This window comes from Aquarana catesbeiana, linkage group LG04 (genome assembly GCF_042186555.1).
Source record: "Aquarana catesbeiana isolate 2022-GZ linkage group LG04, ASM4218655v1, whole genome shotgun sequence".
Taxonomy (NCBI): Eukaryota; Metazoa; Chordata; class Amphibia; order Anura; family Ranidae; genus Aquarana; species Aquarana catesbeiana.
Window position 1 is genome coordinate 247,046,548 of NC_133327.1, and position 288,358 is coordinate 247,334,905.

The window sequence follows — 288,358 nt, forward strand, 5'->3', positions numbered from 1 at the left end:
CTAGCCTCAAACATATCATTGCAACTGTACTGTGCATATCCAGATAATGTATACCTTTATTTAGAATAAACTGGGCTTTCATGTGGTGGCAAATGTTATTGGATGTCTAGTTTTTTTTTCTATCAAAAGAAAACTGGCCCAAAATAGTTAAAACAAATTATTTTTTTAAACTTTAGTTGTATATTTCTTGCCATACAATGACCTAACACCAAAAACCTCCCAAAATGCATTCTCCTACTTCCATTGGCCAATCAGATTGCATAGTACATGACTATCTTAAGTGCCAAATTTGTAATGTAGATGTGCCATGACCCACTTGTATATTTCTTGGGCATTATACAAGGTACATGACAAACCACCTTTTTTCAAGACATGCTAGAGTGATCAGGAATCTTCAAACTACGGCTCTCCAGCTGTTGCAGAATTACACATCCCATGAGGCATTGTAAAACTCTGACATTCACAGACATGACTAGGCATGATGGGAATTGTAGTTCCTGAACAACTGGAGGGTCGTAGTTTGAAGACCCCTGTGCTAGACCATTATTATGCCTCCAGAATTAGGAGTGTGGCATCTACCCAACTTCTCTCTGTTGGTGGACACAAGAACCTACATCTATAGATATATATTTGGGCAGCACAGTGGTGTAGTGGTTAGCCCTTTCACCTAGCAGCAAAAAGGGTCGCTGGTTTGAATCCCACCCGTGACACCATCGGCCTGGAGTTTGCATGTTCTCCCTGTGCCTGCGTGGGTTTCCTCCAGGTACTCTGGTTTCCTCCCACACTATAAAAACATGCTGGCAGGTAAATCAGATCCTGTCTAAATTGGCCCTAATATGTATGAATGTGTGTTAGGGACCCACGCAAACATCACCCCATGTAAAAAAGAAATATATATATATATATTTTTTTAAATTTGCAAATAAGGATCATCTCTTCCTCAGAGAACAGTGAACGGGGCATGGTGGTGGGAAGAAATTAGCAGCAGTACAAGCAACTTCCTGGAGGGGCATGATGTCATCCCTGTGTGCTGGCCACCGCTTCCAGGAACTAGATATGCGCCACGGGTACATACCTCTGTTGAGCATCTCACATGCACAGCGGTCGCGCATGTAGCTGCTGGAAGCCAATTTTTAGGGAAATTAATAGTAAAGCAGATGCAGATTTCCAGGACTGAAGTAACAAATGTTTATAGTGAAAGGCAACTGGAGTTTTCTGTTAAACAAGGTCTAAATGGACCTTTGACATGCATCACAGCTGAACGTAGGAATGTGTCTTTGCAAAGTTAAGCTAAATGAAATCCTTTCTTATTTTTGCTTGGGGATAGAGTGCAGAGGGATTAGAAGTCTTGCCTCATAGGATGAAGACACCTCCCAAATTTTGCCACGTTTTCCTTCAAATGTATTCACTTCCTGTCACATAGCCAAACAGGAAGTGAGGGTAAAACCCTACCTTTGTCTTTCCTTGGGGACACACAGGTCAATCTAACTAGTGTCCCCATTAGGTAAATTGCACTCTAGCATTTTGCTGTGTACACCCCAAATTTTTAGGTAAACTTTGGGGTTTATTTCCTATAGGGCAAATCCGCTTTGCACTACAAGTGCAGTTGCTGGAGATCCGAGGGGGACATGCAAGGGAAGAAAACAAAAAACGCATCTTTGCTTCTAGATGATTGGATGATAAAATCACCAGTGCTTTCCCTCAGATTTACAGCGAGTACACTTGTATTGCAGAATGGATTTGCCTACGCTAAACCCCAAAATAACTAATAACGTGAGGTTACACAACTAATAGAGTTTAATTCGCCTAATGGGGACACTAGTTAGATTGACCTGTGTGTCCCCAAGGAAAGACTTTGGTAGGGTTTACCCTCACTTCCTGTTTGGCTGGATGTGACAGGAAGTGAAGCCAATTTTAAGAAAAAGGACACAAAGCCCAACCCAAAAAAGACATGCAGGGGTTCTAACGCTCGCTTGCTTTCCCTCAAATGCCCACAATTAGAATAGGTTTGTCTGGAGCTCACTTTTAGCTCAGTACTCTAAATCAGTGGTTCTCAACCCTGTCCTCAAGTACCCCCAACAGGCCATGATTACAGGTTTTCCATCATCTTGCTCAGGTGCTTGAAATCACAGGCAATGGATTTGTATTTTGGACAGCTATTTTAGCTAAGATAAATTCCCAAAACATGTCCTTTCGGGGGTACTTGAGGAATGAGGCTGAGAACCACTGTGCTAAAATGGAAAATTGAATACCTACCACTCTGTAATTTTCCTTTCCTGATGACTATCCATGGGAGCATATGCACAATCCATGCATATGCTACCATGAAGGCACCAGGAAAGTAGCTGGTAGACAAAGCACACCTTTTTTTATTTTGCCATGCCAATCAGCCTAGTTAAGCCGTAGCTGGGAAATCTGTTGCATGAAAATTAACAAAACACATAAAACATAAGAATTGGCTATAAATGTTATTTATTCAGCAAAACAGGGCTTGTAAAAGAGCAAGGAAAGCAAAAAACACATGTATCTTAATGTGAGACTAACAGAATATGGTTTTGAGGTCTGACCATTTTGCAGAGGAAATTAACAGGAGTGCGCCCTCAAACGGACATCTATTAAGGATTTAAACATTAGTCACATCTTGAGGAATATATTTTTCAAAATAATGCAGCACAGATAAATCAAAAGTAAAACAACCTACAAACGACACACATTGAGAACATAAAAAATATTTCAGTGTAAAACACCCCCCCTCAAAAAAAAATACAATAAACCAAAGTAGAAAAAAATTGCTCTAAAACACATCTGTTTTGCAAAGACATAAGAAACAAAATGCAGAGAGGAAATACATGTGTTCCAAACTCTATAAGGACACCCAAATGTACTCTCTTGCTGGCCACACACACAATCTCGCCTTGTTGCTGGGCAAAGTAAAGAATGCTATCTGCAAGCTTTATATAACATAGGTTTGCTTGCTAATGAGGCAATTGAAAACACATGCACAGTCCATGAAACACACAAAATGCAATTTCACCCAGTGTAGAGACAGAACTTCAAAGTGGGTACACCTGTTAAGGATTTTCTTGAATTACTAACCCAAAAAACACACTCTCTGAGCATGCCCAGAAACATCCAAGTGCTGTTCACACACAAAAAGAATTTTAAAAAAGCAAAGTCCCCAAGCATGCCCAGACCAACCCAAATGCAGCTAGCACAAAATAAGCCACCCTAGAGTTGCCGCCTCATCCCTTTAACCACTTGCCGACCGCCTAACGTAGATATACGTCGGCAGAATGGCACGGGCAGGCAGAATCACGTATATATACGTGATCTGCCTCCCGCGGGCGGGGGGTCCGATCGGACCCCCCCCCGGTGCCAGCGGCGGTCGGCATCTGACTGGGAGCGTCGGGAGGCGAGGGGGAGACCATCCGATCGTGGCCCCCCCCTCGCGATCGCTCCCAGCCAATGGGAATCCTCCTCTGCCTGTGTGTAGTTTCACACAGGCAGAGGATGTGATGTCATCTCTCCTCGGTCTGGCAGTTTCCGTCCAGCGCCGAGGAGAGAAGACATGTAAGTGCACACAACACAAACACACACAGTAGAACATGCCAGGCATACCTTACACCCCCGATCCCCCCCCAATCACCCCCCCCCCCCTGTCACAAACTGACATTAGCAGTATTTTTTTATTTTTTTTTCTGATTACTGCATAGTGTCAGTTTGTGACAGTTACAGTGTTAGGGCAGTGAGTATTACCCCCCTTTAGGTCTAGGATACCCCCCTAACCCCCCCTAATAAAGTTTTAACCCCTTGATCACCCCCTGTCACCAGTGTCACTAAGCGATCATTTTTCTGATCGCTGTATTAGTGTCGCTGGTGATGCTAGTTAGTGAGGTAAATATTTAGGTTCGCCGTCAGCGTTTTATAGCGACAGGGACCCCCATATACTACCTAATAAATGTTTTAACCCCTTGATTGCCCCTAGTTAACCCTTTCACCACTGATCACCGTATAACTGTTACGGGTGACGCTGGTTAGTTCGTTTATTTTTTATAGTGTCAGGGCACCCGCCGTTTATTACCGAATAAAAGTTTAGCCCCCTGATCGCCCGGCGGTGATATGCGTCGCCCCAGGCAGCGTCAGATTAGCGCCAGTACCGCTAACACCCACGCACGCAGCATACGCCTCCCTTAGTGGTATAGTATCTGTACGGATCAATATCTGATCCGATCAGATCTATACTAGCGTCCCCAGCAGTTTAGGGTTCCCACAAATGCAGTGTTAGCGGGATCAGCCCAGATACCTGCTAGCACCTGCGTTTTGCCCCTCCGCCCGGCCCAGCCCAGCCAAGTGCAGTATCGATCGATCACTGACACTTACAAAACACTAAACGCATAACTGCAGCGTTCGCAGAGTCAGGCCTGATCCTTGCGATCGCTAACAGTTTTTTTGGTAGCGTTTTGGTGAACTGGCAAGCGCCAGCGGCCTAGTACACCCCGGTCGTAGTCAAACCAGCACTGCAGTAACACTTGGTGACGTGGCGAGTCCCATAAGTGCAGTTCAAGCTGGTGAGGTGGCAAGCACAAGTAGTGTCCCGCTGCCACCAAGAAGACAAACACAGGCCCGTCGTGCCCATAGTGCCCTTCCTGCTGCATTCGCCAATCCTAATTGGGAACCCACCGCTTCTGCAGCGCCCGTACTTCCCCCATTCACGTCCCCAACCAAATGCAGTCGGCTGCATGAGAGGCATTTTCTTTATGTCCTCCCGAGTACCCCTACCCAACGAACCCCCCCAAAAAAGATGTTGTGTCTGCAGCAAGCGCGGATATAGGCGTGACACCCGCTATTATTGTCCCTCCTGTCCTGACAATCCTGGTCTTTGCATTGGTGAATGTTTTGAACGCTACCATTCACTAGCTGAGTATTAGCGTAGGGTACAGCATTGCACAGACTAGGACACACTTTCACAGGGTCTCCCAAGATGCCATCGCATTTTAAGAGACCCGAACCTGGAACCGGTTACCGTTATAAAAGTTAGTTACAAAAAAAAGTGTAAAAAAAAAAAAAAAAAAAAAAACACATACAAAAATATAAAATAAAAAAAATAGTTGTCGTTTTATTGTTCTCTCTCTCTCTATTCTCTCTCTATTGTTCTGCTCTTTTTTACTGTATTCTATTCTGCAATGTTTTATTGTTATTATGTTTTATCATGTTTGCTTTTCAGGTATGCAATTTTTATACTTTACCGTTTACTGTGCTTTATTGTTAACCATTTTTTTGTCTTCAGGTACGCCATTCACGACTTTGAGTGGTTATACCAGAATGATGCCTGCAGGTTTAGGTATCATCTTGGTATCATTCTTTTCAGCCAGCGGTCGGCTTTCATGTAAAAGCAATCCTAGCGGCTAATTAGCCTCTAGACTGCTTTTACAAGCAGTGGGAGGGAATGCCCCTCCCCCCCCAACGTCTTCCGTGTTTTTCTCTGGCTCTCCTGTCTCAACAGGGAACCTGAAAATGCAGCCGGTGATTCAGCCAGCTGACCATAGAGCTGATCAGAGACCAGAGTGGCTCCAAACATCTCTATGGCCTAAGAAACCGGAAGCTACGAGCATTTTATGACTTAGATTTCGCCGGATGTAAACAGCGCCATTGGGAAATTGGGAAAGCATTTTATCACACCGATCTTGGTGTGGTCAGATGCTTTGAGGGCAGAGGAGAAATCTAGGGTCTAATAGACCCCAATTTTTGCAAAAAAGAGTACCTGTCATTACCTATTGCTATGATAGGGGATATTTACATTCCCTGAGATAACAATAAAAATGATTAAAAAAAAAAAAAATGAAAGGAACAGTTTAAAAATAAGATAAAAAAATAATAATAATAAAGAAAAAAAAAAAAAAAAAAAGCACCCCTGTCCCCCCTGGTCTCGCGCTAAGGCGAATGCAAGCGTCGGTCTGGCGTCAAATGTAAACAGCAATTGCACCATGCATGTGAGGTATCGCCGCGAAGGTCAGATCGAGGGCAGTAAGTTTAGCAGTAGACCTCCTCTGTAAATCTAAAGTGGTAACCTGTAAAGGCTTTTAAAGGCTTTTAAAAATGTATTTAGTTTGTCGCCACTGCACGTTTGTGCGCAATTTTAAAGCATGTCATGTTTGGTATCCATGTACTCGGCCTAAGATCATCTTTTTTATTTCATCAAACATTTGGGCAATATAGTGTGTTTTAGTGCATTAAAATGTAAAAAAGTGTGTTTTTTCCCCAAAAAATGCGTTTGAAAAATCGCTGCGCAAATACTGTGTGAAAAAAAAAAATGAAACACCCACCATTTTAATCTGTAGGGCATTTGCTTTAAAAAAAATATATAATGTTTGGGGGTTCAAAGTAATTTTCTTGCAAAAAAAAATTATTTTTTTATGTAAACAATAAGTGTCAGAAAGGGCTTTGTCTTTAAGTGGTTAGAAGTGTGGGTGATGTGTGACATAAGCTTCTAGATGTTGTGCATAAAATGCCAGGACAGTTCAAAACCCCCCCAAATGACCCCATTTTGGAAAGTAGACACCCCAAGCTATTTGCTGAGAGTCATGTTGAGTCCATGGAATAATTTATATTGTGACACAAGTTGCGGGAAAGAGACAATTTTTTATTTTTTTTATTTTTTTTGCGCAAAGTTGTCACTAAATGATATATTGCTCAAACATGCCATGGGAATATGTGAAATTACACCCCAAAATACATTCTGCTGCTTCTCCTGAGTATGGGGATACCACATGTGTGAGACTTTTTGGGAGCCTAGCCGCGTACGGGACCCCGAAAACCAAGCACCGCCTTCAGGCTTTCTAAGGCCGTAAATTTTTGATTTCACTCTTCACTGCCTATCACAGTTTCGGAGGCCATAGAATGCCCAGGTGGCAAAAAACCCCCCCAAATGACCCCATTTTGGAAAGTAGACACCCCAAGCTATTTGATGAGAGGTATAGTGAGTATTTTGCAGACCTCACTTTTTGTCACAAAGTTTTGAAAATTGAAAAAAGAAAAAAAAAAAATTTTTTTTCTCGTCTTTCTTTATTTTCAAAAACAAATGAGAGCTGCAAAATACTCACCATGCCTCTCAGCAAATAGCTTGGGGTGTCTACTTTCCAAAATGGGGTCATTTGGGGGGGGTTTGTGCCACCTGGGCATTCCATGGCCTCCGAAACTGTGATAGGCAGTGAGGAGTAAAATCAAAAATGTACGCCCTTAGAAATCCTGAAGGCAGTGATTGGTTTTCGGGGTCCCGTACGCGGCTAGGCTCCCAAAAAGTCCCACACATGTGGTATCCCCATACTCAGGAGAAGCAGCTAAATGTATTTTGGGGTGCAATTCCACATATGCCCATGGCCTGTGTGAGCAATATATCATTTAGTGACAACTTTGTGCAAAAAAAAAAAAAAAAAATTTGTCACTTTCCCGCAACTTGTGTCAAAATATAAAACATTCCATGGACTCAACATGCCTCAAAGCAAATAGCTTGGGGTGTCTACTTTCCAAAATGGGGTCATTTGGGGGGGTTTTATGTCATCTGGGCATTTTATGGCCTTCAAAACTGTGATAGGTAGTGAGGAGTAAAATCAAAAATGTACGCCCTTAGAAATCCTGAAGGCAGTGATTGGTTTTCGGGGCCCCGTACGCGGCTAGGCTCCCAAAAAGTCCCACACATGTGGTATCCCCATACTCAGGAGAAGCAGCTAAATGTATTTTGGGGTGCAATTCCACATATGCCCATGGCCTGTGTGAGCAATATATCATTTAGTGACAACTTTTTGTAATTTTTTTTTTTTTTTTTGTCATTGTTCAATCACTTGGGACAAAAAAAATGAATATTCAATGGGCTCAACATGCCTCTCAGCAAATTCCTTGGGGTGTCTACTTTCCAAAATGGGGTCATTTGTGGGGGTTTTGTACTGCCCTGCCATTTTAGCACCTCAAGAAACGACATAGGCAGTCATAAATTAAAGGCTGTGTAAATTCCAGAAAATGTACCCTAGTTTGTAGACGCTATAACTTTTGCGCAAACCAATAAATATACACTTATTGACATTTTTTTTACCAAAGACATGTGGCCGAATACATTTTGGCCTAAATGTATGACTAAAATTGAGTTTATTGGATTTTTTTTAGAACAAAAAGTAGAAAATATCATTTTTTTTCAAAATTTTCGGTCTTTTTCCGTGTATAGCGCAAAAAATAAAAACGGCAGAGGTGATCAAATACTATCAAAAGAAAGCTCTATTTGTGGGAAGAAAAGGACACAAATTTCGTTTGGGTACAGCATTGCATGACCGCGCAATTAGCAGTTAAAGCGACGCAGTGCCGAATTGTAAAAAGTGCTCTGGTCAGGAAGGGGGTAAAACCTTCCGGGGCTGAAGTGGTTAAACCCAAACACATATGAATTACACAGGTTCTGAAGCTAATTTAATACAGATAAGGCACCAAGTGCGTTCAATTACCACCTTAATCAGCCTCAGAACCTGTGTAATTAATATATGTTTGGGTTTAAAGGGATGAGGTGGCAACCCTAAGCCACCCCCTGTCCAAAATTAGGCACATTATCCAGCATGCTACAAAATTACAGATGGGACAAACACCCCCCGGTCCAGGGGGGAAAACAAAGAGCCTAACATGGATAAAAGTTATACAACAAATACCATTGCAGTCTATGGGAACTGACTTGTTAATTTTGCTAGCCCCCACTTGGCTGGCTTATATTCTAGTTATTGGCCTTAAAATGGGTATGGGGGCCCAGGGCCCACCCTAAGGGACATATATCAATGTCACCGATTTGGATGACCCCAAAAACAAAAAAAAGGAGAAGTGCCTTTAAAAATGCAAAATTGCTGAAAAGCTAGTAACTCGGGGGGGCGACGACTTACTCTGCCTGTAAAGTGGTGCATCTGTAGCATGTATCCAAAATGCTGCTTAAAAGATGTACGGCTTTAGAGAAAAGTTACAAATCTACATTGCAGCTGCAAGATTTTACAACCAAAAAGAACCGCCATGTGGAAAATAGCACCCCAAATGAAAAAAATATTGTGCCCCTCCCACACAATAAGAAAACCCCTAGCCAAACACACAGCAAGCCAGCCCATGAAAGGGGGGTGGATGCTTGGGGGCAGGAGGGGCTCGGGCACCCCAAAAGTCAACCACCTTGTTCCCATATTCAGGGGGACAAGGGCCTCTTCCAGACAAACCTATGCTGGGGTTGTGGGCAGCTGCAGACTGGGGGCTTAACAGAATGTGGAAAGCCCCTTTAAACTAATGGGTACAAGGTGCTTTGTGGTTGGTATTGTGCTGAGCCCAACATGCCGCAAAGGCAGTCACCTATGTTGAGTGCATGTGGCCTTGTATGGTTCAGGAGGGGGTTGGATGATCGCTCTTATCGCCCCTTCCCTAGCTGGCCCTGTTGTATGCTCTGAAAAAGGATGTGGTTTGGATTGGTGAAGGCAGCTCCCAGCCTTTGGAGAATGGAGTGGAGTGTGGCGTTCCCCTTTAAAAGCAAAAGCTAGCCCATGAAAATCCAAGGGGTTAGAGGAGGAGAGAGAAAAGCATTGGAGAATGGAGTGTGGAGTTCCCCTTTAAAAGCAAAAGTTAGCCCATGGAAATCCAAGGGGTTAGAGGGGGGAGACAAGAGCATTGGAGAATGGAGTGTGGAGTTCCCCTTTAAAAGCAAAAGCTAGCCCAAGAAAATCATATGCATTAGAGGGTTAAATGCCCTTTTAGGAGGAGCTAGAGGAGCTAGTCTTTTTACATAATCTCAACAAGGTGCATGTCACATGTTGGCAACGTGACATGCTAACATGACCTATGTGCAAATATCCTTAAAAAAATACATAAAGGTGAACCAGCGTAAAAATTAAAATGTCAAGTTTAGAGGTGCGCCCGTTCAACCCACGCAATTGCATTTATGTTGCTTGACATTTACTAAGATTTTGGCCGCGCAGTGAATAAACGCATTTGAACAAGCAAATTGTGCCAAATAATATCCAAATTGTTTCCATGCTTTAACTGAATTCCTCTTTTATGACTATCTACATGGCAAACAATCCAGCAGTTTATCGATTACCTGGCATTAATCCCAGTAATTACTCTAAGAGCTTCAGTAGTCCTGAGTTAAGTTGAAGGTATACCAAATTGTAAATAAAAATAATAAAACTTTACAAGCTTGTTCACTTTGAGAATTTTTTGTACAGCAATTGGTTCACTATATTTCATTATTTTTTTTATTTTTTAAGTTTATTTATTTGTTTATTAATATTTTATTGTTTACAGTTAAGATGTGTAACTGTAATTATAGTAACTGTTTTAAAACATGTAAACTTGGATTGGGATTTACTAGTATAGTAGGGATACTAGGATTTATACAGAATTATACAGATTTATACAGAAATGTGAATTAAAAAGAAGAATTGGTTCCAAACTTGCTTAATGTTCTCGAAAAATAAGGTGCAATTTTTCTAATATTATTTAGCATGGTTCAAAAATGTTATTGGTTGTTTTCTCTTATTGTTACATCTTATTTGACACCATATATATTTATTTATTAACTTTTAAATAGTGCTGTGCTGTCCCTAACCACCAACCACATAATAAACTAAAATTAGTAAACACCTCCCAGACCTTCCAACCCATTAAAACTATACAGTAATGCAAATAAATACATGTTCATAAATAATGGTAAATTCATAGACTTGAATGAAAATGTGCACTAATAAACACCCTCCTGACCGCCAGACACAAATTTATCAAGATAAAAGTGAAATCACACAATTAGATACGTAATCTAGTATACTACACACACGCTCTATTGGAGTGAACATGTGCTAATCCATCTATAGGCGATAGTGTTATAAATTATGATTTGAAAGTGACACAAATAGTAACACACAATAATGTCCGTCTTGAAAAATGAATGAAAATTCCACAATAGGTGAGAATTTAATAGGTCCCCTTGAATCAGATAATCAACCTTCGTATCCACACACCTCAAAAAAAAAAAAAAAAAAGTGTTGATGGTTTGCTTTAAAAGATAAAGAATTTGGGTAGTTTTAGAAATCGGTACGGTCATTTTCTAAATGAATAGGTCAGGGATTGTCAAACAAATGGCATGGAGGGCTGGGCATGATCCTGGCAAACAAATATGTACCAAAGGAAAAAATGTTTAAAAATTCAGTTTGGCGGGAAGAAGTGATTTACAAAATGCTTAAACGTATCTATGCTAAAAATCTTAAGTACTATTTTCATTTCTACATTGTATTTCAATTATTTCTTGCCTTGCCTATTAATCTGCACATTCAGTAAACGTACTTTGTGAAGATCCATTCCTTACACATACGCTTATGTGACTCATATGTTCTGTGTGTAATCACAACTGTGTGACAGAATTCTCAGATCCTACCTTCTGAACTATGAACTACAGAGGTTCTGAGAGGGGGAGTTTCAGGAGGCGGAGTCAGTAAAGGAATCACAGCTTGCAGGCAGCAAGGTACCATGTCACATATAGTTCTTAGAAATTGAAAATGAACAGCAGAGAAGGCAATGCAAAGAATGCACGGAATCCAGGAAGGTATTGATAGAGATAGCCAGTAGACGAGCATTTTCAAGTGAGCTTTTATTGGATTGTCAAGAATGTGTTTTTTTGTTGCTTCTACAAAGCTGATGCTATAAAATGAAAGCATATGCTGTGACTATAGAGCTCCTTTTAAAGTGAAACATAAAGTGGTTCTAAAGCCTTAAGATTTTTCACCTTAATACATTATTTGCATTAGGGTGAAAAAACCTTCTCTGCTGCAGGATTCCCCCCAGCCACCCCTTTTTTTTTACCCGAGCCCGATCTAAACCAGCGACTCTCGCTGATATATCCCTCCTCCCTGGGCAGATCGATAGCAGTGGGAGCCATTGGCTCCACTGCTGGCAATCAAATACTGTGGCGAGGGAGTGGGGGGTGAGAATGAGTTGCCCGGTCTGTGTCGATAGACGCAGACAGGGCGGCTTGGGAGCCAGCCTGTACGGGTGCCCCCATTGCACAGATAAGTATACCATGTTTGTTATTTTAGTATATCTCCCCAATTCACTCTGACACTGCCAGCTAAGCAGCTGAAGGAGAGGAGAAGCAGTGGGAAGAGGTGCAGAGCCCCCCTGGATCTGACATCGTTCTATCACAAGGAGTGGTAGCTGGAGAAACCTGTGGGGTCTGTGTTTGGCGATCAGAGGGTATCCCACCCCCCACCCCCCTGGTCTCCTTGTTTCTACCCTAGAACTCGCTTAAAGGCGCTGAAAAATCATATCCCCTGAAGAGCACCCAGGTGGTAAGTACATAGAAAAACTTTTTTCTGGATACATTATACTGTGAATTGGACTGTGAAATTAAACCATAAACTGTATGAAATCACACCAACACCAACAATAATAATTATACAGTATTGAGTATAATACTGTGGCGAGGGAGTGGGGGGTGAGAATGAGTTGCCCGGTCTGTGTCGATAGACGCAGACAGGGCGGCTTGGGAGCCAGCCTGTACGGGTGCCCCCATTGCACAGATAAGTATACCATGTTTGTTATTTTATTTACGAAAAAAATGAAGGAGTAAATATTACTTTAAAAATGAATAATTCCAGGGCGATTGCAGAGGGAGGAGTCTGGTAATGGCGCGAGCCTTCGGCGAGTGCTAGCAGGAGTGAGCCGGGTTTCGCTGCGTGTGCTGTGCTACTTAGACAAGCATGTTTGTTTGACACGAAACAGCTCCCCCCCCGCTGAATCTGCAGACACTGTTAGAATACGCTCGTCAGGCTGATCATTGAGCCTGTTAACTTCAGATCTGGATCGGGACAGACCTGAACCACGATCCGGCCAGCAGTTACTATCAAGCGGACGTGACAGAACGCCGCCTTCCACCCCTAGAAGTCCCTTGTGCTCCCAAGGCAATCCGCAATCGCCATCTGACGGACGGGATCTCACAGGGAGATATCTCCCCCATTCACTCTGACACTGCCAGCTAAGCAGCTGAAGGAGAGGAGAAGCAGTGGGAAGAGGTGCAGACCCCCCCTGGATCTGACATCGTTCTATCACAAGGAGTGGTAGCTGGAGAAACCTGTGGGGTCTGTGTTTGGCGATCAGAGGGTCTCCCACCCCCCACCCCCCTGGTCTCCTTGTTTCTACCCTAGAACTCGCTTAAAGGCGCAGGGCGCTGAAAAATCATATCCCCTGAAGAGCACCCAGGTGGTAAGTACATAGAAAAACTTTTTTCCGGATACATTATACTGTGAATTGGACTGTGAAATTAAACCATAAACTGTATGAAATCACACCAACACCAACAATAATAATTATACAGTATTGAGTAACGTAAGAGGGAGATATGATGTACAACAGTGGATAAAATTGCAATCTTGCACATAAACATAGATAGAGACCGGAAATAATGGAAATAAATGGATAAAAGCTTATGCGATAATAGCATTAAGAAAACAAATGTATATCTAACTTATAGAAGAAATAAAGTTCTCTATCAGCACATGTATGGGCCCTAGACTGTAACTGATAAGTATAGGAGTGAAGGACCCTTGGGGTCGGAAAGGCACATGTATGTAACAAGACTTTGTATCTCATATATAAAAGGGAAAATCATTAGATAAACAAGGCGAGAAGGAGGAGAGGTGGATTTGAGATATGGAGGGGGTGGTCCAAAAGAAGGGATGAAGATGTAAAGGGATAGCTATCATCCCTCCAGTGTGTATGCTGGACAAAACAGTTGAACCATTACATCTTGTAATTTAAGGTTGCAAGAGACAGACTTTCAATAAAAGCAAGGGAGACGGTGAAGAATAATAAGCTCTTGGAACCAATGAGGGGCAAGGCAGCAAGAGGAGGAGCCACACCAAAATCACCCCGCTTAAGCTTAACCACCAGCCCAGGCCCTATGATCAAATACGTGACACAAGCAGGAAACGCAGATAAGCCCTTGGTGGATAAACACCAACCAGCCAAATGCAGTCAGATAGAAAATAAGGAGAAGGAAAAGAAAAATTCACAAAATAAAGTCGCACAAAATAAAGTGCAGTGGAACCAAGAGACGAACAACCACAGCAAGATAATCTTTCCTTACCGACTAAAAATGAAATTAAATCTATGTTTGCTGCCTTGGAAAAATCGCTGAAAAATGAGATGGAAAGATTACATAGAAATCTGGGCCATGTCCTTGAAAGAGTGGAAGAAGTGGAAAAAATATCCGAAAGTAATAGTACTGGTGTGAAGAAACTAGAAGCAGAAATTAGATCTTTGAAAACGGTACAGCAAGAACAAGCGTACAAATTAGAGGATCAAGAAAATAGAGATAGAAGAAAGAACATCAGGATACGTGGAGTACCTGAGATCCCTCACCAAGAAGATTTAACAGAAATTATAAAAAAGATCTGCAATCCTCTGATTAATAAAGAAATAACATACTCATTAAAGATTGAGCGAGCTCACAGATTAAGAAGGCCCAGAGAACTACCACAGGAGAGTCCCAGAGACATTGTCGTGCGATTTACAAACTGGGAAGACAAAAATCAAATATGGCGTAACCTGAAAGGGAAACGGCCTATTGAATCACAAGAAACCTTAAGGAGGAGGAGAGTCTTAAAACCTTTGCTGGTGATTTTATGTGAGCATCAGGTGCAATACAACTGGGGCTTTCCTGATGGGCAGAAAAAATGGACGCACAGTTAGACTGAGATTTATAGAAGAGATTGCTGATTTCTGCAGAAAATTGGATATTCCTATTCCGAAAAACTGTACAGAAAATAGGCCAGAATAAAGACTGCAATAATATATTGCGATTTCAAAAGGACCCTTTTTTTTTTCTTTTTCCCTTCTTCTTTTGGTTGTGGCTTCCCGGGGGTAATGGGGGGAGGGCAGGGTCTGATGGGGGGGGAAATGAAAAGTGATTGGAACCGGAGAAGAGACTCGGTTCCCTGGCATGCTCTGGCACAATCTCACTGGTAGTAGGTGAGATGAGTATGGGCGAAGCCATACAGAATTCCGCCTTGGGTCAAAGGGAGCAAGGGGACGAGGTCAAGATATCATCAATTAAGGGGGGTGGGGGGTTGCGGGACTGGGAGGGGGAGGTTTGGAAGGGGAGGAGGAAGGTAACGGAGGGGGGAGAAGATCTGTTTGTCCTCAACTACCCGTGAAAGTTAGAATCTTGAATAAGTTCAACAATGATAGATGTTAAGCTTATTATTATATGAATAATAATAATAATGTTAAGCTTATAACTTACAATGTCAGAGGGCTGAATTCCCCAGGAAAGAGGCATATTATATTCAAAGATTTGGAGTGGTATTTCTCAGATATAGTCTTCTTACAGGAGACTCATTTATCACTTGTTTCAAACATTAAAATACACTCACGTGCGATCCCAATTTGGTATTATGCAGATTCCCCAAACAAGAGGGCAAAGATAGTGGCCATTGGGATAGGAAAAAATATTAGCTTCACCCTGGAGGACAGGAAGGTCGACCCTGAAGGTCGTTATTTGTTCCTTAAGGGGACTCTCTTAGGAATAAGATACACATTAGCAAATGTATATTGTCCCAATAACCGCCTAAAAAAATATTTAAACTGGGTTTTAAATGCTTTAACAGACTTTAAAAAAGGACATTTGATACTAGCAGGAGACTTTAACTTTTCAATGGACCATGACCTAGATACTAGGTCCCGTGCACCATGTCGAGAAAATAAACAATGAAGATGGATAAAAAAAAATGCAGGGTCAACAACTATCAGATGTATGGAGAATAATACATCTACACAAAAAGGATTATACATACCACTCCGCGGTGCATGATACATACGCGAGACTAGATCATATCTTAGTGGATCATGAATTGCTGGAGCATGTTACAGAGGCAGCGATTGAAGTTATCTCTGTCTCTGATCATGCCCCGGCAACAATAAATATAAGATTTAGAGAAGTGATCCAGATTAAAGGGTATTGGAGACTGAATGAAGATGAGGAAGTAGAAAGAATAATAAAAACTGAGATAGAACAATTCTTCAATATAAATAATGCATCAGAAGTGTCAAAGGCAACAATTTGGGAGGCTCACAAGGCCTACATCAGAGGGCTGCAAAAAAAAAAGAAAGAGAAATAAAAATGAAAAATACAATAAGGGAGTTATATGATCTTGAGAAAAAACATAAAATACAAATAGACACAGATACACAACGGAAGATCGTAATAAAGAGGGTCCAGTGAAGGGATTTGATGGAGCAGGAAGCTAGAAAGACATTCAAAAATGTTGCGAAAGAAAGGTACATGTGGGGGAACAAGCCCGGGAAACATCTAGCAAAAATATCAAAGGGGAAAAAATCATCAAACTATATAGAAAAGATAAAAAATGAGAAAGGAGATATGATGCATAAAACAACAGAAATAGCTGATGCTTTTAAAACATATTACAGTGCCTTATATGCAATCAGAAATAAAGAGACATGCAGAGAGGTGGAGGCTAGAAAAATCAAAATACAGAAATACCTAAAAGAAGTTAATCTGCCAAAAATAACAGCGGAATGCGCAGGCCTACTAGAAGAACCCATCACTCAAGAGGAAATTCATGCCGCCTTAAAGGAAACGGGGAAAAAGCACAGGCACAGATGGGTTTTCAATTAAATATTATAAAAAAATTTAAAGAACAACTAGTTCCAGAACTTTGTGATTATTTAAATAAAATTGAGGGGGATGAGGAAATAAGGAAAGAATCCCTCCAGGCAAATATTTCTGTTATACCAAAAGTAAGGAAAGATGGTACGTTGTGCTCCAATTACCACTCCGCTCCATAGCACTATTAGCACTATTAGGTGCTGAAAGCAGTACAATTATTTTGCATGGAAATTTGGCGTTTTATATTGTAGGCCTGTAATTCTTAGGAATAATTCACTTAAATCTGTTCAAACCAGAGCCTAGTAGACATCCCGGGTATGATAAAGTTTGAAAAACGAAATCATAAATTATAATATAATAAATAACTATAAATAATTATACCAAATAATAATATAATAATAATAAAAATTATTCAATAATATAATCAAATCAAAAACACTGTAATTTGCTCAGTTGCAGAATTGTCACTGTCATTACTTTTCAGTGTTTGATGACGGATCTCCCCACAAATCACTATCGCTCAATTCTGCAAGTGATTCTAATTTATTATCGCTGTTTTCTAGCTGGTCTAAAACCACTTTTGATGTAAAGGGACAGTTTTGGTTGGTATGGAAAATCTCCAGTTTCCAGGCAGAAAGAACAGTTTTTATAATATAAAACTGCATGCAGGACACTGGGCAGACCACTAGGGACAAAGGGGATGTGTAATTATTTGATACAGTACTATAATCTGTAAGATTACAATATACTGTATCTATACTGTATGTTTTGCTTTTTGAATTTGGCGCCGAACTCCGTCCCCGTGCGTCGCAACGCTCGCAGGAAACGGAGCTCGACACTGTGAATCGAGTGAGACACGGCGGCTCGCAGATCACAGTGGGGAGACATCGCAGGATCCAGGGGACAAGGTAAGTAAACTCTACAAGGATCCTGTGATGCGATCCTGAGTCTGGCTCAGGGTTACCGCTTTTGGTATTGAAAATCCACCCAGAACCAGACTCGGGAATACCGCTAGGGGGGTTAAACGCCGACACAAAGCTATATGCCAAAGTCCTGGCATCAAGAATAAAAAATCTATTGCCAGAACTTATAAATGATGACCAAGTGGGTTTTTGTCCCAGGAAGGGAGGGTAGAGATAACAACATTAGAACCCTATTGCTAATGAATAATGAAAAGGAATATGGCCCTCCAATGATGTTGATATCGATTGATGCCGAGAAGGCATTCAATCGACTTGATTGGGAATTTATGATGGAATCCCTTAGGAGTATAGGGTTGGGCCCAAGATTCATGAGGTGGATTAGTAATTTATATAAACACTCTACAGCCAAGGTAGCGGTCAGTGGGAGTATGTCGTCTGCTTTTGAGATGTTCAATGGGACCAGGCAAGGATGCCCACTCTCGCCGCTCCTATATATAATTGCCTTAGAACCATTATTAACAAAAATACGAAATAATATAGATATAGGAGGTGTAAAAGTTGTAGAGGAAGAACACAAAGTGGCAGCATACGCAGACGACATGCTCCTATATATGACTAAACCAAGGCTGTCTTTGCCCAACCTAATAAAAGAGTTAAAAGAATATGGTACACTTTCGAACTTCAAGATAAACCCAATAAAAACTGTAATATTGAATCTAGGAATAAGTAAGAATGAGGAAAGATTATTAAAGCAAGAATTCCCCTTCTCATGGGAAAAAGAAGCAATAACATACCTAGGAATTAAAATAACATCTAAGACGGATAAGTTATATCAAGCTAATTTTATTCCTTTACTTAACGAGCTTAAAACTGAGTTAAAAAATATGGCAAGAAAATCAATCTCATGGATAGGAAGAATAAACATGTTAAAAATTATGATCTTACCAAAAATAACTTATAAAATGCAGATGCTCCCGATAGGAATATCGTCAGGATTTTTTAAAGTGATAAAACCAATACTCTCTAAATATATATGGCAAAATAAAAAGCCTAGGATAAATAATAATCTGTTAACTAGGAAAAAAAAGGGGGGGATGTCACTCCCTGATGTGAGTAGGTACTATAAGGCAATTATTCTAGCTAGATTGGTGGAATGGGCGAATATAAACACTAAAAAGAGATGGGTGAAAATGGAAGATACACTGTTGGGAACACAACTTAAAAAAATGATTTGGATTCCACCGAAATATAGAGCACTCAATAAAAATACACATGAGATAACTAAATTAGTATTTAAATTCTGTGATACACTTTATGGTAAGGAAAAATGAAAGTATAATTCACCATTAATTCCACTAACGGGCACTAATTTTTTCATACCAGGAAATGGGACACGGATGGGAAAACAAATGGGCAAGGCACAGTTAAAGGATATTATATTTCACGGGAAAATAAAGTAAAAACAGGACATAACTTCGACACATGGGTGGTCTTATTTAAATGATTGGGAGTATTTTCAATTAAAACACTTTATAAGCACTATTCCCCAACCAATCAGAGAGGAGAATGAGTTGACACCAATAGAGAAGCTTTGTAATATGAAAAAACCTTTAAGACACAGGATATCTCAAATGATATACTATCTGAATTAGATGTGCAGGGGCCCCTACCCTTCATAGGAAAATGGGAGCAGGATATGGGCATAAAAATAGATGAAAACAAAATGATCATCACAGTATTTAACTATGCTTCAGACATAATATCGATAGAGGCTAATTATAAATGCATGGTACACTGGCACTTAACACCAGATAGAATTAATAAAATTCAGCCAGCTAGGTCTCCACTTTGCTTTGCTTATTCCTAAAAATTGGCTGTGCGCTAAGACGCCGAGTATTAAAGAGTGGCTACTGAGAGTGGACCACATTGGCCATATGGAGTACCTGAGCAGCGCTGAGCAGGGGCGGAGCGATACTTAAAGAGTAACCTGGGCAAGATGGAACATATTTAAAACATCTGGAAAATTCGCACACGGAATGTCTGAATTAGACAAAGGGAAGTAGATCATGAGGATAACAGATCAAGACTGGGGGGAGGGAGGGTGGGTTTGTTTAAAACAATGTATGATGGTCAGTAATATTTGATGATGTGCTTTTTGTATATTTTAAAAAAGCTTACAATAAAAGATTAAATCATAAAAAAAAAATAGGGCATGAAAGTTGAAATGTAAGCTGGACATACCCATGAAGTGCAGGTATTGGAACATGAGGAGGCCAAGGTGTGTATGCAGCATTTGCATGGCAGGTGTGTCAGTTGGGGCAGGGCCCTAGCGCGTTTCGACCCGATTTGTTGGGGTCTTCTTTGGGGGATGGTTTTGCTGTGGGGAGGGCCATCGCGTTGAGTGTGTCAAGTGGAAGGGGGCCATGGATGATCACGGGAATGCAAGAGGTTGTTGCATGTCCTTTTGCCTGTGTGTATGTGCTGGAGGGATTTCCCAGCCAGGGTTTCCTGGGGCTGGGACCACCGGGGTCCGCCACGCGGGGGGCCAGCACCTGCGGCGGAGTTCCGGAGCATCAATGCAGGCGGTGTATGTGGAGCCAAATGTACTTTGTTATAATTGTTGGAGGTGGTTGGGTGTATTATTGCCAATTAGTATTTGTATATTAATTGTGTTTCTTTGTGTGGCTTGGTCGGACAAGTGTGCCAGAGAGAAATTAGTGGTGTGAATGGATGGGTGAGTTTGGTGGGAGGGAGGAGGGTGAAGTGGGGAGAAGGTGTGAACTTGTTGAACATGTTGCCCAGGGGTGGGCTGGGTGGGGGGGTAGGAAAGGGAGAGGGAAAGGGAAGAAAAAAAATGAATAATTCCTTTAAATAGCATACCTGGAGGGTTCCCTTAATCCTCCTGCAAAGGGGCACATCTGTACAATGTATACTACCTACTACAGTAAAACTAACATTTACAAATTAAAAATTACATTTAAAATGTTGGTAATTTACAGGTTCTGGGTGATATATTCTGTTCATAAATAAAGTGGCCATGGATTTCCTTGAGCCATACCAGATCCTAGATGTTAAAACACACACACACACATGCACACAAAAAGTGTGGGGTTCTCCCTAGAAATAGGGGATGGGGAGGTTCCATGCGAAAAAAAAAAATTGAGACTGGTATGCATTTTTGGGGGCAACCCCATGCAACATAAGAAAACTATGAGTGTGCCTCCCCCAAAATCCATAATCAGTCCATTATCCAAGTATGCAGCCTGGCTGACCAGGAGAAGGGAGGAAAGGGTGTGCTCCATCCCTAAATCATGCCAGGCCACATTCCTTCAACATGTCCTAGAAATGCACTGTGTCCCCATATTGATGAAGACAGGGGACTCTTCCCACAACCTTGGCCTGGTGGTTGTGGAGTGTGACAGATCCAACAGGGACAGGGGCTTTTGGAGGGAAGTAGGGGCTAGGCTTCTACCCACTGATTATGGCCCATAGAGGAGACTGGGGATATTGTCTGCTTCTCCCGGTCAGAGCATGGAAATAATCTCAGTTCAGCCTATGATCCCATGGAGAGAGCAGATCATTCTCTAATGATGGACAACGTCATGATGAATGCTGAGAGCGAGGCTTGGATTTGGTGAGCGAGGCTTGGAGTGAGGATAGTGAAGCTTCCCTTCTGGAGTGGATGGAAAGGTATAATGTTAATCTTGTACAGGTTAATAGTCAGAGGGACTATGGTGGCCCTCCTGCAGACTGGGTTGGAGAGGCTCCACCAAAAATATTTATCAACAATCTCCCTCAAGAAATCTATGGTAATAGATTAATTCTATTTTTTAAGACAGCTGGAACATTGTATGGGTTTTGTCCTATAATAATAGTAGACAAATTACACAAGTGAAAACTGGTTAATGAGATTTGGACAGATCTGGGACTTCTTTCTGGGGAACTTGTGCTGAACTGTCTGGGTGGGCACTGAGATGAGCCACCTAGGCTTGACTAGGTGACTAATTGTTAGTTAGCTTACTGTGAAATCAGATTACTGTTTGTTTATGTTGGCTGTTCATTAGATATACTGTTAGATGTACTGGTGAGATTACTGTTTACAGTTTGCATTATTTAGGGTAATGTGATCAAGCTCTTACCTGATTTTGTGTGGTATATATTCTGTGTGAATTTACAATAAAGTCAGTTTCAGTACCTAAGCTATTGTTGTCTAGCTCTAGGTGCAATTCTCAGCTATAGTTCCTGGTTCCAGAGTGGAGGAAGCTGTATCTTGGCAGGGGGAACCCAAACAAGGTGCCAGGTGGTCTGTCACATGGAGGACTTATCAGAATCTGGACTCCTCCTCTAAAAAAAAAAAAAAAAAAAAGAGAAGTCTGAGCCCAAATCCAAATAGCTTACACATACTGTATATGTAACCCATCAGGTGCTAAAGGGTTGTGACCATGTGTTAACACTGAAAATTTTGAATGAACCCACTGCACACTGCTATCCACCCTTTCTAGCACTTTGCATAAAACAGGTATTTTTGGTTCACATTGGCTCACAGATTGCAATACATGTTCAATCTGACCAACTGTGTTAAGGTAATTTGAACATGTAGGGTTCCCTAGATACCACTTCCCCTACATGAATGAGTAAAGAGTAGATAGAACCCCTACTCTACAAGGAAAGAGTACCCCCCAGGAACATGGGAGTTTTAAGGCAACTTGATAAAGAGATCAAAATATTTGTAGAAAAATTAACACAATTTATTGAGGTAATATTAAAAACTACTAGGTGCATACATCACCAATTAGGACATAAAATAGAAAAAGAAATCAATACAGTTAATATGGTTGAGAACTGTTGGTCTCCTTTGTAATTCGACCGACGCGTTTCAGGATTTCAGTATTGATCCCTTCATCAGGGACATTTATGTCAGGAGAAATTACACAAATGACAATCCATAATAAAACATAACAAAGGTCTGGGTATATAAAACCATAGGACAGAGAATGAGCATCGTTGGAGACGGAAAAGGGGAAAAGACACTCACAATCAACGGGATACTGCACTTTTGCACTGCCAATATTTTTTAGTGTAGGTGTATATATGGATGAATGTACACCAGTGTGTAAGACTTGTACAGATGGATCGGTCCTGAAAGGACCCCCGCTTTGATAGTTCAAACAACCAGATCAAAGAACTTTATGGGTATGGTGTTTGGCTCTAAGAATCCCGAAGGAGTACGTCAAAGCTAGAGTAAGTAAAAAGTGTCAATCAGCTTATTGATGGCTTAATGTCGCTGGATTTAAGCCCGACACGATGTGTAGAAAAGCCCGAAAGTTCTGAAATGATACAGCACACATGTACATAAATCAAAACATTTTTGTTTGGCACATATATTATATTAATTTATGTTAAGAGGAATTATTTAAATATGTGCTTAACATTAAGGGCAATCCAAATTTGTTTGTACTATTTATATGTGTGCTATGTCAGCACATGAATACACGTGTATATATGCACATTTGCAAACCATGCCTCCATACGAGATCTAAAAATCTGTATAGGAATAGCCATATATATGAATATATGAATCCTGTGAGAGGAAGAACGTTTTTATACTTGCTTGTTATTATCATATCAGAAAAATATATATTTAAATGTAATGCTCTGGTTTTACTATATAGAATATATTGAGAGATTAGATAAACTATTAGATGTCTAATATAGTTATATATCATGATTATAATAATAATAGAGTCAGATCAGAGCAGTATAATCAAAGAATTGAATTAATATGGCTAGTGACAAAGTTAGTAATGCCCATATGTTGTGTATTAGTAAGCGGCTGAGTGCTATTACAGATATATCCCAAAATTACTAACAATATCAATCGCCCAATTTCAATTACATGTGTTAAATCTATATCTACCTGTTGTTAGGATCCGGTCTGTATCAAAGGGTCCTTGCTGGCAGTGGCAAGGGATCAATCCTCTAATCCTGAAACGCGTTGGGAGAACTACAAAGGAGACAAACAGTTCTCAACCATATTAACTGTATTGTTTTCTTTTTCTGTTTTATGTCCTAATTAGTGATGTATGCACCTAGTAGTTTTTAATATTACCTCAACAAATTTTGTTAATTTTTCTACATATATTTTGATCTCTTTATCAAGTTGCCTTAAAAGTCCCATGTTCCTGGGGGGTACTCTTTCCTTGTAGAATCCTCTTTTGGGGATGTTGGCAACAATTCAGTCTTTTTAGCTGAAACCCCCTTTACAATTAGAACCCATACTCATTCCCCCCCCCCAAAAAAACAAAAAGAGTAAATACTGTAAAGGCACACACTTTTTGACAAGTCCTTTATTAAAAAACAAAAACAAAAACTTCCTTGTTGTAGATGCACCATCAATCATATTGTCCAACAATGTAGTTCTACGTCAATCACAATGAACATTGCCCACCGACCCAACCAACTACTGCAGGCTATTGAAAAAGTGTGAATGTGTGGAAGTATAAACCACCACCAAACCTGAGTAAATGGCAAAAAACAAAAAGTATAGTGGAAAATTAATAATAATAGGAGTAGCTCATTGTAAGTATATAAGTGAAAAAGGAAGAATTAATTAAAAGTTAACTAAATTAAAAATAAATAAATAAAAAAAAAAATTAAAAATTAAAGTTATTAGAACTGCGCTTTCTTGAAAAATACTTAAAGTACAAGTGCTCAAAGTACATAGACCAGTGTCAGCCAACACAATATACAGTGGGGACAGAAAGTATTCAGACCCCCTTAAATTTTTCACTCTTTGTTATATTACAGCCATTTGCTAAAACTATTTAAGTTCTTTTTTTTCCTCATTAATGTACAAACAGCACCCCATATTGACAAAAAAACACAGAATTGTTGACATTTTTGCAGATTTATTAAAAAAGAAAAACTGAAATATCACATGGTCCTAAGCATTCAGACCCTTTGCTCAGTATTTACTAGAAGCACCCTTTTGATCTAATACAGCCATGAGTCTTTTTGGGAAAGGTGCAACAAGTTTTTCACACCTGGATTTGGGGATCCTCTGCCATTCCTCCTTGCAGATCCTCTCCAGTTCTGTCAGGTTGGATGGTAAACGTTGGTGGACAGCCATTTTTAGGTCTCTCCAGAGATGCTCAATTGGGTTTAAGTCAGAGCTCTGGCTGGGCCATTCAAGAACAGTCACGGAGTTGTTGTGAAGCCACTCCTACGTTATTTTAGCTGTGTGCTTAGGGTCATTGTCTTGTTGAAAGGTAAACCTTCGGTCCAGTCTGAGGTCCTGAGCACTCTGGTGAAGGTTTTCGTCCAGGAACGTCCCTGTACTTGGCCGCATTCATCTTTCTTGAATGCAACCAGTCGTCCTGTCCCTGCAGCTGAAAAACACCCCCACAGCATGATGCTGCCACCACCATGCTTCACTGTTGGGACTGTATTGAACAGGTGACGAGCAGTGCCTGGTTTTCTCCACACATACCGCTTAGAATTAAGGCCAAAAGGTTCTATCTTGGTCTCATCAGACCAAAGAATCTTATTTCTCACCATCTTGGAGTCCTTCAGGTGTTTTTGAGCAAACTCCATGCAGGCTTTCATGTGTCTTGCACTGAGGAGAGGCTTCCGTCGGGCCACTCTGCCATAAAGCCCCGACTGGTGGAGGGCTGCAGTGATGATCGACTTTCTACAACTTTCTCCCATCTCCTGACTGCATCTCTGGAGCTCAGCCACAGTGATCTTTGGGTTCTTCTTTACCTCTCTCACCAAGGCTCTTCTCTCCCGATAGCTCAGTTTGGCCGGAAGGCCAGCTCTAGGAAGGGTTCTGGTCGTCCCGAACGTCTTCCATTTAAAGATTATGGAGGCCACTGTGCTCTTAGGAACCTTAAGTGCAGCAGAAATTTTTTTGTAACCTTGGCCAGATCTGTGCCTTGCCACAATTCTGTCTCTGAGCTCTTTAGGCAGTTCCTTTGACCTCATGATTCTCATTTGCTCTGACATGCACTGTGAGCTGTAAGGTCTTATATAGACAGGTGTGTGGCTTTCCTAATCAAGTCCAAACAGTATAATAAAACACAGCTGGACTCAAATGAAGGTGTGGAACCATCTCAAGGATGATCAGAAGAAATGGACAGCACCTGAGTTAAATATATGAGTGTCACAGCAAAGGGTCTGAATACTTAGGACCATGTGATATTTCAGTTTTTCTTTTTTAATACATTTGCAGAAATGTCAACAATTCTGTCTTTTTCTGTCAATCTGGGGTGCTGTGTATACATTAATGAGGAAAAAAATGAACTAAAATGATTTTAGCAAATGGCTGCAATATAACAAAGAATGAAAAATTTAAGGGGGTCTGAATACTTTCTGTCCCCACTGTATGTGTAAAAATTAATGTGTAACGTCCACAAAGTTATCTAGTTTGGTGTCCAACTCAAAATAATTTAAAAATCAAAAATAAAAAATGTGCATGTGGATCTTTGAATTCTTGGCGGACAGCAAAGGAGTATATCTTCCACCACCATCACCAGCCACACATCCTACTCACCAGAATCCAATGACACCCAAGCTTGAACGTGATACATCACTTCCGTGGTTTGTAATGCAGCGTGTCTCCAACACATGGTTTTGTAAAGCTGTTATGGAGATTTTATCTGTTTTTACCTCTATTTTAGATTAAATTTCGACATACATCACCATGGAAGCCCTTTTCTTCTTTTAAATCCTTGGTAACCACTCAGATCGAAGCTGTGGTTATGATTATTTTCACATTGGGATTTCCTACAAGCTTTTATGAGTCAAACAAGTATTAGGCGCAAGAGCTAAAAGCTATAATCCAATGTAATAAAAACAGCAATGCTTAAAAAGTATGAACATACAAGGACAAGTCTGTTATGTATGACCATGGAAAGTGGATTTAATGAAGTCCATGATAGTGGCAATTATGGATGCAATCTGCCAGTGGCAATGGAGATGAACTGGATGAGGGAGAAAAAATGGGGGAAGAGTGTAGAGATGGTAAGAGAAATCCACACTCACGGCAGCCATCCAGTGGGAGCAGAACCCATATTCCCAAGACACTAAAAAAACAAGAAGACGGAGGTGCCTCTGGGTGCAGACTGTATGACAGCTTTAATAGTTAAAAACAGCAAAGATGTAAACTCACATTTAGGCACAGCAAATAGGGCATGGAAAGTCCCAAAGGCAACCGGGGTGATCAGTGAGGTCAGTCTCTCATGGCCATGGATGCATATCCTCTGTAGTTGTCTCTGGTACGCTGGGTGTAATCTGGTCAACAGCGATGAATGGACATCAGAGTAAGGCTAGGAAAGCAAGCTGTGATCCAGGCGAGGGATAGTGACGTCACAGAATGTGCGATGCGTTTCTCGAGCCGGCTGGCCTGTGAATGGCGTGACGGCTGCCCTCCTTTGTCAAGCTGGTTGGAAGGGATCAGTTGTGAGATTCATATAGGAGGGGATGGGGGGAGTGACCGAAACGAGGTAAAAAATAAGCACCGGTGCACCAGTTGCGGTGCAAAAGCACACAGAAAATGTGACACATAAAAGACACTCGTTGAGAAACATCATCATTGAAAAAAACATCATTAAAATTCCATTAAAAACAATGCAATCAACAATTTAAAATAAAGATTAAATTTAAAGTTAAGATGTATAAAAACCAAATATATATAGAGCACAGAACGCTAAACAGCATGACTGCAGGAAGCCTATCTAATGAGAAGCTATGTGGAAGGAATAGGACACAGCTGTGGGAAGCTGTAGTAACTGTAACATACATTTGGAAGAAATGTGTGATGGGGAAATATGAAATATGCTAGATTATCATGTGGTTGCTATAACACAGGGAGAGGCAAAAGGGAGAACTGAAACTAAAAATATGTCATGAAAAAGATACTGGATGATATGGATATTGAATGGGGTAGGGGAAGGGGGGGCAAGGGGGGGCAAAGGGAGGAAAGGGGGGAAAAAGGGGGGGAAGGGGAGAGAGAGGAAGGAGGGGAGGTGAAGGGGATGGGGGGAGGAGTGAAGGGAGGGACAGACAGAAGGATGGGCACAAGGTGGCCAACCGCTGAAAAGGGGCTAGTGACCCTGGGAAGGGGGGAGGGTTAAGGGGGGAAAGGGGGGAGTGGAAAGGGGGGAGGGAAAAGGGGGGGAATGGACTGATGTATATAGGATGGAAATAGTGTATCGAAGCGAAGGGAAGGGATAGTCGGGCAAAGTAAAAGAAGAAGATGGGTTTCACAGAATGGCAGATGTTTCGATACACTCATTGATGCCTCCAGGCGAGAGGACATCAATAAGGTAAATCCAGTAGGTCTCTCTCGCACATAATCTTTTATACTGTTCGGCTGCTGGGAGAGATCTAGGGATCTATTCTATGACCCAAACTTTTAGCCCAGAGGTGGAGCCTTTGTGGACCATGGCAAAGTGTCTCAGTACACTATGTGGGTCTGTTCCACCCTCTGTGTACCTCCTGTGTTCCCCAAAACGCTGTCTGAGGGGCCGAATGGTGGGACCAACGTATATAAGGCCACAAGGGCAGGTGAGGCCATATACCACGTGATCGGACGAGCAATTGTAAAGGTGTTTTCTTTAGTGGAGAAGGATTTTTGGCTATGTTGTACAAAGTGGCACAGTTTACAAAGTTTTTTATGGCATTGGTACATCCCTACCAAGGGAATGAGAGGGGTGATCGATGGAGAGACAGGGGTGGTTTTCAATTTGCTAGGAGCGATCCTACTTTTAAGGTTCAGGGCTCTGTGATAAGTGACATGCGGATGTGTGGGAAGAGTGGATTTGAGGTGAGGGTCTTGTAGGAGGATGTCCCAATGCTTGGACAGGATCCTTTCCATCTTTTTATGCTTGGAATGGAAGGTGGTAATGAATCGGATAGGACAATCTTTAGAAGGTGGGTTATTATGTGTCGGTTTTCCATGAAGATATAGTTCATAGGCTTCTTCCACTAGACTCTCTGGATATTCTTTCTCTGAGAATTTGTTTTTGAGATGAACACTTGATTTGATGTAATCGGCATCCTTTGTGCAATTTTGTCTGAGTTGACAAAATTGGCCTTTGGGGATATTTTTTATCCATGGTGGGTAGTGACAGTTTTTATAATGCAGATGAGTTGCCACCTGTGGGCTTAGTGTAGTTCTTAGCGTATATTTCATGGCCATCATGGCGAAGTTCCAAGTCTAAGAAAGCTAGGGAGGTCTTTCATGTGTGAAAGATAGTCCATAGATGTTATCATTACAATGTGCAATGAATGAATTTATGAGATCTGAAGAGCCATCCCAGATGATAATGATATCATTGATGTATCTTCCGAAAAATATAATGTTGACAGAAAAAGGATTATTACGATGGATATATTGATTTTCCCAGAACCCCATGGCCAAATTTGCGTACGAGGGGGCAAAATTGGCCCCCATCGCTGTTCCTTGTAGCTGTAGATAGAAGTCTCTATTGAATGTAAAGTAATTATGCGTTAAGCAAAATTTTTATGAGTACCTGGAATAGGTTTCTTGGGATCCTGTGAGGTTTTCCATTGGCATTATTCACAAGCGTATATGGCTACCTGTAATGGCTGTCATTGGATTCTGGTGAGTAGGATGTGTGGCTGGTGATGGTGGTGGAAGGTCTTCTCCTTTGCTGTCCGCCAAGAATTGGAAGATCCACATGCACATTTTTGATTTTTTGATTATTTTGATTTGGACACAAAACTAGATAACTTTGTGGACGTTACACATTAATTTTTACACATATATTGTGTTTGCTGACATTGGTCTATGTACTTTGAGCACTTGCACTTTAATTACTGCAGGTTATTGACAGCTCTCTAAGCTGGTATCTGGAATGTAAACAATGCAATGGAGATAGTGGCTGCCATCATTGACTAAAAATGGTCATATCTGGTAATTGCCATTGCCCAAAAATGACCATATGTGCCATATTTGGGCAATAATGGCAGCTACTATCCCTAACTCTTTGTTTACCTGGCCTGGGATTCCTGACTGGCAAATTAACGGGTCTGGGTAATGCCATTGGTTGTTAAAGTGGTTGTAAAGGCAGAAGTTTTTTTTTTTATCTTACCACATTGTATGCATTAAGATAAAAAGCCTTCTGTGTGCAGCAGCCCCCTCAGCCCCCCTAATACTTACCTGAGCCCATCTTGATCCAGCGATGTTGCAGGACTTTCTAGGCTGAACAGGACTCGCCTCCTTATTGGCTGAGACAGCAGCGCTGTGCCATTGGCTCCTGCTGCTGTTAATCAAACTCAGTCAGCCAATGAGGAGAGAAAGGGGGTGGGCCAGGCCACGGCTTCATGTCTGAATGGACACAGGGAGCTGTGGCACGGCTCAGGTGCCCCCATAGCAAGCTGCTTGCTGTGGGGGCACTCAACAGGAGGGAGTGGCCAGAAGCACTGAATAGGGACCCGAGAAGAGGAGGATCTGGGCTGCTCTCTGCAAAACCATTAGACAAATCAAGTATAACTTGTTTGTTTAACTAAAAAAACTGAGACTTTAGTATCACTTTAAGTACATGGCCAATGCTGCCTTCTGAACAACCACTGACAGGGGAAGAAGTAACAGTAAAAAAACGACTACTATATATGATATTTGGCTCCCACCGAACAGGCTAAAAGTTCATCATTGGGATGAATGCCTAAACAAGCAGTGTTTGGACCCAACCTGGAGCTCATCCCTAGTGCCTATGTGCTTAGGTTGTGATCTCAAAGTCTAAAGGCCCGTACACACGATACGAAAATCGAGTGGAAAAAATTTGTAAGACGAGCTGTCTGACAATTTTCGGATTGTTAGTACATTGTTTTCGACAGCTGATTTCGCGTTTTCGTCAGACAAAAACTGGATGTGCAAACTATAAAATTTTTGTCGGATGTGAACTCAACATCCGATTTTCGTTTCATTAGTACGGTTTTCGTACGAAAAAAAATTGTAAGAGCAAGGCTACGCATGCTCAGAAACAAAAGAATACATACAAAACTATTCAACACATTACTTCACTTCTGACGTTGTATTCTGTCGTACAAAATTGTTCGTATTGTGAGTAAACCCTTCACTTTCGACATGAGGCTAGCATGCCACAAAAAACAGACGTTCGGTGGTCCGAAAATCTAAGCGTGTGTACGAGGCTTTAGGCTGCATTCACACTTTAGCGTTTTGAATCACGGGCAGATTTGCCGCAAATCTGCCCATGATTTGAAAGTGCTGATGTGTGAATGACAAATCGTGGGACTCGCAATCACGGTAACATGCATCACAGGAAGCATGTTGCCCAAAAAAAGTTCAGGAGCTACTTTTGGCTGACATGCTTCCCGCGATGCATGTTGCCGGGATTGCAGTGCGATTTGAGGTGTCATTCAAATGAATGCCATCGCGAGTTCCGCGATTTGCCATTCACACATAAGTGCTTTCAAATCGTGGGCAGATTCCCAGCAAATCTGCCCGCGATTCAACTCATAATACCCTTTTAATTATGTGTACATTGCAAAATTCAATAGCAATAAATAAATACCAATAAATAAATAAAAATTGATTTAACCTTAAATCAAATCAAATACAACTTTGTAAATTAGTTTTAAACCATAAAAGTGTCTCTAAATTGTGCCAGAGATTAATATAAGATGCCCAGAAAACTGTCACTGTGCGAGTGCAGAAGCCTATTCTCTGCCAACATGCTGTAAAAAACACCCTTGCTGGGTGTGTCAAAGCACTGTTGTTTCTCCAGAGGTCCAACGCATCCCCTGATGTGTTACAGCTAGAGCTCTACAATTAGCAATAAACATGAATTTGTATTCTTGTAATGCCGAATCTCTCCAAATAGCAAAACTCAGCCCTATTGCTGATTGTAGAGCTCTAGCTTCCAGCACAAACATATAGTACCCATGACGTCATGTAGTACCCATGATGAAAGATTGCTTTGACACAGAATGCTGACAGGGGAAAAAACTTCTCAACCCAGGCTGCACTGCTTAAAGTAATACTAAAGGTTGTGTTTTATTTCTTTTTAAATAACAAGCATGTTATACTTGCTTGTTATTTAACCAGTTACCAGTTATTTATACCAGTTCTGACAAACAGATTTTTTATTATTTCTCGTGATCTCCTGAATAATCTTTGTTTTTGTTGTTTTTTTTTTCTCAAGATCTCCAGAACATAATTTTTTTTTATATCCTTTTTTTTTTCACAAGATCTCCAATATATATATATATATATATATATATATATATATATATATATATATATATATATATATATATTTTTATATAGTGATCTCCCTAATATGTTTTGTGGTTTTGTGTGTCAAGTTACCACAACACTATTATTATCTTGTATTTTTTAACCTCAAAGAGATACAACTATGTTGGTGACCCTTGTTAATTTGACATTGTATTTATTAAATGTACCTGCCTACTCACAAATAAACTGTCCTTTTTGAAGTAAAACACATAGCCAAGTATTTGTCAAAACAAAAATTAGAAATTTAATAGTGGCCTTAACAAAATAAAGAGGAAGGCAATGCTGGAGTTGGAATTGGTGAAGCCTTTGTACCCCAGGGCAGACATAAATTATTTGACAGGCAAAATTGGTAACCTGAGAAGTCCATTTAATAGGGAGCACAATCCAGTCCAGGACTCCAAGAGATCGGGAGCAGCAGCAGATGACATATATGACCCGAGGCTGTGGTCTTACAACAGCCTGCGTCTTTTGCCAGGCCACACCAAATCCAGGCCATCACTCTCATCCCTTCCTTCCACGCTTCCTTCCAGGCTGCTGTAGTGGGTTGGGTGGCTGTGGTGGTGTTGATGGAGATGGTGGAGGAGTATGGTCCAACTCACACACATGGCTTTTAGTTGTGAGTTGGCCCCCCATCCCCTTGTTTAGGGCCTGAATAATTATCTCCTCACAGATGAGGTGTTGGCCCTCCTCCATTCATTCCAGTTTACTAGCTGTCAGACAGCCATATGACTCTGGGCCACCAGGGGTCATTGTTAGTACCGCAGTAGCCTGGCCAATTAAAGCAGTCGCTGACTCCTCCAGGTTCCTCGCCTTCCTGGTCCTTTTGATTGGAAGGCAGAGGGGAGGAACCTGGGATTCAGTCTGGCTGGTTTCCATGGCCTCCTCCTGGCTGAGACTTTCCTGTGTATGAAAATGGTACATAGTTTTAGTTTTTTGGTCATCAATCACCACAATTTTGAGCTTATGACTGTTGCAAATTTAATGTTAACAAATAGAAAAGACTATCATTCTGACCCCAGCATTTTTCATTCTTGTCCCAATCATTTTTGGCTACTGTTGTTTAATGATATGTAAACCACTTTGTTAAATCAGAAATTAGTGATCAATAATAGCATCTAGGTAACATCATTAACTTTTTGTTCAAAAATATGTTGAACAATGCTATACCTGGCTCAAGCTGGGCTCTTCCACATCTTCCTGGGTGGAAGGCCCAGGTTGGACATCCAAAGCCTCATCTGATGTTGAAGGAAGTGTGGAAGGAAGTGTGGAAGGAAGGGTTGAGAGCGATGGCCTGGATTCACTCTGGTCTGACAAGAAACACAGTCTGTCCTAGTAAAACAGCCTGAGGACATAAATGTCATCTGCTGCTGCTCCCGATCTCATGGAATCCTGGACCTTCTTGTACTACCTAATATATGGGCTCCTCAGGCTACCAATTTTGGCCTTCAAATAGGTGATGTCTGCCGCGGGAGTCACCGGCTTCACCAATTTCAACAGTTACTCCAGCGCTGCCTTCCTCTTTAGCTTGTTGGAGTAGTCTCTGCAAGACACAACACAAGACAAACCCTAATGTCAGGCTAAACTACTAATCTTGTCTAACTCTCCTAATCTAGTACCACAGCCTGGGGACAAAAACATCATCTGCTGCTGCTCCCGATCTCATGGAATCCTGGACCTTCTTGCGCTACCTAATATATGTGCTCCTCAGGCTACCAATTTTGGCCTTCAAATAGGTGATGTCTGCTGCGGGAGTCAACGGCTTCACCAATTCCAACAGTTGCTCCAGCGCTGCCTTCCTCTTTAGCTTGTTGGAGTAGTCCCTGTTTTTGACTTGCCAGAGACATGGCAGCTCCCTGTACCTATCTATGAAGTTTGGCAAGAAGTCTGGGTCTGTAAATTTATCCATTTTCTCTGCAAGACACAACACAAGACAAACCCTAATGTCAGGCTAAACTCTCCTAATCTTGTCCCAATATAGGCCTCAATCTATAAGCAGTATAGGCCACTAACCACTGATGCCCCAAGTTAAAATTGTACTTTCATTTTCACGATCGGCGCTTACGCTACTCCGTCCTCCACTCACAGATTGTACATACAACGCATGCGTGTTATGCTTCGTTTACAGTGCGCATGCGTGAAACTCCACCCCTGTCCTTGTTTCTAGTGTATTCCCCGCCTCTTCTTTTTCGGCGCAGTGGGAGAGCGCATGGTGGAGACACAGCAGGTGTATGCAGAGAGCAGCAACTACAAAAGCCCAGAGCAAGGCAGTTCCAGATCCAGGACGAGATATAAGGCCTCAAATATGTCCTTTGTAGAGATGGTGGAGATGGTGGACATCTTGAAGAGGGCAGACTATGATGGGAAGTATGGACCTTACCCAAACCCAAATGTGAGAAAGGCCAAGATCATGATTAAAGTTGTGAGAAGACTGCACAGGAATTTTGGGGTACAACAATCCAAGGAGCAATTGAGGAAATGCTGGTCAAACCTGAAACTGAGAGAGCACGATCAGTATAGAAGTATCAGGAAAGTGCTTCCAAAAAGTAAGTATTTGTCCTGGGTTACTATTATTATTATTACTTTAGTGCTGCTCCATGTGCTTTTCTTTACTGTTGTACAGTTTAAAATGGCAAGTTTGAGGTTCGTGGGCACAGTAATCGTTCATAGTAAACATCGTTCGTTCGACCACTAATACGACATTGTTGGCAGATGCAGGTTAACTACATTTGTTCATGCCTATTTGTAGGAAAAGAAGTTTAGTACATTGTTTTCTAGATGTGTTTGTAACTATAATGAAATGCAAATTTGATTCAGTGTAAGGAGAGGATACTCAGCAGCTGTTTACACATCTGGACGCAGGAGCACTAGTGTGGGACACCAGAACAACCTTTTTATGGTGTCCTACGCAGGTGCTCCAGTGGATACTAAAGGTCTCTCCATGTGTGAAACTTTAACAAAACAGGTAAGTATTCCAGCTTTTGAAAGGGAAAAAATCATGTCTTCAGCTTGGAACTCGGCCAAAACGGACAATTTGACGACACTTCAAAGCAATGTTTCATATTCCTATTTCTTGCCTCAAATATCTGTGTTCTAAATATACCTTTTTTGTATTCACATAGGGGAGAAAAGAATCGGGACATATGAGGACACCAGGAACCCCACACCTCCTGAAGAAGGGGAACTCCCCACACACCATGAAGATGTGCATTCCAAGGTTCAGGAAGTGGGCAAAATGGTGACCACAACAGGTCAGTGTCTGAGACCACAGCTTCAGGTAATAGATGTATGCCTGCATATTTATAATACATGGTGTGTATTTTTTTTTAGGTGATGTGGTTGTTGTGGAAGAAGAAACTCACTTCAACAGTGCAAGTGCACAAATCCTGATCGGCGAAATAATGGTGTGCAATCGTGAATTAGAGAAGGTCAAGGAAAACATCAATGATGTTAAAATAAGACTCACCAACAGCATTGATGTTTTAGCCAAAATCTGACAAAAAAAAACATTTCAATGTTGTCGTTGACACACACAGTGTATCAACATGTGCTATCAGCCATCATGGGATATCAATGTATGCGTTTTGTGGGTGCAACCCCTTCCTCGCAACTAAAGTAAGTGAGAGAAAAGGGTTGAACCCCCGAAACATGTCCATTGATCCCCATGATGGGATCTAGCACATGTTGACACACTGTGTGTTTTGTGGCTTTAGAAAAATAGATGTAGGGAAAAGACACACATTTTAGGCATGGGATCATGATGGAAATCCACATTTTTGAGTCCCAATTTGTGTGCATTTTCAAAATTTGGCTTTTACAGGGGTGACATCACCTCCTCTGATGAGTTGTGGATGTTTATGTTATGGTTTGAAACATGCCTGTTTAGCCACAAAAAATGCTATATACTGTCACACATACATGTTATACACCAAAGCTGTTGGTTTTTTAAAAAACCCTTTTATAATGCACATGTGAATGTGCTTGGAGTAAAATGTTTTATACTCAACAATGTGTGGCTTCTTCTTTCAGTGCTCAATACCAGTTTTTGGAGTAAGTTGGTGTAGTTACAGTGACAATGGGGGGTTATTTACTAAAGGCAAATCCACTTTGCACTACAAGTGCAGTTTCAGTGCACTTTCAAGTGCACTTGTATTGCACTTATAGTGCAAAGTGGATTTGCCTTTAGCAAATAACCCCCACAGTGCTCTAAAATTTGCCCCAATAAGGCCATTTTAGGGACTCCAAGCAATTAATTCATGGATTTTAAAAGGATGATTATTTTTATCATTAATGCACAACATACATTAATAACAAAAACATTGTGTGTGTGTAGCAGACCCATACCACAACATAATAGTTAGCTGAAGAAGAGATTGTCATCTCATGTATCAAATAAGTTACATTTGCAGAAAATGCCCAAAAAAAAGCCATTGGAGAACCTAGGAGACAGATAAAAGAAACACAAGCAGTAAATCAAATGAAATATGAGTTCAGTTTTTAACAACAAATTTATTTTCCATAGGTTTTAAACAATATCTGGCATATCAATTGCCCCCCTATCCGCGAAGTACTCCAGATAGCTTTGTCGTACTTCGCGGGCGCTTTGGGGGGGTAAGCCAGGATGGCCAGGTTCAAGTTTTGTCATGTTTTGGTCCAGTGAGCTGGCCTCAGTCGCAACTGAAGCCCGATAGTTGGCTGTATTTTTTCTTAAAAAATTGTGCAAAATGCAACAGCAAAGAATAATGTGGTTTAGTTTCATATTCCGCCATATTTATTGCAGTAAGGAATAGGTGGAACCGGCTGGCCATTATGCCAAAGGCATTCTCAACCACTCTTCTGGCTCTGGCCAGCCGGTAATTAAAAACGCTCTGGTCCAGGGTGAGGGTCCTCATAGGGAATTGCCGCATAAGATGGTCCCCCAGCGCAAATGCTTCATCGGCTACAAACATGAATGGGAGGCCCGCCACGTTGTCTTCTGGCGGTGGCAAGCCCAAGCTGCCATTCTGGAGCCGTCTCTGGAACTCCATCTGGGTGAGGACTCCACCATCCGACATCTGGCCATTCTTCCCCACGTCCACATAGAGGAATTCATAATTTGCCGACACCACCGCCAACAACACGATACTACTATACCCCTTATAGTTAAAATGGTATGACACCGAGTTGGGGGTGGGACGATGTGGACTTGTTTCCCATCTATTGCTCCACTGCAGTTGGGAAAGTCCCACTGCTGGGCAAATTGGGAGGCCACAGTCTGCCATTCCTGTGGGTTTGAAGGAAACTGTGGAGTCAAACAAGAAAAAAAAATAGTACTTTTGCACATAACATTGCAAGCAGATTAGACACAAACATTCTTGGCCAACATAAGTATAACATTTATTGAAATTAGTATTTATAGACAAAAGTATAAGGTACACTTATCAGATTCCTCACCCCCTCTGATTGCCCATTGTAAAAATGTTATGGTGGGGGGGGGAGATGTTTTGGACAGGTAACCCTCTCCACTTCATTGAGAGCTGAATGCATAAGTAATGTGTATTACTTTGGCCAGCCCCTCCTTATTTACACTATTGGCAGCCCACTGGACAGGTAAGAAGTTTCATAATCCAAAAATATGAATACACACTGTCCAAATTGAAGCACATTTTTACATTCTGCAATTACCTATCAAGATAATAGGAGAACAAAACTTGAAACAGTACCATTTGAAAGTATTCAGGCAGGCCCTTGCACTACATGCTTTGGTGAATTCATCCAAAAATATGACCACAAAAGCGGTAGGTATAGTGTGTATGGGTTTGGCAAAGCCAGCAGATAGAGTATTGTTATCGGTTGACTTAGCGGTTTGGGGGGGGGGGGGGAGGGTTAAAAATGAGTTTTGGCCCCCCAAAAAAGCCTCTTGCCATCTGCCTGAAATTAAGGACAAAAATAACATTTGGACACATTTTAGGGGGTGTTTAGGGTAAGCACTACAATGGAGCAAACAAAATACATTTTTAAGTGACTAGGCTAGGTGTGTATGGGCCCAGGATAGCATGGGGAGGTTTGTGAAGGCAAATATGCATGAAGGACAAAAAAGGAGCATTAAAAGCTTACAGCATGCATGAGGACAAAGAGGACATTCACAGCGTATTACAATCGTGGATTATTATGGAATGATGAAATAAATACAATACATTAGCAAACATTAAATACATGGAATGTGATGTTAAAGGATAAAACTTACCTTAATATAGTCCTTCTGCAGGACCTGAATTATGGCAGAACAGGTCTCTGGAATAATGATTCCCAGAGCCTGGGGGGAGATCCCAGTCATGAACTTAATATGCTGGAGACTTCTCCTCATCGCCAAATACTGCAAGGTGGCAACGAGCCTCTGCTCGGGAGTGATGTCTTGCCACATGCAGGTGTCCTGCTTCGTAATATAAGGGGTAAGCAAAGCCAACACGGTGAAAAACAGGGTCCGTCATCCAGAGATAATTCCTAAAATCGTCAGGAGTATTCTTCTGGATCTCCCGCAGCAAAGGCATGTGAGAGAATTGGTCACGCTGGAGCAACCAATTCTTGGTCCATGAACTCCTCCTCGCCCTGTTCATGGACTGGACTTGGGTCAAAGCAAGAACTCCAACACCAAGCCCAACAATGGCACAAGCTCTCCGATGAGAATGTAACCGCAACATGGCTAGAAAACGGTTGGCTGGTCAGAACGAACTAACAGAACGCACTGAAAATCAGAAAGGACCAGAGAAGAACAAGCTGAAAATCAGAAACGAGTGGACAAGAAGGCACTGAAAAACAGAAGCAAACTATAAATAGAACGCACTGAAAGACAGGAACGAACTGACGACATGCACTGAAGAACAGATACGAACCCACAAGCACAAACTGAAAAGCAGAAACAAAATGAAAAGCATGAGGCTGAAAAGTACAAATCGTCTCTCACCATACTTCTATTAACAGGAGATAAACATGAGATTAGCAGTCCAAACGGTGGCGCACTGGCTATTGAACTTCCTTTTTATAGTCCAGCTGTACGTGTTTTTGTGTGACCGTGTGTATGCAAGACCAGTTTGAGCCAACATCCTTTGGACAAAAATCCACGGTTTTGTTGTCGGCAAATCCGATCGTGTGTACGCGGCATTAGTTTCTCTCAAATACAAAAGGGACAGATTTTTTTTTTTAGTTGGCATAAAGTAGATGTTTTGGGCTATATATGTTTACATCTAACAATTGGTAAGCTGCTATATATATATTACATTTTTTGGGGTTTGGCTTTAATACCGCTTTAACTCTTATTTGCTGTAATGTTTGTTATCAAGACAGTTAACCTTCCTAGCGGAGACACAGGGCTCATTTCACTAAAGAATATCCCATGAGATAATTGAATTATGTGACACATTTTTTCCAAATAACTCATGAGATGCTGAAAATGTCAATTCACTATCACCTCATGAGTAATTTACCTCACAAACTCAAAACATGAGGTAAATAACTCATAAAACAGCATTAAAGTCAATTCACTAAAATAAAAAAATTCACTGAAATAAATAAATAAATGCATTAATAGTGGTCCAGGCATAAGGTATTTAACCACTTTCCCACTGGGAACTTAACCACTTAAGGACCGAGCCTCTTTTTGAGATGTGTTGTTTACAAGTTAAAAACATTTTTTTTGCTAGAAAATTACTTAGAACCCCCAAACATTATACATTTTTTTTCTAACACCCTAGAGAATAAAATGGCAGTCATTGCAATACTTTCTGTCACACTGTATTTGCGCAGCGGTCTTACAAGCGCACTTTTTTTGGAAAAAATACACTTTTTAGAATTAAAAAATAAGACAACAGTAAAGTTAGCCCAATTTTTTTATATTATGAAAGATAATGTTATGCCGAGTAAATTGATACCCAACATGTCACGCTTCAAAATTGCGCCCGCTTGTGGAATGGTGACAAACTTGCATGTTTTGAGTTACAGAGGAGGTCCAGTGCTAAAATGATTGGTCTTACTCTACCGATTGCGGCGATACCTCAACATGTGTGGTTTGAACACCATTTTCATATGCGGGCGCTGCTTCTGCGCGCGAGCTCGGACAGGACAGGGCGCATTTTTTTTCTTACTTATTTTACCTTTTATTTTTTATTTTTACACTGTTTAAAAAAAAAAGTGTCACTTTTATTCCAATTACAAGGAATGTAAACATCCCTTGTAATAGAAAAAAAGCATGACAGGACCTCTTAAATACGAGATCTGGGGTCAAAAAGACCTCAGGAGGGAGATGGGCGGAGCCTAGCGGAGCAGACATGCATTGTTAGAGCTCCGCACCGCTGAGGAGAGAAGAGAAGGACAAAGCGGAGCCTGCAGGCTCAAAAGGTATCCATTTGAACCTTTTTGCCCCAGGGAACAAACTGTGAAAGTTTGGGCAGGAAATATGGTACTGGGAGGAAACCGTGGCAGAAATAAAAATCACCTCACAAAGAGCTCACAGGCACTCACTGCAACTAAAGCAGCTCCAGTCACCTCACAAGATACAGCATCAGGGCGCTCTCACAGACAGAAAATGTCACAGCAAGACTCTCCATTTGAGTCAGATACAGAACAAATCCTCTCACAAACTTCTCCACAAGCCTCCTCAGCATCCCCAGTAATATTATTACAATTTGAAAAGATGCTTCATAAGGCTTTAAAACAGACCTCAGACCAAATAACAAAAAGCCTAACCAAAGAAATAAGAGAGCTGGGAAACCGCACCGCAGCCCTAGAAATAAAAATGGATGAAATTGAAATTACAAACCAAGTAAATATAACAGAATTGGAACAATTAAAAGAAGAGAATTTAATACTTCAAACTAAGCTCGAAGATTACGAAAATAGAGCCAGACGTTCAAACTTGCGCATAAGGGGAATACCTGAAACTGTGACAGACCTGCAATCTACTATTACTGCTCTATTACAAGAACTAAAGCCAGATATCCCTATTGAACGTTTAGAACTGGACAGAGTACACAGAGCCCTCACAGCCAAAAAGAAAGATGGACCCCCACGTGATATAATCACAAAATATCATTATTACAGAACGAAAGAACAAATACTAATTGCTGCAAGAGAAAAAAAGGAACTTAATTTTCAAGGACACAATTATCAAATTTTTGCTGACCTATCCCAACTTACTATTACTAAAAGACGATCCATGAAACCCCAACTAATGGAACTGCAACGCCACAACATTATGTATCAATGAGGCTTCCCCTTTTCAGTCAGATTTAACTACCAAGGTACAATTTACAGAAGCAGATCAGCAGATGAACTACAACAAACCCTTTTAAAATTAAATCTGACAGAACCCACAAGCAGCAACTCTCCCACATGCAGAAGAATGGCATCATCTTCACCTTCAGGCAGCACTCAGAAAATTTCAGAACAAAATGGGAATCATCATTCTCACAAAAGAGGCCGTTATGCCACATCATCCATGGACCAAGAAGATTCAATGGACTGACATCCTAATTCCTGATATCTCTTCATTTATTGTACTAAGAGATGGTTCTCTATAAAAAAACCTGTATTTATAACTGAATGTAACTGCATTCTGATAGTCACACACTGTGTGGGATCATGTTACATTCCAGTTATATTTCTTATTACGTCTGATTCATATAGCCTTAGAATATATAAGTGAAATAAGGAAATTCTTGTTCAGTTATATATTATCAGGTAATAACAATAGATTTATTACTTTTTAGGACAAATATGTTCAATAATCCAGAAGTAATGGAAGCTTTTTCTTTCTTTTCTTAAAACAAATATATTATTACCTAACTAGTTCCTAGAATTATGTTTTTGTTTATTCTAATCTGAAGCAATACAACCTCAATTTTATGAGTTAACATATCTAAACAGTTACATATGAATAAAATATGTAATTGTTTACTCTAAAAGGGTTAAAATCCCAAAATAATTCAAACTATCTTCATCAATACCAAAGTTATTAACAGTACCTTTCTAACTGAATTATTTAGCCTAGGGCAAGACTAACCATATACAACCACCCTGGAATAAATAATTTCAACAAAAACTATATTCTGCACTCCAATTAATGAAACATCATTTTGATGTCTTTTGACATAGCACTTCTCTCCTGTAAGCGGAAGATCCGTGTACCCCCCTTAGCCCTCCTCATTCTCCCAACCATATTATGTGGGAGTGTGACGAAGGCACTTATTCCCCTGAGAGAGATATTTATTCTCTTTCACGGATAAATTGTGATTACTTGCAAAAAATAATTTATACAATGTATCATCTAATCTCATATGTTTTTTGTTTACTCTTTACTCCAGAATTCACTGGTTTCTTTTCTATCTATTCATCTCTTCAGTCCACACAGGTTGATCTGCGCAGTCAGCTCTGCATAACAAAAAGTAAGTCAAAACTATTTGATCTGTTGCCATGGCACCACTGAATATACTTTCCCTGAATGTTCAGGGAATAAATGTCCCTCAAAAAAGGACCAAAGCCTTCCGTACTTTCCATAACAAGAAGGCTCACATAGTATGCCTCCAAGAAACACACTTCACCAAAGATTCTACTCCAAAATATATTTCTCCTTTTTATCAACAAATTTACACGGCTTCTGCCTGTACCAAGCAAAGGGGAACTCTAATTGCATTTCACCGATCCACACCATTCACCTTATCATCAGAAATTAAAGACCCAGAAGGTAGATACCTGATACTCATGGGTTATATAATGGATACAGCAATCACGGTGATTTCCTACTACGCTCCTAACAAACAACCTACACCATTCCTCTCACATATATTACAAGTGATTAATACACACAAAATAGGAACAGTGATAATGTGTGGGGATTCGAACCAGGTCCTCCTCCCATTTCTAGATAAATCACCTTTTACACCATCCAAAATAACCTCTAGATTACCTTTTTCTCAACTTCTTTCCAAATACAATCTGGTAGATTCGTGGAGAGAAAGTAACCCAATGAAAAAGAAATTCACTTATTTCTCGCACCCTCATCAAACCTTCACCAGAATAGATCATATTTTTCTAACAATAGGAATGATACCAGAAATTATTGCATCAGATATAATTCCGATTCCGTGGTCTGACCATAATGCAGTATACACTACTATAGCCTCAGCCATACCAAAAGCGCATGACCCAACGTGGTACTTACCGGACATAATGCTCAAACACCCACTACATCAGATGGCCATTGAACAAGCTTTAAAGGAATACATATCAATTAATAATACAACAGACATCTCCCCAATAACACTGTGGGAAGCTCATAAGCCTGTCTTGCGTGGTACAATACAAAGACAAATGGCACTATTTAAACGGGAACGCAAAAATCTAGCAAAAAAACTAGAACTCAATTTTAATGCAGCCTACATATCATTTCAAGATAATCCATCTCAGAGTACAAAAGTCAGTTGATAAATCCCTCAAACGCTCCAAACACAATTTCTACATGAATACAAACAAACCAGGTACATATTTGGCTCGGGCATTAAATTCAACTAACAAATCTTTCAAACCAATACGTTTGAAATTATCAAAAAATGTTTACACTTGTAATCCAGTTAAAATAGTCCATAAATTTCACTCACATCTCGCAACTTTATACAAGACAAACAATGAATTTAATTCTACAGAGGCTGAATCCTTCTTCTCAAAAATAACCTTACCTGAGTTATCTCAGAATCAAAAAAGCAGTTTGGATGAGCCTATAACTATAGATGAAGTTGCTAACGCCATAAAAGACCTAAAACTTAACAAAAGACCAGGCCCAGACGGTTACTCGGCTTTATACTATAAAACATTCTCAGAAATACTCTCTCCCATTCTCACTGAAACTTTTAACAAACTTCTAGATGGACATTCTTTTCGGCAAGAAACACTAATGGCAATTGTTTGTATGATCCCAAAACCCCTTTCTGATGATACTTCCTGTGTGAATTATCGGCCTATCTCTCTGTTAAACCTCGATATTAAATTATTAGCAAAAATAATAGCAAAACGCCTCAATAGCATTATAGGAAAATTAATACATAGAGATCAAGTAGGCTTCATGCCAAATAGACAGGCAGGCGATAATATACGCAGGGCAGTGTTATTGGCACATATTGCTAAAAAACGGAAAATCCCTTTATGTTTTCTATCTCTCGATATTAAGAGGGCATTTGACACAGTATCCTGGCAATATATGCAATATTCATTACAAAAATGGGGTTTTGGACCCCACTTTTTAACATGGATCAAAGCATTATATAATAAACCCAAAGCCTATATAAAATATGCTGGATACAAATCTGAAGCCTTTAATATCGAAAGAGGTACCCGACAGGGTTGCCCATTATCTCCCTTATTATTTGCCCTTATACTCGAACCCATGGCCCAATACATCAGAACAAACCAAACTATAACTGGCATTGAAGTAGGAGGTATTACACACAAAATATGTATATTTGCAGACGATATATTACTTTTTCTATCATCACCACAGGTCTCTGGTCCTAACTTAATACCAGCTCTTGATGGATTTGCAGTCCTATCCGGCCTTATGATTAATCCTAAGAAATGCCTAGTGCTTAATATTTCACTCACAAACAAGGAATTGATCCCGGCTAGGGCTGCACTCCCATTCACATGGGCAGAAAAATCAATCCCATATCTTGGAATTCATTTAACAGCATCTCATTCTGACTTATTCTCAATCAATTATCCTCCTGTATTAAAACAGATCACAAATCTAATAAAACAATGGTCGCAACTTCCTTTATCCTGGATAGGGAAGATTAATGCAATCAAAATGACTATTCTACCCAAATTGCTTTATCTATTCAGAGTCCTCCCTATTCCAATTCCTTCCTATTTTTTGAGAATAGTACAAAAAAGAGCAACTTCGTTTATATGGGGCTCTTCTAAACCACGTATACCTATACACACACTACATCTTCCCAAAAATAAAGGAGGCCTGGGATACCCTAATTTTACTAACTACTACAGAGCAGCACATTTGGCCAGTCTGTCCAAATACCATGCAAAACAGGAAATCCCATTATGGGTATTTATAGAGGCTTCAGAAAATGACCCTCTATTAATATCAAATTTATTATGGCTTGATCCTAAAGACCGCTTTAAAATTCATAATCCCATAACTAAACACTTCTTATCTCTCTGGGATAAACTAAAAACCAAATATCAGTTACAATCTCCACACAATCCTCTCCTTTCTTTTATCAGAAATCCGGCCTTTTATCCGGCATGGATCTACCCAAATTCTTTTAAAGCTTGGACAACATCAGGCATTCAGACACTAAATGACCTCATAGCATCTAAATCATTCCTTTCATTCCCATCGCTTAGAGAAAAATATGATCTACCAAACTCTGAGATATTTAGATATCTCCAAATCAAAAATTTCTATACACCATTCCTAAAGGGGGATACACCATTATCCCAATTATCCATTTTTGAATCAATCTGTACAAAAGATCCATTTGCTAAAGGTACAATTTCATCACTTTATAATCAATTATATGGAGTAGCAAATCTTAATAGACCCTCTTACGTTCAGAGGTGGGAGGAGGACCTGGGACGAACTTTAGAAGACACGGACTGGTCTAACATATGGCTCACATCTAAGTCATCTTCACCCAACATCTTAGCACTGGAGACAAATTATAAAGTCCTAACTCGCTGGTACCTTGTACCCGCTAGAGTGGCAAAATATTCACCTAATACCTCAGCTCTTTGTTTTCGAGGATGCCCAGAAATAGGCACATATTTACACATATGGTGGACGTGCCCAGTAATCCAAACCTTCTGGAAGGAAGTCTTCGTGATTGCATCTAAAATATTTAGAAAAATAATACAACCAGATCCATATTTAACTTTACTTAATCTAAAACCGGAATGGTTAACACTCTCTCAATTCAAACTTATGATCCAACTAATAACAGCTGCAAAACAAACAGTGGCCAAGGCATGGAAATCTCCTACATTGGTACTAGCAGAAACAATTCACAGAATGAATAATACAATGTCCCATGCTAAGATGGTAGCCATCGATCAAAATCAAATTCCAAAATTTTAAAAACTTTGGCATCCTTGGATAAAACAACAGTTCCTATCAAACTTCAATGACTCTGTCCTGTTGCCATGGTAACAGATTAAATGACTTACAGAGACACCCATTCTAAGGCTTCAAAGAGAACTAAAAAGAATAATAAACTGACGAGCGGGACAACCTTGTGGACCATACCTCTACCTTTCAACCCTTTTTCTTCTTTCTCTTTCCTTTTCTCCACCTTACGATTAAAGCTCATTATCAGAATTTATTTGACCTATATACACTCTACTTGTAAACAATATGTATAGTAGGTATAAATCATTTAAATACCTACAAAAGTAACTAAGGAAATGATATATATCTTTAATTTAGGTTTACGTGAACCCAATGTTTAATATTTGAAATTTCATGATATTTACCTATATAAACCCTACTGTAAAACAATGAGCTTACTTTATAGATCCTTGTAAACTTACTTTATGTATCTTTATAACATTGTATACTCAATAAACTTCTTTTGACAAGGAAAAAAGACCTCAGATCTCATATTTACATTAAAATGCAATTTAAAAAAAAAAAAATAATTGTCATTTAAAAATTAAAAAAAAAAAAAAGGCCCTTTAACCACTTCAGCCCCGGAAGGATTTACCCCCTTCCTGACCAGAGCACTTTTTACTATTTGGCACTGCATCACTTTAACTGCTAATTGCGCGGTCATGCAATGCTGTACCCAAACGAAATTGGCATCCTTTTCTTCCCGCAAATAGAGCTTTCTTTTGATGGTATTTGATCACCTCTGCGGTTTTTATTTTTTGCGCTATAAACGGAAAAAAACCAAAAATTTTGAAAAAAAATGATATTTTCTACTTTTTGTTATAAAAAAAAAATCCAATAAACTCAATTTTAGTCATTTAGGCCACAATGTATTCGGCCACATGTCTTTGGTAAAAAAATGTCAATAAGCGTATATTTATTGGTTTGCGCAAAAGTTATAGCGTCTACAAACTAGGGTACATTTTCTGGAATTTACACAGCTTTTAGTTTATGACTGCCTATGTCATTTCTTGAGGTGCTAAAATGGCAGGGCAGTACAAAACCCCCCCAAATGACCCCATTTTGGAAAGCAGGCACCCCAAGGAAATTGCTGAGAGGCATGTTGAGCCCATTGAATATTTATTTTTTTGTCCCAAGTTGAATAATTGAATAATGACAAAAAAAAAAAAATACAAAAAGTTGTCACTAAAGGATATATTGCTCACACAGGCCATGGGCATATGTGGAATTGCACCCCAAAATACATTCAGCTGCTTCTCCTGAGTACGGGGATACCACATGTGTGGGACTTTTTGGGAGCCTAGCTGCGTACGGGGCCCCGAAAACCAATCACTGCCTTCAGGATTTGTAAGGGTGTAAATTTTTGATTTCACTCCTCACTACCTATCACAGTTTTGAAGGCCATAAAATGCCCAGATGGCACAAACCCCCCCAAATGACCCCATTTTGGAAAGTAGACACCCCAAGCTATTTGCTTTGAGGCATGTTGAGTCCATGGAATATTTTATATTTTGACACAAGTTGCGGGAAAGTGACACATTTTTTTTTTTGTACAAAGTTGTCACTAAATGATATATTGCTCAAACATGCCATGGGCATATGTGGAATTACACCCCAAAATACATTCTGCTGCTTCTCCTGAGTACGGGGATACCACATGTTTAGGACTTTTTGGGAGCCTAGCTGTGTACGGGGCCCCGAAACCAAGCATCGCCTTCAGGATTTCTAAGGGCGTAAATTTTGGATTTCACTCCTCACTACCTATCACAGTTTTGAAGGAGATAAAATGCCAAGATGGCACAAAACCCCCCCAAATGACTCCATTTTGGAAAGTAGACACACCAAGCTATTTGCTGAGAGGCATGTTGAGTCCATGGAATATTTTATATTTTGCCACAAGTTGCAGGAAAATTACAAACTTTTTTTTTTTTTTGCACAAAGTTATTATTTTTATTATTATTATTCAGGATTTATATAGCGCCAACAGTTTACGCAGCGCTTTACAATATAAAGGGAGACAATACAGTTATAATACAATACAATACAATACAATAGGATTAAGAGGGCCCTGCTCAGAAGAGCTTACAATCTAATAGGGTGGGGCAGGTGGTACAAAAGGTTGTAACTGTGGGGAATGAGCTGGTGGAAGTGGTAGGAGATTAGTTGGAGACGTGATAGGCTTTCCTGAAGAGATGAGTTTTCAGGGATTGCCTGAAGGTAGCAAGAGTAGGGGATAGCCGGATAGATGGAGGTAGTGAGTTCCAGAGGATGGAAGAGGCTCTGGAGAAATCCTGGAGACGAGCATGGGAGGAGGAGATGAGAGAGCTTGAAAGCAGGAGGTCTTGAGAAGAGCGGAGAGGTCTTTTGGGTGATATTTGGAGACAAGATTAGTGATGTAGCTTGGGGCAGAGTTGTGAATGGCTTTGTATGTTGTGGTTAGAATTTTGAATTTAATTCGCTGGGTGATTGGGAGCCAGTATAGGGATTGAAGTAGAGGGTTGGCAGACACTGAGCGGTTGGTAAGGTGGATAAGTCTGGCAGCAGCATTCATGATAGACTGAAGAGGCTATAGCCTATGGAGCGGTAGGCCAATGAGAAGGGAGTTGCAATAGTCAAGGCGAGAGATAACAAGGGAGTGAATGAGGAGCTTGGTGGTTTCATTTGTTAAAAAAGGGCGAATTTTAGAGATGTTACGGAGGTGAATTCTACAAACTTTTGACAGCGATTGGATTTGAGGCTGAAATGACAAGTCAGAGTCTAGGATTACACCTAGTACCCTGGCGTGAGGGGAGGGACTGATGGTTGCATTGTTGATTTTGATGGTAAAGTCATGGAGGGGGGCACGGGCGGGGGGGAATATTAATAGCTCAGTTTTAGAGAGATTTAGTTTAAGGAAGTGGTGCGACATCCATGCTGATATGTCAGTTAGTAAGTTAGTAATGCGAGAGGAGACTGAAGGAGTGAGGTGAGGAGTAGACAGATAGATTTGGGTGTCATCAGCGTATAAGTGGTATTGGAAGCCGTGGGCAGTTATTAAGTGACCAAGGGAGGAGGTGTAGATAGAGAAGAGAAGGGGTCCAAGAACCGAGCCTTGGGGGACCCCCACAGAAAGGGGCAATGGAGAGGAGGAGACAGAGTTGTAGGTGACACTGAAGGAGCGCTGTGATAAACAGCCAGAGAACCAGGATAGAGCAGAATCTCGGAGGCCAAGGGAATGTAGTTTATTGAGAAGGAGCTGGTGGTCAACAGTATCAAAGGCCGCAGAGAGGTCAAGTAGTAGGAGTATGGAGTACTGGCTGTTGGTTTTAGCAGTTAGTAAATCGTTAGTGAGTTTTAGTAAGGTAGTTTCCGTGGAGTGCTGCGAGCGAAAGCCAGACTGTAAGGGGTCAAGAAGGTTATTTTCATTGAGGTAGGAGCTAAGACGGTTGTAGACTAAGCGTTCTAGAAGTTTAGAGGTGAATGGGAGTAATGAGATGGGTCTTAAGTTGTTCAGGTTGGTAGGGTCCAGTGAGGGCTTTTTAAGAATGGGAGTGATCTGCGCATGTTTTAGAGGGGAGGGGAAAATGCCACTAGAAAGGGAGAGATTGAAGATGTGGGTGAGGGAGCATAGGATAGAAGAAGAAGAAGAGGGTGACCGTAGTAGTTTTGAGGGAACAGGATCCAAGGGACAATTGGTTAGGTGGGCATCCGAGAAAATTTTTGTGACCTCTTCCGTAGTAGCCAATTCAAAAGAGGAGAGTGTTGAATGTGCTGCTGGGCAAGGTATGATGGGCGGGGAAGACGTACGCACAGTGGAGATATCCTCACAAATTGCATCGATCTTGTCTTTGAAGTGATTGGCAATCTCTTGGGCAGTGAGTGAGTTAGTGGGTAGAGGGGGTGGTGGACGAAGCAGAGAGTTAAAGGTTGAGAAGAGCCGACGGGGACTGGATGACAAGGAATTAATAAGAGAGACAAAGTAGGCTTGTTTGGCAGCATGGAGGCATGAATTGTATTTTAGAAGGGCAGATTTATATAGGGTGAAGTCTTGCAGGCATTTGGTTTTACGCCACAGTCGTTCAAGAGCACGGCAATGTCTCTTGAGATTTCTAGTGTTGTCAGTTTGCCAGGGTTGTAACGGTCGGGGCCTAATTCTGCGTGTGGTTAGAGGAGCAAGTGCCTCTAGTGATGATGAGAGTGAACTGTTGTAGACAGAAGTGGCCAGGTCAGGACAGGACAGGGGAGAGATTATGTCGTATAGGTGGTCAGTAGCAGAATAGAGAAGAGAAGGGTTAAAGTGGCGAAGGTTTCTACAAGTAATTGCTTGCTGCTTGGAGGGATGGGTGGTTGGAGGCAAGGATACAGTGAAAGTAATGAGGTTGTGATCAGATAGAGGAAAGGGGGTGTTGGTGAGGTTGCCAGGGTTGCAGAGATGGGAGAATACAAGGTCAAGGGTATTATCATTGGAGTGAGTGGAAGTATGTGTCCATTGGTTGTCACTAAATGATATATTGCTCACACAGGCCATGGGCATATGTGGAATTGCACCCCAAAATACATTCTACTGATTCTCCTGAGTACGGGGATACCACATGTGTGGGACTTTTTGGGAGCCTAGCCGCGTACGGGGCCCCGAAAACCAGGCACCGCCTTCATGATTTCTAAGGGCGTAAAGTTTTGATTTCACTCCTCACTACCTATCACAGTTTTGAAAGCCATAAAATGCCCAGATGGCACAAACCCCCCCTCCAAATGACCCCATTTTGGAAAGTAGACACCCCAAGCTATTTGCTGAGAGGCATGTTGAGTCCATGGAATATTTTATATTTTGACACAAGTTGCGGGAAAGTGACATTTTTTTTTTTTTTTTGCACAAAGTTGTCACTAAATGATATATTGCTAAAACATGCCATGGGCATATGTGGAATTACACCCCAAAATACATTCTGCTGCTTCTCCTGAGTACGGGGATACCACATGTGTGGGACTTTTTGGGAGCCTAATCGCGTACGGGACCCCGAAAACCAAGCACCGCCTTTAGGATTTCTAAGGGCGTAAATTTTTGATTTCACTCCTCACCACCTATCACAGTTTTGAAGGCCATAAAATGCCAAGATAGCACAAACCCCCCCAAATGACCCCATTTTGGAAAGTAGAGACCCCAAGCTATTTGCTGAGAGGCATGGTGAGTATTTTGCAGCTCTCGTTTGTTTTTGAAAATGAAGAAATTTTCAAAACTTTGTGACAAAAAGTGAGGTCTGCAAAATACTCAATATACCTCTCAGCAAATAGCTTGGGGTGTCTACTTTCCAAAATAGGGTCATTTGGGGGGGTTTTGTGCCACCTGAGCATTCCATGGCCTCCAAAACTGTGATAGGCAGTGAAGAGTGAAATCAAACATTTACGCCCTTAGAAAACCTGAAGGCGGTGCTTGGTTTTCGGGGTCCCGTACGTGGCTAGGCTCCCAAAAAGGCTCACACATGTGGTATCCCCGTACTCAGGAGAAGCAACAGAATGTATTTTGGGGTGTAATTTCACATATTCCCATGGCATGTTTGAGCAATATATCATTTAGTGACAACTTTGTTCAAAAAAAAAAAATTGTCTTTTTCTCGTAACTTGTGTCACAATATAAAATATTCCATGGACTCGACATGCCTCTCAGCAAATAGCTTGGGGTGTCTACTTTCCAAAATGGGGTCATTTGGGGGATTTGAACTGTCCTGGCATTTTATGCACAACATTTAGAAGCTTATGTCACACATCACCCACTCTTCTAACCACTTGAAGACAAAGCCCTTTCTGACACTTTTTGTTTACATGAAAAAATAATTTTTTTTTGCAAGAAAATTACTTTGAACCCCCAAACATTATATATTTTTTAAAGCAAATGCCCTACAGATTAAAATGGTGGGTGTTTCATTTTTTTTTTCACACAGTATTTGCGCAGCGATTTTTCAAACGCATTTTTTTTGGAAAAAACACATAAAACTACATGTATAGCCTGTGGCCATGTCACAGAGCTTATAGATCTTGACCCCGTATCTGGCACGCTTGCTGGGAAGGTACTGTTTGAATGACAAGCGGCCAGAAAATTTAATCAGGGACTCATCAATGCAGACAACTTGATGGGGAGTAAACAAGTCTGCAAAACATTGGTTGAAGTGGTTTACGAGGGGCCGAATTTTGTAGAGCCGATCATATTCAGGGTCTCCATGAGGACGACAGAGTTCATTGTCATTGAAGTGCATGAACCGCAAAATCTGCTCGTATCGTGCCTTGGTCATGGAGGCAGAGAACACGGGCATATGGTAAATTGGGTCAGTGGACCAATATGACCGCAACTCAGTCTTTTTATTTATGCCCATGTTGAGGGAAAGGCCCAGAAAGATTTTAAATTCAGAGACCGTAATTGGTCTCCAATCTCTGGCAAGGGAGGACTGGGGAATAGTGGCGATGTGTTGACCAGCGTATAAATTGCTTTGGTCCACAATAGATCTATAGAGATCTTCGGTGAAAAACAGCGAATAAAAATCCAGTGGCGTAAAATCAACTGTTTCCACCTGAATTCCGGGTTGGCCAGTGAATGGGGGAAGTACGGGTGCTGCAGAAGTGGTGGGTGCCCAATTCGGATTGGCGAATGCAGCAGGAAGGGCACTATGGGCACGACGGGCCTGTGTTCGTCTTCTTGGTGGCAGCGGGACACTATTTGTGCTTGCCACCTCGCCAGCTTGAACTGCACTTATGGGACTTGCCACGTCACCAAGTGTTACTGCAGTGCTGGATGTACGACCAGGGTGTACTAGGCCGCTCGTGCTTGCCAGTTCACCAGAAGGAATAGCGACACTAGTACTTCTCTGGTCCATACGAGAGCCCTGCAGTTCTTGCACTTCAAGGACAGAAGAAGAAGATTGGGGTCTGGTACGCCTGACCTTAGCAGGGACCACAACTCCGTCGTCAGAGCTATCTGTCATGGAGCCGCTGTCGTCTACAGGATCGTATTCTGAGCCTGAATCTGACAGATGAGTGACTTCCTCTTCACTATCTGTCATGTTCAGAAACGTGTAGGCCTCTTCACTAGTGTACCTTCGATTTGCCATTTTGGGCTCTAAATTTAGGGGTACACTAGTGAGACTCACAGGCAAAAAAGCTCCTGACTGTTAGCGACTGATTCAAAATGCTACCAAAAAACTGTTAGCGATCGCAGGGATCAGGTCTGACTCTGCGAACGCTGCAGTTATGTGTGCTTAGTGTTTTGTAAGTGTCAGTGATCGATCGATACTGCACTTGGGTGGGATGGGCTGGGCTGGGCCGAGGGGCAAAACGCAGGTGCTAGCAGGTATCTGGGCTGATCCCGCTAACACTGCATTTTTGGGAACCCTAAACTGCTGGGGACGCTAGTATAGATCTGATCGGATCAGATATCGATCCGTTCAGATACTATAGCACTAAGGGAGGTGTATGCTGCGTGCGTGGGTGTTAGCGGTCCTGGTGCTAACCTGACGCTGCCTGGGGCGACGCAGACCTTATCTGACCCTAAAAACGTAACTTATATCACCGCCGGGCAATTAGGGGGTTAAACCGTTATAAGGTAATAAACGGCGGGTGCCCTAAAACTATAGTAAACTATAAAAAACAAACTAACTAACCAGCGTCACCCTTAACACTTATACGGTGATTGCTGGTGAAAGGGTTAACTAGGGGGCAATCAGGGGGTTAAAACCTTTAGTAGGTAGTATATGGGGGTCCCTGTCGCTATAAAACACTGACGGCGAACCTATATACTTACCTCCCTAACTAGCGTCACCTGTGTCACTAATACAGCGATCAGAAAAACGATCGCTTAGCGACACTGGCAACGGGGGGTGATCAAGGGGTTAACCTTTATTAGGGGGGGTTAGGGGGGTACCCTAGACCTAAAGGGGGGTACCCCAGACCTAAAGGGGGCTAACCCTAACTGCCCTAACACTTATAACTGTCACAAACTGACACCAATGCAAAAAAAAACTGCTATTGGTGTCACTGTGACAGGGGGTACAGGGGGGTGATCGGGGGGTGATCGGGGGGTGATCGGGGAGTGACTGGGGGGTGAAAAGTGTGCCTAGTGTGTTCTACTGAAAGTGTAGTGTTGGTGCACTTACTTGATGTCTTCTCTCCTTGGCGCCGGAACGAAAAGACCAGCTCGAGGAGGGATGACATCACTTCCTCTCCCTCTGTTTACATTACAGAGGCAGAGGAAGGATTTTCATTCACCAGGAGCGATCGTGAGGGGGTGGCTACGAATGGATGGCCTCCCCCTCACCTCTCATCGCCCGCGAACAAATGCCGGCTGCCTCTGGCACCGGGGGGGTCCGAAGGCAATCACGTATCAGGTATGTGATTTTGCCTGCCCGTGCCATTCTGCCGCAGTATATCTGCGTGAGGCGGTCGTCAAGTGGTTAAGAGCTATGGGCGGAAGTAACGTTTTGACGTGGCTTGCACCCTGCATTGTTATGGAGACGGGTGGGGGCCATCTTCCTCTCACTCGTCTCCATGCCCAGCAAGGGTGAAAATCCGATTGCCTCCGCTGCTGCGGACGGCTCCGGTAAGCGGCAGAGGGCCCCCGGAGCGTGGCGGGAGGGGGGCCCCTCTCTCGCCGACGATAAAAATTATCTCGCAGTGAATCCGCTGCAGAGACCACTCTTATTGGAAACAGGACCGCTGGCTGAAGAAGAGGATACTGGGTTTATAGCAGCTAGCTAGTGGTTAAACCCCCTTCCTAACCAGACCAATTTTCAGCTTTCGGTGCTCTCACATTTTGAATGACAATTACTCAGTCATGCAACACTGTACCCATATGAAATATTTTGTCCTTTTTTTCACACAAATAGAGCTTTCTTTTGGTGGTATTTAACCACCGCTGGGTTTTTAATTTTTTGCGCTTTAAAAGCAAAAAGACAGAAAATTCTGTAAAAAAATGCATTTTTCTTCGTTTCTGTTATAAAATTTTTCAAATTGGTAAAATTTGGCCAAAATTTATACTGCTACATATCTTAGATAAAAAAAACCCAAATGGGTGTATATTATTTGGTCTGTATGAGTTATAGAGTCCACAAGCTATGGTGCCAATCTCTGAAAATTGATCACACCTGATGTACTCATTTCTTGAGACCCTAACAAGCCAGGAAAGTACAAATACCCCCCAAATTACCACTTTTTGAAAAGTAGAGTTCCAAGGTATTTAGTAAGCGGCATGGTGAGTTTTTTGAAGTTGTAATTTCACAAAATTGTCATATTAGCAAGTTATTTCTCACACACAGCATATGCATACCATAAATTACACCCCAAAACACATTCTACTACTCCTCCTGAGTATGGCGATACCACATGTGTGAGACTTTTACACAGCCTGGCGTTCCAGGAGCATAAATTACACATTGAATTTCTTGACTACCTCTTGCACTTTTGAAGGCCGTGGAGTACCAGGACAATGGAAATGCCCCAAAAATTACCCAATTTTGGAAAGAAACACCCCAATGTATAATCTATGAGGCATAATGAGTCTTTTGAACATGTCATTTTTTCCTACAAGTTTTTGGAAAATGTGGAAAGAAAATGAAAATGCATTTTTTTACACAAAGTTGTCCATTTATACAATATTTCTAACACATAGCATGTACATACCAAAAATTACACCCTAAAATGGATTCTCCTACTCCTCCTGAGTATGGCGATACCACATGTGGAGATTTTTCCACAGCCTGGCCACATACAGAGGCCCAACATGCAGGGAGCACCATCAGGTGTTCTAGGGGCATAAATGTCCAATCTAATTTGACTACCTATTACACTTTTGTGAGACACTGATGGGCACTGTAGTGGCACTGATGGGCACTGCAGTGGCATGGATATAGCATGGATGAGCATGAATAGGGATGGCTGAATAGGCTGGGTATGGCTGGGTATGGTTGAGTATGGCTGAGTATGACTGGGTATGGCTGGGTATGGCTGAGTATTGCTGGGTATGGCTGAGCATGGCTGGGTGATGCTGGGTATGGCTGAGTATTGCTGGGTATTGCTGAGTATTGCTGGGTATGGCTGGGTATGGCTGAGTATGGCTGGGTATGGCTGAGTTTGGCTGGGTATTGCTGGGTATGGCTGGGTATGGCTAAGTATGGGTGGGTATGGCTGGGTATGGCTGAGTATGGCTGGATATGGCTGAGTATTGCTGGGCATGGCTGGGTATTGCTGAGTATGGCTGGGTATGGCTGAGTATAGCTGGGTATTTCTAGGTATGGCTGAGTATGGCTGGGTATTGCTGAGTATGGCTGGGTATTGCTGAGTATGGCTGAGTATTGCTGGGTATGGCTGAGTATTGCTGGGTATGGCTGAGTATAGCTAGGTATGGCTGGGTATTGCTGAGTATGGCTGAGTATTGCTGGGTATGGCTGGGTATTGCTGGATATAGCCGAGTATTGCTGGGTATGGCTGGGTATTGCTGAGTATGGCTGGGTATGGCTGAGTATAGCTGGGTATTTCTAGGTATGGCTGAGTATGGCTGAATATTGCTGGGTATGGCTGAGTATGGCTGAGTATTGCTGGGTATTGCTGAGTATGGCTGGGTATTGCTGGGTGTGGCTGAGTATGGCTGGGTATGGCTGAGTATGGCTGAGTATGGATAGGGGTGGATGGGATGGCTGAGATGGATGGATGGATGGCTGAGTATGGATGGCATTGCTGAGCATTGATGGATGGCAAGGATGGATGGATGAGTATAGATGGCATGGCTGAGTATGGATGGCTGTGAGTATGGATGGGGCTGAGCATAGATGGATGGATGAGGCTGCAATGAGCACAGAGCAGCGCTGTGGGCACTACAGCTCCTGGTCTCTCCCCGCTCCGCTCACACTGTACCGATCGGTACAGAGAGGAGAGAAAGGAACCGGACATGACGCCGGTTTGTTTACAAGTGATAGCTCCGTCATGTCAGCTGCCATTTATCGTTATCCGTGATGCGTGTGGGAACGCGATACTGGGAGGATGTCATAGTACGCCCTCCCAGAGTTATGGAGCCACGCTGTAGCCGTCATTTGGCTATAGCATGGTTGTTAAGTGGGTAAGGAATGTAAAAATATAATGGCCTATTGGAAGTAGTCTCTACCTTTTTTGGATCAGTTTCTCAACAGTAATGCATAGAAAAACATGGAAAAACACAGAATCATTGGGCCTGATTTACTTAAAGTATAACTAAACAGGCGGGGTGTGGTGACAGGCGGGTGTGGTTGACCACGGAGGAGGGAGTGTGCTAGACGTGCTCCGTGCTTAAGCTGAGACCCGGTTTTTCTAATCTCACTGCTCCGAAGTCCTCACCTGAAAATCGGGCAACAGATGATCCACAGATGATCTATGCTCTCTTGCAGTCTTTTGCAAACCCCTGCCTGCAATCTTCTGGCTTTTTCCGGGTTCTATAGGATGGAGGAGGAGGTGGAGTGCATCTAATATACAAAGCCACCCGTTTACAACAGCAGCTACCTCTGTGTTTGTGCTTAATCAGCAAGGCATACTTGAGTTTTTTCCTGACGGTGGTCGGACTCATTCCCACACATCAAAGACAGTGACAGTGACAGTAAGCAGTGAAGGAGCTGCCTGTGTTCATCTACATTCCCCACCTATTGCTATGAGTGCTATGAGCACTCTGCTCTCATCTATGGATCCCCCTGACTCCCCAGAGCTGCCGCATTCAACTGGGTACATGCAGGAGGTATAGCTAATGTGTTGGAGGTTCCGTATCCTTCTCCCCCTCTCTCCTCAAGTGGAGTCAAATCCGGGATTGAATCTGATGGAAATGTGGCTGGGGGTTTTAGAAGCAAGGGCTGTTCCGGGCTCAGAGGAATGTGATTTGAGGGAATACCTCCGTGCACTGCCTACCCGTAGCGACATGGAGGCTTTTGTGCAGCGTTTGGATCAGGGATATCATAAGGAGCTTGAATCTATTAGAATAGAAGTGCAGGCAACAGGGGCAAAGACAGTGGAGCTGAAGCGCTCCATAGATGTCCTGACGGACTCTGTACATTCTCAGGATCAACGTATAGATACCCATGAGTCTCATATACATACACTGTTTCAACTATTGGAAGATCAGGATAATCGCAATAGAAGAAACAAAATTCGGATTAGGGGGTTGCCGGAGGTAACAGGTACAGGCACAGAGGACCTTAAATTAATAGTAAAAAAAAATCTTCACTTCCCTGTTGGAAAAACCTGAGGCATCAAAATTGGAGCTTGACAGAGTCCATCAGACTCTGGGACGTCGGAATACAGATCCAACCAAGCCATGAGACATTATTTGTTGTGTGCATTTCTATAGAGAGAAGGAGGAGATTATGAGGAAGGCAAGAGTAAAAGGTCAAATTAATATCAATGGGACATTTTTTCATTTATTACATGATTTGTGCCAGCTTACACTGGAAAAAAGAAAAGCCCTAAGGCCATTGCTTATAATGTTACATAATCTTCCATATCACTGGAACTTTCCATTTCAACACCAAATTAAAAAAGATGGCAGGTGGTTTAATATACATGATCCATCTGATATTCCTGCTATACAAGATGCTTTAGGTTTGCCAAATCTTCCAATTAAAATATGGCCCCAGACCTATACACCATTTATGAGAGTGGAACTTTGGGGGAATGATTTAATGATTTTACCTGAAAGCTCTGAGAACCGTCCCCCAGCTGCAACAGCAATGGGCTGGGAGGAGAGAGGGAAGAAAGAAAGTGAAATAAGAAAGAATATCCCCCCTTTCCTTTTTTTTTTTTACCAATGACATTTTCTTTTTCTTTCCTCCCCCATTTTTGGGGTATGGGGAAGACGACACCAGCCCTCAAAAATTCCACTTGCCTGCTCGCATTTTGCAAGTGGATATAAAGGTAGGGTAGTGGAGCAGCAGAAGCACCCAGGATCCTGCCGAGGGAGGAGAAGAGGCGCCCGGTGGATGCTGAGGTGATAAACCCCAACTGTCCCGGCTTGCTGGCAATCTCTGCTCTCCCCCATCCTCAATGCAGACACCGATCGCACAATTTTCAGGCCAGCTCCACCCTCCGCTCCTGCTTTCTGCCTCTCAGTGGCTCCCCTGGTAAGGACTCCTGCAGCCCCTGTATGTTTTCGTTTGGAGAGACCACTTTGTTGTGCGAGCACCAGGCATCCAGGGCATATGCCCCAAATTTGCTGGTGGGTGTCCCAGCGCCGCAACCGTTTTGTTCCAGTCCGAGGCATCTTCTTTCTCTGACTGTCAGGACTGTAGCATAGAGCCAAGTGAAGTGCTGATAAACGCCTCCTCGGCTCTGTGATACAGTCCCCGACAGTCGGAGCTGTCAGCGGCACTGTGTTGAAGGAAAAAAAAAGTATAGAAATACCAAACAGCACGGTGCCGGCTGCATTCTTTATTTGCAAGAGGTGACCGAGTTGCTTGGGGGGTATTAGTGAGAGATCTGGGGTTATTAGTGAGAGAGCTGGGGGGGCATAAGTGAGAGAGCTGGGGGGAGTTAGTGAGAGAGCTGGGGGGTAGCATTGGTGAGAGAGCTGGGAGGGCATTAGTGAGAGAGCTGGGGGCAGCATTGGTGAGAGCTGGGGGGTATTAGTGAGAGAGCTGGGGGGACATTAGTGAGAAAGCTGGGGTTGCATTAGTGAGAGAGCTGGGGGGATTAGTGAGAGAGCTGGGGGGCGCATTAGTGAGAGAGCTGGGGGGGCATTACTTAGAAAGCTGGGGGGGATTAGCGAGAGAGCTGGGGGTAGCATTGGTGAGAGAGCTGGGGGGTAGCATTGGTGAGAGAGCCGGGGGGTAGCATTGGTGAGAGAGCTGGGGGGCATTAGTGAGAGAGCTGGGGGGTAGCATTGGTGAGAGCTGGGGGGTATTAGTGAGAGAGCTGGGGGTAGCATTAGTTAGAGAGCTGGGGGGCATTAGTGAGAGAGCTGGGGGGGGAAATTACTGAGAGAGCAGGGGGGCATTACTGAGAGAGCAGGGGGGATTAGTGAGTGAGCTGGGGGGCATTAGTGAGAGAGCTGGGGGTAGCATTGATGAGAGAGCTGGGGGGTATTAGTGAGAGCTGGGGGGCATTCGTTAATTAGTGAGAGAGCTGAAGGGTTATTAGTAAGAGAGCTGGGGGGGCATTCATTCGTTAGTGAGAGAGCTGGGGGGGACATTAGTTTAAGAGCTGGGGGGATTAGTTTATTAGTGAGGGAGCTGGGGGCACATTAGTGAGGGAGCTGGGGGTGCATTAGTGAGAGAGCTGGGGGGATAGCATTGTGGGTAGCATTGGTGAGAGTGCTGGGGGGCATTATTGACAGAGTTGGGAGGGTGGCATTGGTGAAAGAACTGGGGGGGCATTGGTGAGAGCTGAGGGGCATTGGTGAGAGAGCTGGGGGGCATTTGTGAGAGGTGAGAGAACTGGGGGACATTTGCAATCATGACATACCCATATATGATCTGGATAAAATATGATAATTTACGAGGGCGTTTAGGGGTGGGATTAGGGGCGACTGGTGGCGAGTAACTCTTAAGGCCTGGCTAGGAGCTCAGGACTTGAAATTTTGAGCCATGGAGACACAATATATATTTTATAATAGACGGTGGTCGGGGTTTTGTGTGGGGTCCCCCCCCCCCCCTTTTTTTTTTAAGGGATTTTTATTTTTGTGTGGTTTTTGTAGTGCAATACCCTTTGTAGCATGTTGTGAGTTTGAATAGTAATGAATAGTAATTAACTAAATACCTACTAAATGTTTACTCTTTTAATGCTAGACGATGTTCTAACATAGTGTGTTATGGGTATGCATTATAGTGATATAGAGATGGATAGATATAGATGTATGGTTTATCTCATTCTGTGATTTACAATGTGCAGAATGCAGACATGTGCTATTTGCAGGGTGTAAAAATGCAGACGTGCTATTTACAGTGTGCAGAATGCAGACATATGCTGTTTGCAGTGCACAGAATGCAGACGTGTGTGGTTTGCGGTGTGAATAATGCAGACATGTGCGATATATAGGGTGCAGAATGCAGACATGTGCTATTTGCAATATGCATAATGCAGACATGTGCGATTTACAATGTGCAGAATGCAGACAGGTGCGATTTATAGTGTGCAGAATGCAGACATGTGATTTACAGGGTGCAGAATGCAGACATGTGTGATTTGCAGTGTGCAGAATGTAGACATATGCTATTTGCAGTGTGCAGAATGTGGACATGTGCGATTTGCAGGGTGCGGAGTGCAGATATATGCTATTTGTGGTGTGCAGAGTGCAGACATGTGAGATTTGCAGAGGCAGACATGTCCTGTTTACGGGGTGCAGAATGCAGATATGTGCTGTTAGCAGGGTGCAGAATACAGACATATGCTGTTTGTGCAGAATGCAGACATGTGCGATTTACAGGGTGCAGAATGCCGACATATGCTATTTACAGTGTGCAGATTGCAGACGTGTGCGATTTGCAGGGCGCAGAATGCAGACATGTGCAATTTATTTAAGATGGGATTAAAACTAAGGCCTGTCAATTACCTATTTATATAACCTTGGTGAACCTTGGTGAATATCATGATGAGTATTTGATGAGTACTTAGTGAGTACTTGATAATCACTACAATCTGTATGATAAAGCTGGTTGTAAAAATATTATATTTATTTATCATTTATATCATCTATATCTATCCTTAAATCTATAATCATGTGTTATACATTATATATAAAAGATGGGTATATATGCTTATTCGATTGTATTTGCTCATACTTGCGTATCCCTATTTGTCATTAAGATTGTGGACCGTTTCGTGTTGTCGCAATGTTGGACATCGCATTTTGTCACATGTGGTTGGTACTGATCGCACTGGTTGCATGTATTTGAATCATGTTGTTGTGCTGGACACAGGTGATGACAGTGCGTCAAGAGGTGGACCGCATAGTTTGTGGGGCATGGCTTACACCACATTTGGATCAAGGTCATGGAATTATCCATGACCTTACAGGAACCAGTTATATGGGTGTTTTCACCTATTTTATTGGATTCCTGATAGAGACGATGGTCCGCTTTGCGATATGTGAACTGGTCAGTTGGTGTTATGAATCTCAATGGTCCCCTCAAAAGTCCAGGAGGCACAGAGAGGGCTGCTGATGAGTTGTGTGGGGGATATCTTGTTGGACTATATAGGTTTATGCAACATAATAATGAGACCAGGGCTCCCAATGAGAAATGTGGGCTATGTGTGTGTGATTACTGATGGTTCATCCATATGACCCACATCCTGGACCACCTTGGTGAAATTCTGGGCTCCAGTGTAGATAGCAATAATTTATGCAGAGAATAGGGAATACAGTATATACTATGTTTGTCTCGGGGCTCTGTTGTGAGACATCCTCTGTGTTTACCCACTTTACCCCCCAGTAGGTATACTAGCCCTCTGGTAGGGGTTGGTGAAAAAAAAAAAAAATTTAAGATGGCAACAAGTTCCACTCGGCATCTTCATTGAAACTTTGTCCTTATAATGTCAAAGGCTTTAATAATGAGTCAAAAAGAGGTCAGATCTTATATAGTTTGCCAAAAGCTAGGGACAACATTATACTCCTTCAGGAGACCAATTTTTGTACTGATGGCATTCCTGTATGTTTTAGCAAACACTGTTCCCAGTGGTTTCACAGCACTATGCCTAATTCAAAGGCAAGAGGGGTCTCCATCGCTTTTCATAAAAATTTACCGGTTCAGCAGTTGGAAAATATAGCTGATCTTAATGGTAGATATGTTTTACTTAAATTTCGGTTGTGGGATAAACTTTTCACAATTGCTATATTCCGAATCATGACCAGACCACGACAATTTCTCGTTATCTTCGTCTCTTAGCGGATTTTGCAGAAGGTGTCATTCTTGTAGGAGGAGATCTCAATTTAGCCTTAGAGCCTCAGTTGGACACCTCTGCTCAGCGTTCCAGTATTCCTCACTCTCGATTGAGAGCAGTGTTAATTTTAGTCTTAGGACTAAAATGGCATTTTAGTTTTAGTCCCATTTTAGTCTTCTGCAATTGTTTTAGTTTTAGTCGTATTTAGTCGACTAAATCTCCAGTACATTTAATCGACTAAAATGTTTTAGTCGACTAAATTAACACTGGTTGGGAGCTCTTAAAGAACAATTGCTTGATCATAGGTTACTTGATCTATGGTGGATCTTATATACTAAAGATCGTAATTATACATATTTTTCATCAGCCCATAAATCTTATACTAGACTAGATTATTTTTTATGGGGCCCAAAGGTTTTGGAGTAGAACCCTTCTTTGGAAATAGGATCGTTTATTTGGCCTGATCATTCATCTGTATTTTTAACAATATATCCCCTTCAGACTCGGGGCACAAATTGGTCCTGGCGTTTCAATGATACGCTTATGTCAGACCCACTTTGTCATAAAGCAATTGTGGAGGCAATTGGCAACTTTGTCACTGATCATGAACAGAATGAAACAGCTTTACCACTAAAATGGGAAGCTCTTAAAGCGGTATTATGAGGGTTGTTTATTCAACATGGTTCTCGTCTCAAAAAAGAAAGATCCGTGGCTATTGAAAATATCTTGTTAAAGCTTCTTTCCCTAGAAACTCTACATAAAGCCTCACAGTCTACAGAAATACTAGCTAAAATATCATCTACTAGGGCATCATTATTAGAGCTTTTGGAAGCATCTCATAGTTCATATCAACATAGATGTGCCTTAAGTAGTTACAAATATGGGAATAAATGTGGGAGACGGCTAGCACATACATTACATCCCCGTCCTCCCCAGACTTTTATTGCTAGTATGTTGTCGGGGGAAACTACCTCAGATTCACAATGTCTTCAACAAACATTCAGGGAATATTTTTCAGCTCTTTATAATCTGGTTCAACCATCGTTTTTGGAAGAAATGGAATCTTATCATCGTTGCATTGAAGACTATGTACAGGAAACTGCTATTCCAACATTAGACACCGACTATAGGAAATGATTGGATTATGCTTTCTCAAGTGAGGAATTATTGGAAATAATTTCAGATATTCCATCAGGTAAGAGCCCTGGCCCAGATGGATTTACTCCAAAATTCTATAAATCATATAAAGAATATTTGTCCCCATTTATGCTCCAGGTATTCAATTCCATCTAACCTATTTCCGACTCAAACACTGGGAGCCCACACTACTTTGATTCCTAAACCTGATAAGGATCTGACATTATGCTCCAGCTATCGTCCAATATCTTTAATTGGAGTAGATATAAAAATTTACACCAAATTGATTGCATCACATCTTCAATCTCTTATTCCGAGCCTGATACATAAAGACCAGGCCGGATTTGTTCAAGGAAGAGAAACACGTGATAATATGATAAAAACATTTTTACTTATGGGCTATGCCCAAACAGCTAATATACTAGCATGCCTTCTCTCGGTTGAAGGCTTTTGATCGGGTTGGGTGGCCTTTCTTTGAGCACTCCCTGAGGCAAATAAGGATGGGCCTAAATTTGCTTAAGATTAAGATTTTAGCGCTATATTCTAAACCCAAGGCTAGAATAAGGATCAATGGATCATTGACTACAAGTTTCCCTATACAAATTGGTACTCGCCAGGGATGCCCTCTGTCTCCTTTGCTTTATGTTCTAGTAATGGACCACTTAGCAATAGCAATTAGACAGAATCCCTCTATCACTGGCATAAAGATAGATCAACAGGAAATAAAACTTGCTCTGTTTGCTGATGATCTGTTACTCTATGTTACCAATCCACATATCTCTATGCCTTCTATTCTATCCAAATTCCAATGTTGTGGAGTTTTCAGTAATTTCAAGGTAAATGTATCAAAATCAGAAATACCTAATGTGTCACTTTCAGCACACTAAGTGATAACGCTGAAGAATCATTTTTCGTTTAGATTCTGCTCCTCTGCACTAAAATATTTAGGAATTAATATTCCTTCAGATCCGACCCATCTATATTCGACAAATGATATCCCTCTTATGCAGCATACTATCCAAGATCTTAAAAAATATGATTCTAATCAATATTAGTAGTTCGGGAGGATTAACATACTGAAAATGGACATAATACCCAGCTTTTTGTACCTATTTCAAACTATCCCTGTTCCTATTCCTAGATCTTTTTTCTCTATTCTACAATCAGCTTTTACAAAGTTTGTATGGGGGCATAAGAGATCTAGATTAAATAGGAAAACATTAACATTACCTAAAGTGAAAGGAGGAGCGGATGTACCGGATCTATATTATGACTATGTTGCGGCAGTTCTGACTAGATTAGTGAACTGGTTTCACCATTTGGATACCAAACAATGGGTATCATTAGAACAGGGGTTTAATCAGTTTGATCTTCAGGCACTTCCTTGGTTAAACGCATCTTTCCGTGGTACTCATCCAGACAAGTTTCCTTCTTTACCTTTTCTTACGTCTCATTTATTGAGCACCTGGTATAAAATGAAAACCCCTATTTGGCAATCCTCAATTTCCACCTGCAGTAGATTGGTTACATTTTTTTATGTGGAACAAGGAGTCTCACCAAAGAGTGAGCCAGATTCTTTTTCAGGGAAAACTTCCATTCATATTGAATTTAATTCCTACACAACAGCCCTCACTTATGCAATGGTTGGAATATCAGCAAGTATTGTCATTCCTGTCCTCTATTCCCTTAAACCATTTTTTTAATAGAGATCTAAATTTGTTTGAGTCCATTTTGTTACAAAAGTACTAAACCAAAACATGTCCTATCAGCAATATATAAGATTCTTATTGCAAAAAAACACCCTAAGCCTCCAGAATTTACAAATAAATGGGCATACGATCTTAATGCTCAAGTTGGAGCAGAAGAGTGGGAGAAGTCATGTATCCTCACACATTGCTTGTCACTGACAACTAAAGCCCAAGAAACAAGCTATAAGCTTGTTTCTCCTTGGTACCAATGTCAAGCATCCCTGCAGCGTATACACCCAGATGCATCTGATATATGTTGGCGGTGTCATTCTGCCAAGGGTTCGCTGATACACATTTGGTGGGAATGCCCCCAAATTCAAAATTTTTGGGACAGGATCATGCAATTGCACACTACAGTTACAGGAGAGCTAGTCCCCAATAAACCACAAATTACCCTGCTATCCATTCTTCCAGGCTCCTATAAAAATATTAAAAAGGGTCTGCTCAGACACTGGTTATCGGCGGTAAGATTGGTTATCCCGCGACATTGTCGATCAATACAATCCCCATCAGTGAAGGAATGGATAAGGGAAATGGATTATATTGAGAGGATGGAGAAAAATGCCATCAGGTATGGGCCCCCCTGGAGGACTTTTAGGGAATCAACAGGAAATTAGAATGACCTATAGGAACTTGAGAAGTATCTAAATAGGACATAATCTTTCAAAACATGATGTCTATGTGTTGCCATCATTTTCCCTCTGTCTGTTTTTTTTTTCTTTTCCTTTTTAATTTTGGTTGTTTTTGTTATGTTAGTTTGTATAATGTATTTGTAAGTTGTTTGATGGTTTGACTATGCCATTAATGTATGTATATTTGTCTATTTGTATAATCATTTGCTGCTTCAATTATTTTTATTACATTTTTATACATATAAAAACATTCTATTTAAATTCAATCCCCTATAAATATATACAAGCGTATACAAAACAATCATAATAAAAACAAAACATAAAACACAATCAACATAACCATGGACCCATCTCATAATGTTCTCCGTCATATCAGAGGTAATCCATCATGTTAAAGGTATTCCATCATCCCACGCCACCCAGCCCCCCCCCCCACACACACACACACACACACACCGGGACAGAACCAAAAAAAAACAAACAAAAAAAAACAAAAAACCCTCACCTATTTCCTATAGTGATCTCTTACAAAAAAGAAAAAAGTGATTTTCCCAAACCCTATTGATTTATAAATTATTAAAGAGGAGAAATTCTCGATTTTTACTTCCATCGAGAACTACTCCAATAAAAGTGCCTAGTTACTATATAGCGACAGTGCCTTACTCTAATCCCCTAATTGTAACATGAAATTCTCTTAGTGACATTCCTTCTTATCTGAATAAAACATAACTTAACCCATCCCTATAACGGCAAATACTTTTTTTTTTCGTTTTGGATAAAGTGGAGATGGATTAACACCCTCTGTCAGTTTTTTTTTTTACTGTCTGTGCCCCCATTAAGGAGATTCACCTTCTCTATTTGTCCTATTTACCATTATCATTGAAAGTGACAGAAAATCCCAAATTTTGGGTTGTCCCCAGAAAATTAATAGAGGGGAAATCTTCCAATGGGTAAACTAGATTTGGAGACTTGGGTCCCCAATGGATTTGTTTAATTTGCAGGTATTTGCCTCTCACTTCCTGTTTGGCTATGGGACAGAAGGCAAATCTCCACAATGACAAAGCTGTCTTTTTAATGGTGGAAAAACTGTATTTATATATTTTTGTGATTTTTAAAACTATTTTCATTCAATATTTGACATTTATAAAGATATTTTATATTTACTTAATTTAACTTGTTTTTTTTTTATACATCACGTGTGTCCTGTGAAAGCTTCCCTTTGACTGGTATTCTAGTCACCTTTTTTCTTTTTTATTAATACATACTGTATGCTGCAGGGACTGCGCTGACTTGAGTTGGCATATTTCCACAGTTGAACCACTTTCCACCTGCTGTATTGTAAAATGGCAGCTGCAACCGGGACCAGTCATCCTGACTGGGCATCATATGACGTCCAGCAGAATTAGCCACTAGTGCTCACCCACAAGGGCACGTAGAGCTGCGATTGGTAGTGCGGTGTGTCACTGTGACACACTGCATCTCCGATCCTGGCGAAGAGCCTTTGACGTAGGCTCTTTGATATATGATCAGCTGTGTCCAATTACAGCTGATCACATGGTAACCAGGAAGTGCCATTTATCGGCTTTTCCCCTATTTGCGCTGACAAGGCGCGAGTAGAGGAGAGCCAATCAGCGGCTCTCCTGACAGGTTGGTCTGCGCTGATAATCAGCGCATTGATTATCAGTGCAGTCCCTTCAGGGATGCCCACAAGTGCCAACCTGTGCCCACCAGGGATGCCAACCTGTGCCCACCAGGGATGGCAAACAGTGCCAATTTTAGGGATGGCAATCAGTGCCCACCAGGGATGACATTCAGCGCCCATCATTAATGCCTGTCAGTGTCTCCTCATCAGTGCTGCCTATCAGTGCCCATCATTGCCCATCAGTGCTGCCTATCAGTGCCCATCATTGCTACCTATCAATGCCCAGTGTCGCCTATCAGCGCCCATCAGTGCCACCTATCAGTGCCACCAGTGCTGCCTATCAGTGCTGCATATTAGTGCCTCATCATCTGCGCCACTTCATCAGTGCCACCTCATCAGTGCCCATCAGTGCAGCCTTATCAGTGCCCATCAGTGAAGAAGAAAAATTACTTATTTACAACATTTTATAAGGGAAACAAATAAAAACTTTTTTTTTTTTTTTAAATGTTCAGTCTTTTTTTATTTGTTTAGCAAAAAAACAAAAACCCAATGGTGATTAAATACCACCATAATAAAGGTCTAGTTGTGGAAAAAGATGATAAAAATGTCATTTGGGTACAACATTGTATGACCGCGCAATTGTCATTCAAAGTTTGAGAGCGCTAAAAAGCTGAAAATTGGCCTGGGCAGGAAGGGGGTGAAAGTGTCCAGTATTGAAATGGTTAATCTATTTGACCTCTTTATTAGTAAATGACAGGGGTTCTAATCCTTCTCAACTGTATCTATTCCATTATGTCATGAGATAAAATACCACATAGTTTCATGAGTAAAATACCTCACATTTTGATGAAACAACTCATGCTTTATTTTAGTAGTATTTTTTATGAATTGCAAAAAAATGTGTAAAAAAAATCTATGCGTTATTTTATCTCAGATTTTAAGAGTAAAATAACTCTTTGTGAATTGAGCCCACAGACCACAATGCTTCTGTCACCTCACCACTCTATCAAAATCCTAAAACAAAGGGTTGCCTTTGTTTGCAGCCTCTAGCAGGTGCCTCTATTGGTGTTTTCTGATTGGGATAGTGAGAGATTATTGGAACATGGAGTCATTCAGAATATTGGAACAAGGAGCCAAATTGTTAGCAAATAACTGATTGAAATCATTATAGTGCTTCTCCATACTGCTCAGTCACATGGTGAGTGGAGAGACAATACCTTTACTTGTTAAGCAATTAACTGAAGCTGCAAAAAATGTTGGATCCTACCCTGAAAAGCAGGGCCTTGTGGTGCTGCCAAGCTGAATATCATATAATTGCATTGTAGAATATACAACTATAGTCAGGTGAAATGGAAAGTACACCACATGGAAATTGTTCCATTTCTAACTGTAGCGCCTCCCTGGGTCTTCTAAAGGCTATGTGTCACCTCCAGAGACAGTGAGCTAGCATTTACCCCAGGGCTGAGTCCATGGCTATAAGGGGAGTTTTGAACAGAAATTGGGCACCAGTCACTTTTGATCCCTTTAAAGCTTTAATGTAGAACTTGGAAAAAGGTGGTAGGAGAGAGGGTTAGGGGTCTCAGATACTAGCAGCAGATCCCTTACAGACTCCTTCGATCCAAAAAAATAACATCTTCACAGTACCAGACCCTTTATGCCGACCTGGCGACACTGCAAACATGTTTCAGATTGTAGAGCAAGATCCAGCTTCACAGTGTCAGAAACTTTAAGCCGACCAGGCAAAACACTTTAAGCACATTTTAGATGTAAGTGCGTCCTCCAAACGAATCACCAGGCCCTACTGAGAGGCCAGTCTTCATCCTGGCTCTCTCCAGCAAGGGTCCCCCCTGGGTCATCTCAATTTTACTTGACTTCTTCCACGCTGGGCAAGACAACCTAAGGACCACTGCAGAATTAGTAGGCTCCAGACAGGCTTCTGGGCCTAAATGCAGAGCTCACTTCAGCAGCACCTCCGCAGGCCAGAGGGGCCTGAGACAAGATCCCGAGCACATAGCCCAGCCCAAATATACAATGCTGTGAAAAAGTATTTGCGCCCTTTCTGATTTTTTTTTTTTTCCATATTTGTCACACTTAAATGACTCAGATCATCAAACAAATGTTATTATTACACAAAGATAACCTGAGTAAATAAAAAATGCAGTTTTTAAATGATGGTTTAATTTATTAAGGCAAAAAAGCTGTCCAAATCTGCCTGGCTTTATGTGAAAAAGTAATTGCCCCCTAAACCTATTAACTGGTTGTGCCACCCTTGGCAGCAACAACTGCAATCAAGTGTTTGGCAATGGGTCTTTCATATTGCTGTGGAGCAATTTTGGCCCACTCTTCTTTGCAGAATTGTTTTAATTTAGCCACATTGATGGGTTTTCCAGCATGATCGGCCTGTGTAATATCATGATACAGCATCTCAATTAGATTTAAGTCCGGGCTTTGACTAGGCCACTCCAAAACTTAAATTTTTCTTTGTTTGAACCATTTGGACTTGCTCTTGTGTTTTGGATCATTGTCCCACTGCATAACCCAAGTGCACTTGAGCATGAGGTCACAAACTGATGGCCGGACATTCTCCTTTGGGATTTTCTGGCAGAGCTCAGAATTCATGGTTCCATCAATTATGGTAAGTCGTCCAGGTCCTGAAGCTGCAAAGCAGCCCCAGACCATCATGCTACCACCACCATGTCTGACTATTGGTATGATGTTCTTGTTATGAAATGCTGTATTAGTTTTATGCCAGATGTAACAGGACACACACCTTCCAAAAAGTTAAATTTTTGTCTCATCAGTCCACAGAATATTTGCCTAAAAGTCTTGGGGATAATCAAGATGTTTTTTGGTAAATGTAAGATGAGCCTTTGTGTTCTTTTTGGTCAGCAGTGGCTTTGGCATTGGAACTCTCCCATGAGGCAAGTGGTCTTACCTGAGGCAAGTGAGGCCTGCAGTTCTTTAGATGTAGTTCTGGGTTCTTTTATGATCTCCTGGATGAGTCATCGTAATGCTCTTGGAGTAATTTTTGTAGGCAGGCCACTCCTGGGAAGGTTCACTACTGTTCAAATTTATCTCCATTTGTTGATAATGGCTCTCGCTGTGGTTCACTGGAGTTCCAAAGCCCTAGAAATGGCTTTGAAACCCTTCCTAGACTGATACATGTTTGTTTCTAATTTGTTCTTGATTTTTTTTAGATTGTGGCATGATGTGTGGCTTTTTGTAATCTGTTAGCGTGCTTCACTTTATCAGACAGCTTCTATTTATGTGATTTCTTGATTCAACAGGTCTGGCAGTAATCAGGCCTGGGTGTGGTAAGTGAAATTTAACTCAGCTTTCCAAAAAATTGTGGTTAATCACAGTTCATTCATGATTCAGCATGGGAGGGGGCAATTATGTTTTCACATAGGGCCAGGCAGATTTGAACAGATTTTTTCCCTTAATAAATGAAATAATAGTTTAAAAACTGCATCTTGGATTTACTCTGGTTATCTTTGTATATTATTAAAATCTGTTTGATAATCTGAATCGTTTAAGTGTGAGAAATATGCAAAAAAAAAAAGTCAGGAAGGGGGCAAATATTTTTTTACAGCACTGTATATCCTCTCCCAGAATGCGCCATTGGCCAAGAACATCCTACTAAGCTGGCTGGAAAAAAAAATATTCATAACTCAACTTAGTTGTACTACATCCTACTGGCCTGTGGTACCAGCGACAGCTACTGGCAACAACGAGAAATGCACAACCTAACTGAGATTAGAGAAAAGGCCAGAAATAACTGTAGAATCAGTCTGAGCTGTCTACAGGTCAGACGAAAACAAAATTTGCATTATAGCCCCAGTTTAGGACCAGGGGGCTACATAAACAAATGATAACAGGCAAACATATCTTTATTTTTGAAAAATGGTTATCACTATGATAAATATCACACATTTTTCACTTTTCAAGGACGTATGAACCTGAATGCATCTGCCTACGTCCAGGCTTAGAAATCCATTCCTAACTGCAGGTAATTACTGGTTATGCTTATACCTCTGCAGCTTATTCCATTCACCGTTAATCCCACTCTCAAGAATCTGCTACTTCTTGCCACAGGAATTAGGTCTATGCATGTAAATGCCTTATCTGAAGGAGGCCTTAAAGCAGTACAACACTATAGAGTAGGGTTGCCACCTTTTCTTTGAGTCAAACCTGAACATTTTGCCAGCGCACGGCAGTTTTTCTTTAGAATACATTATGGTATTGTAAAAGACCTTGGACACCTTTGGGTGCCCCAAGTCCAATAGTAATGTGGCGCGTGTAGCGGCGAACATTGAGTGTGGCCAAATTGACAGTAGGAGGCTTAACGGGACATGGTTAAGCAAAACAAACGCATTCTTTTAACCATAAAATATGCTTTGATTGCTGTGCCCCAAGTAAGAGTCTTACAGACAATTATTTTTGCATTTCTTCATGCACAAAAGCTAGTCATCCTGGCACATCCAATCAGACCGGCTGCTGTAAGCTGAGCTGTGCATGCGCAACTCAGCTTACATTCCATGGATTGCTGTGAGCAAGCAGGTAGGTGTACTTTATTGTAGAAGAGAAATTGCATGGCTCTTCTGCAATAAAAAAAGCCCGCCTGCTCGCAGCATGTAATGACAGAACTTTTGTTCCACTTTAAGACACACAAACTATGGGGCAAACTATCATTTAAAAACCACAATGCAACATATACTTTTCTGCACCCCAAAAGCTAATTTGCATTTGTAAGAGAAGGGGGAAGAGGCAGCAGAACATGACATTTAAGCTGAAAATCTTCTTTAATATTCAACAAGCTTTATTGCAAGTAGTGCAAACTCACAAAGCCAGAATGTAGGAACAGACCCTCTCCTACTCCTTCAATGTGCTTCTCCCCGACAGTGGCTTAAGCTGGCCATACACTACACAATCTCATTGTACAATCTTTAAATAAAATATGCAGGCCCTTACACTATATAATTCTTGGCAGATCAAAAGCTGATTGTACAAGAAGATTGTGTAGTTTATGGTCACCTTAAGTCCTGACATGTGAGCTTGAAACACTTGCATTACAGTTTGTTGGCCATTGCAGTCAGTTTGCACCTACAGTAAGCCCAGTGGTTGTTAGAGTCAGAGTAAAATATGTCCTACCTTTGCCATCAGTAATTAAACAATTTACTTTTACTTTTTTTAAAATTACTAAAGTAAATCCCATTGTTGGAGTCAGATCATCCTCTCCCTGCAGTCTTCCATTCGAAGCTGACCACATTGATGCGGGCGAAGAGGCTGTAGCACTATGGAGTCTGTATACATGAGGGGGGTGTGTATCACTGCAATAATGCCACAAAGTTCTACACCTGTGCAGACACCATAGCACTACAGATCCCCAGCCATTTCCATGCACCCCCCCCCCTTCATATTAGGTATTTGCATAACAACACATTGAAACAGACCTGCTGAACTTCCATGCAGATTCTGGTCATTCTCTGCTACACATGGGGAGTGCCTGAGCCGAGGCTGAGGGGGCGGTGTCTGTCTTTCTTCAGTAAGTACAGACACCAGACACAAGGGGGGTGTTCAGGGGACCTCTAGCGGCAGTGAGTGGAAATACAGAGCAGCTCCACAGACTCCAGCAATCACTTGCTATTTACGGGCTGCCGATGGGACCAGAGGGAGGAAGCACGTCCCTGACGCTGCCCCTGGTCTATGTAGAATAATGTGTCCGGGTTTCTGATAGGTTGAAATCCGGACAGATGATTGAGAACCGGACTGTCTGGGGGAAAACCAGACAGGTCGCAACCCTACTATAGAGTCACAAGAAGAACTAAAGATAATTAATGAGCTTATTGTTAGTGACTAAGGCAGTAATGAAAAAAAAAAAAAAAAATTTCTCCATATTTATTTATTTCTAATGCCTCGTACACACGATTGGATTTTCCGACAACAAATGTTGGATGTGAGCTTGTTGGCTGAAAGTCCTACCGTGTGTATGCTCCATCGAACATTTGTTGTCGGACTTTCTGCCAACAAATGTTGGCTAGCAGGTTCTCAAATTTTCCACCAACAAAACTTTGTTGTCGGAATTTCCGATTGTGTGTACACAAGTCCGACGCATAAAAGTTCACGCATGCTCGGAATCAAGCAGAAGGAGCCGCACTGGCTTTTGAACTTCCTTTTTCTCGGCTCGTCGTACGTCCTGTACGTCACCACATTCCCACGTTCCTAATTAAAAGGAGAGAACTGGGGAATTGGCGATGCCCTATTTACAGTAGGTGTTAATTGAAGGTAAAAAAAATAAAAAGTAAATAAATATAGAAAGGAAAGAACTAAATGTGTGTCCCTTAGGTGAATGTATCCCTACACATGTGCCAAAAATAAATGAATAAAATTAGTGAAAATTGTTTTATATAGTGTATGATCCTTTAAAGTGAACGTGCAATTCCTCTGTAATGTGTAAGTGAATACTACAATATATGGGTTTGGTTTAAATTAACCCCACCTCCATTATAAAACTTCACATTTCCAACATATCAAATCATACCAAACAAACCAACTCTTTCGAAAATTATTAGGTAGCCTCCTTTTAAAATTATTGGGGTCCGTGACAAAACACACTGTTTGGGGGCTATCAGTATCCGTATGAGGTTACCATATATCCCCAATATATATGGTGACTAAAGTGCACTGTGCATAAAGTGGAACCAAAGTGCATTAAACCTCTATAATACAGTAGATTAGACTTCCTCAAAATTCATATATAATAAATTCACATATAAAAAATATATATAAAAATAGGAATCCAGACCATTGACACTCAAATAAAAAGTAGCGAATATGAATACACATCTGTGAAAAAGTCCCTGTGATGGACCCAGGCAGAGTTAGAATGTCTTATTTTTATAGACAGGAATATTAAGAACGTCAGGATCGGTTGACATGCATTTAAAAATGCCCAAGGGGTGATAAAAGGTGACTTCCGTGCTTGTAGAAGCTGGTGACTCCAAGTGCTCCCCCCCCGTGATCCCCCACTCACCAGAATCCGTCACCCCCTAGGGGGTATTGGGCAGAGGAGTGGGTGTCTCTGGATGACTGCCTGTGATGGATGTCCCTCTTAGGCTTCACTGCTCCGTAAGTTCCTTCGGGTACACCGGTGATGAGGGTCCCCTTCTACTGATCCAAGACCGGGTACCTCCACTAATATCCACCTCCGTACTGCTAGATCCTCCTCTGTCAAGCGTCTGTGGTAGTGAGCCCTTGTAGATCGCCAACCCAGGGTCCTCCAGGCTGCGGAGTCTAGGCCCCAGCCTGCTTCTTCACCAGGGCCCCTGATGGTAGGGATGGACGTGGAGCAAGCTGTTGCTCAGGCCTGAGCAACATCACAGCTCTTTGAGCTTCTGTTTGCTACTTGTGTATTCTGTGCCTAACTACCCGTATACCAATCCTGATCACTGTCTGTGCTTGTTTGCTACCCAGCCTAACCTCAGCTTATCTCCTGGATTTCCTATTGTCTCCTGCTGTTTGTACTCTGCACACACGTGTGGTCTCTGTATTCTCAGCTGGGTGTTCCTGGGGTCCACAACCTGGTTTCAGCTTGCTCCACGTCCATCCCTACCATCAGGGGCCCTGGTGAAGAAGCAGGCTGGGGCCTAGACACCGCAGCCTGGAGAACCCTGGGTTGGCGATCTACAAGGGCTCACTACCACAGACGCTTGACAGAGGAGGATCTAGCAGTACGGAGGTGGATATTAGTGGAGGTACCCGGTCTTGGATCAGTAGAAGGGGACCCTCATCACCGGTGTACCCGAAGGAACTTACGGAGCAGCGAAGCCTAAGAGGGACATCCATCACAGGCAGTCATCCAGAGACACCCACTCCTCTGCCCAATACCCCCTAGGGGGTGACGGATTCTGGTGAGTGGGGGAGCACGGGGGGGGGAGCACTTGGAGTCACCAGCTTCTACAAGCACGGAAGTCACCTTTTTTCACCCCTTGGGCATTTTTAAATGCATGGCAACCGATCCTGACGTTCTTAATATTCCTGTCTATAAAAATAAGACATTCTAACTCTGCCTGGGTCCATCACAGGGACTTTTTCACAGATGTGTATTCATATTCGCTACTTTTTATTTGAGTGTCAATGGTCTGGATTCCTATTTTTATATATATTTTTTATATGTGAATTTATTATATATGAATTTTGAGGAAGTCTAATCTACTGTATTATAGAGGTTTAATGCACTTTGGTTCCACTTTATGCACAGTGCACTTTAGTCACCAAATATATTGGGGATATATGGTAACCTAATACGGATACTGATAGCCCCCAAACAGTGTGTTTTGTCACGGACCCCAATAATTTTAAAAGGAGGCTACTTAATAATTTTCGAAAGAGTTGGTTTGTTTGGTATGATTTGATATGTTGGAAATGTGAAGTTTTACAATGGAGGTGGGGTTAATTTAAACCAAACCCATATATTGTAGTATTCACTTACACATTACAGAGGAATTGCACGTTCACTTTAAAGGATCATACACTATATAAAACAATTTTCACAAATTTTATTCATTTATTTTTGGCACATGTGTAGGGATACATTCACCTAAGGGACACACATTTAGTTCTTTCCTTTCTATATTTATTTACTTTTTTTTTTTTTTGACCTTCAATTAACACCTACTGTAAACAGGGCAGCGCCAATTCCCCAGTTCTCTCCTTTAAATATAGAGAGAGAGGGGGGGGGGGGGGGTGCTGCGCTAACCAGAGGGGTCTCGGCTTATATGGATAGGTAATATTTCCTAGTAGCCATAGATCACGAGGTTTTAAATAGTGAAAAACGTCAGAGAATCGCATAAATTGGAATAGCGAGTATGCATAGATGTAGTGACTCAAAATTAATTACATATGTAGATCCAATCGGTGATATAAATATAAGAATAAACACTGGTGCATATATTGATTAAAAAAGTAATATATAAAAACCAATTTTGCATATGTTAAAAATGTTTAGAAATTCAATATAGCCAAAGTGCTCGTGCTCTTGTGCCTTAAATCTAAAGATCAAACTCATACATATGCTAAAGTGCAAAAATGAAGCAATAAAATATAAACGAACAAGTCACATATATCAAGTGAAAACAAACAGAAAACAAGTGAAGCAAACAAGAAAAAAGAGAAATGGTCGCCTGATCCTTATGTTGCGACCCATGCGACAGTGCCAGTATAATGTGAATGATCACGTGAGTGAATACACCCACTCTGATAATTAGTGTCCAGAGTAAATTAATAATACAAGTGTCCAAAGAAATAAATAGTGTTCAAAAGCCAGTGCTTAAACGCAATACTCCAATGACAGTGGGGTGTTACTATGCAGATCAGACACTCTATGTCTTCTTCATGCAGCATGCACTAGTGTAGGTAATGGCCCCTTACCTAGCGGTGCTAGGTCAACCGCATATAAGTTGTTAACTCTCGAGGTCCTGGGTCTCTCCTGTGTCTCTGTGTCCAGACTTGCTGACTCTACAGGATCCTATTGGGGGCTGGGATATGTCTAGTTGTGGTCCTAACTGGGGTCCTGGGACAGTGCGGCTCCTAGCTCCTCCTCCACATCATGTCTCCATTGTATGTAAGATATAGGATAAAGTACCCAGATAGTGAAGAATGTTTTTATAGGTCACTTTATTCACATAAACCATATACAGAGTACTCACATTAGCAGTTGTTCTCATAAAGCATGGTATCCTATGAGCAGCGAGCTCGCAATGCATTCAGCAAGGAAGGTAAAACGAAACAAGCCTATTCCGTCCCTACGCGTGACGTCACTTGATCACGTGACTTCTTCAGTAGAAGTCACGTGATCAAGTGACGTCACGCGTAGGGACGGAATAGGCTTGTTTCGTTTTACCTTCCTTGCTGAATGCATTGCGAGCTCGCTGCTCGTAGGATACCATGCTTTATGAGAACAACTGCTAATGTGAGTACTCTGTATATGGTTTATGTGAATAAAGTGACCTATAAAAACATTCTTCACTATCTGGGTACTTTATCCTATATCTTACATACAATGGAGACATGATGTGGAGGAGGAGCTAGGAGCCGCACTGTCCCAGGACCCCAGTTAGGACCACAACTAGACATATCCCAGCCCCCAATAGGATCCTGTAGAGTCAGCAAGTCTGGACACAGAGACACAGGAGAGACCCAGGACCTCGAGAGTTAACAACTTATATGCGGTTGACCTAGCACCGCTAGGTAAGGGGCCATTACCTACACTAGTGCATGCTGCATGAAGAAGACATAGAGTGTCTGATCTGCATAGTAACACCCCACTGTCATTGGAGTATTGCGTTTAAGCACTGGCTTTTGAACACTATTTATTTCTTTGGACACTTGTATTATTAATTTACTCTGGACACTAATTATCAGAGTGGGTGTATTCACTCACGTGATCATTCACATTATACTGGCACTGTCGCACGGGTCGCAACATAAGGATCAGGCGACCATTTCTCTTTTTTCTTGTTTGCTTCACTTGTTTTCTGTTTGTTTTCACTTGATATATGTGACTTGTTCGTTTATATTTTATTGCTTCATTTTTGCACTTTAGCATATGTATGAGTTTGATCTTTAGATTTAAGGCACAAGAGCACGAGCACTTTGGCTATATTGAATTTCTAAACATTTTTAACATATGCAAAATTGGTTTTTATATATTACTTTTTTAATCAATATATGCACCAGTGTTTATTCTTATATTTATATCACCGATTGGATCTACATATGTAATTAATTTTGAGTCACTACATCTATGCATACTCGCTATTCCAATTTATGCGATTCTCTGACGTTTTTCACTATTTAAAACCTCGTGATCTATGGCTACTAGGAAATATTACCTATCCATATAAGCCGAGACCCCTCTGGTTAGCGCAGCACCCCCCCCCCCCCCCCTCTCTCTCTATACTATTTGATTTGGGCTGGTGTTTGAGCCCTTGTTTTCGGTGCATGCAGCTGTCCAGTAAGAGAAGTTGCATATAGGTTCAAAAATCGATTACTAGACCTATTTTCCTAACTGGTAGCGCAGGAATAACCCCCGTTTTTACTTATTCTCTCCTTTAAATACTTTTAATTAACTCCTATTAGGAATTAATTAAGGGGAGGCTGCAGCCCTTCTAAAATATTTTCCTAAGCGCGGACTTCTAATCTATTACCACGTTCCTAATTGTTGGCCAACATTTGTGTAACCGTGTGTATGCAAGACAAATTGGAGCCAACAAGCGTCAAACAAAATTCCACAGTTTTATGTCGGAAAGTCCGATCGTGTATACGGGACATATTAGAGGATGCTGGATTCTGAGTAGCCAATTTAGGTAGAGATACACTGTGGCAAGATAAAGTAATGAAAGAAAATAAATATGGAGAAATAGCTTTTATTACAGATTATAATGTACAGTACAGAACTGAGAATTGTGTAGAGTGTAAAAGAATTAATAATAAACATTGGCCCATTCTACTAAGAGATATTACTTTACGACAATTACTACCAGAAAAACGTAGATTGATATATAAAAGAGCTCCTAAAGTATGCTCCAAATTAGTTCCTAACATCCCAGATCCTCTCAAAAAGAAGGTCACATTTTTGGACAGTAAAGGTTTTTAGTGTGCAGGACTGTGAATGATAGGGAACATGTAAAAACTTGTTTTTGTTCTAGGATCACAGAGGAGATAAATGGTATTAAAAAATCTCCTTGAGCTTGATGGATCCAGAGAAGTGGAGGAATTCAATTGATGTGATTAAGCGCTTTATATCTATGCTCTGGTGAGTTTAAAGTGGTTGTGGAGGTTTAAGGTTTTTTTACCCTAATGCATTCTCTGCATTAAGGTAAAAACCTTCTGCTAGCAGCACCCCCCACAGCCCCCCTAAATACTTACTGGAGCCTCATCTTGATCCAGCAATGTACACAAGAGCAGAGGCTCTCCCGGGTCTCCCTCTACTAATTGGCTGAGACACAACAGCGGGAGCCATTGGCTCCCGCTGCTGTCAATCACAGTCAGTGAGAAGGGAGCAGGGGGCGGGGCCAAGCCGTGCCCTGTGTGTCTTATAGACACTCACAGCTGGTTCGGGAACGAGCACACACGAGTGCCCCCACAGCAAGTGGCTTTGCAAGGAGGAGGGGCCAGAAGCTTAGAATGCTTAGGATCTCTTTTACCTTTCTTTCTTGAGCACTTTATATTAGGAGTTGAGTACTGTGTGGATTTATTTTTTGAAGCACATTAATAGGACTCTTTATTAATTTATATTTGCCTGCATGGTGGTATGAACACTATATTGATTTGTTTATATTTTTAAATATTTTTTTAACAAAATTTGATCGTTTGATTTTATTTTTTTGTGTCACTTAGTTCACATAATTTTACTCATATTGTCACTTCTATAATTAGTATTTGTAGCACTGCCTTGTTAAAAAATATATATTTTGGTGTTTTACATATTTATGTGTTAAGAGTAGCTGCTGAAAATGTATCACTGATTATTGCTATATGATTTCTGGGTGTTAGTGCTGCCTGTTCTTTAGTTATTTAGTAATGAAAATCACACAACTTTATATATCCAGTTCTCATCATTCTGCATTTATTAGACACCCTACAAGATCCTACAATCCTCACAATCAAGATCTTCCAACAGCCAACACCTTATTAAGGCCTGTGCTAACACAGAAGCTGCTAAAATTCAGGAGCCTTTGCCCATAAAAACCAGAGATGGAAGTTGAAGCTACATCACACAACCAAGGTATGTACATTGCACCTACCACCTGTCAAAACAATTTACCTATATACTTCCTAGTACACCAGACTTCAGCACCTCAGCAAGCTGTGGACACTGGTATGCAGATAACAGACAATCTGTCTCACTATGGGACCAGTCAGTTGCCTCCTGTCAATCACATCGCTCCACAGCTGCAATACAACAGGCTTATAAACCAGTTTCAGGGTTTAATGACTTTTTGCCACAATATCTTTCAAAGTTGTACAAGTTCAGGTCACCAGCCACCATAACTAACTTTGTTCCACCTGCACCTATACATCCAAAGTCTGTGAAGAAAACATGCCACGGTTTGCTAAATATATGGCTTGAACAGTGTTCAGTAAGACAGGCCTCAATAAGTTTGATGACAAATCTGAAAATGACAGAGTCTGTAAATTCTTCCTCAAAACCACAATCACTAAACTAGACATTACATCTAGCACCATCCTAGTTAGACTGCTAGGTTAAATTTAGTTTTTGGATTCTCCTGTAGCAAAGGGAGGAGTGATTGTTAAGCTGGTCTGTTCAGGGTTTCACAGGCACAGGGTTTGATTGATTCCCCCTGCCCTCAGAAAAAATTTCTAGAGCTTAGGAGGGACAATTCAAATAACCAACCTGAATATTGATCAGGGCCAAGCCAATCCCTGAGGAAGTGTGCTCAGATGGTTGCTGGGGAAGCTAATACATAGACTCAAGTAGGGATGGGCCGAACACCCCCCCGGTTTGGTTCGCACCAGAACATACCGAACAGGCAAAAAATTTGGCAGAACACACGAACACCGTTAAAGTCTATGGGACACGAACATAAATAATCAAAAGTGCTCATTTTAAAGGCTTATATGCAAGTTATTGTCATAAAAAGTGTTTGGGGACCCGGGTCCTGCCCCAGGGGACATGTATTAATGCAAAAAAAGTTTTAAAAACTAATGTAGCTACTGTAGAGTATTGAAGAAAAATTACATTAAAGTACAAGTGTAATCAGGTGCTGGGCTACAGTAATATGGAGAAGGAAACCTTGTCTTCTTCTCACCCTCCACTGAAATACTGTTATGCTGCACCATTTTCCTCTGGCCAGCAGGGGGAGAACTAAAGCCAATCAAGCCTGTATACTTTAATGAAGAGCACTGAGAATCTTAGCAGTTGTAGTTTGAGATGGCAAACATATAATGGGATGAATAGACTCCTTACACTACAGATCCCAATAGGCATTGTGCAGTAGGAGGAGTAAAGAGGTGTCTCCCAGCAGCCAGCAGTCTCCACCTGTTGCTGGTTGCTGGGAGGGCCCAGCCAGACTTTGCTAGTTCTCTGGCCGTTACCCAGCTGGACTTTGCTGGTTCCCTGGCCAATTGCCCAGCCAAACTTTGCTGGTTCCGTGACTGTTGCCCAGATGGACTTTGCTGGTTCCTTGGCTGTTGCCCAGATGTAATTTTCTGGTTCCCTGGCCATTGCCCAGATGGACTTTTCTGGTTCAATGGCTGTTGCCCAGATGGACTATGCTGGCTCCCGTGCCGCTGCACAGCTGGAATATTGCTGATTTCCAGGCTGCTGCCTAGCTAGACTCTGTTGGTGAGATAGCCAGTCAGCTTCCAGACCCTGGAGGCTGCTCTTTGGGGGTGCTGTCAGGACCTGAATCAAAAACTAGGGGGACTGTGCTTCCCAGAGCAGGAGGTTGCAGTTTCAGTGTCCACCAGCAAGAGTCTCCCAGCAATCTCCAGTAATCAGTCTCTACCTGTTGCTGGTTGCTGGGAGGATAGTTAGGTCTTTCCCTACTAGTGCCTCACACTTCAGTGTTTTGCTGCTACCAGAGCCTGTTGACATTGATCCTGTTCTTACCCTGTTCGCTGTACCCTGTATCCTGCTGCCCTGTACCTGGCCCATATCATAGCACCTGTACTTCTGCCGCAGGGAGACTGGAGGTTATATTCACCCTTTGCTTTCCACCATTGATCACTGAAGACTTTCAGGGAGAGATCGAGGGCCCCCCTTCTACAGTGTAAAGTCACTGCAGCATCCAGGGGACTGGTGAGAGGGCTATTCTCTCATTGCTGTTACTGCTAGCAGGGACTTAGACACTGAGAGCAGAACACTAAGTGTACCCAATCCATACCGCACCTATACTGCACTCTATACCACAATTTTTCCAAACCTAGACTGCACTTATTCCAACTCTATGCTACTGAACCTTTACCCCATCTGAACCACATCTATCTTGCACCTGTGCCGAGACTATACCATACCTTTACTGTATCTATACTGCATGTAGGTTAACTGGGACTGTTGTTAAATGCACCGATGCTCTTGAGGGGCCCCAACAATAGCCAGCAGAAGAACATCACAAAGGACTGCCCCTCCTGTAATAAATATTCTGCAAGCCCCCCTTGTTCCCCCATTTTTTTTAGACAGTGCATACCCAGTTGGTCAAGGATTAGCATTGCTGCTATAAATGCAGTTTGGTGTAATTTGGTAGATTAAACTTTACTACTGCTCACTGCAGCACTTGGCCTTGCTACTGTTTATGCTGATCCGGATGCCAAATGTCATATTATGCCTAGTCCCTACTGTAAATCACTTTGTATGCTAAATTGTGTTTTTACCATTGTTAATTCATTTTATGCTTGCCTAGTTTATCAACCATATTAAGTGACAATATATTAAGTTTGCCTTTACTACCTGGTTTTCTTTAATATAGCAATACTATTGGGTACTAAGTATTACTTTCAGTGAATTCCTGTGATATTGTATGTTTGTACACTCAACCTGGTGTGTCAGAGGGGCTGAGGTTCTTAAGAAGGTCAAGGCAAAGAACAGAGGACTCATCCTATACAGCGGCTCCTAGAAGGGTAGTGCTACATAAGGAAGAACATCAAGTTTCCTTGTTTCCCCTTTTCCTACTTTTGTGAGTTCCTTGTCATTCTCACAAACAAAGTTCTAATGTGTTCGCTCCCAGACAGCAATACTCAATATATGTTTTTTATCTTTTCTTTGCGCTATCCAAAGCTAGAAAAAAAAGCTGTTGACCTTTCCCCATTTTAAATGCTTATAATTTACAAAGGACTGTTAGGGACTACTGCCAAGTTACAGGAGACTGCTAGAGACTACAGCTGTGCTTTAAAAACCTAATGACACAGATGTCACATTTTAGCTTCAAGGAGAAGTGTTCGAATGTAAAAAAAAAACCAAACAAAAATACTGGCCTCTCCTGCAGCTCTAAGCCAGAGAACTGAGTGATTACATGACCACTGATTGCTCAGTTCTTGGCGTCCTTGTAGCTGAAAGAGGTGGCTGTCAGTCACTGCCCTTTGCTCTGCAAATCCAGCACTCTCAGGAGAGCCAGGCTAAGGGGGTGGGAGTGGCTGGCTCAGTCTCTCAGTGGAATGCTTAGAGGCTGGGCTAGCTGCTAACCAGACATCTGGGTTGAATTATGACAATATTCTAGAGTCTGTTTTTGTTATGTTTTGTTATGTCAAACAGCGAGTTTTTAGCCTGCTGTTGACTGATTCTGGGTCACTAGAGAGCACAGGTAAGTGCATTCCTGTGACCCAAAAGAAAAGTATAGCCAAAAAAAAGCTTTGCTTATACATTGCTTTTAATAAAAGAACAAACATGCATAATAAATATGAACTGTTTAAACATAAAATTGACTGTTGGATGGCTAACATCAGTAAAGTACCAGAGCTATATTTCTATATATAATGCTTTACAGATTGCTTAAAAAAAACTGACCTATTTGTGACAATGAATAAAAGCCACACATTTACAGTATTTTATTTTCTCTGTGCAATCATCCTTTGCAAGACACGGCAGCAGCTTTAATAGAATCTCAATGCCAGTAAATTTCTTCATAACAAAATACACCCCTACATACAAAATATGAAACCCACAATTAGATGTTCACTGGCTGCATTACCTCTCTGGCATATTATTGCACTGCAGTTTACTGGGTCATTTGCACAATTATTTTGGAGTGCAAACATAAACATACATATGCAGGTTATTGTACTTATGCTTTGTACGTATCTAGAATGTGTGATACAATAGCTGGCATTAACTGCAAGATAAACACCTAGGTGACGAAAGTCAACTTTTCAATCCACCCAGATAGATCTCTAGTGAGTCATTCCTTATAATTAATTAAATAGGTGTGCACAATGCATAAAAAAATGGAGAAAAATAGAGGCACTGGATGAGGTTATAAATTTGGATCTAAATCCCTGTCACTGTCTAGAGTTTCATAATTTAAGGTAACATCTACCCATAAAGATGAGGTCAAAATTACCCAAAGATCACCGTGCAATTATTAATGAAGGAGAAGAAAACGAGATGGTGAGTTTATTTCCCACTTTGTTTATATTTTGACGCAAGTTAATTAGTTATTATTTATTAATATTTGAAAGGGAACTAGCACTATTAATTTTTAAATGAAACAATAAATAAAAAATGGTGGTGAATTAAAAAAAAGCTACATAGTGAATATAGGATTTTAAATATTTAAAGATGATTACAAATATGATTGGATATTAAAATATTACCTTTTATTACTCTTAAAAATGCACTAAAATATATGCTTGTTAAAATATATTAATGCCTTTCCCCTGGCAATTGTACATTAGCAGGTAATGTACACACTGAATATCTTAGACTGACTAAACTGAAAGACTGAAAGTGAAGATGTAGAAGTTGTCATTTAATTAAATAAACCATAATAGCATATTACATGCTCGGTTTGAATGTTTAACTGTCTGTAAATTCTGACCAGTCTATTTCTCTGTAATCTAATAATAGGCTACCTAGTACAATTCCAAGTGTTGCAAAGTTGATTGCAGAAAAAAAAATGCAAATTGAGAATTGGAAGTAAAGTAGGACTAGAGAAAAAGCTGCTTCTGCCTATCAAGAAATTATTTAGTGCATGCAAATTCACATCTACTCACTTCTTCCACTTGGTGAGGATGGCAATCCTCTTGGCCTCACTGTGTCCATTAATGAAAAAATTAAAAGTGGTTATGTATTGACTGCTGTCAAATAGGGCACCAAACAAATGATTACTGAATATTTATTTCTTCTTACTATTATTTAAGGTATTTATATAGCGCCATCAATTTACACAACGCTTTACATATGCATTGTACATTTACATTGGTCCCTCAAGGAGCTTACAATCTAAGGTCCCTAACATTCATATGCTAGGGCCAATTTAGACAGAAGTCAATTAACCTACCAGCATGTCTTTGGAGTGTGGGAGGAAACCGGAGTAAACCCACACAGGCACAGGGAGAACATGCAAACTCCAGGCAGGTAGTGTTATGGTTGGGATTTGAACCAGTGACCCTTTTTACTGCTAGGTGAGGGTGCTACCCACTACACCACTATGCCACCCAACTTATTTTTCTGCCTTTTCTGGCCTGTAGACACGTGCTACTGCACACAACAGCAGGACTGAAAGCAAATGAGAGGACTACTGAAAGTCATTAAAATGTGAAGCATGCAGTTATTTTTTTCTCTCTACAAAAACTTCTGTACAACAGATCTGGTCAAATGAAAGCTCTGTGTATCACCCATCAGGCATGAAATATTATGGCAAAAAATCTAAGAATCCAACTATATGAAGCATTGAATGCTGATTACATTCATAAATACAAATCATTTGTTAATTAACTTTTTATAATAATCTGTACTTCATATTATCAGAATGCTAAATAGTTTTATCTCTGTCAATATAAAAATTAGCATACTGCAAATAACAATATTTCCTATATAAATGACAAAGGTAACTAAAGACACATTTATAAAATATATAAATATGTATTTCTCTTGCATTGTGGGTGCACATATCCATAATGATGATATTTACATAATAAAGACTACACTACTGTTATAAAAAAAAAGTTTATTCCATGTTACAGAAACCATATAATGGTGGGATGGGGTACATGTAATGCAGAGGAGATCGGCAAGTTTGAGATGGGGTATTTAGCTTTTAGGAGGCAATGTAGCTTTTTCCTATGCAGAAGTGAGTAGAAAATACAGACAATTCTTTGACCAGTTTACCAGCTAGGGCTAGGCAATTTAAATAATCTTTTATATGGATTTAGGAAATTTAACAGATATTTTCTGCATTCTTTTGTTAATGCAGGTTAAGAGTAACATTAAAGGCTCAATTTTTTCTTTTTAAATAATAAACATGTTATACTTACCTGTTATACTTACCTGCTCTGTGCAATGGTTTTGCACAGAGCAGCTCTGATCCTCCTCTTCTCAGGTCCCCCTCCAGCGCTCCTGGCTTCTTCCCCATGCTGAGTGCCCCCATAACAAGCCGTTTGTTATGGGGGTACTCATGCAAGCTTACTGTCTATGAAACACATAGAGCATGGCTCAGCCTTACCCCCGCTCCCTCTTCACTTCCTGTGATTGACAGCAGCAGCAACCAATGCTGTGTCTCAGCCAATGAGGAAAGAGAGACCTAGGAGAGCTGCTGCTCCCATGCACATTTGGCACCTTTTGTGGGAGAGCAGGTATCTGGTTTTGACAGGTACCTGCTCCCAATTCCGGCTCAGTTCACAGTGGTGAAGTGAGCTAGAAGTTCAGCCCCCCCTCTCCTTCCCCCTGGCAGCTGGCCCATTGACAAAGTGCAGAGCGATTCATGATTCGCAGTAGGAAACCAGCTGTGAAACCAAAGGCTTCACTGCCAGTTTCCCTTAGCCAAGATGGTGGCGCCAGCACCCGAGAGCCAATACCAGAATCGGCTCGGGCGAGGACACGGACACCACTGGATGCCTGGACAGATAAGTGCCCTGATAGTAAAAGTCAGCAGCTACAGTATTTGTAGCAGCTAACTTAATTTTTTTTTTTTCTGGGGGGGCGGAACTCCCCAGAAGATCTGGCTGCTCAATGACCAGGCCATTTTTTGCGATACGGCACTGCGCTGCTTTAACTGACAATTACGTGGCCGTGCGACGTTGTACCCAAACAAAATTGATGTCCTTTTTTTCCCACAAATAGAGCTTTCTTTTGGTAGTATTGGTTCAACTCTGCTTTTTGTTTTTTGCGCTATAAACAAAAGAAGAGCGACAATTTTGAAAAAAACACAATCGGGGGTTATTTACTAAAGGCAAATCCACTTTGCACTACAAGTGCACTGCAAGTGCACTTGAAAGTGCACTTGGAAGTAAAGTCGCTGTAGATCTGAGGGGGACATGCAAGGAGAATAAAAAACAGCATTTTAGCTTGCACATGATTGGATGATAAAATCAGCAGAGCTTCCACTCATTTCAGATATACCCCTTAGATTTAGAGCGACTGCACTTGCAGTGCACTTGTAGTGCAAAGTGGATTTGCCTTTCGTAAATAACCCCCAATATCTTTTACTTTTTACTATAATAAATATCCCACATTTAAAAATTAAAACTATTTTTTTCCTCAGTTTAAGCCGATATGTATTCTTCTACACATTTTTGGTAAAAAAAAAATCGCAATAAGCGTATTTTGATTGGTTTGGGCAAAAGTTATAGCGTCTACAAAATATGAGATAGATTTATGACATTATTATAAATTTTTTTATAAAAAAATTATTATTTTTTATTATTATTATTTTTTTTACTAGTAATGGCGGCGATCTGCGATTTTTATTGGGACTGCGATATTGCGGCGGACAAATTGGACACTTTTGACACATTTTTGGGACCATTGACAATTATACAGCCATCAGTGCTATAAAAATGCACTGATTACTGTATGTCACTGGCAGAGAAGGGGTTAACACTAGGGGCGATCAAGGAGTTAACTGTGTTCCCTTACTGTGTTCTAACTGTAGGGGGGATGGGACTGTCTAGGAGGAGAGAGAGATCGGTGTTCATACTTAGTATGAACACACAATCTCTCTTCACTCCCTTGAAAGAACCGAAATTTGTGTGTTTACACACACAGATCCCGGTTCTCACTCTGTCATAAGTGATCGCGGGTGTTCGACGGTCATCGCGTCCACTGGGCACTCGCATCAGCTCCAGGCACATGCTGCTAGTGTGTGTGCCCCTAGTGGCCAAAAGGAAAACATAGATTTGCCCATCCGAGCCAACCTGCCGCAGTAAAACTGCGGCGGCTGGTCTGGAAGTGGTTAAGTATAACCCTTTTTTTTAAAAGATATGAATTGAAAATATTTAGAAAAGACAAAATGTCTAAATGTTATAGTTTCTGAGTAGTATAAACCTAATACATTGTTATTTAAAGTGTGCATTATTATCCAAACAGTATCAATGAATTTTAAATCATCCTTTCTTTAACAATTTTAATATTTGCTTCTACATGTAGCGCTACCCCCGCAGAAGCCGTTTAAAGGGGTTGTAAACCCTCATGGTTTTTCACCTTAATGCATAAAAACCTTCTGTGGTGCTGCAGGCCCTCCGAGCCCCCGTTTTACTTACCTGACCCCGATCTTTCTCCGGCTGGGAACAAGCACACCAGCTCTACCTGGTGTTTCGTGTCCTGATTGATAGTAGCGCAGCCATTGGCTCCCGCTGCTGTCAATCAAATTCAATGACGCAAGAACTGGGGGCGGGGCCGAGTCCTGCATTCTGTGTGAATGAACACAGATGCGGGACTCGAGAGCGCGCCCGCATGGGTGTCCACCAAGGAGAGCACTTCTCCAATGTGCACACCCGATGTAGGGAGGAGCACCGCTGAGGGACCCCAGAAGAGGAGGACCAGGACATTCAGCAGTGTTCAGTCACTATTGCCATGTTGACTTGTAACTTAAACAGCCACGTTCTTTCTTCCGCTTGTTTTATGCCAACTGTTTTTTACTATTTGTCTAAATAAATTACATATGTATTTTCCTACATATTTTTTGTACTTTTTGGTGTTGTTTTGCAACCACCAGGGCCCTTAAAGTCCCGCAAGGGGGAACCTTGCTATTTTCATCTACTATTGGGATGTTGGCCCACCCCTAGTTCAACCCATCTCAACTATTTGTTGTCCTATATTCAAGTAATCAACTGGAGAGCAATATCGGAGATTTAGAGCAATGTAGCTCACTACTATATTCAGGCTGCTTTCAGTGAATTACAAATATGAGAATGTCCCCAAGAGCAGAGGCACACTTAAATGGCAAAAAAATCACAATATGACACTCTATATTAGATTGGTTACCTCTACTCAAATGTGGCTCAATGAGTCCAGGTAGAAGGAGAGCAGAAGACTGACCCTCTTTATGTCAGACCTCTCTCTTCTTTCCCCTGACACCACAGGCCCAACTACCAACACTGTACTCAGTTCAATATTCAGTGGCTTAACTTGCCAGATAAACTATCCCGCACACCCACTACATATACAGAGCCCTGAACATGTGTGTGTGTACCCGCATGGCACCAGTAACTTTAGTTGTCAGTGCACTTAAACTCCTGAATAGCAGGGCCAAACAACACAACTGGCCTGGATTATCAAGTAAAGAATGCAAGATCTTCCTCAGCAGGGTGAAAGGACAATGGTGTCTGTATACAGTGTCTCTGTATCTAAATGGCCCTATGTCCTGTAACACTACAGGTGTCAGCAAGGTGACTAAGAGCACTGATGTCTGTATACAGTGTCCATACAACATACAAATATGTGTGCAGTGTCCTTGTTTCCTGTAAATGGGCAAATGCCCCCACACCCAATCCTACGATCAAGGCCCAAATGAACGTCTGGGAAAAGGCAGGCTCTTCTAGTGACCCAACTGGTCACCTCACACCTGAACGCTTTACACCGTCATTGCAGGTGCATCTGGATAAGCACCTGGGATCCCCCCTCTTTCAGGCCAGATATCCCCAACCAGCTGTGGATACCTGGATCAATGCAGTGGATGGACCTGGGAATCAGCACCTCTCCGCTAAGTCCACTTTGTTCTCCTGCCTCGAGTTAACTCTTCTTGTGCAGGCCGCAACTCAGCCTCCGCACTCTCCAACACAGAGCCCCTGCTTGCAGATCCAGGCCGGTGTCCCCAAGATAGAGATTTAGGCCTAGACAAGCCTTTTTATTTCCTCTCCCAGCAGCCGTTCTTTACTCTCAGCGGGCTGGTAGTTGTAGTTCCCCAGCAATTCAAACGAATGTGCCACTTGAGCCCTGGGACTACAATTCCCTGTATGCTTTGCTCCCTGGTGGTAAAAACTTTGCTGGCAGGATGTGATGACACAGAATCTTAGCTGGCACTAGAGGGAAACAGTCCCACTGCAACAATGTTGCAGAGTGTCTTCTACTGCAGGTAAGATAACTAGCTCCCTGCTACATACATTTTAGATGGGCTATAGAATGAGGTGGAATTCTTTGTTCTATTCATGTATATAATAGTAAAAGCCCACATTTAGTGTCATATTTGCTGCCACTGGAGGATTCTTGCATGCAGCATGTAAAACTACACTGTGTTGCCACAATGCCACATTTCAGTAATCTAAAAATATAAAATTACACACTCCTCAGAAACACATTGTCCCTATCACTGTTGTCTCCCACCATTTCATATACATTGGCACCATCAGCAGCTATGCAGCTGTGTCCTTGTCATTGCTTTAAAAACACTGGGGGGAGATTCACTAAAAACTGGTGCACATAGAATCTGGTGCAGCTGTGCATAGGAGCTAATCAGCTTTCAGGTTTTAAGCCCAGGTTCACAATACGGGCAGGTTTGAAATCATGCAAGTTCAGCTGAATCCGCACATTTGCATAGAGTTTCAAAATGTAATATTCCACACATAATGGAAGGGGTAATGCACAAAAGCTTGTTCTGGGCCTTACACAGTGTACAACCTGTTCTCAAGATTGCTATTTTGGTAGTCTAGACATCCTGCCTATGATGTACAAGCGTATGACTTGGTATGTGTTGCACTTAAAAACATTTTCAGGGTAATTTTTAGATACATTTAATGCCACTGAATCAGGTTTTTGCAGCATTGCAACCCAAGAATCTCTTGTGACCTGAGGAAGGAGGCTGCGCCACCGAAATGTGTAATCATGCAACTGAGTGACGTCCACTCCCCTCTCCTTTCTCCCGTTCATGTGGGTCAGTGTATTTTTTGGAGCGCAGCACCGACTGGACTGATGGTCGCCAGCAGCCTTGGATGCACTGCCTGAGCTTGGGCAGCTTGCACATCAGCTTGATACAAATAAAACAGTCATAAAATAATATATACATTATTTTATTATCTTTCAACCAGAAAACTTTGCCAAACCATTCCTGGTACGTACACCTACAGAAGTCACTGATTACCTATACAAGTATAATGAATTGCATACACAGAAAGTGAGGTTAAGTAATCAATTTCCAACACACAGAATACAAAGTGAAGAAGAGAGCACACACGCAAGACATAAAATGATGTCACTTTCTACTAAAATGAAAATATATTACTATCAAGACATAAGAAAATTGCTTGAAAGAAAAGATCACGTAAAGTGTGTTATATTAAGAAGTGGCACACGCATTGCAATCTGATTATACAATGTCCATGCAATCTCCTTTGCATTTAATACCTATGTGGCATGAGGGCCTGTCTAAACAATCAATGCAATTTATACCATGTGAGGCAGACTGTTACACTACATAGTTGTAGGTAACACTAATGGAGTTTGCAAAGCTCCCAACTGTCCCTGATTTCGAGGGTCTGTCCCCCATTCGGTAAAAAAAAAATCCTCTGTTCCCCTTTCCTCCTCATTTATCCCTTATTTTGGTCTGATCTATATAGTCGTATGTAAGATGCACTAATTAACTATCAAAAAGTTAGTTAATTGCTAAATCTTTCATCCAATTTATAATTACGGCATTTGTAAATCCCAAAAGCCAATGTAAAGGAATAGTAGTGGGAAAAAAGCACTCTTTTTTTTGTACAATTCTCCTTGTGGCAGGGGGTGTGTCCTATGCCTACATACTTTTGCTAATAGGTGTCCCTCATTCACATTTCAGAATTTCGGGAGGTATGAGTTTGTACAATCTGATTGAACCATGTTTTGCTAGCTTTGAAATTTGGCTAGGTTTAGCAAACAAATCAACATTCCATAAACCTTGTTTACATTTTAGGATTGAGTTGAATCTTATGTTATCCCACATACTTTCAGAATTCTATAGATAACCTACTTAACTCAATATATTGTTTTAAATAGTAACATTTATGGCCAATTCCTTTTGGACTTCTTCACAACTGCTGAGGTAAGATATGAGAAATATAAATCCAAAAACATTTATTGACCCAGTTCATGGCATCTACTAGGATCACCTCCTATACACAGATTATTTTGTTATTGTACAGATCCGACTCTGCCCTATTCTAAAAATATGTATATAAGCATACGTGAAATGATTGTATGCCTGCTGATGATGAGAGAAAAATAGGGCATATAGGGAAAAGTCACCTTTTAGTTTGTGCTGTCTGCAGGCACAGGCTTACTGTGCCTAATGGATCATTTAAGCAGTAGTAATCCCAAAACCAAAAATGAAAATGAATGCGGCCATCACATCTAAAAATTTGTAAGCTGCAATATAATAAATGTCTGCTTTTGGGTTTTATACCGCTTTCAGCCCTGGGTGTGTGTATTTACTTTTCTGACAATTGTCAGGCCAAACTGTGTTTGCCAGCAGGAGACACAGTAGGTGTTATTTAGGTATAGGTGGTAATTAATTTAGAATAAAGGCAATTTAATTATACCCTCCACACTGCAAAAGCATCATGCCAATAATATGAACTGTATGTATAAATCAGTGATATGCACTGTGAGCTTTTGGCACGGCTTCTACCTATGATCTTTTTAAACTTTTAACAAATGAAGTCCTGCCCAGCCCCACAAGATGGCTTAGGACTTGTGTAGATGGACAAATACAGCATACATTAAAGTGGAACCAAATACTCATATCCTTTATAGCCAAGGAAGCTGCCATATCAGCCAAGGCATGCCGTGACTGTCACTGTTTTGGCAAACAGTTACATTGGTAGGTTTAGTACCACTAAACATACTGTACATTCAGTTTGCATTTCAGATGCTTCTGGGTTCCACCTGAGTTCATTAGCAGGTGCATTAAAGGGGAATTACACCTAAAAAATAAAAAAAAATGCTGACTGGTAGGGTTTTTATGACAGACGAGAACCTATTGCTGGGAAACTTGCTAGGTAAGTCTGAAATAATGTGCTAATATGTGGCGCTTGCTAAAAGCCCCTGGAGCTAAATTTGTATTTTTTTTGCAGTGGTTTCATTCCATTTGAATCTACAGTTGATTTGCAGTTGGCCTTCTTCTGACCTGCAGCAGCCTGCTGCAAGTTGCTTTTGCATTGTCAATGACTTGTATGGAGGGAGGCTTTTTACAGGAAAGCCTCTTCTGTTCCCATTTCAATTTTTCTTTCACTGTCCGTGAAACCTGCCTTTCCCTGACCACCACTAAGCCCTGCCAACCGTCATTCTACTCCTCTCTGGAACTGCCTCAATGGCCAGTAAAGGCAGATACATTAGACAGGGTAATGGCAGTTGAGTAGACTTAGTTATGAAGTAAGGGAAAGTCAGGTGACAACGTGAAACCAAGGACTTGCCTTGCATTTGAGATCTTGAGAAGTTTCTGAGTTCCATCTGATAGCTTCTAAACCTGAGACAGCTTCAACAAACTAGAGAAATGTTACCACAGAAAACACAGTTGTTATTATTTAAAATTGTCAGAACAATTAGCAGCTAGCTGATTTTTATTCACGTTTGTATAAAATGTATATAGATACTGATTGACACAATTACATTTGTTTTGTTTTGTTATTTCTGATTTAATTATTTTTATGAATAAAATCTTTCTGTGTTCTGTGTTTTGACAATAGGAAATTTTTGGCTATAAAGTGAGCATCCTTTGGATTATCCTGTGTGTGATTGGTTACTGCGTGTCAGGAGGGATTCTTCTCTTGCTCTTTTATTGGAAGCCAGAGTGGAGCGTATGGGCAAACTGTGTTCCATCTACTTTGGAGAAAGCCAATGTGGTTTTACTTAGAACAACTGTAAGTAACTTTTTTTATTGCAGTGTCCAGTTATATAGAACTGCAATCGATTATGAGCTTTTAACTGCAAATGTTGTTTATATACACCAACTAGATATAATCTCACTGCTTTCTATTGTTGGGAGCAGTATTACCAGACATTTCCCCCCACCTGAATATCCGCCATTTTATCTAGGATGAAAGGAAGAAATACACTAGGAAGAAAGTACGCTGGATCATGTTAGATGAATTTAAAGACTGGCTGAGTGGGTCGCCATGTTCTGTCATGTCTGATGAAAACTCCACAGTAAATAGAGCTATAAGAAGACCAGATCTTAAAGTAAGTTATAGTACAATCTTTCAATAGCATGCTTACATTAGTGGATTTAGTACAACTGGACACAGCAGCACTAATGATTTTTCAGTATATCTCAACTAGTAATATAAACAGAACAAAGATATCAATTCACTTGCAGCAATGTCCATAATATTCTCTAAAATTGTAAACCCATAGAGAATAAATGGACAAAACACAGACCAGTAAAGTGCAGTACAAGGTCCAGTCAAATAGATGGCAGTCTTTGGCTTTCGCATGAAATGGACTTGGTTCAAAACAATGCTAAAAGGTCCTGCAGCTTGCCAGGAGAAGATCCGGGAAGATCCGAGGAGCTCAAAGTCATTAGAATAAAGCAGTAATTTATTTCTTGTTCAAAAGTTTTATTAAGCATATTTCAATATTGCATTGCATACAATGCAATACATCAGGAACATATTGAGAACATGTTATCTGAACAGCATAACAGCATAACATAACTTAGTTAAAGACCGAAAGGCAGTAACTAGTTCCGGTCAGGTAGTGCTATGTAACACATTTGGTAAAGAGAGTAAACCCCTCATAATTGAATGAAAACTAGGCTGTAGAGGTAGTCTTAAGAAGTGAGGTGGGGTAAGGAAGGGGAAAGGAGAGAAGGGGAAGGTCAAAAGGAATAAGGGTTCCTAGAGAGGACCAGGATCTGTATGTCCCATGTAACCTGAAGTTCATGGCAATAGAAGTGAGTCATCAAAGTCAGGGGGCAGGAAGTGAGTAATTCACGGTCTCCATAGTTTTTCATAGGCAGAAACTTTGTCCAGGAGGACTGCCTCAATCTTGGCATGGACCATTGCTTGAATGATTCTGTTCTTCATTGCTAAGATGCATAGAAATGGAGGTTTCCAGGCTTTAGCAATGGTCTGCTTGGCTGCAGTGGTAATGAATAGGAGGAGTTTGAATTGACGGTAGGTTACAGTCAAGGGTTTGTTGTTCAGGAGAGCTATTGTGGGGTCAAGTGGTATTGGTGTCTCCAATAGGGTAGAAAGTATTTAGAATACTTCGGTCCAGAATGCTTGCACCATGGGGCATTTTTCCCACCAAATGTGTACATGTGTGCCAGGTGTGGTGCAGCCTTGAAAGCAATGTGGGGAGTATTAGGGGGAGAATTTGGCAATCCTGGCGGGGAGCAGATACCATCTGGTGAGCACTTTGTAGTTGGTCTCCAAAGCTACAATATTGGGTGAGGCCAATATAGTCACCTGAAATATATGTGCCCAATCAGCTGGATCAAGAATTAGGTTGAGGTCACTTTCCCACTAGCTTGTGTATTCCAGTGGGGAGGAGGTTGAGTGTGTTAGGAGAAGGGCATAGAGGTCCGAGATGAGACCACATCCTTCATGCAAGCCTGCTCGAAAGTGGTGAAGTGGGGGGCAGAAGAATAAGGTGGTGCGTAGGAGAAGAATTGCTTGAATTGTAAGTACCTGATAATTTCTGACGAAGGAAGGTTATGAAGTTCACGTAATACTGGAAAAGGTGTGACTGTACTATTTGTAAAAAAATGGTGAGCCCGCAGTAGGCCTGCCTGGGACCAGACCGAGAAAGAGGGTGGGGAGGAACAAGCTGGATAGAAGGAGGGTTTGCGGATAAAGGATAGGAGGGGGTTGTGTAGAGATTGTAGACTAAAGCGGCGTTTGAGTCTGTCCCATATGGATAGGCTGTGTTTGGTAATAGGGTTGATGATGGTGCATCGTTGCAAGGGTGTTAACCAAAGAAAGTTAGCTGTAGAGAGGAGGTCACAATCTACAGATTTGAGGGCTGCCCATAGAGGAGTTTCCTTAGTTGCATGGTATTTAGGAAGCTGTGCCAGCTGCACTGCATAATAATATTTTGAGGAGTTAGGTACACTAAGAGCTCCTCTTATACGAGGAGAGTAAAGAATTGGTTTAGGTAGGCGAGGTTTGATCTTCCCCCATATGAAGTGCAAGATTTTTCACTGTAGAATACGCAGGAAGTAGGGACTCGTATTGGTAGTACTCGAAAGAGGTGGAGGATCTTGGGGAGAATGGACATCCTTAGCACAGTTATGCCCTGTACACACGGTCGGACATTGATCGGACATTCCGACAACAAAATCCTAGGATTTTTTCCGACGGATGTTGGCTCAAACTTGCCTTGCATACACACGGTCAAACAAAGTTGTCGGAAAATCCGATCATTCTGAACGCGGTGACGTAAAACACGTACGCCGGGACTATAAATGGCCAGTAGCCAATAGCTTTCATCTCTTTATTTATTCTAAGCATGCGTGGCACTTTGTGCGTCGGATTTGTGTACACACGATCGGAAATTCCGACAACGGATTTTGTTGTCTGAAAATTTTATAGCCAGCTCTCAAAATTTGTGTGTCGGAAAATCCGATGGAAAATGTGTGATGGAGCCCACACACGGTCGGAATTTCCCACAACAAGGTCCTATCACACATTTTCCGCCGGAAAATCCGACTGTGTGTACGGGGCATTATTCTGCCCAACCATGCTAAGGGTAGGGGTGACCATTTGGACATAAAAGAGTAGAGGTGCAACACCATGGGTTGGTAGTTGGCTGAAAATAGATCGGAGGGGTTAGCCATAAATTTGACACCTAAATATGTGATATGTGAGGTGGCCCAAGGGAATGGGAGAATTGCGCTAAGGTGGGACTGTAGGGCTGGAGGGAGAGAAATGTTTAGGGCTGTATATTTTTGTGGGTTGACGTGGAGACCAGATAATTGTCCAAAGCGAGATTTTGGAAGGAAATTAAGGCAGAGGTAAGGAAGATAGGGACGTCATCAGCGAATAAGCATAGTTTATGCTAATGTCCTCCTAGTTCCAGGCCTTGGATATTTGGGTTGGAGAGGATTAGAAGGGCAAGAGGTTCAATCGCTAGGGCAAAAAGCAGTGGGGAAAGAGGACAACCTTGGCGAGTGCCACGCTCAATGGAGAAAGGGTCTGAGCGAATAGGATACATATGCTTTGGGGTTTTGGTATAGGGTCAAGAACCATTAAAAAAAGTGTGAGCCAAACCCCCAGCGCTGTAGGATGGAATGGAGGTATGGCCAAGACGCTTTGCATATATCTAGAGAAATTAAGCATGAGAGGATGTGGCACGTGCGGGCGGTATAGGCTAGAAGCGTAGCTGATCTGATATTGTCTCCTACTTGGCGGGAGGGGAGGAATCCTATTTGGTCTTTGTGAATAAGAGTGCCAATGAAGTTAAGTCAAGATGCAAACACTTTAGCCAGGAGCTTGATGTCTAGGTTGAGTATGGATATCAGCCTGTAGTTGGACCAAGTTGTGTCATCAGTGTTGGGTTTAGGGATCATGGAGAAGGCATGGCCCAAGAGAAGTAAGTTGTATGCCTCTAATAAATGAGTGGTAAGGAAGGCAGCAAATTTCTTGTAGTAAGTTGCTGAGAATCCATCTGGGCTGGTCGTTTGCATGATTTTTATAGCTAATATAATTTCTTCTGTCGTGATTGGTTTTTCTAAGGTTTCTCGGTGGGCTGAGGAGAGTGGTGGAAGTCGGATAGAGGAGAGGAGGTCGTCCAGTTGGGGTTGGTTAAGTGCGGTGGAATCTTTATATAATGTTGAAAGATGTCTACGGAATTCTCCTAGAAGTTTAATGGGATTATTGGAGTAGGAGTCCTTAGTCAGCTTTAGACAAGTAGGCTTAGGGGTATAGTCAGCTTTGCGGAGTGCTAGGGCGTAGGAATGTGTCTGGATTGTTTGCTTAAATGTAAAGAGTGTGTTGCGATCTGCGGAGGTGTTTTTCTGCCGACTCTGTCAGGAAGAGATCGAGTTCTAGGCGCAATTTTTCATAAGAGCTTTTATTCGATTGAGTGGGTGAGGTTTGGAACTCCGTGGAGGCTTTGTAAAAGGCTTCTTCTATTCGTTTATGTTGGAGACGTTTCTGCTTACAGATATGTAATGCTCTGCTGATACTTGCCCCTCTAATCACAGGTTTATGGGCCTCCCACAAAGTTAAAAGGGAAACATCTGGTGTGTTGTTATGTTAGCCAGGTAGACTTCAATGGCGCTTTCAGTGTCTTGGTGGTAGGTTGGATTGGCTAACAGGCTGTCATTGATAGTCCAGGTTCAGTAGTTAGGTCTAGGGACTAACGAGGAAAAAGAGGTGATGACCGCATTATGGTCAGACCAAGAACGAGGTGCAATGGTCGAGGTCAGGACAAGCTGGGAGGTGCTAACATTAATGAGAATATGATCTATACGGGAGAAGAGTTTGTGGGGAGTGGGAGTAGTGTGTGTGTTGGCATCTGGCCGGGTTCTGCTCCCTCCAAGAACCCAATAAAAAGTTTTAGTTCAATAGTTGTTGAAAGGAAAGGCGTATCTCTTTGTTGCATAGAGAATAAATAGAAAACCTCCATAAACAGTACCAACAGTTAATCTAGAGAAAGACTGAGAAACCCTTATAAAGCATGATCCAATTTGCTCCAACAGGGGAAAAGAAACTTCTTTCTGATTCTCTAAGGCAATTGAATATTGCCTGGATCAACAATCTCTGCAAGGCTGTATCCTGGCCTAGGCCGACAAGGCTCAGGCCTAGAGCAGCACTTTGCAGGGGGGGGGGAGCGCAGCACGGAAAGATTCCCCGCCGGCTTGCGCTACACTGTTAGTGTAGCGCCAGTCTTATGGGGTGGACTGGGCTGAGAGACAAATTAGTCCAGCGCCCCCATAAAGCGGCCGCACTGCTTCCGGTATGCAGGCAGCCAGCATTCCGCAACTGTGTGTGTGGGGGGAGGGGGCGCCGCTTATAATTTTGACTGTTCTATCATCTTGGAACACAAACCTTACTCACTGTGCTATATGTTTTCTGCTGCACCATTGGCATGGTTATATATTCTTAGTCCTCTCCATAAAATTATCTGAAATTTGTGCGTAAAGTAGAACTATAGGCAACACTTTTTTTTTTCATTTTGGATAGAATAAGAGAGGGTTATAGCCCCTGTCAGTTTATTTTTTACCAACCCTGTCCCATTGCAGAGATTTCCCTTCACTTCCTGCCCCATAGCCAAACAGGAAGTGAGAGGAAATCTATGCAAATTAAGGGAATCCATTGCCCTCCACTCGAAAATTTCAGGGCAGGTCTTAAACAGCAAGGGGTGTGCCCTTGACAGGAAGGGGTGGGTCATATTTAAATTAGGGGGTGCACGAGTTTAGTCAGGCCTAGGGCAGCACAAAACCTAAATACACTACTGAATCTCTGGTGTTATTATCATGAATTCTAATATCCAGTTATATTGTAAGCATTTAGGTATGCATCCAGCTTTTTTAAACAAGTTACTAAGCTGCCTTTAAATCATTTCTAAGGAAGCCTATTCCACATTTTCACAGCACTTACTGTAAAGTGGCATTTCTGTTTATGCAGATTAAACATATTTTCTTCCAGATACAATGAGTGCCCCCTTCTCCTTTGCAATGAAGTTAAAGTCAATAACTTTCCTTCAATTTCACTGTATATAACAATTTGTGTATTTATACATGGTGATCGTATCCCCCCTAATCATATCTTCTCAAGGCAAAATAAAGTTAGTTCAGCTACACTTTCCTCCATGCTTCTTAGTTTAGTTGCTGCATTTCTTACTCCTGTCCCCTACACACTGCAAGTTACTTACCCTTGAACACTGTACATTACAAACTGCCGTCCCCTGAACTCTGTGGGTTACCTACTCCTGATCTCTGCACTATGTGTGTTGCTTACTCCGGACCGGACCTCCGCATTATGTGTGTTACATACTCCTGACTCATGTACTCTGTGTATTACTTATCCTTGGCCCCTGCACTCTTTGCGATATGCACTCCTGTCCACTACAATCTGTACATTACTTACTCCTAACCCAGAGCAGAGTAGGCTTAGATTTTTTTTTTTTATCCATATCGCTTTTAAGCTGGTACACACAGCCAGAATGTTGGGAGACTTTTGCGGATACAAAAAATACCGACCGACATCCTGCCCGTGTGTATGTGGGAATGTATTCTGGAAAACCAGCCGCAGACTCCTGACTCCTGATCAGCGCTCCCAGCCAATGGCAGAGAGTGCTAATCGGAGTGTTCTGGTGGGGGGGGCCATTCCCCTGTCAGAACACAACAACTTAACGGGGGCGATTGCTGAACTAACCTCACATGGTTGGTACAGCGTCTCCTGAGCGGAGCCACTGTAGTGTGTAACAGGCTTAAGTCCCCCCATTGTTAAAACAATCATGCCCACCATTTGCACCATTGCTCTCCTCAGGGTGCCCTAGGTCTTTCAAAAGCCTAGAAACACCCTTGCACAGAAGACAGTTGTGCAGTGTAGTGTAGCGACTACCAATCTGAGGTGTTTTATGAACTTGTTTGTTCAAGAAATCTGTGTAGATAAGGGCCAAAAAGCATTTGTTACTATTTCGTATCAAGTGTATGCAACATAAGGACATGCCAGAAAACTTTTTTCTCAATACCAAGGTAAAGATCATGATTGTTTTTCTAAGATAGGAGTTCAACAAAAGCTTTTATGACAATCTCAAACATTCTGATAAGTATAATTGTGTCAAGTGGATGGATATTGGGCTGTAACCTGGCTTAACCTAATGGGAAATCTTGGCATGGTATGAACAGGTACTAAGAAGTTCTTTGTTTGCCAGCAAGACAAACTAGATTGACTTGGCAGAGGAATGCAACACTGTAGAAGGATGACTGCCCAGATTGTTCCCATATTAGCCAGGTACTCTTTATTACAATATACAATAAAATCAGTGTGAGAATTATTAACTAGAATATTCAGCTGGGGTATCTAGCAAGATAAAATATTATTCTTTGCTTATCAAGTGCCAACATATTATGTGGTGCTGGTAGATAACAACCATAGTTTTTATGTGTTTCTGTATGCCAATTTATATGCTTTTGCATGTACTGACACAAGCTTACATCACTTTAGTTTCTATTTATCTATCTCAGCAACAAATGCAGTACTTTGTAAAGAAAGATTCCAAAGCTGCTATAGAGTTCTCCCCATGTGCTTCCCCCATTCTTCATTGTTATTAGGATACAATTAAAAAACGATTACAGTATAGAATACCATTATTTGATGGTTACTTAACATTGTCAAATAACTGATATAAAGAATAATCTAAAGCTTCCTAGCCATTTTCAACTGTTTCTTACTATCGTGGACAAAAATGAATATTTAGTATCATAACACTCTGCTTAACCATGACCTCATATATTGGTCTTATTTCTAGCAGGAACTCTTGTTGTAACAATAAAACAAGCAAAATGAATCAGAAAAGTGTGGTCAGCCACAACACAATGTACAGTATATTCCTAGTTTTATTTGTCAATTTGTTGTGAAAATAAGCAGTGCTGAAAATATGGGATAGCAGGCAGCAGGAATTTAGATAAACAATAAACACAATCATGCTTCTTTTGGATAAAATTATGGAAGCAGCCTTTATTATTATTGGCTTTAATAAATAAAATAGACTTTTATTTCCATTTAAAAACACGTAAACAGCTCAGCCACTACAACTCATCAAAAGAAGAGGGGAATCAACCCATAACTCAAACACACCCTTCAAATAACACCAACACTTTTATTAATAAATAAATTTGATTGTTTAAAATATGTAAACTGTCCCCCTTAAATAAGGTGACACTGCCACATAATAAAATAGTCGTGACTGAAGGGAGGGAGGAAGGGAACAGCATAGCTTGATGCTACTGAGGCGACTGAAAATATGGGGCTCGGAACCCCCCTTTTTATTTGAAATTTTCCTCACAGGTACCCCTAAACTGCCCAGATACAGTGGTCAGCTGACCTCTGCAGCAATCAGGGGGTCAATCGGAAACCCTCCCGCATTTTTCAAACCCGAGGGGATACTAGAAACCCCGCTGCCGCAAACCCATGATGAAAGAGGGGCTTAAAACTGTTTTCCCTCCTTTTCCTTTCATTCTAGCTGCTCAAATTGCAGAACCAGCCAAAACATTAAATCCAATACAGTATATAGTTATGAAGCCTTGTCTCAGGTGTAACGAGATATTGGAAACATTGTAGAAAAACAAACTGCACACAGTTATGCACAAGAAAAGACACAAATACAATGTAAACCATCCCTCCTTCATTTTCAAGTTCCTGATCTTTTTCCTCCCATGTTCCTTTATGTCAGGATACAAGTACAAATAAAAGAAGGTATTTTTTCAGTTATCAGGATACTGACACTGGGCACTATGACTATTGGGACAGATAAAATGCAGGAGAACTACACTGTTTATGCAGCTAAATGCCTTCTCACACAAGTTGGTGTACATAGCATTGATGACTAATAACTGAATGTAATTATAAGTATTGCACAGACAGGTTTAGAATGCAAGCTTGTTAAACAAGATGAAAAGACCCTACCTGCGGTTACTGAAAAAAAAATTAAGGCCAGATATAGTGTTTATAACCCTTATTTCTTATGAAAATAAACAATTGCCCATTTGTCCAATTAACATTTTTCTCATTACAGTTTGCATTGGCCTTTTGAATAGAATTATCATAGGAAGAGTCTGCCAATTCTATCATTCTTGATGACTTCCCTTTTAATGTGTATGTGTACTTGCATGAACATCCAGTAACGTATATATCTACCATATAGCTTTTATGACTTTCCTAATAGGAAGGAAACCTATGAATGCAGATCCATTTAAGATAGGCTCAATAGATATGAAAGGTGAGCATAATAAGGGAGTGTAGAGATGATTGATAGTAAATATTAGAGGGGTTCAAGACACTGGTAATCCCCACTAAAAACACCATGAGTTTACATGTGTTTACATCAATTGACATACATTTCTTACCAAGCAGTCAGATTTACACACTTATTTCCTTATTACACTTACACCTTATACTTACTACACACATATTTCCATGTACGATGCAAAGAGAAGCATAAAGTTGCTCTCCATGTGAGTTGCACCAGCTCTTCCATTTGGCTGATCTTAGAACAATGCACAATAATGCTGGTATGCACTGCTTGAGTTAATAAAGGCCTTACCATATCACACTTACCCAACTCAACCTAATGAAGTAGAAATAATGAAGGATTTGAAGCCGTTTCCAAATGATACAGGTTTATATGGCTAGCTGGGCACAAGCACAACAGGAAAGGATATAGGGTGCCTTTGGCCAATCATGGCTCAGGGGGACTAAGTCCATGCCCCACACTATATAAGGCTGCCTGCACGTCGGCCTCCTGTAGTGTGTTGTTGGCGTGGACGGAGAGAGAGTATCATTTAGATTTAGCAAGCAGGCAGGCAGGCAGATTATTCAGTTAGCTGCAGTGTATTTAATATATATATATATATATATATATATATATATATATATATACACACAGACAGTCTTGTATATATATATATACAGTATATATCCACTGTATCCAGTTTAGCTGCAGTCCGTTCCTGGTGTGCTGTTTCTAATATACTTCAGGCAGGCAGATGATTCCGTTAGCTGCAGTGTATTTCATATATATATATATATATATATATATATATATATATATATATATATATATATATATATATATATATATATATACAGATAGTCATATATATAGCCACTGCATACAGTTTAGCTATTTCTCACTGCAAGCCGTTCCTGGTGTACTGTTTCTAATAAACTTCTGGCAGGCAGGTGATTCAGTTAGCTGCAGTGTATTTAATATATATATATACAGATAGTCTCATATATATATATATATATATATATATATATATATATATATATATATATATCCACTGCATACAGTTTAGCTGTTTAGCTATATCTCACTGCAGGCCGTTCCTGGTGTACTGTTTCTAATAAACTTCTGGCAGGCAGGTGATTCAGTTAGCTACAGTGTATTTAATACATATATACAGATAGTCTTGTACGAATTCACGAATGTACAAATGTACGAATTCACGAATGTATGAATTTACGAATGTACGAATTTACGAATGTACGAATTTACGAATTGCAATCATAACGAATGACCTGAAAAACGAAAAAATAAAAATAAACCAATGAAACGAAAATGAAAATGAACACATTTTTTGACTGTGCACATGTCTACACAGTACACAATACATACAGTGCACCCATAGTTGCTATTAGACTTCTGGCAGTGTACACAATACTGTGCACCCATAGTGCAGTTGCTACCACTTTTCTGGTGGTGTAGACAGTACACAATACATACAGTGCACCCATAGTTGCTATTAGACTTCTGGTGGTGTACACAGTACCGTGCACCCATAGTGCAGTTGCTACCACTTTTCTGGTGGTGTACACAGTACACAATACATACAGTGCACCCATAGTTGCTATTAGACTTCTGGTGGTGTACACAGTACCGTGCACCCATAGTGCAGTTGCTACTACTTTTCTGGTGGTGTACACAGTACACAATACATACAGTGCACCCATAGTTGCTATTAGACTTCTGGTGGTGTAAAGAATACCGTGCACCCATAGTGCAGTTGCTACTACTTTTCTGGTGGTGTACACAGTACACAATACATACAGTGCACCCATAGTTGCTATTAGACTTCTGGTGGTGTACACAATACCGTGCACCCATAGTGCAGTTGCTGCTACTTTTCTGGTGTTGTACACAGTACATAATACAGTGTAGTGTGGTGTTGCAAAACAAAATCCCCATCATGTCCGGAAGGCCACCAAGGAGAGGCAGACGCTCACAGGCCACTAAAAGAGGGCAAGCAGGCTCTGTGTCTACAGTCCACGGTGCTGGTCATGGACATGGCGCATCTTCTGCAGGTGGCTGTGGGGCGCGTTTGTCCTTTTTTTCTGCTGCTGGGACAGGGGTAGAAAAATTGGGCCTTTGGTGGTGGTGGTGCCACAACACTGTAACCCTCACAGATACTCTTGTTGGGCACAGGAACGGGCCCTGCTGTGAAATATTAGATCAGAAATTGTAATTACATGCCCCTGTTAAACAGGGACAGAAAAATTGGACCTTAGGCAGTGGTGGTGGTGCCCTAAACCAAAAATATTGTTGGAAGCTAGCATGATCAAGATTGAGGAGGAATAGGATAGTCACTCAGCATAGGCAGTCTTCAAGTGATCCCACATCCATAGAAAAATCAATCAGTTACATCAGCATCAGGTGCTTGATAGCTGCTGCTGATCCAAGACTGAATAATATTTATGAATGTGAGCCTATCATGGGAGTCTGTGGACAGGCACACTCTATGATTCGTTACAAACCCTCCAGCAGCACTGAATGTGCGTTCAGAAAGAACGCTGGATGCAGGACAGGCCAGTAGATCTATTGCATATTGAGCTAGTTCTGGCCAGTGGTCCATCCGCAAGACCCAGTAACCCAGTGGATGCCCTGTTGGAAAGGTCTCCAAGTCTGCTCTTGTCCCTAGATATTCCTGCACCATGTAATGCAGACACAGGTGATGGTTGCTTGAACCGATCAGACCTTGACGCTGAGGACTGAAAAATTGTCTAAAGGCATCGGTCAGCAGGTCACCTTCTCCACTGCTCTTCCTGTGACTGAACGAAGCTGTCATGGTTATGCAGTAATCTTTGTCTGTCAGCTTATCTCTCCTCCATGTGTTCACCTTTAGAGGCCAGCCACTCTCACCTGGCTACTTAAATAATCTCTCCTCAAAGCATGGCTCCACCCCAGCCCCTATCAGGAAACTCTATATTAACCTGTGCACTGCAAGCCTACCTTGCTGATCAACCTTTGTGTGTTTAGCTTCCGTGTGCATCTTGCTGTGTCTTCTACATCTGATTCCAGTTACCGATCTTGGCTTGTTCTCGACTATCCCTGCCTGCTTGTGACCCTGACCTTTGGCGTGTTCTATGTTTATCCTTATCTGCTAGTCGCCCCAACCTTTGGCTTATTCCCTTACTATCTCTGTCCTCCTGTAGCCTACTGTGGATGTGAGCTGGGAGACCCTGGGGGTCGCGACCTGGAGCCAGTTGCAGCCCAGTCCATCCTCACCACTAGAGGCTCTGGTGAACACCTGCTGGCTCTTAGACTCTGCGCCCTGGAAAATCTTACGCTCTAGCCCCTGTGGGACCTGTGTTGGTATTCTAGTGGACCCGCCTTTCATAACCACCTAGACTCCCATATGCAGCAGTCAGCCGTAGGGTCCACTACCTTTGCGGTGCACTCCAAACCCCAACGGTGTGCATCTGTCACCTGGCTTCAGGTGACCTGACAGAAGCCTCAGCAACACGTTGTCCAGCACCAGGAAATTGTAACCTCACAGGGTCTGGAAATGCATTGCACAAACCTTTCTTCATTACTCCTGAAGATGTTTCATCCTCTGCTCCCTCTGCGAAGGCAGCATGAGTTCTGCAACCTTACCCTTGTAACGTGGATCAAGAAGGGTTGCCAGCCAGTAATGATTCCTTCTCTTTGATACCACGAATCCTAGGGCCCTTACGCTGCATGGCCTCCCTGATTCTGCAAAGCCTGCGAAAGTTTGCAGAGGCATTCGATTCTGAGTCCTCTGGGTCACTAAGGATCACATGATCCGTAACAACCTCCTCCCAGCCACATACAACTCCTTGGGTTTCTGGGGACTAAAAACCATCCCTTGAAGACTGCTGCTGAGTGTTATCCTCCACGTCCATGCTGACACAATCCTCCCCCTCCTACTCTTCTTCTTCCTGTGTGTTTGGTGGGCCTGCAGGGATAATATCTGTGTAAAGGGGGCCTTGAGAGGTAAGGAAGTCCTCCTCTTCCTCACACTGTTCTGCCTCAAGTGCCCTGTTCATTATTCCATGAAGTGTGTGCTCCGTAACAACCTCCTCCCAGCCACGTACAACTCCTTGGGTTTCTGGGGACTAAAAACCATCCCTTGAAGACTGCTGCTGAGTGTTATCCTTCACGTCCATGCTGACACAATCCTCCCCCTCCTCCTCTTCTTCTTCCTGTGTGTTTGGTGGGCCTGCAGGAATAATATCTGGGTAAAGGGGGCCTTGAGAAGTAAGGAAGTCCTCCTCTTCCTCACACTGTTCTGCCTCAAGTGCCCTGTTCATTATTCCATGAAGCGTGTGCTCCAACAGGAAGACAAGAGGGACAGTATTACTGATGCATGCATTGTCGCTGCTCACCATCCTCGTGGCCTCATCAAATGGTGACAGGACGCATCCTTGATCAGTAGCCACTGGCGTGGCGAAAAGAAGCCAAGCCCCCCTGACCCTGTCCTGGTGCCATACTCAAACAGGTGCTCATTGATGGCCCTCTACTGTGTGTACAGCAGCTGCAGCATTGCCAATGCTGACTTCCACCTTGTGGACATGTCACAAATGAGGCGGTTTGTGGGCAAGTTGCATTCCCTTTGAATGTCAGCCAGCCAAGCACTGGCATTGTATGACCGTTGGAAATGACCACAGACTTTTCTGGCCTGCCTCAGGAGATCTTGTAAGCCTGGGTACCTGCTCAAGAACCGCTGCACCACCAAATTCAGGATGCGTGCCAAACATGGAACATGGGTCAAGTGTCCCTGTCGGAGGGCGGAAAGAAGGTTAGTGCCATTGTCGCATACAACCATTCCTGGCTGAAGCTGGCGTGGCGTCAACCACCTCTGATCCTGCCCCTGCAGAACTGACAGAATCTCTCCCCCATGTAACTCATGCATCGCATGGCATCTTTTTGCCTGAGTGCTTGCATAGCCCCTTGAGCGCTTACGGAGCACTGCTGGTTCAGAGAACAAATCTGCAGAAGAGGCCATAGAGGAAGAAGAGGAGGGGGTGGAGGAGAGAGCTGTGGCAGAATCACTGCTAGCATTTTGGAGGCGTGGTGACGGAACAAGTTCCAACAATACTGAACCCTGTCCTGCATCTTTCCCAGCTGCCAGCAGAGTTACCCAGTGCGCCGTGAAGGAAAGGTAACATCCCTGCCCATGCCTGCTATACCATGAGTCTGCGGTAATATACACCTTACTGCTGACTGCCCTGTCCAACAATACAAAAACATTGCCTTCCACATGCCAGTAGAGAGCTGGAATTAGGGTGACCACATTTCCAAGCTGCCATTCAGGGACACCCCCCCCCCGACACCCGCCCCAAAAAGATGGTTTTTGATACTTTTTTTTTGCAAAATGTTTGGAAAAAAAAGCAAACAGTGGTAACCATTTTAATCAGGTGGTATGGGCTAGCAGAATGGAGGGGGACATGGTGGAAGAACGGAGGGGGACAGCAGCAGAACGGAGGGGGACACAGAGGAAGAACGGAGGGGGACAGCAGCAGAACGGTGCGGGACAGCAGAACGGGGGGGGGGCATGGAGGAAGAACGGAGGGGGATAGCAAAATTGAGGGTGACACAGAGAAAGAACGGAGGGGGACACGGAGGAAAACTGGAGGGGGACAGCAGAATGGAGGGGGACAGCAGAACAGAGGGGGACAGCAGCAGAACGGAGGGGGACACGGAGGAAGAACGGAGGGGGACAGCAGAATGGAGGGGGACACGGAGGAAGAACAGAAGGGGACAGCAGGACAGAGGGGGACTGCAGGACGGAGGGGGACAGCAGAACGGAGGGAGACATGGAGGAAGAACGGAGGGGGACAGCAGAATGGAGGGGGACATGGAGGAAGAACGGAGGGGGACAGCAGGACGGAGGGGGACAGCAGGACGGAGGGAGACACGGAGGAAGAACGGAGAAGGACAGCATTAGAACGGAGTGGGACACAGAGGAAAACTGGAGGGGGACAGCAGCAGAATGGAGGAGGAGTGGGGGACAGCAGCAGAACGGAGGGAGAGTGGGGAACAGCAGCAGAATGGAGGGGGAGCATGCTCACTGTACCAAAGAAGTGTCACTAACCTGAAAGTTTGTCAATGGCATGCAGCAAACTCGCAGACCTCGTGGGTGGGAGGGAGGACTCGGACGAGGCTCAGCTCAGGACAGAAGTTGAACTGTGGAAAAGTCGGGCAGCTCAGAGTCGGGCTGCGCTGCTGGCTGCTGGGAATGTGCTGCTGCTGCAGCGGCTGCTGGAGTAGTCGGCGGCAGCCCCGGGACGGCGGCACTGACTGGACACAGGCATTATGTGTGTCTCTCTCTGGTGTCAGTGTGGTGTCTGTGGCTGCCTGGATGGTGGCTGCTCTCTCTATCTCTCGGAGGCGTGCTGCTCAGCTGTAGCCCGTAGGGTGCGGGTGCCCACTACACTGACTGCCCCGTGACGGTGTCAGCTGACAACACTGGTTGCTAGATGCGGGGCGGCCCTAGTTAGGCATATGATGTGTGTGTTACACAGTGTATAATGTTTATAAGGGTGGCGGCGGTGTGTAAATGTTTATAAGGGTGACGGAGTCAGACTGGAGCCTGGCGGTGTGTTTTTTTTTTTTCATTCCGGGACACTGTATTGTCCCGGAATGAAGGTGCCTGGGACACGGGACAAAAATCAGAAATAAGGGACAATCCCGGGCAATCCGGGACACGTGGGCACCCTAGCTGGAATGGCCTTCCATGAAAATAAATGGCGTTTGGAACCTGCAACTGAGGTACAGCACATTCCACAAATTCACGAAAGGGGGCAGAGTCTACCAGCTGAAAAGACAGTAGTTGCAGTGCTAGCAATTTGGCCAAGCTGGCATTCAAGCTAGCATTCAGACTGAGCATGTGGATGTCTGGGACCGAATTTCTTTTTACGGTTTAGCAACTGGGGTAGGGAAATTTGCCTGCTAAAATCAAATGGTGGTGTACTGCTAGCAGATTGCCTGCAAGTACTTGGGACACCTATTGCTATACCTTCATTCCTCTCAGTGCAGGTTTTTGAGAGGACTGGAGTAGGGTTGGAGATCCTAGATGAGGAGCAAGGAGAAGTCCGCCTTTTTCTTTGATGTGAGTTTTTCAAGTGCTGTTGCCAATGGATATTGTAAATATGAATATATTTAATTTATATTTAATTTATTTATATTTAATGAATATATTTAATTTAGCTTTTATCTATGTAGGGCGGAACATATTATCTTCACAGAAATCTCTGGTAGACCAGACAAGTCGGTGCCTAGGCTTGTGTATACAAACAATGGGATCCAAACCTCATTGTTTTACACATACTCACTTCAAAGGATCCCATGCTGGGATATGCAATGAAGGGAGGCCAACTCGTAATCAATACTTAACTTCCTAGGAAAATTCAAGTTAAGCTCCTGTTCAGAATAATCACAAGGATATGCATTAAATGGGGCTGACTTATGCAAAGTATAGGGATTGGACATGTAAAACACAAGGAAAGTGGTGCTTCTAGGTGTAGAAGTAAAAACAATTTAATCCCAGAATAATGTGTACAGGCAACTCACATTTTGGAAGTGATAGATAAGCCTTGAGTAAAGGGTAGTCCCAAACGTGGGGATGGTTATCAGATATGCTGCTGGGTCCAGAGAACTGCTTTAGAATGGAAAAAGGCCGGCCGCAGTGGAGCTGGATGCAGAGCGAGGTCTGAGGCGCAGATGTCATGCAGGCGGAGGGTGATGATGTCACTGGCAAGCGACCGGTTTCACGAGCGTACAGGCTGAGATGTCGAGACAGCCACGCTCCTTCATCAAGCTATAGATAGATAGTTGTGTATTAGACTTTCAACTATTCACCAATAAATGTTGTTATTGTGTTAAAGCTTTCACTCATGGTCAAAGAACTCCTATTTAACCCAAATCATATCTGAGAGATATTAAATCTCAAATATAGTATACGGGAAAAGACTGCATGGGAGGTCATCATATGTCTGGTCAAGCACGTGGTGCCCAAGCGGCTGCTGTTGTGGCCATGCTTGATCCGCTTCAGACATAGGTTGCAAACAGCAATGGTGCGATCTGCTCCACACGTGTCCAAAAAGGCCCACACCAATGAACTTTTCAAAATCAGAGTCAGCAGTGCCCTGCACCTGTGGAGCTCTGCGGTATGATGCAGTAGGGTGGCTGTCCTTAAGCTGCCCCCTAGAGGACATCCTGCCTCATTGGAGTTGTGCCTCCTCCTCCTCCTCTATTCTATCAGGCACACAAGTAGAGTCAGTGACCTCATCATCCCCTCCCTCCTCGTCACTGGAGCAAACTTGGCACAAGGCTGCAGCTGGAGGAACATGACTGCCAGTTTCTTGTCCTTCTTGGGCACCCCCTCTCTCTAGGCTCACGTTACTCCCTTCCTCAACCTGGGAACCAACATCGGAGCCTTCAAATCGCTGTGCATCCTCCAGCAGCATGTACCCGACACTGTGGTCGAATAGTTCGGGGGACTCCTCCGTGCATGATGGTTGGGCTACAGAAGGAGTGACTGTGGACAAGGAGCCGGTGGAATAGGCCGCTTTGGCAGCTGCATAGGAAGGAAAACTAATCTGAGCCTGGGTGACAGAGGATGAGGAGGATGAGGACGTCTTTGTTATCCATTCCACCAACTCTTCTGCATGTTCTGGATCAATAACACGGCCAGCAGCAGAAAAAAGGACAAGTGTGCCCCACGGCCACCGGCAGAGGATGCATCATGTCCATGACCAGCACTGTTGACTGTAGACACAGAGCCTGCTTGCCCTCTTTTAGTGGCCTGTGAGCATCTGCCTCTCCTTGGTGGCCTTCTGGACATGATGTATATTTTGTTTTGCAACACCGCACTACACTGTATTGTGTACTGTGTACACCACCAGAAAAGTAGTAACAACTGCACTACAGCTGCAGTGTATTGTAATTACAATTTTTGATCTAATATTTCACAGCAGGGCCCGTTCCTGCGCTCAACAAGCGTATCCGTGAGGCTTTACAGTGTTGTGCCACCACCACCACCACTGCCTAAGGCCTAATATTTCTGCCCCTGTTTAACAGGGGCATGTAATTACAATTCTTGATATAATATTTCGCAGCAGGGCCAGTTCCAGCGCCCACCAAGAGTAACTGTGAGGGCTTAGAGTATTCTGGTACCACCAACACCTAAAGCCCAATTTTCCGCAGAGTATAGGCCGTATAGTATATACAGGCGGTCCCCTATTTTCAAACATCCGACTTACAAACGACTCCAACTTACAAACGGAGGGAGACAACAGGAAGTGAGAGGAAATCTACCCCTAGGAAGGAAAATTCTCTCCTGTAAGAGTTAATATGGGAAAAAGGTGTCTCCACTGATGCTTTATCACCAATCCTTGTTTCCCTAATAACCCAAAATTTTAAAAATCCAACTGTCATTGGAACAGAAAGTGAGGTGAAATCTTCTGAACAGGGGCACAGACAGCAAAAAATGTTACAGGTGATAACACTGCCCTATATTATCCAAAAAGCTTAAAAATAGATTTTTGGGCTGGAGCTACACTTAAAAAATGTACCTGTTCCAAATTACAAACAAATTCAACTTAACAAAAAACCTACAGTCCCTATCTTGTTTGTAACCCGGGGACCGCCTGTATACTGCTGTTCAGAGTATATAGGGCCTGGGGGCCTCAAGCCTTTTTTAAAATTTGGGTGCGGGGTTCCCCTTAATATCCATACCAGACCCAAAGGGCCTGGTAATGGGCTGGGGGGGGGGGCAACATTACATTACAGCCGCAAGTAGTTTTAAATGACTTTTTTTCCTTTAGAAACGTAATTTTGTGCAGGGACTGTTCAAAACACGGGAAAAATACGCCACTTTACAGGCATACTATAGATACCCCCCAGGCACGATATTTAAAGGAATATTACACTTTTATTGTTTCACTTTAAGCATTAATAAAATCACTGCTCCTGAAAAAACGGCTGTTTTTAAAACTTTTTATTGCATTCATTCATGTCCCCTGGGGCAGGACCTGGGTCCCCAAACACTTTTTGTGACAATAACTTGCATATTAGCCTTTAAAATTAGCACTTTTGACTTTGCACGTTCGAGTCCCATAGACTTTAATGGGGTTCGTGTGTTCGCACAAATTTTTGGTCTGTTCGCATGTTCTGCCGCAAACCGAACGGGGGGGTGGGGTGGTTTCGGCTTGTCCCTAGTTCCTAGTAATCAGGAACAATGATCTCTGTGTTCTTCCTGTCAGTCCATCCCCCACACAGTTAGAAAACACTTGCAGAGAACACACTTAACCCTTTGATCGCTCCTGATGGTAACCCCTTCCCTGCCAGTGTCATTCATACAGTGATCAGTGCATTTTTTAGCATTGATCACTGTATTGTTGTCACTGTTCCCCAAAAAGTGTCTCTTAGGGTCAGATTTGTCCGCCGCAACGTTACAGTCCCGCTAATAATCACTAATTGCCGCCATTATCAGTAAAAAAACAATAAAAAAAAATTAAAAGTCCATAAATCTATCCCATAGTTTGTAGACTCTTGCGCAAACCGATCAATATCCGCTTATTGGAATTTTTTTCCCAAAAATATGTAGAAGAATACATATTCACCTAAATTGATGAAGAATTTTGTTCTTTTACATTTTTTTGGATATGTATTATAGCAGAAAGTAAAAAATATTGTTTTTTTTTTCAAAATTGTCGGTCTTTTTTTGATTATACCGCAAAAAATAAAAACCGCAGAGGTGACCACCACCAAAAAAAATCACTATTTGTGGAAAAAAAAGGACATCAATTTTATTTGGGTACAGCGTTGCACTCCCACGCAATTGTCAGTTAAAATAACGCAGTGCCATTTCGCAAAAAATGGCCTGGTCATTAAGGGGGTAAAACTTTCCGTGGCTGAAATGTTTAAACTGACCTACTTCTTATTACTTTTTTCAGTGCAATACATTACACAATACTAATAGCAAAATATTTCCTAGTGTATATATTCTATATTAATCTTTTAAGTAAAATAATAATCATCATCATAATAGTTATGGTAAGGCAGGTTTAATTATTATCAATGTTATGAAATATATGGGTAATATCAAAATACCACTACACTGACCAATGAGGTAAGTTACTGGAAACTTTACAAAACCCAATAGGTCAGTGTTATATTGTACATTGTACAATCTACATATTACTAAGCTATGATAGAGCGTTTTATTACCCTCTGTAGAACAGAGTACTGATACACCTTGTACAGAAACTAGCCATTTTACCAACTCAACATGTGACATAACATGTTAGACGATTAATATATGTCATGGATATAAATATCCATGGATACTACACCTACCCATACACTATACATTATAGTAATTTGGATCAGTTATTTTTTGTCCTGTTTTTGTGCAAGTGCTTTAATGCTAAAATGAAAATATCTCTCTAAAGGTAAAATTCATTAGAGTACAGAAGATTCGATATGTATGGGACACCTACAAAAAGGAATTTCAGAAAATTGGGTAAGTTAAAGAACATGTGAAGAACACATCCCGCCTCTCCATGAGATTCAATGGAGTTGATTTACTAAAGGCAAATAGACTGTTCACTTTGCAAGGGAAGCAAATTTTCCCATAGCTTAGTAAATGCTGTGAAGCTGTGCTGATTTCCATCATCCAATCACGTGCAAGCAAAAATGTTTTATTTTATTTTTCTTGCACATAATTGGGTATTCTTTGCAAAGCAAAATTTCACCACATTCACCAAGCTCTTGGAAAAATTCCCTTGCAAAGCGCAACTTCCTTTGTAAAATGAATAGCCTTCTGTATATGCCTTTAGAAAATAAACACAAATGTTTCTGGTTTTAACTGAACTGTTTTCTTATCCAGTCAATATGAATGCAAAAGCAGGTCGAAATTAACTCAGAATCAACTCAGTTTAAGTTAGAAGCAAGTTAATGCTAAAAAAAAACTAAAAAGCAAGTCAAAGTTGAAGACATTATGTCCTTTGCACATTGTATGGTCTTTAAGTTATATTAAACATTATTATTATTATTATTTTTTCAAAATTAAAATAAAAAAATGTTATACTTACCTGCTTTGTGCAATGATGTTGCACAGAGTGGTCTCTTACCTCATTTTCTGATGCTGTCTGCTCTATTCTCTTCTGGGTGCCCCCTCAGCAAGCCAGGTGCTAAGGGAGCACCCATACGGACACTCTCCCAAGTCGGGTTGTGTGTCCATAAGCATACATTGTACCAGTAAGCCTATGTAAGTGAGAGGAGCTGTGCTGCAGCCAGGACTCTGTTGGGTAAGTGTATAGGGACTTGGGTGAGTAGATTAGGTTGTGTTTTTTTATTTTATTTTAATGCAGGGAAGTGACTGAGGAACTTCAAGGTTGAAAAGCACGTGTCAATGCCAAAGGAACATTATTGGGTAACACTCTGCAATGATATATAAAAAAAAAATATAGCGCTTGCAAACACAATAAGTGAAAATTTGAAAGAAAGTCCAAAATACAATAAGTGGAAATAAAGTCCAAATAAATTGACTAAAGGTGCTCCAATCCACAGTGAAGTAAATATAAAGTGCTTCAGAGAAATTCAGGTGTGCATTACCCCCATATGTATCCCCACTCACCAGATTACAACGACCCCTAGCTTTTCAGTCTGGTGGGTCATTTAAAGCTTGGTAAAGAATCCTGGGATGGCGGATAAGATGATATGCCTTCAGGTCCGGAAATCCTTTGAAGAGCTTCTCAGCCAGAACACAGCAGGTACCCAGAAGTAAAAATAGAAGGAAACTGATAGTGAAGTACTATTAAAAAGGTTTTATTAAAGAAGGGAGTAGGTACTTACAACAAGTAAGATAAAAACAAGCCTCAAAATGGAGCTGTGGGTATAAAAATGCCATTCCTGGCGTGCGTTCCACAGGACCGGAAGTGACGTCAGTGATACCGGAAATAGCGACAGCGTTTCACCCTCCCACAGGGCGTCATCAAGGACATGTTTGAACTGTCCTGGCATTTTATGCCCAACATTTAGAAAGAAACTTATGCTTACCCACTCTTCTAACCACTTGAAGACAAAGCCCTTTCTGATACTTTTTGTTTACATGAAAAAATATTATTTTTTTTGCAAGAAAATTACTTTGAACCCCCAAACATTATATATTTTTTTAAAGCAAAGGCCCTACAAATTAAAATGGTGGGTGTTGCAATTTTTTTTTCACACGGTATTTGCGCAGCGATTTTTCAAAAGTAATTTTTTTGGAAAAAACACACATTTTTAAATTTTAATGCACTAAAACACACTATATTGCCCAAATGTTTGATGGAATAAAAAAGATGATCTTATGCCGATTACATGGTTACCAAACACGACATGCTTTAAAATTGTGCACAAACGTGCAGCGGTGACAAACTACATACATTTTTAAAAGCCTTTACAGGTTACCATTTTAGATTTAGAGAGTAGGTCTACTGCTAAAATTACTGCCGTCGATCTGACCTTCAGGGTGATACCTCACATGCATGGCGCAATTGCTGTTTACATAGGACACCAGACCGACGCTTGCGTTCACCTTTGCGCATGAGCACGGGAGGAAAGGGGTGCTTTTTTTTTATTATTATATTTTTAAACTGTTCCTTTCATTTTTTTTTATTGTATCATTTTTATTGTTATCTCAGGGAATGTAAATATCCCCTATGATAGCAATAGGTAGTGACAGGTACTTTTTAAAAAAAAAAATTAGGGTCTATTAGACCCTAGATCTCTCCTCTGCCCTCAAAGCATCTGACCACACCAAGATCGGTGTGATAAAATGCTTTGCCAATTTCCCAATGGCGCTATTTATATCCGGCGAAACCTAAGTCATGAAATGCTCATAGCTTCTGGTTTCTTAGGCCATAGAGATGATTGGAGCTGTTCTGGTCTCTGATCAGCTCTATGGTCAGCTGGCGGAACCACTGGCTGCATTCTCGGGTTCCCTGTTAGGACAGGAGAGCCCAAAAAACCATGGAAGATGGGGGGGGAGTTCCCTCCCACTGCTTGTAAAAGCAGTCTAAAGGCTAATCAGCTGCTAGGATTGCTATTACATGAAAGCCGACTGCTGGCTGAAAAGAATGATACCAAGATGATACCTAAACCTGCAGGCATCATTCTGGTATAACCACTCAAAGTCCAGCAACATACCAGTATGTTGCTGGTCCTTGTTGGGCATACATTGTAATGTTCTTTTTTTCATGCAGCCTGTGGGCTGAACGAAAAAAAGAGATTGATCGGTGGGTATGCCCACCATTAGAATACCTCCCTTCATCCACCCACTTCTAATGATGGGCATACAATCACCTCCTACAGCGCTGGAGTCACTGATTTACGTATCGTGGGAGCAAACGCTGTTGCTGTCAAGATAAATAAATCAGTGCTGCAGCTGAATGGCGTACCTGCTAAGCAAATGATGGTTAACAATAAAACAAAGTAACATTACAGTATAACAGTAAGACATACCATACCTGCAAAGCAAATACAATAAAACATTTTTTAAAGCAATCTGTGCCTAAAAAAAATATATGCCAAAGCATGGGGGCAATCCGCCCCTAATGTTAGGAGTAAATCGCTCCTCCACCCCTGCCCCCATGCTTCGGCATATATGCTCTTTTTTTAACTGTGGTGGTGAAATCACCTCCGACAGTGCTGGAGTCACGGCTTTACGTATCGTGGGAGCAAACGCTGTTGCTATCAAGATAAATAAACCAGTGCTGAAGCTGAATGGCGTACCTGCTAAGCAAACTGTGGTGATGAAATCACCTCCGACAGTGCTGGAGTCACGGCTTTACGTATCGTGGGAGCAAACGCTGTTGCTGTCAAGATAAATAAATCAGTGCTGCAGCTGAATGGCGTACCTGCTAAGCAAATGATGGTTAACAATAAAACAAAGTAACAGTACAGTATAAAAATAAGACTTACCATACCTGCAAAGCAAATACAATAAAACAGTAAAAATAAAACATAGTAAAAAATATATGCCGAAGCATGGGGGCAATCCGCCCCTAATGCTAGGGGCAAATCGTCCCTCTACCCCTGCCCCCATGCTTTTTTTTTTAATTGTGATGGTGAAATCACCTGCTACAGCGTTGGAGTCGCTGATTTACGTATCGTGGGAACAAACGCTGTTGTGCAGTAATCTTTCTCTGTCAGCTTACCTTCTCCTCAAGAGGCCAGCCACTCACACCTGGCTGGTTTTATAACCTCTCCTCTAAGCATGGCCATCAGGGAACCCTATATTAACCTGTGCACTGCAAGCCAGCAGTGCTGATCAACCTTTGTGTGTTCTGGCTTCCTGTTTCCTGCCTGCCGTGTGCTCTACTCTTGTTTCTGTTACCGACGTTGGCGTGTTCTCAACTATTCCTGTCTGCTCGTGACCCTGACCTTTGGCGTGTCCCCGACTATCCCTGTTTGCCTGTGACCCTGAACCTTTGCTTAAACTCTGTTGTCCTTGTCTGCTTGTGGCCCCGACCTTGGCTTAATCCCTTACTATCCCTATCCTCCTGTTGCCTACTGTGCGTGTGAGCTGGGGGACCCTGGGGGTCGCGACCTGGAGCCAGTTGCAGCCCAGTCCATCCTCGCCACTAGAGGCTCTGGTGAACACCTGCTGGCTCTTAGACTCCGCGCCCCAGGGAATCTTACGCTCTAACCCCGGTGGGATCCGTGTTGGTGTTCCAGCGGCCCTGCCTTTCTTACCACCCTGACTCCCATCCGCAGCAGTCAGCCGTAGGGTCCACTAACTTGCGGTGCACTCCTGATCCCAGCTGTGTGCATCTGTCACGTAACATCAAGGTGACCTGACAGTTTTATCAGCCATGGACCCGGCTGATGTGCCGCTACTTGCAGATGATCCGTGGCAGGGCTTAGTTCGCAGACTTGAGACCCAGGAATCGCATCAGACCCAGGTGATGTGATTCCTTCAGGATTTGGCATTCCGTTTTGAACAGGTCTCATTAGGACCCCTGGTTCAACAACCTCAACTGCTATCTGCTGCTGCACCTATCGCACCAGTCGCAGCCACACATTCATTATTACTGCCAGCTCCGTCCCATTTCTCTGGGGACTCCAAGGCCTGCAGGGGCTTCCTTAGCCAAAGCACCATTCATTTTGAGCTCCCAGTCCCTTCTCTTCGATCCAAGGAGCACCCCCTGCCTGCTGAGGAACCTATGCAGCTGGGCTGGACCAAATTTTCCCCCGAAGAACGCGCTAGGCGCAGAACTCTGGGCCTGTGCCTCTATTGTGGGGCCAAAGGTCATTTTGGTGACACTTGTTCTCTTCGTCTGGAAAAACGCTTGGGGCTAATACATCTGGAAGGTGGAGTATTAGACCCTGAAATATCACCTTCACCTTCTCGTCTTCTTCTTTCTGTGTTCCTTCATGTCGGCGCTTCCTCTCGTTCGGTCTCGGCACATCTGGATTCCAAAGCCGCTGGCAATTTCATGGATTGGGAAACTGCATCTTCCATGAGACTTACCCTTTTGCCCCTTTCAACGCCATTGGTGGTCTTGGCGATTGATGCCACTGTTCTCCCAGGGGGCCCTATCCGCTTCCAGACCCTCCTTGTTAAGATGTCGGTAGGGACACTCCACCAGGAGTGGATACCCTTCCTTGTCTTATCTAAGGCTTCATCTCCTATCATATTAGGTTTTCCTTGGTTACGGTTCCATTCTCCACACGTTGACTGAACTACTGGACAGATCCTGGCTTGGTATTCATCCTGTTCCTCTTCCTGCCTACTCAAGGTTACCCCAAAAGAGAAACTTCCTGTTGCCACCATCCCAGTATCTTCTGCTCTTCCCGCTGCATATATCGATTTCTGGAATGTCTCCTGCAATAGTCGAGCTGAGGTACTCTCTGGGTCGTGTGGCACTCTGGATGAGCAGACCACCTGTGAACTTGAGCCGATTATTCACTCCAGTTTGCATGGCCGTTTAATTTGCCTGTTCCTGGACCCCCTTGGATGCACACCCAGGCTGACTCGTCCACCAGTTCCACAGTTGCTACGCCCTATGATGCGATTCTGGTGGTCGCTGCACCTGGCAATGCTGTTCAGTCGGCCTCTGCACCAGTTCAGCCTATGCCCAGTGAAGCTATCCAGCTTGACTTCTGTGACACATCACTTTCTAACCAACCTGGTCTCAGGGATCCACTGTCTTCTGCCCAGTCTGAGAATCCTGTACTGGATATCCAGATCATCTTTAAGGGTCTGGGGGACCCTGCTCAGACTCCTGATGGTCTTCTTATGCCCTTACCCATTCCTAAGAAGCCTTTAGCCCTCAATAAGTCCTCTCGTCCTCTCCCTACCTCGGTTTTGGTCTCTGAGGATAATCTTAAGTACGAGGTTAGTCAAATTCTGGATTCCCGGCGCCGTAGAGGCATTCTTCAGTACCTCGTACATTGGGAAGGGTTTGGTCCTGAGGAGAGGTCTTGGATCACTGCATCTGAGATCTTTGCGCCTCATCTGTTGAGGGGGTTTCATCTGGAGTTTCCCTTTAAGCCAGGGCCCAGGCGGGGGGAGGGGGAGGCCTCATAAGAGGGGGGGTACTGTCATGGTTATGCAGTAATCTTTCTCTGTCAGATTACCTTCTCCTCATGTGGTCAGACTAAGAGGCCAGCCACACACATCTGGCTGGTTTTATAACCTCTCCTCTAAGCATGGCCCCACCCCAGGCCCTATCAGGGAACCCTATATTAACCTGTGCACTGCAAGCCAGCAGTGCTGATCAACCTTTGTGTGTTCTGACTTTCTATTTCCTGCCTGCCGCATGCTCTACATTTGTTTCTGTTACCGGCCTTGGCGTGTTCTCAACTATTCCTGTCTGCTCGTGACCCTGACCTTTGGCGTGTCCCTGACCATACCTGTTTGCCTATGACCCTGAACCTTGGCTTGAACTCTGTTGTCCTTACAGGCTTGTGGCCCCGACCTTGGCTTAATCCCTTACTATCCCTATCTTCCTGTTGCCTACTGTGGGTGTGAGCTGAGGGACCCTGAGGGTCGCGACCTGAAGCCAGTTGCAGCCCAGTCCATCCTCACCACTAGAGGCTCTGGTGAACACCTGCTGGCTCTTAGACTCCGCGCCCCAGGGAAGCTTATGCTCTAACCCCGGTGGGATCCGTGTTGGTGTTCCACCGGCCCTACCTTCCTTACCACCCTGACTCCCATCCGCAGCAGTCAGCTGTAGGGTCCACTACCTTGCAGTGCACTCCTGATCCCAACGGTGTGCATCTGTCACCTAACCTCAAGGTGACCTGACACGCTGTTGCTGTCAAGATGAATAAATCAGTGCTGCAGCTGAATGGCATACCTGAAAACAAAATAAAATGGTTAACAATAAAACACAGTAAACAGTAAAGTATAAAAGAATTACATACCTGAAAAGCAAACATGATAAAACATAGTAACAATAAAACATTGCTTTGAAGAATACAGTAAAAAAGAGCAGAACAATAGAGAGAGAGAGGGAATAGAGAGAAAGAGAACAATAAAACGACAACTGTTTTTGTTTTTTTTATTTAATATATATTTTCTTTTACTTTTTTTTTGTACACTTTTACTTGTAACTGCAATGGTTGTAATGGTTCGGTTACAGGTTCGGGCGTCCCAAAATGCAATGGCATCTTTAGAGACCCCGTGAAAGTGTCTCCTAGTCTGTACAGTGCTGTACCCTACGCTAATAGTCCACTAGTGTGTGGTAGCGTTCAAAACATTCACCAATGCAAAGACCAGGATGGTCAAGACAGGAGGGACAATAATAGCGTTTGTCACGCCTATATCCACGCTTTCTACAGACACGACATTTTCTTTGGGGGGCTCGTTGGGTAGGGGTACCAGGGAGGACATACAGAAAATGCCTCTCATGCAGCCGGCTTACTGCATTTGGATTGGGAAGTTGGGCCACAGCACTGTCTGGAAACAGAAGGGCTGTGATGATCTCTTCCTGGAATTTAAGGAAGGATCCAGTTCGTCCTGAAGCTTTGTATAGCACATAAGCATTCAGCAGAGCCAATTGAAATAAGTATACAGACACTTTTTTTGTACCAGCGTCTGGTCTTACGGGCAACTAGGTAGGGCGCCAACAACTGGTCGTTGGGGTCCACCCCTTCCATATTAACCACTTCAGCCCCGGAAGATTTTACCCCGTTCCTGACCAGAGCATTTTTTTGGGAATTAAGCACACAAATAGAGCTTTCTTTTTATGATATTTGATCACCTCTGCGGTTTTTATTTTTTGCGCTATAAACAAAAAAAGAGAGACTATTTTGAGAAAAAAGCAATATTTTTTACTTTTTGCTATAATAAATATTCCCCAAAAATATATAAAAAAATGTTTTTTTCCTCAGTTTAGGCCGACATATACAGTATTCTTCTACATATTTTTGGTAAAAAAAAAAAATCACAATAAGCGTATATTGATTGGTTTGCACAAAAGTTATAGTGTCTACAAAATAGGGGATAGTTTTATGGCATTTTTATTATTAATTTTTTTTAATAGTAATGGCGGTGATCTACGATTTTTATTGTATTATGTATTATGGCGGACACATCGGACACTTTTGACACTATTTTGGGACCATTGTGTAAATGGCACTGGTAGGGAAGTGGTTAAACACTAGGGGGCGATCAAGGGGTTAAGTTTGTCCTAGGGAGTGATTCTAACTGTGGAGGGGATGGGCTGGGACATTACAGCGATTACTGCAATCACTGCTCCCGATGACAGGGAGCAGTAGATCTCTGTCTTGTCACTAGGCAGAATGGGGAAATTCCTTGTTTATATAGGCATCTCCCCGTTCTACCTCTTCATACCGCAATTGTGGGCTGCCGGCGAACATCGAGTTCCTGGGACCCATGGGCATGCTCCCGTGGCATGTGGCAGGCGCGCCCAATAGGCGGCAAATTTAAAGGAACATACCTGTATGCCCATTCGCCTGCCTGTGCCATTCTGCCGACGTATTTCTGTGTGCGGCAGTCGGCAAGCGGTTAAGTTTATATTCGTGGACACAGAGGGGTTTCTCCACTACACCAGTCACCGTAGGAATTTGGACCGTCGTATCTGCGTGAAGGGAGGACAGGACGAAAACATTCCGATAATACCTCCACTTCACAGCGAGCAAATTGTTACACTTCAAGCAGGCTCTCTCCCCCAGCCTAAGACGGGAATCTACAAGCAGCTGGGGTAAGCAGCTGCTTGTAGATCAAACAAGTGACTAAAAAGTGGCACACTTGTGTAATAATTGTCCACATACAAGTGGTACTCTTTTCCGAAGAAGGGTGACACCAAGTCCCACACAATCTTACCAGTGCTCCCTATGTAATCTGGGCAGTTCTCCGGCTCTACGTGACTATCTCTTCCCTCGTAAACCATAAATCTATATGTATAGCCTGTGGCCCTGTCACAGAGCTTATACATCTTGACCCCATATCTGTGACGCTTGCTGGGAAGATACTGTTTGAAAAACAAGCGGCCAGAAAACTCAATCAGAGACTCATCAATGCAGACAACTTGATTGGGAGTAAAAAAGGCTGCAAACTGTTGGCTGAAGTGGTTTATGAGGTGCCGAATTTTGTAGAGCCAATCGTATCCAGGGTCACCCTGAGGACGACAGAGTTCATTATTATTGAAGTGCATGAACCGCAAGATCTGCTCGTATCGTGCCCTGGCCATGGAGGCAGAGAACACGGGCATATAGTGAATTGGGTCAGTGGACCAATATGACCGCCACTTACTCTTCTTAGTTATGCCCATGAGGAGGGATAGGCCCAGAAATTACTTAAATTCGGGAACTGTAGTAGGTTTCCATTCTCTGGCAAGGTCAAATGGGGATTAGCGGTGATGAATTGACCAGCATACAAATTGCTTTGGTTCACATCTATAGAGATCTTCCGTGAGAAAACAGTGAATAAAAATCAAGTGACTTAAAATCAACTGTTTCTGCCTGAATTCCGCGTTGGCCAGTGAATGGGGAAGTACAGGTGCTGCAGAAGTGGTGGGCTCCCAATTAGGATTGGAAAATTCAGCAGGAAGGGCACTATGGACTCGACATGCCTGTGTTTGTCGTCTTCTTGGTGGCTGGGGGACACTACTTGTGCTAGCCACCTCACCAGCTTGAACTGCACTTATGGGACTCGCCACGTCACCATGTGATACTGGAGTGCTGGTTTGACTATTACCAGGGTGTACTAGGCCGATGGTGCTTGCCAGTTCACCAGAAAGATGAGCATCACTAGTACTGGCTCTCTGCTCCATACGAGAGCCCTGCGGTTCTTGCACCTCAACAACAGCAGAAGAACGGAGTCGGATACGCCTGACCTTGGCAGGGACCACAACTCAGTCATCAGAGCTATCTGTCAGGGTGCCACTGCTGTCTACAGGATCATATTCTGAACCTGAATCTGACAGATGAGTAACTTCCTCTTCACTATCTGTCATGCTCACAATCATGTAGGCCTCTTCACTAGCGTTCCTTCGATTTGACATTTTGGTCTCTAAATTTACTGGTACACTAGTGAGACTCACAGGAAAAAGAGCTCCTGACTGTCAGAGACTGATTCAAACGCTACCAAAAGTAGTGTTCATTTATGCAAAGTGACTTTTTTATGGCCATGTTGAATGTGATGTGCCGCTCGTCTAGTATGGATGGGCACTTTCCTTGCAGACAGCATCGGTTGCAGTGCTGTGGTGTATGTGTGGGAGGAGCTGTTTACATCCTGAATACTGACGAGGGGAGCCGCGCATCCGTTCTATTTAAATTGAGCTGGCATGTCGTGGAGATCATGCCCTCAGACGAAGTCGGAAGTGACGAAACATGTCAGATGTGTGATCTCCACGATAGCCGGAAGTAACATTTGCGTATCACCGACAGCTGGGAAACACCAGGAAGCAGCCAAGTGCGGCGGTCTTTTTGGCGCTGATGTCTCCCTGCAATCTGCCGATCGGTGGCAACGCTATGGTTTGCATTTAATGCTTCATTTATTGTTTTATCTTGTACGTATAACCTGTAAGGGGGTTTTATTTGGGCTTCAATAAAGTAAATCAAACAGGATTACGCTATGTGATTTTTTATCTTCTCACATGATCCTGGTTTATTGGAGCTGCCCATACCTAATAGGAATACTAGCAGAGTCAGTGGAAATCCCTGAGAAGTGACAACAAAGAGATATATTTGAGATGCTTGATTATATCAGATTTCTGGTGAGTTTAACTCCAAAGGGGTGAGTTTCCTCTCACGTGGTGACAAGCCTGGGTGTGTGGTGCACAAACTTATAAACTTTCATCACCTATAAGAAAATCTAATTTATTCACCTGAAACCACTTCATGGGACACTTTCATTTTACTTGTATGAGGAATTGTATATAAGCATGTCATAAGCACATATATTGACGTGAGCGCTGCTATGGTGGTTTGAAGTCACATGATAGTTTGGACTGTTTTAATTACCATTTGTTTTTCATATTTGTTTTTATTTTTCAGTAGCTGCTAAATTTTTTATGATCTAAGATTATAGGCTGTAACTTTGATATCTATAACTTTAAGAGGATCATTCATCCTTAGCGTTGAGCGGTGCATTTGGGCCGTATTTGTGCACTCTGTGTTATAATATATGGGGGTACCTGACGCTATAAAAAACCTGATGGTGAAACAAATCAACTAACTGGCTAACTAGCGTCACCTGTGACACAAATACGGCGATCAGAAAAAAGATTGATTAGTGACACTGGTGACAGGGTGTGAAAGGGTTAACTGGGTTAACTGGAGGGCGATCAAGGGGTTAAACCTTTTTTAGGGGGCCTACTACTAACTGCCCTAACACTTATTTATTATATATAATTACACCAATGCAGTGATCAGTGAAAAATCTGAAAACTGCAATTGGTGACACAGTGACAGGAAGTGAAGGGGTTAACTGGGGGGGGGGGGGGCGATTCGGGGGGTGATCGGGGGGAGGAAAGTGTACCTGTGTGTACTGGTGCTAGTGTAGTGTTGTGCAACTCATGCTTAGATGTTATCTCTCCTCTCACTGGAATCAAAAAGACTCCACGAGGAGAGATGACATCACTTCCACGGGGAGGGACATACAGGTACGCCCATTTGCCCACCCGTGCCATTCTGCTGACGTAAAGCGGCATGCGGCAGTCAGCAACTAGTTAAATGATGATTTAATACATTAAGAGAAAAAAGCTGCCTGACCCCATGTGAAAAAGTAATTGCCCCCTAAACCCCCTAAACCTAATTGTGCCACCCACCTTGCTGTGGAGGAATTTTGGCACACTCTTCTTTGCAGAATGGTTTTAATTCAGCCACATTGGAGGGTTTTTGATCATGAAGGGCCTGCTTAAGGTCATGCCACAGCATCTCAAATGGATTTAAGTCCAGACGTTGACTAGCCCACTCCAAAACCATGTTTTTGGTCAGCAGTGGCTTTCGCCTTGAAACTCTCCCATAGATGCCATTTTTGCCAAGTCTCTTTCTTATTGTTGAATCATGAACACTGACCTAAAAGGAGGCAAGTTAGGCATGCAGTTCTTTTAGTGGATGTTTTGGGTTCTTTTATGACAGGGATATGCAATTAGCGGACCTCCAGCTGTTGCAAAACTACAAGTCCCATCATGCCTCTGCCTCTGGGTGTCATGCTTGTGGCTGTCAGAGTCTTGCTATGCCTCATGGGAATTGTAGTTCTGTAACAGCTGGAGGTCCGCTAATTGCATATCTCTGTTTTATGACCTCCTGGATGACTTGTCGTTGTGCTCCTGGAGTACTTTTGGTAGGCTTTTGGTAGGCATGCTTCACTTTGTCAGATAGCTTCTATTTAACTGATTTCTTGATTCAACAGGTCTGTGGCACTTGAAATTTAGCTCTGTTTTCCAAAAAATGTGATTAATTACAGTTCATTCATGACTTGGCAAAGGGGGGGGGGGGCAGTTACTTTTTTACAGAGGCTAGGCAGGTTTGGACAGCTTTTTTACCCTAATACATGAAATCATAATTTAAAAACTGCATTTTGTATTTCATCGATTATCTTTATATAATATTAAAATTTGTTTGATGATCTGAATCCTTTAAGTGTGACAGATTTGCAAGAAAATAAAAATCTGGAAGGGGGCAAATACTGTTTCTTCTCAACAAAGTTGGTACACCCTTACACAGGAATGTAAAGGTCTTAATCCACTCTCTGCAATTATATTATGTGCCATTTAATGTATGCTATAAATAATTTAGTTGTTTATATGTATGTTAATCAAAAAAGATTGATTTATTTATTCAATGTATTGATTTTCCTGTTGGCACTCTTTCTGAAAGATTACAACATCTCTTATTTGTTAGTAGTGTGACAGGAAAGTCTTGCAACATTGGTGACTAATACTTAAAGTGTATTAAAGAAAGAAACAAAAATGTAATATATTGCAGCTTACTTATCATTAGATGTGGTGGCAGCATTAGTTTTCTTTTTTAGGTGTTTCCCTCTGTTTTCACCTGGTGATCTGCCCAGTAAAACACCCCCCCCTGAATGAAGAAGCAACAAAAACACCTTTGGACAGCAACACTGTTATTCTGGGGAGAGGGGAGTGCTATATGGAGTAGCATATTTAAATGCACTAACAAATTGAAGGCAAACTCCAGCAACATAAAAACAAAAAAATCAGTGCTACTACCCATACATCACATAGAAAGCAGAGATCCCAGGTGCTCGATCCACAGTCGCTGGCTAAGTAGGTAAATGAGGCAAAGATGATCCGCACTCCGGTGATTGCTCTTAAGAAGTATAATATTTATTGACAAGCCACAGTGACCAAGCGCAAATAAGAACAGTTGACGCGTTTCAGCCTATAAGGCCTTGGTCATAACCACATTACAGACATGAAACTTTGAAAATAAATAGTAGCTCCAAGGATCACTGGCTCCACCCATTAATTGTCTTAATTGACTACAGGCAATTATCCAAAAAAGGGGAATCAGCTATACTGCATATTGAGTGATCCATATGTATGCCACTATTTGTCACACACCTTAGAGTGATAATAAGTGGAACACACTCATGCATGCACTCATGCACATATACATGATTAAAACACACCATGAAATACAAAAAACATTAGATACAAAAAGTAAAAAATAAAATAAAAATAATAATTCAGGTATGTAAAAAAGACACCAGAGGAGGAAAAGAGAGAGGAGGCTCTGGGGAGAGGCATTCTTGATGTAAGTGCAAATCCAGATCCCACCTCAGGTTTAACCACTGAGGCGATCTAGTTTTTAATCTAAAAATCCACCATGCTTCTCTCCCCAGTAGCCTTCTCGCCCTGTCACCTCCTCTGGGCGAGTGAGACAACCGTTCTATTCCTCTAAAGCGGAAAGAGGAGAGAACGCCCTGGTGACATTCCCTAAAGTGACGTGTTGCATTCAAAATATTTCTAGCATTTGGGTTAATTGTGTCACAGTAATGTTCCCCTATACAGGCTCTCAAAGGACGTGTGGTACAGCCTACATATTGGAGGCTGCATGAAATACAGGTGATCAGGTAAATTACATAGTTTGTGCCACAGTTGATGTATTGCTGTATAGTAAACTCTTCACCTGTAGCTGTGGCAACAAATGATTTACCCAGATCACACAAGTTACAGTACCTATAGGTTTTTATATTACAAGGGTAACTGCCAGGATAGGAGAGCCAGGTGGGTTGGCATTGTTTGGATGAAAATAGACTAGGTGATAGTGCAGTCCCCAGTGTGGGCGCATGTCGGCTAGAAAAATGGCAACCTGCTTGCAGAATTTCATTTATATCTTTATCTGTATGTAATATTGGCAGGTTCTTTTTTATTATTCTGACTATTTGATTATATTCTTGGGAAAATGTGGTTACAAATGTGATAGGTTTACCCGTTTTTCTATTCCTAGAGTTGTAAGATTGATGAGGTTTGTTATTATTTTTATTTTTATTTTTATGCTCTCTCTCAGTTTTAGGCTTATCTGACAGTAATTCCTCTCTGTCCATCATCAAAACCCTTTCTAGTCCTTGGTGTATAACAGATTCGTTATAACCTCGGTCCAATAAGCGCTGATGGATGACCTTACATTCTAGTTCAAAGGTTGAGTTTGTTGAACAGTTACGTTTAGCTCAAATAAACTCCCCATAAGGGATGGCATTGATGGTGTGGGATGGATGACAACTGGTTGCAAAAAGCGTAGTGTTACCAGAGCAAGGTTTCCTATAGGTGCATGTTGAAACGTCACCTGTGGTTGGATCACCCTTTAGGGTGATGTCTAAAAAGTTGATACTGGAAACATCATGTTCAATTGAAAAATGTAGATTTAACTGATTATCATTCAGAAATTTCAAAAATTCATGCAATCCCATAATGTCACCATCCCACACCATCACGAGGTCATCAATGAAACGACCATACCAAACAATCTGCTTAGCAAAAGGGTTGCTGGGAAAGAACAAAACTTGTTCCTCCCACCAACCCATATAAAGGTTCGCCATGGACGGTGAGAATCTAGCACCCATCGACGCCCCGCAGCGCTGGACATAATATGCGCCATCAAATAAAAAATAATTATGCTTTAATAAAAGCTCAACACTTAGAATAAACTCCTGTAGCTCCTGAGAGTAGGAGCTGTAGCGTTGATGATGATATTGGATGGCCTGCAATCCAGCGCTGTGGGGGATCGACGAATAGAGTGCCCTCACGTCTAGTGTGGCCCACACATAGGTGGGTATCCATTTAACCACTTCCCGCCCACCCTATAGCGGATTGACGTCCGGGAAGTGGTTCTGTTATCCTGACTGGATGTCATATGACGTCCAGCAGGATAACATGCCGCAGCGCGCCCCCGGGGGCGCGCATCGCGGCGATCGGTGGAGCGGTGTGTCAGTCTGACACACCGCTACACTGATCTTGGTAAAAAGCCTCCGGCGGAGGCTCTTTACCACGTGATCAGCCGTGTCCAATCACGGCTGATCACGCTGTCAATAGGAAGAGCCGTTGATCGGCTCTTCCTCACTCGCGTCTGACAGACGCAAGTAGATGAGAGCCGATCGGCGGCTCTCCTGGCAGGGAGGGTCTGCGCTGATTGTTTATCAGCGCAGCCCCCCCTCAGATCACCCCACTGGACTACCAGGGATGCCACTAGGACCACCAGGGAAGGGGCAACGTGGATGGCCAGGTATGTACCCCATGGCCATCCACATGTGCCCAATCTGTGCCAATCAGTGCCCACAAATGGGCACTGATTGGCACTATTATGTCCATGATCTGCCCAGCAATGCCCAGATCTGCCCAGCAATGCTCTATCAGTGCCACCTGTCATTGCCCATCTGTGCCACCTGTCAGTGCCCATCAGTGCCACACATCAGTGCCACACATAAGTACCCATCAGTGCCACCCATATATACCAATCAATGCCACCTACGAGTGCCCATCAGTGCCGCCTATGTGTGCCCATCGGTGCCACCTATGAGTGCCCATTAGTGCCGCATACCAGTGCCACCTATCAGTGCCCATCAGTGCCACCTATCAGTGCCCATCAGTGCCGCCTATCAGTGCCCATCATCAGTGCCCTTTAGTGCCACCTCATCAGTGCCCATCAGTGCCGCCATATCAGTGCCCATCAGTGCAGCCATATCAGTGCCCATTATTGAAGGAGAAAGCGTACTTATTTACAAAAAATTTTAAAAGAAACAAAGAAAAACTTGTTTTTTTTTTAAATTTTCGGTCTTTTTTTATTTGTTGCGCAAAAAATAAAAACCGCAGAGGTGATCAAATACCACCAAAAGAAAGCTCTATTTGTGGGAACAAAATGATAAAAAATTTGTTTGGGTACAGTGTAGCATGATTGCGCAATTGTCATTCAAATTGCAACAGCGCTGAAAGGTGAAAATTGGGCTGGGCGGGAAGGTGTCTAAGTGCCTGGTATTGAAGTGGTTAACAGATGTGATATGGAATAGAACTGTGCTCGTATCTCTGATGTAGCCGGGCAATCTGTATACCAAAGGCTGTAGGTGCCGGTCTACCCATTCTCCCAAACACTCAAATAAAGAGCCAATTCCAGCCACAATTGGATGGGACTATCAAGTTTATGAATCTTAGGGAGATGATGGAATACCAGCACCACAGGTTTATCCACATAGAGATACTCAGCAGTTTTGGATGACAGAACTCTCATACTAAAGCCCAACTGTAAATGTTTCAAAAGAGTTGATTGAAAAACAGTAGTGGGGTTGTTAGACAGGGGTAGATATGTGTCACTGTCACTGAGCTGTCTAATGGCTTCAGATCTATATTGTTCCCTAGTCATCACCACCACTGCTCCTCCCTTATCTGCTTCCTTTATCACTAACCCTTTATTGTCTTTTAATTGCTGTAGAGCCTCTTTCTCTTGCTTTGAGATATTAGTCTTTCTAGATGTTGAGCTATGTTGTTTCAGTTGTATTAATCCCCCCTCTATTACAGCCTGAAAAGTGTCTATAGTAGAGTTTCTTGCATTTGCAGGGTAAAAAAACGTATCCCCATATTGTGATGTACTGCATGAAGCTCCATAGGAGCCCATATGCGATTCTGAATACAGCTGTTCTAAAGTTAATGATGCAGATAAATCCTGAAACATAAAAGAAACATGCGGGCAAACATCTTGTTCTGCAATTGATTGGTTTTGGTCAGATTCACTCACCATCTCTGATGTCAGTGGGTCATCCACTCGTTCGTCAATTCCCTGTTGAAAATGTTTCCACAGTAAGAGGTCCCTGACAAACCTGTTGGTGTCCAAAATGGTATTAAAAATATCAAAGTGATAGGTGGGTGAAAAAGATAGACCCCGTGACAACAGAGATAATTCAGAATCAGTCAAAACCTCATCTGTTAAATTAACTACTGAGGTAATGCTTGATAATTCACTATTTATTTCTTTTTTCTCTGTGGATATCTCCGATCTCCGTCTTTTCCCCCCTCGCCTTTGCCTTTTCTTGCAGTGTCCTGTTTTCTGGTTGTTGGTTTTTTCTTCGGCTGCTGGTAGTATGTTGCAGACATGCCGTTTTTTGACCCCTCGGGGTTAACACTTCCACCCGGAAAAAACCTTGTCTGAAGAGATTCGGGGAGTAGATGTTCTCAGAGCTGCAGTAGTGTCAGACAGGGACAGACCATCCCCCTCAGCTGTATCTGAGACTTCAGATAAGGAATCCGATGGTGAGCTGAAGCCCACTTTCTTAATTATACTAGCAGATCTGTGTTTTCTCCTGAGAATAGATCGTGGTGTAGAGCTGAAGCTTCTACTCCTCCTTCCCCACTCATAAACTGTATTGCTCTAGTAACGGAGGTATTTAGTCCTTTTGACCTGTGTAATCTGTGTTTCATATTCCTCTATCGTCCGTTGCAGTTTATTCTCTGAATCTGTGAATGTGGCTAAATGTGCAAACTTATTTACTGCTTCTTTTTGGTCTTTGATGTTTGAGTTGATTTTGTCCAAACACTCCTGTTCATACTGGACAATTAGTCTCATCAGTTCAAATGAGCAGTTAGACAAGATAGCATTCCATTCCTGTACAAAAGTCCCAGGATAGACTGTAGTGGGGATCTTCTTAATACGTAACCCCCGTTGAATCATTTGTTCACCCAGATACTGATTTAAACTGGTAAGATCCCACCACAGGGTAACATCTGATTTCATATGACGGAGTAATTTGTTGAATTCCACTTCACAGGCTTTGCTGTCCAGAACCTGTGAGGGATCCCTTGTAAAAATGGTATTGACACGATCTCTGCGTGTCTGTGGGACCATATTGTCCCTGGTTGTCTCACTCGAATGAAGTTCCATATCATGAAGTTTGTCACTGTGGCAATAACAGGTATCAAGCTGTCAGGCTATGAATAGCAATCTTGTTTTCACAGGGAGCACTAACAAACGAATAAAGTCCAGAATATAAACAAAAAAGTCAGTGCTACTACCCATACATCACATAGAAAGCAGAGATCCCAGGTGCTCGATCCACAGTTGCTGGCTGAGTAGGTAAATGAGGAAAAGATGATCCGCACTCCGGTGATTGCTCTTAAGAAGTATAATATTTATTGACAAGCCACAGTGACCTAACGCAAATAAGAACAGTTGACGCGTTTCAGCCTATAAGGCCTTAGTCAAACTCCAGCAACAGTTTTTGTTCCTTTTGCCATAAAGCTTTTACATAAATGAATACAAGCTGAGCATTGTACGTACCCCTGTCAGTGGTAAATGGTTAGTCTTAACCCTCTAGCTGCTACCTCTAACTGCTACATGTACAAGACAGCTTGTTCTGTTGAAAAACATCAGACTTACTGGCAGTATCACCAGGTGAAAATAAAGGAAAGAAAGCCATAAAATAGAAAATGAATGCAGCTATCACGTTTAAGAATTGGTGAGCTGCAATATAATAGATGTTTGCTTTTGGGTTTAATACCACTTTAAGCAATTGGGATGGCTCCTTTGAGAAATACCTTTGGCATTAAATATGTCAGAAATGTTCCTGCTGATTTTAATTTAAAGTGTTCGGAATCTTTTGAAAACTTTAGAATTATTTCTGTGAACATGACCTTCTGCATTGTACCCAGGATATGGATGGCAGATTCAGATTTACACCTGGATTGGTATAATTGCATAAATACACTTGGACAGCTCCTATCAAAGAGTGAGAATCAGGAGTCTAGTTTTTTTGGCGTCTAGCAAGCATGATCTGGGCAGATAAAATAGAGACAGTTGACAGCTTCTGCCAGCCCAGCAAGTCAAGCCGGTTAGAGGGAGTGAACAAATAACAGGAAGAGAGCAGCTCACAGCTCAAGTGAGAAAAGTGACAAGGGGCCCTGGCAAATGTTAATCCAAGCTGCTGGACTGAAAAGCAAGTTTATCAAAGATCATATTGAAGCTTTTTTGACCATACTTCTCTTCTGGGTCACAGGAGTGCACTTATTTCTGCACTCCTGTGACTAGGGTTGCCACCTTTTCTTCAAGCCAAACCCGAACACTTCAGCAGAGATTGGCATTTTTTTTTTGTAGCATAAGCTATGACATTGCAAAATACCTGGGACACCACCCGTCTGCCCTAGGGGAGCAGTAATGCGGCAGCGGTGAACAGTGGGTGTATCCAATTGCATATAGTGCAGATGTGTGTAATGTGCAATATAGTGTATATAGTGCAGTATATAGTTCAGGCATGTGTAATGTACAATATAGTGTATATTTAGTGTGTAATGTACAATATAGTGTATATAGTGCAGGCGTGTGTAATGTACAATATAGTATATATGTAGTGTGTAATGTTTGGTGGGGAGCCTCCCAGTGTAATTTTGGGGGTGGGGGGAGGTCTCCTGGTGTAGTATGGGGGGGACAGGGGAGTCCTCCTGTAAGGCATTGGCTGAGGATAGATAAGCTGTGCATGATACATGAGCCTAAGTATGTATGCGTATTGTATGGGGGGGGGGGGGGAGTGAGGACTGTATGTATGCATATTGTATGGGGGGGAGTGAGGACTGCATGCATGCATATTGTATGGGGGGGGTGAGGACTGTATGTATGCATATTGTATGGGGGGGGTGCATGTATGCATATTGTATAGGGGAGTGAGGACTGTATGTATGCATATTATATGGGGGGGAGTGAGGACTGTATGTATGCATATTGTATGGGGGGGGGGGGTGAGGACTGTATGTATGCATATTGTATGGGGGGGAGTGAGGACTGTATGTATGCATATTGTATGGGGGGGTGAGGACTGTATGTATGCATATTGTATGGGGGGGGGGTGAGGACTGTATGTATGCATATTGTATGGGGGGGTAAGGACTGTATAGATGTTGTATGGGGGGGCTGAGAACTGTATGAATATATGGTGTGTGAGGGAGGGGTGAAAGCCCTTTGTTGAATTCCTGACATACACAATACCCAAAAAACGTACTGCACAAGTCTCCCAGCATGATCTCTGCACAGTTCTCAAGAGAGCAGCAGGTAACATGGAGGCTCCGCCTGCAACTCCACCTCCGTATCCTTTCGGCAGCTAACCAGAGCCCAAGACCTCTGTGTTCCCCGTCTGCAGCCAGCCAGAACACCCAGCAACATGGAGGCTCCGCCTCCACCTCTGTGTCCCATCTGAACTTAGCACACTGAGTGGATGGAGGCACTGAGTGCAGGGGTAAATGGGGAGGGAGAAACCTTGGCATAGCAGAAGCAGAAATCACTGCGGACATGGTGACACAGGCACAGTGAGCTGCGGGTCGTGTTAGGTGAGGTATTGTCCGGGTTACAGGTGGGCAGAGACCCGGACACATGTCTCAAAAACTGGACTGTCTGGGTGAAAACCGGACAGGTGGCAACCCTAGGGCTGACAGAGAGGAGGTGGGGCTGACAGAGAGGAGGTGGGGCTGACAGAGAGGGGGGCTGAAAGAGAGGGGGGCTGACAGAGAAGGGGGCTGACAGAGAAGGGGGCTGACAGAGAGGAGGGTAGCTGACAGAGAGGAGGGGGGCTGACAGAGAGGAGGGGGGCTGACAGAGAGAAGGAGGGCTGACAGGAGGGGGGCTGACAGGAGGGGGGCTGACAGGGGAGGGGGCTGACAGAGAGAAGGGGGGCTGACAGAGAAAAGGGGGTGCTAACAGAGGAGGGGGGCTGACAGAGAAGGGGGCTGACAGAGAAGGGGGCTGACAGAGAAGGGGGGCTGACAGAGAGGAGGGTAGCTGACAGAGAGGAGGGGGGCTGACAGAGAGGAGGGGGGCTGACAGAGAGAAGGGGGGCTGACAGGAGGGGGGCTGACAGAAAGGAGGGGGGCTGACAGAGAGGAGGGGGGCTGACAGAGAGAAGGGGGGCTGACAGGAGGGGGGCTGACAGGGGAGGGGGCTGACAGAGAGAAGGGGGGCTGACAGAGAAAAGGGGGTGCTAACAGAGGAGGGGGGCTGACAGAGAGGAGGGGGACTGACAGAGGAGTGGGCTGACAGAGAGGAGGGGGGCTAACAGAGAGAGGGGGCTGACAGAGAGAAGGAGGCTGACAGGTACCTTGGAGGTGAGCCTGACGTGCAGAGGAAGACCTCTCGTACAGCCCTAGTTCCGGGATCACTGGAGTTGGAACAGTGACCGTCGGAGCACAGTGAGGTACGAGTGCCAGCTGACAGAGACAGGAACAGACTTAATTGCTGTGGATGCAGGTAAGCTGATGCAGGTGCACTGAGGGGCAGCAGATGCACACGGATGGAAGACAGCAGGCAGGAGCAAGGTCAGACTAGCCAGGTAATACACAGGGGATCAGTCAGGCAGGAATGGTCAAAGTTCAGGCAGGGTTGGTAACAGAAGATCAGGCAGACAGGTAGACAAAGCAGGGTCAAGGAAAGCCAAAGGTCAGGACTGGAGACAGCAGCAAGGTCAGGAAGCCGGGTAAGTACTGGTTCAGATGCGGGTTCAGGATCAGGTCACAGGGTAAGCTGCAGATCAAACAGCAAGGATTCATGCAACAGGAGCCCCCTTTTAAAGGTCACTGGGTGCCAAGGCAGAGAAGAGGGGGGCTGATAGAGAGGAGGTGGGCTGACAGATAGAAGGGGGATGACAGAGAGCACGTCTGTTCACTGCTGGATGCCTGTTAGCTGGACCGCGTCTCTGTAAATCTGTGCGCCTGTGACCAGTTGCAGCACTATGCGCAGCGCGTCCATGACAGGGGCTGACAGAGAGGAGGGGGGCTTACAGAGAGAAGAGGGGGGCTGACAGAGAGAAGAGAGGGGCTGACAGAGAGAAGGGGGGCTGACAGAGAGGAGGGGGGCTGACAGAGAAGGGGGGTTGACAGAGAGGAGGGGGGCTGACAGAGGAGGGGGGTTGACAGAGAGGAGGGGGGCTGACAGAGATGAGGGGAGCGGACAGAGGAGGGGGGCTGACAGAGAGGAGTGGGGGCTGACAGAGAGGATGGGAGCTGACAGAGAGGAGGGGTGGCTGACAGAGAGGAGGGGTGGCTGACGGGGGGGCTGACAGAGGAGGGGGGCCTGACAGAGCGCACGTCTGTTCACCGCTGGATGCCTGTTAGCTGGACCACGTCTCTGTAAATCTGTGCGCCTGTGACCATTTGCAGCACTATGCGCAGCGCGTCCATGACAGGGGCTGACAGAGAGGAGGGGGGCTTACAGAGAGAAGAGGGGGGCTGACAGAGAGAAGGGGGGCTGACAGAGAGGAGGGGGGCTGACAGATGAGGGGGGTTGACAGAGAGGAGGGGGGCTGACAGAGAGGAGAGGGGGCTGACAGAGAGGAGAGGGGGCTGACAGAGAGAAGAGGGGGGCTGACAGAGAGAAGAGAGGGGCTGACAGAGAGAAGGGGGGCTGACAGAGAGGAGGGGGGCTGACAGAGAAGGGGGGTTGACAGAGAGGAGGGGGGCTGACAGAGGAGGGGGGTTGACAGAGAGGAGGGGGGCTGACAGAGATGAGGGGAGCGGACAGAGGAGGGGGGCTGACAGAGAGGAGTGGGGGCTGACAGAGAGGATGGGAGCTGACAGAGAGGAGGGGTGGCTGACAGAGAGGAGGGGTGGCTGACGGGGGGGCTGACAGAGGAGGGGGGCCTGACAGAGTGCACATCTGTTCACCGCTGGATGCCTGTTAGCTGGACCACGTCTCTGTAAATCTGTGCGCCTGTGACCATTTGCAGCACTATGCGCAGCGCGTCCATGACAGGGGCTGACAGAGAGGAGGGGGGCTTACAGAGAGAAGAGGGGGGCTGACAGAGAGAAGGGGGGCTGACAGAGAGGAGGGGGGCTGACAGATGAGGGGGGTTGACAGAGAGGAGGGGGGCTGACAGAGAGGAGAGGGGGCTGACAGAGAGGAGAGGGGGCTGACAGAGAGAAGAGGGGGGCTGACAGAGAGAAGAGAGGGGCTGACAGAGAGAAGGGGGGCTGACAGAGAGGAGGGGGGCTGACAGAGAAGGGGGGTTGACAGAGAGGAGGGGGGCTGACAGAGGAGGGGGGTTGACAGAGAGGAGGGGGGCTGACAGAGATGAGGGGAGCGGACAGAGGAGGGGGGCTGACAGAGAGGAGTGGGGGCTGACAGAGAGGATGGGAGCTGACAGAGAGGAGGGGTGGCTGACAGAGAGGAGGGGTGGCTGACGGGGGGGCTGACAGAGGAGGGGGGCCTGACAGAGCGCACGTCTGTTCACCGCTGGATGCCTGTTAGCTGGACCACGTCTCTGTAAATCTGTGCGCCTGTGACCATTTGCAGCACTATGCGCAGCGCGTCCATGACAGGGGCTGACAGAGAGGAGGGGGGCTTACAGAGAGAAGAGGGGGGCTGACAGAGAGAAGGGGGGCTGACAGAGAGGAGGGGGGCTGACAGATGAGGGGGGTTGACAGAGAGGAGGGGGGCTGACAGAGAGGAGAGGGGGCTGACAGAGAGGAGAGGGGGCTGACAGAGAGGAGAGGGGGCTGACAGAGAGAAGGGGGGCTGACAAAGAGGAGGGGGGCTGACACAGAGTAGGCTATCCTGGGCACGGTCCCTGCCTGTCACCTCTCTGAGCTCTGCAAATCTTGTTGGCCTCACCTGGTGCATGGTCAAAGTTCAGGCAGGGTTGGTAACAGAAGATCAGGCAGACAGGCATACAAAGCAGGGTCAAGGCAAGCCAAAGGTCAGGACTGGAGACAGCAGCGAAGTCAGGAATTCGGGTAAGTACTGGATCAGATGTGGGTTCAGGATTCACTGGCGCACGTCTGTTCACCGCTGGATGCCTGTTAGTTGGACCGCATCTCCGTGAATCTGTGCGCCTGTGACCAGTTGCAGCACTATGCGCAGCGTGTCCATGACAGGGGCTGACAGAGAGGAGGGGGCTGACAGAGAGGAGGGGGGGCTGACAGAGAGGGGGGCTGACAGAGCGGACTGGAGCTGACAGAGGAGGGGGGCTGACAGAGAGGAGGGGGGCTGACAAAGAGAAGGGGGGCCTGACAGAGAGAAGGGGGCTGACAGAGAGAAGGGGGGCTGACAGAGAGGAGGGGGTCTGACAGAGAGGAGGGGGTTAACAGAGGAGGGGGGTTGACAGAGAGAAGGGGGGCTGACAGAGAGGAGGGGGGCTGACAGAGGAGGGGGGCGGACAGAGGAGGGGGGCGGACAGAGAGGAGGGGGGCTGACAAAGAGAAGGGGGGCTGACAGAGAGAAGGGGGGCTACCACAGAGCAGGCTATCCTGGGCACAGTCCCTGCTTGTCACCTCTCTGAGCTCTGCAAGTCTTGTTGGCCTCACCTGGTGCATGGTCAAAGTTCATGCAGGGTTGGTAACAGAAGATCAGGCAGACAGGTAGACAAAGCAGGGTCAAGGCAAGCCAAAGGTCAGGACTGGAGACAGCAGCGAAGTCAGGAATCCGGGTAAGTACTGGATCAGATGTGGGTTCAGGATTCACTGGATGCACGTCTGTTCACCGTTGGATGCCTGTTAGCTGGACCGCATCTCTGTGAATCTGTGCACCTGTGACCAGTTGCAGCACTATGCGCAGCGCGTCCATGACAGGGGCTGACAGAGAGGAGGGGGGCTGACAGAGGAGGGGGGCTGACAGAGAGGAGGGGGGCTGACAGAGAGAAGGGGGGCTGACAGAGAGAAGGGGGGCCTGACAGAGAGAAGGGGGGCTGACAGAGAGAAGGGGGGCTGACAGAGGAGGGGGCGTTGACAGAGAGAAGGGAGGCTGACAGAGAGGAGGGGGGCTGACAGAGGAGGGGGGCTGACAGAGAGGAGGGGGGCTGACAAAGAGAAGGGGGGCTGACAAAGAGAAGGGGGGCTGACAGAGAGAAGGGGGGCTAACACAGAGCAGGCTTCACCACCATAGGACTCCCCTAGCACAGGCAACCAGAAACTCGGCTCCCTGCTCGAACTGTACAGTGTCCGCATGCAGCGCCCCAAAGCCCGGTCTCCCCGCTCATCCAGGCTCCACCCCCGCTGCTGACAGTGGGATTTAACCGCCTCCCAATTCCCCCAGCTCACTGGCGGAGCTCCTTCTGCTTACCTTGATCATGCTCCCGCTCAGCTGATGTACCATTCGGCAGAGCAGTGTGATCGCTATTCACTTCTCAACCAGGATGCACGGCACCCTGGTTGAGAAAGGTTACTGTAGATGTTCAATGTATTGTTTAATGTGCCCGGGTCTTAGGTGGACAGAGACCCGGACACATGATTGAGAACCCGGACTGTCCGGGTGAATATCGGACAGGTGACAACCCTACCTGTGACCCAGATTCTGTCAACAGTGGAATAAGGCCTACTGTTGGCTGACATCACAGAGCCTCTCCAGGCACAGGAAGGATCCCGACTTTAATATCCACCCAGCTGGCTCAGCCTCTCAGCCTTCTCCTTTAAGGCTCATTTACACTTGCTTTGACTTGCACACATTAAAGAGGTTGTAAACCCTCATGTTTTTTCTCCTTAATCTATGCGTTAAGGTGAAAAAACACCTGGCAGTCACCGACCTCCCAGCCCCCTTCCCCTGTTTTACTTACCTGAGCCCCTTCATCTCTTCGACGGGGACACGCTGTCCTTCTCTCCACGGGGTCCCGGCTCTTGATTGGATAGATTGATAGCAGCGCAGCCATTGGCTCCCGCTGATGTCAATCAAATCCAATGACACGGGCGCTGGGGGCGCGGCTAAGTCCGGCATTCGTGTCGGTGGACGCAAATGCTGGACTCGGGAGCGCACCCGCAAGGTAACCCCTCGGGAGAGCGCTTCTCCTAGGGGGTTATCTGATGTGGGGGAGGAGCCGCAAGAGCCGCCGGGGGACCCCAGAAGACCAGGTTCGGGGCCACTTTCTGCAAAATGAGCTGCACAGTGGAGGTAAGTATGATATGTTTGTTATTTTAAAAAAATAAAAAAACGATCCTTTACAATCACTTTAAAGCACCTACCACTTCAACCTGTTTTTTTATGTGTTTTTGATGTTCCTGTGATGCTTTAGTGAAGCTTTGGGGATGCTTCTGTGATGATTCTGTGATGCTTTTTTGAAGCTTTAATGTAGCTTGGCAAAGGCCCTGTGTGTATGTTGATTTTCTGTTTGTTTTAAAGGAGCCCAGTAGAAACCCAGCTTATTAGTACACCTGTTCTGCAGAACTTCAGCTCATTAGTATCCCCATTCAGCAGATCCCCAGCTTATTTGCAGTTACTTTTTCACAGAGGCCAGGCAGGTTTGGACAGCTTTTTTACCTTAATAAATGAAATTATAATTTAAAAACTGCATTTTTGTATTTATCTTTATATAATATCAATATTTGTTTGATGATCTGAATCCTTTAAGTGTGACAAATTTGCAAGAAAATAAAAATCTGGAAGGGGGCAAATACTTTTTCACAGCATTGTACATAATTGAGTATTATTGTTCTTCTCAACAAAGTTGGTACACCCTAACACAGGAATGTAAAGGTCTTAATTCACTCTCTGCTATTATATTATGTGCCATTTAATGTATGCTATAAATACTTTAGTTGTTTATATGTATGTTAATCTAAAAATATTTATTTATTTATTCAATGTATTGATTTTCCTGTTGGTGCTCTTTCTGAGAGATTAAAACATCTCTCATTTGTTAGTAGTGTGACAGGAAAGTCTTGCAACATTGGTGACTAATACTTAAAGTGTATTAAAGAAAGAAACAAAAATGTAATATATTGCAGCTTATTTATCATTAGATGTGGTGGCAGCATTAGTTTTCTTTTTTAGGTTCCCTCTGTTTTCACCTGGTGATCTGCCCAGTAAAACACCTCCCCTCTGAACGAAGAAGCAACAAAAACACATTTACAATCATTTTAAAGCACCTACCACTTCAACCTGCTTTTGTGATGTGTTTTTGATGTTTCTGTGATGCTTTGGTGAAGCTTTGGTGATGCTTCTGTGATGCTTTTTTTTAAGCTTTAATGTAGTTTGGCAAAGGCCCGGTGTGTGTGCTGATTTTCTGTTTATTTTAAAGTTGCCCAGTAGAAACCCAGCTTATTAGTACCCCTGTTCTGCAGAACTTCAGCTCATTAGTATCCCCATTCAGCAGCTTATTAGCACCTCATTCAACAAATCCCCTGCTTAGTAGTACCCCCAGCTCTGCCGATGTCTCATTCAGTAGTACCTCCAGCTTTCCTGAAATCCCGCTCAGTAGTAACCCTCAACCCTGCTGATCTCCTGCTCAGTAGTAACTCCCAGCTATGCTGATCATCTGGTTTTCTGATCCTCCTCTCTTTCCGGTCCCCACTTACCTACTGCTATGTTGATCCCATGCTGCACACAATGCGTGACATCTGCTAGTTTCTCCTGCTCTGTTCCCCAGCTCTGCTGATCCTCTGCCACTTCTCACTCTCCAGTCCCATTTATTTTCTGCTATACCGTTCCCATGTTGCACACCACATGTGCTATCTGCTAGTTGCTCGCTGTCCAGATCCCACTCACCTTCCTACTGCTCCACGCTGCACACCAGATGTGATGTCTGCACCAGACACTTCCAGAATATATACACATGATCCTGAAGTGACTGCTAATGATATCTTTCTGATTCGCTTGTTGGTTTTCCAGTGCATCCTGGAATATCTCATACCTATAAAACCTCCAAAACAAAGTGAAGCTACAGCTGAATAAAAGCCTCTCAAAAGCTTCAGGAGCTGTAAGCGAGCTTTGTCATAGACTTCTATGGAGGCTTTGGATATGCTTTCCAAAACAAAGTGAAGCTACACCTGAATAAAAGCCTCTCAAAAGCTTCAGGAGCTGTAAGCGAGCTTTGTCATAGACTTCTATGGAGGCTTTGTAAATGCCTCCAAGAAATTGATATGGGTTATAATGGGTTATAATGGGTTATAAAGTTTGAAGCGAAGCAAAGCAAACACAACATGTGAACAGGACTGTAAGGTAACCATTTTATTTAGTGACAGGTGCTTTGATTGGCTATTAGAATGCTTTTAATTGCTTACTGCCCGCCCCGCCATCAAATGACGGCGGGGAGGTACATGTCATTCATGTTTATGGATTTTACAATAAAGAGACTTTCTTTTACTTCAATGTGCAGCCATCCATTCTTTCTTGTACCCTCTGGCTGCAGCCGCAATCCACACAATTTAGTTCCCATTTCTCTTCCTCCCAAGGCCAGACTCCCTTTCTCTTGCACTCTTTGAAATGCCCGCTCTGTCTGTAACAAACTCACCTCTCTCTGTGACCTCTTGATCGCTAACTCATTTAATCTACTCGCCATAACTGAAACCTGGCTTCACAAATCTTCTGCTGCCCTATTCCATGGTGGCCTTCTCTGGACTCACTCCCCCACATCCAGTGGACGTAAGGGAGGGTATGTCGGAATCAGTCTAGCCCCACATAGCACCTTTCATGTATTTCACCCACCTCCCTCTTTGTCACGCTCCTCATTTAAGGCACACTGCATTTGTCTTTTCTCTCCAGTTTATCTAAGGATAGCTGTGATCTACGGGCCCCCTGGACCTGTATCAACCTTTCTTGATGACTTCTATGCCTGGCTATCCTACTTTCTCTCTTATGAAATCCCCACAATCATTCTCTGTGACTTCAACATCCCTATTAATACTAACACTTCTGCTACTTCCAAATTTCTCAATCTAACCTCCTCCTTTGACCTGAAGCAATGAATACATGCTTCTACTCTCTCTGAAATCAACACCCTTGACCTTGTTTTCTCCCACCTATTCACTCAGTGCAACCTCTCCAACTATCCCTTCCCTCTCTCTGATCACTACCTTATTAGTTTCACTCTTTCCTTCTCCTCCACCTCCTCTCCCTCCAACCGCCTAACAGTTACCCGTAGAAACTTACGCCATCTCAACCCTTCTCTTCTCTACTCTGCTACCGACCACCTCTATGACAAAATCTCACCCATATCCTGCACTGACTTAGCCACTTCTATTTACAACTCTTCACTTCTAGCCTCACGGAACACACTGGCCCCCTCACTACACACAGAATCAGGCCCCCGACCCCTACAACCTTTGCAAACAGATGACATTAGAAGTCTGAAAAAACATAGCTGTGCTCATGAGCGCCTGTGGCGTAGGACTAATGCCCTGTACACATGATTGGACATTGATCAGACATTCCGACAACAAAATCCATCAGATTTTTTCAGACGGATTTTGGGCCAAACTTGTCTTGCATACACACGGCCGCACAAAGTTGTCGGAAAACCCGATTGTTCTGAACGCGGTGACGTAAAACACATACGTCGGGACTATAAATGGGGCAGTAGCCAATAGCTTTCATCTCTTAATTTATTCTGAGCATGCGTGGCACTTTGTGCATTGGATTTGTGCACACACGATTGGAATTTAAACGATCGGATTTAGTTGTCGGAAAAATTTATATCCTGCGCTCAAACTTTGTGTGTCGGAAATTCCGACGGAAAAAGTCCGATGGAGCCCATACACGATCAGAATTTCCGACAACACAATCAGATCGCACTTTTTTCATCAGAAAATTCGACCGTGTGTACAGGGCATTAGTCTCAGGGAGATTTCAACCAATATAAAGCTGCCCTCCAAAAATACTATTCCAGCCTCCTCAGTGCCAAGCAGACCTATTTTATCTCTCTCATTAACAACTTATCATCCTGTCCCCATCAACTCTTCTCTACCTTCAATGCTCTACTTCGTACTACATTGCCTTCACCCACTAACTCACTCAGGAGATTGCCAATCACCTAAAACAGAAGATTGATACAATTTGCGAGGAGATCTCTGCTGTTCAGATACCCTCCACGCTTTACATTTCATGATCACAGGTACAATCATTACTTCCCTCTTTCAACCCCACCACTATAGACGAGGTTGCTAAACTACTTGCTAATGTCCAGCTAACCACCTGCCCTCTGGATCCTTTTCCCTCGCAAATGCTACATTCACCCTCCGGCTCTAGTCAACACTCTCTAACCCACATCTTCAATCTCTCGCTCTCCCTCTCTTCTGGCATCTTCCCCAACTCTCTAAAACATGCACTAGTCATCCCCATACTTAAAAAGCCCTCACTGGACCCAACCAATCTTAACAACCTACGCCCTATCTCCTTGCTCCCCTTTTTATCCAAACTCCTTGAACGTCTAGTCTACAACCGACTCACTGACCACCTTACTGAGAATAGCATTCTTGATCCCCTTCTGTCTGGATTTCGTCTGAAACACTCCACAGGAACTTAAATCAGGAAGGTTGGCAACTCGGATGCTCTTGAATAAAAGTACTTTATTAGTTACATGGGTACACAGGTACAGGCTATATGTTAACGCGTTTCATCTAAGAAGCCTTCATCAAAGCATACATGTTTGATTTAAAAACTAATATTTATAACAAGGTAAGCCCTCCAAATGGGGTGGGTGCATCCTGATCAGAAACAATCAAATCAGTTAAAAACACACGGAGAAAAAAGAAAGAGACACAGCAGGCATATGAAGGATATATCATGAACAAATAAAACATGTTCTGCCAGTACTCCAACGAATATATTAAAACAATGTAGTTATGTTAAGAAAAGATTTATGTCCATACTATCATTCAAGCCATATGGTTTTCTAGTATTGAGGGTATGGATCCAACATACTTCACGTTTAAGCAGAATACTATGAGTGTCACCTCCTCTTGGGAGTTTTTTAACCTGTTCAGCGCCAAAAAAAGAAAAGATGTCAAGCTCGCCATGGTGTATTTCTCGGAAATGTTTTGACACATTTGAAATATTTTTAGCATTAGTATTTGTAGTGTCATTCACATGTTCCGAGATTCTAACGCTCAACGGGCGTATAGTACACCCAACATATTGCAGGTTGCAGGCACTACATTGAATTACATAAATCACTAATTTAGAATTACAATTAATATACTGTTTGATGGTATATGTTTACTTAGTAGAAAAGAAAAAAACTGAGGTACTTTTTTATGTCTATGGCACTGCCTGCAGGTGTTATGGCCACACATGTAGGATCCTATAGTGGAAAGCCAAGTATGTGGTTTGTTTGGCTTCTGAGAGCAAAACAAACTAGATGACAGCATACTACCTAGACTGGGGGCCCTTCTACTCAAGAAATTACAACCCAATGGCACTATATAGGTCCTTGTCAGCATACAGGATGGGAAGATGTTCTTTAAGATTAGCAACAATTTGTTTGAGTTTGTTTGTACTACTATTCTGAATCATCTCTGCTGGATCTCTGTAAACAGCTATATTTTTGTTCGTGTGTTATAGCCCCTTTCCTTAAGTCGCTTTTGAATTACTGTACATTCTTGCAGAAAATCCTCCTCTGTAGAACAGTTCCTCCTGAATTCACCGGTGGTCAAATATTTAATGGTGTGACTGAGGTGACAGCTATTAGCCAATAAAAGGGAATTCCCTGCACGGGGCTTTCTAAAAGTTCTAGAAGTCACAATGTTGCTATCTGAATGCCCCATCAGAGTCAAATCCAAATAGTCTATTTGGGTCGGGTGGTATACACAGGCAAACTCCAAATTTAGAGAATTAGTATTAAGATATTTCATAAATTCTCCTATGGCATTAACCATTCCATGCCAGACTACAATCAGGTCATCAATGAAGTGTCCATACCAGGCGATATTGGTTTTAAATGGATTACTGTGGGCAAATAAAATGAATTCTTCCCACCAGCCCATATAGAGATTCCCCAGAGAGGGAGAACATTTTGCCCCCATGGATGCACCTTGATTCTGTATATAGTATCGTTCATCAAACATAAAAAAATGATGTGTCAAGAGGAATTCTACTGCTCTACAAATAAACTCCCGTACATTGGAGCTATAAACACTGTAACATGAAAGATGGTGTTTGATGGCTAACAGAGCTAGAGAGTAGGGAATGCAAGAATACAAAGATCTGACATCTATAGTGATCCAGGTGCATTCTGTGGACCAAAACACTTCCTGCATGTGGGCTAACAAATGTCCAGTATCTTTTATAAACCCAGGTAAATGAACAACAAGCGGTTGAAGAAATTGATCAACCCATTCTCCCAGTTTTTCCAGTAACTATAGGGCGACCTTTCACTGGAGTGTCTTGCTTGTGTATTTTGAGGAGATGGTGAAAAACCGGAGTGATGGGATGTGTGAAAATAAGATAATCTACAATTTTTTTGATCTAAAACACCCTTCTCCTTACCTTCATCTAATAAGTGTAATAATTTTTGTTGATTGGTTGCTGTGGGATCAGAACTAAGAGGGCGATATGTAGTGTAATTATCTAACTGCCTCAGTATTTCCTGTTTATAACTAGTGGTATCTAGGATCACTACAGTACCCCCCTTGTCTGCCTGGCGAATCACTAAGTCAGATATCATTTTCAAAGTGTTTAGGGCTATGGTTTCTTTCTTAGTCTAATTGATTTTGTTTCTAATGTTGTGTTGCTGACATGATTCCTTCAATTTAACCAGTTCTGATTTCACAATATTCTGAAAAGAATCCACAATGTGACTTCTGGTTTGAACAGAGTAAAAATATTTATCCCTCATATTAATGCTAGATTTCTGTATCCCAAAAGATCCTCATTCAGATTCTGCTTGCAGATTCTCCAATGCAGACCTTGCTACAAGATAATCAAATCTGAAGGAATTAGTCTCATCTTGAACATTATGGCACACTGTAGATTCACTGTCAGAAGGTACAGTATCTCACAAAAGTGAGTATACCCCTCACATTTTTGTAAATATTTTATTATATCTTTTCATGTGACAACACTGAAGAAATGACACTTCGCTACAATGTAAAGTAATGAGTGTACAGCTTGTATAACAGTGTAAATTTGCTGTCCCCTCAAAATAACTCAACACACAGCCATTAATGTCTAAACCACTGGCAACAAAAGTGAGTAAACCCCTAAGTGAAAATGTCCAAATTGGGCCCAATTAGCCATTTTCCCTCCCGGTGTCATGTGACTTGTTATGCCCCGTACACACGGTCGGATTTTCTGATGGAAAATGTGTGATAGGACCCTGTTGTCGGAAATTCTAACTGTGTGTAGGCTCCATCACACATTTTCCATCGGATTTTCCAACACACAAGGTTTGAGAGCAGGATATAAAATTTTCCGACAACAAAATCCGTTGTCGGAAATTCCGATCGTGTGTACACAAATCTGACGCACAAAGTGCCACGCATGCTCAGAATAAATAAAGAGATGAAAGCTATTGGCCACTGCCCCGTTTATAGTCCCGACGTACGTGTTTTACGTCACCGCGTTCAGAACGATCAGATTTTCCGACAACTTTGTGTGACCGTGTGTATGCAAGACAAGTTTGAGCCAACATCGTCGGAAGAAATCCTAGGATTTTGTTGTCAGAATGTCCGAACAAAGTCCAAACGTGTGTACGGGGCATTAGTGTTACAAGGTCTCAAGTGTGAATGGGGAGCGGGTGTGTTAAATTTGGTGTTATCGTTCTCACTCTCTCATATTGGTCACTGAAAGTTCAACATGGCACCCCATGGCAAAGAACTCTCTGAGGATCTAAAAAAAAGAATTGTTGCTCTACATAAAGATGGCCTAGGCTATAAGAAGATTGCCAAGACCCTGAAACTGAGCTGCAGCACGGTGGCCAAGACCATACAGCGGTTCAACAGGACAGGTTCCACTCAGCCATGGTCGCACAAAGAAGTTGAGTGCACGTGCTCAGCGTCATATCCAGAGGTTGTCTTTGGAAAATAGACGTATGAGTGCTGCCAGCATTGCTGCAGAGGTTGAAGGGGTGGGGGGTCAGCCTATCAGTGCTCAGACCATATGCTGAACACTGCATAAAATTGGTCTGCATGGCTGTCATCCCAGAAGGAAGCCTCTTCTAAAGATGATGCACAAGAAAGCCCGCAAACAGTTTGCTGAAGACAAGCAGACTAAGGACATGGATTACTGGAACCATGTCCTGTGGTCTGATGACATTAACATTAACTTATTTGGTTCAGATGGTGTTAAGCGCGTGTGGCGGAAACCAGGTGAGGAGTACAAAGACAAGTGTGTCTTGCCTACAGTCAAGCATGGTGGTGGGAGTATCATGGTTTGGGGCTGCAAGACTGCTGCCGGCACTGGGGAGCTACAGTTCATTGAGAGAACCATGAATGCCTACATATACTGTGACATACTGAAGCAGAGCATGATTCCCTCATTACGGAGACTGGGCCGCAGGGCAGTATTCCAACATAATGACTCCAAGCACACCTCCAAGATGACCACTACCTTGCTAAAGAAGCTGAGGGTAAAGATGATGGACTGGCCAAGCATGTCTCCAGACCTAAACCCTATTGAGCATCTGTGGGCATCCTCAAACAGAAGGTGGAGGAGCGCAAGGTATCTAACATCCACCAGCTCCGTGATGTTGTCATGGAGAAATGGAAGAGGATTCCAGTGGCAACCGGTGAAGCTCTGGTGAACTCCATGCCCAAGAGGGTTAAGGAAGTGGTAGAAAAAAATGGTGGCCATACAAAATATTGACACTTTGGGCCCAATTTGGACATTTTCACTTAGGGGTGTACTCACTTTTGTTGCCAGCAGTTTAGACATTAATGGCTGTGTGTTGAGTTATTTTGAGGGGGGAGTAAATTTACACTGTTATACAAGCTGTACTACTTTACATTGTAGCAATGTGTAATTTCTTCAGTGTTGTCACATGAAAAGAAAATTATAAATTATTATTATTATTATAAAATATTTACAAAAAATGTGAGGGGTGTACTCACTTTTGTGAGATACTGTATATCGTTGAAATGTTTCCTAAGCATTAGATTTCTGAAAAAACTATTAATATCCTATATAGTGGAAAAAAAGGCAGAAATGAGTACTGTGAACAAAAAGACTCTTAGGCAAAACAGAAGTATCTTTATTCAAGAGCATCCGAGTTGTCAGCCTTCCTGATTTAAGTATCGTATCTGTGGGGCCTGAACATCCTGGCTAGAGCACCCAATCACAGTTTGTGGACTTTTATATTGGCAGTGGAGCTGGGGTAACAGTTTGTTTCTCTTTTCACTCCTCAGAAACTGCTCTCATAAAACTAACAAACGATCTACTAAGGGCTTAAACCATTGGACACTATTCTCTACTCCTACTCCTGGACGTTTCTGCTGCCTTTGATATGGTTGACTATCCCTTCCTCCACAAAAAACTCCATGCCTTTGGTCTCCGTGACTGTACTCTTCGCTGGATCTCTTCCCACTTATCCAATTGAACCTTTAGCGTTACTTACAATTCTACTTCCTCCTCTACTCTTCCTTTCTCTGTTGGGGTCCCCCAAGGTTCTGTACTTGGACCTCTCCTATTTTTAACCTACACCTCCTCCCTGGGTCAGCAATACCATCTCTATGCTGACAACACCCAAATCTATTTCTCTACCCCTCAGCTCACTCCCTCTGTCTCCTCTCATATCACTAATTTACTAACAGATATATCAGTCTGGATGTCACACCACTTCCTCAAACTCAATCTATCCAAACCGAACTTTATTTTTTCCTCCCCCACATGCCCTTCCCCTGATCTCTCTGTCAAAATTGATGGCACAACTATAAGCCCATCTCCACATGCCAAGGTCCTAGGTATAGTCCTGGACTCTGGACTTTCCTTTAAGCCCCACGTCCAATCACTGCCCAAATCTTGCCACTTCAACCTCTGCAATGTACGCTCCTTTCATCTCTCGCCTCAACTACTGCAACTCCCTTCTCATTGGCTTACCTCTACATAGTCTATCCCCCCTTCAGTCCATCATGAACGCTGCTGCCAGACTCATCCACCTTACCAACAGCTTAGTATCTGCTACTCCTCTCTGTCAATCCCTCCACTTGCTTACACTCACCCAACAAATTAAATTCAAAATACTGACAACTACTTACAAAGCCAACCACAACTTAGCCCCCAGCTACACCACTAGCCTAGTCTCAAAATACCAACCTAATCGTTTTCTTTGTTCCCCTCAAGACCTCCTGCTCTCTAGCTCCCTCATCACCTCCTCCCATGCTCACCTCCAGTGATCTTCCAGAGCCTCTCCAATCCTATGGTACTCGTTACCCCAATCTGTCCGATTATCTCCTACTCTATTAGCTTTTAGACAATCCCTGAAAACCCTCCTCTTCAGAGAAGCCTGTCCTACCCACACTTAACAACTGTATGTCTATTCTCTCCATTAGCTCATCCCCCACAGTTATTACCTTTTGTTTCACTTGACCCTCCCTTCTAGATTGTAAGCTCTAACGAGCAGAGCCAATTCCTCCTGCATTGAATTGTATTGTAACTATACTGTCTGCCCTCATGTTGTAAAGTGCTGCACAAACTGTTGGAGCTATATAAATCCTGTATAATAATAATAATAATAATGAAGGGTGCTGTTCAATAGGGGACAGTACTCAATGTGTGGTTAAAACAGTTGCTATAAAGTTGTTGCAATAATAAATACATAATTTGTCACAAGAAAATGTTGAACTATTAGGTCAGCTGACCTAATGCACCCAAATGCAAAGCACACAGGGGTTGATTTACTAAAACTGGAGAGTGCAGAATCTGGTGCAGCTCCTCATGATAACCAATCAGCTTCTAATGCCCCATACACACGTTTAGAAATTCCACCAGAAAAAACTTGGATGGTTTTTCCGACTGAATTCCGCTCAAGCTTGCCTTGCATACACACGGTCACACAAAAGTTCTCTGAACTTTCGACTGTCAAGAACGCGGTGACGTACAACACTACAACGAGCCAAGAAAATGAAGTTCAATGCTTCCGAGCATGCGTCGAATTGTTTCCGAGCATGCGTGATTTTTTGCGTGTCCGAATTGTATACAGATGATCACATTTTCAGATTGGAACTTTTCCAGACCGAAAAATAGAGAACCTGCTCTCAATCTTTTGCTGGCTGGAATTCCGCCAGCAAAAGTCCGATGGAGCATACACACGGTTGCATTTTCCGACCAAAAGCTCACATCGGTCTTTTGCTGGCGGTATTTCCGATCGTGTGTATGCGGCATAACTTCAGCCTGTTCAATTAAGCTTTGACTATAAAACCTGGAAGCTGATCAGTTTCTATGCAGAGCTGCACTATATTTTGCACTCTCCAGTTTTAGTAAATTAAGCCCACAGTGACTAGCATTGATTCTGCATTAATTTCAAATTAAATCCCCTTTGTTCAAAACTTAAATACCGAATTTGCTTTAAAAATACGTATTTGATGTGCTTTGCTATTTGAAATGTGGTGTTATGCTAGAAAATTGTATACATTTGTATACTTTGTTGTTCTTAGTTCACTATTGGGTTTATGCACTACTGAATTTCAAACAAGATTAAATGTAAAAGAACACATTCTCATAGTTTTTTGATGTGCCTATGTTAAAAAAAAAGCTCATATACATACAACATATTTCAATGCAACGGTCTGTGGAATTTCAGAACTTTGGAGGATGAACACTCCTGCTATAGCTTACATTCACATTATGGATCTGGTCTTATTAAAGAAGAGCAAGACATCAGGTGAGCAGTGCTTTACTATTTACCTGTTTTTCATTGTAGTATCGATATGTTTGTATATTGGGCTACATGGCAGCAGTTATAGTTGTTTGCTTTAATGTCAAGACTGGGCTCTCAAGAAGTGATGTCCCAGTCACAGGAACAAATACAGTACATCTGAACTGGACCTGTTCACCACCCCTTGTCTAATTGTTTTCAATTATTTTCTCTCTGTGTCCCCAGTGGAGAGAACTGCCCTTACTTCCTGCCCAGGTGGCCCATGCCAAGTGGAAAGTTTAGGTGAAACATGATCAGGGCACGATAAAATAACACACCCCTGCAGCCATAGGTTGAATAGTTAAAGACATAGAAGTTGATAAAAATGTAATGCAGGTAATTCAAAAACACCTAACGATCTATATCACCACCCAGAACCATAACAAAAAGTCTATTTCATCCAGATTGGGTGACACAGGTCACTTTATGGTTAGCACTAGTCTGATCATTTGTTGGAGAACTAAAAATGGTTAGGTTAAATTTTGCTTCTGCTAATCACAGTTTTAACACTTGATGAGACTGGGGGGCATTTAGTTCCACTTCTGCCTTTAACTTTAGATGGGAGAGACTCTAGTAAACAATCAATTAAATCATATAATACCACTATAGCCATTATCACTGTTTGGGTCTTGTATTGATGATAACCAAACTGCTGCAATCAAATTCTTGTAAAGTTTGTAAATCATTAGTTTTAAATATTATATTTACATTACACTGTATTTATTTATTAATGGATTGTATTTCTTTTTTGTTTTATTTTGTTTTTTTTTGTGTGCGACCAAGCATTTTAATATGAAGGAAAGGAAAAAGAAAGGAAAGGGAAGGGGAAAGGAGAAAGGAAAGGAAAAAGGAAAGGGGAAAGGAAAGGAACTGTCAGACTAATGCCCCGTACACATGGTCAAACATTGATCAGACATTCCAACAACAAAATTCTAGGATTTTTTCAGACGGATGTTGGCTCAAACTTGTCTTGCATACACACGGTCACACAAAGTTGTCGGAAAATCTGATCATTCTGAACGCGGTGACGTAAAACACGTACGTCGGGACTATAAACGGGGCAGTAGCCAATAGCTTTTATCTCTTTATTTATTCTGAGCATGCGTGGCACTTTGTGCGTCGGATTTGTGTACACACGATCGGAAATTCCGACAACGGATTTTGTTGTCGGAAAATTTTATAGCCTGCTCTCAAACTTTGTGTGTCGGAAAATCTGATGGAAAAAGTCAGATGGAGCCCACACACGGTCGGAATTTCCGACAACACGCTCCGATCAGACATTTTCCGTCAGAAAATCCGACCGTGTGTACGGGGCATTAGTGCTAGTTCACACCAGATGCAGTTCCGTGCGCTTTCTGGTGCAAAAAAAAGTAGAACGTGCTGCATTTTTCTGCACAGAACTGTAATAGAATCTAGCAAATTGTATCAAAAATGCATTGGAACTGCATGTGGTGTGATCTGTAAGAAAAAACTGATCCGGAACGTATCCGGAGTGCATTTTTGTGGTGTGAACTGGCCCTAAAAATGCATGCACGGTGTTTTCCATGCATTCCAATGGCTCTAGTTCACACCAGTGTAGTCAGTTTCAGTCAGTTTCCGGTCAGTTTCCGGTGCAGAAACTGACCGAAAACTGACTGGAACTGACTTCATTGGTGTGAACTAGAGCCATTGGAATACACAGAAAACACTGTGCATGCATTTTTAGTGCAGAAAAAAAGCACACAGAACTGTATCTGATGTGAACTGACCCTTGCTGATTGTGCTAGCAAAACTGAAACTGAAATTTAAATGGTTGATATAAAGATCAATATCAAGTTTTGCTTCTCTATAGTGTAATCAGCTCCAATAAACCTTACCATTTTCTGCTTCCCAAAATAGCTGATAAAATCAGCTTTACCTAAATATCATGAGGTTTAGAATATACTAGTTTGGAATTCATTTATATAATGCCGAAAATATTAAATAAATATCTTATAATTTTCTTTTCTTTTTTTTTTTTTTTTTTGCTGATTGTAGGAGATTAGTGTGTGGACATAACACTATTGAAGTTGAAGTTGCACCGCTCTGGAAATTATTAATTAATAAGGTGTGTACACATGAGTATTCAGGTTTATTATTGTGATGTTCATGTTTTATTTCTTTTCATGGTCTTACTTCTATGTTTTTTTTTATTGTGCACAGGTGTTAAATTTATTCTATTTGTACCAGTTCTTCACGGTGGTCTTGTGGCTGGCTGAGGGCTATCTGGGTTATGCCATTGCAATCCTTCTCTTATGTATCTGTACTATCACAATATCTCTTATGGAGCTCAGACAGGTAAATGTTATTATATTTATGTGTTCTCAGAAATACTACAGCAACATTTGAAAAAATTACTATTAAAACTGTATTTTAAAAAAAATCTTGTTGTGAGGGAATCATGAAGGCTGCGAGTGCTGACTAGGGAAGAGCTCCCTGTCCAGTCAGAACCCAGGTTTGGACCGAACATTTCTTTTTTGTCAGCTTTAGCCTGTTCGGCGGAAGCCAAAGGTTATGTATAGTAGCATTCATTCTACCACTACTATACTATAAAGTACAACTGTAAGTGACCCACCATGTCCTTAGCAACCAGTGACATCACCCGACCTTATTCATTTACTGATCAGGGATCCCTGGCCATGTAAACAAAGGGGAAGGGTTAGAGACTGACATTGTTGCCCAGACATGGCTATGTGGCCATATCTGGGCAGTGATATTGAGCAATGCAATCTTCTGCTTGCTTTCCAGGGGGTGGCAAGGGCAACAGTGTGTTTATTTACTCTTCACATTTTTATGTGAACTTTACATAGGGTGGCTGGTAACCACCAGGCCAGAGTGGTGGGGAGGAAGCCCTTCTCCTCATCAATATGGAGGCACATGGCCTTGTATGGTTTAGGATTTCCCTGGCCTGCCAGGTTGCATGCTTGGATAAGAGTCCAGTATGAATATTTGGGGGGGGGGGCTTTTTTTCCCAGTGTTTAGCATAGGGTTTCCCCTTAAAATTCATACCCTTTAATGAAATTTGGGTGGGAACCCATTTTTTTTTGCCTAGGGTCTCTGTATGTAAGCATACTCTCCTGCAGAAACAGGTGGTGAATCCAGCGAAGTGCAGGAGACAATTATGTGACAAATTATGTTTACTCCTCCTGAGTGGGGTGGTTTGCTATATACCATTGTTTATTTATTTACTTCAGTGTTAGATGTTTAAATGCATATCAGAAAGGAATTCACTCTGTAGAGAAGTTTTTATGTTTTTTTTATTTTTCAGAGTTCTAACAATGTATACAAATACATTTTGTGGGGTACATATTCCCCCTTATTTCATAAAATTATCTTTGTATTTGTGCACTTCTTGGGGCACCTTAAAAGTCCATTTGTATAGCTATTTAGCTCTGAACTTTACTCAAATTCTGTGAAATTGCTTTGAACCGAACCCAGGACGGTTAATCTCATCCCTATTGCTGAGCTTTTCTTCTGAAGACGCCAGTTGCCTGGATTTCATGCTGACTATTTAGGCAAACAATCTGTTCACTTTGCAAGGGAAGTTGCACTTGCAAAGGAATTTTCTCATATGTTAGTAAAAAAAGGTGAGGCTCAGCTGACTTCTATCGTTCAGTCATGTGCAAACAAAAATATTGTTTTTTTATTTTCCTTGGACGTGTTCTAGTATTCTTTCCAAAGTGAATTTTTACCAAATTCACTAAACAAAGGGAAACTTCCCTTGCAAAGTGCAAATTCCCTTTCAAAGCAAACTGCCTTTTTGCCTTTAGTAAATCATCCCATTTGGCGTTAGCACTTTCTGATAAACAATAAAAAGCAGCGCTAATCCCCCAAGTTAAATAAAATTGATAAGTGAATAATCAAAGGTGAATAATCAAAGATTGGTGTAAAATTATTAAAGCACTCAATAAATCACTGATGGTCAGAATAGACCTATATAGTCCATCTTCTTAATCCACGATGAAAAGATTAAGCGACATATATCAAAATGGTGACACAAAGTTCATATATGTGTATAGAACAGTGTTTCTCAACTCCTGTCCTCGGGACCCACCAACAGGCCAGGTTTGCAAGATAACTGAAATACATCACAGGTGACATCATTTGCTGTTCAGTGATTGCAGTATTCTAGTCTGCATTTCCCTAAGGTAATACTTAAATTCTGGCCTGTTAGTGGGTCCTGAGGACCGGAGTTGAGAACCACTGGTATAGAAAATAACAGGATTAATGGCCCACGGTAAATACTCCAACCTCCACCACACCACTAGTGCTGAGAGAAATGCTCGCTTACCAGATGGCAAGCAAATGATGCTTGCAGCCTATACCCGGCCAGGGCCTTTATCAAATGTAGGGACACAAGAAATCTCCAGAGGAACCCGTCTGGGGGGTCAGCATGGAATCGCCAAACTCCTCTGCTGCTTCTTTATTCCAGTAACGTCTCCTGCACTTTCTGAAACACAGGCTTGGAATAAGTATCTTCTGATGTTTCTGTGTCTTCCCTGATCTGTATGCTTGTTTTGGATCAGTGACTAATTAAGTATTGACATCAAAGCCTCAGAATAACAGCCAAACAACTTACATTTTCAGATGGAAATCAGTAATGGCAGCCTACATACTTCTCTTATGACAGGTTTCATTTAAAAGTCTGGTTGACAGATTAGGTGTCACCTTTTTAATGATATGAGAGGAGCTATCCTTCCCTAGGAGTACTCACACATGATTTGTGACCTTTACTGCAAATGTATTCCAAAACCTGTGAACAAATTCTTATTTAGCTCCACCTTAATTAGTTCATAAGGCATAAGCAATTAAAATTAAATAAACAATAATATATCACAGCCAGATCTTTAAAAAAATATTTACCAAGGTGTATTTCTTGCCTCCAGCTGAGGTTGGTTAGAGATAGAAGATTTCTTACCTTCTTTCCTTTGATTCTGTTCTCTTGGCTTTAGTAATGTACAACCATAAAATAGTAAGAAGAAGTAAAATTCTCACACATAATCTCGATTTTTTTATATGCCATATTTGGTAACTCATTGTTCTACTTCTTACCTAAAGGCACTATACTTTGTGGTGTCAGAAGTTTCTGTTTGTGTAGAAACATTAGGCATATGGCATGAAAACTGCACAGGTTATTACATGACTTCTGTCTGTAGTGTGAGCACTGACATTTCCTGTGAAGAAACTACAGTAAAACCTTGGTTTGAGAGTAACTTGGTTTGAGAGCGTTTTGCAAGACAAGCAACATTTTTTAATAAATTTTGACTTGATATACAAGAGATGTCTTAATATACAAGTAACGCCATGTCACAACTGAGTATAAAAGAGAAGAGAGGTGCCTCTAAGTGCAGCAATATGGTTACATTTAACGAAGGTACAATATTTAGAAACTCACATGGTTGATGATTAAAACAGGCACATCTAAGTATGCAGGAATCTGGGGTAAAGCTGTCCAAGTAGACTATCCTCTGCACTGCCATTGACGTCATCCCTTCTATGCTGCACTCCACGAGCGGTTAAAGCCTCGCTTTCAGATCGCTCTACTGCAGGGTAGTCTTCCTGGTCATGATTGCATACTGACAGTGGTGAGAGCCGGTGGTGCGGAGGATGGTCTATGTGGTCAGTTTTACCCCTGATGCCTCCATACTTTTGATATGCCTCTTTTAATCATCAACCATGTGAGTTGCTAAATGTTGTACCTTCATTAAATGTAACCATATTGCTACACTTATAGGTGTTTCTCTTCTTGTATACTCTCTAGCTACTGCTGCATTTTGCTTCGAATCCCCTTGTGGAGGCTTCCATTTGTGGATGGACATTTTAAAGTTACACAACCTGGTCACATTGCTATAATCTTTTTTTGTATGGACTATAAACTGAAGGACTTATGAATAAATGGTTGTTGAACGAATCATTTGAGTTTCCATTGGTTCTTATGGAAAAATTCGCTTTGATATACAAGTGCTTTGGATTACAAGCATTCTTCCGGAATTAATTATGCTTGCAATTCAAGGTTTTACTGTATATATCCCACATTCCCTGGGTCTCTCAGCCTAGTGTTTTGCAAGTGAGAGCTAAACAGTAATTAGATCTGAAACAGAGACAAACAGTTAGAGCAATTAACAGAGAGCTCACCTTGATGTGATTCACCACATTAGCACTCCCACATTTGTAATGCAATACAGAGCTAATGTCGAGACATGCATTTGACTCTATGTGACCTGGAACCAGTGGTTGCCTGTCCCTTTAGCAATTAGGTACAGGGTAGCTGAATAAATACATGGACATGAGACTACAACACTGCAGCTGCAACACATGAGCCCTTCACTACAAGGTAACACAAACGAATGAAACAAGAAACATAACTACACTAATACCTAGTTAAAACAATGGAAACATTTGAAAGTGTACAATGCCTTTAAAGTTCTAAGTGAATTCTTTATTTCCAGATTTGCATGAATATTTTTATTAATGGAATGCATTTTTATAATTACATTTTACAGCAATCCACAAAGTTAGATCATTTGGTGAAAGCTCATAATAATATGAAGGTGACTGTGAGTCGTAGAGATGAAGGTAAGCTAAGAATAGTTCATTTGGACCAAGGAAAGTATGGTGTGAGTATATAAAGTATATAGCAGTACAGTCTTCAGTGCAGAAATGCTATAACAAAAGTATATTCTCCTTTACATAAATGATGTTTACAAGAAATGTGAAACATTCTAAATAATTAAATAACTGGTGTTTTTTATGTAACATTTCATTGTTTTATTTTTATTTACAAGTATATATATCTACTGCTCATTTTGCATTTTTAATGTGATAGTTTTTATTGGATCAGTGGTTAAAAATATTTAGTTTGTAATTCTGCAGTTGGATCATTTGCAAATGATAAACTATAATAATGTAACTAATGTAAATGATACAATGGGGGGGTTATTTACGAAAGGCAAATCCACTTTGCACTGTAAGTGCACTTGGAAGTGGAGTCGCTCTAAATCTAAGGGGTAGATCTGAAATGAGTGGAAGCTCTGTTGATTTTGATTATCAACCAATCATGTGCAAGCAAAAATGCTGTTTTTTATTTTCCTTGCATGTCCCCCTCGGATCTACAGCGACTTTACTTCCAAGTGCACTTGCAGTGCAAAGTGGATTTTCCTTTATTAAATAACCCCCAATGTTCTATATGAAGAACCTTACATAAATGTTACTTCCTTCTTAAGCAGTGTTTACGGTTCATTTTCTTTTAGAATACAGCCAAATAGAATCCCGCAATCTAGTACCAGGAGATATCATTATTCTATCCGGCAAAAACTTTTTCATGTCCTGTGATGCCATTTTAATCAATGGGACATGCATTGTGAATGAAGGCATGTTGACAGGTGAGTAATCTTATTTACATGACAAATACAATCCTTCTGTTTGGGCCCACTTGTGTTACATTAAACAGGTAGGGTATATACTATCAAAGCTATTGTAAAGAATTCCAATAAATATCAGCTCAAACATAAAAAATAAAAATAAAAATACATGTACTTTAAACTGGTAGCCCAGTGTGTTAGTCCTATATATTTATTTAAATTATACATTGACAGGTAATGCATACCTGTCCATCATTGTGATCTGCAACCTATATTCATAGGATGATAATTTCCAGTGAAGGCAGACTAGCCCTAATAGCATGGGAATTTTTGGCGCTAAGAAACACATAAATTGAACAAGAATATCCCCAACATCAAGTTAATCCTAACACTTTCAAATGCAAAATCTTTGAAAGATAAAATTGCTTATATGTAACAATGCTGTGTATTTATCTATACAGCTGGTGTTCAAACTAATTGAAGATGAAATCTCATTGGTTGGTCTGGGCACATCTTTGGACATTGCAACCTATGCCTGATCCTTATTTTTCTGGGTTTCCATAGGGGAATGCATTCCTGTAACAAAAACGCAATTGCCACACATGGATAACACAATGCCTTGGAAGCAGTACAGTGGGGAAGATTATAAGCGTCATGTCTTATTCTGTGGAACAGAAGTTATAAGGACAGAATCCACTGCACAAGGACCAGCCAGAGCTGTAGTGTTGAAGACTGGTAGGTCTAGGTTTTCAGTACTGCCAGAATATCTAAATGAAAAATGGAGCTGAGTGCTCAAAACTCACATACTCCTTGATATAACCGACAAATATTAAACAAAGATTAAACTGTCCAGTTTTATGGTTGTTTTGTTTGTTGCCTGACTGTACATAATGAAAAACTGCCCAAGACTGTTGAGTGCACTTTCAGTACATTGGCTTGTAATGCTTTTTGCATTGCCATGATTTTTCTGTGTCTGCAACTGACTGCGCAGGATTGCTGACTAAGTTGATAATTAACAATGACTAACTGCAGATGATCTAGCAATTCTAACGCCTAGTACACAATACTAGTTTTTTTATGTTCAACCCAGCAGGGCTGACCAAAAAAAAAACCTGACAGCTCAGGAGGAGCCGCTGTGCTAACTATCCAACATTAGTACAGCGATCTCTCCTGCTGTTCTATTGTGTTCTGACAGGGGGATGGTCCCCCCACCAGAACACTCCAGTCAGTGCTCTCAGCCATTGACTGGGAACACTGAATGGGAGGTGATCGGCAGATCTTTTTCAGTCATGTCCCTTTGACAGAAGGCCAGTTGGCCGGTTTCTATTGAACCGACCAATGCCCCCTGACATTCGACCCATGTGTACTAGGCTTAATTTTCAGATTATCCATGATTAAATAAACTGTATCTAAACATGAAACTGTTTTTTTAAGTTTTGGATAGGGTAGGGAAGGGTTAGGAATGCTGTCAGGTATTCTTTGCTACCAGTACCCCTGCTGGGCTCTATGGGGTTGATTTACTAAAACTGGAGAATTTATTTCACTCTGGAGAGCTTTCTTATCACTTCCCATTGTGTCTAGGGAATGTGAAGTAAAAGGAAATCAGATGACAAAAAGAAAAATAATTGCTTTGAACAATGTCCAAATCTTGTGATAGCACCCACTTCCCTAATTACCATTCACTCTCTGATTTTCCTTCTCTCTATCTTTAGATTAAATTCACTTAAGGGCTGCTGCAAAACAGTAAAAATGCCGGTCCCAATTGCTAATAGCATTATTTATAACTCTGTAAGCTGCCACCACAAAAGCAATTGTGTAGAACTATGCCAAGACTTTTAAGGCACTACTGCTATGACAGAGAATGCTGAGCTGACAATTGATTTAAATATATATAAAAGGGCATGTATCATTATGTAACTATCTATCTGTGAAAACACATTATCCATTTTGTGTATACATATTTAATTGGTAAATAATATTATGCTTTCTCAACTCTAATTTATCCTAGGATTTAACACAACTAAAGGTGACATGGTGAGATCTATATTGTATCCCAAACCTCTGAACTTCAAACTACACCGAGATGTAAAATGGTTTTTCATATTTTTGGGATTTCTCGCTGTTGTTGGCATACTCTATGCTGTCATCATATTTGCCCAGAGACAGGTACTACAATATAACTATATATACTTACTTTTTTTGCTTTATAGTAGAATACAAGAGATGTCAATGGTATTCCAATTTATGTTATATTAGAATTTTCTTTAGTTTCTGTTTGGGAAGGAGATGAAAGAATAAAAGTAGACATAAGCATTATCGTCTTTGAAATAAACTTTTTTTTTCAGCAGGTCGAACAAAAAAAAACACTCAAAAAATTACTCAATTCACTAAGTGTGTGCATGGGGAAATTAGATTTCAGGAGAAAAGACTTCTCCTCCCTCAAAATACACTGATAAGCGCTGCCGGCTATAATCGGTGGTACTGATTGTGCAGAAATTTTCCAACAGGGAGGTTATACAGAAGCCGATCCGTAGATCGACTTCTGAACAACCAGCCTGACCATACATGGATCAAAATGTTGCCGGTCCATTCTGAACCAGACATATTTCAATCCATGTATGGCCGGCTATAAGCTTTTATGCTTTAATTGTCCAAAACTGTATATTCTTGACAGAAAAGATAGAAATACTAGCATACTTTAAAGTAGGGAAAGCCTAAATCCTTGTCAGGTTTCTATTTCTGTCTGTGTCCCTCTTGTTGATTTTTCCTCACTTCCTGTCGGCTAAGCAAAAAGAAGTACAGCAAGGTCTGTTTTTTTTATTTTATTTTTTATTGTGGCCCACTCTCCCTTGCTGAAACACTGAATACAACTTAAAAAAAAACACCTGGGTAAATTTAAAAGGGGGAGATGTAATCCTCCTTCTGGCAAGGTCCTGGGAAAAAGGTGTGTAGCTTCAATCTTGCTGAGCAAACAATCCTGTGCTATGCAGCTTCTTTTGAAATTTGGAGTTCTCTGTATTCTCCAGGATCTTGTTGAGTTTCCCCTGCACCAAGGAAACTGAAGTAAAGATAAGTATTTAATGTAACTTTTCCCAACCACAAGTATTATTTTTAAGGTTTTTATGGTGTTTCAGCAAGGGGGAGTGGGCCCACACCAAAACATTTGTAGAAAAGTCTGACTTCACCAGAGGGGACACTTGATATACCTTGGTTAAAGCTAATTTAACCAGGGAGTTTATTAAGCCATGCTTTTTACAGTTGGCAGTTGCCCACAATTGTCTATAAATCTATGCTAAATTGTCACTGTCTGTGTTCATTTGTGCCTGTCTGTGCTATGTTGGCTATAGACATTTCAGCAATATCGAACAAGCCTAGCTGATTAGACAAGACTGACATGTAGTTGATTCTATTTGGTCAATTTATGATCATATTCCTGTCTGTTTTTTAAAAAAAAATCATGTTTCCAAAAAATAATTTCTACTTCTAATTTTTAAATTAGTGATGTATCTTTTGTCTTCTATAAATTGTAAGTATGAAAATCGTTGTCTTTATTTCGTAATTATTTGTAAAAATGTGTATTTTTTATGAATTATAGGGATCATTAGGGAATTAGGATTTTTGACTAAAATTAAATCATATTTAAAAATTACCCTAATGAAGTATGGTGGTTCACACAATCATTTCATTAAGGATCAATGGATTTAATTTACTAAAGAACAAGCAGTTCACTTAGCAAGGTAAATTTTTACTTTGTAGCTAGGTGAATGAGGTGAAGCTGGGCTGACTTCGATCCTGGGGGTAAAAATACCTTTTTTCCCCCACATTTATAACTTTGCAAAGTGAACAGCCTCAACGTTTTTAGTACATTAACCCCAGTGAACCCCTTACATATATTATGAAGGATTTTTGTGAATGCTTACAATATAGCTGGTGTATCCAATCATCCTTATAATTTTCAGTAAAAAGTACACAATATATTTTTAATAAATCATATCATATTGGTTTTCTAAGGCCCCTTGCACAGGGATGTCATACTTTAATGATGTTTATGTTTAGGAACTTGTCAATAGTAAGATTCTGAGTAAAAATTAAGACCCCACATCTCTCGTCTAAACAAGAAAGACCAACATCAAAAAACCTAAAAAACTATCTTGGCCTTTCCAGCTGAGTACATGGCAGTGTTTACAACTGCCAGGCCGGGCGTGACATCATAATGTTGCACCTCTGAATATCATAGAGACTGCCAGGGACCATCTGATCACTGGTATTCACTATGGTGAACTTCTGGCACCGGCGGATTCCTTCTCCGGCTCGCCGATCGCACGGGCGAGCCGGAGGGCGACAAATTCCAGGACATCATTTGACGGCCTTGAGTGGGAAGTGGTTAAATGCCACCCTGGCACATAGGAACACATAGCACACCCATTACTTGCTTTTAAACTTTTTACCAGCTGGATCTTTTGCATTATATATATAAGGTTTTGTTGACTGGGGAGGTGCAGCATTGCTGTGTAATTATTGTCTTTCATTTCCCCTTAACTTGGCTGGGTGTTTGTGTGCAACTCAGTATAAAAACTGGCCTTCAGTAACTCACCATAGGCTTAAAATATCTATACTACTGTGCATTTGACAAAAAAGGAGAGACATAAAATAAAGCTTCATAAACAAGGTTCAATAAGAACTTTGAGAATCTTTGTCCTTGATCATGTTTAATTAGTAAATGTTCAAATATGTTAAATATATTTCTTTGATCATAGGTTTCTGCTGGGAGAATAATTGTGGAATCTCTAGTACTTTTGACCTCTGCAATTTGTCCAATCATTCCAGCAGCTTTGACAGTTGGGATTCTTTACGCTCAAAGTCGACTAAAGAAGAAGAGTATCTTCTGCATCAGTCCAGACAGAATAAACATGTGTGGGCAGCTTAACCTGTTCTGTTTTGATAAAGTAAATATGGAAAATCTATCGCTATGGTTCATTACTACTTACTGCTTCAAAAAAACATTACTACTTTAAATAACATATCAACAGCACACAGTGTGAATTAATAACAATACCATTGCTTTTGTTTGAATTGCTTCATTTCCTGAAGTCTAACAATATGATGTTGGTAGGAACTTGAATGTAAATGACACTGGAGCCATACCATGATAAGAAGGACTGGTCAACTCCAATGTAGTAATAAGTAGAAAAAAAGTGACCACGCTTATAATAGTTTTTCTGAATTCAGTTGGGGCTTAAACTATTCACACCTGGGTGTTTTTTATAGCTTGAAGTTCCAAAAAGTTCAGCATCCAAAATCCCATGGTTTTCAATTGTGTCTGTTCATACCTGAGTGTAGTGTTGCTTGTAGCTTGAAGCTTGTACAGTAGGTCAAAAAAGTACATGAGTTTATTCTCAGCTACAAGCTTCTTCTGAGCTTCAAGATTCAAGCCCCCAATAGGGACGCCTGAAAAAACAGTAGTAGCTAGCATTGGCTAACACTTTAAAAAAAAAAAAGCTAAGGCAGAAATGATCAAAATGCCTGTAAAACACTAAAAAAGAGCCTGTAAAAATGACCAAAATGCTAAGCTCAAGTGTGAATGCAGCCTTAAGCTGGCTATTTCCTAGTAGAATTTAATTTAACACTTTTGGTTTTAAGAACCATTGTTTGATGTTCTAATCATTAGTGTCATATCAATGTTCATTTTTGACCACAGTGACTAGAAAGAGCAGCATGAAAAATGTTTCTCAAATGAACAAATTTCTTATAAAGTATGTAATTTTTGTTTCCCGGAAATTACATTCATTCCAAATTCAAATGTTAAAAGGAAACAAAATGTTGAAGTACTTTTGAACGCCATTCATCCAGTTATCAAATGTACAAAGGGTTTCATATAAATATTTGTGCAACTATTCGTACAAATGTTTGTTCAAAATTCTACTAGTGCTAAAGCCAGCTAAAGTATATCTAAACCCCAAAGTTTTTTTTTTTTTTTTAGTGTCTGATTGTGTGTGAAAAGGTTAGAAAAAGAGTTTATACTGCTATCTGTGTCCCTGCTGGGGAGTTTTGTCCTCTCTGTTAGTCCTTTTCCAATCTGGAAACCTATTCTCTTGAAGAGATCCCCTCTTACTTCCTGCTGTGTCATGGGGACAGAAAGGAATATACCCCCCCCCCCCCCATAGAACGCAGACGACAAAAAAAACTGACAGGGGTCGTAAACAGTTCCTACAAACAAAAATGTAAGTTCTGTGCACACGTCAAGATACACTTTTAGATAGATATATGCTGTGTATTGCAACCTGAAAGAAAAATCAACCAGTAAGTCTACTGTATATCCTGTACTCTGATACTTTACTGGCTGCCTGCTTGTATTGGATTGGTGGTTTACTCTGTAGTAAAACAAGAACCCAATGCATGTATCTTCAAAAACATGTCAACTATGGCAGATCCAATATTTCTATTCTGATGGGCTCTTTTCAAACAACCCGTTTTTAGCAATTACTATTGTAATCAATTAATAGTCTTCATTTTAAAGCCGAGTTACTATTCTATTATCATTTTTTTATTTCACATTTCCCCTGTATTTGCTCCAGTGAGCAGGAAGACAAACAATGATGGAATTTTAAGCTGTTAATATGAATGGTATTGATCATAGATAGCATTGTATAGCCATTGTTGTGCTGATTCATAATTTGTTCTACATTGTATATACATGGTCAGTATTTCTGGGATGTAAAACCTTTTTCCTTCACTTAAAGCTGAAGTTTAAAAAATGTTTTTTAGCATACAGCAACGGGGACATAACTTACCTCTAATAGTTATGTGAGTCCTACATCCTGCTGGCTGTAGGTTACGGCACAAATTCCGCCTTTAGTGATACCAGATCCTGCTCACAGTGGTGAATTTCTTACTCTGCATAGTTTTCTGCTTGTCTTCACGCACCCTTCCCTTCTCCTCCTGTATTCCCTAAACTCTGTATTATTTTCACAGAGAGCAAAGAATTCTGTGAATGTTGAAAAGGGATCCTGTCATTCATTCATCTGTCCTCCATTCACAGAATGTCTTGCATTCTGTGAAGATAATACAAGGTGTTTTGTGACTGGATGAGTGGGGTGGAAGAGGAGGGTGAGCACCATGATCCTTCACTGTTACAGCCTTAGCAGTTAACTCAGGCAGCACCAAGTGTCCTCTGTTATGAGGAGGGTCCCATATCACTGAAGGGAGGATTTTTACAGTAATCAGCAGCCAGCAAGATGTAGGATTCACTTCATTTGAGGTAAGTTTCATCCCTGGTGCTATTTTCCCAAAACAATTTTAACTAAACTTTAGCTTTAGTATACAGTATATCTTTAACATGTTCTGTTACTTTTCTGATATCGATTTGCATAGAATGCTTATAATTTGACATCTAAAAATCAATGGCTTGATGGGTACAAATGAACATTGCAAAAGACCTTGCGTAATTGGCCAGGTTTGATATTTTTTGCTACTTTTCATGTACTCAAAAATAATTACAAAAAAACATTATTGCTGACCAATAAATGCTGACATTGGTGTGTCAGTGTGAACAATTATGTTGTCAGGTAGATTGCATTCTAACAGGTTGCAATTCAAGTATTTGTTCAGCTTTGGTTACACTCCACGAAAAGTCATCCTTAACAAAGTTTAATTAATGCCATAATATTACAAAATCACGCTATCACCAAATAATGATAATAAATAAAAAATCAAATGGAACTAATAAACAATATTGATAATATTTTTTTTTTATTGTAGCACTAATCTATTTTTTGACTCTTACATAGACTGGCACTTTAACAGAAGATGGACTTGATTTAATGGGTGTTATATCATCAGGTGGAACTTGGTAAGTCTCAAATGAATGTTTATTTTTTTCTTGCTTCTTTTGCTGCTTACTGTATTTAGCACCTGACAGTGCTGGAATATTGGCAAGATGTATAGGTATTTTTAAGGAAAAAAGTCAATTAATAATAAGTCAATTATCTGTATCAATCTAGATATTTGCATTATCCAAGTTATGTGTTGTTAGGTTCAACTTTTAAATAAGTTGCTTATAGTTTATATTGCTTTGTCTAATTATTGCTTCATATAGGAATTAAGACACAGAGTCAGGTATGTCTGTATCAAAGTTCTGAGCATCCCCAAAAGGACTGCTCCCTTTACTTCTTTTATAGGCAGTTCCAAAAGCAGTAATCTTATCGGCATTACCAAATGAGGTTAAGGTACAAAGAGTTTCTTATCAGCGAACATGTAATGATTATTCAGCAGTTCCAAATTCCATCTAGATACAGATTGATAGAACAATTGATACGTACATAGGTAAGAAAGGAGCACAAACAATTTAAATAGAACAATTGATACGTACACAGGTAAGAAAAAACAGAAACAATTAAAGTGGAACTCTAAGTCATTATTTCAACCCTATCAATTTCCCCCTTTGACATCATCCTCTCCTTCCCCCTGGGTCCTCATGAATAAGTTCTAGTCAGTTTTTCCCCAGAGTCCTTTCCCTGACCGCGAGTTGTCAGAGGGGTAGAACCCATCCCCCTAGGTATTACCAACATCTTAAAATTCAAGAAGAGGAGTTTTATAGGAGTAGGGTGATGTCAATACACATTTATCAGTATACCCTGTCTATTCTCCTAATTTTCCTATTTATTTTCCTGTATACACATATATTTGTGATTGTAAGTGATATTAATATTAGAATAATAATTACCATTGGACTTAACAACCAGTGAAAGATATTGGTTGCTGTAGAAGACATTCCACTAAATACATCCCACCAATGTGGTGCAGTATCCTGTTGTATCTGTGAGGAAAGATGTACTAGTCTACCTTTGTCAATAATAATTTGCTACTTTAGGATCATCTATAGCCCATTCGAAAGTTGTTGTTTCCTCTACTTCAAGTACATTAATACCAGGAGTCCATGCATATATTTGTAAAACAACAATCTTCAACAAAAAATCTGTAAGTAGATATTTCATCATGTTGTTTTCTCGGGTTGTTTCTTGCAATGTGATGCGTGTATCCAGGTAGGTTTTCCTTCCAGCTTTACTGAGGTGGCTGTGGTCAAGAGTACTTGGTAAGGACCTTCAAACCTGGGTTCCAATGTCTTTCTGGTGTGTTTCTTCACATATACATAATCCCCTGGTAGCAGCGTATGTGTACCTGTTATTGAATTAGGGTCTGGAAGAGAAGAATACACACTTTTGTGGATCTTAGTTAGACGTTGTTGTAATTGTATCACATATGCAGTCAAACTATCACATTGCAATTGCATAATCTGTGGAAAGTATAAACCTAATCTAGGTGCATTCCCAAAAAGTATTTCGTATGGGGATAATCCTGTTTTTCCTGTTGGAGTGTACCTTATAGAGAATAAAGCCAGAGGCAGGCATTCTGGCCAAGGCTTGTTTAACTCTTGCATGGCTTTTTGTATTTTTAGTGTTATTGTCCCATTTACTCTCTCCACTGATCCTGAACTCTGTGGGTGGTAAGGGGTGTGAAAACTTTGTTGAACCCCTAACATGGTCATCACATTCTGCATGATTTCTCCTGTAAAGTGTGTCCCCCTATCTGATTCTATGGTTTCAGGAAGACCAAACCTAGGTATTAACTCAGTGATCAGTTTCTTAGCTGTGGCTTTAGCTGTAGCTGATTTTACTGGATAACTTTCGGGCCAACCTGAGAATAAATCGATAAACACGAGGACAAATTCAAAGGGGCCGCTCTTAGGCATTTGTATGTAATCAATTTGCAGTCTCTGGAAGGGGTATTGGGCCCGGACCTGGTGTTTTCGTGGGGTTTTTACTCTCTGTCCTGGGTTATTCAGGAGACAGATTTGGCAGGCTGCACAGTAGTTTCTTGCAGTGCTACTGAATCCAGGGGCGAGCCATCCTTGGTTCACAATCCTATACATGGAATTGGAACTGACGTGTGTGGGTAGGTGAACTGCCGCTGCCATTTCTGGGTACAGAGAGGCAGGCAGGCATATTTTGCCTCCTTCCCTCCATACATTGTCAAGGTCTGGTGCTGCTCCCATCCTGACCCACTTATCTTTCTCGCTCTCCCCTGCTTGCTCCTGTAATTTACTCAGCTGCTGCCATGTTGGTTCTGGGATACTCACCTCTACCGCTGCTAAGGTCTCAGGGCTTCCTTCCCCTAGAGCTGCCTGTTTTGCAGTCAAATCTGCAAATGCATTTCCTTTTGCCTCAATTGTTTTTGCGCTCGTGTGTGCCGCTATCTTCATAATGGCTACTCGTTTAACCTTTTGAAGATTGTTCAGGACTCTCTTAATCCCTTCTCCATGTTTTACAGGTGTACCTGCTGCTGTCAGATAACCTCTAGCCCTCCATATGTGGCCATAATCGTGCGCTACACCATAAGCGTAGGCAGAGTCAGTGTAAATATTCCCTTCTCGTTCTTTTAAGTATTCTAGGGCTTGTTCTAAAGCTTTTAATTCTGCTTCCTGTGCTGACATGTGGGCTGGTAAGGCCTGTGCTTCAATTACCTGCGTATCAGTCACTACAGCATACCCTGTGTGATATTTACCCTTGTCATCAGCAAACCTACTACCATCTATATACAAGGTGTGCTCAGCATTTAAAATCGGTGTATCTGTAACATGTGGGAATCCCATTGTCTCCTGTTCCATGAGCTGAAAACAATCGTGCTGATCTACTTCTTTAAACAAAAGAGTGTCAGTGTCCTCATTTCTTTTCTCACTAGTACTATTAGTACTATCATTCCCCCTTGCCAAATCTGGTGACTGAAGAGGCAAAAAGGTGGCCAAATTTAAGGTTGTACAGCGCTGAAAAGTAACATTTGGAGGTAAGAGTAAAGTACACTGTAATCTTAATTGCCTAGCCATTGAAATGTGTTTGGGCTGTACCTGAGACAAGATTGCATGTATGTCATGTGTGGTATGCACTACGACTGGATTGTCTAGAACAATCTCTGATGACTTATCTATGATAATTGACACTGCAGCTACCGCCCGTACACAAGACGGTGAACCTCTAGATACTGGATCTAATGCTGCTGAAAAGTAAGCAACTGGTCTTTGTTTTACATGTGCCTGTGTCAGAACACCTGTGGCGTGTCCAGTGATCTCAGCAATGTACAGATTAAATATCTTGGTGTAATCTGGTATACCAATAGCCGGGGCAGAAATCAACAACTTTTTCAAAGTGATAAACGACTCATAAGCTACTTCTGTAAGCACATACGGTACAATTTTCAAACAATCGTATAATGGCTGCATCAAAGCGCTAGCATGTGGTATCCACTGTCTACAATATGACATGATACCTAAAAAACATACGCAATTGTTTGAAATTCCATGGGGGTAACATTCCCTTTATCACTTGAACCCTCTCCTCAGTGAGATGTCTCGTACCCTGTGATATACAATGTCTCAAAAAGATAACTTTTTCCTGACACACTTGTAACTTTTTCTTATTAACCTTGCAACCTTTTTCTGCCAAAAATCGCAACAAATTAAGGGTGGTGGCCAAACAAGTTTCTTTGTCAGGGCAGCATAACAATAAATCATCCACATATTGTAACAATACACAGGAATCTGGTGGTACCCATTCTCCCAACACTGTTTGCAATGCTTGCGAATACAAGGTAGGTGAATGCGCCATACCCTGAGGTAGGCGTGTCCAGGTTAGTTGCCGATTTTTTTATTGAAAATGCGAACCAAAGTTGGCATTCTTCAGCAAGCGGGACGGAAAAGAAAGCATTCGCTAAATCTATAACTGTAAAGTACATACTGGTTGATGGTATTTGTGACAGTAATGTATGTGGATTGGGTACTAAAGGTGTCATCGGGGCTAGTATTTTGTTGACCGCTCTAAGGTCTTGGACCATTCTATACTTAACCGGACTACCGGCTACTGATTTCTTTTTAACCGGGTACAAGGGAGTGTTTGCCGGTGATTTTACCTCTTTTAGAACTCCACTTTTTAAGAAGGATTGGACCTGCATTTCTATGGCCGTCTCTTGGGGTGCACTAAGTGGATACTGCTTTTGTTGGGGAAGCACTGCTCCTGGAATCAGCTGTAGGGTAACCGGAGGTATGGGCAAAAGTCCAACATCAGCTGGATGTTTCTCCCATAGTTCTCCTGGAAGGGACGACAAAATCTGATCTAAGTCTGAAGGAGGTGGGCCGGACAATTCCGATTCCTCCTCTAGGTATTGTATCAGGTTGCACATCTCCATGTGTTCTTGATTATCCCCTATAGCTAAGGTGACAGTGCCATCTGGGTGATAGGTAATGTTAGCTCCTATTTTCTGCAAAATGTCAGCTCCTAACAAATTAGTGGGGGCTCCTCTGGATACCAGAAAGCGTGAAAGGAACATGTGGTTTCCTACTTTAACTTTCAGAGGTTTTGTAAGCGGGGCGTCGGCTAAAATGCCATCATATCCAGTTATTAGTAAAGTGTCAGGTGATTTTTGGCCAGGGAGTAGTTCAGAGTCAGAAAGTAACGAGCGTGAAGCTCCTGTATCGACTAAACAAGAGATTTTCTTATTACCAACCGTTATATTTGTCTTAAACATTGTTGTTTTGGATTTTTCTAAAACCGGGGTGAGTCATGCTCGTGGACCATCTCCCTGCTGCCTGATATGACTATTTTTGTTGTCCCTGGGCTGGTTCCTTCTCTGATTAACTGGAGAATCAACACCTTCCTCTCCTTCATCCCTTATTCTTTTCTTACAGTTGCGTCTGATGTGACCAATCTTGTTACAGTAGTGACAGGTAAGGGGTTTGCGAAAGGAACCTCTACCTTGCTCTTGGGGACCCCCGAGTGCGTTGATAGCATGAGATTTCCTCCCTTTGGTTTCTGCTAAGTCCGCCTCTATGCCTTGCACTTTTTGTAACAACGTCCCTCTATCTCTAGTTGCCCTCCACTCTGGTGTGCAGGCTTTCAGTCTCTCACTTATCTGTGGAATTAATCCCTCCATAAATTGTCTATTGAAGGCTCGGATTGTGACTGGCAGGGCCAAGTCCAATCCCTCATCTGCCATCATACTTTCCATAGATAAGTAAAATTCCGATACAGTCTGTCCTGGCATTTGCTTCATGGGTGATATGGACCCCCTCTCCTGTTGTTTTGCCTGACAAAAAGCTTCTAATCTAGCAATAAAAGGGGCCCTTGAGTCTATATGTCTGACATGTCCTGTCTCTAAATTGCCATCCCCATCAACTTGTCCTGCAGGTCTGTGTGGACCTATTTCTGTCATAAACTGGTTAAACAGGGTCAGAGTCATTTTGTGTCTGCATAGATCCTCCCCATCCTGCCAGGTCGCTTCATGTGTATTCATTAACTGTGTCACAAATCTACAAAAAACAGCTGGCTTTACTATAATGCATGTATCAGTGCGTACGGGAGCTACAGTTTCTGAATGAAATTCTTATACTCCACAAACCTGAAAAAAAAAAAAAAAAAAAAAAAACATTCTCTACCCTTAAGTACAGGATATATCTTGTGTGGTTTACATTCTATGTCAGTATATGGGGGTGGGATGGTTGAACTAAGATTATTTAAAATTTCAACATTTTTTGTTCTTCTGTCTTTCATATCCCAACCATCACAGTCTGGATTATACTTCCACCCCTCTTCTTTTGCTCTATTTGAAACCTTAATTAAGCATTGAACCTGACTCATCCATTGCTTCTCTAACACCTCTCCTTGTCTGTCCCTTTTTATTTCACTCCATACATCCGGGTCTAAGCCCGCTGCTCCTTTCACCTTAAATTTACGAAGGACATCCTTTAAGTCCCGTGCTTCATCTTCTCCACAGATGTTTTTAATTATCTGTGGCACTGTGTAATGTGCTACAATTCCCTGACGGGGTTTTGTGTTCCTCTGGCCCATTCTAACAGTCCTGCCTAGGTAGCGTTTGGGACACTTAGTGTACAATATAATGCGGCTACAACATATACAAGAATGAATAATTACTTTATATGCTAGCCCAATAGCAAACCAGCTAAGTTACACTAGTTCCTCGTTGCCTTCCTCCTAGGGTGCTAGAATACTAGAAACCTTTTCCGGAATGAGATTTCTGAAACCGAATTACTTTATATGCTAGCCCAATAACAAATAATTACTTTATATGCTAGCCCAATAACAAACCAGAATGCGGCTACAACATATACAAAAATGCGGCTACAACATATACAAGCATTCCTTTAAGTGGCCAGGTATCCGACTAGATCTCCGGACTTTTGGAGATCTTATTCCCTCCCCGTATCTGGGAATCCCTCTCATACACTCTTATCCCTGCTTTATGGAGCAGACAGGGCTTATACTCTCAACCCGTCTATGGTTTATGAGTTAGATGTGAGGTTAAGCATAAGCGTCAGACCCCCAAGCTCACAAGCCCTCAAGTTCCCAATCATGTGAGGTAAGGCGCATTCCGTTGCTTAGTTCGGCAATCCCCTTCTAACTCATACCATCCTTGACAAGGCTCATTCACTTTCTCAACAAGACAGACAAGACAAACACAGATAACGAACAAACGAATAATTCCAGCAATATAAACTAAAATATGCAGTAATTCTAGACTCACCACTACAGAGGCTGGTGTTTTAAAACCAGGAGAACCGTAACTGACAGAACGGATAGGCACAAATCAGGGGAGCACAGAATATAAGAAAAATAAAGCTTTTTCTTACCTGCGCAGGTTTTTTTTTTGATCTGTGGTTCCCGGAATGCCTGTCTTTTTGTTCCGTCAGCCGCGTTCGCCCACCTCTTGTAGTATCATCGGTGAGTCCCTGTTTCGGGCGCCAAAATGTTAGGTTCAACTTTTAAATAAGTTGCTTATAGTTTATATTGCTTTGTCTAATTATTGCTTCATATAGGAATTAAGACACAGAGTCAGGTATGTCTGTATCAAAGTTCTGAGCATCCCCAAAAGGACTGCTCCCTTTACTTCTTTTATAGGCAGTTCCAAAAGCAGTAATCTTATCGGCATTACCAAATGAGGTTAAGGTACAAAGAGTTTCTTATCAGCGAACATGTAATGATTATTCAGCAGTTCCAAATTCCATCTAGATACAGATTGATAGAACAATTGATACGTACATAGGTAAGAAAGGAGCACAAACAATTTAAATAGAACAATTGATACGTACACAGGTAAGAAAAAACAGAAACAATTAAAGTGGAACTCTAAGTCATTATTTCAACCCTATCAGTGTCTTGATGCCGTGCCCATCCCTGCCTCTTGGTTTGTGCTGCTTAAACCGGATCCCTAGTGTCATCTACGAGGCTAACATCTACTTTTGGGCTTAATCAGAGAAGAAGGCAATGATTCACAGATAATGAGATACAAGCTTTAGGAGATGCATATCTCTGGATCAGGAATTGCAGTCACGATCTTGATATAACCACTTGCTCCCGAGGCCGTATATATATGACCTGTATGCTGGAAGTAGTTAAGTGTCATTAAATTAGACCTATGCTGTAATAATAATCCAAGGTTATGTTAACTGTATTTTTAAAGCTTTTTCAAGCTGAGGTGTTTGGTAAGGTGATCTCAGCTGAAAGGGAGGATCAGCAAGTCTGAAAGCTTAAGTTTTTTACACCAATACTAGCTTATTTGATTTTGCATCATTTGTTATCTTGACCACAGTTTCCAGGAAATTCTTAAGCACGACCAGATGAGTGAGCTGTCCTGGGGGCCCATGTTTGGAGCAATGACAAGTTGTCACTCTCTTATCATGATTGATGGGAATTTACAAGGGGATCCTCTGGACTTGAAAATGTTTGAAGCTACTGGCTGGGTAATATGAACAGTATAAGCATTTTTTATATATATATTTACACACAAGTAAAAAAAGTAAATAGTACAGCTAATTGAATGTTTTTTTCACTTACATAGGTATTGGAAGATACTGGTACATGTGATAATGAGGAATCATCAAGCCAGAATATGGTTACGCGACCTCAGCCTGGATCATATAATGTATGTCTCTGAATGTAATTGAACAAAATTGAGTGTAAACACCACTTCTGTTGTATTTTAAAGACAACATAGTGCCACGGATTCACCAAAGAAGTAGGGCATGTTCACTTTCAAAGTGAATTTTTACTTTGAAAAGTGGCTTTTTTTATCTTAGTGAATGGGGTAAAACATCTACTGTGGCAAATGTCTGAGACACACACTGCCATGCACAGACAGGAATGTAACAGAGTTTAATATATGGTAGCTTTCTTCAAAGAGGTAAGGGTTCCTTCATTTTGCTTCAGTTGTTATGGCTTGTTAGAAGAATCGAAACCTATAGTATCTCACAAAAGTGAGTACACCCCTCACATTTTTGTAAATATTTTATTTTATATTTTCATGTGACAACACTGAAGAAATGACACTTTGTTACAATGTAAAGTAGTGAGTGTACAGCTTGTATAACAGTGTGAATTTGCTGTCCCCTCAAAATAACCCAACACACAGCCATTAATGTCTAAACCGCAGGCAACAAAAGTGAGTACACCCCTAAGTGAAAATGTCCAAATTGGGCCCAAAGTGTCAAAATTTTGTGTGGCCACCATTATTTTCCAACCCTCTTGGGCATGGAGTTCACCAGAGCTTCACAGATTGCTACTAGAGTCCTCTTCCTCTCCCCCATGACAACATCATGGAGCTGGTGGATGTTACAGTCTTTGTGCTCCTCCACCTTCTGTTTGAGGATGCCCCACAGATGCTCAATAGGGTTTAGGTCTGGAGACATGCTTGGCCAGTCCATCACCTTTACCCTCAGCTTCTTTAGCAAGGCAGTGGTGTGTGGAGGTGTTTTTGAGGTCATAATCATGTTGGAATACTGCCCTGCAGCCCAGTCTCCAAAAGGAGGGGATCATGATCTGCTTCAATATGTCATAGTACATGTTGGCATTCATGGTTCCTTCAATGAACTGTAGCCTCCCAGTGCCAACAGCAGTCATGCAGCTCCAGACCACAACAATGCCACCACCATGCTTGACTATAGGCAAGGCACACTTGTCTTTGTACTCCTCACATGGTTGCCGCCACACATACTTGACACCATCTGAACCAAATAAGTTTATCTTGGTCTCATCAGACCACAGGACATGGTTCCAGTAATCCATGTCCTTAGTCTGCTTGTCTTCAGCAAACTGTTTGTGGGCTTTCTTGTGCATCATCTTTAGAAGAGGCATCCTTCTGGGACGACAGCCATGGAGACCAATTTGATGCAGTGTGCGGCGTATGGTCTGAGCACTGACAGGCTGACCCCCCACCCCTTCAACCTCTGCAGCAATGCTAGCAGTACTCATACGTCTATTTCCCAAAGACAACCTCTGGATATGACGCTGAGCATGTGCACTCAACTTCTTTGGTCAACCATGGGGAGGCCTGTTCTGAGTGGAACCTGTCCTGTTAAACCGCTGTATGGTCTTGGCCACCGTACTGCAGCTCAGTTTCAGGGTCTTGGTAATCTTCTTATAGCCTAGATCATCTTTATGTAGAGCAACAATTCTTTTTTTGTCAGATCCTCAGAGAGTTCTTTGCCATAAGGTGCCATGTTGAACTTCCAGTGACCAGTATGAGAGAGTGATAGCGATAACACCAAATTTAACACACCTGCTCCCCATTCACACCTGAGACCTTGTAACACTAATGAGCCACATGACACCGGGAGGGAAAATGGCTAATTGGGCCCAATTTGGACATTTTCACTTAGGGGTGTACTCACTTTTGTTGTCAGCGGTTTAGACATTAATGGCTGAGAGTTATTTTGAGGGGACAGCAAATTTACACTGTTATGTTATACAAGCTGTGCACTCACTACTTTACATTGTAACAAAATGTCATTTCTTCAGTGTTGTGACATGAAAAGATATAATAAAATATTTACAAAAATGTGAGGGGTGTACTTACTTTTGTGAGATACTGTATGTCCTGCATAGACATGATGTCCATACAGATACTCTGAGCACTCTGGCTAAAGTGTCAGAATTTCTTCTGCATCTACTTCTACACTAGGTTCTCCCATTCTCTCAAAGCCTGACTCTCAGGCAACCCACAAGGCTAGAAGTCCGAAAAACCTTCTGTGTGCAGACACCCCCCTCTTCTACAAGTGGTTAGCTGATTGGGAATCCTTGTGGCTCCTTGAGTAGCTTGGATTTTAGCCAATCAGGTGCATAGAGCAGGTGCATAGAGCACCCCTTTACGCTCACAGGCTAATATATTTTCTTTAGAACTTTCTTCAGCTGTGTCTACCTTTCGTTTCTGTGCTCCAACACCCTTCTCAGTTCCCTTGGGTAACTTTCACTCCTGAACTCCTTGCTCCAGTCCCTGTGTCAGCCTCTGGAGCTGCGTTCTATCTGGGCCACCAATCTCCTCTCCGCACTCTTCACACTCACAGCACAGAGACCGGACTCTCACCAAGAGCCTTGGGACTTGTACTAACAATCAGAACCCGGGACCCATGATTCTGGGTCACCTTATTGCTGTGATAGCCTCTGATTGGCTATCACAGTGATCAGTCACTGTGAGTCCATCCCTCCTTGCAGGAGATGAAGCTGCAAATAAAAAAAGTGTGTAAAAATAAATAAGTAAAATAAAAAATAAAGAATACAAAATAAAGAAAAAAAACTGAGGTCAAGCTTAGTCAAGGTTAGTGTTAGGGTCAAGGTTGGGGTCAAAGGTCAAGGTTGGGGTCAAAGGTCATGTTCAACATATTTTGGGTAGGAAACATTTGTTTCTGGACTGGACTACAGGTGATTGTCAGGAGCAGAAGAATTTATTTTGGGTTGTGTTTTAATGGTAAATGATGGTGATACCAGGAAATATACAGCTATAAAAAAAAAAAAAAGTTTTTTTTATACTATTTTTGGGCCAGTTTTTCTTTGATAATAAAAATAATCAAGAGATATCAATTACCGTTTACCACCAAAAGAAAGCCCAATTTGTCCTGAAAAAAACAAAAACAAAGTATAATTTACCTGGATACACAAAGTAGTTGTGACGATATGTACAGTTTTAGTAACACATGTCGAAGTTGCAAAATTGTGCTAAGGCTTTTGATTTGTTTTACCCTTAGGTGGGAAGGGGTAATTTTCCTTGCACTTGATTAGGTATTTTTCCAAAGGGAATTTTCACTTTGTTTCAACTCATTCACAACAGTAAGTGGTTGTCATGATAAGTCATTGTCAGTATTACAAATCAAAAATATCAATAGATTATGAGTACAATAAATAAATTGACAGCAGAATTGTAATAAATATCCTGTAAAACGGGGGTCAGCAACCTGTAGATCACGATCTACCAGTAGATCACGGAGAGGTGACTGGTAGATCACGGTATGGGCTTCCCAGAGCTTCAGAGTGCAATGCAGAAGTCTCCTCTGTAGTGCTGGCGCTTGTCCCATGCTGAGTGATACCAACTGCACTCCACCTCTTATCCTGGCTAGAGGTCTCCAGAGTGTTGCCAGCAGAAGGAAAGAAAAGATCTTCAGGTCAGTGTGAAGCAATTCACTGGGCATAATGGTATAAGACTGCTTTAACACTGATGTGCTGCAGTTTACCCACACCGCGGGTGCAGTGTACCTGCAGCTTTCCTGCGCATTTGCTGTCCTTGCTAATAGACTTCTATTATATTCTGCACGATTGCGACACGGTAGTACAGCAATTAGGGGTTTAAATCAGGCGTGAGGAGGTGACACCGTGCATGGTGATCTTTGAATTCTCCCATGTTGTTCAGGTAGCTCCCCACCTCTTTAACCGCTTGCTGACCGCCTCCTGTACATATACGTCGGCAGAATGGCACAGCTGGGCAAAATAATGTACCTGTACGTTACTTTGAATTTTCCGCCGTGCGCGCGCATGCCTGCCGCGAGCTCTGTGACCGTGCCCACGGGACCCGCGGACTCGATGTCCGCCGGGTGCCTGCGATCATGTCACAAAGCTGAAGAACGGGGAGATGCCAGGTAAACACAGCATCTCCCCGTCCTGTCTAGTGACAGGACACTGATCGTCTGCTCCCTCTCATTGGGAGCAGTGATCAGTGTCATGTCACATGTAGCCCATCCCATAGACAGTTAGAATCACTCCCTAGGACACACTTAACCCCTTCCCCCGCCCCCCAGTGGTTAACCCCTTCACTGCCAGTGACATTTTTACAGTAATCAATGCAATTTTATAACATTGATCGCTGTATTAATGCCAATGGTCCCAAAAAATGTGTCAAAATTGTCCGATGTGTCCACCATAATGTCGCAGTCATGATAAAAATCGCTGATCGCCGCGATCGGCCATAAAACTATCCCCTATCTTGTAGACACTATAACTTTTGCGCAAACCAATCAATAAACGCTTATTGCAATTTTTTTTACAAAAAATATGTCGAAGAATACATATCGGCCTAAACTGAGGAAAAAAAATTTTTTTTTATATATATTTTTGGGGATATTTATTATAGCAAAAAGTAAAAAATAATGCGTTTTTTTTCAAAATTGTCACTCTATTTTTGTTTATAGCGCAAAAAATAAAAACTGCAGAGGTGATCAAATACCACCAAAAAAGCTCTATTTGTGGGGAAAAAAAGATGTCAATTTTGTTTGGGAGCCACGCCGAACGACTGCACAATTGTCAGTTAAATCGACGCAGTGCCGAATTGCAAAAAGTGCTCTGGTCTTTGGACAGCCAAATGGTCCGGGGCTTAAGTAGTTAAGATTGCATACAGTGTAAAATATATTGATTGACATATTGATTTTAAAAATGTGTATACATTAGGCATATGACAATAATAAAGGAATGTTTAATACAAAACAGTACTGATATCATACTTGCAGAGGTAAACACCAATGCAAATAGCAAGGAAACATCAGGCTGCATGCTATACTAAATGCGGTCTTGTCGTCCTCCAGGTAATTATTTAAGTCGGTCAATAGATCTTTTTTTATCCTGAGGGGAATTCAACCTTGGGCATGCAGAAAATAATCAGAAGGTGCGTGTTGTGGCCAATGTGAGTGTGACAGCGGGAGGGACATAAAACTTGAGCCTACTCACTGTGTACATGGTAATGGTTTAGCTTATTACTGTGCCACAAGCGGAAGTCTACATAGTTACATAGTTAGTCTGGTTGAAAAAAGACCATCTAGTTCAACCAATTAATGGGGTAAAAAAGTCCTAAAAAAATAAATGATACAATCCTATATACACAACCCTTTGCCCACAGTTGATCCAGAGGAAAGTAAAAAACCCCAGCAAAGCATGATCCAATTTGCAGGGGAAAAAAATTCTTCCTGATTGCCTGAGAGGCAATTGGATATTCCCTGGATCAACTTTACCTGTATTACCTGTAAATGTTAGTATCCAGTTATATTAAAATAAATAAATAACCCAGGCCTTTTTTAAAGCAATCTACTTGAGGGAGTCTATTCCACATTTTCACAGCTCTAACTGTGAAGAAACCTTTCCGTATTTGGAGCCCTCAGTGATGACCTTAAAGCGGATAACTCAACACATAGACCATCTATGTATCATATCCCCCCTTAATCTCCTCTTCTCAAGAGAGAATAAATTCGGTTCCTCTAATCTATTTCCAATACAGGACTCTCCTTCTCCTAATACAGATCTCTCCCCCCACTACAGAGCCCCCCCCCCCCAAGTTACAGATCTGAGTACAGATTTTTCCATCTAAGTACAGATCTCTCCCACCTGTACATATCTCTGTCCCCCAGTACAGTTCTCCCCCATCACAGATCCCTACCCCCCAGTACTGACACCCTAGTACAGATCGTACCCAGTACATCATTCCCTCCCCCCACCCCTCAATAATCCATTCATTGGATAAGGCAATTCACAGTGAGAAGTCCTCCCTTGGGTCATGTGACCTGACCTGAGGAGGAGCTAAGGAGAACCTCCCTTGCTCTGAACTGCCTAGCTCCCCCTTTTGGAACTTCCTGTCTGACAGGTGGCAGCAGATACCCCTACTTTCAGTGTTTAAGGCAGATCATAGCCACAAAATTGGTAAAGAATCATGATGATAGTCATGATAACGAAAGTCTTCCGTACACACCTTAATAATTTCTGGGCATTGCATCAAGCCCAAAGTTTGTTTTCTGCTCAGTTATTGTTTGACTGCACCCACATAGTAGATTTATTGTTGAAAGTAATATTTTGTTGAAAATAAGGTATATTATCTCATTCCTTCCAGAACACAGTGCTTGGAGTGAATGTTTTGTTCCAGTACCCGTTCTCTTCAGCCATGCAACGTATGTCTGTAATAACTGAAGTTATAGGAGGTGATGGTGAATTAACTGTTTACATGAAGGGAGCTCCAGAGATGGTGGCCAGTTTCTGCAGGCCAGAAACAGGTAGATTTTATGTATTTTTTTTTAAGTGTTACCAGGCTTAAAAAAAGCATTTGTAACAATATAAAACTAAGGTGTTATAGACTCATGTAATAAATATTTGTAGCACTTGCATCTACTGTGTTTAGGAATGAAAACATTGGAATGCAATTGTAGCATGGGGATTTTTGCCATCTAATGCTATGCAAGTATGTAATGCTATTAGATTAGTGTTTGGCTCCCTCTAGTGGCCAGCTCATCTCTGTGAAATAAGACTTTGTTTACACATCAGAACATGCTGTAAAGCATGTGCAGGAAGTGATTTAAAGGTTCATCTGGAAAAGACTTATTTACCCACAGTGCCCACTTGCCTACCCAGAAGGCCAAGTTGCAGAATTGCCTGGTCTCATTCAAATAGACGGTGTCTAACTAGGCCTCAAAGCCTGTAGATACTGACATTGGCCGAAGGTCTGGGTGCATTCTCACAGAAGAAAGTTACAAGTGTGTTGCATAATTGAGTTCACCGTTATCTAGCACTTTATATTATATTGTCATCTACTAACTCACTGAAATACAAATATTGCAGTATAATATGGCTAGCTGAAGAAAGAAGACAAGAGACTATACCATTCATTGTAAGGCCTTGTGTTTCCGTTACATGCTCTAGGGGCTGCATTGCACCGTAGGGGGAGCTCTTGAGCATCTATACTGTATTGTACTGTGTTTTCTAGCACTAGATAGTGTGCTGTAAGTCTGGTGTGTGTTTGCATGGTCGCACTGGAAGTAGGAAGGTGCCCAGTGTCAAGGTTTTACCACCTTGAGCACTAGTCCCACTTGGAGGTGCGCCTGCATGCATAATTCGGGTAATCTTTGAGTGACAATTATTTACATGCACCTAGTTTATTGTTGTTCTGAATTCGTGTACCAGAGTTGTTATTGTAATTACTGTCTTAAACCAGCCTTCAGTAAACTTACAGTCTGGTTAAAATATAATTGGCGTGAGGCTTTGTTTATTCTCATAGCAGGTGGAGCAACGAATACCCAGGTAACGATAGAGGTACAATATATGTATATTGCTATTGTTGGGTTGTTCCTTGTTATTGGGTTTCATATCAACCCTGTTACACAGCTGTGTCAAGTGGTTTGAGTTAATTCATTGGAAGTGGAAAAGCAGAGTACAGGTTCGATTAATTACCAGCAGCTCCTTAGGGGGTAAGTGCTACACAATCTTTTACTAAGGCCCCTTTTCACATTGGGGCGGGAGGTGCGTCGGTGGTAAAGTGCCGCTATTTTCAGCAGCGCTTTACCGTCGAATTTGCGGCGCTATTCGGCCGCTAGCAGGGGCGGTTTTACCCACTCGCTAGTGGCCGAGAAGGGGTTAAAAACCACCGCAAAGCGCCTCTGCAGTATAGCAGTATAGCCGCGGTGCCCCATTAATTTTAATGGGCAGGAGCGGTGGAGGAGCATTACACACCGCTCCAAAGATGCTGCTAGCAGGACTTTTTTTACCGTCCTGCTAGAGCACCGCTCCAGTGTGAAAGCTCTTGGGGCTTTCACACTGGAGACACAGCAGCGGCTGTTTCAGGTTGCGCCTGCAAAACGACCCAGTGTGAAAGGGGTCTAAAAGTTACTAATCATAAACATTTCTCCTTTACCGCAACACCCACCTGTGTAGGATCGTATTTCATCCTACTAGGCTATTGCTGAAAGGGGCTTGTAGGTCTTATGCAGGGCAGTTTTAAGGGTGGTGGGGGCCCCTGGGCTTGAGTCACTTTCGGGCCCTACCCTTCTATATATTTGCACAGCTCTATAAAACAGAAATAAAAAAGGACAAGGTGCGCCAGACTCAGTGCAGTATTAAAGAACTTCTGTTTAATTGGACAAGACAAAACAGCCAAATGGCTACTCACAAAAGTAGATAATATATAAGCATATAAGTGGGGGATACTGTACTGGTATTCATCCTGGGTCCACGATTAATAAAAGCAATAAAATGGATAAAATGATAATTACCATATTTATCGGCGTATAACACGCGCCGACGTATAACACACACCCCTAGTTTAGGAGGGAATTTTAAGGAAAAAAACTTTTAGGAGGGAAGTTTAAGGAAAAAATCTTACATTTAAATGCCCAATCAATGCAGCCTTATCAGTGTCCATCTGCAGCCTTGTCAGTGTCATTGCAGCCTTGTCAGTGTCAGTGTAGCATTGTCAGTGTAGCCTTGCCCCAGTGTCATTGCTGCCTTGTCATTGCAGCCTTTCAGTATCTCATCAAAACAAGACTAGAAAACAAAGTGTTACCTTTTTTTATACACTGAATATAAATGCAACTAACCAGTCACTTGCAAAAGGTGTATCTGTGCATTTTAAATTTTAAATTAAACATTTTCTCTTCTCAGTCTTAAAACTTTTTGCGTGTTTACTAAGTGATTATTTTAAGGAAACACAGTACAAGTATGCTGTAAAATGCGAAGACTCTAGAACTCTTATTTCATGGTAAATCTAACTGCAAAAAATTGACTGTGTACTATAAAATTAAGCAGGTAATTGGTTTATTAAAGCTTAGACTAGTTTTTGCTTTAATTAAACGTCACATCCTCACTATGATTTTCCTTGCAGTTCCAGAAGAATTTTTACATACGTTGGAAATCTACACATTTCAAGGGTTAAGAGTCATTGGAGTAGCATACAAAATTCTTGGGAATGCCAATAGGGATGATTTAGAGAGTATTGGAAGGTAAGTTAAAGACCAACAATTTTTTGTGCCCCATAGGTTTCCACCTTCATCTCCCAGGAGGCTGCATTGCACCTTGCTAGTTTTCATCCATGTCCAGTTTGTTAAATAAATAAAATAAAAATATTTAAATTTATGTTTTATTTAACATAGTTGTGGGTTCTGGTCTAGGGCTAAACTGTGGCTGTCTTGTCAGTTAATGGAGGGGCCAAGGAGGGCACCATTGCTAGACTATGCTTAGGGCATCAGTTGTCTTTAATCTAGCCCTGATTATTTTGAACTGAAAGTTATACCCAGCTAGCTTTGGCTACCTGTTATATAATTTCATCCTGAATTTAAAAAATATATTACAAATGCTGGTATTGTATAAACATTGAAACAAGCCCTACTCACTTCACTTGCAAGGTGAAAATCCTCTCTAAACTTTCTCAATGGATCTTAGTGCCTAAGTAATCTGTCTGAAATTAAGTCAAGTTTGGCATTTATAATGTTCCAGGCTTCCAGGAATTTCATGCAGTTTATTTCACAGACTATTCTCTTTTCAGTTGCACATTAGAAACTATTGAGTCAGCTTCACATAGCATTTATAAATTCTGTTAACATATGTTATAACATATAGTTGTTAAAGTGGATGTAAACTCGATTCATGAAATTTGAGCTGGGCACATACTGTATATCTGTAGTGTTTCCTTATCTCTCTCCAAAGCCCTGAGTCCTGTGTGTTTCTGCTGTTTTGTTTCTCTGTTATCAGCATGATAACTTCTGACAAGTTCTCTGAGACGGGAAAGCAGCCTGAAATGTGTGTTGGGGGAGGTTACTATAAATAGATTAGCAGAGAGCTTGTCTTGTCACAGCACAGCTCTGAAAGTATCTTTGTTCTTCTACCTATGTGGAAGGGGGTTGTGTGCCTTTCCTCCAATCAGCTGTCTCCCAGTGTAAGCCAAGACTACACTCCCAGTGTTGAATGCGGAAGTGAAAATTCTAACATGATGTAAGAATTCTAAAGAATATAGAAAGGGAAAGATAACAACTTATGTGGGGAGATTTGTTTTTATCCCTGTGTATCATCTGCTGCTTTTTACTTCACTGGGTATATGTGAGGGTTTACATCCACTTTAATTTGAAATTATGTTAGATCGTTTTATAAAAATGTGAGGTATTAGAAAAGTTAATCATTTTGCCAAAGTGAGACATGACTAGGTGTAGTAAAATTCACAGGTACCTGAATGTATGTGAATATTGCCCAATATTCCTGGCCCTTAACAGTTCACTCCTATACTCCTATAACACATTAAATCTAAAACTCAGATTTGGAGAGTTAAGGAATCCCAATTTAACCCCAAAATGAATTTGCAAAGTTCCTTATTTATGTCATAATAATTAATGGAGGTTGGCAATTCCACTACCTTCCAAACATTTAAATTGGATATCTCCATTGTTTTCTTAGCCTCTCCATACCCTCTTTACTTGCTACTGTATATCTACTTTGTGATTCTTATTACAATTACAGCATTATTCTTTTTTAGCTTTAAATATTTCCAGCATCTTTCTTTTCATTTCTATGCTTGAATAAGTGTGCATTTTATACAAATACATTTTTTGCGCAGTACATTTTTATTCAGTTTCTTCCATACAATAACACAACAAATTTAAAGTGGTTGTAAACCCATTACAACCACTTTAACCTACAGGTAAGCCTAGATTAAGGCTTACCTGTAGGTGCAAGAAATATCTCCCAAACTTAAAAGGTTTAGGAGATATTTGCAGAAATAGCGGCATCGATGTCTACGGCGCATGCACCGTAGACATCGGGCGCAAGGCACACTAAGCATACCGTTTCTAATGGCGATCATGCCGTGGGAGTGACGTCATCGCGGCTCCGGCCAGTCACAGCATCGGAGCCGCAATACCCGAAAGTCACTCCGGGATAGATGGCGGTGCCGGAGGAAGCGAACGAGGGCCAATGTGGGGGCTGCGATCTCAGGTAAGTAATTCATAATGAGCTAATATGCTATGCATACTAGCTCATTATGCATTTGTCTTGCAGGGTGTATTTTTTATTTTTTTCAGAGGCTTTACTTCCTCTTTAAAAAACAGTACATATATAATTACAATGTGTTACAGTTAAAATTAAGTATAACTCATACAAGTATTTTGAAAGTCCAGGTACAGCATATTTGTATTATGTGAGCAGAATGATGCAGTAGGAACGTGTTTTAAAGCATTTAGGAGTGGCCAAGAGAAACAGTCATTCATACAGTGTACATAAAATCAGATGACAATGGGAACACTGCGGGAAGAGGGGGGGGATCTGAAACTGGATAAGAGAGGTCAACTGTAGTGGTGTGACCTGTATTCACTTGCAGTGTTTTACACTTTTAAAATTAAGGTGACCCATGCTTTAGCTGTCATGGTGAGTCCTTTTAAGAATAGTCTTCCTTCAAATCTGATCAACTCACAATATCCATTTCGCTGTTGGTGGTCTGGAGGGTTTCCAGTATTCAGAGATCATATTTTTGGCTGCGTTCAGGAAGTGTTGTATAAGTGATTTATTTGTAAGGGCAGACATAGTTTTGTTGTGGAATAAGAGGATTTCAGGGGGTCGTGTTGACAGTGGTAATTTAATCGGTGATCGGTTTTCAATAAGATTCAATAAGGAACAGCCACCGAATATGGGAGAGAGAGCTAGGTTCCAGGCCACATCTCTAACACACTGGGGAAACCCAAGGCTCTCACTTACTTATGTGCACCGGATCTCAGTATCACTGAGATAGGAGTTAAAAATTGCACTCTGATATTTTGGTAATGATAGAAGAAGTAAAAATTAGGAGAACAGTTTTGGATTGGTGTTCATCAGAAAGAGTGTGAGACAATTCCTGTTCCCAGTGTTTTAGATACGCTAGAGGGTTTTGATGCACTGCTTCTAGAACCCCTGTAGGCAGGGCCATCCACATAGTGTTCCATTTATAGGCACCACTAACAGACCTCTTGCCTTAACTTCATGCTAGTGTGAGTCCCTACTCCCACAAGGAGTCAAATATCACACATTCACTAGCACATGTACTTTACTATGCCTGACACTTTGCCCTGCATTCTTCCCAGCAAAACCAGGTACAGGTTCTTAGGATAGGCCATGGGTAATAAGAAAAGGAAAGTCTAAAAAACTTTTCAAGGCTTTACTTGTACAGCTTCAAGGTAGACATTTTACTGCGTTCAACTTCAGGGCTTAGATCTTTAGAACACTAGTCTGTAATCTTACAGGTAACAACTCCAGTTGTCAGCTACCATGGCGGATATGTCCTTCTCTTTTGACCCTAGGGTGAACTTTCCACTGAAACTAGCACAGTCTGATCTGCAGGTAATTTCTATGACACTGGCATAATATATTCCAGAAGCTTAGCAGCAGGTGCACTCCATGGGAAGATTTCAATTTTCTCTACAGGACAGCTTCTCAAAGGGGTGAGAAGCAGTCTCGGCATCAATGCATCCAAGCCAAACCTGTCCCTCGCTAAACAAAGAGGATGGAGGTCCCCAGCCCTGTAATAGGATAGGGTCTGAGTAGTGCGGCATACCCAAGGAAGAGGACTGTGGCTTAATTTGTCCATACCGGTCTGGATAATCCAGACCCTCTGAGGAGACAGGTGGTGATGGTTCCAATTCAGAGGTAAATGGCAAACTAGGGAGGCCATATGGCTTAAGCTATTCCAGCTTAATCTGGCTTCATCCTGTTAACTATCCCAAAAAGTAGGCAGGGCTATCCACATGTGGGCATTACGTTCCATTCATGGGCACCACTAACATGCCTCTTGCTTTAACTTTACATTAGTTTAAGTCCTCACTGCTAATGGGAGCCAAATATTGTGCATTCACCGACACATGTACTTTACTATGCCTGACACTTCACTCCGCATTCTTCTCAGCAGAACCAGGTATAGGTTCTTAGGATAGACCCAGTCCAAATACTGTAATTATTGAAGGCTTTACTTGCACAACTTCAAGGTAGACATTTCCCTGTATTCAACTTCAGGGCATACATCTTTACAGCACTAGTCTATAACTTCTCACCATTATGGTTGCAGACATCGACACCCTCCCAGGTTTGGCCATCTATGTCCTGTCCCCAATTCCATTCTATGCAGGGCACAAGGACCTCTTCTTTCTAATTCTCCACTCCAACTCCACCCACCCTATGACTCACTGTATATCTTTATAGGGAAGTGCCACCTAGTGACCAAACAAGGAATTGTACTACCACCTGCTTACAAGCAGTTTATACAGAATGACTGGTGACTAGTCTTGTATCCACCCACATCCTGTAGTTTTTCTGCAAGCAGTCTATAGTGGATCCGGTTACTGGGTCCCTCCCACAGCTCTTCTCTCTGCATAGGCACTGCATGTGCTGTACAGCGATAATGTCACCATTACTTTTACAAGACAATAACTACATTTGCAAAGGTATTTAGTCCTAGAAAGCATATTTATATAAGTGAGTGATATATTTAAATGAACATTTTTTTGCCTGAAGTTCAGCTTTAAAGTCTCACTGGAATTGACGTACTGCATAAAATAACTATAACATTAATTTAACAAATGTGTATAATTTTATCTTATCAAATTCACTAAAACATCTTCCGATCTCCAAACCTCTAATAAAATCTATTTATTTTCCTAAAGGGAAGACGTTGAATGTGACATGGAGTTTCTTGGTTTGCTGATATTAGAAAATCGTCTCAAACCAGAGACCAAACCAATCCTTGAGGAGCTCAATGCAGCCAATATCAGGACTGTGATGATCACAGGTGGGAATTTCCATTCCATTAGCAACAGATTATAAGGAATAGACATTGATTGCTGCTGAATAGGCAGGCATTGTTGCAAAATAAATATTAGACAAAAGTAAAAAAAGGCATAAATCATACTAGTGATGCTTTTTCTAGTATATTTACTTAGTGGTGCTGAAAGCTTTACTCTATTCTGTATTCCTTATTAGATAATTAAATGTATGATTTAAATGTGAGCAGTGAGGGTATCTGAATGTACAACAAAGATCACAGTGGGAAAGAAAGAAGCAACACAGGGAGTTAATCAATTTGTACTAACAAGGCACATGCTAATAGGAGGATAAAAGAGAGTGACAGAGAGACCACTTTCAGTTACGGTAACTTGACTGGAACCCTTTGATTCATTTGTCAGTTTGACAGTGGCGTCTGGGACAGGAAACACACAGGTGTGCATGTATGTATAATTATTAAATATCCCTATGGTACTAGACATTGAGTGTGAGGACTCCAGAAATTTTAGACACTTGACCCCCACTCCCCAAAGATCACCTGGTATTTTTTAACCCCTATACTTACCTTTTGCCTTGAATACTTCTTGCTAGTCCAGTAAGCTGAAGTTTCTTATCCTTCTGGCAGTGCAGGCCTTCCAAGACTGATGTGTGAGCTGAACATGTGTGATGATGCTCCCACTACGGGTTGTTTGAACAACAGGCTAGGTTTGTAGGAAATTAACAGAGCGTCATTCTATCCTTGAGAGGACTTCTGGTGATGGACACAACACCAAAAAAAATAAATCAAGCAGGGTTCAGCTAACTTCAAAGAAATGTTTAAAGCAATGGTATTTTATAGGAAAGATTGTTTTATTTTGCCAGCGAATGACACTTTTATTCTAGCTTCTATTTTAAAAAACAAAGGCCATTTCCTGGCAATTTAAACAGTATCATTTTTTTAAAATGTCACTTTTGCTACAGCACATCCTACAGTAAAAAATGAAATGAAATGAAAAAAAAAAAAATGCCCTCCAAAATGTATATCAGATCCTTTGAAGCTGGTATGGATTTTAAGGGGGTACCTCACACTAAAAAACAGAAAATATGTGTCAGGTCTCCCTTTGTTGAGGACAAGGGTTTTTTTCTCCACAACCCTGGCTGGTGGTTTGGGGTATCTGCAGGTGGGGGGTTATCAGAAGCCCCTTTAAAAACTTGAGGCCCCCAGACCCCCCCCCCCCCCCCCCCCCACACGTAAATGTATGAGGGAATGAGCTCACTGACTCACTGAAATTAAAAAAACCCAATGGACCTAGTGCAAAAGACAGATGCTGACTGTACTGTTTGACATCACCTTGAGGGAAGGGCCAGGGATAATAGAGTAATATTATTGACCAAATATAGCTAGTGATCACATTTGCGCAGTGATGTCTCTGCTTTCCCTGACCCTCTGCTTAAGTAATGTATAAGCAGTGGTTGTTAGGGATGCAGCAGGTGCCAGCAACTGCTGCTTCCTTAGAAACCATTAAATGAATGAAGCTGTCATACATAGAAGCAGTCGAAATACCGCATCTATATATGATGCTTGACTCCCCATTTTACCCAAATGGGGAGCCAAAGTTCCATACTGTTGGTTCAGCCCTAGTGCTTACACATTAAAAGCAGTGGCCATGATGCAATATTTAATTTTAAAATCAATTAAAATATAGCAGACCCAATTTGTAGGAAACTGATAAATCACAGTCAATTTTAAAGTGCCCAGGGTACAGGGTGTTCAATTTGTGTATATAATGTAGTTCTTGCTGTGACAGCCTGTCCAGAAGCTTCCCACCTAATTTGACCTTTACTACATGCACTTCTTGTTCTTTCCAAAGGACTGCTACGCTAACCCATTTGGAAAAAATAGTTGCCATTTTGTGAATTATTTTTTTTTAAGGTTTCTTTCAACTTGATATACTGTACATCATGCAAAAATAAATCACTGGCTATAACTGTAGCTCATCCACAGTCATTTATCTTTTGAAATGCCTATACGGACTAGGTTATGTTGAGCTTACATCAGTAGACATAGAAGTGACATTTACATGTTTAGATTTTCCTCACCAGTTAAATTTATTTTGCAAAAGCAAACCATAATGTATCCCAGCTATGTTTCGTTGATATTATAGAACAGGCCAAATGAGGTGGGAACTTTCTTGACAGGCTGTCACAGTGGGAACTATGTTGTATTTACAAATTGGATACCCTATCCCCTAGGGGTATGAATAATAATTTTCTGTAAATTCGGTCTGCTACATTTAGATTGAGTGTAAAATAAAATATTACTTTATGGTCACTGTTTCTAATTTGTCAACACTTTATATTTTCTTACCATACGTCACAGGCTGCCCTACTCAGCCGTGTGGCTTGTCATATGGGCCAACCTGCAGTTTGAGGCGCTTAAGAATGGGTAAGAAAATGCTGCCTAAACAAGTACTCTTTGAGAAATGGGTGTTTTTTTACACTACACACATAAAGATGACTTGTGAACCTCATTTTTTTTCTTGACCTGATTGTTATGTCATTGGGTAACACCTTATATTTGCTTGCATGTATATATATATATATATATATATATATATATATATATATATACACAGTATCTCATAAAAGTTAGAACACCCCTCACATTTTTGTAAATATTTTATTATATCTTTTCATGTGACAACACTGAAGAAATTACACTTTGCTACAATGTAAAGTAGTTAGTGTACAGCTAACAATGTAAATTTGCTGTCCCCTCAAAATAACTACACATCCATTAATGTCTAAACCGCTGGCAACAAAAGTGAGTACACCCCTAAGTGAAAATGTTCAAATTGGGCCCAAAGTGTCAATATTTTTAGTGGCCACCATTATTTTCCAGCAATGCCTTAACCCTCTTGGGCATGAAGTTCACCAGAGCTTCACAGATTGCCACTGGAGTCCTCTTCATAGTTACTTTGTTACATAGTGGGTGAAGTTGAAAAAAAGAAACAAGTCCATCAAGTTCAACCTATGTGTGTGATTATATGTCAGTATTACATTTGTATATCCCTGCATGTTGCGGTCGTTCAGGTGCTTATCTAATAGTTTTTTGAAACTATCGATGCCCCACTGCTGAAACCACCGCCTGTGGAAGGGAATTCCACATCCTTGCCGCTCTTAGAGTAAAGAAGCCTCTACGTAGTTTAAGGTTAAACCTCTTTTCTTCTAATTTTAGTGAGTGGCCATGTGTCTTATTAAACTCCCTTCCACAAAAAAGTTTTATCCCTATTGTTGGGTCACCGGTATGGTATTTTTAAATTGAAATCATATCCCCTCTCATGCGTCTCTTCTCCAGAGAGAATAAGTTCAGTGCTTCCAACCTTTCTTCATAACTAATATCCTCCAGACCCTTTATTAGCTTTGTTGCCTTCTTTGTACTCGCTCCATTTCAAGTACATCCTTCCTGAGGACTGGTGCCCAGAACTGGACAGCATACCCCAGGTGAGGCCTGACCAAAGTCTTGTAGACTGGGAGAATTATTACTTTATCCCTGGAGTTAATCCCCTTTTTAATGCATGCCAATATTCTGTTTGCTTTGTTAGCAGCAGCTTGCCATTGCATGCCATTGCTGAGCCTATCATCTACTAGGACCCCCAGGTCCTTTTCCATCCTAGATTCCCCCAGAGGTTCACCCCCAGTGATTAGATTGCATTCAAATTTTTGCCTTCCAAATGCATTATTTTACATTTTCTACATTAAACCTCATTTGCCATGTAGTTGCCCACCCCAATATTTGTTCAGAGCTTCTTGCAAGGTTTACACATCCTGCAGAGAAATTGCCCCGCCTAGCTTAGTGTTGTCTGCAGATACAGAGATTGAGCTGTTTACCCCATCCTCCAGGTCGTTTATGAACAAATTAAACAGGATTGGTCCCAGCACAGAACCCTGGGGGACCCCACTTCCCACCCCTGACAGTATTCCCCATTAAATCACCACCCTCTGAACTCACCCTTGTAGACAGTTTTCAATCCATGTACTCACCCTATGGTCCATGCTTTACTTTGTATAGTAAACTTTTATGGGGAACTGTGTCAAATGCTTTTGCAAAATACAGATACACCACATCTACGGGCCTTCCTTTACCTAGATGGCAGCTCACCTCCTCGTAGAAGGTTAATAGATTGGTTTGGCAAGAACGATTCTTCCTGAATCCATGCTGATTACTGCTAATGATACAGTTTTCATTACTAAAATCTTGTATATAGTCCCTTATCCCCCCCTCCAAGAGTTTGCATACTATTGATGTTAGGCTAACTGGTCTGTAATTCCCAGGCATGTATTTTGGCCCTTTTTTTAAAATATTGGTGCTACATTGGCTTTTCTCCAATCAGCTGGCACCATTCCAGTCAGTAGATTGTCAGTAAAAATTAGGAACAATGTTCTGGCAATTATTTGACTGAGTTCCCCAAGTACCCTTGGGTGCCAGCCATCTGGTCCCAGTAATTTATTAATGTTAAGTTTCCCAAGTCTATTTCTAATTCTGTCCGCTGTTAGCCATGAGGGTGCTTCCTGTGATGTGTCATGAGGACAAACACTGCCGTTTTAGTTACTGAAGCCCCCCGATTCCCTCATGAAGACTGAAGAGAAGAATAAATTCAATACCTTTGCCATCTCGCCATCCTTTGTAACCAGATGTCCTTCATAATTCTTTACGGGGTCATTATGGTCTGTCCTCCTTTTTTACTGTTTATATATTTAAAGAATTTATTGGGATTTTTTTTGCTCTCCTCCGCTATGTGTCTTTCGTGTTCTATCTTAGCTGCTCTAATTGCACCCTTACATATCTTGCTGCATTCTTTGTAAAGTCTGAATGCTGTTGATGATCTCTCAGCCTTGTATTTTTTGAAGGCCTTCTCCTTCGCTTTTTTTTATGCATTTTTACATTAGAGTTAAGCCATCCAGGACTTTTGTTCGCTCTTTTAATTTATTTTTCCAATGGGATGCACTGGCTAATGCCCTTATTTAATATGCTCTTAAATCAAACCCATCTCTCCTCTGTGTTCTTTGTTTCTAAGATTTTATCCCAATTTATATCTTCTGGCAAGGTATGTAGTTTATGGAAGTTTGCTCTTTTGAAATTCAGTGTCTTTGTATTCCCCTTGTGTTTCCTATTTTTGTGATTTATAACTGATTGCCCCATATTTATACATCTGTGATCAGGTCTGTATTGTTGGTAATCAGTAGATATGGTAACGCCTTGTTTCTAGTTAGTGTATCTACCATCTGACCCATGAAATTGTTCTGCAAGACATTTAGGAACTGCGAGCCTTAGATGAATGCCTGGTTCCCTCCGCCCAGTCTATGTCTGGATAATTAAAATCCCCCATAAAAAAATGACACTTCCCATCCTTGCTGCTAATCCAAATTGTGATAGGAGGTCCGTTTCCCCCTCCTACCTCAGGTTAGTGGGCCTATAGAATACTACCAGTATTATTTTCCCCTTAGCTTCATCCCTTTGGAGCTATACCCATAAGGATTCCACCTCCTCCCTAGCTCTTATTCTTGATATATAGGCATAACCCTCCCCTTTTTTTACCCTCGTTATCCCTGCGATAAAAGAACTACCCTTGAATGGTTGCCAGCCAATCATGAGAGCTGTTGAACCAGGTCTCTGAAATTCCAACAAAATCTAAATCCTCCTCGTTCAACAGTATCTCTAGTTTACCCATCTTGTCCGCCAGGCTCCTGGCATTGGTGAACATGCCTTGTAGTTCTAGACCTGTCGCATACTGTCCTCTTATTGGGTGTTCAGAGATTGTAAATAGGACTTGTTACTATACTTACCTTAGGTTTATGTGCTTTAGTCAACCTACCACTAATGCCCCCAATACTACCCTCTGGAATATGTTGATTGCTGACTATCTCTACCTCTGAACCCCCCCCTCGCCTAGTTTAAAATCCCCTCTAACTTTTCAGCCACCTTCACTCCCAGCAGATCTGCACCCTCCTCATTTAGGTGCAGTCTGTCCCTTCTATAGAACTGGTGACTGACTAAGAAGTCGGACCAGTTCTTCAGGAACCCAAACGCCTTCTTACTACACCAGCTCCTCAGCCACTTGTTTACTTCCCTAATCTCCCTCTGCCTTTCTGGTGTGGCTTGAGGTACTGGTAGTATTCCTGGGAATACTACCTTGAAGGTCCTTTTCCCTAATTTAGCTCCTAAGTCCCTAAAATCGCTCTTTAGGACACTCCATCTGCCTCTGACTTTTTCATTGGTGCCAAGGTGCACCATGACAGGCAGGTCTTCCCCAGCCCCTCCCAGTAATCTGTCCACCAGATCCAGGATGTGCCAAACCCGAGCACCCAGTAGACAGCATACAGTTTGGTGCTTCAGGTCTTTGTCACAGATTGCCCTCTCTGTCCTTCTAAGAATTGAGTCCCCTACCACCAGAATCTGTCTATCCTTTCCCTTCGCTTCCCCCCCACTCTCACTGGAGGAGTTCTTCCCCTGGCAGCTAGAAGAGTCCCTCAGCTCCAGCAGTGCTGGTCCCTGATCGGTTTCAGAAAATGTCACTCAATGGAGCGTACTTATTGGGATGCTCCAGCTCCAGGATCGGCCTCCCTGGCACTTCCCCCTCTATCCTTCCTGACTGTCACCCATCTACTCATTTCTAGTGCCTGCACCTTTTGTCTCCACCCGCCTCTGTGCTGGTCCCCACTGGCACCTGCCGGGTATGTTCCCGGCTCTCCTTTAGTATGGAAGGTCTTCTCAGTGCTGACACAGTTGCTTCCCTAGATTCAGAACCTGGGTTTCCAGGGAAACAATTGCTTACATTTTGCACAGCAGTATTTGCCCTCAATCAGATGATCAAGAAATGCATACATGCTGCAAGATGTACACCGAGACGCATCTCCACACCCGCCGGGCATCGTACCTACTAATTTAATGAGGATTGGGGATTATATCCTGTCCAAATTACCTAACAACTAGCTTCCTGACACTAATACTCAACAATACTCTTCCACTTCTCCATGACGACATCACGGAGACGGTGGATGTTAAAAGCCTTGCACTCCCCCACCTTCCGTTTGAGGATGCCCCACAGATGCTCAATAGGGTTTAGGTCTAGAGACATGCTTGGCCAGTCTATCACCTTTACCCTCAGCTTCTTTAGCAAGGCAGTGGTCGTCTTGGAAGTGTGTTTGGGGTTGTTATCATGTTGGATTACTGCCCTGCGGCCCAGTCTCCAAAGGGAGGGGATCATGCTCTGCTTTAGTGTGTCACAGTACATGTTGGCATTCATGGTTCCCTCAATGAACTGTAGCTCCCCAGTGCCGGCAGTACTCATACAGCCCCAGACCATGACACTCCCACCACCATGCTTGACTATAGGCAAGACACACTTGTCTTTGTACGCCTCACCTGTTTGCCACCACACACGCTTGACACCATCTAAAACAAATAAGTTTATCTTGGTCTCATCAGACCACAGGACATGGTTTCAGTAATCCATGTCCTTAGTCTGCTTGTCTTCAGCAAATTGTTTGCGGGTTTCCTTGTGCATCATCTTTAGAAGAGGCATCCTTCTGGGATGACAGGTATGCAGACCAATTTGATGCAGTGTGAGTGTGAGTATTGTCTGAGCAATAACAGGCTGACCCCCCACACCTTCAACCTGTGCAGCAATGTCTTTGAGAAATATGTCTATTTCCCAAAACAACCCCTAGATATGGTGCTGAGCACGTGCACTCAACTTCTTTGGTCGACCATGGCGAGGCCTGTTCTGAGTGAAACCTGTCCTGTTAAACCGCTGTATGGTCTCGGGCACTGTGCTGCCGCTCAGTTTCAGAGTCTTGGCAATCTTCTTATAGCCTAAGCCATCTTTATGTAGAGTAACAATTTTTTTTTCGGAACCTTAGAGAGTTATTTGCCATGATGTGCCATGTTGAACTTCCAGTGACCTGTATGTGAGAGTGAGAGCGATAACTCTTGATCAATAAAGCGAGAAATAATTTAACACACCTGCTCCCCATTCACATCTGAGACCTTGTAACACGAACAAGTCACATGACACTGTGGAGGGGAAATTGCTAATTGGGCCCAATTTGGTTTTTGTTGCCAGCGGTTTAGATCTTAATAGCTGTGCGTTGAGTTATTTTGAGGGGACAGCAAATGTACACTGTTATACAAGCTGTACACTCACTACTTTACATTGTAGCAAAGTGTAATTTCTTCAGTATTGTCTCATGAAAAGATATAATAAAATATTTACAAAAATGTGAGAGGTGTACTCACACATGAGTATATATATTTATACTTAACTTCAACTACCAATTTTGGGGGTTGTGCTTATTCACTACACTACTTTATTAATAGATTTGGGGTATAAGGATGTCCCTCTGTTCAATTAGAGCACCCCTTTATGCTGGACTAAGACAAAAATTTGGCCCTGGACTTCATCCAGACTGGCCCACTTTAATTTTGCATACAGGGAGGGGGGTGTGTCCGAATGTGAGCCACAGCAGACGTGTCTAAGAGAAGCTCCAGTAATCCTGATATTAATCCATAGCCATCCTTGCTGAAAAAATCCCTGGTGAGCCCCAAACCTCCTCTGGCAGTTCCTCCACATCCCCTGCTCCAGCCCCAGACAAATATTTTTTGGGAATAGACGCTCGATTCGACAGTGTTCATCCAGCTGCAGCGAGCTCCATAAACCCACGGGCCAACCATCCTGATCTTAATCCATTGCCATCTTTGCTAAAAAAAGCCCGAAGAGCCTCCAAACCTTCTCTGGCAGTTCTTCCACATCCCCTGCTCCAGCCTGAGCAAATATTTTTGGGGAACGGACACTCAATTTGGCAGTGGTAATCCAACCACGGCAGGATCCATACACCCGCGGCCCGACCATCCTGATCTTAATCCATTGCCATCTTTGCTGAAAACAGCCTGGTGAGCCTCCAAACCTCCTCTGACAGTTCATCCACATCCCCTGCTACAGCCCCAGCCAGTATTTTTTATGAATGGCAGCCTGATTCGTCAGTGTTAATCTGGCCATGGCCTGACCAACCCGATCCTAATCCATTGCCATCCTTGTTGAAAAAAAGCTTGTTGAGCCTCCAAATCTCCTTTAGCAGTTCATCCACATCTCTTACTCCACTGCAGCAGTATAGGGATCTGCCTATCTGAACTTGCCTGTCTGTACTGACCGCGGGCTCCTGGGGCCTTACGACCGCCGCTATCTTACCAGCCTCCATCCTGCCAGTCTGCTCTGGGCCTCATCCACCACGGATTCCTGCACACAGGCCTGCAATCCTCACCCAACTCCTTATTCCACTATAAGAGTAAGGAGCTGCTTGTCTGAAACTGCCTGTCAGCACCGACTGCAGTCTCCTGAGGCCCTGTGACAGCTGGCATCCTGGCTGTTCCTGCACATCCTGGGGGTAGTCTACCACGGTACAGTCTACTCTCCTGCATTGCGGTCTACTCCCAGTGCATAACCCCTGCAGATGTCTTCAAAAAAAAAAAAAAAAGATTACCAAATCTAACAAATCTGTCACATCACTTCAGCTGACACTGGCCTCCTCTATGCGGCCTGGTTGGGAGGCTCCATGCCTTGCTGGCTGAGTTGGAAATGGATCCCAGGGAGGTTTCAGGGGCAGCGGAATCTGCCCCGCTGCCTCAAGACAGCACAGCCATGATCCTCGCTGCGATTGAACTGAGCAGGACCTCGCTGCTGGTGCGCATAGATCACCTTGGAGAAGGATGCAATCTTATACGGAACGACTTGGACAAAATAAGGGGGAGGTTCACTGAAACGGAGACCAGAGTATCTGCCACAGAAGATCTTACCGCCACTCACGTCACCTCCATAGCACGCACAGTACAGACCCTTGTTGCAAAATCGGATGATGCTGAAAATCAGCTGAGGTGCAATAATGTTAGAGTCCTGGGTCTCCCTAAGGGGGATCGCCCAGCGGAGTTTGCGGAGGAGTTCTTTAAAAGCCTGCTAGATCTTGCGGATGTCTAGACATGTGCAGGATGAAAAAATTCGTTTAGTTTAGTTTCGTTTCGATTCGTTATTTAACTTAATTCGTTTAGTTAAATTCGTTGCATTCATTACATTCGTTTTCGGAATTCGTTTCGTTTCGTATTCGAATTCGAAAAAATTCGACCGCATTCGAAAAAATTCGACCGCATTTGAAAAAATTCGACCGCATTCGAAAAAATTCGACCGTATTCGAAAAAAACTATCAAATTCGAAAAAATTCTAACACATTCGAAAAAAACTGTCAAATTCGAAAAAATTCCACCACATTCGAAAAAAACTATCAAATTCGAAAAAATTCTACCACATTCGAAAAAAACTGTCAAATTCGAAAAAATTCTACCACATTCGGAAAAAACTATCAAATTCGAAAAAATTCCACCACATTCGAAAAAAACTATCAAATTCGAAAAAATTCTACCACATTCGAAAAAAACTGTCAAATTCGAAAAATTTCTACCACATTCGAAAAAAACTATCAAATTCGAAAAAATTCTTACTACATTTGAAAAAACTATCAAATTCGAAAAAATTCTACCACATTCGAAAAAAACTGTCAAATTCGAAAAAATTCTTACTACATTTGAAAAAACTATCAAATTCGAAAAAATTCTACCACATTCGAAAAAAACTGTCAAATTCGAAAAAATTCTACCACATTCGAAAAAAACTGTCAAATTCGAAAAATTTCTACCACATTCGAAAAAAACTGTCAAATTCGAAAAAATTCTTACTACATTTGAAAAAACTATCAAATTCGAAAAAATTCTACCACATTCGAAAAAAACTGTCAAATTCGAAAAAATTCTACCACATTCGAAAAAAACTGTCAAATTCGAAAAATTTCTACCACATTCGAAAAAAACTATCAAATTCGAAAAAAACAATAACTGAATTTGAAAAAGTAAACTATATATAACCATTTTGCGAAATTTGAAATTCGTATAGAATGAAATCGAATTCCAATAGAAAAGATTAGGATAGAATAGAAAGTATAAAAGAATAGCATAGAAAAACAATAGATCAGAATAGAAAAAAAAATATAATTTATTGTATTCTAAGCTTTTCTATTTGAATTCAAATTCATTCTGTACCAAATTCCAATTTTGGAAGATGGTTAAATATATATATTATATTTTTTTTCTATTCTGTTCCATTGTTTTTCTATGCTATTCTTTTCTATTCTATTCTAAACTTTTCTATTCGAATTTGAATTAATTCTATGCGAAATTCGAATTTCGGAAGATGGCTTCTAAAATTAGAATTTCGTATAGAATGAATTCGAATTTGAATAGAAAAGATTAGAATAGAAATAGAATAGACTAGAAAAACAATAGAACAGAAGAGAATAAAATATAATATATATATTTTTTTCTATGCTGTTCTTTTTTATTCTATTCTAAACATTTCTATTCGAATTTGAATTCATTCTATACGAAATTTGAATTTCGGAAGATGGCTTCTGAAATTCGAATTTCGTATAGAATGAATTTGAATTTGAATAGAAAAGAATAGACTAGAAAAACAATAGAACAGAACAGAATAAAATATAATATATATATATTATATCTTATTCTATTCTGTTCTATTGTTTTTCTAGTCTATTCTTTCTACTCTATTTTAATCTTTTCTATTCAAATTAATTTTATACGAAATTCGAATTTTGGAAGATGGTTTTATATATATATATATATATATATATATATATATATATATATATATATATATATATATATATATATATATATATAAAAATATTTTTTCTATTCTGTTCTATTGTTTTTCTATTATTTTCTATTATATTCTGATCTTTTCTATTTGAATTCAAATTCATTCTATACAAAATTCGAATTTCAGAAAATAGTTATATAGAAATAGAATGAAATCAAATTCTAATAGAAAAGAATAGAATAGAAAAACAAGAGAACAGAATAGAAAGAAATATTTTATATATATATAAAAATAAATAAAACCATCTTCCGAAATTGGAATTTGGTACAGAATGAATTCGAATAGAAAAGATTAGAATAGAATATTTTATATTTTTTTCTATTCTGTTCTATTGTTTTTCTATGCTATTCTTTTATATTATTTTCTGTTCTATTCTAATCTTTTCTATTTGAATTCATTCTGTACCAAATTCCAATTTCGGAAGATGTGTGTGTATATGTGTATATATATATATATATATATATATATATATATATTTTTTTTTTTTTTCTATTCTGTTCTATTGTTTTTCTGTTCTAGTCTTTTCTATTAGAATTCGATTTCATTCTATTTCATTCTGTTTCTGTATAACCATTTTCGGAAATTCAAATTTCGTATAGAATGATTTTGCATTCAAATAGAAAAGATTAGAATAAAATAGAAAAGAATAGAAAAGAATAGAAAAACAATAGACCAGCATAGAAAAAAAATAAAAATAAAAAAAATATATATAAATATGTATACCGTATTTATCGGCATATAACACGCACTTTTTTCCCCTTAAAATCAGGGGAAAATCATGGGTGCGTGTTATACGCCGATCCCTTGCGATCCTGAGCTGACAGATCATCAAAATCGCCGACCGCGATTTGAAAATGGCGCCGAAATACACAGAGCCGGTCCTCGGCTCTTCTCGGCCACTTTCGGCTTCACTCGAGTGCCGCCCGAACCTAGCCGAGTGTACTCGGCTAGGATCAGATAGCTCCGCTCACAGTCACGCCCATCCCGGGCGGGACTACAAGTGGAGCCGAAAGTGAACGAGAGCCGCCGAGAAGAGCCGAGGACCGGCTCTGTGTATTTTGGCGCCGGCGGCACCATTTTCAAATCGCGGTCGGCGATTTTGAAGCTCAGGATCGCAGGGGATCACAGGATTTTCAAACTGCGAGCTGCAAGGCTGCACTGGGGCAAGGCTGCACTGGGGCAAGGCTGCCCTGGGATAAGGCTGCAATGGACACTGGGAAGGCTGCACTGACAAGGCTGCACTGACATGGCTGCACTGGGGCAAGGCTGCACTGAGAAGGCTGCAATGATGGGCATTTAAATGTAAGTTTTTTTCCCTTAAACTTCCCTCCTAAAAGTTTTTTTTTCCTTAAAATTCCCTCCTAAACTTGGGGTGCGTGTTATACGCCGATAAATACGGTCATTTTTTTGTATTATTCTCTTCTATTGTTTTTTTATGCTTTTCTTTTCTATTATTTTATATTCTATAATAGTCTTTTCAATTCAAATTCATTCTATACGAAATTCGAATTTCGGAACATGGCTTCTGAAGTTTGAATTTCTTATAGAATGAATTCGAATTAGAACAGAAAATAATAGAAAAAAATAGACTAGAAAAACAATAGAACAGAATAGAAGAAAATATAATATACATATATATATTATATATTATATTTTCTTCTATTCTGTTTCATTGTTTTTCTATGCTATTCTTTTCTATTCTATTCTAAACTTTTCTATTCGAATTTGAATTCATTCTATACGAAATTCGAATTTCGGAAGATGGCTTCTGAAAGTGGAATTTCGTATAGAATGAATTCGAATTTGAATAGAAAAGATTAGAATAGAAAATAATAGACTAGACAAACAATAGAACAGAATAAAATATAATATATATAATTTTTTGTATTCTGTTCTATTGTTTTTCTAGTCTTTTCTCTTCTACTCTGTTCTAATCTTTTCTATTCAAATTCGAATTCATTTTATAAGAAATTCAAATTTTGGAAGATGGTTTTATATATATATATATATATATATATATATTATACATATATATATATATATATATATATTATACATATACACACACATATATTTTATATATATATATATATATATATATATATATATATATATATATATATATATATATATATATATATATATAAAACCATCTTCCGAAATTTGAATTTCTTATAATATGAATTCGAATTTGAATAGAAAAGATTAGAATAGAGTAGAAGAGAAAAGACTAGAAAAACAATAGAACAGAATAGAATAAATTATATATATTATATTTTATTCTGTTCTGTTCTATTGTTTGTCTAGTCTATTATTTTCTATTCTAATCTTTTCTATTCAAATTCGAATTCATTCTATACGAAATTCCACTTTCAGAAGCCATCTTCCGAAATTCGAATTTCGTATAGAATGAATTTAAATTCGAATAGAAAAGTTTAGAATAGAATAGAAAAGAATAGCATAGAAAAACAATGAAACAGAATAGAAAATTATATATATATATATATATATATATATATAAAGATATATATATATATATATATATATATATATATATATATATATATATATATATATATATATATATAACATCTTCCAAAATTCGAATTTCATATAGACCGAAATCAAATTTGAATGTAAAAGATTAGAATAGAATAGAAAATAATAGAAAAGAATAGACTAGGAAAACAATAGAACAGAATAGAAGAAAATATAATATATATATTTTCTTCTATTCTGTTCTATTGTTTTTATAGTCTATACTTTTCTATTATTTTCTGTTCTAATCATTTCTATTCAAATTCATTCTATACGAAATTCAAACTTCAGAAGCCATGTTCCGAAATTCGAATTTCGTATAGAATAAATTTGAATTTGAATTGAAAATACTATTATAGAATATAAAATAATAGAAAAGAAAAGCATAAAAAAACATATATATATATATATATATATATATATATATATATATATATATATACATATTCTATTGCTTTATTATTTTATATTCTACCTTATTGTTTTTTTTAGAAAAACGTTTTCTATTTTTTTTTAATTTGATTATGTTTTCGAATTCGATTCGAATATGTTTTCGAATTCGATTCGAATATGTTTTCGAATTCGATTCGAATATGTTTTCGAATTCGATTCGAATTCGTTCGTTTTTTTTTCGGATTCGTTTAAATTCTTTACTTTTGTCATTCGGAAATTCGGATGCATCCGAATTTCCGAATAATGAAAAATTCGTCCGAATTTCGATTCGGAACGAAACGAAATGCACATGCCTACGGATGTCCCCCCCACTTATGTAGTTGAGAGAGCTCACCGGGTACCCACGGGCCAGGCTATCCCTGGGACCAATCCCAGACCTTTCTTGGTCTGCTTTCTCAACTACAGAAAGAGGAACAGGATCCTTTCTGAAGCCCACAAACATCCCACACTCAAATACAGCAACACCACTGTTCTTCTTTTCCCTGATTTCTTGGCTGATTTGCAGAGGAAGAGGAAAACCTTCAACAGAAGACGCATCTCCTTGGCAACAAGATCCTTGCTCTTCGTAGGCCCTGCGTTCAACAGTCATTCCATGCAACCTATTCTAGCTACACAAGGGAGTGGCTATACTACTAAATAAATCCCTTCCATACAAGGTTCTACACCTGGTAACTGACCCAGAAGGCCATTATATTATACTGTTGTTGGAAATTAGAATGATTTTGTATGCTATGGTAAACATATATGTTCCTCCTCCTTTCAACCAGTGGGTCTTGTACACTTTATATGAAAAGTTAGCTGCACTACAATTCTCTAGGCTTTATATAGCTGGGGATTTTAACTCCACCCTTTATCCATCTCTGGACTCGTTTAATCCTAATAGAGTATACACTACTGATTTACTTTAGTGGGTACAAGCCTTTAATTATACGGAAATTTGGAGATGGAAGTACCAGAGCACTAGGGCCTACTCCTTCCAATCTACCACTCATAAGTCGGGATCTAGGATTGATCTGGTCTTTGGCAATGCCTGTGCTCTAGCAGTGGTGTGGGAAGTCTTGTATTTGCCTGGGGCCCTCTTGGATCATGCCCCTCTGGAGGTCACCTTGAGGTTGACGGAAAACAGGGGTCAGAGGTGCTGGCGTTTGGCAACTAAGTGGTTACAGGACCCTTAGGTTGAGGAGATGGTCTCTCCCAAATTGAAACAATACTGGGAATTGAATGAAGGCTCCACCTCGCCTCCTGTGGTATGGGAAGCCTTTAAGGCCACCGCCGGGGGGGTACATCTTCGCTATCAAAGCAGTCCACTCTGAGATGTCCTCTAAAGTTCAACAACTTGAAGCTGGTGAATCCAAGGCGGCAGAAACTTTTTCCGACTCTCCGACTCCGGATCATTTCAGTCAGCTGGCTGATGCGAGAAGAGCTTTGTCTCTACATCTTGCCTCGGCTATGTATTTGGAACTTGGTTCCTTGGCTGGAAGGATCTTCGAGTTTGGAGACAAAAAGAGTAAACTCCTAGAAAATCTAGCGGCTGACTCTAAGATGCAAACGGTGGTGTCAGAAATTTGTTGCTTGGATGGCAGGGTTATCTCTGAACTGGAGCAAATACTACTTGAGTTTAAGTCCTTTTATGAAAACCTTTATAAAGTGACCCCTGGTTGGCCTTGTGAGCAGCTTAAAGCATATCTGCAATCTTTACGCTTACCCACTCTCTCGCAGGAAGATCTTGAGTGCTTGGATAGAGATTTTACTGGTGAAGAAATAGAAGCGGCAATTCCCTCTTTTCCCAGTGGCAAAACACCTGGTCTGGACGGCCTACCTGGTGACTGGTACCAGATGTATGCAGCCCTTGTGGCACCTAAACTTTTGAAACTCTATGCTGATTGCAAAAAGCAAATTTCCTTGCCCCCCTCTATGTATCAGGCACATATTGTCCTTATTCCTAAACCTGGCAAAGATAAATCTAAATGCACCTCTTATAGGCCAATTTCTTTGCTAAGTTATGATCTCAAAATTTTAACCAAACTCTTAGCAACTAGGCTGCAAATGATCCCTTCTCTGGTTAATATCGATCAAACTGGTTTCATAGCAGGGAAATCAACAAATATTAACCTATGCAGAGTTTTTACGACTGCCTCAGTCTGATTCCTCCACTAGGGGTCCTGGTGGCGTTGGACAAAGAGAAAGCATTTGACTCAGTGGCCTGGTCGAACATGTCCTCGGTTTTAGAAGCCATGGGTTTTGGGGTTGGGTTCCGCGAGTGGATGGAAATTTTATATAAATATACAACAGCATTTATTAAATTGGGCGTAGTCCTCTCAAGCCCCTTTTTATAGTTGGTAGAGGTATGAGGCAAGGCTGCCCGTTATCACTGGCTCTTTTTTCCCTGATGATGGAGCCGCTTGCCTCGGCCCTCAGACAGTCCACCCTGGTTAGGGGCATCCAAGTTGGTACCATTCATGAAAAATTGGCCATGTATGCAGACGATCTTATTCTTTTTTTTAACGACCCTGGTGACCCCGCCCCCTCTGACATCACGGTAAACCCATAGGGAAGTCCCCATGTGTCAGAGGGGGGCAGGGTCACCGGGTGGTGGCCCCGCCCTCAGTTATATAAGAACTGTCAGAAGAACAGAAGTGTCACACAGCGGGAACCTCCCATGGATGCGGATCATCCGAAGACCGAAGTGGGAAGAAGAAGCCGCGGAGGAAGATGCCAGACGAGAAGATCGAAGGAAGAAACAGAGGACCAGAGGAAGAAGCGGGGGAAGAACAAGATGGAGGAAGAAAACTGAATGAAGTACAGAAGAAGATGGAAGAAGGAATTGTCAAAAACCGTCTCTTGTCATTTTTAACATTTTTGACACTTTTTTTTGTGAAATGGTAGAGGTACATCTGTACCCCATTACCATTTCACACAGGGGGATGGGATCTGGGGGTCCCCTTGTTAAAGGGGGCTTCCAGATTCCGATAAGTGCCCTGCCCGCAGAACCCCACAACCTGCGGCCTGCCAGGTTGCGTGCTCAGGTAAAGGTCTGGTATGGATTTGTAGGGGGACCCCCACGCCATTTTTTAAAAAAAATTGGCGCTGGGTTCCCCTTAAAATCCATACCAGAAGGCCTGGTATGGAATTTGGGGGAACCCCACACATTTTTTTTTTTTTAATTTTGGATTTTTTAATATTCATACTAGACCCAAAGGGCCTGGTAATGCACTGTGGGGGAAACCCAGGCAGTTTTTTTCAATGACTGTTATGTGTATTGCAGAGACCCGACAATACATTAATAACCGGCGCTAGCACTAGTACTAGTTTTAAATTACTTTTTTTTTCTTTAGAAATGTCATTTTGCTCTGGACTGTTCTAAATACAGGAAACAACTTTACAGGCATACTATAGACACCCCCCAGGACAAAATTTAAAGGAATATTTCACTTTTATTGTTTTACTTTAAGCATCATTAAAATCACTGCTCCCGAAAAAATGGCTTTTTTTAAAACTTTTTTTGCATTGATACATGTCCCCTGGGGCAGGACACGGGTCCCCAAACACTTTTTATGACAATACCATGCATATTAACCTTTAAAATTAGCACTTTTGATTTCTCCCATAGATTTTTAAAGGGTGTTCTGCGGCTTTCGAATTTTCCGCGAACACCCCAAATTGTTCGCTACTCTGCAAACGGGCGAACAGCCAATGTTCGAGTCGAACTCATGTTCGACCCGAACAGACAGCCCATCCCTACCCCCCCAGTACCTGGTCTGCACAGCTTCTTCTACCTAGGTCCTGGGTGCAGTGTTTGTCCTGCAGGTTGTTCCTCTGGAGCTGGGAGCCCAGGACCAGCTGTGCACTGCTGGTACATCTGGTCCTCTCCCTTCCTCCTGGGCACCACAGAGCTGGGTAACAAGGACTGGAGGAAACTGGAGGGGGGGCAGGTGAGCGGGCGGGGACTCTCAAATACTGTCCACCAATCTGCTAATCCCGACTCCTGCTGTGTAGCTGTTTAGAAAAGAACCTTCTCTGGGTCTCCCCTGTGTTCAGTGGGAGCCGGGGGACAGAAAGCAGACTATTTCATCACTTTTGGCTTTAGGAGGATTAATCCGCAGCAGCACTCCCAGGCCGGCCTTCAAATTTAAAGGAATATTTCACTTTTATTGTTTTACTTTAAGCATCATTAAAATCACTGCTCCCAAAAAAATGGCTTTTTTTAAAACTTTTTTTGCATTGATACATGTCCCCTGGGGCAGGACCCGGGTCCCCAAACACTTTTTATGACAATACCATGCATATTAACCTTTAAAATTAGCACTTTTGATTTCTCCCGTAGATTTTTAAAGGGTGTTCTGCGGCTTTCGAATTTTCCGCGAACACCCCAAATTGTTCGCTACTCTGCAAACGGGCGAACAGCCAATGTTCGAGTCGAACTCATGTTCGACCCGAACAGACAGCCCATCCCTACCCCCCCAGTACCTGGTCTGCACAGCTTCTTCTACCTAGGTCCTGGGTGCAGTGTTTGTCCTGCAGGTTGTTCCTCTGGAGCTGGGAGCCCAGGACCAGCTGTGCACTGCTGGTACATCTGGTCCTCTCCCTTCCTCCTGGGCACCACAGGGCTGGGTAACAAGGACTGGAGGAAACTGGAGGGGGGGCAGGTGAGCGGGCGGGGACTCTCAAATACTGTCCACCAATCTGCTAATCCCGACTCCTGCTGTGTAGCTGTTTAGAAAAGAACCTTCTCTGGGTCTCCCCTGTGTTCAGTGGGAGCCGGGGGACAGAAAGCAGACTATTTCATCACTTTTGGCTTTAGGAGGATTAATCCGCAGCAGCACTCCCAGGCCGGCCTTCAACTATGTAGTGCACTGCTGCAGATTATTCCGCCCAAAGTCGAAAGTGATGAATTAGTCCGCTTTTAGTCACCCGGCCCCCACTGAACACAGGGGAGAGCCGGAGAAGTTTTTTTTCTAAACAGCTACAGAGTGGGAAATTAGCTTATTGGTGGACAGGGTTTGGGAGTCCCCGCCCACTCTACCTCTGCTGTCACTGAAACCAGCCCACTGAGCCATCGGCCCACCGGGAAACCCCTGATAGTCCTGATGGCCAGTACATGCCTATATACACATATAGTTTAAGGTGTTCAAGGTACCCACTGATTTTCTAGAGCTAAGCTTGGCAAATTTCCCTGTGCATATTAACTAATACCTGGACTTTTATACACTTTACCTTTGAGTATTGTCTTGCATACAATAACATCTAGCATTTGTCTAACATAATAAGGAGTTCATATGAAGATAGGCTTGAAATTGTTTGACAAGTTTGGTGACTATATGATTTTTATTCAGGGGACAACATACAAACAGCAACTACAGTTGCCAAAAACTGTGCCATGATTCCTGATGACAGTCGAGTGATTCTAGTGGAAGCATGTAAACCTGAGGGGTGTTCTTCAGCATCTGTCACCTGGAAACTTCTGGAATACCCACAGACTGGACAAAATAAAACTATTCAGGTCTCAAAATGATTCAATAAATCTGAATGTTCTTCTTCTAATGTATTTCGAGGATGTATACAGTTTTTGATCCTATATTTCTGTCTTTGCAAGATCTAATGCCGCGTACACACGAGCGGACTTTACGGCAGACTTGGTCCGGCGGACCGGACTCCATCGGACAATTCGATCATGTGTGGGCTCCAGCTGACTTTTTTTCCCCAAAAGTTCGATGGACCTAGAAATGAAACATGTTTCAAATCTTTACGACGGACTCGAGTCCGGTCGAAGAGTCCGCTCATCTGTATGCTAGTCCGACGGACAAAAAACGACGCTAGGGCAGCTATTGGCTACTGGCTGTGAACTTCCTTATTTTAGTCCGGTCGTACGTCATCACGTACGAATCCGTCAGACTTTGGTTGATCGTGTGTAGGCAATTCCGTTCATTCAAAAGTCCGTTGAAAAGTCTGTCGTAAAGTCCACCGGACCTAGTCCATCAAAAAGTCTGCCCGTGTGTACGTGGCATTAGAGTAACTTGCTTGTGATGATATTCTATAATTGTAAGGTTTCTGTAATTAAGGTATCACTTCAAATATCAGTATAGTATTACTATTGATAAAAAAGATACGTATTTAATGAAGTAAATAAAAGCTACAAGGACCTGATGTAGAAGCTAAACTGGAAATCTCTTATATTGCATATAAAACCTTCAACTATTCTAATCAAGCATTGAGGATCTATATTTCTCTCTAGAGAGAGAGGGAGAGAGTGTGGTGAGGTCTAATTTAGGAACCTGTCTTCCCACATGTACATATGTAATTACATGTTGTACATAAAAATAAAGCAAGTTTTCTTTTTTTAAATATATATACACCCATGTATATTTAAAAATATAATGGAAAAAGACCATTACTTCTTAGTTAATAAGTAATCATTTTGCGTACTAAGGCTATGTGTGGGTATACATTTTTTTATAAAAAATAAATAAAAATGTGAGAGCCTAACTGCTGTATCGCAATAGGAAACAGTTGTGTTACTTTTAATTTCTTGATTGATATAACATGAATATTTTTTTCAATGACAGGATATTAGTATTGATGTTGATAATATACTGGCTGCCAAAAAACAGAGCAGTGATTACCATTTTTCACTGAGTGGAAAAACCTATGAAAATCTAGAGCAATATTTTCCAGATTTGTTACCAAAAGTAAGTGGTTCCGTATGTGTTATGTGTGTTTATGTGCCCACTACTGTAATACATTTAATTGAACAATGTATGTATAATTACTACATAGCATAAGATCCCTTTTGGCTAAAAGCCAATACTTATAAATTCCAACATTTCAATAGTTTTCTTTTTACTTTTCAGATTTTGATGAATGGAACAGTTTTTGCAAGAATGTCTCCTGGGCAAAAATCAGCAATTATAGATGAATTTCGAAAGCTTGAGTAAGTACTAGAAAAATAATTTTCTAAAGTCTAAAAAATATATTTAATAATTCAGTTAATGTAATGTTTAGTGAAGTTATATAAATTTAACTGAATGTACAGAGATTCCAGTTCATTTAACTTCTCACTTAACCAAATTAATTGGCCTATTAGTAAAAGACTTATCACATATGATTCATAAATAATTTTACTGGATTTCTTTTTCTGCAAAATTATCAGCATAATATTATTTAACCAATTATATTTTTCAGTTATTATGTAGGAATGTGTGGAGATGGAGCCAATGACTGTGCTGTAAGTATACTATACGTATTTATACAGTACTTTTTATTTTTTAGTAACAATTTAATCATAGGTGGTTACAAACTCTACTGGGCACTTGCTCAAAGTCTGCAGCCAAACTTTAGTATCAATCATTGTTGCTCCATATACATTTATGTCCCTTAACCTTCATGCCACTTGGCCAGATCCAGCTTCCATCAGGAACTCAGTAGGCTCTTTTCTTTTCCTCTTCTGTTCCACATACAACCATATATTAAGTTGTTTGTTTCAGCATTTTCACTACTGAATCAATCAATCAACAAAAACTTTGAAATCATGTTCTTTAAATTACCAACACTAACTGACCTAAACAATAGGTCTAAATCTTAATCTATTATTTTTGTGTATGGATAGGCTTTTATGAATATAAAAAAATTATTTGGAAGTCTAGATTAATTGAAAAAATGATACAAGTCTATACCAGCCCCTCTATTAGATCCTGGCATAGCACATTGTGTCATTTGTTTTAAAAAACGAGCACTGTGAATACCAAATATCAGCTGTCTTCAGGCCGATCACATCACTCGCGGCCACTTTCCAGCTCCGATACATTGCTTCTGAAGGAGGGGCCATGATCTCCCTCTGACGTCAGACGAAGAGATTACGTGGCCGCTCGTCTCCTCCACAGAAGCAATGTATTGTAGCTGTAAAGTGGCTGCAAGTCACATGACCAGCCTGAAGACAGCTGAAATTAGGTATTTACAGCTCTCGTTTTTTAAAACAAATGACATAGTGTGCTATGCCAGCCTCTAATAGAGAGGCTGGCAGGGACAATTTTGCAAATTGCAAGAATAGCAGCGGGGACAGGGCCGGGCCGGAGACAGACACAGAGGGGAATGCCAGGCAGGAAGGAGGGGGGAGAGAGGAGAGCAGAGAGCAGGCAGCCTATCACAGAGGGAGGCACTTTGACCACGGTGATGAGCGTGGAACAGCCACCCTCATGGTCTGTTTAGAGGGGCCATACAGGAAGTGGTAGGTTTAGGGTTTTTTTTTACAGTTTAGAGGGGGACAGATTTTACAGCACAAGCGCTGTGCTGTGTAATCTGCTTTAAGGGACCAGAATCTATTTTTTTTTTTGGGGGGGGGGTTAACAAACGCTTTAAGAAATGGCAAAGCTGTAGAGCATAGTTTAAATCTGAACTGCAGGTAGGTTCTTTTTACATACTTACTGTATATTAGTCTAGCTTGGGCCAATGTAAGTGTGCATATCTCATACCCGAGGGTCTGCACATTCACAGAACACTGTATTTTTTTTAAAGAAATACAAGGCATTCTCTGATTTGACAAGGTGGAAAGGAGGGATGGTAATGTCATGACTTCCACCTAGTCAAATCAAAGAACACTGTGCATTCACTGAAAAAAATATAAGTCATTGTATGAAAGATGGCGGTGCAGAATGAGTAACCCACAGTGCTCAGTGTGCAGGGAGAAAGCTGCTCAGCACAGGACCCAGAAGACTGTGGCTATCACTTTATTAGCACTGGCTACTAAAGTAATTGTCAGCTTCATAAGCCGACCTTCAGGTATGAGTCATGCATATTTATATTGGGCCAAGCTGGACCAATGTACTGTAAGTACGCAATAAAGATTATACCTGGAGTTTAGCTTTAATAATGGCAATACACTTCTTTCAGCATTGATTCTTTACTTTATGGACTAGGCCAAGTAAGTTATCCTTGTCGCACAATATGTCCTTCTATTGTACATCTTATAAATAAAATTTATCATATGATGGCACAAGTTTTATTTTAATGCAAGATGAGATTTTTAGAACACTACCTTTGAGGAATCAAATTGAACAGAGTTGTCTAATAGCAATAGTTTGCAAATGTACATTCTGTCAGCAAGCTTGTATGCACTGTATGTGTACCATTATTTAGTGATGCTTATTGTATATGCTCTAAGCTAAAATCAGCCTGTTTTTACAACACACCATTAATTCATACATGATTATTACATTTACTTAAAGGCTTTGAAGATGGCCAATGCTGGGGTTTCTCTATCAGTACAAGAAGCATCTGTAGCTGCACCTTTTAACTCTCATGTCACAAATATCCAATGTGTTTCTGAACTGTTAAAGTAAGTATTTATTCAGCAATTCACAAACATAATTTATTTATTACATAGTAAGAAACTAAAACATATAAGAAACACCTGGTACCAAAGGTACGGTGAAGGACCCCTTAGGGTCATTAATAGATAGATCAAACCAAGAGTAAAAAAGTATAAATTTTATTACAAAATGTCAATAAATTTTATTACAAAATGTCAATAATATACATGTGAAAACAATACATATGAAGCATAAAAGTCATATCTAATACCCTCATTGATACAATTGTATAGATAAGTCACCGTCCTGGTGCAGAAAGGACGGGCAGCGATTGACACAGTGTACATAACACCTTACATTTTATGGACTAAGAGTCCTTCTTCAGAGGTTTTATGTTATTATTTCAAATGGGTATAGCATTTTTACAAAAAAGAGAGTATACAGGTAAATTTAACATTGGTGCAAAGTAAACATATCCATAATTATTCAGCTAAACAGCAAACCATGCAGTGTATTAACATGATGTGCTATAGAACATGAACTAGTTTACTTACATGGCAAACAATTCACATTGAACATATATCTGAAGGGAATGACTTGGTCAGAAATATTCATTGGTCATAAAGACATGCATCCTCCAAATTCACCAGGCAGCCAAACCACATGGAAAAACCATGGGCCTCCATATGTTTGCGTTCCATCTTGGAGCGCTGACGTTGCCAATTGCACATCAGCAGCGTCATGATGCGTGATGCAGCCCCGCCCCTTGTTTGGGGGCAGGGCTGCGCCGTGAGCCGTGTTGCTGGGGGGACTCTAGGGAGGAGGATCATGCGAAGGCTTTGCAGGTCCCTCCCATTTACTGCACCAGCTGATAGTAATCGCGATTAACATCGCAATTGGATGCCATTCTCTTTACAGGTGCTCTTATACCGGCCCCTATGCTCCTTTTAGATGCTGTAGGAGCAGTCAGTTATGAGGAAGCTCCACTCTCCAGGTTGGTTTATTCAATTTTAATGGTAATAGCACATTCTGCCCTGCACAAATACTCTGTGAGATGCAAGGGCAATTGTTTGCTTCAATCTTTGATTGTTTGTTGGACATTTTTCCACAGCAATTAATTTTGATATATATATTTTTCTATACCATTCAGAGCAGTATTGGTCCAGTTTTGGTGGTTGATTGCACTTTGCTCCATCATTTTTGAGTCCTCGTAGTGAAGCAAGCCCCAGGTTTTCGATGTGGTTTGGCTGCCTGGTGGATTTGGAGGATGCATGCCTTTAAGACCAATGAATATTTCTGACCAAGTCATTCCCTTCAGATATATGTTCAATGTGAATTGTTTTCCATGTAAGTAAACTAGTTCATGTTCCAAACCGGCTGGGGATGCTGGGTGATGTGAATGGCCAAATATGATAATGACATTTTGCTACAGTAGTGCTATCTGTAAACAAACCAGTCACTTTTAAAGGGTTAAGACATAAAATTCTGAATCCTTACATGCAGCTTTCAGGTGTACGCAATGGTGTTTATTTTAAGGATTTGTCTTTTTTATTTTGCCCAATCAGTATTTTTTGTATTCCTTTTTCATTCCTCTTGTTCGGCTACCCATACCATTTTATAACAAAAGTTTGCAAATTAGCCTTGGAAAAGGCAAGAAAAAAAATTACACAATTCCTGCTGGGTGATTCCACTTAATTTGTTGTCCTGGAGATCTCCAAGAGGGACACAACAATATATATATATATACATATACATATGTATATACATATATACATACATATATATATATATTTATATATATTTATCAGGGAATGGGAATGGTTAGAACTTTAACCACGCTGTCACCCAAATACAAGAAGAGAAGGAAAATTGACCTAATGAGACAATGAAAAAAGCCCAAGAAGGGTATCCAAAGAATTAAATCTCTTCAGTGAGCACCGAGAGGGTTTTAAACATTTTGATTGATTTTTATTGAGCTTTATTATTTTTTTACCTGTACATGACTGATATGCCACATGTGTGATAGGATTGTACAGAGACAGGTTGTCTATGGAGACATCAGGGGTATGTTAGACCCCTTATATCTCTCCCGCCCTGTCCCTGAACTGATTGGGGATAGAAAAACCATAAACAACACAGCCACAGCTGGCTGTCAGATGACAGCCCGAAACCTGGAAATGCTCAGAGGAAAATGCTTCTGGTTTCATTGGAGAAAAGATCAAGTATGATTTTTCCCCCCACATACACACTATTGCACATCCTAAAATTTTTGGGGGTCCCACGGTCCAGGGAGGAGTGCACACCATAGTAGATCTACATGCCTACTTTGGTATTATGAGGAGCTTACCCTCACCCTGCTTCTTGAATAGGGATGAGCTTCAAGTTCGAGTCGAACTCATGTTCGACTCGAACATCGGCTGTTCACAAGTTCGCCGACAGCGAACAATTTGGGGTGTTCGCAGCAAATTCGAATGCCGCGGAACACCCTTTAAAAGTCTATAGGAGAAATCAAAAGTGCTAATTTTAAAGCCTTATATGCAAGTTATTGTCATAAAAAGTGTTTGGGGACCTGGGTCCTGCCCCAGGGGACATGGATCAATGCAAAAAAAGTTTTAAAAACGGCCGTTTTTTCAGGAGCAGTGATTTTAATAATGCTTAAAGTCAAACAATAAAAGTGTAATATCCCTTTAAATTTCGTAGCTGGGGGGTGTCTATAGAATGCCTGTAAAGGGGCGCATGTTTCCCATGTTTAGAACAGTCTGACAGCAAAATGACATTTCAAAGGAAAAAAAGTCATTTAAAACTACTCGCTGCTATTGCATTGCCGGTCCGACAATACACATAAAAGTTCATTGATAAAAACGGCATGGGAATTCCCCACAGGGGAACCCCGAACCAAAATTAAAAAAAAAAAAAATTACGTGGGGGTCCCCCTAAATTCCATACCAGACCCTTCAGGTCTGGTATGGAATTTAAGGGGAACCCCGTGCCAAAATTAAAAAGAAAAAAACGGCGTGGGGGTCCCCCCAAAAAATCCATACAAGACCCTTATCCGAGCACACAACCTGGCAGGCCGCAGGAAAAGAGGGGGGCACGAGAGAGCGCCCCTCCTCCTGAACCCTACCAGGCCACATGCCCTCAACATTGGGAGGGTGCTTTGGGGTAGCCCCCCAAAACACCTTGTCCCCATGTTGATGAGGACAAGGGCCTCATCCCCACAACCCTGGCCGGTGGTTGTGGGGGTCTGCGGGCGGGGGGCTTATCGGAATCTGGAAGCCCCCTTTAACAAGGGTACCCCCGATCCCGGCTCCCCCCTGTGTGAAATGGTAAGGGGGTACAAAAGTACCCCTACCATGTCACTAAAAAACTGTCAAAAATGGTAAAAATGACAAGAGACAGTTTTTGACAATTCCTTTATTTAAATGCTTCTTCTTTCTTCTTTCTTCTATCTCCCTTCATCTTCTTCTTCTGGTTCTTCTGGCTCTTCTGGTTCTTCCTCCGGTGTTCTCCTCCAGCATCTCCTCCGCGGCGTCTTCTATCTTCTTCTCCTCGGGCCGCTCCGCACCCATGGCATGGGGGGAGGTTCCCGCTCTTCTCTTCTTCATCTTCTTCTCGTCTTCTCCGGGCCGCTCCGCATCCATGCTGGCATGGAGGGAGGCTCCCGCTGTGTGACGCGTCTCCTCTTCTGACGGTTCTTAAATAACAGGGGGCAGGGCCAACTGGTGACCCCGACCCCCTCTGACCCCTCTGATTTTTGGGGGGACCCCACGCCGTTTTTTTTTTTTATTTTGGCCGGGGTTCCCCTTAAAATCCATACCAGACCTGAAGGGCCTGGTATGGAATTTAGGGGGACCCCCACGTCATTTTTTTTTTTTTAATTTTGGTTCGGGGTTCCCCTGTGGGGAATTCCCATGCTGTTTTTATCAATGAACTTTTATGTGTATTGTCGGATCGGCAATGCAATAGCCGCGAGTAGTTTTAAATGATTTTTTTCCTTTGAAATGTCATTTTGCTGTCAGACTGTTCTAAACATGGGAAACATGCGCCCCTTTACAGGCATACTATAGACACCCCCCAGCTACGAAATTTAAAGGGATATTACACTTTTATTGTTTGACTTTAAGCATTATTAAAATCACTACTCCTGAAAAAACGGCCCTTTTTAAAACTTTTTTTTGCATTGATCCATGTCCCATGGGGCAGGACCCAGGTCCCCAAACACTTTTTATGACAATAACTTGCATATAAGCCTTTAAAATTAGCACTTTTGATTATTCATGTTTGTGTCCCATAGACTTTAACGGTGTTCGCGTGTTTGAACAAACTTTTTTCCTGTTCGCATATTCTGGTGCGAACCGAACAGGGGGGTGTTCGGCTCATCCCTATTCTTGAATAAGATTCTCTTGTTGGTGGGATCTGACCAGACCAAATCACAGGCATGAAAATGCCCTTGTGTGGCTATATCCTAAATTTTGTTTAAGCTGCCTTTGGTGAGCTACTTGCTGTATATCTGGAAATACCATCGTTTTGATAGTTGATGATTATACCGGTGACTATTTTTTAATTTTTTCAGGGAAGGACGAGCTGCACTTGTCACATCTTTCTGCATGTTTAAATACATGTCTATGTTTGGATTAATTGAATATATTAACACACTGCTGCTATACTGGGTAAGACATTCATTTTACTATCAAAGGAACATAAAAAAAAAGTCACTCAATAACTAGTGAGAGCAATAGAGATTGTACTGCTCGTAACATTTCTTGATGTATTCTGTGCTTTTTCAGCAACGAAATATCTTTGGAAACAATCAGTTCCTTGTCCATGACTTTGCTATCATGTTTGTAATATTCCTTACAAGTGAGTACAACTGACATACATTATTATTATTTTTTTGTACTGCCTATAGAAGGGAACAGATAGAATACCGTTGCTAGGAGAAATATTCCTATTTTTCAACACTTTTCTAGTCACGAAGAATACCAATAATGTAAAGTCAATTGATAGTTACCCGTGCTTTTGGGAAAAAAATGTTTAATGAAGCTTTGGCTCAAGAAAAAAAAACATATTGACACTTTTGGGATTTCCCCATGCTCACCTTCAGATGTCTTCAGGTTTGTCATGGGATGTGCTGGATCTTCTTCCTCTTCACCTGTTCTCTGGCAGTTGGCGGTCCTTTGCTAATGCTGAGATTGGGCTCACATAACAATGTGTAAAAAGGGCGTAATGGTAATTCACTGCATTCACAGTATGTCCTCAGTCTCCCAGATTGAAAGACACTGGAACAAGTATGCTAATAAGAGGTTTGGAGTTCACTCTAACATCACCTGTATCATGCTTGTTGGGGTCAGTAATGAAGCCTGAGAAAGCCAAGCAACTAGCATTTTTAAAAAAAGGTTAGGTATGGCATGTTACTTGTTACGTATTTTTCTCTGTAGCGCTACCCCCGGAGGAGCAGCTTAAGTATAGTTGGTTCCGTACTCTGCCTCTCAATCCCAAGAACTGTCCCAGCCCCTCTGGCATACCTAGCAACAGTGTACTTGCAAACACAGTAATAACAGCCACAAATATAGTGAACAGGAAGTTTGTTTACTGGGAGGCTCTCCACAATTAAAAAGTTGTCTGATAACTCAATAGTGAAGAATAGCAAACTGTGATCTTTAACGGTGTAAATCCAACCCAAATGTAGACTTTAAAATAGCACAGTCAAACAACATAAATGACTCAAAAGTGTCCTATGCACTCATACATAAAGGGGAATAGATATGGTTTAAACACGGTCAGTCTGTTTCCCTCAAATCCTGAAATCACAGACCCAGGCAATGATAATGTGAGCAATAGGCCACAAATGCAAATTATCACTTTAACAATTAAGGTGAGAGTTCCCCTTTAAAGGTAATCAGTGGAATTACTAAATTACTGATACTGAAAGAGTAACAGAAAGGATCCTCACAATGGAGATATCCAGGGTCTTTGGGTAGCCTGGTGTTGGTGCACTTGTCCTGTTGAGTAGGATAAATAAAGTGTATTTGAAAGTATCCTGGTAAGGCAGAGTGGAATGTATAATGCTAGCAGTATCATGGTAAGGCAGAGGAAATGTAGTGACTGTTCAGCAGCTTATAAGTGTTCCTGCAAATTTGGGCACTGGTAAGGCAATGTTGCCTGAATACAGTGTCGTTGGGATTATATGAGCTTGTATCCGGTGGTACTACAAATACTAGAGATGTGAACAAAGACAATGGTGTCTGTATACAGTGTCTATGTGACTAAATGGACAGGTGCCCGCTCACCAAATACTGCAACAGATGAAGCTGGTGGTGATGAAAGTGACTTTACAGGCTCTCCCTCTGGTTCCTGGCTCGGGGAATGGCATCCGACCTCCTCTGCGGCCTACCCGGATCAGCTACTGTGTGATTCAGATGGAGCAGAAATGGCCTCCAGGTTACAGCTGGACAGTAAAGCAGTGCTGTCCGCAGGTGCTCCAAAGATGCATGTGTGATGACTATTCTTGTGCAGGCCGCAACTCAGCCTCAGCACTCTCCAACACAGAGCCCCTGCTTGCAGACCCAGGCCGGTGTCCCAAGAGAGCAATCCAGGCCTAGCACAGCATTTTTATCAGCTCTCCCAGAAGTCTGTTCTTTTCTGCCAGCTGGCTGGTAGTTGTAGTTCCCCAACAGTTCAATAGAATGTGTCACTTGAGCCCTGGGACTACAATTCCCTGTATGTTTTGCTCCATGGTGTAATCCCCCTGCTGGCAGGATGTGATGACACAGTCTTAGCTGGCACTAGAGGGAAATGGTCTCACTGCAGCAATGTTACAGAGTGTCTTCTGATAATGTAGGTAAGGTAGCCAGCTCCTCGCTACATCTCTTTATGTGCTTTCTTTAAAATTTGAAGCTTGCCCTCAGCTGCAGAAGATGATTTGTAACCTAAACACACATAACCTTGCCTCATGAAAATTCCTTCATAGCTCTACTGTAAAAGAATAGAGCAAACATATATATTTAGGCCTCACTTACACCATGTGCAGAGAAGTCAGTTTTTCTGCACGCATTCTGCAAGGGCACAAAAAAATTGTTCTCTATGTGCCCTGTTCACACCACAACACTGATATCATGTGCAGATTTTTTCTGTGCATGAATCTGCAACGTGTATGCTGTTTTCTGCGCGAACAGAAATTGTCACAACATCAACACTGTGGTGTAAACAGGGCGTATAACTGACGCCCATGAAAACTGATGTCAACATGCATAAAAACTCACTGAAACACGCATGAAAACTGATGTAAAGTGATGTGAAACTAATGTAAATGCATTTCTCTGCAAGTGAAATCTGCAAGGTTTTCACATCAGTTTTCATGCACAATGATCCCTTACTCTAAAATCCGTTATCTAATATGAATATTTTGTAATGGGCTGTGACCTCTAAATAAATGCAATTTATTTATTGATATTCATCTAAAGTAAAGATTTGATTATTTTTATGTTATTGGTGTATATGTGTTCATAGAAAACAGTGGGGGAATTTAATAAGGTGCTAACATCACTCTTTTGCTGGGATGAACATTTAAAATGGCCTGTGCTAGGTTCCAATATCCATGCAGGCCATTTCAGTAGCTTTATAAACATATATTGCAGATATAGGTAGCTCCTAATAAGGCCACTTTTACAAAATGGCACTATTTATGCATCAGATTCAAAAATAATTACCTCCAATTTGGAGATAATGAAGCTGGAGGTAATTAACACCAACTGTAAGTTGGCGTACAGAGACAGACAGAGTGCCTGTCTCTGTATGTTGCATAACAGGTGGCATATTCGTTGCTGCTACCTCCTCCCCTTCCCACCTGTCCTTGACTGTTAAATACTCTCCTGGCATTCAGTGACTCTGACAGTGTGTGGAGCCTCATTAGGAAGTTGAGGAACTAGTTTCCTGTCAGGTCCGTTCTCTCCTTGATTGACAGTAGTCAGTGGGCGGATACTATAGCAAATAACAGGCTGTCTATGTGCTATGGATCTGACCACTGCCTGCTGTTTATCATAAGAGGAGCAGACCTTATGAGGAACAGCTGCATTGGCAGGAGGAAACTCAGTTGCACAGAGGACAGTGTATCCATTTTAACAGGTCCACAGATCTGTCCCCTGCACCAATATTTGTTATGTTGTTTAAACTTTTTATGAATTCACCTAGGTGTTCCTAGACTTATGACTAGAAGTGTATGTAGTATAATAGGCTATACATTATTACAGTAGACTTTCTAGAACACAAGCAGCTGCTAATCTCTGCTTACCCTGTTCTTTCTTTCAGTGAGCTCAACTCCTGCATACCATAAACTGGCACCATACAGACCACCAGGGCAGCTGATCTCTCCATCTATGCTGTTTTCAGTGGTGTACAATGTTCTATTTACGATAGCCATGCAGACATATGCATTTCTTATAATCCAGCAGCAGCCATGGTACAGCAGAAAAGATGTTTTTAGGTAGTTTACCTACGTTTTTGTATATGGAATAATAAAATTGATTCTAACAGTAACTGGTATAATCATTGATTTCTTTACATAAACTAGGAATTTGGTTCCTATATTTCTGTCATGACACATGTATTTAACATAAAGAAGGCATATATTTAGGTTAAGTAGACACAAATATTATGTCCCATGCATTTTCTGTACACAAAGTACACTACTGTGCAAACATTTAGGCAGGTGTGAAAAATGCTGTACATTAAGAATGCTTACTAGTTAATTTTTTATCAATTACCAAAATGGAAAGAAACAGAAGAGAAATCCAAATCAAATCAATATTTGGTGTGACCACCCTTTTCCTTCAAAACAGCATCAATTATTCTAGTTACACTTACACACAGTGTTTTTAAGGAACTTGGCAGGTTGGTTGTTCCAAACATCTTGGAGAACTGACCACAGATCTTCTGTGAGTGTAGGCTGCCTCAAATCCTTCTGTCTCTTCATGTAATCCCAGGCAGACTCGATGATGTTGTGATCAGGGCTCTGTGGGGGCCAAACCTTCACTTCCAGGACCCCTTGTTCTTCTTTATACTGAAGATAGTTCATAATGACATTTTCTGTATGTTTGGGATCATTGTCCTGCTGCAGAATACATTTTTGGGCCAATCACACGCCTCTCTGTTGGTATGGCATGATGGATAAATATCTGCCTGTTTTTCTCAAAATTTAGGACACCATTGATCCTGACCAAATCTCCAACTTAATTTGCAGAAATGGAGTCCCAAACTTGCAAGGAACCTCCACCATACTTCACTGTTGCCTGCAGACACTCATTATTGTACTGCTTTCTAGCCCTTAGGCAAAGAAACTGCCTCCTGCTACAGCCAGATATTTAAAAGTTTGACCCATCATCAGTCTAGAGCACCTACTGCCACATTTCTGCACCCCAGTTCCTATGTTTTCATGCATAGTTGAGTTGCGTAGCCTTGTTTCCACATCGGAGGTATGGCTTTTTGGCCACAATTCTTCCATGAAGACTGCTTCTTGCCAGACTTCTCTGGACAGATAGGTGTACTTGGTTCCCACTGGTTTCCACCAGTTTTGTGCTAATGTCACTGCTGCACATTTTCTGATGTTGAAGGGAAGTAAACATGAAGTGTCTTCTTTCATATCATATTCATCAAAACACAATAAGATTGAATATGAGGCAGCGCACTGGTAATTCACAAACAAAAAAAAGTACTGAATAATCAAGTAAACAAATATACACCATTAACAATTTGCATGTGAATTAATGTCTGTCTAAATAAGTGTTCATTCAGGTTAACAATGTTGGTACACCAGTGATATTCTCCAGTGTTAGCCATGTGCAAGTTCATCAAAAAACGTATACTTCAGTCATGAAATCCACATTAAATTCAACAAATGTAATAGAAACCACTCACCAGTGTTTAAATGCATTCACCGACTCTCAATGCCTCTCAAACTAATGATCGGTCATATAAGCTTATTTGAACAGATGCAGAGTTTCAGTCTCTACTCCTCCAATAGTGTAATATTGTATAACTCCAATAGTGTAATATTGTAAAAGAAAACTGCATTTATTCATACCTCAATTAGAATGCTACTCACAAGCATAATTAAAAACAAGCCCATCTAAAAGGTCCCAAACAGTGATCCAATGTCAGGTCTCTCTCTTAGTGAACTGAGTATCTCAGCATCTCACCACATCCCTGCTAGTATAAATTCCACCGTTTCACTTCCGGTGGGGGTCTGGCGTCCCAACCTGTTGCCATGTGGCCCACCCTAATGTTTTGTCTACCGGTAGACGAAACGTCAGGGTGGACCAGACTGCAACAAGTAGTGATGTCAGACCCCTACCAGAAGTGACGCTGGTTTGAAGCCAAAATGTAGTCATACCAAAAATTGATTAGATTTATATTTTTCTTTGGTTTTCTCACTTTGCTTTTTGTATATTGATAAAAATAAACAAAATATATATTTTTAAAAACATTCTTACTTTACAGCACAGTATTTATCATATATGCTGTATAATATACATTTACATTAGTAAATATACATTTTTTCAAACAAGGGCAGTGTAAGAGCCCTAATTTGACTAGGTATTAGCATCTTGCAATCCCTGTACAGCAGGGTTTAGACTTAAGGAGGGAGTAGCGGTACAAGGAGCCAGTCAGTTCTGCAGCAGTGCAACAAGCATGCTTATAAGAGGATACAGCAGAATGACAGAGAGAGATGAGCTCATCAGTATGTTACTTTCATTGTTCAGGCACAATGTGGGCGGGAGACCTGTAAGTGAAAGTAAAACTGCAGCAATAAAAGATCCCTTCCCTGCCAGACAGATTTGTGCTGTGCAGCAGATCTGTGTAGATTTTACAAATAGACAAAATACTGTATAAATGTGAATAATTTCAGCAGGTAAAACAGATGTCATATGTATATTATCTATTTTAGGGCTCTACTACTATGAACAATGTTGTTAATCAAACAGGCTTACAGAAGAGAAGAGGGATATCTGGATCATATGACTAGCTGAACAGAATTATAAATCCTTTGAAAACAGTTCACTTATTATTATTGTTATTATTTCAACTCTGTATTTAGCTGGCCTTCATTTTTATGGTAGCACTTCATGAATACAGTTGCTAATGAAGATATTTTTACTAGCCTACATGCATGAAATTATTAACTATTATTTAATTATTTTGCAGTGCCTGTTATCCAGGGAATGTAAGCTTGAACACAGATCTTACTTATAACCTAATAGACAAAAGAACTACGAAGAATTATATAAGCTTTGAGAACACAACATTGTGGCTCCTGACTGCTGTACACCTGGTCATCTTAGCCTTCATCTTCTCTAAGGGAAAACCATTTCGTAAACCACTGTATACGAATTGTGAGTGCATTGATGGCCTCCGTTTTTTTGCTCAACCATCATAACAATCAATAACGGTGATAGTACTTGCTATGCATTGTGTAAGACTGTCAGGGAGCTATGCAATTGGTGCATGGCAAAACTTTGCATTAGCAATTTGTGGCCATGCCACAACTTTTGCAACAGTTTTGTAGATTGTGTACCATATACATTGCTGCACAGAGTGTTCTTGTTTAACCACTTCAGCCCCAGAAGAATTGGCTGCTCAATGACCAGGCCGTTTTTCGCGATACGGCACTGCGTCGCTTTAACTGACAATTGCGCGGACGTGCGACGCTCTACCCTAAGAAAATTGTCGTCCTTCTTTTCCCACAAATAGAGCTTTCTTTTGATGGCATTTGATCATCTCTGTGGTTTTTATTTTTTGCGCTATAAACAAAAAAAGAGCGCCAATTTTGAAAAAAAGACAATGGGAGTTATTTACTAAAGGCAAATCCACTTTGCACTAAAAGTGCTTTGCAAGTGCACTCGCTGTAGATCTGAGGGGGACATGCAAGGAAAATAAAAAACAGCATTTTTTCAGAGCTTCCCCTCAGATCTCATTTCAGAGCTTCCCCTCAGATCTACAGCGATCTACAGTGACTGCACTTACAAGTGCACTTGTAGTGCAAAGTGGATTTGCCTTTAGTAAATAAACCCCAATATTTTGTACTTTTTACTGTAATAAATAGCCCGATTTTTTTTAGAAAAAGCAAATTTTTTCCTCAGTTTAGGCCAATATGTATTCTTCTACATATTTTTGGTAATAAAAATCGCAAAAAGCATATATTGATTGGTTTGTGCAAAAGTAATAGTGTCTACAAAATGGAAAGATTTATGGCATTTTTATTTATTTAATTTTTTTTACTAGTAATGACAGCAATCTGCGATTTTTATTGAGACTGCAACATTATGACAGACACATCGGACACTTTTGACACATTTTTGGGTCGATTGACAATTATACAGCGATATAGGAGATGAGAGATCGTGGTTCCCAGCTCTTAGGAACTCACAATCTCTCTCTCGCCTCTCCTCACAGAACTGGGATGTGTGTATTTAAACACACACGTCCCTGTTCTGCCTCTCGTGCCCGTGATCGCTCGTGGCCATCGGTCATTGCAACCGCGGGTCACGAGCACCGGCACCCCGCTGTGCCTGCTATCCTGCTTAAAGGGAGCGATGCATAGCTACGAAGGTTTGTGGGATTGCGCCAACCTGCTGCAGTATAATGACGGCGGCTGGTCGGCAAGTGGTTAACATTCTTTGTGTTGCATTGAATTCTCCTAGACATGCACAAAATTGTCCCATATTTTGAAAACTCTGTGTTTTACATCAAATGAAAAATGGTCTCTAAAGTTGGTGCACGTCTATGACACCTGCATAAAATATAGACACTTGCAGTACTGGTTACAGTTATGATTGTTCATACGTTATGCATATCTGTGATAATAAATATGACAGATGAAGAGGACCTGTGTCACCATCAGTAAGATAAACAGCATACATTTACCAGCATTGTGAAAACACTGATATGCACAATTTCTGCCTACATTGTTTTCCTTGATTGAATATTAAGAATCATTCATAAAGTGCACTTACCATCCCTGGGAGACAGGCTGACTGCTTGTTTACTCCATTCATAGTCTTGCGCACAGGGTGTGCCCTAATCACCCTGTGGGATGCAGATTTCCCATTGAGGCCAGGTTCACACTGGTACGACAAACGCTCCAACATTGAGAGCTCATGTCGCATCACATGTGAAAATCAATGGGAGCCATCTTAACTGGTCCGACACAAGTCGGTCCAACTTTGAAAAGGCTCCCTGCACTAATTTAGTCCAACTTTGATCCTAGTTCAGCCCATTGATTATCACTGAAGTCAGATTAAAGTCGGATCGCTGTCTTAACTGACCAAACTTTGGCATGCGACTTGTCCTCTGAGGATCTTGAAGGGGAACTCAAATAAAAAAAAAAAATGGCATGGGTTCCCCCTCCAAGAGCATACCAGGCCCTTCGGTCTGGTATGCATTTTCAGTGGAACCCCGATGCCGAAAGAACGTGTTGGGGTCCCCCCCAAAATCCATACCAGACCCTTATCCGAGCACACAGCTCGGCAGGTCAGGAAAGTGGGTGGGGACGAGCGAGGGGGGTATCAACGGAGAGCAGAGAAGACCCGAAGAGGGGAGAAGAGTTCAGAAGAGAGACGCCGGAGCTGCCTTAATAAATTTCTTTAAAAACATGTGTAATGTATTTTATTTTTATTTTTGACATTTTTTTAGGTGAATGGGTAGGGGTACAATGTACCCCATACTCATTCACATAGGGTGGGGGGCCGGAATCTGGGGGCCCCCATGTTAAAGGGGGCTTCCAGATTCCAATAAGCCCCCCACCCGCAGACCCCAACAACCAATGGTTAGGGTTGTTGGAAGAGGCCCTTGTCCTCATCAACATGGGGACAAGGTGCTTTGGGGTGGGGGGCGCAGGCCCCCCCTGCCCAAAAGCACCCACCCCCCCATGTTGAGGGCATGCGGCCTGGTACAGTTCAGGAGGGGGGGCGCTCGCTAGTCCACACCCCCTTTCTTGACCTTCCGGGCTGTTTGCTCGGATAAGGGCCTGGTATGGATTTTGGGGGGACCCCAACGCCTTTTTCTTAGGCATGGGGGTTCCCCTGAAAATCCATACCAGACCGAAGGGCCTGGTATGCTCCCCGATGGGGAACCCATGCCATTTTTTTTTTTTACATTGTGGGTGGAGTTCCCCCTAAAGATTCATACCAGACACAGTGCCTGGTATCAAAAGATCAAAGTTGGATAAAAGTCGGATCCCTGTTCATTGAAGTCAGATGAATGTTGGACTTCAAGCCACAGGGCAAAGTTGGATCCAAAGTGGTACAACTGTCCTACCAGTGTGAACCCGGCCTCAGACTTCTCATATTTCAACAAATTTCAAAAATTATTTAAAAAAAAAAAAAAAAATACTGACAACGTCCACTGCCCTACTGACATCAATCTCTGCCCTACTGACACTGTCGATATATATGTACACATACACACACATGCATGTGTTTGAGCTTTGGGGTGCACACCCTAATGCAATAGGCTGTGCACACCTATGACTCCATTGCAAAGTGAAATGTGGATGATGGTCTTGATTTTGTTTTTTTGTTTGTAAATTGCTCTATTGTTTTTTGTTTGTAAATTGCGCTATTACTCTATCATGTTTTGTTTTATTATGTTCATTTGTTCATATTTCTTTTAGCACTGAATATGAAACAGTGACTGACACAATTTCTCTCTGCAGATGTTTTTGTGGCTACATTAGTCGTAGAATTTACTCTCACCCTATTCTTCATTTTTGCTGACTTCAAGAATATGTATGTTGATTTAGAGGTAGGTGTGTTATCACAAAATAAGTAATATCTTACTTGAATATTCTATTGGGTTAGTAATGAGATCTACAAGGACTCCAAACTGAGTGGGGAAAATGGGGATTAGTACAGAAAGAGTGCCACCCTCATTTCTCCAAAATTCACAAGACAGCTTCAGGCACAAAGCAGGTCATCGTAAAGCCTGTTAAACTCTGTTATGCTGGCCAAAGACAGATCAAAATTTGGATGGTTTAGCAGGGACTGACCGAATTTCGATCCTTGTGTGGCCGTCCCTGGTTGACAGAAGTCAATAATTTAGTCGACTTTAAAATGTTTGTCCCATTAGTCCTGCTGTCAGAATACAATGTTCTGGCAGGAGGGAATGAAAGAACCTGTCTATGGAAAGCTTTAGCAGAAGATTGTTTATTTACCAGCAGTATCAAAAATCCTGTTTAACTAGTAGTTTAGCCAGTTATTGAGTCTGGTCATAAATAGATAACTATCATAAAAAGCCTCAAAGAGGAAGTAAACTCTGATGGGTTTTTCTTCCTTTCATCATCCCTGCAAAGTAAAGGCATGATGTGCTAGTATGCATCGCATATGCATGGATTATGCACTTTTGTCTATTTTTATAGCGTTTTTTTTCACTATTTTGCACTTTATGCGATTTTTTCATTTTATGCGACTTTTTTCACTTTATGCAATTTTTTTTTCCAATTTTTTGTTTTTTTGTGATTTCTTTCACTCTTATGCACTTTTAGAGTAGTATTGGACTTATGCATTCATATTGGATCTTTTTTGCACTTTATGCGATTTTGTTCATTATATGCAATTTTTTACAATTTTTTGTGATTTTTTTCACTTTATGCACTTTTAGAGTATTATTGGACTTATACGCTCTTATTGGATTCTTTTATCACTTTGATTTTGTTAGTGTATTGATGTCACACCAAAGAATTGTCATTATTTTTTATGTTTAATCACATTATTTATGATCTTTTCATGTACTTTAGTTAGCGCCACATATCTTTTATGATCATTCTCTGCCAGGCTATATGCTTAGATAAGGGTCTAGTATAGATTTTGGGAGGGGACCCCACACCAATTAAAAAAAAAAACTTTGGCGAGGGATAACCCTTAGAATCCATACCAGACTCAAAGGGCCTGGAATGGATTGGGGGGGGGACCCCATGCTGTTTTTTTTCTGAACTCTTTATTGCTGGCATTCTTTGCTTACATTTCAGCTGTCAGTGGGGAAGCCTGCTGACAGCTGATGAGTCATCAGTTGTTAAGGATGCGGTGGCCGGCTTCCTGGCTGATAAAAAACAAACGAATACAGCGCTGAAAAAATAAGCTACATCAAAAACAAACGAACACAGCGCTGAAAAAAAAACTAAATATAAAGTGCTGCGTGCTAACAATAAATGTGAATGATGATGATAGTAAGTGCAATATACAAATCAACTGATAATGCCAATATACTACATATCTAGTGCAGTTTAAAAAAATATTAATATACGCAATTATTGTCAATTGCTAAAACACAAATACCATGAATGGTGAATAATGGTGTATAGTGGGTGCAATACATAAATCAGCTGCTAATTACCAAAATGCCATATAAGTGAAATGCAAATTGCAAGAAAATAGATATAAGCCGTTGGTGCTACCCAATTGCTAGAAAGGTGAGAAATAAATATATTACCACAATAGAAACGATATATACTTTCAAATAATCCCCAAAAAATACCACCAACCTGGCTAGCACAGTTGAAATAATAACTGCTTGCAAATAGTCCCAAAGTAAAGCTTCCTGGCTGGCTCCTTAACAAACAGCTTTTCTTCAAACAGAATTTGAATTGGTCGATTATTTTTTAACCGATCCAAATTCGAATCGTTCTAAAAATTTGGAATTTAGAAAATTAATAAAACAAATGTATTTTAATGAATTTCAACAAAATTTGTTAGTATTTCATGCGGAGATTTGGATACATCTGAATCTCTGAATAACCAGAAATTTGTCTGAATTTACATTTGGACCAAAACAAATTGCACATTCTATTCATATTCCATAAATTCTGATATGATAACACTATATTACACAACATTCATCACAACTGTCTACCCAAATGTATGAGGAAATAACAGTCAATTAAGTACCAAACATGCCTATTTTATAATGCCCAGAAGGCAGATTGGCCACAGTACATCTCCTAGGCAATGTGTCCAGTGTTAATAATGTTTGGGCTCTATCAATCATGATTTTATTTTGTGTAATAATATGTTGGTTGTCAGTCTGCAAAACATTGCCATCTAGAATTTTTTATGTATTTAGAAAACCTGGCCTTTAGAGAGCATCTGCTGAAATATCAGAAAACAATTCAACACCCCTCAGCCATTATTGTTTTGTAACATTCTTTTTCAGGAAATATTACATTTTGTTAAAATTATTATTTAAAGTAAACCTAAATCTTTAAATGCTCTAGAAATTAAAGAATTCATGTCTCCTTGTAGAAAGCTACCAGATTTTAAACTCTGTTACTTTCCTTTCTGGCGTGGCAGTAAGTGTCACAGACATTTCTTAAAGCAAATACTATGAATGAATCATGTTTCTATTTCAACATATGGTGGTAGCTACTGTTTGTGTCTGTAAAGGGTTAACTGCTTCAGTGCCAATTACTCTCAGACTGCTGGCTCTTGGATTGTGTTCCTGCAGGCTGGAAAATCTCTGTGCATGGTGAAGTGTGATACGTCACATTCCGATTTAAGACTACTGCCTTCCTGTCTATATTGCCTCATGATGAGTGTCTGTTTGAAATTAATATTAGAATTTTTTTTCCTAGCTTGTCTGTACACCAACCAGCTGGAGAATCCACATGTTGATCATGCTGGTCATTTGTCTTGTGGTATCATTTGTGGTGGAGGTGAGTACCACTGTAAACTAATTTTTGCAGTATGTTGAATATTACACCAATACAAAATTAGCTATGAGTATTCTCTTGTAGGCTTAAACATCTACTGTCCAATGATGTAGCCTTGGATACTTAGGAATAAAAAACAAAAACTCTTGCTATTCTCTCCCTCTTTTTCTGATACTGCACAAAAGAATTGAATTTAACCTTTAAAGCCCAACTGAAGTCTCTTCATGGTCTTAAAACCCTTTTCTCTTAGGCTTGTTGCTTCCCACCCTCAATCTCCAGTAGTATTTGCTGGAAGACTGAAGTACAGTAATAGCCATGCCCTTACATGGACGTGTACTGCAAAGAAAGAGAGAGGGCATGTCAAGCCAATTCAGTTACTAACGCTAGTATCTATTCTATGTTTATATACCATACACAACAACCATAACAGGAAATTAGAGGTAAGAGTATGAAAATTGAGGTTGCTAGTATGAAGTCTATCAGACTTCATATTTATTTCTGTGACTTGATGGCTTTATTAGCTATGTCAGGTGTCCCCACCCTTCACAGTTCAGGTTTTAGCTTCCACCACAAATTACAGTAGACACTGTTATATTAGGTCTTTAGCTTGCTCCCTGGGCAATTAATCCTAAATAGCCTGGATGCTTTACCATGATTTACCAATATTGAACGCAATGTGGAAAAACAGGATATGCACTTGCATGGGATTATTTGCATGAAAATCTGCACCAGCCTATTCTCAAGTGTGCGCCCTCTTAAGTCACAAGAGCAGACAGGCAGGCTTTCCAAAATGTAATATCTTTATTTTTATGCCATATTAATTGTGGATTTATTATTCAAATTAGTGTAATTAACATGCTCTGCTAACATTCTACACATGAAGCAACTTTATTACCTTTATAATTACCAGTTTTGTATCCCTTTGAGATGCTCAAAACCTGTTTTTGATTATATATATCTGAAAGCTGGCAACTCTGTTCTGCCATTTTGGGATATTCTTGTAAGATAAAGGAGCAATACTGCATATTTAAATTGTAATCTCATCTATAACGTTTAATTATAAGGTACCAAAGTATGGGAAATGGGGTAATACTTTAAATATTTATGCTGCTACACTCAACTTGCATGCATATTTATGAAGATATGGACATGCATGCAGGATTTGATTTATTTTTTTGCCCCGTTAGGCCAACTGTCTTGTGCTGCCTCTCTCCAATCTTTGACAACCAGCTATCCTAAGGATCACACTAGCAATATTAGGTATAACAGCCACAGACATATAAGCTGGGTGTGGAGAGGCTGAAAGGGACTGCTTTAGTACACTTCTACACTTTGCAATTTAGCAAGGACTGAAGCTACTTGTTATGGTTGTGTTCTTTCACTTTTCTACTGCCCAGCTTCACTAAGTGAGAATTGTGAGCCTTATTGAAAATTGGGGCAGAGCCTCCATTGCAAAATGGAGCCAGATGAAAGTGCTAAAGGTACTATTTCCGTCTGGCCAAAGCAAACAATCAGCTTCCTTGATTTACTTTCAAATCTGAACTGTAGAATTGAATTATAAGCTGTTTGGTTGCTATAACTAACAAGAAATTGTACCTTTAGCATATTTTTATATCAACTGTTTTTCAATGATGCACTATTCCTAAAGTATAGTTTTTTTATGATTTACAGTTCATTAAATGTTAACCTATCTAAAAGTAAAATACCAGCAGTCACTTTTAAATCAATAATAAATCAATTAAACAGAAGATATTACAGACACTAGAATAAAATGAGTTGGCTGTAAATCAATTAACCTTTTTAGACATTTAAACTGTGTATCATGTTATCAAGTTACTATATTTGTAACATGTATTTCAATTTTCTTTCTAGGAATTCATTTTGGATAACAGAGCCCTCTGGCTGGCCTTGAAGAAATGTCTAAAATTAAAACCTGGAAGCAACTACAAAAAGTTAAGAGCTATACTGGATGAGGAAAAAGAGTGGCCACCCATTGGAGACACAGTGTATGAGAACAGTAAACTAACTAATGGAGACTCTAAAATGTACACTAACCCAGCCTATGAGCATGAAGAAGTTGTTTCAAATGGAAGGAATGGGATACATTGATGTTAAAGGAAGAAGTAAAGAAGGAAGTGAAGGGATCTATACAGCTGTAATATGGAAAGTAAATTCAATCTTACAAGATCCAAGTATGCTGCTATCGATGAAATATTATGCTACTAACAAAAAAAAAAAAAATTAAATGTTAGTGCAAACGTGTATTTACATATAACTCTCTCACAAAACTGTGATTATGTGGTATACATCACAGTGGTCAAAAAATCTGGTCCCGAGCATGAAAAGAATGATGCCCTAGAAGGAGATATACATGAAATATTAAATTGTTTTTCATGAAAAAGTTAATTTGGCACTTGGCATTATGCTGGATAATATTCTTTTAACTATAATAAAGTTTTTTGAACATTTGTAATGTCAGTGGAATGATTTAAAAAATACCATAATCTTACTTGAACATTGATGATCCTCTACAACCATTCTAGTAAGAGATCACTTTTCTATAAGTATTAAGATTTTTTTTCTAGTGCCGCTAGTGGGGTTCTTGTTAATGGTGACCCACCCTTAAATGCACCTGACAACTAGGGATGGGCGAACGGTTAGGCCCGAGCATAATTTTGGGCCGAACTTTCATTGTTCGGACATTCGGCGAACCGACCACAATGCATTGCAGCACTGAACAGTGCATTGCAAGCCCTGACTGGCTGAAGCAGTGAAAGATTCAGCCAATCAGGGCACAGAGCACTGTCAGAGTCATGATTGGACACTGTCATCATGACTTTATGCAATCATGGCTCATTCCCGCTCCACAGTATAAAAGCATTCTTTCAATGGCAGACATTTTCAGTGTGATTTTTGGCATGGAGAGAGAGATAGAACAGGGCTCCGTTCAGTGCTATTAGTTAGTTAGTGTGCTATACTGTCCTATTTTGCTTCAATTGTCAGTGTAGAATATTAGTTTAGTGTCAGTCTAGGGATAATGTGAGTGTAGTGAGGAGGACCGTCATTCAGCTTTGCATAGTGAGCTGCTAGAGTTGGGACAGCTCAGATAGTTTTACTGTAGTGTAGTGAGACAGTGTCATTCATACTTACATTAGTGTAGAGTAGGGACAGCTCAGATAGTTTCAGTGTGGTGTAGTGAGACCGTGTCAGTAATCTTGACATTAATGTATAGCTAGAGTAGGGACAGTTCAGATAGCGTGAGTGTAGTGATGGTTGAACACCATCTATTTCATTGTGTTACTGCCAGTTTAACGCCATTTACTTCTGTGTGCATTACTGCCAGTTTAACGCCATATAATTTTGTGTGCGTTACTGCCAGTTTAACACCATATAGTTCTGTGTGCGTTACTGCAAGTTTAATGCCATATCGTTTTGTGCGTTACTGCCAGTTTAACACCATATAGTTCTGTGTACATCACTGCCAGTTTAACACCATATAGTTCTGTGTGCATTACTGGCAGTTTAACGCCATATAGTTTTGTGCGCGTTACTGCCAGTTTAACGCCATAGAGTTTTTGGTGCGTTACTGACAGTCAAACGCCATATAGTTTTGTGCGTTACTGCAAGTTTAACGCCATTTACTTCTGTGTGCATTACTGCCAGTTTAATGCCATATAGTTTTGTGTGCATTATTGCCAGTTAAACTCCATATAGTTTTGTGCATTACTGCAAGTTTAACGCCATTTACTTCTGTGTGCATTACTGCCAGTTTAACGCCATATAGTTTTGTGTGCGTTATTGCCAGTTTAATGCCATATAGTTCTGTGTGCGTTACTGCCAGTTTAATGCCATTTACTTCTGTGTGCGTTACTGCAAGTTTAACGCCATATAGTTTTGTGCGTTACTGCCAGTTTAACGCCATATAGTTCTGTGTGTGTCACTGCCAGTTTAACGCCATATAGTTCTGTGTGCGTTACTGGCAGTTTAATGCCATATAGTTTTGTGTGCGTTACTGCCAGTTTAACGCCATAGAGTTTTTAGTGCATTACTGCCAGTTAAGCGCCATGCAGTTATAGTTACTGCAAGTTTAACGCCATTTACTTCTGTGTGCATTACTGCCATTTTAACGCCATATAGCTCTGTGTGCGTCACTGCCAGTTTAATGCCATATAGTTCTGTGTGCGTTACTGGCAGTTTAACGCCATATAGTTTTGTGCGTTACTGCATGTTTAACGCCATTTACTTCTGTGTGTATTACTGCCGGTTTAATGCCATATAGTTCTGTGTGTGTTACTGTCAGTTTAACACCATTTACTTCTGTGTGCGTTACTGCCAGTTTAAAGCCATATAGTTTTGTGCCTTACTGACAGTTTAACGCCATATAGTTCTGTGTGCGTTACTGCCAGTTTAACGCCATAGAGTTTTTTGTGCATTACTGCCAGTTAAATGCCATATAGTTTTGTGCGTTACTGCAAGTTTAACGCCATTTACTTTTGTGTGCGTTACTGCCAGTTTAACGCCATATAGATCTGTGTGCGTTACTGCAAGTTTAACGCCATTTAGTTTTGTGCGTTACTGCAAGTTTAATGCCATTTACTTCTGCGTGCGTTACTGCAAGTTTAACGCCATTTACTTCTGTGCACGTTACTGCAAGTTTAATGCCATTTACTTCTGTGTGCGTTACTACAAGTTTAACGCCATTTACTTCTGTGTGCGTTACTGCAAATTTAATGCCATATAGTTCTGTGCGTCACTGTATGTTTGGCGAATTATATTGCAGTATATTATAGTGTATCTGTGGAGTGTGTCTGTGTAGTCTGAGTGCTCAAATTAAAGTACACTAAACACTACTTTACATTGATTAAAGTGCATCTATGTACAGATTTCCACCTCTTCTTTACATTTGCTTATAAGCACCGCCCCCTCCCTCCCAATAATGTCTGGGAGGACAACAAGGAGAGGCAGACATTCCCTTGGCACTGTAAGGGGGCCAGCAACAAATATGTCCACAGGCAAAGGTGGATATGGTGGTCACTCCTCAGGCAGGGCTTCATTTCCTCTGTTTAGTAGGTTTGACCGTGCTATCCAGCCACAGCATGCAAAGGAGGTGGTGGACTGGCTTACTAAACCTTCCTCTTCCTCCTCATCCTCTGTCATGCAAGCATAAACAAGTATGCAGTCCCCTGCAGTTGCCAGAGTGGATAAACCTGCCTCCTTGTCCACATCTATTCTATATCTAATTCCTATTAGAGGAGTCAGCTGAGTTACATAGCATCAGCCACTTGCACCTTGATTATGGCCAGCCATTACTGTATTCAGATGTTGGTTCTGAGGTTAAGGATGACAGAAACATGAGCCTAGAGAGAGGGGAGAACACTGGTAGACAAATTGGCATTCATGTTCCCCCAGCCTCAGCGTATTGCCAAGGTGTCTCCAGTAGTAATGATGATGATGCAGGAGATGGAGATGATGATGATGATGAGGTCACTGATGCGACTTGGGTGCCAGATAGAGCAGAGGAGGAAACTGAAGGTGAGGGGTCACGACCCTAAGGAGGCCGAAATCAAGAAAGAGTAGAGAGCAGCCACCCTATTCCATCACATTCTGCAGCTGTTATCTCCCAGCCCACTCCCCAAAGCTCAGCTGTCTGGGCCTTTTTCAGCACAACTGCAGCAGATCGCACTGTTGCTATCTGCAAACTGTGTCTCAGGCACATCAAACGTGGCAAAAACACCAGCCATTTGGGTACTGCATGCTTAACAAGGCATTTAACGTCCAACCACTCAGCCCGTTGGCAAGAGCACCTAAAAGCCACACAAAAGGACACAAATCTGTCCCTCCTCTTTCTTACCCATTTCAGTCTGCCCCTGCTATACCGAGTCATTACCTCTCAGCAGCCTCCACTGACAGGGATGATGGTATCTGCCAGCAGCACACCACCAGCTGTAGACTGTAGCTGGCAAATTTCTCTGCACCATCTGCTGCAGCGGAAAAAAAAATGCAGTCCCTGCCACCCACATGCCCAGCATCTAAATGCAAGCTTGTCAAAGCTGTTGGCTGTCCAACTTCTGCCTTTCAGCCTGGTGGATTTTGCCCCCTTCCGTGAATTCGCACAATGTGCTGTACCACAATGACAGGTTCCCAGTCGCTACTACTTTTCACGTAAGGTTGTTCCATCTCGCTACCATTACGTGGAAGGGAATGTTCTGGCATTGTTGGGCAAGGCAGTTAGCCATAAAATCCACCTTACTGCTGACACGTGGTCCAGCATGGGCAGGGTGACCCCGAGTAGTCTGCTTCTCAAGCCTCTGCAAATTTGAGGAGCATGGACAACCTCATTCTTCAAAGCCTGCGAAAGGACCCAAGAATACGTGGCATAAAGGAGAAGGATAATTACTGGTTGGCAACCCTCCTTGACCACCGTTATAGGGGGAAGGTCTCGGAACTCATCCCGTCCCCACAGAGAGTGCAGAAGATAAAATCTCTTGAAGACACGTTAAAGAGGATTTTATTGAACATTTTTCCTGACTGCAGTAGGTTACAGTGTTATGAAAAAACATAGTTTTGAGTCTTCTGTTGGTCAAGAGAGGAGCGTTGGAGAAGGCGTCCACCTAAGTGAGGCATTTCGGAACTTTTTTAGTCCTCGCCGCCCAGGGCTGTCAGCTTCCACATCCCATCGGCAGCGTCTGCATCACATGGTGGATGATTACCTCGGGGCCAAAACAGAGATGGAGAGCTTTCCAGCTGACGATCCACTGGCTTACTGGGTCATCAGACTAGACCACTGGCTGGAACTTGCCCAGTTTGCTATAGAGTTGTTGGGCTGCCCTACATCCAGCATGCTTTCAGAACGGGCATTCAGTACTGCAGGAGGTTTTGTTACTGATCGTAGAACATGTCTGTCCACAGCCTCTGTGGACCGTTTGACTTTTATAAAAATGAATCAGTCCTGGATTACCAGCTATGAAGCCCATGATGCCGATATCACTCATTAAGTCTTTTTGGGATGTGGAATCTCTGCAGGACTTCAAGGCTGCCTAGCTTTGAGGGTGTTCAATCATTTTATCTGGAAGAACGTTTTTGGTATAGGTTTCATGGCAATAACTAACACCTAAAGACCAATTTTTCAGCACTTCATTGAGAGCACCTTTATAGGGTTATGGTGGGAAGGCGCCCCCGGCACCCAAAAAGTTATTATTCTGCCCCCGTTTGACAGGTGCATATCATTGCAATTTTTTACAGCAAGGCCAATTCTTGCTTTCATCAAGAGTACCAGTGTCATTTCTTTAGTGTTGTCACATGAAAAGATATAGTAAAATATTTACAAAAATGTGAGGGGTGTACTCACTTTTGTGAGATACTGTACATTAATGTACATTTTATATTTTTTTATTTCCCATGATATTCCATATTTAAACATTTGAGGATGCATACCAGACTTACTAAGGATTTTATAGTCTGCAGAACTTACTATGACCTTGACATCTCACACTACTGTGGAACACAGGTATTCAGATCAACTGTCCCTAGATTATTAATTTATAAAGTAAGGTGAAGTAAATATACACATCCCTTCATGGTTTGCCTCACTTTACATATTATTACATTAGACTCACTGCTGTAGACACTCTTTAAAATTCCATTGCACCTCCTTACCACAATTGTCATTGCTTGCAACAGATTCACTTATGTCCAGGGAACAAATACATTAATTTGTTCCAGTAGGTGTCTGGCACTGAGGCTCAGCATTACTGAGCTCAGTGCTCAGTCAGTGCACCTGCCACACAGGGGCATTGCCTGACAAGTGAAGCAAACTTGTACACACACTATCCACATGTGCAGCTCAACTTAGGTACAGTGGCCAGACAATCCCTGTGTGCCAGCATGATTAGCACCTGTGCATCCACAGAACTGATGTCATGCCGCGCTGGCCAATGAAGATAGCCGAAAACCAGAACACAGGAATATGTGGAATCTTTTAATTCCAATTAATTTTTTTGAAGTTTAACGAGGTTTGTACATAAGGGAAAAAATATACAGAACAGACCATGGAGAAAGGAAACAAGTCAAGGCATGGTGCTTTCAACAAGTTAACATGCTGGATAGAAGCATTGAGACAAGGAATTTGACAGAACTAAATAATAAACAATACTAAACATCTGGCCTATAAGTTTAACAGGGAACCAAAAGAACCAGCCTGTTTCTGGTAATAGTTAAAGGAATAGGTTAAAGTGAGTAAAGCAGTTATGGATGTAGAGTATCAATGTGTAACATTGAGGGCTATAGGTGAGACTAACAAGCTTAAGGTACAATTCCATTAACTAAAAAGAAGGCTGGGTGCTGAATCCCAACACAAGCATGTAAATTGTTACCTCAGCCCGGTGCACAGCCAGGTGCATGGGTAGCTTCAGGCAGCCTTGAAAGTGGCCACTAGGGTAGTGGAACAGATGAATGGCAAGAAAGAACACTAGACAGGCGGTCCAGTGTAAAAAACCCCTGAAAACTGTTTTATGCATGGGGAATATAATACTGTAGCTGGACTCAAAGCATATGCACACGGTCTTGGGCCAAGAAAGATGCCAAGTTTATTGAAGTTATCAAATAAATCTTACATGGTGCCGAGCAGGAATCCCAGGCAGTCATGGAAAGTTAGCAGGCTGAGAGCAGAAGTAGTGTGCCGATCTCCAGGTATACATCCAGCAAGGGCAGGGAGATGGATGGCTTCCAGCCATGATGGGGAAGCTTCAAGGGACTCTAACCAGGAAGTGATGTCACCAGAACCTGGAAGTCCTCAGCCGGTACACTAAGCCGGTTCCCAGGACAACATGTTTCGGGGCAAGCCCCTTTCTCAATTTCCCCAATCCATTAATTAACCCTTGTATAGCGGGTAAGAGGTCCAAGGTTGCCAGGAGGAATTAAGTTTAGACAAGTCATTGTTTTCTAAAGCAAATAGGTGTTCAAGTGAACATTTGTGGTTCATATCTCTAGATATATTAGACAGACTGGGTATGTTCATAGATCTCCAATGTCTTGTGAGGTAAAATTTGACAGAAAGGAGAATATGTATGAGGAGCAGTCTGACCGATTTCAGGACAGTGTCAATGTTAATATGAAAAGATGACATATCTGCAGAAGGGGCTAGGGGTATCGGAGTCAATTCTGAGATTAGTTTAAAGACTTGGTTCCAGCCAACATTCTGCTGAAGTGTACCGCTGATGCAGACTTTTTTTAAACGCTTTTCAGTGATTGGTACACTGTGTGGATTTATAGGTTGCCCAGGTGGCTGCTCGCCAGTAGACATTTGGGAAAGTTAGGCCCAAGTCTTGTTCCCACTTTAAAATCATACTTAATTTAACAAATTTATGGTAGCTGCTTAATGTAGTATAAAAGAGGGAAATACCCTTTTTTATAGATGCAGCAGGATCAAAAAATTGAAATATTATGGTACCTAAGTTAGATATCAGGGGGATTTTCTGAAGTTTTACAGAGGTGTGCTATTTGTATATATCTATAATACTCAGAGAGGGGGGGTCGTATGGAGTTGAATCTACTTAAAGGATAACTTTGGAATCCTTTGGAAGTATCTACATGTACTTTCAGGTAACTTTAAACACATGACAGACCAAAAACACCATCCAGCGCTCAATCCCAGGACTTCCCCAAACCACAGGACTAGGCTATGCAATGGTTTCAGTGATGCAGTCCTCCTTGGACTGGGTGGTCCTTCCAAGCACTGAAAAAATATACACAAGAGGGCACAAACGCCTAGTGCATTACCACAAAACCATTTATTGAAAGAGCATAACAGTATTATACTCACAAAGTGGGAATAAAATCAAGCAGGCCATATACAGTGTTCCAACTGGTGAGACAGGTGACTCTATGGCCACACCTTTGCAGTTTTTATTTTTTGCACTATAACCAAAAAAAGAACGACAATTTAAAAAAAAAAAACACTATATTTTTTACTTTTTGCTATAATAAATATTCCAAATTTAAAAAAACAAAAACAAATTTCTTCCTCAGTTTAGGCCGATATATATTCTTCTACATATTTTTGGTAAAGAAAATCGCAATAAGCGTATATTGATTGGTTTGCACAAAAGTTATAGCATCCACAAAATAGGGGATAGATCTATGGCATTTTTATTATTATTTTTTTTTTTTTACTAGCAATGGCGGCGATCTGCAATTTTTATCAGGACTGCGACATTGCAGCGGACAGATCAGACACTTTTTGGGTTTATTACATTTATACAGCAATTAGTGCTTTAAATAGCCACTGATTACTGTATAAATGTCATTGGTAGGGAGGGGCCAATCAAGGGGTTAACTGTGTTCCCTGTGTGTGTTCTAACTGTAGGGGGGTGGGACTGACTAGGGAAGGAGACTGATCAGTGTTCCTATATACTAGGAACACACGACCTGTCTTCTCTCGCTTGACAGGACATGGATGTGTGTATTTACACACACACATCCCTGTTCCTGCTCTGACAGGAGCGATCGCGAGTGTGCTGGCGGACATCGCGGCCACCGGGCATGCGCAAAGTCTCCTCAGTGACGCGGTGCCCCCTAATCTCCTTACAGCGGGCGCCGTAGAGCTACGGTGATTCATGCAGGGGAGCCATTCTGCCATCATCAATCGAAGGCAGGCGGTCTCGAATCGGTTATTCAGTACATACTATATATCCAATAAATTGTCACTGAACAATATAAATTAAAACTTCAGTGTTAAGCCATTCTTCAAGACATTTAATATTCCAAAACCAGAGTATCAGCAACCAGCAGCATATAATATGGCAGTTGTTTCAATTAAATTACCATAAAGTATAACACTTCCATCTAAGTAACTAAGTATTATTTTCTAATTAAAGAGGCGTTCCGCTTGGGTAAAGAAAAAATAAAAGTCAGAAACAAAAAATACTGCAGCTGCTGACTTTTAATATATGGACACTTACCTGTCCAGGGAGCCCGCAATGTCAGCACCCCAAGACGACCCGTCTCTCGGCTCCAGGTGCAGGTGCCGGCATCCTTACTAAGGGAAACAGGAAGTGAAGCCTTAGGGCTTCACAGCCTGTTTCCTACTGCGCATGTGCGGGTCGCACTGTGCTTTCTGACTGGTTCCTGCTCTCTTCTGGGACCTGTGGGTCTCCCAGAAGGCAGCACAAGATTGTGATGATCTTTCCCCCGGAAGTGGGAGCAGATACCTGGATTTGACAGGTATCCGCTCCCCCCTTCCCCCTGAAAGGTGCCAAATGTGGCACCGTGGGGGGGGGGGATTAAATTCGTGGAAGTTCCATTTTTGGATGGAACTCGGCTTTAATTACAGAGAGAGATCTGCATGTATTTCCATATCTTTTGGGTGAAAATTCTATCACTTACTTGCAAGACAGTAACAGTATGTGAAAGTGACAAGTGTGAAAATGACAAGGCTGTTTTTGAAGCTGTGAAAAAATTGTCATAAAGCATTTCTCCATACAGAGGAAAATTTGGATATGTTAGTAGCTTGTAATTTGAAATTGTGAACGCACAGCCTCTATGCATTTTGTGTTACACAGGTTATCAGGGCTTCATCAGGGCTTCCTGATGACATGTGTAACACGAAATGCATAGAAGCTGCGCATCCACTTCTGACTGACGTCACATCCGGTTCTTTGGTTTTCATCCCTTGTGCTTTGGAACGCATGCCGCGTTTCTCCTGAGTAGGGATGAGCCGAACACCCCCCTGTTCGGTTCGCACCAGAACATGCGAACAGGCAAAAAATTTGTTCGAACACGCAAACACCGTTAAAGTCTATGGGACACGAACATGAATAATCAAAAGTGCTAATTTTAAAGTCTTATATGCAAGGTATTGTCATAAAAAGTGTTTGGGGACCTGGGTCCTGCCCCAGGGGACATGTATCAATGCAAAAAAAGTTTTAAAAACTGACGTTTTTTCGGGAGCAGTGATTTTAATAATGCCTAAAGTGAAACAATAAAAGTGTAATATTCCTTTAAATTTCGTACCTGGGGGGTTGTCTATAGTATGCCTGTAAAGGGGCGCATGTTTCCCGTGTTTAGAACAGTCTGACAGCAAAATGACATTTCAAAGGAAAAAAAGTCATTTAAAACTACTACGGCTATTAATGAATTGCCGGTCCGAAAATACACATAAAAGTTCATTGATAAAAATGGCATGGGAATTCCCCACAGGGGAACCCCGAACCAAAATAAAAAAAAAAAAATGGCTTGAGGGTCCCCCTAAATTCCATACCAGGCCCTTCAGGTCTGGTATGGATATTAAGGGGAACCCCTGGCCAAAATGAAAAAAAAAATGATGTGGGGGTCCCCCTAAAAATCTATACCAGACCCTCCAGGTCTGGTATGGATTTTAAGGGGAACCCTGTGCCAAAATTTAAAAAAAATGGCGTGGGGTCCCCCTAAAAATCCATACCAGACCCTTATCCGAGCATGCAACCTGGCAGGCCGCAGGAAAAGAGGGGGGACGAGAAAGCGCCCCCCCTCCGGAACCATATCAGGCCACATGCCCTCAACATTAGGAGGGTGCTTTGGGGTAGCCCCCCAAAACACCTTGTCCCCATGTTGATGGGGACAAGGGCCTCATCCCCACAACCCTTGCCTGGTGGTTGTGGGGGTCTGCGGGTGGGGAGCTTATTGGAATCTGGAAGCCCCCTTTAACAAGGGGACCCCCAGATCCCGACCCCCCCTGTGTGAAATGGTAAGGGGGTACACCCCTACCATTTCACAAAAAAAGTGTCAAAAATGTTAAAAATGACAAGAGACAGTTTTTGATAATTCCTTTATGTAAATGCTTCTTCTTTCTTCTATCTTCCTTTGGTTTTTTCCTCCATCTTCTTCTTCTGGTTCTTCTGGTTCTTCCTCCGGTGTTCTCATCCGACATCTTCCTCCGCAGCGTCTTCTTCCCTTCTTCTTCTCGGCCGCTCTGCATCCATGATGGGAGGCTCCCGCTGTGTGACGTTACGTAACGAGTGACCCTGCCCCCCTCTGGCGTCACGGGGAATGCCACAGGGAAGTCCCCGTCAAGTCCCCGTGCGTCAGAGGGGGGGATGGGTCACCGGGTGGCCCCGCCCTCCGTTATTTAAGAACCGTCAGAAGATGAGAAGCGTCACACAGCGGGAGCGGCCCGAGAAGAAGAAGGGAAGAAGACGCCGCAGAGGAAGATGCCGGACGAGAGCACCGGAGGAAGAACCAGAAGAACCAGAAGAAGAAGAAGATGGAGGAAGAAACTGAAGGAAGATAGAAGATGGAAGATAGAAGAAAGAAGATAGAAGACAGAAGAAGCATTTAAATAAAGGAGTTGTCAAAAACTGTCTCTTGTCATTTTTAACATTTTTGACACTTTTTTGTGAAATGGTAGGCCATTACCATTTCACACGGGGGGAGCTGGGATCTGGGGGTCCCCTTGTTAAAAGGGACTTCCAGATTCCGATAAGCCCCCCCGCCCGCAGATTCCCACAACCACCAGGCAAGGGTTGTGGGGATGAGGCCCTTGTCCCCATCAACATGGGGACAAGGTGCTTTGGGGGCTACCCCAAAGCACCCTCCCAATGTTGAGGGCATGTGGCCTGGTACGGTTCAGGAGAGGGGGCGCGCTCTCGCCCCCCCTCTTTTCCTGCAGCCTGCCAGGTTGCGTGCTCGGATAAGGGTCTGGTATGGATTTTTGGGGGACCTCACACCATTTTTTTTAATTGTGGCACGGGCTTCCCCTTAAAATCCATACCAGACCTGAAGGGTCTGGTATAGATTTTGAGGGGGACCCCACGCCATTTTTAAAAAAAAACTTTGGCCGGGGTTCCCCTTAATATCTATACCACACCTGAAGGGCCTGGTATGGAATTTAGGAGGACCCCCCACGCCATTTTTTTTTTTTTAATTTTGGTTCGGGGTTCCCCTGTGGGGAATTCCCATGCCGTTTTTATCAATGAACTTTTATGTGTATTGTCGGACCGGCAATTCATTAATAGCCACGAGTAGTTTTAATTTACTTTTTTTCCTTTGAAATGTAATTTTGCTGTCAGACTGTTCTAAACACGGGAAACATGTGCCCCATTACAGGCATACTATAGACACCCCCCCAGGTAAATTTAAAGGAATATTACACTTTTATTGTTTCACTTTAAGCATTATTAAAATCACTGCTCCCGAAAAAACGGCCATTTTTAAAACTTTTTTTTGCATTGATCCATGTCCCCTGGGGCAGGACCCAGGTCCCCAAACACTTTTTATGACAATACCATGCATATAAGCCTTTAAAATTAGCACTTTTGATTTCGCCCATAGACTTTTAAAGGGTGTTCCGCGGCTTTCGAATTTGCCGCTAACACCCTAAATTGTTCGCTGTTCGGCAGGTTGAAGAAATCCATTATTGGTACGAGACTTATTTACCTTAAAGTTCTGGTGAGTTTGCATTTCTTATGCACGATTTGTGGTGGAGCACTATCTGAAGAAAACAAATTCGTTGTTTTTTTGTTTTTTTTTTGTATTCTTTAATTGTTTATTTATAGAATTATTGTTACGTTTACAAAATGAGATGCAAAATTTCAGATATTTCAAATATACACTATCATATAAACATGGAAATGATAAGTATCAAAGGTATGGTTTAAACAAACATTGATATATAGCACATTTTGATTTCAAGTATATCATACCACACAGTTATGTAAAAAAGGGAAAGTAACATTCAGAGATATTGAAAACCAAAAGAAAATAGGGAAAGGGAAAAGTAAAAGGAAAGGGATTTGCACCATAAAGTGTTAAATACACAACTGTCACTATCACTGAAGCTAAAATATGATTTGCATAAAGTCTATTCACCTACTGTATCGACTTGTTTGTCTCAGAACCATACTCAGAGTCGTCCCATGCCTGCCATATTTTAAAAATTTTTAGCGAACCATCTATTAATGCAGTCAAATGTTCCATCCTGCCTATATCTGCCAAGGTAGCTAGAAATTGGGCAAAGCTGGGGGGAGGTAGATAACCAACATTTGGGAATGACCCGTTTAGCCGTCAGTAATATAAAGGACATCAACCTCCCTGCATTCCCTAAGATATGCTAATGGGTACCTATAGCTTCATTGTATCTCCAACATTGCCCAGAGGTTATTGGGTTATGAGCGTGTAAGATATCTGGGGTCCTATAACAGAATAAAAGAATCTTAGACACGGTCTCTCTGTGGATAACACATTGTGAAATTTTGTATGTGGACTCCCAAATTTTCCCCTAATCTGATAAGGAAATACTTTGCTGTAGGACATAAGACCATTTCTTCATATAATTATGACTAGACTCAGTTAGGGGAGTGGCTTCATGCTGAATTTTATAGATATACGAAATTAATTGTAGTTCATATGGACCTCTGGCACATAACAATTCAAAATCAGTTGGTTTATCCAACAATGGGGATGGAGATTAAGTAGAAAGAAAATGTTTAAATTGTAGGTAGGAATAGCAGAGTGTTTCTTTTGTTTTGTAGGCCAGTAAAGGCCATAAGTTTACGTGTCACTGGATTTACAAGTTGGTGTAATTGGAAAATCCCTGCTTGAGTCCAGGGTAGCTTTCGGTCATAGGACAAACTATCTGGAATGTCTGGATTAAAAAACACGTTTAGCGGAGGGCGGAAATAGAGTATCGCTCAGAACAACGTTTCCTTATTGATAAAGTAAATAACATCGGAGCTAGGTATATACTTCTTATTTGAGGCATATGTTTTCTAGAGGATGGCCATAGGGATGCACCGGTGCAGTGATACTCATTTCAATTTCAGACCACCTAATCGGAGCCATCCTGGATGTCCAGGAAGTCAGCACCCATAAATGTGAAGCATAATAACACTTTATAAAATCTGAGGCGCCCAGACCGCCCCTATTTCTCAGAGCTAGGACCACTGATCTCGCAATCCGATGGGAGCATTGTTCCATATGAAATGAAGACATTTCCTCTGAAGGGCTTTCAGTTGCGACATTGGAATCCACACTGGGAGCGCCTCGATTAAGTAAAGTAGTTTAGGGAGTATCGACATTTTAAGAACATTGATTCTCCCAAGAAGGGAAATGATTAATTTCCATGAACAGAGGAGGAAAGTTGGCCTTATATAGGGTATAGTAAGAGGATGTGAGCTGAACTCCCAAATATTTGAGTGTATGGGAACACCAATGATAATCAAAATTTTCTTGAGGAGAGATGAGTTGATTCGGTGAGATATTAATGGGTAGAGCTTCCGTTTTCGAAGAATTGATTTTAAACTCTGAAATAGAACTAAAAGAGGTTAAAATATTGTGTAAAGTGGGAAGAGACATGTGAGGATGTGTAAGTGTCAATAAAATGTCATCGGCAAAAAGGGATAATTTATACTCCTGCTGTCGCAAGTGGACCCCCCGAATAACAGGATGAGATCTAATGGCCACGGCAAGGGGTTCTAAACTGAGAATAAAAGGTAAAGGTAACAAAGGGCATCCCTGCTTAGTGCCGTTATTTAAGGTAAATGGCTGTGACAAGTGAGAGGATAATTGTACCTGAGAGGTAAGTTTTGAATATAGTGCCTGTAGAGCTTGAATAAAAGCGCCTGAGAACCAGGGGCGGATCCAGGGGGGGGGGGGACAACAGGGCAATTGCCCCCCCCCCAAAATAGTAGCACTGACATGTCATTGAACTTGAAGCCAGTGCCAATGCGGCTGCCGCTGCCTCTGCCCGAGTCTCTCTCTCACATCAGCCGATCAGCGGCGCCGAGAGAGAGACTTGCACTGACATGGCAGGATACCAGGAGGAGGTGGGTGGAGCCTCTTCTCTGCACTCGTTGCTAACGCCAGGGCCGCCTGGCATCTAGCAACGAGTGATGTCAGTGAGTCACGTCGGACTCGGACTTGAGTCTGAAAGCCGACGTGACTGTGACAGGTCAGACGCAGCTGCCTGCTGAAGCCTAAAAACAGTTGTGTAAGTACGGCGCTCGTACAGTCACACTGAGAGGGGGATGGACGGGAAGCTGCCGGGTGGCTCGGCGGGGGGGATGGACGGGAAGGCTCGGTGGGTGGACTGGCCAATCAGTGGGTGGCAGAGCAGAGAGATGACATCATCTCCCACCGCCCGGCACCCGCCCTGCATCCTGGCAGTTCTGCCCTCACTCACTGTGCAGGCAGCAGAGAGATTACATCATCTCTCTGCCAGGGGTGGATCCAGAGTCTAGTCTCAGGAGGGGCACTGCCAGAAAATACTTTTTTTTGTGGGCAATTTATCGAGGAAATGGCTGGTGTTGGCGCTTCAATTATCCCAGCACCATGGTTGTTATTTCTATTAATATATTGTAATATAACATTTAATGGTTCAACTCACCATAATGCAGAATCAGTGGGAGCCCTGAGCGTGTCACTTGCCACCGTCGCCTGCCACATATTGCGGATTATCACTTGCCACGTCACCTGCCACATGTTGCAGATTGTCACTTGCCTGCCACCAGATGCGGATTGTCACTTGCCATGTCACCTGCCACACATTGCGGATTGTCACTTGCCTGCCACCAGATGCAGATTGTCACCTGCCACATGTTGCGGATTTTCACTTGCCACGTCACCTGCCACACGTTGCAGATTGTCACTTGCCACGTCACCTGCCACACGTTGCAGATTGTCACTTGCCACGTTACTGGCCACACATTGCGGATTGTCACTTGCCATGTCACCTGCCACCAGATGCAGATTGTCACTTGCCACGTCACCAGCCACACATTGCGGATTGTCACTTGCCACGTCACATGCCACCAGATGCGGATTGTCACTTGCCACGTCACCTGCCACACATTGCGGATTGTCACTTGCCTGCCACCAGATGCAGAATGTCACCTGCCACATGTTGCGGATTGTCACTTGCCACGTCACCTGCCACCAGATGTGGATTGTCACTTGCCACGTCACCTGCCACACCTTGCACATTGTCACTTGCCACGTCACCTGCCACACATTGCAGATTGTCACGTCACCTGCCACCAGATGCGGATTGTCACTTGCCACACATTGAGGATTGTCACTTGCCACGTCACCTGACACACCTTGCGGATTGTCACGTAGCTGTTTTGCTTGCCTCTTTCTTCTTTGTCCCAGATCAGGCAGCAGAGAGATAATGTGATCTCTCTGCTGCCCACACTGCCTGAACAGTGAGGGCAGAAGTTACTGCAGGGATGTGGGGCAGTGAGATATGATGTCATCTCTCTGCTCCCCTGCACGCCGGCTCGCTGATTGGCCAGCCGCCCCCACTCGCACCTAGCCTGCTCTCACCCACCCACACACTGAGCCACACGCCCGCCCACAAACCAAGCCGCCCGGTCCTCCCGCGGAGCCGCCCGCTCCCTCATCCGCTCGGGGAGCCGCCCGCTCCCTCATCCGCTCGGGCAGCCGCCTGCTCCCTCATCCGCCCGCTCCCTCATCTGCTTGGGGAGCCGCCCGCACCCTCATCCGCTCGGGGAGCCGCCCGCTCCCTCATCCACCCGCTCCCTCATCTGCTCGGGGAGCCACCCGCTCCCTCATCCGATCGGGGAGCTGCCCGATCCCTCATCCGCCCACTCCCTCATCTGCTCAGGGAGCCGCCCGCTCCCTCATCCGCTCAGGGAGCCGCCCGATCCCTCACCCCCCCCTCTCTCTTACCCGCCCGGCCCGCAACAAATTTCTTGGGGGTGGCAATTGCCCCGTTGCCCCCCCTGGATCCGCCCCTGCTCTCTGCTGCCTGACTCAGACTGGGACGCAGGAATTGACAATCCCCATTCCCCACCTTAGCAGGAAAGTGACTATCTGCAACTTGTGGCAGGTGATGTGGCAAGTGGACAATCCACAACTTGTGGCAAGTGACAATCCGCAATGGGTGGCACGTGGACAATTTGCAACTTGTGACAAATGGACAATCAGCAATGTGTGGCAGGTGATAGTGGACAATTTGCAACATGTGGCAAGTGACAATCCGCAGCTTGTGGCAGGTGACGTGGCAAGTGGACAATCCGCAACTTGTGGCAGGTGACGTGGCAAGTGAACAATCCGCAATGTGTGACAGGTGACGTGGCAAGTGACAATCTACAACTTGTGGCAGGTGACGTGGCAAGTGGACAATCAGCAATGTGTGGCAGGTGATAGTAGACAATTTGCAACATGTGGCAAGTGACAATCCGCAGCTTGTGGCAGGTGACGTGGCAAGTGGACAATCCGCAACTTGTGGCAGGTGACGTGGCAAGTGACAATCCACAAATTGTGGCAGGTGACGTGCCAAGTGGAGAATCAGAAATGTGTGGCAGGTGATAGTGGACAATTTGCAACGTGTGGCAGGTGACGTGGCAAGTGATAATCTGCATCTGGTGGCAGGCGATGTGGCAAGTGACACACTCGGGGCTCCCACTGATTCTGCATTATGGTGAGTTGAACTATTTCATTTTCTATAACAATGTAATAATAGAAATAATGTGTTTCAAACATCCTGACACTATAATAACCATGGTGCCGTGATGATTGAAGCTCCAACATCAGCCATTTCCCTGATAAATTGCCCCCAAAAAAACATTTTCTGGCAGTGCCCCTCCCGAGTCTAGACTCTGGATCCGCCCCTGCTGAGAACCCATATTGGGACAGGGTTGCAAACATAATTGGCAACTCAGGCGATCAAAAGCTTTTTGAGCATCCAAGCTCAATGCTAAAGCAGGGTGATTAGTTTTAGTCAGAAGATCTATAACAGGGATATGCAATTAGCGGACCTCCAGCTGTTGCAGAACTACAAGTCCCATGAGGCATAGCAAGACTCTGAGAGCCACAAGCATGACACCCAGAGGCAGAGGTATGATGGGGCTTGTAGTTTTGCAACAGCTGGAGGTCTGCTAATTGCATATCCCTGATCTATAAGGTCTATTGTACATCTTGTGTTATTGACTGCATGTTTTATGGGGACAAAGCCTACCTGATCCCTATGTATCAGTAACGGTAACAGCACGCTCTATTGGCTAATATCTTTGTAAAAATGTTTTAATCCAAATTTAACAAAGCAATGGGACGATAATTATCTGGTACAGACGGGTCCTTACCCAGCTATGGGATGACGGTGATAAATGCATGTAGAAAGTAGGAATGTGGAAGGGTGCCCTTCATCAGAAAAGTAAATAAGTTCAGCATATGTGGGGCTAGAAGTGGAAGAAAGGCTTTGTACTAGGCGTAGGGGAGTCCATTAGGACCCGGAGATTTATGTGATGGTAGATGTCTAATCACTTCTGCTAATTCTTTGGCAGTAATAGGCATATTGAGCTTAGAACATTGTTCAGAGGATATTTTAGGTAGTTGCAAGGAAGCTAGAAAGGCATAAAACTTTTCTTGTGTAAATTGGGAATGTGGGTCTGAACTCAAACAATTATAAAGTCATTTATAGAAATCACCAAATACTTATGACATAGTATGGGGACAGTAAGTAGGAGTACCGTTTGGCTGCATTAAGTGATCAGATATAGATAGAAATGGATGCGGGTTGAGCTTATAGACTAATATCCTATGTGGTTTGTTAGCATATTCATAAAACTTTTGCCTAGACCATAACATTGCTTTAGAGATTCTGCTCATATCTAACGACTTAATATGGTTGCGTAAATGATCCACTGTGGGGTAGTGGAATAAATGCATCTCCACCTTGCGTAACTGGTCAAGAAGCTCAGTCTTTAGCTTAGCAGTCTCACGTTTCATGCGGGAACTAGCAGAGATGCGCTCACCCCTAAAAAAAGCCTTATGGGCTTCCCACAAGGTGGAGGTCTCCGAAACAGTACCTTAGTTTAATTGGAAAAATTCAGACAGTTTTTGTTGTAATCGACCTTTGATTTCAAGATTTCATAGGAGGGATTTGTTAAGACGCCAATGGCATGTTTTGGGCATTGAGGCAAATATCGCAAGATCAAGAGTTAAAGGTGCACGATCAGACCACGTGATAGGGTTTATCTCTGAGGAGACTACATTAGGCAATAAGGGGACTTATTAATAATAGTAATAGTAATTAGTAATAATTTGTGAGATTTATAGTATGTTGGAATTCTTATAGGCACCACTAGATCCCGCCACAAATTCCTGTTTCTTTAGAGCAGAGCCCTTTATGAGATAGAACCGCTCAAATGGTTGTTGGACAATGTTTCCTGACACTCAGACTTGTTATCCTAGGGGTACTTAAGACCTTTATTCAAAAAGTGATAGTTTGCATCAATCTAATAATCCTTATCACACTTTAAAAAAAAGCACCACACTTTGTAAACTTATATTTTTATTTACCAGTTACAACATAATGGAGAAGAAGACATTACCTTTTATTCTTCTCTCCCTCTCCTGGAGTACTGATGCTGCACCATTCTCCTCCGGCTAGCATGGGAGAGCTAAAGCCATGCAATCACATAGACATCAAAGCAAAGCGCTGAGAATCCTGGGAGTTGTATTTTGAGATGGCAGCCATATAATGGGGCCAATGGACTCCTTACGCTACAGATTCCAATAGGCAATGTGTGGTAGGAGGAGTGGAGAGTTGATTTTTATTAAACTGTCCTGGAAAGTTCTTCCTCTTGAAGCCAAGGAAATTAGAGAGAGAGCACCCCTGTCTGGATATTCGTCTGCCAGTGGGAGACCATACCAACGGTGACCCAAGCCTAACACTGGGGGAGGGAACACCTAGGATACTGTGATGTCAGCACCACTGACATCACAGTATCCTGATCAGCTATGATAGTTAGGTGGTTCTAAAGCCAAGCCCCTTTTTTATTGTAATGCATTCCCTGCATTAAAGCAGAACTTCACCCAAAAAGGGAAGTTCCACTCTAAGGCCCCGTACACACGGTCGGACTTTGTTCGGACATTCCGACAACAAAATCCTAGGATTTTTTCCGACGGATGTTGGCTCAAACTTGTCTTGCATACACACGGTCACACAAAGTTGTCGGAAAATCCGATCGTTCTAAACACGGTGACGTAAAACAAGTACGTTGGGACTATAAACGGGGCAGTGGCCAATAGCTTTCATCTCTTTATTTATTCTGAGCATGCGTGGCACTTTGTCCGTCGGATTTGTGTACACACGATCGGAATTTCCGACAACGGATTTTGTTGTCAGAAAATTTTATAGCCTGCTCTCAAACTTTGTGTGTCGGAAAATCCGATGGAAAATGTGTGATGGAGCCTACACACGGTCGGAATTTCCGACAACAAGGTTCTATCACACATTTTCCATCAGAAAATCCGACCGTGTGTACGGGGCATTAGTCCTCCTCTACTCCACTGCAGTTGCACTGCGGCAGGTTGGCTCCCCTGTGCGAATCAGCGTCATTATACATCGGGTGTGTACACAGCGATTTGTGTGTGCACGCGCTCATTCGTGAGTGGCAGACTCAGTGTTCGCCGGCTACCCGCGATCGCTTCAGAGATGGGCAGAACGTGGATCTGTCAATGTAAACAAACAGATCCCCGTTCTGTCAAGAGAGAAGAGAGAGATCGTCTGTTCCTAGTGATTAGGAACAGCAATCTATCTCTTCTCCCAGGCAGCCCAGCCCCCATACAGTTAGTAACACCTCCCAGGGAACACACTTAACCTCTTGATCGCCCCCTAGTGTTAACCCCTTCCCTGCCAGTGACATTTATACAGTATTCAGTGGCTATTTTTAGCTCTGATTGCTGTATAAATAGTCCCAAAAAAGTGTCAAAAGTGTCCGATCTGTCCGACGCAATGTCGCAGTCCCACTAAAAATCGCAGATCACCGCCATTACTAGTAAAAAAAAATAATAAAAATGCCATAAATCTATCCCATAGTTTGTAGATGCTATAACTTTTGCACAAACTAATCAATATATGCTTATTGCGATTTTTTTTAATAAAAATATGTAGCAGAATACATATTGATCTAAAAGGAGGAAGAAATTTGTTTTTTGGATATTAATTATAGCAAAAAGCAAAAAAATATTGTTTTTTTTTTCAAAATTGAAGCTCTTTTTTTTGTTTATAGCGCAAAAAATAAAAATCGCAGAGGTGATCAAGTGCCACCAAAAGAAAGCTCTATATGTGGGAAAAAAAGGACATCAATTTTGTTTGAGTACAGCATTGCATGACTGCGCAATTGTCAGTTAAAGCTACGCAGTGCTGTATCGCAAAAAATGGCCTGGCATTAACCACTTAAGAACCGGAAGGATTTACCCCCTTAATGACCAGGCCATTTTTTGCGATACGGCACTGCATCGCTTTACCTGACAATTGCACGATCATGTGAAGCTGTACCTAAACAAAATGTATGCCCTTTTTTCCCACAAATAGAGCTTTCTTTGGTGGTATTTGATCACCTCTGCGGTTTTTATTTTTTGCTCTATAAATAAAAAAAGACCGACAATTTTGAAAAAAAAAACAATATGTTTTTACTTTTTGCTATAATAAATATCCTCCAAATTTAAAAAAAAAAAAATTCTTCATCAGTTTAGGCCAATATGTATTCTACATGTTTTTGGTAAAAAAAATTGCAATGAGCGTATATTGATTGGTTTGCACAAAAGTTATAGCATCTACAAAATATTGGATAGATTTATGTCATTTTTTTTTTACCAGTAATGGTGGTGATCAGTGATTTTTAGTGGGACTGCAACATTGCGGTGGACAGATTGGACACTTTTGACACTTTTTTGGGACCAATGACATTTATACTGTGATCAGAGCTAAAAATAGCCACTGATTACTGTATAAATGTCACTGGCAGAGAATTGGGGGAGGGCAAAGGAGGAAGGGAGGGGGAACATCTCTGACTTCCCGTGGCTATTTATGTTTGGTGGGGGGGCTCCAGTTTAAAGAATAAGTATGTGTAGGTAAGTGGCTATCTTGGGAGGGGAAGGAATGTCAAGAAGAGGAAAGGAGAAAGGTGAAAGTGGCTTACAGAATGCGATAGATGAAGCCTATCACAATTTAGGTTGTTGGAGTAGATGGATCCATTATGTTAATGTATTTAGATGTTGTCTGGTAATGCAGCCAACAGGCCCACTTTTTGCTAAATTGCGTGGGAGTGTCCCGTGCGATGTGGATAAGTTTTTCCATTTCAACCACTTTGCGGATTCTGAGGAACCATTCTGTGAGCATGGGTGTTCGAGTTGAATTCCAGAATAAGGGAATACACTGTTTTGCTGCGTTGATTATATGCATCTCTAGTGATTTGTGGTATGAGTTGTGTGGTGTGGGTGAATGGTGGAGAAGGAATTGAGCTGGGGAGAATTCTAGGGCATAGGAAGTAACCTGGGAGGTGATACGGCAGACTTCCTTCCAGAAAGTTTGTAGGGAGGTGCAGGACCTCCAGATGTGGAGTAGAGAACCCTTTTCCTGGTGGCACCTCCAACAAATGTCTGGTGTAGCTGGGTTGAATTTGTGTAGGAGGGATGGGGTACGGTACCATCTGGATTGGATTTTGTATCCGTTTTCTTGAGTGGTGACATTTGTTGACACTTTGTGAATGTTTAGAAAATCTGTTCCCAGTCCTCTGCCGACAGTGAGATGTCTAGGTCTTTCTCCCAGTTTTTGCAAGCAGGGCTCTCATTGGCTAATATGTCAGTGAAAATGAGTTCATGTGTAGCAGATATTAGGTGAGATTGTGGTGCCTTCTGGATACATAATCTTTCGAAGGGCGTGAGCTGTCTTGAGCATTGCAGGTCTTTATTAAGGGATTTTAGAAAGTGAGCCAGCAATAGGTAAGTCCAAGGGGGAATAGGTAGCTTTTCCAATTGGGTGGATAGCTGGGAAGCAGACAGGGGTTCACTCTGGTGAAAGAACTGGTATGTCCTCATGTGATCGTGAGGACAGTTGTCCGTTATAAAATGGTCATGCATTCCTAGCGCAAAGTCAGGGTTTAATCTCACTGGAGTGAGCGGTCCGGGACGTAAGATATGGAGGTCTTGTGACATGTCTTGCGAAAGCAGTCTAGGGTAGGTCCAATTAAGGGGTAGCATTGTAAAGTCTGAAGGACATATCGTGGGGGTATCCATGGAAGAGAGTCCAGTCGCAAATTGGTTGAAAGATGCTTCCAGGGAAACCCAATCTTTTTGAAGTGAGTATAAATTCCAGTCCACTATTCTTGTGAGTTGAGTAGCTGTGTGATAGTTTAGGAGGTCAGGGAGACCTATGCCTTCCAGTCGCTTTGGTCGGGTAAGTAGTGAATAACTTATTCTGGATTTGCGTTCCCCCAAAGGAATCTGGAACAAATACTTCTATATACGTTTTGAAGAATGCAGATGGTGGCTGTATAGGAACTGTCTGTATTATGTAAAGCATTCTCGGTAAAGCATTCATTTTTAGCACTGCCACTCTGCCAAACCATGAGAATAGTGGATTGTTCCAGGATTTGAGATCAGAGGTCAGTCTATTTAGGAGGGGGAAATGATTCAGTGTATATAAGTCAGAGAGCTTGGATGGGAGCTGTATGCCCAGGTATGTAATTGATTTGTGTTTCCATTGGAATGGGAAGTTTTCTTTGCATTGGGCTACTAGAGATGTAGGCAAGGATATGTTAAGGGCAAAGGATTTTGAAAAATTAATTTTTAGGTTGGAGAGTAGTTGGAATTGTTTGAATTCTGACAACAGCATCAGCAGGGAAGTCACCGGATTTGTTAGAAATAGCAATATGTCGCCTGCGAAGGCGGCTAATTTATATTCCTTTTTGGGCATTCAGATTTCCTGGATATCGGGGTTGAATCTCAGTTTACAGAGGAATGGTTCAAGCGTGAGCACAAAGAGGATGGGGGATAAAGGACACCCTTGTCTCGTTCTGTTACAGATGGGGAAGGCATTCAACAGAGTGTTGTTTACTCAGACTTAGCCGATGGGCCCGCATAGAGTGACAGGATTAGGGCAGATATGTGCGGACCCAGGCCTATTGCCTGGAAGACCGTTCTCTCTTTCAATGTTTTTTTTTAAATCAAGTTTTAACAGATAACAAGGTTCACATTGATACAGGTTTTGTGTCAACAGTAATGTTACAATAGTGAATCCCAAATTAGCGTGAATGGCTCATTATATAACTGTACTAGAGCTAAGGTCCCCACCCTATCCATTCCTATCCATAAACAAACTAATGGTTGATGAGACGCCTAACACACATGGAAGATAGTACAGTGAAATTCCCTGAAGAGGGACTATTATGTGATGTAATTCAATTTCCCAACTTGGAGTTATAACAGAAAACTTAGGTATTAAGTATACTCTAGGTTTAATATACTGTAGAGCCCGATGTCATGCGTGTGGGAACCCCACTATGGGGACAAAGTAAAAGTTTGTATGTAGAAATAAAAGGAAAAGAAAAGGGGGAAAGAAAGAAAAGGAAGAAGAGAAAAGGAGAAGTAAAATGTGCAAACGATCTCCACGCTCCAGGCCGCTGACCCCCCCCCCCCCTCGCCCCTCACGGTGATTGAAGATATTTAATCCAAGGGTTCCAAACCCTTTCAAATCTATCTTGTTGGTCGCGAAGAATACTAGTTAATTTTTCATTTATCATGATCCAAGAAATTTTGTTTTTAACTATTGCCAAATTTATCAGGAGGGTTTTCCATGCTCGCGCTATGGTTATCTTAGCTGCTAGGAGGATTAAAAAGATAAGGGATCTGAGGTGCCTGGCTAGTTCGCGCGAGAGATCAGAAAATAAGGCTGTCTTAACATTTTTAGGTATGTTCACTCCAGTCACCGAATAAACCAAGTTAAAAATTCTTATCCAAAATCTCTTGACTTTCGGACATGTCCACCAGGTGTGGAGCATTGTGACCTCTTGGCCACACCTCCTGAAACAGAGAGGCGATGCATCTGGGTGGATTTTGGCCATCCGTGTCGGAACTAGGTACCATCGTGACAATACCTTATAGTTCGCCTCTACTAGGGAAGTGTTCAAAATTCCCCTGTGCACCATGGTTGACCACTTGGACCAAACGTCCTCATCAATCGTCTCCCCCAGGTCCGCCTCCCAAGCTAATTGGTAGGAAAGTTTAGAGCCCTGGTCTGTTAGTAAAACATATAACTCTAAATACTACCTCTCGTTCCAGGCCCTCTTAAGCATTTATTTTCGTAGGACGTTCTAGTGGTGATGTCCCCCTAGTCTCTACATAGTGAACGTAAATAATGAGTAATTTGAGAGAGTCGAAAGGTCTCGGCCGGGGGCATGTCTAGAGTGTCTCGAAAGTAGGAGGGTTTTCTGATGCCCCTATGATCTTTGAAATGTGCTATCTTGTACAAGCCTTTATTGATCCACCAAGCAAACTGTTGTGGATGTTGACCTGGGGGAAAGTGCGGGTTTCCAAAAATGGGGGCTACTGGAGTATGTGGTGACCTAAGAGAGTATACTTTGCACATCCTATCCCAAAGGCCCAGTGAGTGAGATAGAGAGGGGCTCAGAATGGCTCTGTGTTCCTTAGAAGGCAGCCACAATAGAAAGTCCATAGGGAGAGGAGAGCTCGTTTGTGCCTCTAGGTTAACCCAATCAGGGCGATAGGTTGTAGAATAAATTTGGTAAAGTTGTGCCAACTGGGCCGCTCTATAGTAACGCAAAAAGTGTGGTACCCCTAATCCACCCTGTCCCTTTGAGACATACAAGGAAGATCGAGCCACCCTGCAACCTCCCCTTCTCCAGATGAATTTGAAAATTAATGATTGGAGTTGTTTAAAAAATGTTGTAGGAACTGAAATCGGAAGGGACCTAAAATAATAAAGAATTCTAGGAAGGGTCATCATTTTGACGGTACTTATTCTGCCCAACCAAGAAAGACTATGGTTCTGCCAATTCTTTAAATCCTCCATCGTGGAAGAGAGAAGAGGGGCGTAATTAGCCTTATATAGGGTAGATATGTCTGGGGTGAGTTTTACACCTAGGTAGGGAAGGGCCTGTTTACACCACCTAAATGGAAAAGAAGCGCGTACAGAGGTCAGGGTTGAGGCAGGTAGATTAATATCCATTGCCTCTGATTTAGACTGATTGACCCTCAGGCTCGATACTATTCCAAAGTCAGAAAGAAGTGAAGCCAAGTTAGGCAGGGTCGTGATAGGGTCTGTGATGAATAATAAAAGATCATCTGCAAATAATGCGCATTTATGATCTCTGCCTCCGCTGAATACACCGTGTATATTAGGATTAGACCTGATGGCAATCGCCAATGTTTCTAAGGCAACTATGAATAAGAGTGGCAAAAGGGGACAGCCTTGCCTGGTTCCTGTTCTAATTTGTAGCAGATCCGATTTGTGGCCAAAAGCTACAATGTTAGCTGAGGGGGTAGAGTACAGTATAGATAATAGAGAGAGGAATTTAGATCCAAAATTCCATTTGCTCAAAATATGGAACAAAAAAGGCCAAGAAAGGGAATCAAAGGCCTTATGAAGGTCCAATGACAACAACATTCCCCATCTGGTTCCTAAGCCATCCCAATCAGAGTGGAGCAAAGATATAATGTCCACGGCCCTGCGGATTTGATCTGCCGCCTGCCGTCCTGGGACAAAGCCCACCTGATCCATATGGACATATTTTGCTAGGAAGGTATTAAGTCTATTAGCGTACATTTTTGTTAATAATTTCAAATCCACATTAATAAGCGATATAGGGCGGTAATTTGTCAACTCACTGTGGTCTTTGTCAGGCTTTGGTATTAGGCAGATGTTAGCTCTATTTAGGTCTCCCCCCAAGTGAGCCCCATCACGCAGGGCCATGAAAAATTCCAATAAGTGGGGCGCTAATATTTGGGCAAATTTCTTACAATAAGAGGCGGAGAACCCGTCTGGACCCGGAGTTTTTTAGGCATGAGCTTGTTTTATTGCCAACATTACCTCTTCTAAAGTGATAGCCTCATCCATTATCTCCTTATGGGAGTCAGAGAGGGATGGGAGAGGTAGGTCTTTAATGAAATCATCTATAGCACCGGGTTGTAGAGTCTCCGGCTCTTTATATAAGGAGGTAAAATAAGAATGGAAAAGATTTAGTATCTTTTGCGGGTTTTGTGTAAAGGACCCGTTAGGCTGTCTAATCTTTGGGACTGTCCTGCGATGAAGCCTGGGAGTCAGTCTGCATGCTAGCAATGTTCCCGGCTTATCTGTTTGGGTATAAAATTTTGCCTGCGTCCATCTAAGGTTTTTTTCTGCCCTGGTTGTTAAACAAAGGTTTAGTTCCAGTCTAGCCGAGTCAATCTGAGTCCTCAGATCCAGATCAGGATTATCTTTGTGTCGGGTTACCAGGTTGGACAGCTCGCGATCCTTTTGGCTAATTATTGAATCAGAGGTTTTCTTCAGCCTTGAAGCAGTCTGAATGAAATATCCCCTGATAGTTGCTTTATGTGCCGCCCAAGTATTCACCACAGAAGTGTCCAAGGGGTCATTCTGAGCAAAATACTCTGTGATCTTTTGTTCGATATCAAAGCAGATTGAGGGATTACTAAGTAAAGAGTCATTCAATCTCCAAGGGGCCGGGCCTGAATAACATTGTAAGGAGTCACACGCTGTCCAAACTGCTGAGTGATCAGACCACGTCACGTCTATTATTTTACTAGTGTGGAATATGGAGACTGCCGATGGAACCGTGAAAAAATGATCTATTCTAGAATAGGTGTTATGGACATGTGAGTAAAAGGTGTAGTCTTTCTTGGATGGATTAAGTTCCCGCCATAGATCAATTAGATTATGATAGTGTAACATTTTAGCCAGCTTAAAGCCGATTTTTGGGAAATGGCTTCGGGGAGTTGAGAGCTGCCTCGTCTTATCAAGTATGGAGTCCAGGGCCACATTGGAGTCACCCCCAAACAGGACGGTGCCCTGTAGTTCCGGGGTCATTTTGTGCAAAAGTTTCCGAAAGAAGGGCAATTGCCCTGAGTTCGGAGCATAATATGAGATTAAAGAAACTAAATTGCCCTCCAGATGACCCACCACCATGAGGTAAGGGCCCTCTGGATCAGCCACGAGCTTCTCCAGTGAGAAGGTCACTCGCTTAGAAAAACAAATGGCCACCCCTCCAGTTTTCCCAGGTCCATTCGCTAAGTAGAATTGGGGGTAATAATGGTGTAAAAAAGTAGGGTTATAGGTTGGAGAGAAGTGCGTTTCTTGGAGAAATAGCACATCGGCCCTAAGTGATTTATAATGTTGGAAGGCCATTCTGCGTTTAACTGGTGAATTCAGGCCCTGTACATTATGAGAAATAAATCCAAAGGGGTGATTCTGATTAGTGGTCACCATGATGCACAAGGGAAAAAAAGTCATGAGGCACCTTTCCTCAAAAGATGGAGCCAATGGGGCGGCCAGAGCCCGGAGCCGTGGGATCGCAGTGAAATGGAAAAAAAATACAGAAAAATTAGTGGGAAAGTTAGTGGAGAGAAGAAATGAGGGTGAGTGACCCAAGGGAGAGTCACCCAGGATAAGTAGAGAGATAGTATACAATTGTACCAGTCTTAATTGTAGAAACATAATAAACGAATGGGGAAATTTCCCCTACTCCTTTCGGAAGTAGTACCGGGTCGATGGACCCTGTACCCAGTTTGGTTTCGGCCCCGCCACACAGTGGGAGGACAGGAAGCAAACAAGGCGAATGACCGCCACTACTGGCCTCCGCCAAACCCTGCAATACACTTATAAATGTCCATAGCACATAATAATAGCACGTTAAGGGAGTCCCAAGGGTCAAATTAGTAAATTAGTAGATGAAGTGCAGTGGAGAGTCAACTTGTCACTATTGTTGGTAAAGTAATAACTCAGTACTGGGGTATTCCCATAAAGTTGGCCTCCAACTTAACCAAGGGAGTTTTGTAACTGTAAAATAAAAAATGTTATATAAAAGATTCTCAAAAGGATTCAACTTTGATCCCGCCCACGGATCAACATAGAAAGTAAAGTGGTGAAATTGTCACAAAGGTAGGTTTATGAAGCAGAGAAGTATCCATCATTCTCAGGGGGATTTAGCTTTCAGCTTGGCCTTGCTTCTAGTTGAGCTGATTGTTGAGAGAGGGCACTTGGGTGACCTGTCCGGGGGAGCACGAGGTTGTGATGGACGCGGGGATTCCTTATGTTCCACGGAGATCAGGCCCAGCTTCTTCAACACCGCTTCGCCCTCTTGAAAAGTGGAAAATGAGTGTTTCTTACGCTGGTAGGTGAATGCCAGGCGGAAAGGAAAGGCCCAGTGGTATTTAATGCCATTTGTTATAAGAGGCTGTAGTAGCGGTTTGAGTGCCCTGCATTTTTGGACAGTAGCGGGAGAGATATCCGCAAAGATTTGGATAGGGTGTTCACGGAGGTGAAGATCCGTTATTTCTCTGGCCTTGAACATCACCTGTTCCTTGACTGAATAATAATGTGGCTTCACAATGATATCACGTGGCAAACCATCAGCGCGGGGCTCAGCCAAAGCCCTGTGAGCCCTATCCAGCTCTAATTTATGGGAAGGGAGATCTGGTAACAAGTGGGAGATCAGTTCTTTGCTCATTGCCATTGAGTCCGCAAAAGACTCAGGGATCCCGCGTACTCTAAAATTGTAACATCATGAGCGATTTTCCAAATCGTCAATTTTATTAAGGGCTTCTTCCAATCGTTGTTGTACAACTTCAATGCAGTCGGTATTCTGGTTAGTTCTGGCGATGGTCTCATCTAGCTTGGACTCTATGGTCCCTATGCGTGTTCCCAGCTCCTGGAATTCACCCTTCAGATCAGCTGTAATGCGTTTAGTCGCTCTCTCTAGCCCCTGGTCTAGCAATGCAGAAAAGGGTGCTATTATGGTTGGGTCCCCTGGATAATCCAGTGGTGAGGCAGTAGAGAGATGGGGTGTGGGGGGAGGGCTATTTTCCATGTTCCCCTGGCTGAGCATTGCCTCGCAAAAGGCTTTGTCCATTTCAGAGATCTGGGAGGAAAATAGATCTCCTGCAGGTGATGGTACAGTGTGTTGAGTGGAGTAATCAACCAGCTCACCTGTCCCAGCTGTTAGCAGCGCTTCTCCAGGCTGGATGTGTGGGGGATTCTGTGTGAGCCGTTGTGCATGCTGTGTTAGCGGTGGCGCCGGCGCCATCTTGGCCGTCTGGGAGCCCTCCAGGGATTTCCTCCTGTGGAGCAGGATACCGTCTTTTTTTGGCATGTACGGGGTCCCGACCGTGTGGGGAGCCGGACCGGGTCTGTAGCAAGTGCGGGCGGGACCGCTGTGAGCAGGGATCGGCGGAGTTATGCCAGCGTGGAGCGGAGTTGCAGATTCAAGCGTCTGCCATCTCCAGCCGCGCGCATGCGCCCCAGGAAGACCGTTCTCATGTAGTCTCATGCCACTCTGTCAAATGCCTTCTCCGCATCTAGGGATAGGAAAAAGCCTTTTTGGTTTGTGTGTGTCATCAGATGGTGTAGATTAATTGCTTTAATGGTATTATCCCTGGCTTCTCGGCCAGGGACAAATCCTACTTCATCTTGGGAAATGATAGAGGGGAGTAGCTGTAATGCCGTGTACACACGACCGGACTTTTGGTCAGACGGAACTCCAAAGGACATTTCGACGGAGTTCCGACGGAGTTCCAACGATCGTGCCTACACACGATCACACCAAAGTCCGACGGATTCGAACGTGATGACGTATGACCGGACTAAAATAAGGACGTTCATAGCCAGTAGCCAATAGCTGCCCTAGCGTCCGTCGGCTTTCGTCCGTCGGACTAGCATACAGATGAACGGATTTTTCCACCGGACTCGAGTCCGTCCGAAAGATTTGAAACATGTTCCAAATCTAAAATCCGTCTGATTTTCGACAGAAAAGGTCCGCTGAAGGTCTGATGAAGCCCACACACGGTCGGATTGTCCGACGGATTTGTTCAGATTTGTTCGTCGGACCAGTACGGTCGAAAAGTCCGGCCATGTGTACACGGCATAAAAGTCTGTTTGCTAGTATCTTGGAAAATATCTTAATATCCGCATTTAATAGTGATATTGGTCTGTAGTTACTTGTACATGTGGGATCTTTGTCATCTTTAGGGATGACTACAATGTGAGCGTCCAACATCTTTCTTGTTAGAGGGTTTGAGGGAGAGAGGGAGTTGAAGGCATTTAAAAATGGTGTTTAAAGGGTGTCAGAGAACGTTTTGTAATATACCGCAGTTAGGCCATCAGGGCCTGGGCTCTTGCCTGGTTTTAATTGTTTTATCGCTTGTTTCCATTCTGCTACAGTGATTGGGGATTCGAGGTTTGCAGCAACATCTTCGGGAATCTTGTCTGGGGCATATTGAGCTAGGAATGAATTTATTTTGCTAGTGCGTTTGGAGGGCAAGGTCGTAGTGGGGTTGGATGTGTTGAGGTCATATAGAGAGGCATAGTATTTTTCAAATTCTTCTGCTATTGCTATGTTATTCGTAAGTGTCTTGCCCGTGCGGGAATGCAAGTGGTGAACCGTGGTGTTGGCTTTTTTCTTACGCAAGGCTTGTGCGAGGAGGTGGCCACATTTGTTTCCAAACTCGTAAAAGAATTTCTGGGATAAGGTGAATTTTTTCCTTAGATTTTGGTCTAGTTCCTCTTTTATTCGATTGCGCGTTTCAATTAGTTCTCGGTGAGTTTGTGTAGCTAAATTGTGCTTATGTAGTGCCTCTAGTTTTTTAAGTTTGGTGTAGAGTGTAGCCAGTTTGATTTTCTTTTCTTTTTTGAGCGCAGCCATTAAGGAGATCAGTCTACCCCGTATAACACATTTGTGTGCCTCCCATTGTGTCAGTCTAGAGGTATCTGGGGTATCATTTTTGGCGAAGTAGTTGGTTAAACATTTGCTAATCTCATGTTCTTTTGTATTGTCTGTTAAAATAGTAGGGTCCTGTCTCCATATGTATGTGTGGTTGAGTTTGTCTTGGAAGGTGAGTGTCATTGAAATAGGGTGGTGGTCTGATAGTGTCATTGGTTCTATAGTTGCCGCTGTCAGAGTGGGGAGGTCTTGTTGCGTAAGGAAGAAATAGGCAAGACGTAAGTAATTGTTGTGGGGGGTAGAGAAAAAGGTGAAGTCTTTGTCACTCGGTCGAAGGGTATGCCAAGTGTCATGTAATAGTAGGTCTTGGAAGCATCTTCTGATTTGTTTGAGGGCCCTGTAGGGCAGATGAGAATGTCCAGATGAGGAATCTAATAGAGGGTCTAGCGGAACATTGAAGTCCCCTCCAAGGATCAATATCCCTTCTTTGCTAGTTTTCTTGTAAGGGCACGAAAGAAGGGGACCCGTGCTTTGTTGGGACTGTATATATTTGCTAGTGTGATAGGTTTGTCCTTAAAGGTGCCTTTCAGGAAGACATATCTGCCCTGGTCATCAATCAGCATGTCTGAAGTGTGGATAGGAACATTTTTGGATAGGAGTATTGAGGCTCCTTTGGACTTTGAGATCGGGGAAGTAGAATGGTAGCTATGAGGGTAGAATCGGTTTGTTAGAGTCTGTATTTTCTTGGTGCAAAAATGGGTTTCCGGTAGGAAAATTATGTCCGCTTTCATGCTTCTCATATTAGCTAGTAGTTGGGAACGTTTCTTTGGGGTGTTCAGGCCTTTGGCGTTCAGGGATAATAGTTTTAGGGAGAGGTTAGAGGTGTTAGGCTTTTGTGATGTCCTGTTAATTGTAGATGTGAGGAGTTCGAGTCATTTATATTGGTGCAGGGAAGTCAGAGACATTGGAGGGGGACGAGGAGTAGTGGGGCTTGATGTGTGGATAGGGGAAGTAGAGTGGGTCTGAGGTAGGGAGGGGTAGTGAACTGTGGTGAACTAAGATGTATAAGAAGCTAAGATGGGAGGGTCGTGAGGTTGTACGGGATGTGGGATTTGGCCTGCAGTCCCATCCAAGAGCAGGGGGAATTCTAGTTCGCGTCAGCGGTGTCTACCAGAGTCCACTGTTGGTGGGGGTAGTAGGTGAAGGTCAACAAGAGGGTGAGCTCTGTGTCTCTTGGAGGTCTATAGGGTTGTGTAAGGGGTTCATGGTGAGTGCTGTTGGAGATCAGGTGAGGGAAAGGTACCCCGCCTGGTCTCTCTGGACAGCCAGTTAGGAATATGTTGTCATGGTGAGAGAAGCAACACTTGGTGTGATAGGACAGATCCGATTTGGGATGTTTCTGGTGAGAGAGGGTGCTAAGTCTGTAGGATTATACGCAGGTTCGTGTGGGGTTCTAATTTGTCGGGAGACATGGGCAGGTGTAGTGTCAAGGAGAAGTTTTGTGGCTTAGTTTGAATGTAGTGTTATCATACAACTTAAAACTTAAATCTTAAAACCTAAAACTGGCGGTTTAAAGTTCACATGACTGAGGGTTGGAAACTAATGTTGTAACAAGAACATCAATATCAACAATAACATCATTTAGAAATAGCATCCATGATAACTAAAACTATAACTATACCCGTGTGAGACATGAGAAATACCATTACGGACATGAGGTCCGACATCCAAGCCATAGCCTTAAGGGTGGAAGAAGTAGAAATCACGCAAGCCCGCCAAGACACTGCCCTGTGTCAAGTATAGCAGCTGACTGAATCCCACGCCGTCCACAGGGTTCAGAGCATGGCTCCCACTGCTCTAATAGCCCATCGCCTACACCTCACAACTCCAGGGATGGCTGGGACATGGAAGCATATATAAAAGCACTATCCACAAAAAATTACATGGAAACTTAAATCAGCAGATTGGAGAGATTATACGAACAGGAGCTGACTAACCTACGCAGGGACATTGGTCACCGCATTGAGGACATTGAACCAGTGGCAGCTGGTGAAGTTTTAGGATGGGGGGCGCCAGACCCCGCCCTTCCTTTTTGACTCCTCCCACTTGATGAAAATGGGTGTGGTTTCAGCGAAATAGTGGGCGTAGCTCTAAGGTGGTGTGGTTAGCGTCTGAGATGAACGAGGGATGGAGGGAGAGGGAGGGAGAGAGGGAGGGACAGCAGGCCCAGATCCTACACAACAATAGAAATATATGTATTCTAGAAAGTTTCACAATCAGCAGATAAAGATACTCCAAACACCTGGTGTTAGCACTTCAATCATCCCGGTACCATGGTTGTTATGGTGTCAGGGTGATTAAAGGGCATTATTTCTATTATTACATTGTAATACAAAAGGAAATCATTCAACTCACCATAATGCAGAATCAGTGGGAGCCCTGAGCGTGTCACGTTGTCTACCACTAGATTCCATCAGGTGCCCCCAGCGGAGTCCGTCCTTACATCGGGTGCCCCCAGCGGAGTCCCTCCTTACATCAGGTGCCCCCAGCAGAGTCCCTCCTTACATCAGGTGCCCCGAGTGGAGTCCCTCCTTACATCAGGTGCCCCCAGCGGATTAACTCCATACATCAGGTGCCCCCAGCGGAGTCCCTCTTTACATCAGGTGCCCCCAGCGGAGTACCTCCTTACATCAGCTGTCCCCAGCGGAGTCCCTCCTTACATCTGTGTCCCCAGCGGAGCCCCTCCATACATCTGTGTCCCCAGCGGAGCCCCTCCATACATCTGTGTCCCCAGCGGAGCCCTCCTTACATCTGTGTCCCCAGCAGAGTCCCTCTTTAAATATGTGTCCCCAGCAGAGCCCCTCCTTACATCTGTGTCCCCAGTGGAGCCCCTCCTTACATCTTTGTCCCCAGTGGAGCCCCTCCACACATCTGTGTCCCCAACAGAGCCCCTCCATACATCTGTGTCCCCAGCAGAGCCCCTCCTTACATCTGTGTCCCCAGTGGAGCCCCTCCACACATCTGTGTCCCCAGTGGAGCCCCTCCTTACATCTGTGTCCCCAGTGGAGCCCCTCCACACATCTGTGTCCCCAGTGGAGCCCCTCCTTACATCTGTGTCCCCAGCGGAGTCCCTCCTTACATCTGTGTCCCCAGCGGAGTCCCTCCTTACATCTGTGTCCCCATCAGTGGAGCAGCAGGGTCCTCCTCACATCTGTGTCCCCGGCAGCACAGTACTCCTTCAAGCCGCGTCTGTAGCTAGTTTCTTGCTTTCTCCGTGTGTTCAGTGGAGAGGGGAGGGGCCTCCCGGGGCAGATGCTGCTTGGTGCGATGGATTGCGCTGCAAAGCAGCTCCAAACCCTGTTGCATATGCAATCTCATGATTGCATTGACGTGGCGCTTCCCATCGTGTACTGTGTCCGGTGTCTGAACACAGTGCACTTAGTTAAAGGACATTTTTTTCGATTTTTTTTTCTTAAAGGGGCCGTTTTAAAAAAAATATTTATTTATTTATTTATTTTTGGTGACTAAAGGAGGGGGGTGGCGCCCGGGCAGCCCCTATGGACGGGCTGCCACTGCATTGAACACACAGTGGAAGATTCGGTTACAAAACTTACTGAACATGAGGAGATTCTCCACTAACATATCATTCAAATCCAACAACTGTTCTATGGCCTGGAAGACCAATAGAACAGAAGCAGACGCAATAATATAAAGATCCGTGGTCTGCCAGAAACGGTAGAACCGAAGGACTTAGCAACTGCAGTCACAGCCATATTCAACCAAATTCTTGCCAAACCTAAGGACTCCCGGATTGAAATTGACCAAATCCACAGATCACTGGGGCCCCACAAGCCAAATCCTGCCTACCCGAGGGATGTCATCTGCAGGATCCATTTCTTCAATATTAAGGCTGATATCATGCAAGCTGAACGCACACAGGACCCTATTCTCTTCAATCACACCCCAGTCATGCTGCTAACTGACCTGTGAAAGGAAACCCTGCTGATGAGGAAGGCCCTTAAACCCATCACAGACGCACTGCAAACTAAAAAAAATCAAGTACAGATGGGGATTTCCCTTCCAGCTCACAGCCTCCCACAATGGCAAGACAGCAACCTTCCGCACGCTTGGGGAACTGGTCAACTTTTTGGAGATTTTTGGACTCCCTCAGATCTGCATTCTTGACTGGCCCCTGCAAGCAGCGACCCCTGGCCTGACTCTGTCCACTGGATGGACAACCTTCACAAAGAAGAAACGTTCTCGCTCCACCGCATCCAAATCTCCAGCAGGATGAACTTTCCCACTCTCCCACCGGCCGGTGGGACAGGCTCTTTCTCTTCTCCTGACCCCAGGAAGCCTGCATATGATTAGCAACCCACCACTAGTTGCCTGACTTAAGTTAGACAGGGTCCCCCCGGGACAAGCCGAGTGTGCTGCCGAGATAACGGTTACATCTTAATCAGCACTGTTCTTAATTAGCACTGTTCATATTACAAAATGTCATATTTCACTTTGCTATCTGCATTTAAATGGGTGACTAAGAGGCGAATTAGGCAGCCGCCTGGGGTGCACTGCTGCCTAGGGGCACAGCTGACCCTTGACTCCCCCCTTCCTCCTTCTTGTCACCCCCCCCAAGCTCCCGGCAGAGCTGCTGATAGGGGACCCGGACAGCAAGGAGTTCAGTGCGGCGGGTGGGTGGTAGCCTTGCGGTGCGGCGTGACGCTTCTCACCTCTCCCTTCCATCGGCTTTCACATGCTGGAGGGAGAGGGATGTCTGTGTAACAAGGCAGGTAGCCAATAGCACTGCTCTTCTGAGTGGGAGGGTGTGACTGCTAAGTTGCTCTGCCTCTCACTACCTCCTTAGCCAATCAGATTGTCTAGCCCGCCACATTTGACCAGAAGATGCTAGTGGCCAGAGCAGGGCGGGGTGGAGAGGATCTGACATACCTGAGTATGAAGAAGATATGAGATAAAACATGCATAATGCTGGCTGCAGAAATCTATCAGTGTGTTCTGCCAAACCCGTGCTGTGTGTAGAATATGCAGTGATCACACCAATCAATGGATTCCCCTCAGTCTTCTCACACTGCTTCTTATCTGTGTTTTAACACTAAACACAGGACAGGAGAATGCTGATTAGCCTTCTGCAAGACAGCAAATTCAGCTCTTTCTATAGCTATATGTGCCAGAGTCCATCCATGATTTGTTTGACCTTTTATTTGTTATCTTCAAAGGAATTAGGTTGGTCAGGCTGAGAGCTTCTCAGACCTGTTAACCATTTACTGTCCTCCTGTGCTTGAGAAATGACTGTTGGTAAAGTTTTTTTGTTTTTTTGGCACATTGTTATATCTTGTAAACTCCTGTTTACACATAGTGCAGTGATCAATGTATTTCCACACTGGTCACTGCTAGCCTAGGAAACACTTGTGCCATGTCTGCAGTCTCTGACCATCTCCTGTAGTATGTCTGCAGTCTCTCATCATCTCCTGTAGTATGTCTGCAGTCTCTGACCATCTCCTGTAGTATGTCTGCAGTCTCTGACCATCTCCTGTAATATGTCTGCAGTCTCTGACCATCTCCTGTAGTATGTCTGCAGTCTCTGACCATCTTCTGTACCATGTCTGCAGTCCCTGACCATCTCCTGTAATATGTCTGCAGTCTCTGACCATCTCCTGTAGTATGTCTGCAGTCTCTGACCATCTTCTGTACCATGTCCGCAGTCTCTGACCATCTCCTGTACCATGTCCCCAGTCTCTGACCCTCTCCTGTAGTACGTTTTGCAGTCTCTGACCTTCTCCTGTAGTATTTCTGTAATAAAGGGGGGCTACAGGCATGGTAGGTGGTGAGGGAAGAGGGCTGTGGGTGCAGTGGGTGGTAAGGCAAGGGAGGCTGCAGGCACAGTAGATGATGAGGAAAGGGGTCCTAGGTGCAGTGGTTGGTGAAGGAAGGAATGCCTAGGCACAAGTGTAGAGAAAATTTTAATGTATCATACAGGACAAGGGGCTTCATAATCCAGAGCCTCCCAAAATCCTCAGCACCAGGCCCATGATGCTTTTAATCCAGGCCGAACGGCCAGGGTCGCAAAGGTCCCACTTGCAATCGGGCCCTGGTGTTCACAGTGAAATTATTAAAAAGTGCACTGACAGATTGTCACACAATACACACTGGGATCTGTGATCCAAGAGTGTGTTGTGCTTTTATTTATTTTAAGGGGGGGCACAAGTAGCTGGTCTTGCCTAGGGTGCAAAATAGTCTAGCACCAGCCCTGCTGAGAGGGACCCTCTTGATAGAGGCCACCCCCCCCCCCCCCCCGACCACCTGGGATATCCCTCGGAGGCCTCCTTTAGGGCCCCAGGGGGTCCCCACAGATTTAACTGTTAACATATATGTTATATTTAGAATGTTTACTTTATCTCTAGGCCGGGGCGGGTAGCCTCCTACATGTGTTGCCACATTCCCCGCACTAGGATTCACAGAGTCTTTACTGATTCTGTTTTCAATGTTTAATTTAGTATTGCCTATTTCTAGAGATCTATGTTATTTCCTCCCTATAGTCACTAGAGGGCACTGTTTCCCCACCTTTCAGGGATCAGTCCCCAGATTCCCAACAGCCTGGCCAACTCAGATACTTTCTCCGATTAGCCTGCTCTATCAGGACGACAAACCTGTACGCAGAACTGCCTCATCACTGTTGGTAACATTTTTCTTTTTCACACTTTGTACAATCTCTCTCCCCTCCCCCCCCTCCCCTCCTATCCTTCACCCTCCCTTTCTGTCTGAAATACTGTCTACAGCTCTCACGATATACAGTGGTCGACTCCCTCTTGCAGCCTGCCATTACAAACTCCCTACCCCATGGCATCCACCTTAGCTCTTCAGGTTTCTTCGCTTAACTGCAGAGGCTTTAACACCCCAGAGAAACACAGACAGCTACTATATCACTTCCACAGGGCCCCTACTCGGATATAATTTCTCCAGGAAACTCACTTTAGGTCGGACTCTATACCCCCCCTCCCCAAATAAATATTTCACCACCTGGTATCATAGCACGAATCTCTCCGCTAAGTCGAAGGGAGTCTCAATAGCATTCCATAACTCCTTCACCCCGGAGGTCCTAGACTCATATATCGATCCGTTAGGGCGCTACTTGTTCTTGTAAATGAAAAACATGCAAACGATATTTGTGCTGGCTAACGTTTATCTCCCTAACCAGGATCAACTCGCCTTTCTATCCTCTGTGGCAAGGCGTCTGGAAGCATTTGGGACCCTTAATCTGATATTGGGGGGGGGTACCTGAACGTCCCATTGGTACCGAGACTGGACTCCTCTACCGGTAAGTCCCATATATCACCATCCACATTAACCAAAATACGCTCCATTTTCACCAACCTGTCCTTGGTGGATACTTGAAGAATACTCAATCCTACTGGTAGGGACTACACATTTTTCTCTTCAGCACACGGGTCATATAGCAGAATAGACTACATCCTGCTATCACAATCGCTACTAGACTTTGACCCTGCATGCCACATAGGAGTCAGACTCTGGTCAGACCATGCCCCAGTACACCTCTCACTAGGCAGACTCCCCATACCTACACTCAGACGCACCTGGTGACTAAATGACAACTTATTATCAGACCTAGCCTGCACAACAGAGATATCCGATGTGATTAGAGACTTCACACACACCCATGCTACCGATGAGACCACTGACATGAACAAATGGGAAACGTTGAAATGTATTTTGTGGGGAATATTCATCCAGCACGGCTCCCGACTAAAAAAGGCCCACATAGCATACGTCAAATGTCTATTTGCTCTCATTGCCTCTCTTGAGGCAATACACAAACACACGCTAGATCCTAAAACCCTAGCAGAACTCTCTAATGCGCATCGTGACCTACTCCGCCTCTTAACGGAACGCTCACTAGTCGCCCGCGATAAGGGAAGACACATACATTATGTGGAAGCTAACAAATGCGGCAAACACCTAGCGCAAACCCTTCACCCCAGACAGTGCAGACAAACCATCCCACACATACTGGCATATCCTAACCGCAAGCTCCACAAGAACTCGGAGATAGTCTCCAAATTCCGAAATTGCTATTCATCACTATACAACCTGCCCCCCACCCAACACTAAATACAACACCCAGATCTGGTGACACCGACATGACTGCATACGTCTTAGACACAGCCCTGCCCGTGATTCCTACCGACGCCATTGAGGACCTTGAAGCACCAATCACCATATCTGACTATTTACTTGTGATCAAAAGCCTCAAAAATGGTAAAAGTCCCGGGCCAGGATACAGCACGCTTCTACAAGACGTTTGCCCAACAGCTAGCCCCAATCATGGCAAGAGCCTTTGAAGAAGTGGATGACGCTCACCCCCATCCACTCATATACTACAGGCCCAAATAACTGTCATCCACAAACCAGGGAAGGACCACGTGAACTGCAGTAATTACAGACCCATGTTCCTACTAAATGTGGACCTCAAACCAGGGGCGTATCTAGGTCTGCAAAAGATCTGGGGCTAGAGCCCATGGCAGCGGTCACCAACCTTTTTGCAGGCCCGCGGGGGGGGGGGACGCCAGTGGTAAGCCATAATTTGCAGGCAATGGCTGGTGTTGGCGCTTCAATCATCATGGCACCATGGTTGATATGGTGTCAGGGTGATTGAAGTGCATTGTTTCTGTTGTTAGATTCTAACATATAATGAAGTGGTTCAACTCACCACAATGCAGAATCAGTGGGAGCCCTGGGTGTGTCACTTGCCCTATCTCCTGCCACCAGATGCAGCGTGTCACTTGCCACCGTCGCCTGTCACCAGATGCAGTGTGTTACTTGCCAAGGTCACCTCTCCCCAGATGTGGATTGTCGCTTGCCACTTTCACCTGGCAGCAGATGTGGATTGTCACTTGCCTTGTCACCTGCCACCATTTGCAGATTGTCACTTGCCATGTCACCTGCCACCATTTGCAGATTGCCACGTCACCTGCCACCATTTGCACATTGTCACTTGCCACATCTCCTGCCACCATTTGCAGATTGCCACGTCTCCTGCCACCATTTGCAGATTGCCACGTCTCCTGCCACCATTTGCAGATTGTCACTTGCCACATCGTCTGCCACCGGATGTGGGTTGTCACTTGCCCTGCCAGCCAGTGATACCAAGTGTGCATTGACACTGCATTGGTGGCAGGCTGGCAGCACTGATCCATTTAGTGAGGGCAGAAGAGCGGTGATGCGGGGCGCACAGTGAGAGATGATGTCATCTCGCTGCTCCCTACTGCACCTCTGACATTGAAGCAAGGGGTCTGGTTGCATAGTGGAGCTCCACCGATGACAGGAAGCACGTGACCCCCACTCCACCGCGCTGATGTGTTGTAGACAGTGAGAGATGATGTCATCACTCTGCTGACCGCCGCACCTTGCTCCCACTTTGAAGAGGCCCGGCTGTAAAGAGCTCTGATGTGGAATGGGCAGAGAGGGATGTCATCTCCGCTTGTCCGTCCGCTTACTTCTCTCCTCTCCTCTGCCCCTCTCATGCAGCCAGCTCACCCGCCGAAGTAGACGTGGCAGTGACCCGCTGGTGAGGTAGGGACCCTGCGGCAAGAGACTCAGGGCTATGGGCCCCAGATTCGGGGCTATAGCCCCAATAGCCACCCCCTAGCGACGCCCCTGCCTCAAACTGTTCTCCAAGATAATCGCAAAACGTCTTGGCCCCATACTACCCGACCTAATACACAGTGATCACACCACAAAAACCTTCCATCTAATCACCTACGCTCAACGTAAATACATCCCCGCCTGCCTGTTGGCATGCGACGCGGAAAAAGCATTTGACAGAGTCAGCTGGCCGTTTCTTAAATCATCGCTTCAGCAGATTGGGCTAGGTCCCAGACTCTTAGCGAAAATTATGTCCCTCTATTCCAACCCCTCAGCGAAAGTCACGGCTAACGGTGAACACTCAGAGACATTTGAGATCAACAATGGGACCAGACAGGGCTGCCTACTATCCCCCCCTCCTTTTTGCTATCACCATTGAACATCTAGCCCAAGCAATCCGTCACAACGACTCCATACATGGCATCCACACCACCTCAGCCCATTGTAAGCTCTCCCTATATGCAGATGACCTACTGCTCTACGTGACACAACCACACATCAGCATTCCCTCCTTTTTCCATGAACTAGCTTGATTCGGTGCTCACAGTAATTTTAAGCTGAACATAAATAAAACAGAGGCCCTGAACATATCCTTACCCACCCACACCCTCTCACTAGTCCAACAAAACTTTCCCTTTCAATCAATCAAATATCTAGGGACTGAGATCCCACGTAACTTCCACAACATCTACCCCCTGAACTTCAGCCCTCTACTGACTGAAATCCGACAATCACTTGACTCGTGGCACCACCTTAAGCTACCATGGCTTGGATGCATCAATGTGCTTATGATGGATGTCCTCCCCAAACTACTCTACCTGTTCCAGGCCCTCCCAATTACCCTTCCAATGTCCTTCTACCGAACTCTACGGTCCCTGGCAATTAAATTCATATAGCAACACCACTCCTCCAGATTAAAAAACAAAATATTATGCTCCCACAAACACACTGGCGGCATCGGCCTCCCCGATTTCGAAATATATCACGCCTCGGCCATATTCTCCAGACTGCTGGAATGGTTCCCACGCCCGTTGACCAAACCATCAACACTGATAGAACAAGATATGGTGCAGGTAGACCTGCGGGTTCTGCTCTGGGGATACCACCTCAAATACCTCACCATGCCTATGCTCTCCCCACTGACTGAGGCGGTGCTGGTTCTGTGGTACTGTCGACATATAAATTATGCACAATTCACCGACTCCAGCCCCCTATTTGACAACCCGACACTTCCTGACTATGAAACCTCTTGATGAGTAGGTGGCTATGAGAGGGCAGACTGGCCAACAGCATACTCTTTTGTCCAGGCGATAACAGGCAGATTCATACCACAAGAGGGCAACCAACCCCCCTCAATGAACTGGTTATTCATGATGTCCCTGACAAACTTCTGCTCAACCTTACACTTATCAGGTCGAATACACAGAACCCCAACGACCTTTGAGGAGATGTGTAGTCTCTCCCAGGTTCCCAGACACACGTTATCTCTAATATATAGGGAATAGGGAGATTTAGTGGACCCAGATCAACGTTGCACTCTAATGTATGGGTCATTACTGACCAATGCATTATTTGTGAGTATATTAGCAATTTGCATCCCCATTGTCTTTCTCCTTCATACCTCTGTTCATATACTAACAGAAGCTTATTGTTTTAATGCAGCCAAATTGCATCGGACTCCTGATGATTGGTTACAAGCCAAGAAACGCGTAGAGTTAATAACTGTTGATGCACATATGAATCTACTGTACAATGTATTCTCTCTTGCAACTGTACAATCAGTATTTGAATTATGTCTGTAAATATACTGTTTATAATATGCTCCATGGTGGCCTAAAAAGTGTCCATTCATGATTGTATTTGGTTTTTTTATTATTAAACTTTATACCATTATTACCTTGCGATATTTTCTGTGGATATCATTACTATGTACAGGAGCCACCCCAGACATCTCACTTTAGCATTTTTTTCTACGTGGACACACTCACCAACATGCCTCACACAAAGTCCCGCCTTCATCCTCTATTTTTTCTGTATCCATTGGGATGGAGGCATGTCGGTGCATTCTTATAAAAGTAGTGGACAGGTCACAACCCCATTTTTTGTTATACGATTACCAGGGTGGTAGACACCTGTTCCCTGTGGCCTGATTAATCCATCTATTAAGTCCACACATACCAACTCCAATTCACTCTTCAATCATTTCATGCTACTTATCACTATTCTTTACTCCATTTCTTCTTACTCTCTTATATTATCTATCCTTATATTTTCTGTTTTATAGTTTTTTCTTTTTTCTCAAGTATTTTCTACTTTATAGAGACCTAAGGTCCCCCTCTTGTCCATTGACTAATCTCAGTGCAAGAGTCGCATAATTACTTGATATATATACTCAATCCGCTATACACTGATTTCATTAGTGTAAAGATAGTCTGTTTTTTGTTTTCTCCTCAAACGCTATATAGGATTTGTATTACTATAGCTTATCTTATTCTATGGATACCACTAAAATACTAAAATATTTCTCCTGTTTTCTCTGTCCTTGTCGTTTCCTTTTAGTCAAACAAACACTGATTCAATTCAGGGCTAAAAAATCTTTGTCGTAGTTGTTTTCCTTTAGTCAGACAAATACTGATTCAATTCAGGGCTAAAGCTGTTTTTTGTCTTTTGTTCTTGCCTTTTAGTTTTTGTTGTTTCCCTTTAGTCAGACAATACACTGATTCAATTCAGGGCTAAAGCTGTTTATTTTTTACACTTTTTTGCATATTGATCTTATTCAGTGCAAGATTTCGTGTCTATTGTGTCATTGCCTTTGCCAATATTGATTTAATTCAAGGCAGAATGTACTGTACAATGTACAATCAGTATTTGAATTATGTCTGTAAATATACTGTTTATAATATGCTCCATGGTGACCTAAAACGTGTCCATTCACGATTGTATTTGGTTTTAGGATCTATGTTATTAAACTTTATACCATTATTACCTTGCAATATTTTCTGTGGATATCATTACTATGTACAGGAGCCACCCCAGACATCTCACTTCAGCATTTTTTTCTACGTGGACACACTCACCAACATGCCTCACACAAAGTCCCGCCTTCATCCTCTATTTTTTTTTATATAGGGAAATTCTTTCCCACACCCATAACTCCCTTCACACAAAAGTGGTCCAGATACCTGGGTAAAGATATCACCCCAGATGAGTGGCAGACCTCTTTCACATTCACCCACAAATCTTCAATCTCCAGCTTCGCGCAGAAGAAAAACTACAAACTACTATCCAGATGGTACACGGATCTGGTCTCGGCCCATGTGATGTCCCCCAACGCTTCGGATACTTGCTGGCGCTGTCACGGAGGAAAAGGAACATACCTCCATATCTGGTGGGAATGCGATCGAATCCACCCCTTTTGGAAAGGTATATTTGAAATCTATAATGAAATGTATGATGACTCTCTCGCCCTCTCCCCAAAGGTGGCCCTACTGTCTATCCTACCGGGATCAGTAAAATCCCAGAAAACCAACCTTCTTAGATTTGTTCTATCGGCAGCTAGGCAGCTGATCGCAAATATTGGAAATCTGAAGTAACCCCCCCTCCACAGGTGTATTGCCATCCTCAATGATGTCATGCTTATGGAGGAGATGCAGGCTAGTTAGGGAGACAACTGGGATAAACACCTTATACTATGGTATTTCTGGGTCCATTATTCAACTTCAGATAGACTATTGAACAGAATCACTAAAGGATGAGCTGAGAGATTCCTTTTGTGCCCACAGCCGGAACATCACTGGAGTAAGTGGTCCAGATGAATAGATGACCACACCCCAGTGAACGACCCTCTAAGCATCCAATCTCAGCCATACTGAAAATTAAAGATAACAGTATATCTATACCCCCCCGTACCCACCCCTGGTTTATATACAATTGTATATATCCAAGTGATTGGATCCATTAAGTGCTTAGGCTATTGACTGCAACTCTTGTGTAATGTTATCTGCATGTATATGGCCTAACTATGTGTAACATATATGTGGTGGTATTTGTCTACCACTACCCCCCAACCCTGCTTTTTTTTTCTTTATTCTGTACCCCCTACTGCTTTACTTAAAAAATGGTTAATAAAAATATATTCAACCAAAAGAGAAGCGCAGGATTTCAAACTAACAGACATACATGCTCACCTAGATGGCTGTAGCATCGATCCAGCCTGAAGCTCTCCCCTGCTGGCTCTACACTGAGAACTGGGTGATCAAATACCGTTGATTGCTCAGTTCTGTCAGTCAAAGCTCTATGCTCTGTTCTTCCAGTACTGTAGGGGTGTAGGAGCAGCTGGCTCAGACTCCCAGCTGTGCAATGAGAGGCTGAGCCAGCTACCAGTCAGGCACCTGGACCGACATTATTGTCAGGATCCATGCAGAGTTTGGATCAGCTCTGTGACATCACAGGAGTCACAGGACTGCAGAGCTAAATGCCAAAAGAACTTGGGCCATACTTCTTCTTTAATTATTTCCCTAAAATGGAGATCTATTTCCTCCAGTCACAGAACAGGTCTTCAAATACATACATTACAGTGGGGAAAAAATGGAAATGCTATTAACACTAATTACAGCTTGACTCACAAGACCTTTTCATCAAGTGAAACAAAGTGTACCTCACAGCCTGGCTGTACTCCAATTTCATGTTATGGAAGTATTGCTGGACTAAAACACCTTTTTATGTGTGAAAATTGTATGTTCCCATCCCAGAAGAATAGCGGGTAAAACATAAAACACAAGATCAGCAGTAGAACATTTTACTTTCAGTCATTCATTTTCCTAAATTATATCTAAAGCCAAAACTTTATTTTAATTTTGAATAGAGTAGGAAATGGTTAAACTCCTGTTAGGTGGTACAAATCAGTAAGCAGCAGCAGCTTAGTGAGGAGCTGTGGACATACAAATCGGCTGTACGGCTTCATCTGGGAATATTACAGTGTCTGCTTTTATAGATTGGTGCACTGCAAGCACCCACAATGTGTGAGTACATTCATTGAATTTTTAATAAATAGAAGTGGTTTTACGATATAAGCAAGTATGTAGCTTGTCTCTTGATTGCATGCACTGAGGATACTCATTTAAAGGACCAGAACAGGAGCCTGGAGATTTACCTTCCATAGAGCCCACGGGTGGCTCAGCTGCGCTTACTGACCAAACTTAATTGTAAGGTCACATTCCCTGAGGAGGTGAGAACACCAATAGGGGGGGGCACGAGAGTGATGACAAAGTTACTTATGTTTGGAGCACATTTACATGGAGTCATATAATTAAAAGAAATCACTAAGGACAGAAATGTATGGACTTGGAATTTATAAGCAACATATTGCATTTTGGAAATTAATATTGATTAGCATAATTATTGTTTATTTTTATTGGATCATATTATTTTTATCAAGTATTTTTATTATTATATATCTTATATGATTGGTTGCAATAACTCACTGGATTTAATGAATTTGGAGCACGGTGCAACACTTTATTGATTACACCATACACGGTCCTCTCCCCTCCCCTACACGTGATGACAAAGGGATCACGTGTCTTCCTCAGTGGGATTATTAGCATAATTATTGTTGATATTTATTGGATCATATTATTTTATCAGGTATTTTTATTATTATATATCTTATATGATTGGTTTGACTTGACCCTGATGCCTGGATGCTGATGCCCCCAGATGATCTGGCTGCAGAGAGGCAGCACTTGCAGTGGGGGATGTTTGTGCAAGAGTCGGCCATGTACTTTACATTAGTACAACAACAATCGGTAAGGCATGTGCACGATGTAGCTTTTAAGGGAGGGGGAGAAGATGAAGGCAGTAGAAGAGGTGTGAGCATGAGTCAGAGCTGAGGAGGGGTGGATGAGAATACAGGGGAAAGGAGTGGTGGGGGAGAACTGAACCCTGCACTCTGCATGTCCTGTGCCTTAACCCTGCACTCTGTATGTATTGTGCCCTGTACTCTGCATGTAATGGGCCCTAAACCCTGCACTCTGTATGTAATGTGTCTGAACCCTGCACTCTGCATGTAATGTTCCTGAACTTTGCATGTGATGTGTCTGAACCCTGCACTCTGCATGTAATGGGCCTGAACTCTGCATGTAATGGGCCTGAACCCTGCACTCTGCATGTAATGTGCCTGAGTTAGTTACATGCTGCAGCCTGAAAAGCATGCAGACACAGAGGGAAACCAGTGGTCGGGCGCTCCTAGGCAGCAGTGTGCCCTAGGCAGTTGCCTAGTTTGCCTATTGGTAGTACTGGCCCTGACTCTGCATGTAATGTGCCTGAACCCTGCATGTAATGTGCCTGAACCCTGCATGTAATGTGCCTGAACTCTGCATGTAATGGGCCTGAACCCTGCACTCTGCATGTAATGTGCCTAAACCCTGCACTCTGCATGTAATGTGCCTGAACCCTGCACTCTGCATGTAATGTTGTTACCTAGTTTGCATATAATGTGCCTGAACCCTGCACTCTGCATGTAATGTGCCTGAACTCTGCATGTATTGAGCCTAAACCCTGCACTCTGCATGTAATGAGCCCTCCATGTAATGTGCCTGAACCCTGCACTCTGCATATAATGTTGTTGCCTTGTTTGCCTAGTGGTAGCACCGGCCCTGACTCTGCATGTAATGGGCCTGAACCCTGCACTCTGCATGTAATGTGCCTGAACTCTGCATGTAATGTGCGTGAACTCTGCATGTAATGGGCCTGAACTCTGCATGTAATATGCGTGAACTCTGCATGTAATGTGCCTGAACCCTCCATGTAATGTGCCTGAACCCTGCACTTTGCATGTAATGTGCCTGAATTCTGCATGCAATGTGCCTGAACCCTGCACTCTGCATGTAATGTGCCTGAACTCTGCATGTAATGTGCGTGAACCCTGCACTCTGCATGTAATGTGCATGAACCCTGCACTCTGCATGTAATGTGCCTGAACTTTGCATGTAATGTGCGTGAACCCTGCACTCTGCATGTAATGTGCCTGAACCCTCCATGTAATGTGCCTGAACCCTGCACTTTGCATGTAATGTGCCTGAATTCTGCATGCAATGTGCCTGAACCCTGCACTCTGCATGTAATGTGCCTGAACTCTGCATGTAATGTGCGTGAACCCTGCACTCTGCATGTAATGTGCATGAACCCTGCACTCTGCATGTAATGTGCCTGAACTTTGCATGTAATGTGCGTGAACCCTGCACTCTGCATGTAATGTGCCTGAACCCTCCATGTAATGTGCCTGAACCCTGCACTTTGCATGTAATGTGCCTGAACTCTGCATGTAATGTGCCTGAACCCTGCACTCTGCATGTAATGTGCCTGAACCCTGCACTCTGCATGTAATGTGCCTGAATTCTGCATGTAATGGGCCTGAACCCTGCAAGTAATGTGCCTGAACCCTGCACTCTGCATGTAATGTGCCTGAACTCTGCACTCTACATGTACTTTGCCTGAACTCTGCACTCTGCACTCTGCACGTAGCGTGCCTGAACTCTGCATGTAATGTGCCTGAACCATGCACTCTGCATGTAATGTGCCTGAACCCTGCACTCTGCATGTAATGTGCCTGAACCATGCATTCTGCATGTAATGTGCCTGAATTCTGCATGTAATGTGCCTGAACCCTGCACTCTGCATGTAATGTGCCTGAACTCTGCATGTAATGGGCCTGAACCCTGCAGGTAATGTGCCTGAACCCTGCACTCTGCATGTAATGTGCCTGAACTCTGCACTCTGCATGTAACGTGCCTGAACTCTGCATGTAATGTGCCTGAACCCTGCATGTAATGTGCCTGAACCCTGCATGTAATGTGCCTGAACCCTGCATGTAATGTGCCTGAACCCTGCATGTAATGTGCCTGAACTCTGCATGTAATGTGCCTGAACCCTGCACTCTGCATGTAATGTGCCAGAACCCTCCATGTAATGTGCCTGAACCCTGCACTTTGCATGTAATGTGCCTGAACTCTGCATGTAATGTGCCTTAACCCTGCAGGTAATGTGCCTAAACCCTGCACTCTGCATATAATGTGCCTGAACTCTGCATGTAATGTGCCTGAACCCTGCACTCTGCATGTAATGTGCCTGAACTCTGCATGTAATGTGCCTGAACCCTGCACTCTGCATGTAATGTGCCTGAACTCTGCATGTAATGGGCCTGAACCCTGCACTCTGTATGTAATGTGCCTGAACACTGCACAGGGGTGGTGCAAGGATTTTTGACACCCTAGGCGAAACCTCATTTTTCCACCCCCATTGGCTCCACCCCTGACTCCACCCCCTTTGCTCTGCCCATGTGACAGGAGGTTGCGCTATACAGGAAGCATCAGCTCTGCTTCTTCTAGCTCTGGCTCCAGTGCTGCACTGTGCCTCTAATTGCACTACCAGTCGGATGGAGCAGCTGCCTGAGACTCAGTGACATGCTGCAACCTGCAGAGCATGCAGACACTGAGGGAAACCAATAGCCGGGCGCCCCTAGGCAGTAGTGCACCCTAGGCGGTTGCCTCTTTTGCCTAGTGGTAGCACTGGCCCTGACTCTGCATGTAATGTGCCTGAACCCTGTACTCTGCATGTAACGTGCCTGAACTCTGCGTGTAATGGGCCTGAACCCTGCACTCTGCATGTAATGTGCCTGAACTCTGCATGTAATGTGCTTGAACCCTCCATGAAATGTGCCTGAACCCTGCACTCTGCATGTAATGTGCCTGAACTCTGCATGTAATGTGCCTTAACCCTGCAGGTAATGTGCCTAAACCCTGCACTCTGCATATAATGTGCCTGAACACTGCATGTAATGTGCCTGAACCCTGCACTCTGCATGTAATGTGCCTGAACTCTGCATGTAATGTGCCTAAACCCTGCACTCTGCATATAATGTGCCTGAACACTGCATGTAATGTGCCTGAACCCTGCACTCTGTATGTAATGTGCCTGAACTCTGCACAGGGGTGGTGCAAGGATTTTTGACACCCTAGGCGGAACCTCATTTTTCCACCCCCATTGGCTCCACCCCTGACTCCACCCCCTTTGCTCTGCCCATGTGACAGGAGGTTGTGCTATACAGGAAGCATCAGCTCTGCTTCTTCTAGCTCTGGCTCCAGTGCTGCACTGTGCCTCTAATTGCACTACCAGTCGGATGGAGCAGCTGCCTGAGACTCAGTTAGTGACATGCTGCAGCCTGCAGAGCATGCAGACACTGAGGGAAACCAATAGCCGGGCGCCCCTAGGCAGTAGTGCGCCCTAGGCGGTTGCCTCTTTTGCCTAGTGGTAGCACTGGCCCTGACTCTGCATGTAATGTGCCTGAACCCTGTACTCTGCATGTAACGTGCCTGAACTCTGCGTGTAATGGGCCTGAACCCTGCACTCTGCATGTAATGTGCCTGAACTCTGCATGTAATGTGCTTGAACCCTCCATGAAATGTGCCTGAACCCTGCACTCTGCATGTAATGTGCCTGAACTCTGCATGTAATGTGCCTGAACCCTGCACTCTGCATGTAATGTGCCTGAACCCTCCATGTAATGTGCCTGAACTCTGCACATTGCATGTAATGTGCCTGAACCCTACGCTCTGCATGTTCTGTGCCTGAACCCCACGCTCTGCATGTTCTGTGCCTGAACCCTACGCTCTGCATGTAATGTGCCTGAACCCTGCACTCTGCATGTTCTGTGCCTGAACCCTACGCTCTGCATGTAATGTGCCTGAACCCTGCACTCTGCATGTGATGTGCCTTAACCCTGCCCTCCTAACCCCCTGTACTGTGCTCTCCTAAGCCCCTGTACTGTGCCCTCCTGCCTCCTGTTCCGTGCCCTCCCTGTGTTGCATCCTCATTCCCTCCACCAGCTGTCACCTCTGCCCTCATGTCTCCCAATGACCCTCCCATACCCACCATACCCCCCCCCCCCCTGGCAATCACAGCCTTTTCCATCCTAACTCTCCCACCCCACAATCCCTATTTCATCCCACCCTCAACTACCCTGCTCTCACTAACCTCTCTACTCCCCCCCAACCTCACCCAACTCCCTAACAACTCCCCCCCCCCCCCGCTCCCTACTCTTCCTAGGCGATAGGTATCAGTAAATGGTATAGGTGAGTACTTGAAAAAAGTACCGGTACTTGTACTTGGTGTTAAAAAAGTGGTATCAGTTGTATATTGTAGATAGCATACGGCCACTACTCTCTAGATTCCAATAACAAAGCAAAATCTGGAATAAACTCCCTCTCTCCTTAATAGGCCGTATTAATCTAATTAAGATGATATGGATGCCTCAGCTTTTGTAAATTTTACATAATGCTCTGATCTGGATACCTTTACAGATTTTTACTAAGATTAATAGTATATAAGAGTAATAGTATAGTATCACAATTACAGCATTTTGCTGGATGGGAACTTGAACAGTTACCCCTTCCTGCTCAACGATTATTTTCTAATGCATTTAAGTGTCGGTCACCACTCCATGTTTTGGACGGGGTTTCGTGTGCGGATATGCCCACCTGTAAGCTAATGTGTAAAATATGGGATATAGTCAAAAAAATGATGGCATTCCATACCCCACTAGATATACCCAATATGGGATAATGATAGACTCCCCTAACTTTCAGTTCTTGGAGGCTTTTAGAGGTGGAGAAAATCTGGAATAACAACTTTAGCTCAACTGTACGAGAACGGTTTACTTAAGTCCTTTCAAGAGTTAAGGGGAGAATTCTCTTTACAATCGAATTGAGTTTATCAATTCCTCCAATTGAGACATGCTTTGCATGCCCAGTTTTCATCTGATGAGATACTCTTTCCCCCTAGCCCTGTTTTTAACAAGATCGGGCAAGAAAGGTTAACAAAAGGTCTTACCTCTGTTACATATAGGGTGTTGTTAGGTTTCTGTTGAACTATTCCATACTTTCCAGGGCCGGATGGGAACAGGATCTTTGTCCCATCTCGGAAGAGGTCTGGGAGGATGTTCTCTGGTCTCTGCCTGGGGTATCCCTTTCTCCAGCAAACAGACTGACCCAGATCTTTATCCTTCATAGGGTTTATCGAACTCCTAAATTTTTGCATACCATTGGGGCTTATAATTAAATATATATTTTTTTCCTTTACTTTGTTATGTAGTGTCTGTTTTTGTTTATATGATTCTGTTTGAATAATTTGTTTGTATTGTTTTATTGTTGTTTGCATATAAAAATAAAAATAATTTGATTTAAAAACATCCCTTTTTCTGACCCTTGTACTCTGCACACCCCTGACCCCTGCACTCTACCTAAGACCCCTTTCACGCTGGGGCATTTTTCAGGCGATTTAGCGTTTAAAAAAGTGCCTGTAAAGCGCCTGAAAGAAGCCTCATCTGCAATCTCAATGTGAAAGCCCGAGTACTTTCACACTGGGGCGCTGCGCTGGCAGGGCGTCAAAAAAAGTCCTGCAAGCAGCTTCTTTGCAGCGCTTTCCTGTTTTTGCCAACGGGCTGGGTGTGCCGATGGCCCGAGCCCTTTCACACTGCCAGCGCCCAAAATATGCCTGAAAAATGCCCCAGTGTGAAAAGGGTCTCAAGCGGTGCTTTACCAGCGTTTTTCGGGCACTGGCAATGTGAAAGGGCTCGGGCTTTCACATTGGGATTGCAGATAAGGCTTCTTTCAAGCGCTTTACAGGCGCTTTTTTAACGCTAAAACGCCCAAAAAAGCCTGAAAAACACCCCAGTGTGAAAGGGGTCTTACAGACTCCTACACTTCATACAACGTGTTCATTGTTTTAACAGTTGCTGGTTGCTAAGCAATCCCTATTATTATTGAAGTTCTTCTTTAGGCCCCTTTCACACTGGGGCGGGGGCGTTGTCGGCGGTAAAGCGCCGCTATTGTAAGCAGCACTTTACCGTCGGTATTGGGCCACTAGCGGGGCAGTTTTACCCCCCTGCTAGCGGCCGAGAAGGGGTTAAAACCACCGCAAAGCGCCTCTGCAGAGGCGCTTTGCCGCCGGTATAGTCGCACCGTCCCATTGATTTCTTGCTCCTTCACCACTCAGAAGATGCTGCTAGCAGGACTTTTTTTCCCGTCCTGCCAGCGCATCGCTCCAGTGTGAAAGCCCTTGGGGCTTTCACACTGGAATTAAAGCAGCGGCACTTTCTGGTCGGTTTGCAGGCGCTATTATTAGCGCAATAGCGCCTGCAAACCGCCCCAGTGTGAAAGGACCCTTAAGGCAGGCTCAGAAAAAATGTTAGCTCTCTGTCTAATTTTAGTGTGTGCAATAGAAATAGATAGACATAAAATATGTAAGGGAAAGGGGGCCCACTGTGCCCTGATGCACACTGCCTACATAAAGTAAAGAACAATAAGTCAACCACATTTTACTAGGACATGGCCCAAAGTGGCGACACCATCATCCAATGAACTTTTTCTTCATTTTTGGAGGAACAGGCGGTGGCTGGGCCGCATTTTCCAATACTAAAATTATAGTCCCTGCCGCTGCCACCCACAGCCACTGGCAGCCCTGGCTGGTAGAGTGATATTCTCTCAGTAAATCCTGAGGGCGGAGCTGTGCTGAGAGTGGCTGTGCTCAGATAAAATGTAATCCCAGTAGGTGGGGGATTGCTGGCATGCAGCGGGCATCATTAGAAGATTGTG

At 42.3% G+C, this 288,358-nt stretch overlaps 2 protein-coding genes across 3 annotated transcripts in view; both read left to right on the forward strand.

Annotated features, from left to right (window-relative positions):
• Positions 1–84,959: 84,959 nt before the first annotated feature.
• On the forward strand, positions 84,960–234,832 carry LOC141139840 (probable cation-transporting ATPase 13A4). Its single transcript, XM_073626364.1, has 30 exons — positions 84,960–85,163; positions 94,649–94,822; positions 94,998–95,141; positions 115,334–115,404; positions 153,262–153,342; positions 155,392–155,461; positions 155,557–155,691; positions 159,897–159,969; positions 160,644–160,775; positions 161,319–161,489; positions 162,763–162,920; positions 165,512–165,700; positions 168,542–168,603; positions 176,406–176,556; positions 176,655–176,738; positions 182,949–183,108; positions 185,706–185,823; positions 190,495–190,619; positions 210,696–210,862; positions 211,926–212,048; positions 212,211–212,290; positions 212,542–212,584; positions 214,581–214,690; positions 219,238–219,334; positions 219,452–219,524; positions 222,972–223,146; positions 225,864–226,051; positions 229,372–229,460; positions 232,282–232,362; positions 234,232–234,832. Exons 1-30 carry the CDS (start codon positions 85,101–85,103, stop codon positions 234,466–234,468), a joined length of 3,624 nt encoding a protein of 1,207 aa, XP_073482465.1. The 5' UTR covers positions 84,960–85,100; the 3' UTR covers positions 234,469–234,832.
• Positions 234,833–280,582: 45,750 nt separating this feature from the next.
• Positions 280,583–288,358, forward strand: part of LOC141139842 (probable cation-transporting ATPase 13A4) — a 236,787-nt gene continuing 229,011 nt past the window's right edge. The window contains exon 1 of one of the 2 annotated variants that reach the window (XM_073626366.1): positions 280,583–280,729. Coding sequence is in view for 1 of the 2 variants with exons in the window: in XM_073626365.1 (XP_073482466.1) it covers positions 281,411–281,515 (105 nt within the window). In the remaining variant the exon portion in view is untranslated. Of the gene's footprint in view, positions 280,730–281,372; positions 281,516–288,358 lie in introns of those variants that run through there. The other variant, XM_073626365.1, reaches the window with a different exon arrangement.

Coding starts and splice junctions, on each gene's coding strand:
- LOC141139840 (XM_073626364.1), top strand. CDS start 85,101: ATGAGGTCAAAATTACCCAAAGATCACCGTGCAATTATTAATGAAGGA. Junction 155,462..155,556: donor GGAAATTATTAATTAATAAG/GTGTGTACACAT, acceptor TATTGTGCACAG/GTGTTAAATTTATTCTATTT. Junction 183,109..185,705: donor TTTCTGCAGGCCAGAAACAG/GTAGATTTTATG, acceptor TTTTCCTTGCAG/TTCCAGAAGAATTTTTACAT.